At 38.3% G+C, this 271,879-nt stretch overlaps 40 protein-coding genes and 7 long non-coding RNA genes across 123 annotated transcripts in view; 22 read left to right on the top strand and 25 right to left on the bottom strand.

Annotated features, from left to right (window-relative positions):
- The window catches only part of LOC124301929 (neogenin), a 30,170-nt gene extending 7,560 nt beyond the window's left edge, over window positions 1-22,610 (bottom strand). For 4 of the 6 annotated variants that reach the window (XM_046757559.1, XM_046757563.1, XM_046757562.1 and 1 more), the window contains exons 1-14: window positions 22,251-22,610; window positions 4,305-4,473; window positions 4,062-4,201; window positions 3,815-3,982; window positions 3,595-3,717; window positions 3,350-3,512; window positions 3,129-3,256; window positions 2,880-3,039; window positions 2,680-2,795; window positions 1,938-2,349; window positions 1,699-1,849; window positions 1,448-1,576; window positions 211-417; window positions 1-125 (exon numbers count right to left, since the gene is read on the bottom strand). The exon at window positions 1-125 is cut by the window's left edge and continues 164 nt beyond it. In XM_046757559.1, coding sequence (XP_046613515.1) covers window positions 1-125; window positions 211-417; window positions 1,448-1,576; window positions 1,699-1,849; window positions 1,938-2,349; window positions 2,680-2,795; window positions 2,880-3,039; window positions 3,129-3,256; window positions 3,350-3,512; window positions 3,595-3,717; window positions 3,815-3,982; window positions 4,062-4,201; window positions 4,305-4,473; window positions 22,251-22,305 — 2,246 coding nt within the window. In that variant the 5' untranslated portion in view covers window positions 22,306-22,610. The remainder of the gene's footprint in view (window positions 126-210; window positions 418-1,447; window positions 1,577-1,698; window positions 1,850-1,937; window positions 2,350-2,679; window positions 2,796-2,879; window positions 3,040-3,128; window positions 3,257-3,349; window positions 3,513-3,594; window positions 3,718-3,814; window positions 3,983-4,061; window positions 4,202-4,304; window positions 4,474-22,250) is intronic. The other 2 variants (XM_046757560.1, XM_046757564.1) reach the window with 2 other exon arrangements.
- A 642-nt stretch (window positions 22,611-23,252) lies between these two features.
- On the top strand, window positions 23,253-33,101 carry LOC124301928 (arginine-glutamic acid dipeptide repeats protein). 7 transcript variants are annotated; one of them, XM_046757555.1, is made up of 9 exons: window positions 23,253-23,571; window positions 24,022-24,195; window positions 25,120-25,255; window positions 25,657-25,998; window positions 26,085-26,165; window positions 26,275-29,698; window positions 30,809-31,084; window positions 31,353-31,560; window positions 31,729-33,101. In XM_046757555.1, exons 3-9 carry the CDS (start codon window positions 25,208-25,210, stop codon window positions 31,793-31,795), a joined length of 4,446 nt encoding a protein of 1,481 aa, XP_046613511.1. In that variant the 5' UTR covers window positions 23,253-23,571; window positions 24,022-24,195; window positions 25,120-25,207; the 3' UTR covers window positions 31,796-33,101. The 7 variants fall into 7 exon arrangements, with proteins under 7 accessions (XP_046613511.1, XP_046613508.1, XP_046613509.1 ...); XM_046757552.1 differs by having other exon boundaries at window positions 25,639-25,998; XM_046757554.1 differs by having other exon boundaries at window positions 23,254-23,571; window positions 25,639-25,998; window positions 31,353-31,551.
- LOC124301961 (basic helix-loop-helix transcription factor scleraxis) lies at window positions 31,729-35,454 on the top strand. 3 transcript variants are annotated; one of them, XM_046757638.1, is made up of 4 exons: window positions 31,729-31,795; window positions 33,521-33,618; window positions 34,425-34,695; window positions 34,859-35,454. In XM_046757638.1, the coding sequence occupies exons 2-4, from the start codon at window positions 33,542-33,544 to the stop codon at window positions 34,970-34,972; spliced, it is 462 nt and encodes a 153-aa protein (XP_046613594.1). In that variant the 5' UTR covers window positions 31,729-31,795; window positions 33,521-33,541; the 3' UTR covers window positions 34,973-35,454. The 3 variants fall into 3 exon arrangements, with proteins under 3 accessions (XP_046613594.1, XP_046613593.1, XP_046613595.1); XM_046757637.1 differs by having other exon boundaries at window positions 34,389-34,695; XM_046757639.1 differs by lacking the exons at window positions 31,729-31,795; window positions 33,521-33,618 and adding an exon at window positions 33,702-33,813.
- Window positions 35,455-35,917: 463 nt separating this feature from the next.
- LOC124301938 (DNA N6-methyl adenine demethylase-like) lies at window positions 35,918-43,725 on the top strand. 6 transcript variants are annotated; one of them, XM_046757583.1, is made up of 8 exons: window positions 35,918-36,044; window positions 36,954-37,122; window positions 37,765-38,049; window positions 38,136-38,271; window positions 38,361-38,480; window positions 38,618-38,721; window positions 40,370-40,783; window positions 41,021-43,725. In XM_046757583.1, exons 2-8 carry the CDS (start codon window positions 37,120-37,122, stop codon window positions 42,590-42,592), a joined length of 2,634 nt encoding a protein of 877 aa, XP_046613539.1. In that variant the 5' UTR covers window positions 35,918-36,044; window positions 36,954-37,119; the 3' UTR covers window positions 42,593-43,725. The 6 variants fall into 6 exon arrangements, with proteins under 6 accessions (XP_046613539.1, XP_046613540.1, XP_046613542.1 ...); XM_046757584.1 differs by lacking the exon at window positions 35,918-36,044 and adding an exon at window positions 36,063-36,279; XM_046757586.1 differs by lacking the exon at window positions 35,918-36,044 and having other exon boundaries at window positions 36,291-37,153.
- A 3,692-nt stretch (window positions 43,726-47,417) lies between these two features.
- Window positions 47,418-53,705, top strand: LOC124301970 (uncharacterized). The gene is made up of 4 exons (XR_006907599.1): window positions 47,418-50,249; window positions 51,423-51,845; window positions 52,882-53,453; window positions 53,612-53,705. It is a non-coding gene; the product is annotated as an uncharacterized LOC124301970 (long non-coding RNA).
- A 2,787-nt stretch (window positions 53,706-56,492) lies between these two features.
- Window positions 56,493-61,201, bottom strand: LOC124301945 (delta-1-pyrroline-5-carboxylate dehydrogenase, mitochondrial). The gene is made up of 7 exons (XM_046757605.1): window positions 61,064-61,201; window positions 59,629-59,842; window positions 59,057-59,491; window positions 58,509-58,919; window positions 58,131-58,309; window positions 57,856-58,044; window positions 56,493-57,674 (listed from the first exon to the last, which is right to left on the bottom strand). Exons 1-7 carry the CDS (start codon window positions 61,105-61,107, stop codon window positions 57,440-57,442), a joined length of 1,707 nt encoding a protein of 568 aa, XP_046613561.1. The 5' UTR covers window positions 61,108-61,201; the 3' UTR covers window positions 56,493-57,439.
- Window positions 59,730-61,765, top strand: LOC124301969 (uncharacterized). Of its 2 annotated transcripts, none has more exons than XR_006907597.1 (3): window positions 59,730-59,863; window positions 59,999-60,187; window positions 60,477-60,760. It is a non-coding gene; the product is annotated as an uncharacterized LOC124301969 (long non-coding RNA). The 2 variants fall into 2 exon arrangements; XR_006907598.1 differs by adding an exon at window positions 61,628-61,765 and having other exon boundaries at window positions 59,838-60,187; window positions 60,477-60,658.
- A 334-nt stretch (window positions 61,766-62,099) lies between these two features.
- LOC124301942 (probable ATP-dependent RNA helicase DDX23) lies at window positions 62,100-67,086 on the bottom strand. 3 transcript variants are annotated; one of them, XM_046757599.1, is made up of 11 exons: window positions 65,617-65,778; window positions 65,153-65,426; window positions 64,780-65,092; window positions 64,343-64,675; window positions 63,827-64,249; window positions 63,562-63,688; window positions 63,346-63,469; window positions 63,152-63,267; window positions 62,776-63,036; window positions 62,517-62,691; window positions 62,100-62,433 (listed from the first exon to the last, which is right to left on the bottom strand). In XM_046757599.1, the coding sequence occupies exons 2-11, from the start codon at window positions 65,409-65,411 to the stop codon at window positions 62,210-62,212; spliced, it is 2,355 nt and encodes a 784-aa protein (XP_046613555.1). In that variant the 5' UTR covers window positions 65,412-65,426; window positions 65,617-65,778; the 3' UTR covers window positions 62,100-62,209. The 3 variants fall into 3 exon arrangements, with proteins under 3 accessions (XP_046613555.1, XP_046613554.1, XP_046613552.1); XM_046757598.1 differs by lacking the exon at window positions 65,617-65,778 and adding an exon at window positions 66,957-67,086 and having other exon boundaries at window positions 64,780-65,426; XM_046757596.1 differs by having other exon boundaries at window positions 64,780-65,426.
- On the top strand, window positions 65,934-71,309 carry LOC124301930 (uncharacterized). Of its 2 annotated transcripts, XM_046757565.1 has the most exons (6): window positions 65,934-66,378; window positions 66,919-67,173; window positions 67,291-67,483; window positions 67,668-67,878; window positions 68,019-68,161; window positions 68,293-71,309. In XM_046757565.1, the coding sequence occupies exons 1-6, from the start codon at window positions 66,038-66,040 to the stop codon at window positions 70,873-70,875; spliced, it is 3,726 nt and encodes a 1,241-aa protein (XP_046613521.1). In that variant the 5' UTR covers window positions 65,934-66,037; the 3' UTR covers window positions 70,876-71,309. The 2 variants fall into 2 exon arrangements, with proteins under 2 accessions (XP_046613521.1, XP_046613522.1); XM_046757566.1 differs by lacking the exon at window positions 65,934-66,378 and having other exon boundaries at window positions 67,096-67,206.
- A 4,710-nt stretch (window positions 71,310-76,019) lies between these two features.
- Window positions 76,020-80,220, bottom strand: LOC124301943 (ATP-dependent zinc metalloprotease YME1L). Its single transcript, XM_046757600.1, has 12 exons — window positions 79,802-80,220; window positions 79,534-79,662; window positions 79,043-79,429; window positions 78,684-78,924; window positions 78,321-78,415; window positions 77,933-78,176; window positions 77,712-77,844; window positions 77,388-77,625; window positions 77,062-77,304; window positions 76,821-76,967; window positions 76,585-76,746; window positions 76,020-76,499 (listed from the first exon to the last, which is right to left on the bottom strand). The coding sequence occupies exons 1-12, from the start codon at window positions 79,826-79,828 to the stop codon at window positions 76,314-76,316; spliced, it is 2,232 nt and encodes a 743-aa protein (XP_046613556.1). The 5' UTR covers window positions 79,829-80,220; the 3' UTR covers window positions 76,020-76,313.
- Window positions 80,221-80,623: 403 nt separating this feature from the next.
- Window positions 80,624-89,096, bottom strand: LOC124301927 (uncharacterized). Of its 6 annotated transcripts, none has more exons than XM_046757546.1 (11): window positions 88,344-89,096; window positions 84,952-88,007; window positions 83,786-84,073; window positions 83,535-83,678; window positions 83,267-83,470; window positions 82,947-83,088; window positions 82,841-82,864; window positions 82,554-82,691; window positions 82,132-82,446; window positions 81,951-82,056; window positions 80,624-81,842 (listed from the first exon to the last, which is right to left on the bottom strand). In XM_046757546.1, the coding sequence occupies exons 2-11, from the start codon at window positions 87,940-87,942 to the stop codon at window positions 81,671-81,673; spliced, it is 4,524 nt and encodes a 1,507-aa protein (XP_046613502.1). In that variant the 5' UTR covers window positions 87,943-88,007; window positions 88,344-89,096; the 3' UTR covers window positions 80,624-81,670. The 6 variants fall into 6 exon arrangements, with proteins under 6 accessions (XP_046613502.1, XP_046613501.1, XP_046613504.1 ...); XM_046757545.1 differs by having other exon boundaries at window positions 84,952-87,982; window positions 88,344-89,090; XM_046757548.1 differs by having other exon boundaries at window positions 82,566-82,691; window positions 84,952-87,982; window positions 88,344-89,090.
- A 136-nt stretch (window positions 89,097-89,232) lies between these two features.
- LOC124301965 (signal peptidase complex subunit 1) lies at window positions 89,233-90,147 on the bottom strand. Its single transcript, XM_046757642.1, has 3 exons — window positions 89,987-90,147; window positions 89,592-89,651; window positions 89,233-89,512 (listed from the first exon to the last, which is right to left on the bottom strand). Exons 1-3 carry the CDS (start codon window positions 90,017-90,019, stop codon window positions 89,330-89,332), a joined length of 276 nt encoding a protein of 91 aa, XP_046613598.1. The 5' UTR covers window positions 90,020-90,147; the 3' UTR covers window positions 89,233-89,329.
- A 178-nt stretch (window positions 90,148-90,325) lies between these two features.
- On the top strand, window positions 90,326-94,153 carry LOC124301947 (ubiquitin carboxyl-terminal hydrolase MINDY-3 homolog). 4 transcript variants are annotated; one of them, XM_046757609.1, is made up of 5 exons: window positions 90,326-90,899; window positions 91,160-91,571; window positions 91,666-91,934; window positions 92,056-92,353; window positions 92,454-94,153. In XM_046757609.1, exons 1-5 carry the CDS (start codon window positions 90,797-90,799, stop codon window positions 92,758-92,760), a joined length of 1,389 nt encoding a protein of 462 aa, XP_046613565.1. In that variant the 5' UTR covers window positions 90,326-90,796; the 3' UTR covers window positions 92,761-94,153. The 4 variants fall into 4 exon arrangements, with proteins under 4 accessions (XP_046613565.1, XP_046613568.1, XP_046613567.1 ...); XM_046757612.1 differs by having other exon boundaries at window positions 90,327-90,600; window positions 91,173-91,571; XM_046757611.1 differs by having other exon boundaries at window positions 90,327-90,600.
- Window positions 94,154-94,343: 190 nt separating this feature from the next.
- LOC124301954 (ell-associated factor Eaf) lies at window positions 94,344-97,009 on the top strand. Of its 2 annotated transcripts, none has more exons than XM_046757628.1 (6): window positions 94,344-94,975; window positions 95,448-95,572; window positions 95,646-95,877; window positions 95,968-96,201; window positions 96,279-96,574; window positions 96,671-97,009. In XM_046757628.1, the coding sequence occupies exons 2-6, from the start codon at window positions 95,476-95,478 to the stop codon at window positions 96,799-96,801; spliced, it is 990 nt and encodes a 329-aa protein (XP_046613584.1). In that variant the 5' UTR covers window positions 94,344-94,975; window positions 95,448-95,475; the 3' UTR covers window positions 96,802-97,009. The 2 variants fall into 2 exon arrangements, with proteins under 2 accessions (XP_046613584.1, XP_046613585.1); XM_046757629.1 differs by having other exon boundaries at window positions 94,347-94,975; window positions 96,701-97,008.
- Window positions 97,010-101,057: 4,048 nt separating this feature from the next.
- On the top strand, window positions 101,058-102,154 carry LOC124302831 (protein ALP1-like). Its single transcript, XM_046759399.1, has one exon. It carries the CDS (start codon window positions 101,084-101,086, stop codon window positions 102,152-102,154), a length of 1,071 nt encoding a protein of 356 aa, XP_046615355.1. The 5' UTR covers window positions 101,058-101,083.
- Window positions 102,155-103,467: 1,313 nt separating this feature from the next.
- LOC124301922 (golgin subfamily A member 4-like) lies at window positions 103,468-110,736 on the top strand. Of its 3 annotated transcripts, XM_046757512.1 has the most exons (9): window positions 103,470-103,885; window positions 104,051-104,138; window positions 104,208-104,365; window positions 104,445-104,765; window positions 104,843-108,821; window positions 108,901-109,217; window positions 109,443-109,472; window positions 109,730-110,032; window positions 110,109-110,736. In XM_046757512.1, exons 1-9 carry the CDS (start codon window positions 103,799-103,801, stop codon window positions 110,130-110,132), a joined length of 5,307 nt encoding a protein of 1,768 aa, XP_046613468.1. In that variant the 5' UTR covers window positions 103,470-103,798; the 3' UTR covers window positions 110,133-110,736. The 3 variants fall into 3 exon arrangements, with proteins under 3 accessions (XP_046613469.1, XP_046613468.1, XP_046613470.1); XM_046757513.1 differs by lacking the exon at window positions 109,443-109,472 and having other exon boundaries at window positions 103,468-103,885; XM_046757514.1 differs by lacking the exons at window positions 103,470-103,885; window positions 104,051-104,138 and having other exon boundaries at window positions 104,229-104,365; window positions 104,449-104,765.
- On the bottom strand, window positions 110,024-112,281 carry LOC124301957 (transmembrane protein 177). Its single transcript, XM_046757633.1, has 2 exons — window positions 111,789-112,281; window positions 110,024-111,535 (listed from the first exon to the last, which is right to left on the bottom strand). The coding sequence occupies exons 1-2, from the start codon at window positions 111,965-111,967 to the stop codon at window positions 110,761-110,763; spliced, it is 954 nt and encodes a 317-aa protein (XP_046613589.1). The 5' UTR covers window positions 111,968-112,281; the 3' UTR covers window positions 110,024-110,760.
- A 270-nt stretch (window positions 112,282-112,551) lies between these two features.
- On the bottom strand, window positions 112,552-126,674 carry LOC124301923 (inositol hexakisphosphate and diphosphoinositol-pentakisphosphate kinase). Of its 24 annotated transcripts, XM_046757534.1 has the most exons (31): window positions 126,582-126,674; window positions 126,520-126,544; window positions 125,760-125,819; window positions 124,967-125,074; window positions 123,436-123,636; window positions 123,202-123,342; window positions 122,997-123,096; window positions 122,772-122,926; window positions 122,354-122,646; window positions 122,067-122,261; window positions 121,878-121,964; window positions 121,562-121,750; window positions 121,303-121,400; window positions 120,970-121,107; window positions 120,610-120,844; window positions 120,293-120,501; window positions 119,975-120,201; window positions 119,757-119,893; window positions 119,442-119,574; window positions 119,090-119,329; window positions 118,890-119,003; window positions 118,621-118,775; window positions 118,383-118,531; window positions 118,013-118,060; window positions 116,399-116,749; window positions 115,585-115,764; window positions 115,243-115,486; window positions 114,983-115,011; window positions 114,791-114,902; window positions 114,350-114,718; window positions 112,552-114,122 (listed from the first exon to the last, which is right to left on the bottom strand). In XM_046757534.1, exons 3-31 carry the CDS (start codon window positions 125,790-125,792, stop codon window positions 113,630-113,632), a joined length of 5,163 nt encoding a protein of 1,720 aa, XP_046613490.1. In that variant the 5' UTR covers window positions 125,793-125,819; window positions 126,520-126,544; window positions 126,582-126,674; the 3' UTR covers window positions 112,552-113,629. The 24 variants fall into 24 exon arrangements, with proteins under 24 accessions (XP_046613490.1, XP_046613493.1, XP_046613471.1 ...); XM_046757537.1 differs by lacking the exon at window positions 125,760-125,819; XM_046757515.1 differs by having other exon boundaries at window positions 126,520-126,584.
- Window positions 126,675-126,725: 51 nt separating this feature from the next.
- LOC124301960 (NADH dehydrogenase [ubiquinone] 1 alpha subcomplex subunit 8) lies at window positions 126,726-127,965 on the top strand. Its single transcript, XM_046757636.1, has 3 exons — window positions 126,726-127,021; window positions 127,335-127,510; window positions 127,608-127,965. Exons 1-3 carry the CDS (start codon window positions 126,893-126,895, stop codon window positions 127,828-127,830), a joined length of 528 nt encoding a protein of 175 aa, XP_046613592.1. The 5' UTR covers window positions 126,726-126,892; the 3' UTR covers window positions 127,831-127,965.
- Window positions 127,966-128,681: 716 nt separating this feature from the next.
- Window positions 128,682-132,170, bottom strand: LOC124301951 (uncharacterized). Its single transcript, XM_046757622.1, has 6 exons — window positions 131,784-132,170; window positions 131,357-131,576; window positions 131,063-131,223; window positions 130,783-130,973; window positions 130,423-130,696; window positions 128,682-129,228 (listed from the first exon to the last, which is right to left on the bottom strand). Coding segments are annotated over exons 1-6 (1,284 nt in total). The 5' UTR covers window positions 131,785-132,170; the 3' UTR covers window positions 128,682-128,791.
- A 361-nt stretch (window positions 132,171-132,531) lies between these two features.
- On the top strand, window positions 132,532-134,534 carry LOC124301973 (uncharacterized). The gene is made up of 2 exons (XR_006907602.1): window positions 132,532-132,695; window positions 134,064-134,534. It is a non-coding gene; the product is annotated as an uncharacterized LOC124301973 (long non-coding RNA).
- LOC124301962 (uncharacterized) lies at window positions 133,449-134,183 on the bottom strand. Its single transcript, XM_046757640.1, has 3 exons — window positions 134,044-134,183; window positions 133,759-133,933; window positions 133,449-133,697 (listed from the first exon to the last, which is right to left on the bottom strand). Exons 1-3 carry the CDS (start codon window positions 134,110-134,112, stop codon window positions 133,492-133,494), a joined length of 450 nt encoding a protein of 149 aa, XP_046613596.1. The 5' UTR covers window positions 134,113-134,183; the 3' UTR covers window positions 133,449-133,491.
- A 3,896-nt stretch (window positions 134,535-138,430) lies between the features above and the next one.
- On the top strand, window positions 138,431-138,955 carry LOC124301968 (uncharacterized). Of its 2 annotated transcripts, none has more exons than XR_006907596.1 (3): window positions 138,431-138,472; window positions 138,582-138,756; window positions 138,840-138,955. It is a non-coding gene; the product is annotated as an uncharacterized LOC124301968 (long non-coding RNA). The 2 variants fall into 2 exon arrangements; XR_006907595.1 differs by having other exon boundaries at window positions 138,818-138,912.
- Window positions 138,956-145,066: 6,111 nt separating this feature from the next.
- LOC124301952 (putative nuclease HARBI1) lies at window positions 145,067-149,470 on the bottom strand. Of its 5 annotated transcripts, none has more exons than XM_046757625.1 (5): window positions 147,248-147,611; window positions 146,770-147,007; window positions 146,349-146,678; window positions 145,926-146,070; window positions 145,067-145,579 (listed from the first exon to the last, which is right to left on the bottom strand). In XM_046757625.1, the coding sequence occupies exons 2-5, from the start codon at window positions 147,001-147,003 to the stop codon at window positions 145,155-145,157; spliced, it is 1,134 nt and encodes a 377-aa protein (XP_046613581.1). In that variant the 5' UTR covers window positions 147,004-147,007; window positions 147,248-147,611; the 3' UTR covers window positions 145,067-145,154. The 5 variants fall into 5 exon arrangements, 3 of the variants coding, with proteins under 3 accessions (XP_046613581.1, XP_046613582.1, XP_046613579.1); XM_046757626.1 differs by having other exon boundaries at window positions 146,770-147,051; window positions 147,252-147,611; XM_046757623.1 differs by having other exon boundaries at window positions 147,252-147,611.
- Window positions 149,471-152,028: 2,558 nt separating this feature from the next.
- On the bottom strand, window positions 152,029-152,673 carry LOC124301966 (uncharacterized). The gene is made up of 2 exons (XR_006907593.1): window positions 152,557-152,673; window positions 152,029-152,458 (listed from the first exon to the last, which is right to left on the bottom strand). It is a non-coding gene; the product is annotated as an uncharacterized LOC124301966 (long non-coding RNA).
- Window positions 152,674-154,888: 2,215 nt separating this feature from the next.
- LOC124301967 (uncharacterized) lies at window positions 154,889-174,283 on the bottom strand. The gene is made up of 5 exons (XR_006907594.1): window positions 174,270-174,283; window positions 166,570-166,577; window positions 156,009-156,357; window positions 155,532-155,768; window positions 154,889-155,452 (listed from the first exon to the last, which is right to left on the bottom strand). It is a non-coding gene; the product is annotated as an uncharacterized LOC124301967 (long non-coding RNA).
- LOC124301955 (methionine aminopeptidase 1D, mitochondrial) lies at window positions 156,671-158,934 on the top strand. Its single transcript, XM_046757630.1, has 6 exons — window positions 156,671-157,145; window positions 157,220-157,462; window positions 157,553-157,744; window positions 158,112-158,262; window positions 158,351-158,461; window positions 158,660-158,934. Exons 1-6 carry the CDS (start codon window positions 157,047-157,049, stop codon window positions 158,848-158,850), a joined length of 987 nt encoding a protein of 328 aa, XP_046613586.1. The 5' UTR covers window positions 156,671-157,046; the 3' UTR covers window positions 158,851-158,934.
- LOC124301958 (proteasome subunit beta type-4) lies at window positions 158,912-160,617 on the bottom strand. The gene is made up of 5 exons (XM_046757634.1): window positions 160,403-160,617; window positions 159,885-160,091; window positions 159,650-159,796; window positions 159,284-159,482; window positions 158,912-159,182 (listed from the first exon to the last, which is right to left on the bottom strand). Exons 1-5 carry the CDS (start codon window positions 160,573-160,575, stop codon window positions 159,090-159,092), a joined length of 819 nt encoding a protein of 272 aa, XP_046613590.1. The 5' UTR covers window positions 160,576-160,617; the 3' UTR covers window positions 158,912-159,089.
- A 5,004-nt stretch (window positions 174,284-179,287) lies between the features above and the next one.
- On the top strand, window positions 179,288-182,454 carry LOC124303918 (cyclin-L2). Of its 3 annotated transcripts, XM_046761761.1 has the most exons (5): window positions 179,765-179,906; window positions 180,150-180,417; window positions 180,944-181,128; window positions 181,276-181,860; window positions 182,019-182,454. In XM_046761761.1, exons 2-5 carry the CDS (start codon window positions 180,385-180,387, stop codon window positions 182,272-182,274), a joined length of 1,059 nt encoding a protein of 352 aa, XP_046617717.1. In that variant the 5' UTR covers window positions 179,765-179,906; window positions 180,150-180,384; the 3' UTR covers window positions 182,275-182,454. The 3 variants fall into 3 exon arrangements, with proteins under 3 accessions (XP_046617715.1, XP_046617717.1, XP_046617716.1); XM_046761759.1 differs by lacking the exon at window positions 180,150-180,417 and having other exon boundaries at window positions 179,288-179,906; XM_046761760.1 differs by having other exon boundaries at window positions 180,150-181,128.
- On the bottom strand, window positions 182,020-183,489 carry LOC124303925 (leucine-rich repeat-containing protein 51-like). The gene is made up of 3 exons (XM_046761768.1): window positions 183,419-183,489; window positions 183,059-183,198; window positions 182,020-182,935 (listed from the first exon to the last, which is right to left on the bottom strand). The coding sequence occupies exons 2-3, from the start codon at window positions 183,174-183,176 to the stop codon at window positions 182,460-182,462; spliced, it is 594 nt and encodes a 197-aa protein (XP_046617724.1). The 5' UTR covers window positions 183,177-183,198; window positions 183,419-183,489; the 3' UTR covers window positions 182,020-182,459.
- LOC124303914 (chondroitin sulfate synthase 2) lies at window positions 183,488-186,784 on the bottom strand. The gene is made up of 6 exons (XM_046761742.1): window positions 185,687-186,784; window positions 185,296-185,603; window positions 184,635-185,225; window positions 184,274-184,549; window positions 184,012-184,198; window positions 183,488-183,903 (listed from the first exon to the last, which is right to left on the bottom strand). Exons 1-6 carry the CDS (start codon window positions 186,330-186,332, stop codon window positions 183,605-183,607), a joined length of 2,307 nt encoding a protein of 768 aa, XP_046617698.1. The 5' UTR covers window positions 186,333-186,784; the 3' UTR covers window positions 183,488-183,604.
- A 131-nt stretch (window positions 186,785-186,915) lies between these two features.
- LOC124303908 (mucin-5AC-like) lies at window positions 186,916-194,022 on the top strand. Of its 2 annotated transcripts, none has more exons than XM_046761734.1 (5): window positions 186,916-187,226; window positions 187,622-187,743; window positions 187,976-188,128; window positions 188,212-188,585; window positions 188,881-194,022. In XM_046761734.1, exons 2-5 carry the CDS (start codon window positions 187,623-187,625, stop codon window positions 192,496-192,498), a joined length of 4,266 nt encoding a protein of 1,421 aa, XP_046617690.1. In that variant the 5' UTR covers window positions 186,916-187,226; window position 187,622; the 3' UTR covers window positions 192,499-194,022. The 2 variants fall into 2 exon arrangements, with proteins under 2 accessions (XP_046617690.1, XP_046617691.1); XM_046761735.1 differs by lacking the exon at window positions 186,916-187,226 and adding an exon at window positions 187,293-187,511.
- Window positions 194,023-195,183: 1,161 nt separating this feature from the next.
- Window positions 195,184-203,348, bottom strand: LOC124303919 (ceramide synthase 6). Its single transcript, XM_046761762.1, has 7 exons — window positions 202,859-203,348; window positions 201,066-201,183; window positions 200,860-200,972; window positions 200,400-200,730; window positions 200,198-200,316; window positions 199,962-200,106; window positions 195,184-199,848 (listed from the first exon to the last, which is right to left on the bottom strand). Exons 1-7 carry the CDS (start codon window positions 203,035-203,037, stop codon window positions 199,723-199,725), a joined length of 1,131 nt encoding a protein of 376 aa, XP_046617718.1. The 5' UTR covers window positions 203,038-203,348; the 3' UTR covers window positions 195,184-199,722.
- Window positions 203,349-206,520: 3,172 nt separating this feature from the next.
- On the bottom strand, window positions 206,521-212,741 carry LOC124303917 (protein Malvolio). Of its 6 annotated transcripts, none has more exons than XM_046761751.1 (11): window positions 212,431-212,741; window positions 210,948-211,150; window positions 209,733-209,855; window positions 209,407-209,633; window positions 209,130-209,268; window positions 208,728-208,883; window positions 208,478-208,636; window positions 208,310-208,360; window positions 207,390-207,772; window positions 207,096-207,306; window positions 206,521-206,976 (listed from the first exon to the last, which is right to left on the bottom strand). In XM_046761751.1, exons 1-11 carry the CDS (start codon window positions 212,525-212,527, stop codon window positions 206,896-206,898), a joined length of 1,830 nt encoding a protein of 609 aa, XP_046617707.1. In that variant the 5' UTR covers window positions 212,528-212,741; the 3' UTR covers window positions 206,521-206,895. The 6 variants fall into 6 exon arrangements, with proteins under 6 accessions (XP_046617707.1, XP_046617711.1, XP_046617708.1 ...); XM_046761755.1 differs by lacking the exon at window positions 212,431-212,741 and adding an exon at window positions 212,261-212,424; XM_046761752.1 differs by lacking the exon at window positions 212,431-212,741 and adding an exon at window positions 212,120-212,182.
- A 72-nt stretch (window positions 212,742-212,813) lies between these two features.
- On the top strand, window positions 212,814-214,977 carry LOC124303920 (elongator complex protein 5). Its single transcript, XM_046761763.1, has 2 exons — window positions 212,814-213,076; window positions 213,233-214,977. The coding sequence occupies exons 1-2, from the start codon at window positions 213,016-213,018 to the stop codon at window positions 214,030-214,032; spliced, it is 861 nt and encodes a 286-aa protein (XP_046617719.1). The 5' UTR covers window positions 212,814-213,015; the 3' UTR covers window positions 214,033-214,977.
- Window positions 214,424-219,723, bottom strand: LOC124303913 (integral membrane protein GPR155). Of its 2 annotated transcripts, none has more exons than XM_046761740.1 (10): window positions 219,072-219,723; window positions 218,570-218,732; window positions 218,207-218,496; window positions 217,090-217,901; window positions 216,884-216,951; window positions 216,617-216,763; window positions 216,412-216,554; window positions 216,155-216,317; window positions 215,868-216,057; window positions 214,424-215,773 (listed from the first exon to the last, which is right to left on the bottom strand). In XM_046761740.1, exons 2-10 carry the CDS (start codon window positions 218,650-218,652, stop codon window positions 215,273-215,275), a joined length of 2,397 nt encoding a protein of 798 aa, XP_046617696.1. In that variant the 5' UTR covers window positions 218,653-218,732; window positions 219,072-219,723; the 3' UTR covers window positions 214,424-215,272. The 2 variants fall into 2 exon arrangements, with proteins under 2 accessions (XP_046617696.1, XP_046617697.1); XM_046761741.1 differs by lacking the exon at window positions 219,072-219,723 and adding an exon at window positions 218,871-219,034.
- Window positions 219,724-219,957: 234 nt separating this feature from the next.
- Window positions 219,958-226,418, top strand: LOC124303910 (calsyntenin-1). Its single transcript, XM_046761738.1, has 4 exons — window positions 219,958-220,688; window positions 221,440-221,719; window positions 222,183-222,994; window positions 223,154-226,418. Exons 1-4 carry the CDS (start codon window positions 220,580-220,582, stop codon window positions 224,815-224,817), a joined length of 2,865 nt encoding a protein of 954 aa, XP_046617694.1. The 5' UTR covers window positions 219,958-220,579; the 3' UTR covers window positions 224,818-226,418.
- A 2,362-nt stretch (window positions 226,419-228,780) lies between these two features.
- LOC124303911 (RING finger protein 207-like) lies at window positions 228,781-233,792 on the bottom strand. The gene is made up of 6 exons (XM_046761739.1): window positions 233,276-233,792; window positions 232,503-232,651; window positions 231,590-232,374; window positions 231,186-231,530; window positions 230,812-231,094; window positions 228,781-230,739 (listed from the first exon to the last, which is right to left on the bottom strand). Exons 1-6 carry the CDS (start codon window positions 233,446-233,448, stop codon window positions 229,766-229,768), a joined length of 2,709 nt encoding a protein of 902 aa, XP_046617695.1. The 5' UTR covers window positions 233,449-233,792; the 3' UTR covers window positions 228,781-229,765.
- A 120-nt stretch (window positions 233,793-233,912) lies between these two features.
- LOC124303926 (retinal rod rhodopsin-sensitive cGMP 3',5'-cyclic phosphodiesterase subunit delta) lies at window positions 233,913-235,015 on the top strand. The gene is made up of 4 exons (XM_046761769.1): window positions 233,913-234,054; window positions 234,265-234,327; window positions 234,401-234,658; window positions 234,758-235,015. Exons 1-4 carry the CDS (start codon window positions 234,014-234,016, stop codon window positions 234,837-234,839), a joined length of 444 nt encoding a protein of 147 aa, XP_046617725.1. The 5' UTR covers window positions 233,913-234,013; the 3' UTR covers window positions 234,840-235,015.
- A 134-nt stretch (window positions 235,016-235,149) lies between these two features.
- LOC124303927 (uncharacterized) lies at window positions 235,150-236,809 on the bottom strand. The gene is made up of 2 exons (XR_006908023.1): window positions 236,669-236,809; window positions 235,150-236,403 (listed from the first exon to the last, which is right to left on the bottom strand). It is a non-coding gene; the product is annotated as an uncharacterized LOC124303927 (long non-coding RNA).
- Window positions 236,208-238,341, top strand: LOC124303922 (homeobox protein ARX-like). The gene is made up of 3 exons (XM_046761764.1): window positions 236,208-236,415; window positions 236,699-236,904; window positions 236,984-238,341. The coding sequence occupies exons 1-3, from the start codon at window positions 236,208-236,210 to the stop codon at window positions 237,302-237,304; spliced, it is 735 nt and encodes a 244-aa protein (XP_046617720.1). The 3' UTR covers window positions 237,305-238,341.
- Window positions 237,899-243,009, bottom strand: LOC124303915 (cullin-2). 4 transcript variants are annotated; one of them, XM_046761745.1, is made up of 8 exons: window positions 242,875-243,009; window positions 241,422-241,665; window positions 240,845-241,343; window positions 240,334-240,513; window positions 240,008-240,226; window positions 239,711-239,881; window positions 238,686-239,627; window positions 237,899-238,378 (listed from the first exon to the last, which is right to left on the bottom strand). In XM_046761745.1, the coding sequence occupies exons 2-8, from the start codon at window positions 241,538-241,540 to the stop codon at window positions 238,247-238,249; spliced, it is 2,262 nt and encodes a 753-aa protein (XP_046617701.1). In that variant the 5' UTR covers window positions 241,541-241,665; window positions 242,875-243,009; the 3' UTR covers window positions 237,899-238,246. The 4 variants fall into 4 exon arrangements, with proteins under 4 accessions (XP_046617701.1, XP_046617703.1, XP_046617700.1 ...); XM_046761747.1 differs by having other exon boundaries at window positions 242,783-242,929; XM_046761744.1 differs by lacking the exon at window positions 242,875-243,009 and adding an exon at window positions 242,307-242,754.
- Window positions 243,010-243,019: 10 nt separating this feature from the next.
- LOC124303924 (proteasome subunit beta type-3) lies at window positions 243,020-244,358 on the top strand. Its single transcript, XM_046761766.1, has 3 exons — window positions 243,020-243,175; window positions 243,443-244,008; window positions 244,244-244,358. The coding sequence occupies exons 1-3, from the start codon at window positions 243,173-243,175 to the stop codon at window positions 244,290-244,292; spliced, it is 618 nt and encodes a 205-aa protein (XP_046617722.1). The 5' UTR covers window positions 243,020-243,172; the 3' UTR covers window positions 244,293-244,358.
- A 193-nt stretch (window positions 244,359-244,551) lies between these two features.
- On the bottom strand, window positions 244,552-245,510 carry LOC124303923 (uncharacterized). Its single transcript, XM_046761765.1, has 2 exons — window positions 245,342-245,510; window positions 244,552-245,252 (listed from the first exon to the last, which is right to left on the bottom strand). The coding sequence occupies exons 1-2, from the start codon at window positions 245,391-245,393 to the stop codon at window positions 244,624-244,626; spliced, it is 681 nt and encodes a 226-aa protein (XP_046617721.1). The 5' UTR covers window positions 245,394-245,510; the 3' UTR covers window positions 244,552-244,623.
- Window positions 244,908-250,691, top strand: LOC124303916 (band 4.1-like protein 5). Of its 3 annotated transcripts, none has more exons than XM_046761748.1 (9): window positions 244,908-245,043; window positions 245,521-245,708; window positions 245,791-246,006; window positions 246,246-246,393; window positions 246,490-246,666; window positions 246,749-247,477; window positions 247,631-248,070; window positions 248,391-248,831; window positions 249,048-250,690. In XM_046761748.1, the coding sequence occupies exons 3-9, from the start codon at window positions 245,854-245,856 to the stop codon at window positions 249,177-249,179; spliced, it is 2,220 nt and encodes a 739-aa protein (XP_046617704.1). In that variant the 5' UTR covers window positions 244,908-245,043; window positions 245,521-245,708; window positions 245,791-245,853; the 3' UTR covers window positions 249,180-250,690. The 3 variants fall into 3 exon arrangements, with proteins under 3 accessions (XP_046617704.1, XP_046617705.1, XP_046617706.1); XM_046761749.1 differs by having other exon boundaries at window positions 245,521-245,718; XM_046761750.1 differs by lacking the exon at window positions 248,391-248,831 and having other exon boundaries at window positions 249,048-250,691.
- Window positions 250,692-251,373: 682 nt separating this feature from the next.
- Window positions 251,374-257,943, bottom strand: LOC124302830 (facilitated trehalose transporter Tret1-2 homolog). Its single transcript, XM_046759397.1, has 2 exons — window positions 257,724-257,943; window positions 251,374-255,410 (listed from the first exon to the last, which is right to left on the bottom strand). The coding sequence occupies exon 2, from the start codon at window positions 255,380-255,382 to the stop codon at window positions 253,790-253,792; it is 1,593 nt and encodes a 530-aa protein (XP_046615353.1). The 5' UTR covers window positions 255,383-255,410; window positions 257,724-257,943; the 3' UTR covers window positions 251,374-253,789.
- A 4,001-nt stretch (window positions 257,944-261,944) lies between these two features.
- Window positions 261,945-271,606, bottom strand: LOC124303909 (polycomb group protein Psc-like). 2 transcript variants are annotated; one of them, XM_046761736.1, is made up of 4 exons: window positions 271,079-271,606; window positions 268,578-268,709; window positions 267,337-267,986; window positions 261,945-266,174 (listed from the first exon to the last, which is right to left on the bottom strand). In XM_046761736.1, exons 2-4 carry the CDS (start codon window positions 268,696-268,698, stop codon window positions 263,793-263,795), a joined length of 3,153 nt encoding a protein of 1,050 aa, XP_046617692.1. In that variant the 5' UTR covers window positions 268,699-268,709; window positions 271,079-271,606; the 3' UTR covers window positions 261,945-263,792. The 2 variants fall into 2 exon arrangements, with proteins under 2 accessions (XP_046617692.1, XP_046617693.1); XM_046761737.1 differs by lacking the exon at window positions 271,079-271,606 and adding an exon at window positions 268,914-269,159.
- Window positions 271,607-271,879: the final 273 nt, after the last annotated feature.

The raw sequence follows: 271,879 nt of genomic DNA, 5'->3' as shown, positions 1-271,879 counted from the left end.
TTCTGATTCCCCTGCGTCGTTGTAGGTGTCCAATGCTTTCTGCCCTTCTGACGATATCGAATCTGATAGCCGGTTATTACGCCATTTTTTCCTTCTAACGGCGGTTCCCAGCGTATTATTATACTCTGGTCAAATATAAACGTTCAATAAATTATTACACCAAATTGTAGACATGCTTCAGCTTCGGAAAATTATTATAATATCACTTACGGTAGAATTTGCTGCCTCTAAAGTAACGTTGTATGGAGATTGCGTTGGCGGTGCACTGAGAGTTCGGACTGTTATTTCATTGGTCGAAGCTCCGGGTCCGTTTTCATTGACAGCCTGAACCCAAAAATTGTATTCAGTGAATGGCGTAAGATTCAGAAGCCTGTACCTCGTTTCAACGGTCTCGTTAGTTTTTCCTTCGCTTTCGCCCTGAGAAAAAATTTGTAATAACATTATTGTTGTTTGAAAAATGCATTTAAAATATTTAATGTTTAATGTTTAATGTTTGTTTATTCACGGGAAGACCCTTTTACAATTAAATATTAAATATAATATATATATATGTGTGCGACACTTTTAACTGACTTTATAAATTCAATTATAGCCAAGCAAAATAAAATAAAATAAAGTAAAATAAAATAATAACATAAAATAAAATAAAACTAGAATTAAAATTAAAATTACAGCTTCACTAAATTAACAGATTAATTATTCGTATGTAAGTACTCTGCTGCGAATGGAGGCTTTAAACGTTTCAATTGAGACCCCGAAGGGTTCAATCCTTGGAGCTAAATTTGCTTCTTCTGGAATGCGACGGATCGCTGATCGTGCTTCCATGACATTTCTAGCTATTTGTGTGTGGAAAGGTCTTCCCACTCTTTAAGTCCTGACAAGAGCATTTAGCGTGATCCTGGAGATCAGATAGAGGCAGTAAATTGTGCCAGCCAATATTTTGTGCAAGAAAACCAAGTCATTGAAATTTCGGGACGATTCCAGGGTAGATATGCGTATGTTTTCGGAGATTGTGCGATAATCATGATCTTCATGTGCCATCGGTCGCCCCATCTTATATGCAGCAAGTCGTAAAAATGTATGTTGCACCCGCTCAAGCCTACGTTTATGGTTTGCAAATGTCGGTGACCACAATTCAGAGGCATACATCACGATGGGTCTAACTAGTGTCAGGTAGAGACACCTTAGTGTATCCACACGTTGGAAGTCATAGGCCGTTCTGCTGACGAAGCCCAGGATCCGCATGGCACGCCTAACAATTACCTCGATATGTGGAACAAAAGTTAACCTGGTGTCGAACAAAACTCCAACGTCCTTTACTCTGTTAGCCTTCAAGAGGGGGGTACCACCCAGCGAGTACGTGAATTCGATCGTCTTTTTTTTTTTTTTTTTTTTTTTCTTAGATAAATTTAGATAAAAAATTTAGGTAAAAAAATTTTCCACTCACCTCTATATACGTAATGAGGTATTTAATGACGCGTCCATTTGTTACGTATGGTTCTTCCCAAGTAAGGTCAATGCTGTTGCTGCTAATCGCTTGACCTAGCAAATTCAAAGGAGGTCCAGGAACGTCGGCCTATTTTTGGTGGCACAACAGGGACAAAATAATGATTGATCAGATATAATACAACTAAAATGCACACGCATCTCCAAAATGTAAAGCTTTAGAAAATGTACTAATTATTCTCATGCATTTACCTCTGATTGAGTTGTTACATGCAGTATGGCACTAGACGCGCCGACGCCACGTTCGTTACGCGCAACTACACGAAACTGGTACTTTGTGCTTGGTTGTAAACCTTGTATCACACCTTCCAATCTGTTTTGCGACGTGTTTACAACGCGTTCCCTGGAGTAGCAGAAGAATTTATCAAAGTATGAAAAGATGAAGTTGACGTGCAATAAAAAGTTGAAATGATTTACACGACATTACTTACCTTGGTGATCCTTCCTGTTTATAATAAACATGATATGTCTGTATATCTCCATTGATATTCTCAGGCTCACGCCACCTGAGAGTAACAAATCTCGTTGAAATTAAAACAGCGTTTAGATCTCTTGGAGCCGACGGTGCGCTGCCTTCGATCAAATCCAGGGTATCGGTTTCATCTATAAAATTGGGTTCAGGAATCAGCGGGAATTTAGGATTGCTAATAATGCCCAATATGTCGGCGGGATCGTCCGAAGGACTTATGGATATTTCAGAATTTGGGGTATAAGCTGATAAGGTTTCGCCCAGTAACGTGTCTGGATGCTGCCACGTGTTGTTGTACAACTGTCGATGGAGGTTTTTCTTCGGTGGGTGTTTAGGATTTGACGGTTTACGCTTTTCAACTTTTCCTGAGGGTTCGTTGTTAGTGGCAGCGAAAAAGTTACGGAACGGGAAGAAAGAGAGAAAGAGAGAGAGAAAAGAAAAAAATAAATGAATCAAACAATGCGAAAATAAATTTAAATTATAAAAGGAAGCAAACGTCCGGTCTGTAGCAAAAAAAACTTTTACAGTAATGTCTCCGATGTACAATATAACAATATTTTAAAAAAGATGGGAGAAAATTAAATTCAAACCTTTTGATCTGTTATTGGGGCAGAACGTTGCTCATTCAATTGTAAAAATATAATGACAAACAACAAGGCATAAGAAAGTGACCATTTTTTTTTAGGTAAAATTTCTCTACTCACTCGGCTGATTTATGAACAGTCTTGCCGAAGCCTGAACGCTACCCGCAGGATTTACACCGATGCATTGAAAAATACCAGCATCGAGTTGCAGTAGTCCATTGATACGCAGATTGTAACTGTGCAGGGATAGAAGATTATAACATGATGGCTTAAAAAGGTAGTAATGATGTGCAACGAACTAAATAATAAACAATACCAACCCATTAACAAGTTGCCAATAAGCGCTCGGCGTAATTTTTTCACCATTTTTTAACCACGTTACTTTGGGTTCTGGCTTTCCATATATTTCACACTCCAATTCCAGATCCTGATCTTCGTTTGCAATTCGGTCCTCAGGTTTTTTGATAAATCTGGGTGGAACTGTAACAAATAAAGAGTGAAATTACTACTGCAATCCCCATTTGCACCAGGTTTAATCTATGGACAGTTATTGTATTGATTATTTCTACCTTGCACCGTGACGTCGGCAACCGCGTCCAGGGCATCGACTACATTTTCTGCTCTGCACTGATACGATCCGTGATCTATCTCTTTGATATCAGTAATCATGAGACTGGAAGCAGCTACTTTTCGATACCTGAGCCAAAATCACATTCCAGGCATTAAAAAAGAATGAGATGGAATTTCCAAGATCCCATCCTACGATATTCAAACGAATAAATAATGTCACCTTGAATCGAGCGGTGCCAAATCAACTGCGATCCCATCTTTGAGCCAAAGAATTGTTGGTTTTGGGTTACCATTAGCTGCACATTCCAAAGTAATAGTCGTCCCTTCGATAGCAACATGCTCCGAAGGTTTTGCAACAAATACAGGAGCTGTAAGTCCCTGATCTAGGAAAAGTCGTTAAAACGGTAATAAATATTTTTTCCCTACCACATATTTTGCATGTTTACAAGAGAATGTACTACATACCAATGTCAGAGGTCAATAAATTTAGCTGTGCTTTGTTACTAAGTCTATGCTGCCCAATTCCACTCGCATTACACCTGTACGATCCGACATCTTGCGGTTGTGCGTGATCTATTTCTAAAGCACCTGTAAAACAAATTGGAGAAAAATTAAATGAGAGAAATTCGAGATTCGAGTAAATTTATTTTCATTTCTACTACAGTGACTAGTATTGGAATCTTACCTGACGGTAAAATGGTCATTCGGCTTTCGTCCAACGAAAATGGATGCTCATCCTTGAGCCATTGTATCTTTAAAGGACTCGCCGATAACGGGAGAACGCAACTTAGGTAAGCCACTTGGCCCGGATAAACCATAGTGTCTTGTGGCTCTCTCTCGAACCCTGGCAAACCTGAATTGACAAAGTAAAAATCAATGGACGAATGGATCTTGGCTTCAAAAGATTCATCTTACAATTTCTCATTACTAACTGGCAAGTCTAATAGTAGCTATCCGCGATACAATGGCACCGACTTCATCTATGGAAGCGAGACACTGATAGCCTCCTGTGAGTTCAGGATTTCCCGCGTAAACGCTGCTTATATACAAAGATCCATTTTCCAGCTGCGATCTGTGATAATGGAGAAAAAATGGTATGAATTTGTCAAATCTATGAAAAGAAGATGAAGAACTTGCTCGCTTGTTCAATTCTTATTTCAATAATTTTCACATACCTGTAACTATCCCCTATAAAAGAGATAGGCTGCCCGTCATCTGTCCTCCATTGTATGGTCGGGGTGCCGAGTGATTGATTCGGCACGCAATCCAATCGAGCTTCGGCTCCCTGTTCTACGACCACATCCTGCGGTTCGACTAATAGCTGCAATCCGTGTCTCCCGATAGCTGGAAAAAAAGAAGAAAGGGTATTGATCAAATACTAGAAATAACCAGATTGATGTGATGTGTATGTAAAGAAAATGTATTTCTTTAATTTGAATATTGCCGCGCTCCTCTGCGAGTAAGGCGAAGACCGTCCTTTACGGTGGAGAGATTAAATAAAAGCACATGGGCTATAAAGAAAGCCAAGTGAGAGAAAGTGAAGAGTATCAATATAATTTGTAAAAAGGGATCGACAAATTGAATAATAAACTTTAATTGTCGTTTCTTTGTTATGGGGTAAGAGTTACTGTACATAGTGTAAATCAGACATTAAAATAATTAAATAACACTTTGTTTTCAGAGCAACGCAACATCGTATTATTCATGGGTTAATTTCCCTAATTCCATAAAAATTAGCACCCCTTATATATATCACATATATACTGATTTAAGTAAGGTATTTGACTTGGGTGATGATACAATTCTTTTTAAAAAAAAAACTAAAATAATTCCCGATTAGCAGGAATGCAATTAGATGGTTAGCAGATTACATTACTAATAGAGAAGCCACAGTAAACGTTAATAATTGACTTTATGAAAAAATTCACTAAGATTTCTGGTGTTCCACAAGGAACATTCTCAGGTCCGATGCTATTTTCTCTACTGATTAATAATCTTCATGGCTGTTTTCATCGTGTCTAGGCTTTATTGTATGCAGGGCTGAATTACGATATGAGGCACCCCTACGGCAAATCAATCGCAGTCACTCGCATTCCCTTGGGTATTTTAGGTTTGCAAGTTGCTGTTAGCATGGAATTTTTCAGTATAGAGCTCAGTTTCAATAGGGTTATTGGATTTTTGAGGGATTGAAAGTATTTTATATAGACTCAGTTAAATCCCAGGTAGTTGAGAAGCTGGGTTACATTTTTATGTAACTGGCTGCGCCCTGTGAAGTTAAGGAGCAGTGGAATCATTGAATCATACTCACATTGATCTTCCTGCTTCTTGTATATTTAAGAGATTATAAGAGTATTTTCATATTGAACTTATTGCGTGAGTAGCTGATTTAATTCAAAAAATTTTAAACTTGTACAAATTTTTCAAACAAAGAAAACATTTTTAAAAAAAACCTCAGACACCGGGCACCCACCAAACAGCTTGCGCGCCTACGGCATGGCGTGGTTGGCGTGCTGGATAACTCGGCCCTGATTTTATGCGCATGATTAAAAAATTGCTGGTGAAATATAGTTCGGCATTTCATGATGAGAGCCAGCTTTAAATATTGGAACTATGTTGGATTTTTTTAAGGTATCAGGCCATTTAGATTGTGGAATACAATTATTAAATATACGCTCTAGTGGTACACTTAGATATCTAGATAAGAGTTTTGACCTTTAGTGGGCAGGGATTTGGGATTCTTGGTCTCCTTCGGAAAATGTATAAAAAAGATATATAATATGTTAAAACTATCATGGGTAAAGTTTCGATCATGCGTCACCCCCTTATACGGGTCTTCCCGTCCTCTAAAGGTCAAGATTTTGACACTTATGTACCTATGTTTCCAGACCTATTCTCCATGCTCGATATCACATTTTGAATTTCTAAGCTAGAAGTAGGTTTAATAAATATAGATATAGGATTCCGGTTTTGTTCGTTATGCAACTTTAGAGGTTTTTTTATTTTGGCAATTAAAACACTACCAATTATAATGAAGTGTTCATTAAGCGAGTTAGCTATTTCAGCATATTCAGAAATATTTTTGTTTTCCACAATCAAGTAATTAATTTTGTTTTCTTTGGTGGATTTGGGTTTTTCTTTGTCTTTATAATTTATATAGTCCGACAAATTTTTAGTATTATTAGATATTTTTTCAATAATCCTTTTCTCATGCATTTGCTTGGCTCGAGATACCAATTTAGTGAATATTTTGTTATATAGTTTATAATAGCCACGCAGGAGTTCATTATTGTTATCTTCGTTCAGTTCAAGCCATATTCTTTCTTTGTTCAGACTAGAAATTACAAGACCACTAGTGATGCAATCTTTCCTAGCAGTTGTCTGGCTCTACTCATGAAATGGCGAACCATAGGCCAATATCTCTTACTTCCAATTTGGCCAAAATATATGACAAAATTATATACGCTAAACTTGTACATTTTTTCAACCAATATAACACAATATCTGGTAGTCAATTTGGCTTCAGGAAATATATTGGAACTAAGAATGCGATAGCGCAACTATTAGGCAAAATTTACGCAAACATTAGCGATTCTAAACCCACAGTAGCTGCTTTCCTGGACTTGGCAAAAGCATTCGATACGATTAATCATCAAGTACTTCTTGCAAAACTTGAATTGTACGTAGTGAGCGCAACTGCCAATACTCTCATTCATAGTTACCTAACTAATCGCGAGCAAATCGTCAGAACAAATGATATGCTAAGTAATGTTAGCATCGTAACAACCGGCATCCCTCAAGGAACTGTACTTGGTCCTTTATTATTTATTATCTCCATAAATGATATGTTACAAATTATTCCGAATACTAACGTAATAGCCTATGCCGACGATATCGTCGTAATATGCTCAGGTAACACATGGGAAGAAGTGAAATATTTGCGTTCTTCCTATTTCAATAAAGTTGCAATATGGTTAGCTAATAATGTGCTCTCTCTGAACATTAGCAAAACAGTTTTTATGACTTTTGGAATATATATTAGGGTGGTCCTTGTTTAGGGTGTTGACGAATTTTTACCGCCCCATCACTGAAATCAGTTTTAAATCATTTAAAAAGAGTCGCCAAATTTGTTCAGATTCTTACAGCAAGTCTGAGATAGCCCGCATTGTGATCGAAGTTTCTTATGGAAGTGACATGAGAAAAACTTTTTTTCGCACTATATATTTTATCGTGAAAGTAATAATGTTCCAAAAAATCTGTAACTGCAAGGTTTTAGTCGGCATTAATGATACTATATGAAAAAAAAACATACACATCATCGTACGAGGCAATCTAGACGAATTGCACTTCCTCTAAATAAAAAAAAAACTCAGGTTTCGAGGTTGTGCAATTCGTCCAGATTGCCTCGTCGATGATGTGTATTTTTTCCCAGATAGTAGCACTAATTCTCACCAAAACCTCACGGTTACAGATTATTTGGAACATTATTACGCTTGCAATAAAATATATACTGAGAAAAAAAGTTTTACCCATGTTAATTTCCATAAGAAACTTCGATCACAATGCGAACTATCTTCGTGTCGATGTAAAAATCTGAAAAAATTAGGCGATTGTTTTCGAATTATTTGAAGTTGATTTGGGGAATGGTCTGGCAAAAATTCGTCAACACCCTGAATAAGGATCACCTTGATATAATATAGATAGTATCCCTTCTGAGAACGAAATTCAGATAGATAATTTGCCTGTAAATAGATCTGTATTATTTAAACATCTAGGTATAATCATTGACTGTCATCTAAGATGGGAGTAAGCGGAGCTTATGCAAACGTTATAGCGCCTCTCCAAAAACTGCAGGATAAGCTTCGAAAAATAGTGCTGATCAACCATAATGTTAAAGGACCCCTGTGTCTCAAAGATTCCTACATTTTACAATCACTATTACATTACTATACAATTTTAAAATCTAACCTCGATATCTCTAACTCAAACACTAGAAACAAAACACTTCTCCCTAACATCAAAAAGCAAGTCTATTATAGAAGCAGTCTCATTACTGCTATGATATACTTCAATAAATTGGATAATAATCTTAAATCGTTGAACCACAAAAAAAATACTGTAACAAGGAAGTTGAGAAGCTAGCTAGTCGGACTGAAGTAATTATTTTACCACCTAAATCTATTAGTCCTTTTATTTCTTCTTTTGTCTTCATTTTCTCTTTTAATTTCTCTTATTAGATGTATGGTAACCTAATTTTGTTAAAATCTCTTTCCCACGCTGGTCCTATGTACATGTATTTTACACCTCTATAGGGTATAAATACTGAATATTATATTATGTTCAAATTTGTACTACCTGGCAAATAAATAAATAAATAAATAAATAAAAATTGTTAACGCATCTTATCATATTGATGGGCAGCTTAACTTTTTAAGGCTAGTTAAATGGTGCTCTCTGAGTATATATCTATAATATCGACTTGAATTTTGAAAAATGTAATGACATCTCATTCCATAAGAAAATGAATCTTTTAAACTTCGGTGTTGAATAGAGTTCACTCAATTAAAAATCTTTGAAGAGGTTTTGATTGAAAAATTAAATTTTTGTCAACGTATGAATAATGTAATTCTAAAAGCAAACAAGAGATGATCACTTATAGTAAGAAGTAACTTAAAAAATTCTAACTCTATTAGAGTTCATCATCTAACATTGGTTAAAATCATACATTACATATATGCTTTCACTATTTGGTGACCACAATATGAAAATGGAACTTGAGAGAATTCAACACAAAGTACTCCTTATTTCGTTTAAGTACTTGGATAGTAATTCTGTGAATAGATTTAATCATATATACCGATGTTACAAATAAATATGAACTTCCATCTGAGTCCTGTACCTGACCTGAGTCATATATATCTACAATAAAGGGATAAAATTTGTATTTATGAGGTAATGTGCAATATTATCTCAAGGGGTGAAGTTAAGAATACCATTAGTGTTAATTACTGACCGTACATTGCAGGTCAGATTCACTGAGCGTTCTTACTGACCAAGATGTAATAATAACATTGATCCTAGAAGTCCGATATACAGGATAATTTAGTAATTAATAAAAATAGAAGTTTGGTATATTTTAACATTAATATTGATGTACTTGACTTTGTTTCTTTATTTATTTACCCAGAAGAGTACTTGGTTACAAAGACAAAGCGAACCCTGCCAAGGTAAAACGCAGTTACCAGTTTGTAGAATTGGTAAAGGTTATGAACTATTACTTACAAACTATGTTTTACATATAAATAAAATGCTTGGTGCGTTTTTTATAATTTTAAAAATTATCTAAGTTATTGATATGCTTAATTTGTTAAATGCTCAGAACTAATTAGATACTTTAGAAACGTGTATTGATTTACTTTGTAATATGAATTGTTGATTGATTTACTTATGTTGTCTCGCTAGTGCATTAAGTAATACATTCAGGGCTATGTTAGTGTATGTTTAATAAAATAAAATAAATAAATGTGCGTGTTTAATTGACACAAGATTATAACAAAAGTCTCAATCTACTAAGCAGAAATAACGATTAATTCACCACAACTTCTCCTCCCAACTTCTTCTCTTAATGGTATAGCGTTATTTCATTCTCCTCAAATCGGCAACAATTTTTCATTATACATTAAGCAATTACCGCCTACGCATTTCGAATGAGATTAAAAATCGCCCGTCATCATTTGGGGATTTACCGAACATATATTTATCACCGTGGGAATTCCCGATCTAGATGAAAATCAACGATCGGCTATCTGAATACGAATACGTGTTTAAACCATTAGTAGTCATGCAGGTATAGATTTAGTCTACTTTCTTCATTATAAATTCCGTTATCTTTTTCTTCGTCGCCTTCTTTATTCGTTTTCGTTGACGTCTATCTGTCTGTATGTCCAAATGGATGTTCTCAATCACACTCCTGCAAGGCGTTCGTTTGTTATTTGTAGCTTCTAAAGAGAAAAGAAAGTAAGGAAGAAAGGAAGAAGAAAGGAAACAAGGGAGGAAGAAGAAAGGGAGGAAGAAGAAAGGAAGGAAATTTGTTAACACCGCATCTAGACTAAACCCGAAAGAAAATAAACAGTAATGACGCTGTTTGATTTACGAGCCTGCACACGAAGGTAGAGAAGCGAGGAGAGGAGAGGAGAGATGTCATGAGATGAGAGGAGATGAGACGAGATGAGACGAGATGAGGGACGGAAGGTAAAAAGGAGAGCAGAGAGAGAATGTCTTTCTCGGCCGCGGCGCAACCATAGAGTTATAAAGATAGACTGAGCGCTCTTATGAGCCGCATGAAGCAAACATTTAAAGGACAGAGATATGCCGGGAGTACTCCTTTCTCTCTCTGATGATATTTGTAGCGGGGATAGAGGCGGTAGAGGACAATGAAGCGAAATTATGCACTTATATCTATAGCTGTTCCACTTCCACTGCTCCGTTGTCTCCCATCATGACGCCGATTGAAAAGAGAGAGCAGTACTCCCGGTATATCTCTGTCCTTTATATGTAATTGTCAGTGCCTCTTATAGGAGCGCTCAGTCTATCTTTATAAGTCTATGGGCGCAACCTACCGCACGATCTAAACGAAAATAACCATCTTTTAAGGTGCACACCCACCCTATCGCATGCGGGCTGCTGTAATAATAATACTGCAGCACTACATGCGCCGTTACTCTACTGCATTCCTTCTGTGATGTTTTCGCCTGCAGGATCAGGGGCGAGACGAGGTAATTAATTTGTTCAATCACGCCTCGTCAATTATGCATGTATAAGAAGAAGTAGAAGAAGAATAAAAAGAATAGGTAGATTTTTATCAGGATGGATGAAGTTTGTAACGTTATTGTAACGATGCATCGTTGGCAGAAGTTGTTATTTTGCGATTTTAGGATTGCTTGAAATTTAGTAAGCTGTTACATAATACAGCATCAACAAACTTAGATTTAGTAAATTAAACTTCTTCAGGTTTTCTAAAGGTGGAAAATAGTGGTTTTTGTTTCAACGTTTCTATAATTTAACATTACTAACTTCAGCCTCGTAGATTTCTATCATGAGACTTAAGCACGGTTTACAATGTCCGTAACCGTAAACGTAACCGCTTCAGTAGAAAGTTAAAGGATATGAAAAACCGTACTATGGTTTACAACGCTGTCTGCTGGCACTTAAGTTTGTACGGACAGCCAATCAGAATGCAGATTATATCCGTCCATCTTCCCGCCCCCAAGCACACAAAACGAAAGGAAAAATAAATCATTGAAGATACGACAGCAAGCAAAACAATGGAAAGCTTCGATATGCAATTAATTGGACTAGTTGAAAAAGCCCCGTACTTATATGATAAAAGTAGCGGTGATTATAAAGATAGGGTAAAAAAAAACAATACGTGGTTCCGTATTGCCCGGGAGTTCAATATTTCAAGTAAGTATTTAAGGTTACTTCATTTTGTATGTTTATATATAAACATATATGTATAAAATTTATATATAAAACATTGTATAACAAATTTAACAAATCGTTCCCATTAACGAATTCTCCACAAGGAGGAAATGGAAAAAAAAGTAAAAAAAAACAACAATGAAGATCCGATCGAAACGGTGAAAGTTACATTGAAAACCGTACAGCACTTTTGAGCAACGACCAAGATACAAAATCTGATATAAATTGGAATTTTTGTATGATGTTGTACAGTCAAATAAAAAAATTATCAAAGAAAAAAAATAAGATGGCACGGAGACGCATACTAGAAGCTCATGGATGTAATTGAAAGCGACGATAGTGATTCTTGTATACTTAAAAAATTGTTCATGATCGTGATTTTGAATAAACTTGAATAGGTTATTGTATTGTCCTTTTTCTTTTCTGTCGAGTAGCATAGGACGAATCCATCAACGCCGTTTCCGCCTTTGTTTTTTTCTTTTTTTTATCAGAAAATATAACACTGTTAATAACCCTAAAGTTGCTACTGCGTACGAACGCTTTCGTTTCATTTTAAATTGAGCTCACACTAAAAACCGTAATTAATTAGCAAAATTTACTTGAGTTTGAGGTTAGAAATATTATTCTGCACGTAAAGAAAAGCTCAAACGCTATTCGTTGTAGATGCAACCAATAGCGAGGTCATACCTTATGGAAGTTGTAAACGAGTCTTGAAATTTCTACGCAAAATGAAAGGTCTACTGAAGCCGTTACGGTTACGGTTACAGACATTGTAAACCGTCCTTTACGAGCAGTATTAAGGGCGTGCTTTAGAGCTTCCAAAATTTTGTTTGATTTTTTATGCAATTCCGCCAATTTTACCAGCACTCATTTAATAATCGCTGTATATAATAATAACAATACCATAAACAATGAATGTATCGAAGTTAAAGAAAATCGTATATATTTGTGCAACAAGTAGGTAAAAATGACGATTCTGAGTGAATGCGAATATCGTACGCACACAGAATCGTCGTTGCCCACGATTTGCAATGAGGATGAAGTTAGTCACGTTATTCTGACGATGCAGGCAACATGGACGATATGATCCACCCTGATTTTCTCACTTGTCAGCACTCTTTGCAATTTTTAATTATTTAACAATTTCTATTCATTAAATGGTTGAAAATTTCGTAACGCAAACTATTGGAATATGAAGTATGCAACTGAAACTGATTGTCTACACTTTTTGGAAATTTTTTAAAAGCCCTAAATGGGGGAAAAAGAGCCCAGGACGAAATCATCCATGTTGGACCGGTAACATTAATAATAAGAAAAACCACAGAACCGGTGTAGGGTTGAGAAAAATCGCTACTTTCCATTTTTAGGAATGTCCGAGATTTTGTAAACCATTATAAACAAAATATACTTTACTTTTGAAGAGCCAATTCCTTGAAAGTCATTTTTAAATTGCCCATTAATGATGACTTTTGTTCCTGAGGTTTCGTTACGTTAACATTACTATAGCTTCAACCTGATATGATTTGCACACGATATTTTTCACAATAAAAATGTAAAATTAGGCGATTTTGGCCGCCTACTGAAAATAAACAAAACACGCTATTTCTCAATGACTGAGGCCCGAGTTGGGAAATGACCAACAATTTTTCCACCAATGGGCAAAAACTGTTTTTACTCACTAGTCGAGAAATGGTTCGCCATTTTCCAACGTGCACGTCATTCATTGCGAAATGGCGTGTTTTGTTCTTATTCAGTAGGTGTTAAAAATCGCCTATTTAAATTTCAACAAATATCAAAATAATAATCTGCATTGTGTAACTAATATCGTATGTAACGCGGACATTATATGGACAAGATATTATAATCGTTGCAGATTTTTTCCCTCGTATTTACATACAATCAACAGTTCGCATAATGACCAGATTCTCGGAAAGCACACATTATAATTTACGTGCGTACGTTGTTACGTTCATTATCAGGTCACGAATGTTGCGTAATGATCACGAAATGATTGCAGGTCACTTAGAAGAATGTAAGGAACTGAACGAAATTCCAAAACGTCTCGCAAGAATTTGGAATGATAAAAAGGTTTGAATAAACAACTGAAGTCACGCGTATACATAATATGTGTATACACTAGGGTGGTCCAAAAAAATTGAATATTTGTTTTGTTCAAAGTCACACGTTTAATAGTTGTAGGAAGAGGAAAAGACACCGAAGTGAACTTAGCCCCCCAATATATAACAAATCAACAAAATTTTGAGCCATCGATTTCACTCCGTTTGCTATACCTTTATTTTCGTTCGCTCCTTATAACTTATATCAGTCTTCCGTTTTGGAAAATTGGAGCGCGGGGAGGGGGGGCACCTTCGCCAATTTAGCCCCCCCAAGACATGCCGAATCGAAATTTTCTTTTTGCCATCGATTGTCCTTCGTTTGCCAGTATTTTCCATATCTTTATTTTCATTTGCCCCTTCTTACAAGGAATGCTTCTCATTGACCCAACAGGGATTTTGGTCATATATATATTTTTTTTGGCGGTCGGAGGTCCCAATAAGAAAACCCTAAGACCGTTTGCTTGCAAATTTATATTTCCAAGAAATATGAATTTTTAAATTTTGTTTGTCTTTTTTTTTTCTTCATTTCTACCACTTCGGAATTGTGTAATCAAAATGTGTTTAACTTTCAGAGTGTTGAAAATTATTGTTTGACCATGATATTGCACAGTTTACGGTGAAACATTGATCTTGTCCTAAATATTTCTTATTATACTGCATAGGCAACCACCAGTATTTCGATGAAGTAGACAGAGATATTAGGAAATTAATTAGTCACAGAAGACAAACAAAAATGATGTTTACGTATCGTTGAATTAGAATAACAGTATAATAGAACGCAGGGAGTGGTTTTTAGAGTTTTGGAGAGTATATTTACGAAATCAGCCAAAGTAACAAAGACTGTTCATTCTCAAAGTTTATTAATAAAAGTTAAGTTTTACTTTTATGATCTTCACAACTGAAAATTTTAATCATCACAGTTATCAATTATTTACAGTTTCCACGTATTTGATATATGAACGTGTGGTTCACACTCAAGACCTATTCAGTGTTGACCGCATAAGGAACACGAACACCAAGCACAATTGATAAGAGGATACTCTTCGCAATCAGCAATATCGCTTATACCTCGTTGCAATGTTAAGCAAATTTCCAATACGTTTTCAAGCGTATCGACATCCTCTCCTATCTCATATCCAGCAGCTTTGCATGCATGTAGGAGTATCGGACGGAAACGAGGTGCACACAATTGATTATAAATTGCGGAATGTTTCCTCATTATGAATATTCGATTTCTAAAACGGACTGCTACTTCTTCATAACTATTTCTGGCTCTCATGTAATCAGTTATACGCTTATCAAATATTTTATACTGGCGGAAGAAATATACGTCTAAGGGCTGACAAAGGGCATAGCCGGGTAAGCATGCCAAAAGTACCCCTGCTCAGAATGGATTCTGCAAGTGACCTTCTGTTTTCTATTGACGAATGATTGACCCATACCAAATTTTAGCCTTCTAACTCCATTTTGCTCAGAGTTGTCGCAAAAAAAAAAACACGCGATTTTCAGTTTTTTCGCGTTAAATTTTAATTCCAATTTAAGTCCAAAAATTATGAAAAAAATCACAAATCTAGCAAACATATGTACACATATGTTGTGATAAGTCTACTATTTTCGCTATTAATCTCGCAAAAAAGTGAATACTTACATGATTTCAACTTTAATCATGAATAACTTTTGAAAGAGTTGAGTTATCAAAAAATTATAACAGACCTTTTCTGTAGAGCATTGAGTGCCCTATAGAAAATATGCATCGTACATTTATGTACATTGCCTTGTTACTGGACTACAAAATTCAAAAACAACGAAAAATATTTTTGCGTGTTAATTAAACGGAAAATGGAAAATTGCGTTCAGGTAGCACCAAATATTACATTAAGTGCACAAATTATAACAGGCGTCTTATTTCCTATTACTACAACTAATATGAGTGTCAGTTTGAAAAAAAAAACAGTAAGTCGATTTTTTTTACCACCTCAGTATACACAACTATTCATTCAATCAATCATTCATTCACGCGTTTCAACATTTCTTCACCAATTATAGTACCACTTCTATTATATCGCGTGCCGAGATGAGATCAGTTAAGGACCCGTCGTCTCCTTCTGTCTCTCTCTTTTTCTCTTTCTCCCTCGAATGTCGCGAGCGTTTAAAATCTTGAATACTAAATACTAAAGCTGCTACAAGGAGGCGAAGAGAGTCACAAGAGCAGCAGCAGCGAGCAGACCACACCCTGAAGCATTAGCGCCCACGCAAATTATAAATCGACATTGGTAAGCATTTTAGTATACCTAGGTATACGCGGAGAAACTTTCCCCTTAACAGCTATAAGACACGTATTGGACAGGCATCTATGTGCGGTATACGGATTGATGCACAGACGTTACAGGTATGTACGCATCTCTCGTGTCGTTACTGTTGTTGTTGCTAATGCAGGATTATAATAAATAATCCGTTACCCTGCCGAGAAGTTAAAAAATGCAGCAACCTCGTGCCAAAGCATATAGATATATAGTATGAGGAATTGAGAAATCTGGTAATCGAAACGAACTATACTACGGAGCGTAGGAAGATACGTATGCTAAGCGCGTTTTAACTTGCATATGGGGCATTCCATGTCAAATTTACCCCTTTTTTCCCTCACCATTTTTGATTCGTTCCGTGATTTTTTATACGATTCTACCATATAAAAAAGGCGCTCCTGAATTTTTTCAAATTTTTTTCGCTAGCTTTTTTTTTTAATATTATTCAAACCCATTTCGAAAACGGTCTTTTTTAAAAATTTGAAAAAATTCTGTAAAATCTAGTTTCTCATTCCGATCATACCGACTTCAAATGAAAGACTCGATTTTTGAGACTTTTTGAAGATTTTTCATAACGTTTCAAGATGGTGTTTCGTTTGTTGAAAATGTTTAAAGTGCTAAAAAAAAATAGAAGAAAAAATCCGCCCATCATCGGCCAGGTGTCGGTATGATCGGAATGAGAAACTAGATTTTTCAGAATTTTTTCAAATTTTTAAAAAAGACCGTTTTCGAAATGGGTTTGCATAATATTTAGAGAAAAAAGGTTAGCGAAAAAAATTTGAAAACATTCAGGAGTGCCTTTTTTAGATGGTAGAATCGTATAAAAAATCGCGGAACGAATCAGTAACGGCTAGGGGAAAAAAGGGGTAAATTTGACATGGAATACCCCATATGTTGTTACATACGCGGCTACTAAGTTTCAAACTAACTCTTATTAGATACAATACTTGATTAATGTTTATCTGTCTTCTAATTGCGCGTACATACACGGATATATATACACTCGCGGAAAATATTATCAGCCCTCCTTCGCTCAGATTTTGACCGGAAAAGGTCCAAATATGAGACGCTGTAACTTTGCGTACATTGCGAGTAGAAAGTTGAACCGAAAACGATTGAGAAGCTGAACATCTTGGCTGCGAACTCCATGTTTTCCAGATTTATTCTACATACGCATTTTCTCTTGAGTAATCCTATCTTTAGGCCGCTCATGTCAAATTTGTAAAGTGAACCTTCGACTTAGCGCATTGCAGTCTTACGGGATGAACTGAATTTTTTGATACATTTCCAAGATATCCATTTTCTAGTTTAGAGTTTTCCCTTCCAAAGGTTTTCGTTTTTTTCACTGTTGTCTCGCTTTTTTTTTTTTTTGCAAAGTTATTCCATATCATATCTGAAAAACTTTAATCCTACGTAAGAAGTGAAAAAACTGGAGTAATGTTAATGTCGGAGGTAAGGGTGCAACCAAGCTGTCTTTCGTTTGAACTTCAACATCTTTGGTGTTGCAGAATGTAGGGAAAATGTAAACACAACAGGCTTTCGAAGAGAAATCTTTATTGAGTAAGAATTTCTTCTCTGCGTACTCATACAAATCGGGCACATGAAAACAAATTTGAACTCGCTGGTTATGAGAGAAATTAAAGACAACAGAGTCAGGGCGGCTAGGTGGTCTAGTGGAGTAAGTTTCCGGTAAAGCATCGCTAGATTCCAGGTTCGATTCCTGGCTCCGTCGTTAATTTTTCAAATTCACCAGTTGTTCAAATTTACCTATTCTCAGAAATCTTTATTCTTCGAAAGACGATCGCCCCATTTTTACGGAAACTGTGTCGCGGTAAAGTTTAATTTTCGATAACCGAATTTTAAAGGTCATCTTTGTAAAGTTGTCAAGTTTGCGAGTGACGTTAAGGATAATTTTTGATCGAGATTCAGAAAGGCGGCATTTAGCGGTTCTATCTCCTTTCTTTTAAATTTCTGTACAATGGTTTTTTCACTTGATACGTAGAATCAAAGTATTTCGGACGCTATTTCTTTTGACATTAGATTTCTTTACGAGAAAAAGTCACAGGCATAGTTTTAAAAGAACCATTTTCAAGGGAAAACTCCATGCGGCAAAATAAATATCTTGAGGTCAAGTCGAAGGGTCACTTTACCAAATTTACAAGATAGGATTACTCGAGAAAAAATGCATAAAGACTAAATTACACAGTTACAGTAATTTGAAGCTGGAGTTTTTCACAATCAAAAATGAGGGGGTAATTTTTTCGGCGAGTATATTTGCATTTTTGCCATGTCCTAGTTTTTTCTTCCTTGACTTACTAGTCGAATAACTCATCGGCAACTGTTGTTTGAAAATACGTAGGCGCAGGTTGTCGCATCCTACACATTATGTATACAGTATACAATATATGTACACGTGCTGCATTCTTCCGAAGTAAATTCGGCATATAGTGCACAATACATGTATAATATAAATACAACTATGTATACTCGTGTAGAATCAATATACAGAAATCGACAGATGCAATTTAGATCAGAAAATCTGTCCTCTCACTTGCTTCTAGCTTGTAATGGAGGTTACAGATTCCTGTACAACGTGCAAAAGCCACCTTTCTTAGATATTCTAGTGCAAGCAGCAACGATCTTAGCGTCACGGTCTGTAAACCACGAGTAGCACGACGACGACGAGGAGTTTTTATACTTTTACTAAATTCCTATTCTCTCCTACACGTTCATTGTATGTCTATATTTGCGTAACATATACGTGCAAATATGTAATATTCCCGACCTATACTATAGACGACATAATGTAATTCCGTGTGCGGTGTTTAATTAACCCTTTGAGTTCATAGTGCTAGGTATTTTTACCACCTATTTCGTATCCATTTTTTAAATATTTAGCAAACTCTTCAACGACTTCATGCGGTCTTTTGCTATTTCTGAGACTATTCTAATATGCCTTAAAGACTCAAGAGTAATTATTCCGATGTATCGTATTTTATTGTTGTTATAACCAAATTGATTGAAAAAACGTGAAAATTGCAGAAATAATTCATTTGCAAGAAAATTTTCCTTGAAAGCATATAGATTATGTGATTTTGAGGTCACTGAATCATAATCTGAAGACAGATTTTGGATATTCAACGTGGCGGATCCAAAATGTCGGAAGAGTATTTCAAATTTCATCAAATCAAGACAATAAATTGCATGTAGAGGTTTTTGGGTCCCTGGTTGTGAATCTCAGGTTAAATTGTCGAAACTTAAGATGGCGCATCCAATATGGTGGACTAAAAGTTCAAATTCGAACGAACCCGGACTAAAATATGTTAAACGGGTTTTTGAGGTCGCTGATTATGAATCTAAGCAAGAAGATTTCGAAAATTCACAACGGCGTATCCAATACGGTAGACCGAATTTGTTAAATTCAGGTCATGGAGTGGATAAATTTTGAAAATTCATGGCAACTATTTGGATCCGCTATTTCAATTTTTATAATTAGACTTCGAATTCTCGTTATAAGCGACCCAACTCCTTTACTTAGATTGCTATCGAAATTTAATTAATTTTCCAAACTTGTGTTCTACATGTTGGATCCGTCACCTTAAATTTTCAAGATCGGATCTCAGATTCGTAAACAGTAACCCCGAAAACCCATTCATACAGTTTTTCGTCAATATCCGATGACATTTTAAATTTTATCTGTCATATTGGGTCCAGATTTGGATGATTTTCTTGACCGTGCTGGATCAGCCGTCTTCAATTTTCCAAAACTGATTTCAGATTTGTAATCAGTCACCCTGAGTACTTGAAAAATAATATATTGTTATAAAAGTTGTTTCGGAACAACAATGTGTGAGTCAAAGGATTAAAACCCAGAGCAACGCGCGTTAACAGTTTATTAACCGTGTGAATAATTAGAAAAATCGTAATTCCTTCGATCCTCCGCCCGTCGGATCAGCGTTACATTCGGGTAATATAGACGCTACGTGTAATTAAATTGTCAATCCCGCAGTAACTAGATCGCCTTTCTTCCTTCTTGTTCTTCCTCTTCTCCGACAACCAAGAAAGCGGACATCAAGGATGAAATTTAAAACCTTCACCGCTGCTGTACATACACCTTATTATTATACCTACGCTCGAACATCTCTCGAGTGTTTTCGTACACCTGGCGCGTTGCGTTGTGTTGTTGTTTTGTGAGAATGAGGATTTTACTAATACACAGCCAGAACAATAGCATGAACAACGGGTATCTCGTGCGATGTAAAACTAGAAGGGGCATAATAAAAAAAAAAAAAAGAAAAAGACGAGCTCGCTGGCGACGACCATGATTCTCAGAAGAAATGGAGAAAAACCGCGCACCGCCTCATAATTTTATACAATACACTTAAAATCATAAATTCGTATCAAACGTTCCATCGCGATGAGGATTCTTCGTTAAATTTCTCCCGTTTCTCACGTATCGTTAGAATAATATTGTATATAACAATTTGTCACCATCTACGACGATAGAACAATTCGAGAGAGTACGAGGTTAAAGTTAGTAACGTCAGCGTTATGAAAAATTGGGAAAAAAACCACTCTTTTCTTAATTTTACAATGATTTTTAAGGAACTAAGATGTCGAAATATGAGTGTATGTCTTTCTGTAACGGTTTACTGAATTTCGGACAATTCCCTAAATCGCGAAATAACTCATTTTCCTCAGCATGACTCGTTATGATAGTGTTCCTATAGCTTCAGTATGAAGAGAGAGAGAGTCGGATTGTTGCCGTAGTTCATCTCTCCCTTTCCACCCGACCCGACGCGACGGGACAAATCTTCTTATTAAAGCGAAGCAATTATTTCTCTATTGGCGCACAATGGAGACACAACGACGACGCCGACGACGATAGTTTGTAGCCTCGAATGGAATTGAACTATGGGGGGATCAAAATTACAGTATAGCTACTAGCCAATCCCAACGTACTTCACGAGGGTGCAACGAAGAGAAGAAAAGAGTGCCGGGCGATTGGCAACCCTGCACGAGATCTTCCGCCATCCTCCTCCTCCCTGGCCTATACGCAACTTGATAACTTTCTCTCTCTCTCTCTCCCGAACACTCACGGCCCTATTTATACGTGCATTTTATACTGCTATACCCCCGAACGACCCACCGACTCCCTTCTTCTGTTTCACGAATATGCGCGGAAGCGATCATCCTGGTCATCCTGGTCATCCTGGTTCATCTGCTTCACATACTCTCTTTGTGATTTGCTGATATTTGCATTAATTCGAAATTTGAACAGGTTCTAGCTGGCGGACAGACAGTATGATGATAACGACTCGAAGCTTCCGCGTTTCAATTGTACATTTTAAACAGTGGATATTAGATGCCATAATAATGGAAAACGTTTGCAGGTATGTCAGGGGAAAAATAGTCGACTGGCAGAGAGGCGTTTAGAAGATATTTTCCAAGATTCTCTCGAGGCTTATTACACCTGTATATGTCTCTTTTCCGCTCCATGCTCCGTGTACTCTCAGGGTAAATATTTACCCGGGCAAACAAGATTGCATGTATGGAAATTCATGCCTAAGGATGTATACATGTAGATACCGAGCGTAAATTTGAGGCAGCTGTTATGTCAAACAAGAGGAGTAACACACACGCATACGCGTGCGCGCGCAGCAGGAACGCTTTAGAAGTTTTTGAGAAAAAAATTGTTGGAAAAAAAATAAATATATTGATAATTAGAAGATTCTCTCTCCGACCGATCTTTGAGCAGAAAATACAATCAATTCATACGCGTTGTATCATCAGGTATATTTTCACTAGATGATTATACCCAGGAGAAAATTCGCGTTGCGAAAATCGACACGCAAGTTGTACATGCGAAACCGTATGTATGCATGCGTAGATACTATGTATTACAACTTCCGTATGTAAACTGATATTTGTACGTTCTATTTGCTGCCTTTTTCAATCATATTACAAATCATTATTACAGAATACGATAATAAAATCTTGAGATTCTAGATTACGTTAGGAATAACCAGAAGTTTTATTTGCGATTGTAATATTCTCAATCGACGAAAAAATAGAAGAAAACAGGCGAAGTGGGGAGCGATTTGATTGATGATTAGCGAATCGACTTAATTAGCGCGAATTTTGTATGAAATTCGAACGCAACGCTGTAATGGAATAAACGTACGTCGAACATATATTAAATTTGATTCAGCGATTGAATTACCTTGGCCGACGAACGTCAACAAAGCGAGCGAGATCAGCGCTACCCTCAACTCCATCGAAGGTACGTGTGTATAGCTTGGTCTTCTCCGATATTTTAATCCTGAAAAGATCTCACCAGCCTGCCCACCCACAATTACCTACACTTCTTCATCCGATCACTGAAAGGTAGCACGACTTATGTTCGACACACACATATCTAATTCAGCGCGAAATCACTGATATCTGTCACCACACTGCTGCTTGTTAGGTTTGTGTAACGATTCATTTTTATAGTCGTAGTAAACAACGATTTTGATTACCAAACATCACTAGCCAGCGATATAATCCTCTGCACCATCCCGAGTTTCTTGGCTATCTGACGCGACGCCATTTTTGTAGAATATAGAGGCTCGCGCCAACACGGAAAAACCATGAACTAGAATGGTTTCCGAAATTCAATCATCGACAACGTCGCGTATACTAACGAGTAACGACACAGACCAGCGATCCGGTGGTGAAAATATAGTTAGACGAATCAAAGTACCTCACGGAATTTCGAAAACTTATTGATTGAGTGCGATTGAGTGGCAATATTTTCGTCCTCGTTGTTTGTACAGATTATTTATTTCTTTATGTTATATCGTGTTTCATTAACACATTCACCCGAATCGCGAGCTAACAATTCTACGTAGGGAAACCCTTGTTTGAACCAGCTGTACCCAGCCCCCTGACACTCACTACTGCTCGTATACTAAAAAATTGTACGCGTTTTGTCCCCCTTTTTTTAGTTCCTCTATGTGGCGCTAGTAGACTTTTGACACGCTCGCTCGCTCGCTGATCGCGCGCAAGCTTTTCAGACAACTACTAGCGCCACCAGTGGTGGAGATTGGCGGCAAAATCGAGGGACATTTTGCGAACCACTTTTAGCAGCATGTGTCAGGGGGCTGGCTGTACCCGGCAACAGCAGTTGCGTTTCTATCGGTGGTTGATATTTCGTGACGACGACAATGGGGGATTGACATCTTGATTGACTGTATCAAAATGAAATAAAACAGAGAGCGAGAGCGAGTGAACGAAAGGGAGTAGGAGCAAGAGAGCGAGAAAAAAGAACGAGCGGAGAGACCAGAAAAAAAGTGGGAGAGAAAAAAATTGAAGACAATATGGCCGCGCCTGGGTGTTATGGGTAGTGTGTAATATTCGAAAAGCCTGATATTCGCGACTGGTAAACAATAATGTGCCCGGAGTTGTGTTAACATTAACGTAGCCACTCTGACACATAAATTAACGAATGGGCGGGCAAGTTTATACGTAACGTTGGAAGGATGCTAGGCGTCGGGAGCGTGGTAAGTGCCGAGCGTTACCTCCTCTCCCACAAGTTTTACTACACATATCTATACTTACTACATACACACATCTATTTTTACGCATATTTCATCGATTTTATTCCCTATTCAATCGATTAACTGACTGAAAATGCATGGAATTAGAGAGACAAAAAAAAAAAAAACATCACACAACGAATAAATACCCCCATATCACGCTCGGTTAGATAACGCCAAGACAATTTAAGTTTCGGCTAAAGTTATCCGTAATTTCTCATGCGATATATGGTGTCATAGGTACATGCATCACTTTTCCCTTTTGAATTCCCCTAATATTCTCTTATTATTATTATCATTATCATCATTAACATCATCATCATCATCATCATCATCATCATGATTGTTATTACAATTTTTGCTATCATTATTTTACAACGCAGTTGAACAAATTCCATCTTTGCTCTCACCTAGGTCAACGTTTACCGTTTTTTCCTCCACAATAACTCATTGAGATAAATCTACCTTAGGAGGGTTTCCTAATCCTTCATTGTTCGCTGATACTACTCGTCTAATAGTTGCGCAATTAAATGAATCCGTGACACTCCGCTGATCCTCGCAAATGACGCATTGGCATGGCTACTAGAGGTATGTAGATCCAGAAATTCTTCTCATACCCTTTTACAAATTACTAATTGTTATGCAAATACCATAGATACCTTTCACATATTGCTATTCACAGCACGCCAATAGAAGAAATTGCAAACCTTTAATCATAAAGCTTTGTTGTTACCCTTTCTCAATTACTTGCAGAGTTAATTACTGAACATGAGTTGGAAATTGCTCACTTTGCAACCTTTGATGAACCGTCTCAAATCTCGCAAAATCCTTTCTCATTAGACCAACTGTCAGATTTGTTGTTCATTGTTGTTTTATCTGAATAGAATTTACTTCCAGGCTTAAAAGAAGTCATCAAATTATCAGTCACTCTGTTTTATAGCTATTCAGAGCCCTTGTTAAGATTACATATGGAATAAGCTATTCAAAATGCATTGGGATAGAAATGCGAAATATATTTCTCGTCAACCATGATGTAAAATTAACCAACACTTTGCTTTGGTTTAATTGCGTCAACCTGATACTAACTTTCCATTTCATTATTTAATTTTCACGACAATGTAGTAGTCGAGCATGTGTAGTGTTAAAATTCTACTCCCTTTAGCCGAATTCTCAGAATAACTTTTGAGTCTTTCTAACTATTCGAGTAACAAATATAATTTACTCCTTGTAAGAAAATCAAGTCTTATCATCAATATGTGATTTTTCATCGACGCGTTGAAGTTGACTCAAAACCTGTCAAATCAGAATATCACCGTTGTTGAAACTTCTTCATTTCCATACATGTTGGTTGTCATGTTTGATTTCAAATTCAAGACATACATAGTTTGATCTCTCTTTATATATCGTCTGTTATCAATAAATGGCAAAACTGATCGCGTACAGATTTATATTGTTTAATATTACACACAAAAATATTGTGCCAAATGTATTATACGCCTGACTAATTCCTAGGGGTGGAAGGTAGCACTTTACTGAGACTTGGAGACTGACAGTGGTTAAAACACTGGAGAAAGACGGTGGAGCTTTGGAGGAGGGGGAGATGTCTGCTGGTACCCAAGGCGAGATTCGGGTCGGTCCATCCCACCAGGTTTGCCCGATTCTTTGGAAAAACCTCACTGCTTCATAGCTACCCTGCAAATATAATTAATATAATTCACGCATAACATCTAATAACTAATGAATGTACAAAAGATAATAATTGAGTATAAGTCAGCGGCAATAACAAAGTTTTTTTTTAACAACACAATCGCTTTCTCATCGCACTAACAATAGAACAATGCAAGTAAACTTGTGTCGGCTGAATAAAAAGGAACTTCAACTTAGCAAAGTTTCACCGAATTCTGTTGAGCTATTTATGCCTTATGAAATTCAACTTAGCACTTTGAATAAGCAAGCCGGTATACATGTGTGCATGACTAACTCGCTTTGGCAGTGGTGCTAACCGCGCGCTACCCTGAATTTTGGGTACAGGAGTTGGTTTCTTGCCAGGCCCGGTTGCCTGAGTACAGGCCGGGCATCCCTCCTGGAGATCTTCATCCGGATCCTGAGTTCTCCAAAGAACGTGAGGAACTACGATGGGTCCCGGCCATGGCTTTGGACGGAGATCTGTTGATGTACTTAAGAGCTGCCCGATCTATGGCTGCCTTTGCAGGAATGTGTGACGGCGGATCTCCCGATGACGGTTGTGTAGCTGCCTCGCGAGACGACACTACGATCAACGCTCTGGACATTTTACATGACTCTGGCTACGACCCTGGCAGGGCACTTCAAGCACTAGTCAAATGTCCCGTACCCAAAGGGATTGACAAAAAGTGGTCCGAAGAAGAAACTGTGAGTATATTGTCGAGGGGTGATTACGTAGAACAGAATAATCGAAGGTCGATACTTAATAAATAATGTAATGTTCTCCGTTTCAGAAACGTTTCGTAAAGGGTCTTCGTCAGTTTGGAAAGAATTTCTTTCGCATCAGGAAGGATTTACTGCCTCACAAAGATACGGTGATTATGAATGTGAACTAATATCTTGAGACGCGTACAATAGTTGGTTAAAAGAAGAAAAAAAAGAGGGGGAAACTGGTTTATGTTGGGAATTTTTTGCTCCGTTTAGCCTGAACTAGTCGAGTTCTACTACCTGTGGAAGAAGACGCCTGGCGCGAATAATAACCGACCCCACAGACGACGCAGGCAAGGTTCATTGCGCAGAATTCGAAACACTCGTAACTCTCGGGCTGGTACTCCCAAGGAGGAGATACCAACCCCAACAAAGGACACTTCTCCCGTGGCGCCAAACCCCAAGGAGCCAGCATCCGAACCAGAAATAGCACCTGTCGGCACGCCAGCTAGCAATAATCCAGGTGGCGAAGTCAGTTCAGTTACGGAAGATGATAATTCGGAAGAGGATAGCGATTCCAGGGACACGAATACAAACGGGACTGCGCAATCCTGTCAACACTGCTTTTCGACCAATTCAAAAGACTACCAGATCGCTGGTAAGGACAGGCTGTTACTTTGCGCCGAATGTCGCGCGCATATGAAGAAAACCGGAGAACTTCCACCCGCTCCTCCGTACCTCTTTCGCCCAGTGCCGGCCGAATCTCCCGACAGTCCAGGCAGGATGAGAACTCGCAATAAGGCCAAAGAAACGCCGAGACCCGCACGACCAAGGAGAGCCGGTGGAACCGATACGCCTGATCAGGAGAAACAGCAACAGCAGCAACAGACTCCGGATAAGACAAAGAAGAAATCATCTGGCAAATCAGAGACACCGAGAAAGGGACAGAAGCGTTCACAAGCCGACGATCCTGAGGAGGACAAGGAATTGCAAAAGCGCAAGCGTGGCGAGAGGCCGGAAAGTCCATCCGAATCTCTTACTACGGACAGTAACTCGTTGATGGATGAACCCGAGCGGGAGACCGAGGGTGAAACGAACGATAATCATTCGGTCCCGGTTGCTGTCCAAGTCGACGAACCTCCCAGTCCTGTTTTAACCACGCCGGAAGAAGCGCTGGAGCCAACTCCAGTTTCAACGCCGGTTCCACCACCCATTCAAAGTTTGCCGATATCGGTTCCGGTTATTCACGCCATAGAAAAACAACCGATCATAGAAGAATTGCCAGAGACCAAAGAACAGTTGGAAGAAATGCCGATGATGATGAACCAGCCTTTGAAATTGGTTGAGGTCCTTCCTCATATGGAGAGAAACATGTCCCCGGTCGTCGAAGATTCCAAGGAAATGATTCAGCCCATGAATGCCGGCAACCAGCAGCCAATGAACAACATCGGTGACATCGGTCCCTGTATACGAAATTTATCACAACCTGGTATGGTGAGCGGCCAGAATTGTGCCCCGAACTTGCAGACTCTTCAGGTACCCCCTCAACCTCCGCAAGTCATGCCCCTAAATATGCAGCATCCCCTGCCAAATATACCGGCTAGCCAAAACGTACCACAGAATTTATCCCAAAATCTGCACGTATCGTCAAATTTAGCTCAAAATATGGGAAACCCACAGAACATGGTTGGCCCTTCGAGTATGGGGAATCCCCACGGAATACAGCAGAACATGTCTGCGTCCTCGCTTAATCTTAGCATACCCCAAAACCTCTCCACCAACATCTCGCAGATACCGCAACTATCGAATTCGCCGCAGCCCTTAGGCCTGCCTGTTTTACCTCCTGACATCAGAATGCCGGAGAGAATAGCCGAGGATAGAATGCCACAGGAGAGACACAGAGACAGCAGAATGCACGACAGAATGTCGGACAGGCTACAGGAACAGCGGCAAGACGGAAACGGAGAACTGGATAGAACCGAGCCTCAGAATTTGTTCCAGCCGATTCCTCCGCCCCAGAGTATGATGCCCTTGGAGAAGCCTCCGACCATCGCACCTTATTCATTGGTACCCACGCCCCCTATGGAACCACAGAATTTGAAGATAAAGCAGGAAATTATTCCTCCTGAACCTGACCCGTTGCAGAGCTTGAAAGAGGTGAAAGTCCCTGGATTTCAAACTGGATTCCCTGGCCCAAGTTTGGAAAACATCAAGAAGGATCCCGATAGCTCGAGCAAGCCCCCGACGCCCAGCAAACATCCTTTGGTGCAAAATAGCCAACAGGTTGCTCAGATTCAGTCAGTTGCTGCTTCCCCAACTCCGAGTTTGCCACCGCCACCGACGTCCATTCCGCAGCCAGTGATGCACCCCTCGCAGCAGCCGAGTCCGCACATGGCTCACCCATTCCATCCTCACCACCCGTTCATTCATCACTCGTTGTTAGCAGCAATGCATCCCTACCATCACGGCGGAATGGCTTACCCCGGTTATCCACCTGTCGGATCGTATCCCCCATTCCCTGCCTATCCTTACGGCCCAGTTCCTCATGCTATTCCGCCCCCTTCTCCACAAAGAAGCCAAGAGAGCACGACGATGATGACTGCTCATCACTCCAGCACTAGCTCCAGTGTTACTAGAGACGAGGGTGATAATTTGATCGCCACACATCATCACTCGTCCAGTATGCATCAGGCAACGACGTTGCATCACGACAAACTTCTGACTATATCCTCACACAGTTCGCACAGTCATTCGCATAGCCAATCTTCGCACAGCTCTCACAATGCCCAACGGAAGCCCGCTCTTGTGTCGGCCTGTTTAACGTCCAGCAGCTCTGTCCACCATCATCATCGACCGCCTCAGTTGCAGCCTCCTATTCCGCCGGAGCCGAAACCTGAGCCAGAAATGGTGGAACCTGAGCCTGAGGAGCCTCCAAGTCCTCGGGGTCCGTCACCGGAGCCGCAGATGGAGGATTCCGAGTGTCACAGATCTCAGTCAGCCATTTTTCTCCGGCATTGGAATCGCGGTGAGAATAATTCTTGCACTAGGACTGATCTTACATTCAAACCGGTACCGGATTCAAAACTGGCGAGAAAACGTGAAGAGAGAACAAGGAAGGAGAGGGAACGTGAGGCGGAGAGGGAGCGAGATAGAGCAGCCGCTCAACAGGTTAGAAAAATGTCAACTCCCGAAAAACAACCGGAACCTTGCAAGCCACCAAGTCGAGGGCCTCTAGAACCTGTTGTATCTCCTTACGACCGCTACGCGGCTAGGCCAGGATCTTACGTTGACACCCCAGCGCTTAGGCAGTTGTCCGAATACGCGAGACCTCACGCTGCATTTTCCCCTGCGAGGCATCCTGGTCCACCTGATCCGATGCTGCACTACATGTATGGTCCGGTAGCGAGGGAGCGCCTCGAATTGGAACATCTGGAGCGGGAAAAAAGAGAGCGGGAAATCAGGGAGCTTAGAGATCGCGAACTAAACGACAGGTTCAAGGAGGAACTGCTCAAGGGAGGCCCCAGGTCCATACCTGGTAGTGTGGATCCGCACTGGCTGGAAATGCATCGACGATACGCCGCTGCTGCTGGTCTCGCTGGTCCCGGTCCTTCCGGTCCTCCCCAAGCATTGCATCAGTTCAGTCTCTACGGCGCTCCTCCAGGTCCTAGCCAATTGGAGAGGGAACGTCTAGAACGATTAGGTACGAAACATTGTTCTTATCATTCTGTTTCTAACTCAGTGGCTCTTTGAAGTGGCAGAAACGGTATCTTGCAACGTTTTGTAGCGCTAATGTTCAATCAGAGACGTGTGTCCATGATTGATTCTCATTAAAGTCTACATAACTTCGCTTCTGAATCTCAGTAAAGTTCATGAAAAAATGCAATGCAATCGATAAGTTACTTTTGCTAAAAAAAGACACTGAGTTTTGAAATTGATTTGCTGTTGTTGAAGAATTAGTCCAGGGGATATAAATATCTCGTTAGAAATCGTGTTTGGAAAACTCATGTGCCGCAAAGGAATATTTTGCAGTGAAATTTCCGAAGATTTTACGTGTTATCATACTTCGTTATTACCACATTCACTTTGGACACGCTCTTTGTAAAACATATCCTCTTGAGATGTATATACCCCCTTGGATGTGATGTAGATACATGATAATTTCCAGTAGCAGTAGTACAATAGTCTTCTACATGTGTAGTGGATAAGGTTTTAGGTTTCAAGCAGTGAAATAACATCCAAATTACGTTTTTCATGGGGATTAATATTTTATTATACCTGCTACCGTTACCTTGACTCACGTCGTTTCAATCGAAGCAATCGATACATTATTGAGAATTATCTTTACTCGTATTCTTAGCCAAAAATGTTGCAGCTTAGTAGTCATTGGAAGAATACTTTGTTGATAATTGAAGCTCAAATCTGTAAATGTTTACGCATATATGTTATAAACTCTTGTGAAAAGTCTTTTTTACCTGTCTTGTTACATATTCAGCTTTGTAGAGATCCCGCTTGTTGATAACGTGGGCCTTGTGATGTTATTTGAAACCGACATGTCGCAGTTGAAGGGAAACTAACTCCTAAGGCGTCATCGAGTTACCAATTAAGTCTCAAAGAAATGTGTTTCCTTGAAGTATCTGTAAATGAAATACCCACCCCTTGTATCGAATTCTGATAAACACACGGAATTGGATCAGAAATTGATGATGAATATTGGAAATATGACGATGAGTTGAAATTTCCGAGCTCCCTTATTTCCACCCCCATAAAACCAGTGAGTAGGGTTATTTCACGGAGGCGCTGTCGGGTTTAGGGATACCGACGGCAGCCGGCGGGGGGCCAGCAGGGGGAGGGGGCGGTCATCCAGCTCACCATCACGGCCAGCTGGACGAGCGGCTGGCTCTGGCTGCTGACCCGATGGTCCGGTTGCAGATGGCTGGCATCTCGCCCGAGTATCACGCTCACACTCACGCGCATACGCACGCGCACACTCACTTGCACCTACATCCGGGACAGCAGCAGGCCGCTCAGCAACAGGCTCAGCAACAGCAGGAAGCAGCTGCTGCTGCCGCTGGATTCCCCCTGCCTGGTAGGTGATAGGATCTTCGACGTTAGTTAACCAACAAAAATCTCTATCCCGTGCCGAATTTCTCAAAATTTCAGCCCGCGTCTTAATCCTAATCATGTAATATTACTACTAGTATTTATTCTAATTGTACAACAACATTCACAGAACAGAAATGACCTCCCCTCCCACCACTCCTCCCTCATGTCGACGAATTATTAACCGTAACATATTTCTTCCCAAATTTAGTCCTTGCTCTGCAATTGAGTCATTTCATTTTTGTTTCACGCAGCCGCCGCTGGCGCTAATTACCCCAGGCCAGGACTCATGTCTCGTGATCCCTCGCTCGGCCTGCATCCTGCCGATCTCCTTGGTCGACCTTATGCTGAAATGGCTGTGCATCAGGAACAGCTTCAGCGTCACTTAATGATGGAGCGTGAACGTTATCCTCATCATCCTTCGTTTGTTGCCCATCACGAAGACTACCTAAGGTTTGTGTTGTAAGAAAAAATCGTACCTCTTATTCCTATTAATAATAAGCGATCAATTCTTGACGCAAGACACTAAATGTTATTCTCCTGGTTCCACGTTAATAAAACACGTTTTTTGTTTGCTTTTCTTTCCCTTTTCTTTTTTTTTTTTTTTTTTTTTTTTTTTTTCCTCCCTAGGCAACAACGTGAACGTGAGTTAAAGGTACGCGCTTTGGAAGAAGCTGCGCGAGGATCACGGCCTTGAGTAAATTTCTACTTCTATTTTAATTGTTTTGAAAAGTTAGGGACGCAAGTAGCATAGTTATAAGAAAGTATGCATGTCATTATGCTAGTAAAATGCAAAAATTTTTTACGAACTTTTGTACATTTATTTCTTTTTTTTTTATTTTCTCTTTACAAACAACTCAAAGCAATGTACGGTTGTATAGCACACGCGCTGAGACAGCAATATTCGTCAGCTGTCTTCACCACTGCCTTCTTTTATCGTTATACCATAAGAATTTGACACATTCACAAATAGATATTATCTTCATTGGACGAATCACGACAGTTTTTGTCTTTTTTTCTCCTTTCACAATGTAACTGTTCAAGTTAAAATGTAATAATTGAGACTCGCGAACAAAGTCTAAACACAGGGTTAATTACTTTTTTCTGGAATTTGCAGAAATTCTAGTGGTAAATTTTTTTTGCGTATTTTCCTAACGTTAACGCTTTTTAATTTATTTTTAGTACTCTGAAAAAAGAAATTTTCTAACCAAGCTTGATTAAAATTTGATTTATTCAAGTGCTCGGCAAATGGCATTCGGTAATGCTAAACAATCATGTGTAAAGTATTATTTTGTTCAGTTCCAAGTTTTCAAGATGAGAACTAGCACAGTGACATAATACCGTATAATAATTATTACCTAGTAATATAAAATAATGAATATATATAGTAATAATCATGATAATGTTTAAACGAAACAAAATGATTGAGCAATGTTATTTATTTTTTTATTTACAAACGATGCAGATAGCAGATAGCAGAATAAGGATTGCCGGAATATTTTTTAATTAGCAAAAAAAAAAAAAACTAATAAAACTTCAGTACAGCTCTGTACCGTATACAACACAATAATAGGAATAATAATAAGAATAATAGTATTGATAAGAATAATGATAGTGAGTATAATCACACAGAAAATATACATATACATACATATTATTATATCATAATAGCAAAAAATTACTTTACATGAACATAAATACCTACATACAAACATACATGATTATACGTATACATAGACAACAAGTAACATAAAAAAGGGGAGATAAAGAACACAATTTAAATTACCTAAGTAAAATTATTTGATAGAAAAAACAGCTGATGCGTGTGCAAATGATTGCAGTATCTGTAGTCATTGGGTGAAAAAGTACCAACAAACCAGGAAGAAAAATATTTATCAAAAGAAAAAAACAAAACAAGGAAGAAGGAAGCTATAATACTGTATTGTATGTACCGAATGGTTTAACTCTAAATTTTATAAAAATACATGAATACTTCGACCGAAGAGCCACTATTCTCTAATTAGTTTAGCAGATGCTTTTTTTTGGAGTCGCTGCCGCCAGCGCCGCTGGTTGGTCCCTTGTTTTTATTGAGTGTAATGTGAGATGCAGACTCTGACCACTTGTGGGAGTCTCACCCACACCCCATGGCTTACCATCATTTTACTACGTTTCCGCGTGTGCGTGTATGCGTACATGGGTATTACACACATGAACATGTGGTACACACATGTGAGCATGGCCTGGGGCGGGGGGCAAATGAAAACGAGGATAGCGCATAGTAGATGCCTTACTCATTCATAAATCAGCCTTCCTAAAGCAAAGAGCGTCTCGTAACAATTCATTCGAAGTATCACACTGAGTCTTAAACCAGCTAAGCTGTTTAATAGCCAAGTTTGTTCATTTGGTCATCATTATCGCAAAGGAGAGGGAAAGAAAGCTAGGAATGGCTGCTAGGAAAAGAGATGAACCTGGTAAACAACGGTATCAAGCTAACGCTAGAGAACGTGACCGAACACATAGGTAATAATTGATTTCAATTATCTATATTTGCCTGTGTTGATAAGCATGCTGGTTACGTTAAGTATACCGTGAATTAATTCTCTATCCATTATGACAGTTTTCTTTTCTTTTTTTTATCCCTATACTGCGAGACAATCTACTCAACGGAACAGAGGTCTTTCTTTTACCCTTAGATTCGATGGAAATAATTTGTGTGTAAGTGGTTTTTTGATGATTCATTTTGACAAAAAAACTGAAAAATAAGTACGTGGACACGAATTGTGTGGCTTTTTCTTCTGTATTTATAGTCGCGGTGCATATATTGCGACGATCAAATAATTCAACGTGACTGGAACTGAACGTGCGGCATATACCTATGTTTTATTTATATTTATGATACAATAACGGACGTGTACAGCTCACCTATGTGCAGTATCTACATGTGAATAATGCTGTGAAAGAACTAAGGGCGGGAGGAGTAAAATGAATAAATATCACGATTTCGATTGCTCTTAATCAATGATTCGACATAATTGGAACTAAAGAATCGGATGTTAAAATTGCAACATTAAATATGAGGTTATCACATGCACGCGTATTTATAAAGTTTTTTATCGTTGGTAGAATATTTGATAAACGTAAAAGATCTCTGCTCTGTCGATTTATAGAATTTCGAGAAAACCTGCAGCTATCGACTTTATTGTTTTTTAAATTATCTAAAATTTCAAATGACAAAAAAATAGTCTATTGCGCTTAGTATAGAAACGTATTTCAAATGAAAACAAATGCAGGTTCACAACTCAAGAATCGCAATCTTCACTGTGCAGCGTAAATACAGCGTTCACCGCCCTTAGGACATTGATACCTACTGAACCTGCAGATAGAAAATTATCTAAAATCGAAACGTTGCGACTGGCAAGCAGCTACATCAGCCACTTAGGAGCTGTACTAATTGTCGGTGCTGCTGATCAGCCCTGCTTACGCTTAGAGGAAAATCATTTACGATCATCAACGTTGAACAATTCGTGGGGTAGTAATGAAACTCATACAGGCCGACCCCAGGTCTGCACTTTTTGCCTCGCTACGCACAAAAAATACGTAAGTGTAATTGTTTCACGAAAATAATGATAATCGCGATACGATTAGAATGTGCACGGAATTCTGTATTTGTTGTTTCATGACATGAAATTTTCCGGTATATGCAGTGAACCATGAAAATTTGAGGAATGAAACCGGAATAAACAAGTTTTGTGTTTTTCAGAATTTGAACGTCGCTTCTCAAACAATCACGGACTGTCAGAGTCAAGAAGGTGCGCAATACATTATACTTCCGTCGAGTTCGTCATCGTATTTCGACTTGAATCCGATATATTAAGTATAAGATTTTATAAAAATGCACGATAGATACACGAGCGAATGTATATTAATTGTAAATACGATTACAAATGTAACGACAGTAACGTATCTACCCTAATGTTGACTCAGTTTTCGAGAAAGAAAAGACAGTCGGATAAGAAAAATGCACCAACGCACTTTCGGCGATATTTGTTTTGGTCTCTCGCATAGCCGACAATGCAGTGAGGAAAGACGTTTTGGTGTTACTCTCCGTTCTCGTTTGTCGTTCCACATTTCAGTGTTTTTATTTGGTTATTTATCACCTGTAGCAAGAAATTGGAATAATGTTTGTCGGAGAAAATAACCGCCGTTCATGGTCGGAGCGTCACTAGGTGAGATTATATATTTTTTTTCAAATTTATGCCATTTTTCCGGTTTTCATAGCAACCGTGGTAAAACTAACTGGGTTCACCATTATGCCAAAGATTTTTCAAAAGAGGTAATAAACAAATGTTGCAAAAATTAAATCAGCCAATCTTTTCTACTGTTTATTTTTTATCGTACTTAACACAATCAATTTATAAGCAATATTTAACTCGTCAATCTTCTTATTCCTTTACTTCTATTTATTTCACGTATACATCACATTGCATGATAAGTTTACTCATGAATTAGACATTTTTCAATCTGTACTGTCTATTTTCTATTTCATTGTGTGTAATCACAAATTACGCAAGCTAATTAGGTATGCGTACCCTATGTCAGGGTGTCATTGACCCTTTAAGAGACCATCAAATAATAAGAATGGTAGAAAATACTTAATTGGTTGAAAAGTTGCTCGCATGTTAATGACCGAAAAATGACTATCGTATTTTGAATATTCGGAAATCATCACTGCCTGCGCGCTTGCCCTGGTCACTTCCGGTTTTAGTCTAGTTAGACAGTGCTACTGCTACTTAAGCGCGAACGGATCCTTTTAGAACCACAGTTTCGTCGCGATTCACATCCCTAGCGCTGCACGATCCATGATTAAGAAAAATTTCGAAACGCGCGTAATTCCTAACTATTTGACCGTGGGATAGTGGCGAGAAAATTTAAATGCTGACAAACAGGTATTTGTTTCGTATTATGTAATTGTTTATTTCGAGAAAACTAACGATACGATTATTTCCATTTTTTCCCTCCGCGATGACAGCCAACTCTGCATAGCCACTCGATATAATCTCATTACCAAGCGCTCCATAACCTTAATACAATAATGGTTGTATTGTGCGGAGATCGATCGTACGTAACGCGTCATTCTACTGATCGTATAGGCACGGCCGTTAACTTGTATCCTGATAATTGGTCAGTATACGCTTATTTCAAGCATCCTCTGTGTCGTCATTGTGTTATGTCAGGCAATCGAAAAAATTTATTTACAAATTAGAACAAGAGCGTAGGATCTAGCGGAGCTGTTGCCATGTTGAATTTTCGAAATTTCATCAATGACACTACCTATATTTTGTTTTCTTCTACTCGTAGATTTTATAACTTCGTACATGAAAGTATTTCGGTAGCAATTACTAGCGTGTAATGATCTTACGTCGAATTCGACTGATTAACTTTCTCATCTGTACACTCGCGTGCTCTACAGTCGACGTAATTTTTCTTAAATTGGCATGTGCGCGTGTACATTCGTACGACATACATATACATAACTTACGCACGCATCGACGATTATACACATTCGCGCAGGCGAGTGGAGTAAAGGCTGACACGAAAACAAATCGAAGAGAAAAAAGGATATCTAAGAAAAATAATAATCAAGACATTATGCCAAATTATTCGATCTGAATATTTAACGACGGTATGAGAATGAATTGAGTTTAAATCGTGCAACAGAGCGGTTCAAGTTTCCGAATATTTCACAAGATTTAGTATCTCACCGCTTATATTGTTTTGCGCATTTGATTCAAATTGATCAAAAGTGGGCGCGCGGGTCGCCATCTTGTAAAAGTGGTTCTGTGTGGTGTTTGGAGGTTCTGCGAAGAACAGGAGCTTCGCCAGAGGCTGGGAGTCCTTTTGAAATCCTAGCGGTCCTTGGCAGTCCCTGGGCGCCCAGGTGACGTCCCGCGAAGCCAGGGGACCTCCTGATAATCTCGGACTTCTGTCTATCAACACAAACACTGCCGAATCCTCGGGAAGATGGTGAGACGAGTTTTTCAACATTTTCTTTCGGGTATTTTTATTATTTGACGTTGAAAAGTCTTGTTCCATCACCGGAACCTAAATCTCACCTATTTTCCATCGATTGACTGGCTTATGATGTGTGCTTGTATTATTTTCTTTTTTTTCTTCACATTTCTTCACAACCGATTGCCAGAATAATCGAATGTTTCTTTATCGTCCTCATTTCTTTTCTGTGCCGTATCATCAAATTTATGCCCTTAGAAAAAAAGGAAAACAAACTCGTGCTACCGCGATTGTGTCAATATTTCTTTTATACAGATATATCTATGTGCAATGTGTGGGTATTGTGTATTTTTACAATCACTTGGTATCCATTTACTTTGGCTAGCGTCAGCTTCTTTGAGGTAACAATATTATCGCAAGTCAAATAACGAAATTCTGATACAGCTGCAGACTATTGACATTCACTCGGTAATTATTGTTTGGCTGATTTCTTTTCCCCCTCTGCAGCGTCGTCAATTGAACATTAAGGGATGAACATATTGCGTCAGATAAAGGCAAGACATAATTTCAAATCGGATCATTAATCTTGTTTGTATTTTCGACGGCTTCAATGACATCACTTAATTTCCTTATTCCATTTTCTTCGTTTTTATTCAGAGTTCAGCATCGACTGGAGGTACAGAGGGGTCTAGTCCAGCCTCCAGCCCTGCATCTGCAGCAAGTCTTGCAATGGCAGCACCTAAGTACGGCACATTAGTCCCAAACCGAATTTTCGTTGGTGGTATCTCGGCGAGCACAAGTGAGGCAGAACTTGCCCAGTTATTCTCCACCTACGGCAATGTCAAGGAAACGAAAATAATTTCGGACAGAGCCGGTGTCTCCAAGGGATACGGTTTTGTCACCTTTGAAACGGAGGAGGAAGCTAAACGACTTCAACAGGAGGTAGATTCACACCAATAGAGCATATTTCGATTGTGAATTTTTTTTCTTTCCCAATGTCACGTGCATAAATCCGTCCGTTTTTACAGTCGGAATGCATCGTGCTGAGGGAAAGAAAGCTCAACATTGCTCCCGCAATAAAGAAACAGCCTTTCAATCGATCTTACGACAGTAGTTCCGGTTCTCCCCCTACAGTACCCACAAACACCTATTACTACACAAATGGTAAGTCGAATCGCCAGCTCCACATATGTTGAATCTCTTGGGAGATATTTTTGTTGATTCGGCTTTCCTGGAAACGTTTTTATTTTCAGGCATGGGTCTAACGTACCAAAACGGCATGACTTTCTACAATGCCGGAGCTCCAGCCCCTACAACTCCGGTAGCACCTCCCGCCGATCCTGCAACCATATATCAAGCTACCAGTGTATTTGGTAAGTGTTCGTAACTTGCCAAACCAGACCAGTGTGAAAATAGTTTCATGTTCTTTGGCTGCATCTCGAAGTTTACAAATCAAGAATATTCCAGACGAAAGTTAAATTAGAACCCAATCACTTGTTTCATTCGTCAGGACCGCAAGCAACTGCTGGACACCAAACATTCGCTCCGGTTATGTATCCGTGCCCAGCACCTTCTTTGTACGTCCCGCAGCAGTACCAATACACGCCGATGTCGGTAAGCCAGTTTTCCATCAAATAATAAAAAATTTTCTACTTTCTGACAACAAATGAAAATCTGTACTTGGGTACCTGACTCGATAAAACTATAGAAACAAAAGAACAAAAAACATCAAAAATATTTCAGCTGCACATTGGCTCTTTTGAAGATTGTACTTTATTACCATTCCTATCTCTCTCTCTTTCTCTCCCTCTCTCTTTCTCTCTCGGAAGATTGAAAGAAGAAGAAAAAAGTACATTTGGATACACAAACATCTTTTTCTCTACTTTCGTCAGCCCTACACTCAATATGTATATATATACATATATACATATATATATATATATATACATATGCATATATATGTATGGTATATCGGTTACGGTTGACAGACAAACGGTCTGATGGGCGAAGGCATCCCACCAGCGTTTCTACCCAACCCTCAGCAACTGCCCACTTACGTCCTTCTCGACGCTATACAGTATTGAGGTCTGAAGGTATATGGTCTATGCTACGTGTCAAGCATGCATTGCAATCTCTAAGCACTTTCATTACTGAATCCATTCCGACACAGGGTGCAGCATTGCACGTATTTCTATTTAGCATGTCCTGCTTAATTGATTTTTTTTTTTAAAATAACATGGCTTTACCACCTTTGTTTTATGTGTGTCATCACTGTGTTACTCTCGCTGCATCACTTTGTGTGTATATGTTTATTTCGCAAATTCTATCCCTTTCTTTGCATCTAGATGTCTTGGTTTCTCGTGTTTGTATATGTGTTTGCATCGATAGGTTGTATTTACTTTTTTTCTTTTATTTGTGAATCATCTTCGAAATGCAATATTTCAGTGTTTACCACATTACTCTTAACACCTGAACTCTTGGTAACACTTCTTCATCTTGAAACTATCAAAAACATAATTTTTATTTTTTTGCTCATTACGTATCGTTTTATACTCTCACTTTAATATCTCCTCATTCCACCTACTTGATCCTTTTAATCGCTCCTAAGAACACCTTAGCCTCATCTTCGTATTAATTATTTCACAAAAACGGATCGTTCATGTTTCTCCATTGTAAAATAGGTTTCCTGATCCATCGTATTGTCAAATAACAAGTCTTAGAAATTTCGAGCTACGATTTCCTATATTTCGTCATAAATATTTCATGCACTATCATACATCATCTTAACTGCCTTGATTCAATTTTTTGTATGCTTCTCATTCAGTTAACGATCAAGCAAAATTTAAATGCTGTAAAAAAGGGGGGGGGGGGAAGAAATGGAATGAAACCAATTAGATCAATCTTGCAAACTGATGCATATTAGCTACCATTACAATACGTTATTTGTTATTATTTCAATATATTATTCGTCATTATACACTGCTACCTTATCTCGCGTTGCATGTGGCCAAAGAGAACGACAGTTTGATTTCTTTCTTTCAAATTGATCGTCTCACAAACTTGATAGATTAAATAATGGGATATATAAACAAGTAAATCGGGGTCGCTTCGAAGTTGAAAAATTTCAATGTGTTTCAAAAAAGTGTTCAATGTTATTTACAGAACTCGTTGAAGGTTCGTAACGATCCTTGTGATGCTTGTATATATTCACCAAGTACTTCCCTTATGTTCCCCTGAGAAATAGATTCGTTTATAATTACAGTACGAGCCATATTACACAGGGGCAACGGCGGCCGGCACGCCTCAGTACTTGTATACGGCTAGCAGCTCTCAGAGCATTACTAACGGTGGAGGAACGGGTTCTGGGGGCGTTACAAACGGAGCGACCAGTCCGCCGGCTGGCCCTCCACCCGCTCTCACGTCTCTTCCAGCCCCACCGCAGCCGCACCATTTTTACACGCAAGCAGCCCCACCACCTCATCATCATCCCCAGGTACCCACTGGCCCTCCGCAGCCGCAGGTCGATCCCGTGTACTACTCGTACACGGCTGGACCTCCACCGCCGCCCCCGTCACACGCTTCAATAGGCCTCACTGACCAGCAGCTACTGTTATACGCGACAGACGGTTCATGCCAGCCTCAACAATCAAACGACACCCAGGCACAGTCGCAGGAGGTAAGATAACCGTTCAAGATTTACAGCAGATTGAACAAGGGAGTGTTTTAAGAATTGCCTCACACGTCATTTCCTTGTCTATATACTTTTCTATTCCTTGATCATTGGACAGTTTCTTCGAGCATGTCGGATCTTGTTGACAAATGAAATGAGAGCTCCTTTCTATAGCGCTAAATGAATTGTATCGATGAGAACAGAATTGATGAGAGTTAACGAAAAAATTGAATAAAAACTTAGGATTCTCTGAACTCTGAACAGCCGCAGCACGGTGATACATCTGGTTCAGCGAAACCGCTGGTTCCTTTGGTACCCATTAAATTCCCGATTACCAATAGATACCCAGAAAGCTATCACCATCCAGTTGCGATTCATACCACCAATTTACATGGTTCGCAGACATGCTTAAGCGATAACGCAGACGTGGGAGATGCCGGTAGCGTAGCTCAGATGCACTGTAGAACGATTGTCTATCATCCAGCCGTCTACATTCCTCACACCCATCCGTCGTCTCAATATCATCCGTCTTTGTCGGGAGGTCCTAGCCTTCTGCCGACGCCGACGTCTGCGTCATCCCATCATCACCACCACCACCACCACCATCATCCCTCCCTTCAGTCGACAGTTAATCCAAAATTGCAAAGCATCGTAGCGCATCAGCGCGACTATTCGAAAGCAATCGTAGCCGGCGCGCAGGGCAGCTATAACGTCAAGTCACAAAATTTGAGCATCGCGTTAATCTCCTCATCCTCCGGTGTTCACAATCACGGTAAGCCTCACGGTTCGTCGACACAGGGTCAGAAGTACGCGAGCGCGTCGGACTTTCACAAATTTACAAGCAACGTTTTGTCGACGACTCATTTTCCCCCTCAACATCAACTCGCCAAGCGATCGTTGTGCGCCAACGCTGGTCAAGCGGCTTACTTCTCAGGTCAAAGGTCGGGATACGGGTCCTTCAAGTCATTGGCGTTCGGCCCGACGACGGGTGTGGTTTTGAATGGTCTGAATTATCCGGGATCTCAAAAGTTGACAGTCAGTCATCAGAAATACAATACAGATCAGTATTTCGAGGGCGGCGGCAACAATTCGAGGTCCTCGAGAAATTATTCGCATAAAAATCACGCCGCCGCGGGTCGAAGTAGCGGCACGGTCAAACGGGTGAGCTTGGACAATAACAACTGTGGCAACAGTCAAAGTGGGGAAAAGTACGGTGCGCAATCAGATTCGCAAAACGTTGATATCGCCGCAGAAACTACAACGACCTCGAGCACAATGGTCGTTTCCGAAAAGTCGTCCAGTCCGCCACCCGCACCTTATTCACCCATGACTCGTCCTCTCCCAAACCTCTCGCCTCCCGTTCCTCAGGTCCAGTTCTACGCTCCGGCCCAAAACCGTTACCAGACGGCCATGCCGGTGAGCAATACGCCTGGACACCAGCAGCAACAGCAACAACAACAACAACAACAACAACAACAACAACAACAACAACAACAACAACCACCGGCGCAGCGGCGGTACACAGTTGCACCGCCTCTGCCAGCAGGGAGAAAGCCTTCGGAAAAATATTCAGCTGCTCCGGCGCAGAGTTCGATGTTGCGGCAGCACAAGTATAAGCCTAACGGCATGATGCAGTCTGGCAGTAAATCTGGTGATGATAGCTTGGGGGGAGCTGGTGATGCGCCGCCTGGTGTCGGTCGCATTCCGATTACCCCGCCGGGTACCCCGAGGAACGCTCACACCGGAGGGCTTTCGGGCGGTGATCAAAACCAAATCAGCGATTGCACTCATCAGCTGCAGGCATTGAGCCTTTAGCCCTTCTCTGACTCAGATCTGCCCCTCGACTGTACCAGTGGTACAATAGTGTTTAACGAAAAGCAAGTAATTAACCGACTAAGTAAAGTAAGTGAATTAAGTAAGCTAGCCAGCTAGTTAGTTAGACAGTTAGTTATTTAGATATAATAATTATATAAAAATTCAGCTGGTTAAAGACAAAAAAGAAATAAATATATATATTAATTAACAAAAGAATAATAATAACATCAATAATTAGACCGATAATAACGATAATAATACGCTAATGAGATATATTTAATAAAAACTATAAAAGAGGTATATATATATACATATATACACACACACACATAAATGCTGTAATCTGTGTGTTTAAATCATTCACCATTCTCAAAAGCTGATGACGAACTTTGTGGTTTAAAAGAAACGAAGACGCATGCGTGAAACGTACTTCCATTTATTTATTTTTTTTTTTTTTTCTTCGTAATCTCATATCTTTGACCGTTGCAGAAAAGATTCAGGGGGTTTGGATTTTTCTTAAACTTAGAAGCGGTTCATGTTATTTTTTGCAAATATGATTTCGTTGGCATATTTATCTTAAGTGCCACATGTTACCTATTGATGATTGAAATTTGAAGAAAAATTGGAATGCTCCTGATGTATCGTATAGATATGTTCGTTATTCCCTCAACGGTCTACTTGCACACTCCTTACAGGAAAGCACGAGTGTGATACAACGAACTTCCAAATTTATTTTTAATGATTCCTTGCAACGATATACATATACATGTATATGAATGTATGTATCATACATACATACGTGTATATATATATATATATACACACATACACACACACACATATTAAGCAGCTCCCACTCAGCATAAGTTGTTAAATATTTATAATTACGAAAAATTAGTAATAACGAACCGTTGGCAGAAAAGTAAACAAAGCTAGTAAAATGATACATAGAAGTATATACATATGCATAAGAAGAGAGACAAATCGATGTTATAAAGGCCCTAGATGTATAAGATACAATAATAAAATGAGTAATGATAATTTAATATATTAATATTTAAAATGCGATATTCGGAGATGCGATATATTATACATATATACGATATACACGAGATAATATATATACATTTGTATATGTGTACGTATGCATGTGTATATAGATATATATATATATATATATATATATATATATATATATATATATATATTAGATAGCATATTATTACATATTATACGAAAATACGAATAGGTATAAATATTACATACATACATACATATAACATACTTATGAATCACCTGCAAACAATAAAGGAAATGTTTTTACATGTAATAATTACTATGAAAAGATCCATTATGCACACACACTCCCACATATATTTTGTGCATGTGTGCGCGCGCGAACAGGCAATCGAGGTGATTGATTTGTTCAATGTTATAAACAAATTCTTCAACACGAAGTAGACCGAAAGAAACGTCGAATAGTTTTTCCTCATGTCTCCATGTCATCAATAGCCGTATTGTTTGCGTATTGTACTAATGGAATGAATCGCCCTTATTATGTTAAACCCTATATACATGTCTCTGTACGTACATACATACACTCATACATACATACATTTACTTACCTAAAAGTAAATATTAGTTGGAATACCACAGTGTCGTGTAGTATCTAATAAATCGAAGCATGCATGATAGGCTCGAAAAAAAGACGAAGAAGAATGTAAAAAAACGAAAGACATCTTTAAAAACAAATCAGCAATTCCGAATCTCACGAGCAAGGCTAGACTAGTTGTAGCAGACAGATAAAACGAAGAACGGTAGTATGAACTAAGTAAGTAATATTTGTAATCGTACAAAACGAGCGATCGGTCATGTGTTCAAAAAAAAAGAAGAAAAAAAAGATTGTAACGATAACAATAAGAAAATTAAATAGAGATACCTTAGAAAGAAAGAAAAAAAATATAAAGAAGGATACAGAAAAAGCATTGAGAGGGGAAAAAAGCGATAATAAATAAAAGTATAATAAAGATATTAATTAATGAAGTAACGATAATAATAATGATGATGATGATAATAATAATAATAATAATAATAATACAACTGTCATTATTACACGCATACATACATTATACACAAACATGGACAGATAATTAACAACAGGACACACATGATGGAGTTAGTATTCGTATAACGGTTGCTCAAGGCACTGCCACATATTTTTCTTTTTCCATCATGAAGAGAATTAAAGCTTTACTTGCGTTCTAGCTGGAATTCTTATTATTATTTTCAACCCTATCCCAGGCCTTGTAGCACATCTGTCGCCTCACATCCAAGCAAACATGACTCATTATCGTATGAATATTAATAATATTTTAAAACAATTTTTGACGGTTACAGCGTTAATGATGATAATGAAGATGATGATGATAAATAAGCCGCAAGGGATGATAGAAAAAAAATAATAAATAAACGTACTACGCATCATCTCTTAATTCCGAGTGACTAAATTATACAATGAAATATAGAAATGAAAGACAAGGGGAAAAAAGGAATAATAATTTGAAAATAGATAAACAAAAACATATAAATGAATAATAAAATTACCTAAGGGGAAAAAAAAACATGAAAAAAAAAAAAAACCATAAAAAAAATGTGTCGGCTGTGAGCTTCCAAGCAAATAACAATAATTAAATTATTATAATGATATTATAAAGAGAAGTTGAATGATATTCTACTCCTAATCTCTGACGGTTATGAGAATGAATTTCTTCAAACTGTGTTGAGAAATTTGTTATTATCTACTATTGTCGCGTATTAACTGTTACTCTCTGTTTATGAAGAAGATATTGAGATAAATAACTAGTAACATAAAATATTATATAGTAAGGTAACAAATGAGTCGATCGATCGATCTACTTGATGTCTAGATTCAAGCGTTTATAAGATAAGGAAAACCGGGCGGGGGGGATGAAAACAATGAAAAAAATAGCACTGACAACGCGACAAACGATCGATCATAATGCAACGTGTCGAAGGCCTAAAAGTCGTTAGGTCGTTATGAAGAAATTAATAATTTGTTAAAAATAAGAGTGCCTTCTATTTGTTTTCGTGGTTGTATTGTTATACATTTGTTGAGTTACGTTCCGAAGAGACTCTAATAATGTTGTTATAGATGAGAGAAGGAAAGAGAGAAAGAAAAAAGAGAAAAAAATGTTTGAATATTGTTGTTCCTCTATTTATTTATTATTTTATAGGCTGCTGTGACAGCCTGGTAATAAAAGCCCAGCGAATTTTTGGATGTATAAATTTAAAATGAGAAAACAAAAAATAAGAAAAGGCAGGAAATTTTTGCGTTGGCAATTTGGCACCATACGATACTAAGGTGACTATGATGGAAATATAAAGCAGAGTAGAATATGAGAAACAAAACGAAGAGAAAGAAGTAAAGAGGAAGAATGAGTGAAATGAGAAAACTATGTATACATATATATGCGTATAAAGGTATAAAATATTGTAAGTTTAACCCTATAAATTATTATTATATATTATACATTTCTTCACCGAGTCATGCTAGCATGACGCTAAACAAACAGCAGCTCATTTCGACACCTATTTCTATCTATGATACACACAAGAAACAAAACATACACAGCAATATTGAAATACATATATGTTAAGATTTATTAGTGATATTCAGATATACAGATTTACATATGTGTATTGGGCATTCCGTATCAAATCAACAGCTCATGTCCTTCAACCCCTTCGATTTTAATCGTTTTTTAGTATGTTTTAGTTACTGAACCAAAAGGGTCTCGGCATTTTTTCATATTCTTTTAATCAACAGTGAAATTTAAGAAAGACCGAAAAACCAATTCCGAAAACGCCATTTTTAAAAATCTGAAAAAATTTACATTGATTCTATGATTCAAAATATGATTTTTAGGCCCTACTAGATAATGGGATCGAAATATATATACTATTTTCTTCGCAAGTGTTTCATTTTTCCATGTCGGAATCGGAGTTTTTATTTTGTTGATCAGATAACTTGCGAAAAAAATTTAAATACTTTAACTGTACTCAGACCTCCTGTTAGTTCTCTAAATTTCACATAAATTCAAATCCATCAATATTTGAGAAAATTATGACCGATCAAAAAATAAAAACTACAATTCCTGCATTGACAAACTAATAACTTCCGAAAAAATATTAAATATTGAGATGAGATTATATGTTTCATTACCGTGTGCTGCTTAAAAATCAGATTTGAAATCATAGAAACAGTGTGAAGTTTTTGAGATTTTTAAAAATCACATTTTCAGAATTGGTTTTACTTTTTCAAATTTCACTGGTGGTCGAAAAAAATCTGAAAAAAAAATCGAAAACCCGTTTGGTTTGTTAACAACATTATACTAAGTAATGATCGAAAACGTAGGGGGTGAAGGATGTAGTCTGCTGATTTGACGTGGAAAACCACATGTGCATATTGATGAATCGCTTGATCGTGCATTCAATACTGTCTTTTTCAACAATTTTAATAACTTGTTTATTATTTCCACCCTTTTTAAAATCATGCAGAAAGACTAATTAGACATGAAAGCAGCACAACGTGGTCCTAAATATGATTTCATAGAACGCAGAGGCCATCTCATTTAGAACTCAACCTTGCAAACAAAATGTTCTGGCCCAACTGCTAAATGGCATTTTTCGCTGTCAGGTTTGAAGTTGAATTTTAAATACCGGCCCAGTTGAGAGAAAATAGAGTATGTATATGTGTGTGTATATACATAGAGAAAATACACACATAAATATACATACATATAACACAAATACACAAATATAAATACGCGTCATGGTATACATATTATATATAAGATAAAAATGTAGTACTACATATACATTATATATTGTAGCGTAGCGACGGTAAAACAAAATAATATAATATACAATATAATAATGAATAAAAAACGTATATATACCATAAGCTACACACGCATGCGCGCGTCCACATACATATTAATGCAAGGCATTTTGAAGACCATCGTTGACTATTTTGCGAATACACTGTGAATGGATCACAATGACATTCAGGAATACTAACAGATATCTGTTCTCTGCTTCCATTCCCTGGTTAACAAATCATCAGTGATTTTCTTTGACATCTCGTATGACGAATTCGTAAAATTACTGAGGTACATCACCTTACTTTTCTAAATACTGACGGCTTAATAGGTTTCTTAGATGACCGTAATTACGGATTCTGGTTGAAAGATTATCTATAAAAAAAAATGGCCTAATTAACTAAGGTTGGAGAAATTGTTGGATTACAGTCCTCTATGATATGACGAGGATTCTCTATGAGAGTAGCTTCTTCTTAAAGCAGTCCTATTTATTGTTCGTCGTTATTCCATGGATGATATTTTCTAGAAATGATAGTAGTAATGCTATAGATATCTCCTCTTTAAAATGCCTTGTGTTTATAAGAAGAAATTAATGTAATGACATAAAACAAATTAAATTATATACAATGATTCATGAAAAGAGAAGAAAATGACATTTAGAATGCATCACTACGCATGTATAATACACTTACATATATTATACACATATTCTATTAGATATCAGAATGAGAAACCAACCATTGTGAAGTGATACACGAATACAATATAAATTATATGCATACAATGCCTAAAATAGACCGCGACTATATGCATATGCGTATGTATATATGTTACCATACATGATCATATTTATATATTATGTATGAAAAGAGAAGAACATGAAAATAAAATGAACAGTCGATACTAGAATTATATGCATGAAATAGTGTGCACAATACACATATCCATACGCATAATGAACTGTAGCAGGCGATAAAAACTCGGCGAACAACACACGTAAAAGACATTGTAAAACTGCATTGCGTATGGTAAAAATAAACATTTAGAAAAGTAATTTATATGTCTCTTATCAACATTATCCCGTTTTGTGAAAAAGCTCTTCTATCGCGTGCACTCGTTCAGGCGACAATTTTAAGCGGGAAACGCACATGATTATAGGGATTCTTGTCCTCTTTGATATTATATTACTTTGCTAAAGTTATGTTTCGGATATCATGTAATGAAAACATTTCATTGAGTCACGTAGGATCTAAGTAAATTGATTTAGAGTTGTTGAAAATCTCAAAATTTTACGACGTAAATTCAAAGGGGTCTTCAGCCTCCTTTTTCAAGATTTTTCGAGCGAAAAACTTTTTATCTCAGAATCTATTCGTACCACCATTTCTAGACTAGTTGCAAAGGGCCAGCAACAAAAAAATTACGAAAGGAAGTCTTTTGCTTTTTGGCTGTAACTCTTGATCCGTTATCCGTAGCAAATTTGGACTGCACGCAATCGGTTTCTCGCAAAATTCTGTAGATGTGCATCAAATAATTGTTTCCAGCAATTTTTAAAGTCGCACAAATTTTCAACAAAAATCCAAAGGGGTTAGCCTTACTCTATTTTTATGCAAAAAATCCTTCGTCTCAGAATCAATTTGTTTGACCCTTTTCAGAGTAATAAAATCCCGAGAAACATATATTTAAAACTTATAATCTTACGATTAATTTCAAAACTAGCCGAGCATTAGAAAAATGTAAGGGAGTACGCTCGGAGCGTCCCTATTATTCTGTCACCGCAGATAGCAACATTGTATCGTTCTTCATTGAGCCACAAAAAAAGCCATTTATGGACTTGGATTGGCTGACTAACCAGTGAGTATGAATAATTTCATTCAAACCTTATTGAATGGTATAAAAACTTAAACCGCGTTTTTATCGAACCTATGCTTTTCAGATCGGCAGCCACGATATCTCGATAACACATTGGCCAATTGAGCTTAGATTTTTTTAGACTGTTTTCCACGTTGGTAGCAGAAATGATTCTAAATAATATTTCTGTTTTTTATACAACTCCTAGAATGGTCAGAAATGGGAAAAATTGATAATCAAAGTTTAGCCCTGTTATAAAATTTTTATTTTCGTTTGCTGAATCTGGTACCAACCATACACAGTCATACAAATTAAGAATATGTTTGGTTTTTACCAGATTCATACAACGTTCGTTTGTTTTATTTCTATATATTCTTGAAAGATCGATAAATAGGTGTACAAAACTTCAGAACGCAAACTCAAACAATTTGAAATCCATTCCATCCTAAAAATCACCTCCAAAACAACTCTCCAGACATCAATATCCCCTTAGGCGCCGCTGAACTGGCTTACATTTTTACATTCCGGACGTCACGAGCACTTACAGCGCCCCTAGATGGTCAACGTTGATCTAAATGACATGATTCGATTGGTTGGAACCACGGTATAAGAATAAGTTCGAAACAAATGAACCATATAATATCTATAAAGTATAAAAAGAAACATTATTTAAATATTGGCAGGAGTTGTTGTGTTTGTCATCGATGTGCACAAGACGAATGTGGGGAAGATATAGCTTTTTCACTGTTCCCAAAGCAATTGATCTGTACAATAAATGGAGAGATGCAATTGCTCTTACTGGGATAGTTTTAAAAAAGACTCAATATATTTGTCAAAAACATTTCAACCCTGATCAAATACAGGATCAAGTCACTATCCGCGATCAATCTGGGAAGGTGTTGTTCCAAGTAAGTAGCTAAGTCATACAAGTGATACATATATTATTTCTCTCTGCAATATGAAGAGCTTCGTATTGCAAACGTTGGCAAAATTATTTATTCTAAAGCGTGTGTAATGAATGGTTTTACAATCACATAAATATTTTCAACTGCATAACACTCTATCTCAATATTTCATGATAGAGAAAATATCAGAAGGTTCGTCCTGTAAAAGGCACTGTCCCATCGCTCTTTGAAAGATGTGACAGTTCTTTACAAGTTGCTCACGCAGCTGAAATTGGAGTGCTTTTATTTGATATAACAAATAACCCAGCTGACTCATTGCTCCTTAGTAAGAATGACGACCGTTTGAAAATTCACCACACACCTGAAACTGCGCTACCCAGCAACATAATATGAATGACCTCGATAATATGGTTGTAATGGCTGAAACAGATTTCATTGACACGGAAGTTTCTTGTACCTCAACTCTTGCAGGTAAATCCATTAGTCGATTCAGTAAACAAAAATTATTTCGCCAATCAATGGTTATAATGTTATTTGTGAATGGTTGTCAAAAAGAGTACAAATCTGAAATAGTATCCATCTGTTTCTTCTGAAACATTTACTCCACTACTAATATTAATGGAACGGTTCCTTATTTCTTCTGCCGAAGGAGATATTACCAATGAAGTAAGAGCCCCTACGCTACAAATTAGTTTATTTAACATGCTTTACGAGGGAGCAGTCACTCCGCAACTTCCTCATTCAGGGTGGAGTAGAAGTATCCAGAAGTTACCTAAAGTAATAGTGTTCGCTAAATAAGGACAATCGTCTACAGGTACCATCCAAGCTCCCATGATTCATGAAACAGGTATGTGTCAGACTGAGTTTCAACTGAACTCATTCGAAAGCAATTGCAAATTAATATATATGTTTCTTCTAAAGAAAAATGTGGAACACTTGTTCATGATAGTATGAGAAACATTTTCCAGTAAACGGACTCACTTTTTCAATGGATTGGAAACTCACATAAATTATGTGACTTTACATAATCTTTATGTTTTCAAGCTATTTATAAATAACTTTATTTAATGTAAAAAGTCCCAAGTATGAACATCTCATTCACGGGAGCATGAGTTTTATTTCTAATTTCAGATCACAATGAACGAACAATTAGATATTCAAGTATTTATTTTTAAGAAGTTTGCACATACTGTGATGTCTGTTGATTGCAATACCATCCAACAATGAGAAGATATTGCCCAAATCAATAAGTCAGCAGTGTGCAACGGAGGACCCTCTAGCCATGCAGTACAGAAACGTATAGCCAAGATGTGCCTATAAGGACATGAGTAACAGATGGCGACAGAACTCATGTACATTGACAATTGGAACTGGTTCAACTTGTAAATCGTGTGCATCTCTTGATAGTATTTTGCGGAGGCATTCGGCTAGCAAAGAAAGTTTTGAAAAGACATGTTCAAGCTCAGGCTTTCAAAAAAAGTAGACGAAGGTTGTGTGGCATATCACAAGAAGTAAACAAATTGCGTGACAAATTAGCTCATGTTGAGAAGAGTACATTTGAAGAAAACTTGGGAAAAGTTGCATCTTCCTGACGCTCAGGTATGTACTTTGTACATAGATTTTAACCCTGCGTTGGCCACGTAGGTCAAATTCGCCCACTCGCACTTTCTCTGAAATGGTCATTCAACTCGATTTCCTATTGTTTCTTAATTTTTATTTATTGCATCACTGAACATTTTATTATTCTAACTGTCGAAACATCAAAAAGAATCCTCAAACTAGTTACCTACATTTTTTAAAATTTTTCTTACCCCTAAATGGGTAAAAATCAGCCTAGGACAAATTTGACCTAGGCGACTAACGGCGTGATTGAAATATTGGTGGCCAACGAAGGGTTAATGAACTGTACATGGTGCCTCAAGAAATGTAACAGGTCTTTTTTAATCTTCCGAATGATAAATTAATTAGTCACCTATTATATACGAACTAATTTGGCACATCGTAAGGCCAAAGTTCGGAACGTTAACGTGCTTTAATAATCAATGATCTTGTACATTTTATTAAATCAATTCGTTCAGTCACCGTCTTTTGCTGCCGAATCTATGTATGTATTTATAAATCTATGATCTTGTACATTTTAATCACTCAATTTGTATAAATAACGTATTTTACTGACAAAACTCTGTATTTGGTTGTCAATTGAAAATCGTCTACATAATAATTATTCAAGCTGTTTCATTATACTTCGTAATTGCCAATTATATCAACTTTGTCTATGAGTGAAGAAGTTAATAAAAATGACATGAATGAAATTGAGTTCTCAGGACATTCTCATGCCAGATTGCTCATACATAATATTAATGTAAAGAATATTGAAATTTTTGTTATTGCACTTTGAACACATGTATGATTGTGATATAATTCAGCTGACCATTGTATTATAATTTTCGGTGTAATAAACTGCTCTGCTCTGTTAACTTTAATCTGTGTATGCTCGAATTTCTTTATTAGGTTTTACTTATTCGAGACTGTGGGTCGATAGGTAAATGTCCTACATCCAACCGCAACACATTTGCCAATGAATGACTCTTGTTGTGTATGCTGTTATGAATACGAAGCTTTTATTTTTTTGCAGAGCAACAACATATTACCCTTATCATCTCGAACGACTATTCATAAGCACCTCGGTTCCATCTACCAGCAATAGCTCAGCATGAAATTCTTCTGACTGATGAAATGAAAGTACAGGAAAGCATTTCAATCAATGTAAAATCTATGACATTTGATGGACTCTGAAATGGACAAAAAGAAGGTCAAGAAAGCGGCATTTCAAATGACTTGACAGATTATGCCTTAGTTTTTATGTCTTCATCCTTGGGGGGGGGGGGGGGGGGGGGGGAGTTTCACCATTCAATAGCCACATTCCCTTGTAAAGGTTCTACATCTCGGAGAATACTTGCATAGTTTGCCTTGAAAGCAATTACAGAACTAGAAAAAGCAGGAGAATATGCAGATAGTATCATTTGCGACGGTGCGACAACTAATCGGAAGATGTGGACAGAGTTTGGTGTTCAAGGAAACATAGATAATGCCTGCCATTTCTTTGAAAATCCAATGGATGAACCTAGAAAAATCTACATATTCTCGAATACACCACATTTGATAAAATGTGTGCGAAATAGATTACAGATTAATAAGATTTTGAAGGTGAATTTACTTTATATCTAGTGAAAAGTGTTGTATCCTTCTTGACGTTCGTCGGTCCCGTTCTCGACCTCACTGGTCATATATACAGTAATTCTACTGATCTCGTTCATATGGAGATCAGTGAGTAATTCACAAACTTGTAATTTTATTCTCAACAGATGGATGGTAATTTCATTGAATGACTGTATAAAAACTTATATTACGAAAATTGTAAGAACCGAGCCAATCTCGGAGTGTGCTGAAAAGTAACTCAGAACCATATCAATCCAATGAACTGCATGAAGATGAGAGTCTCATTAGCAGCACAAGTATTGATTGTTAATATTTTATTTTAAAACTAGAATTTCCTAAGGTTTGGTAATCACTTGTATTTGGTACTACGCTTACACGTATTTGTTTGAACATACTTTTAATATATTTTCAGCAACAGCGTTGCGGTAGGTTTATAATTTTATCACCGCAAAATTTCATCACAATTTGTAAATTGTCAAAAAACCATCGAATTTACACTTTTACTGAATGGAATGCTCGATGCACTGAACAGACGTTTTCCAAATGAAGGAAACGGTAGTAAGGATCTTGACGTATGCAGGTCATTGAATTATGGAAAATAATAAGTTGCCAGAACGAGCTTATCTCTCCTATCTGTTGTACAATGCAACATGAGGATTAAGAGTAATCTGTGCTAGACCTTTCAAAATGCTTTGAATTGGCTTGATAACTGGGATCACAAGTTTATAAATAGTCAGATTATCCGTGATCAATTTCTTATGAGGAGCACAACTGAAGGCTTGCGAGTAACCCTTTTATCTACCATAGCTTTATGTGAACAGTTCCTCAATACATATGATTTTTAATATATCTTGACTGCTAATATCAGTCAAGATCGTTTGGAGGTAAAATCTTACACATTTTATATTTGTTGTGCCTTCCGATTTTATATCTTGGGGGGGGGCCAATTTGTATCACAATTTAAACTAAGTATATCAATATTGTAGTATTGGATATTACATTTCCTTGGGTTAAGCCTATTTTAGCTATAAAATGGTATCTGATCTATATTGCAGCAATTTTTTGCAATTATCCGGCAAGCAGGAGCTGCTAATGACTACCCTACGCTTCCCTCATTTTTACAACTTTATAAATTAATATCAATATATCAACTGTTGGCACCCCCAAAATTTGGAAATTGTATAGTGCAAAAAGTAACCCACAAGCCTTTAGTTTCATTAGCAGATTACCCAATGATTATTAGAAAGGATACTACACACATTTCAAAACACTTGAAAGAATTAAAAACGAAGTTAGACTCCATTATCCAAACAACGGAATGGGAATACGAAGATGTTGTTAGGTTTGACCATGATTATGCGTCAGCTTCGGTTGTCAATTGCATAATATATTATGTGACTGGGTTTTTGTGCCGCAAATTGAGAAATCAAAATAAGTATCAAGTATGTCAGATAGCCTTTCAGTCAGTTACAGAAAATGATACTCTCAGCGAAACAGAATTGATTAACATGAAAACCAGAGGTCGTTTAATTCATAGCAATATATTTCTGTTCTCTCTTCTATCAGCAATCAAGAATTACTTCTGTAATCACATAGAATCTCAGAATCAATCTGTATATGAATCTACTGTGTCTGATATGATACAGAATTACAGCTTTTCATTTCGTTGTGAACAATACAAGGATGAGATGGTATCATACGTCACGCAATACTACATAACTATGAGAATACGACAATGGACGAAAATTCATAAACGGGACCCACGGGACGTTCTAAAACAGAGCCGTGAAAAGAGAAAATTATCTAGATGATGAAAACGTAATTTCTAGCAGCTTGAAAGTCACAACGATGATGCAATAGGATACTCGGAAAAAGCACAATTTTAGAACTCAAATATTGTTATAATTGCAAAATAAGCGAGACCCTATGTTTTACCCAACTTCAAAAATTATGCAGTGTAGTTTACTGTTTTTGAAAGGTTCGACTCCTCAAAGTTCAAACTTTTTCCGATTATTCTGTTGTGTCAACGTTACGAACCTCGACCTCATAGGTTTACTATGACATCTATTTATTTTATATTACTTTATATTTTTCATATATTTTATAATTTGTTATTATTTTTGATATTTTATGTTTTCAACTGCAACTTTTGCTCATATTTTTATAAATATGATACACTCATTTCATGATTGACTTAAAATTACCCTCCTCTCTTGATAACACTGCATGCCACCATATTGGTTACAATGGTCCCAACCCGTGGGCCCACCTATGGGTCTTACAGACCCGTAAGCTGACTGGTGGACAAGTAGTCTCCATGCATTCACAGCTCTGTTCGTTTTAGTTACACTTTCTACACTTTTTACACTTTCTCTAGGAAAGGGCACCTTCCATTGGCTAGATTCAGGAAAAGTGTAAAAAGTGTAGTAAAGTGTAACTAAAACGAACAGAGCTATTCATACACCGTAAATGAGAGTCGCGGAGCCATTTCTGTCTATGTCGCGCATGCGTCGCTAGAGAGACAAGGATGGCTGCTCAATCTTCTCTCTATTCATCGAAAATTACGCCCATACAAATCTTATTTTTTTTCTTTAACGAAAAATAATCGATGTAATTTTGCGACATAAAGCAATTGCGCGTAATTTGAAGTTATCGAAAACAGCGGATCGAAAATTACAGCCGAAGAAAGAAGTCTTGTAATTTTCCAGATGTCGATCCCATGATTTATGAACTGATATTTTTCGAGTATTCGAGGATCCAGTCATTTGGAAAAGACTCTTCGAATCCGCATTTTTCGCAGACAGACTCGACTCGGTTTATTTTTGAGAAAATTCGTACTATCATCTTTTATACTGACATATATTATCCATTAATATTGGTTACTGAAGCTTGAAATTTTTGCACACAAAGCTGGTGAAATAACTAACCAAATCACACCTCTTCAGATTCCCTTCCGAAACCACACCGTCCACAAGAAATAGGCATTTGTAGGAATTCAGAAACATCAGAAATTTAGTCCAAAACCAACTATCTCAATCTGTCGATTTTATTATACCTATATTATAACGATGAATGCAGACATAAGCAATTAAAATATACAATGATTACTACAGTCAATATAGTTAATCGTTTTTACACTTTATTGCTATTTTACAAATAGAATAAATAACATCAGAACATTAGCCACTACATCTGCATTATATGGTGCATATTGTAATATACACACATATAAGTATATACACATATATATATGTATGCATACATATACTTTGTTGTTACTATTATCCATACTCGTTAATGATTACATAATTGTAATACATCTCATCAACTCTGATACACCTATGTATCCATTGAAAAAATACCTACTTAACTTCTCTGTAATCACTTGAATAATTCAAATATTACAATTTTACATAAGTTACGACGAAACAATCATGAATACAAATTGATATGCTCGCTGAATACTAACAATGAAATACCAACTTTATCCCACATGGTATCGTAAACATTCAATACTATTCATTCATATTGTCCTAAGAGATGACGACGATACAAATAATTGTAACGTGACGTGGTAGTCGTTGTTTAAGCCGTTTAAGCAGCTATATTAGCTAGAACAGCCTGAGCCATTGATTCAAGGACCGATTTTTTCAAGAGAAAACAGAAATTGGAAAATAATTTTCTAAAAAAAAGACTTCAATTATTCTTGAGATTCGATAGATAAGTAGAAGAGCGTTCTATTTGTATTCCAATTGGACTAGGAGATTGTGATTATCCGTTGAATCTTGCACATAACGCGTTGTCGTTTTTTGTCAAAATTTATCCATTACCAACTCTGAGTGAAACGCGCTCCCTAATCGTCATCATGGTCAAATTTTTAATACTATCCTGGCTTTCTTCCACATCACAGGAATAACGGTCGATTCGTAATAATCGATCCATTATACGCTTCTCATTATGCCATAAACACACATCTAAGATCTCATATACTTGTAGTCGTAGGTCGTCTGAGGCACGAACGTTTCCTTTATGGCCTGCGGAGAAGCCCATCGTAGGGCATAATGTGGCCCGCCAGCTTTGTCGTTTGTACCCGACATCCGACTTCCACCAAACGGTTGCTGACCTACCACAGATCCCGTCGATTTGTCGTTTATGTAGAAGTTTCCTGCCGTATACTTTAGTTCATCTAATGCGTATCGAGCCCACTTTCTGTAAACATTGGACTATGATTGGAATATGTTAAAATATAAAATGTAAAAATGATTGGAATATATTATGGGAGAGAGCTCGGTAACTAGCACAATGATCAAGGGATTACAATGCTGTGGAAGATGACTGCTATTAATATTACATAACACCCAAAAAAAATACCTGCCCACAAAATACTCACAAGTCTTTGGAAAATATCGCTCCTGTCAGTGCGTATGGCGTCGAACTCTCGACCAGTTTCAGGGTTGACTCAAGATCCGCATCTTTGTATACATAAATTGTTAGAACAGGGCCGAAGATTTCCTCAGTCATCAGCTTGTCCTTGGGATCCTTAGATACGATGATCGTTGGTTGGACGAAGTAACCTTGTCTGAAAATGATGAGAACAATGATGCATGTAGGTGGACCATAATAATAATGGTAAAAACGACCAAATGTCTTGCAATAAGTACTTACGAATCATCATAAGTACCACCTCCTATTATTTCGGTGGTATTTGAGGATTTCGCATGTTCGATGTAAGACGTGATTCTCTTAAATGCATTTTTGTCTATTACAGCCGAGGTGAATGAAGTGAAGTCTTGAACGTCCCCGATTTTCAATTTGTCACGAGTTTCGAGAAGACCTTCCTTGATCTAGAAATGTTCAATACTTTCATAAAAGATAATAAAAAAACATAATAATCTAACCTAGCATCACAAATATTATAAATTACAATTTTCGTACTAAGATCCGCGAAGGATCATAACTGTAAAATGAGTATCTGCAAAGTGTTTCAATCCAAACATGTAATTGAATTAATAATAAGCAAAGAATTACACCTTCATATCTTACCTTCCCCCATAGAGATTGAGGAACGTACATCCTACTACATGCTGAACACTTCTGTCCATTATACTCAAATGCGCTTTTGATAGTGCCAATAACGACGGTGGTAATATCAGCACTTGGATGAACAAAGTGATAGTTTTTTCCGCCGCATTCACCGATCATTTTTGGATAATTTTTATATTTGTTTACATTATTTCCGACCTGGGTCCAAAGCCTGTTAAACGTCGGTACGGACCCAGTGAAATTAATACCAGAAAGGTAAGGGGACGCGGTTATCGTATTTCCAAATACGGGACCATCGCACGGAATAAAATTTACAACTCCTGGAGGTACCCCAGCTTCTTTGCAGATTTTGAAAATCCACCAATTGGAAAGTACCGCAGTGTCAGATGGTTTCCACAAAACGCCATTACCCTAAGCAATGAATATAACAAATGGAAAACATGTATTTCTCTTAAGAATACGTCAACAGCTATTTTCAATTCAGTTTACTTGTGAGTGCGCAATTTATGCCATCATTTATGAGATTGCGCCAAAATCAAGATGCTCACCATAAGCGCTGGTGTGTAACTAAGATTACCCCCAATAGCGGTGAAATTGAAGGGAGAAATTGCAGCGACGAATCCATCCATGCCTCTATACCTCATTGAGTTGAGAGTTTCCTTAGGATCGGGTGAAATCGGTTTGTACTTTATAGCTTCTTTGGCAAAGTATCCATTTATTTTAAAGAAGTCTATCAGCTCAGCGCTGCTGTCAATTTCGGCTTGAATAACGGTTTTGCTCTGTCCAAGCATCGTAGCTGCATTTAAATTCTGTCTGTACTTATTTTGCATCAGTTCGGCAGCCTTCAGCCAAATTTCAAGCCTTTTTTCAATTGGATATCTATCCCATTCCCGCTGAGTTTTCACAGCTACATCTATCGCTTTTTGGACCAGCTCAGGAGTCGCATAATAGAACTTAGCTATTTTGTGCTTGTGATTATGAGGCTGAAAATCAAAAATGACAATTGATGTAACTTCTTGTAATATAAAAACATGCCAGAATTCACAGGCGATGTAATATCATTCAATATAATTGTTGTATTAGACATTAAATAAAATTTGATTGCGACTGTCCTACTCACCATGACTTGATACTTGTAATTATCAGTCCTAAATTCCTCCGAGCCGATGACAATGGGGACATCCTCGACCTCACTGCTCATCACTTTTAGAGCAGCCTGGAGATTTGCCCGCTCTTTGCTGTTTTTCTCATATCCAAGGACAGGCTCGTTCTCCAATGGAAATTCGGGGGGACATATCACTGGCACGACACTCGACAATGACCGTATTCCAGTTCTAAGAAGAAATAGTGAAATAGTGAGATCGAGCTATTTGAAAATAGTTTAATACAACGAGAAATGTCTTTCAAAATCAATTATCTATCAAAGCTGTCACTGCTTATTACATCATCTGTATACATGAATATGTGCTTAATACGATGAAATTGTTTAGAGTGCACGCTTGGACTTTGATACATGGAGTTTCAAGATAGGGACGAATTTATCTGCTAACTAATACAGGCTTATCAATCTGCTTCGACTGTTCATCATTAGCATTTCTCACTCTGGAGACCACAGACGATTGCTTGAGCTACTGCCACTCTCTCAATAAATTTCGAAGACATGTAATTGGATGAAACAGGTGAGCTAAGTTCTTCACTCAAGTTCAAATTACTTAGAAACAACATTTAGAGGAACATAAAAAATAAATTCTCTGAGTGAGACTTGAAAATGAATTGCTCGATAAGTATTTATATAGGATATTCTCCATACAAAGAATTCAGATTGTAAAGTACATAGTATGATATGTTGATAAAAAGGCAAATAAAATGGGTAATAATCCTTCACAGATTAAAAATCATAAGAGCAAACAGAAGAAAAATATCTATATTTGATATATTTTAAAATGGTGTGTTGCAAATTATTCGCAGATGCAGCAAGTGTAGGTTGCAGCATTTAATGCATCAGTGTGCATCTTGGTGGCTGGTACGTGGTATTTTAAAACGCTTCAGCATATGTATGTCAGCAGATCCAGTGTACCAAGCTGTATAATGTATTTACAAGAGACATTGCATAACTACTCTTTTTAACACCTGAGGATCAACTTATCATGGTGATGAAAAATCTTCGTTTATGATAGCCAAAGTATGATATGGTTAATAAAATTTTAAGGAATAAATAAAGTACAACAAAAAAAGGTGCTGTACTTTCTCAAAGTTATGAATATGTATAATCGGGCTACATCTATTACACTTCAAGCCAATTATGCACGCTGCATGCATATATATGTATATAGTAGGCATGTACTTGCGAATGTATAAGCAAGCTATGGGTAAATCGAATGCAAGTACCAAAGCAGGTATATAGGTGTGACGGAATTGAAACAGTCGAATATGCCAGGTATGAGAATAGTGGAATATACCGACGGCGAGCCTGAATCAATGAGAATTCATAAACGCGCTGTCGATATTTCAAATTTTTCTTTCTTTTTCTATTTTTTCTAATAGTTCAGACTCACTTTTGTCCGCCGGAGATGACAGCTTGTCGACATACGCTTAGCATTGTTACGTGTTATGCCTTTTACCCCACCCAAGGATGTAGGATTTTCTGCGACTGGTGGCACGAGTGTGGCGTTAGGATTATAATATTTGTTACGTTCGTCCTGATGTCGCGGAACTGTTGAGTCGGCTCTAGACCATCAAATGAATGGCTAACCAACTACCTCCGGCTTCTTTGCACTATACCTATAATGTATATCGAAATTGTTAGCACTTGGTACCGCACCGCGCACGCGTTGAGAAATTCACTCGCACCAGAGTATCGCGGAGTATAACGAAAAGTCTTCCCCCTCCAAAATGCACGTTTCACGATTGTCGCGAACAACAATATTTTCCCTTCGTACAATTTATATTTAGGACGCTTTTGCCCCCCTCCAGGTTATTTCCTGAAGGCTACGTAATCCTAGTCAGGTTATATCTATATATTATTTAATTCGTGTGAACGTATGTATGCCAAAAAAAGAACCACAGAAAAACAGGCCGTTGGCTCTGTGACAACAATTTCTTTTTTTTTTTTTTTACAGTATTACGCCCGTTCATGAACTTTAAAATTATTCTCCATTCGTAACGATCGAAGGATGAGTATCGTATGTTTGCCATTGTTGCATATTGGACGGAGGAGTTGGATTTGAACGCCGAGATTTTTAGAAGGGATAAATATAGAATCAGAAATGCATCTAGCTTGTTTCTGGTCAAGGATGCTTGTCCGTTGCATGCCGTCGGTTGATCGCTAGAAAATTGTCAATTACCTACCGGATTCACGGCGAAGAGATTTAAAAAATGGGTTAAACCAATGGGTATGTAGCTTTAATTGTAGTTGGGCAACTTTTTTTTAACTTGATGGCGGTTGATACGCGGAAAAATTCAAATTTGTTTAATCACTTTTTATGGATATAATTGGAATACGGAGCATGACGTATGGAAACTAGTCTCGTGAACCAATATAACTTCAAACGAGTACGCCGAAATATCTACATATATATCACATACATTATATCTATTGCAAATGTACACATGAAATTTATTGTAAAATATTATCGACGGACTCAATCACATGTAAAAGATTGAATTGAATTGTAAACATTAAAGAAGGAAACGTAATACATTTATGCAAATATCTTCTCTTCCCGCCTCTTCTTGGTGACCACAGTACCAGGCTTATGCTGGGCGTCGGGATGGTTGAGTAGTTCCGGTGGGCATGTAGAGATAGGACTGCCCAGAATAGTCTGTTTTAAATCGTAGAACAAGTGGCTGTCGTCCTTTGTGCAGAAAGATATAGCAAGACCGGCTTTTCCCGCACGTCCGGTTCTACCGATACGATGAGTGTAATCTGAAGAAAAAATGAGAAGCCATTAACGATGTTAAAATTTTGGAATTCTCATCGGAAGGATTTAAAATTCCAGAATAACTTACCTTCGATAGTTTTAGCCATGTCGTAATTTATAACCATTGATACATCTTTGATGTCGATACCACGACCAGCAACATCCGTGGCAACCAAAATATCCTTGCTACCACCTTTGAGAGATGCGAGGGCGTATTCTCTTTGTTCCTGACCTTTGCCACCATGCAAAGTGCAGGCATTGTACTGTGAATAAAAAATATTTAATGATGAAAGCATTCTATTGGACAATTTTCCTTACACATGTAGTATGGGTTTCCAGAGTCTTACCCCAAGTTTCTCAAGTCCTCTTGCCAAAACGTCGGCACCCTTCTTTTGGTTTACGAATATAATAACAGGCGGCTCGACACCACGGCTCAGTATTTCCATTAGCTTTCTTCTCTTGTCTGCCTCTCCCATTATATGAACTATTTGCTCTGTTCTTTCCGTTGGTTTTCCGACGCTGCCGATATAGACGACAGCAGGTCTCCTGAGATATGTTCTGGCAAGTCGTTCAACAGCTGCGGGCATTGTAGCCGTGAACATCACAGTCTGAAAAATTAAAATTTTTGTGATGTACTATTTTTTTTCCATGACAAATAAAAATCCAGAAAACAGATTCTATTTATTATCATAGGAAGGGACCTAAAAGATATTTGCCACCCACCTGTCGGTATTTTTTCTTAGTATTGTAATTGGCCAACAATTTTTCTTCATTCTCAGCATCTTCGTTGTCTGGTTTCAAATTTGTCACCGGCATGTATTCCAGGATCTTTTGAACGTCTGAGCGGGACAAAGAAGGTAAGGTAAGTATGTGTTTTATATTTCTCTGAGAGCTAAGAAGAGCAAAGTGTTGCTCACCTGGTTCAAATCCCATGTCTATCATTCTATCAGCTTCGTCGAGAACAATATATGTGCACTGATTCAAAACCAAATATCGATTCTCCAGGACATCTATCAATCTACCAGGGGTAGCGATGACTATCTGAAACAGTTTAATATCAAAAAATGAGTTAATTATAAGTTAAAAATTAACTTTCATTTGCATAAACGCGCAAATGTCTTATTTCATCGTACCTCACAACCCATTCGTAATCTGAACCCTTGCTCTTCTCTTGATAGACCACCAACAACAACAACAACCCTGATGCCAAGGGGTTGTCCAAATTTGTTAGTTTCCTCTTCAATCTGCTGGGCCAATTCACTATGGGATTGATACAAGTTGAATCATATTCACGAATAATGTAACAACAGTCATCAATCCACTTAACTTGCTGTGCAAAAATATTTATCATCAAAAAGTATTGTTGAAAAATAGCATTTGCTCTTTTGTTTAACTCACCGAGTCGGGGCTAGAATTATGCTGTAAGGTCCTTGGTCGGCTTCTTCAAGTCTCTCAATTTTCGGAAGGCTTGTAATCCAAAGGAGCAGGGGAATTAGGAAAGCCAACGTTTTACCAGAACCAGTTTCCGCAACACCAATAATGTCTCGATTTTGTAGCCCAATAGGAATAGCCTGTCTTTGAATTGGTGTTAGGTCTTTATAGCCAACTTTATCAATAATATCCAAAATTTCTTTAGGAAAACCAGACTCTTTCCAAGATCGTATGGGATCAGGAATGCGGCCACCTTTTATTGTTATATTATAGTCTTCACGAAATATTCGCCAATCTCTCTCTGTCATTTCCTCAATTGATTTCTCAGACCAGTGACGATCATCCCATTTTTGTTTCTCTTCCTTCTTCTTAACTTTCTTCAGCCGCATTCTTAATGGGGGCAAATAAGTGAATTATTCATTTTTATATTAAAATATTAACTACTTTGTAAGTTCTATAAGTATAATACCATTAGCATCTTACTTTTCTTGTTCTTTTTCAGCATCAGTACGTCTTTTTTCCAACAATTCACCATAGAATTTACTTTGATCTCGCTTCTGTGCCTTTATATCAATTCCAGCAAGATTTCCACGACCAAAAAATTGCACCTGGTGTCGTTCCTTGTATATGTTATTATAATCCACCGAAGTATCCTCGGAAATGTCCCAATCAAACACAAACTTTCGATCGTTTAACCTTCTCACTCTACGCTTCTTTTTAATTAATCCCAAGTAGCGTTCTTTGATTGCCTCTACCTCCTTTTCTTTGTCTTTGTCTTTGACCTCGTCGTCTCTGGATCGCGCTGCCTCTCTACGCCTGAAAATTATTTATATTAGAGATCATACTGAATATCGTAACATAACTCAGTTTAATGCAATTCACCATCTACCGAAATAAAACAACTCTGAAGCTCTTTTTACTTGTCTCGATCATCCCATTCACGGTCCCTGTCTTTGCCAGTGCTAGGCCCATCGTTTTTAAAAGCATTTTTCCTTTCTTCTTCCTGTCGTTTCCTGATGAAATCAACTTCCTCCTGTCTTTTTTTCAGAGCTAGTGCAGCACGTTCTTCTTTACTCAAAAACTTGGGCTTAGCTCTTGCTTCTTCTGCAGCCTTCTTTTTTGCCAGCAATTCCTCCAAGCTGAGGGGCTCAGCCTTGGCGGGCAACTTTGGTTTTTCCTCTGTTTCATCGTCACTTTTTTTAACATCACTTCTGCTTTCCCTTCTAGCATCATCTTCCACAGAAAACATTGGACTGAGTTTATGTTTTTTCTCATCTTTACCTCGATCCTTACCATCTTTACGTTCCCTCGACTTCTCTCTCTCCCTGGACCGCTCTCGTTCTCTCGTTCTGTCTAAATCTCTCTCCCGAGATCTGTCTCGCTCGCGTGAACGTTCTCGAGACTTTGAACGCTTCCTGTCCTTCTTCCGATCCTTGGATCGGCTTCTCGATCTCCGTCGCTCCCTCGTTTCTCGTCGCTCACGTTCTCTCTCGCGTTCTCTATCCCTTTCTCTGGATCTACTCCGCCTGACAGGTTTTTTCTCGTGAACCATGGCAGAGAAGTAACCCTGAGAGAATTTTAAAACACAATAACGAAGACAATATTATCGTTGGCCGAGTTTGTTTTACATGTATATTTGCTCAACAAGTGAAAAGAAGAGAATTCTTCATAACCTGTCTACTGTCACCATTGCCGCTTGGCTGTGCAGATACGCATTAATTTTACTTTGAATCGAGAAGAATTTTTGAAAAAAATACCTTGTTCCTTAGCTTCGAGTCAACAGAGACAGTTATCGCGCATAAAACAACTTTCTTTAGGCCATCGTGAAACTGTATAATTAATATTTAACCTATTCAACGAATAAATGGAACAACGTTTTCTCGACGTCCTGGAACACAGAATAAAAAATTGTAGAAAGAAGTGGAATCCGATTTTAGAGTAGTATACGCTCTAAGGATTACGTTTACCTATCGAAATATATCCATAGAGCACAAAATGTTGCATAGAGCGGTATGCGAGAATGGACGGTTATCCAGGGGCGAGTCTCCTCTCGGGTGGAGGAAACGAACGATCACGGGTTAAAGTTAGCAGTAAATCGCAGCTGACTGTGACAAAATGGTAGGGCATTCTCGGTTAACGAGAGGTGATCAAATTGTATATATTGCCGCGTAAGGAACAATGAACGTTGATAGCCATGGTCAAGTACAACAGCCGGCATTAAAAAGCTCGAAATCTGTAAATATAATAGATGATAGCTTGATCGGCAGTAAGAAAATAAAACGAGAAAGACCTGACGTTTACAGTGACAATGGGGGGCAGCCGCCGATCGGTGACAGTAGTGGCTCTCAACAGAACAGAATATTCAGCTACAACAATACATCGTCCTCGTGCGTTAACAATGGTCCTCATCAAGCCGGTGAACTCGTCAAAGATATTCTCGCCGGGAAAATGACAAACATCGCCCCCAGTCCCGTCGATAAACATGATAAAATTAAACAAATGCTAGAAGATGCCATCAGGTCAGTTTCATTCGAACATTTCAAATATTTCCTTTCATTCACTCCCCACTTATGCCGGTGTCACTTATATTTTCCGTAATTTTTATCAACGCTGTTTGGCGGTGTATGTACATATACTTATGCATTTCCCGGCATAATCTCGCTTTATCGATCAATCGGTATTTCCATCTTTTGTTCACCCTAATCCCGATTCTTTGACAAATTTCGATTTGTTACAGCAGATTATTTACTCAATTGAATAATTTTATCATCGCCCTCTGTCATTACGTTCTCCTCTTACAGACGATTTTCATATCACTTATCAATATTTTGACCCGTGAAACGCATTTTTATAATATTTTTAACCAATATTATTTACTTTTTTAATTAACTCTTACTGTGAAAAAAAAATTAATCGCGATTCATGAAGCAACTTTATGTATACAATTATGTACAGTATTCAGTAATATATGTATAGGTATATGTATATAATGCATTGGAAAAATTATTTGTTGTGTTGCATGTGTTAGCAAAAAACTTACTCCTTTATCTATTCAACAGTGACGACTCGAAATGTAGAGTACAAGGAATTTACTTACAAGTAGAACAATTGCGGATAGAAGAAAAGCTCCTGTTGTACTTGAAACTACCGGCTTCGTTGACCAAATCCGGTGAGAACGTGGATCCTTTGAGACAGCCTTTAAATCCTCTAGGAAACCGCTATGAAATTCACCAGACCATAATGTGGATAAAAACTCATCTTGAAGAAGATCCAGACGTCTCTTTACCTAAGCAAGAAGTTTACGACGAGTACAAGTGGGTCCTTAGTTGAATATGTTTTGGAGTGCAGTTAAGCCCTAATTTTTATTCAAAGTACTGGTAAATACAAAGAATAAGCTGAAATAAACTGATCAGCACTACCTGTTATTTTAGCATGTTCTGCATAAAGAATTCTATGAAGCCTCTGTCCACTGCTGACTTTGGAAAAGTGATGAAACAAGTTTACCCCCGAGTTAGGCCGCGGCGCCTCGGAACACGCGGTAACTCTCGCTACTGTTACGCAGGAATGAGGAAGAAGATTAAACTGGATCCGCCGATGCTGCCTCCTATAACCGGAGAACAACCGGTGAATTAGCTACATATTATATACACAGATTTGGACAATGTGTTACTTTTCAAAAAAAAACAAAAGAAAACAAAAGTATAACATTACAGAAAGCGTCCCAGAATCACCGTATTAGTCGCAATTTCATATGTATTAGTTCTACCGTCTTCAAAGTTCACTAACACCACCCATGTGTTTCACATAGATGGACGAGGAAGATGAGATCACTGAAGAGATGCTCGGTGCTGCTTCAACGCTGATAAGGGAATGGGCGGAAAGTTTACTTGGCTTGAAGTTCCCTTCGCTCAGTGCTTTAGCTCGGCATTTGGTGAACAATCTTTGCGTAGACACACGGTCACTGGCCGCGGTATGCATTTTGTGCGCTGCCTCAGATCCCCAGACTGTAGGTAACAAAGGTTAGTCAAGAACTATCTAGCGATCCTAATGTCGTTTAAGCATCACGAATAGCGTTCTCTTCTTTGAAACACATTTGAAGCAAGAAAGCATCAGAAATCCCAATTTTACAAATTCATGTAAACTCGTTTCAATTTGATAGAAGCTCCGTCACCATCACCAACAATACTGAGCAGTGAAAAACCGGGAAAACTTAGGGAAGCCCAGTTGCAGCTACAACGCAAATTGCAGCTCCGTGAGCATATAAGGGAGCAAAAACTTCGTAATCATGACGCAATTACGCAGGTAATGTGAACTGATAATAATGCTATCCACTAATTTTCCGACCTCGATAATGCAAGAAATAATTCCGAATGTTGATATGTCTAAGTTTAGTGTTTTGCCGATAGCAAAAATAATTTTCAACTGTATTTCAGAATCAGAACAAAGAGAAGACTGTAGATATTAAGGGAGGGGGGGGAAAGGGCAGCAAGAAGAATAAAGCGAGCCAGTCATTACAAGGTACAGGAGGAGGTCCGTTAGCGGTGCGAACCATACCAACCAAGTGTAATTTATCTGTTGTAACGACGAGTCGGCACAAAAAGGTTCTTAAATCAACTAGCAACAACTACGCGTGCAACAGCATCTCCCTGCAATCTAACTGTGATAATATAGTGGTAAAAACGAGCGAAGTCGCGTCTCGTAACAACGAGACGAAGGCGGTTGTTACTAGTACAGCAATATCGTCTAAAGACCCTAAAATAAGAAATCCTCGGAAGCGTGCCAATTTGAACGTAGGATCTATGAAATCTGAATCAGTTGTAGAAAAACAGCCAAAATTATTAAACTCACCGGATATCGTACAAACGGTGAATAACAACCCGCTGCCAAGACTTGCGTCGATTCAGAGGACTGGTGGTAGAAAATCGGCAGTGTCTGCAAACAGCGTAAAATTGACAAAATTCAAAGTGATACAGGCCACTTTTAATCAGCCTGAGGAAAACTGTGATATCCAATCTTCTAATCGGTCTAACAATTGCGCCAAGCTGAACGGTTGCCAGAATGTCTCTGATATAACCGACGTCTCGACAATAGCTAACAAACAGCCTCAGCAATCGCAAGAGAGTTCCAAAACTACGAATAAAACGAGCAAAACCTGCACCCTTGACTCCGACGCTCTGGACGACTATTTAAACGGAGGAAATAACTCTCAAGAGCAGGAAGAAGAGCTTTTACAGTATTTTCAACAGAGCAGCTCCTCCAGCTCTGACACAGAAGTGAACAGCTTATCGACAGATGTCGATCTTGTATCAAGATCTGACAAAGTATCCCAGTTACGATTAATCCTCCAGCAAAATTTGAAAGTAAACGCGACTGGACATTCAACAGCGGAAGATCCCATCACCGTTCTTAGTCCAGGAATAAACTTGGCATTGGAAAAGGCTGGCATCGCGTCCAAACCCAACGCAATATTGTCTTCGCTCCTCAACTATCCGAGCCAATCAGGTACCAGGCGTCGAGTAAGTTTTGAAACGAACGTGGTGGAGCACTTCCAAGATCATAGCAGTCAGGTTTCGACGGTCCCTCAAAGTCCAAACACGCGCCGCAGGATATTCAACTTCACCCCAATTTCCCCTGGTCCTTTATCCCCGATCAACGGACGTGCTTCCAAGCCCAACTCCGCCAATGGAAGTCCCTTTGTCTCTCCTAGAAACACACCCGTTCCTCGTTCACGGAGTAACGTTCAATCGAATGTCTGCAGATCCCGTACCTCCCAGAAACCGTTCTCTAGGTCGATGTCTTGCAGCACGCCTTACACGAACAGAAACGACATATTTGTCGTGCCTACAGAAATAACCAGGCCCATATCAGCTTCTCAGTCACCTCCGAGCGGCGGTAAATTGAACGACCTGCAAACGCCTGCCAACGCTACAAGCGTCCTTGCCAAAGTGGACGAGCCGCAGAGACCAGCGTCTTCTAGCATTTTGCCGACCGATTTTACGTCTCAAAAACAATTGCTGATCAATTATCCGAGCCAGGAGAACCTGCAAGAAATAAAGAATTCGTATCAGAAAACCACCAAGGCACCCGACCAAGAGATAAGCGAGCTCTTTCACGACGAAAAGAACTTCACGACGGAGCAATTGTTTTACAGGTCGCAATCCGTTCCTCTGAGAAGGATGGTTAATCCCACGCTAATGTCTCCGTTATCATCGCAACACTATCCGATATGTTTTCAAAGTCATAGTTTCAATCCTTCCACGAGTAGCTCTGTGGCTCCCACTCCTGTTCCCAGTGAATTCAACGACTTCGGCCCTATCGGCCATATAGATGGCGGTAGCTTTTTGCTTAATGATGCAGACGGAAACATCATGCCGAATGACGACAACTTTATAATAGGCGACAAGGAGATAAGCACTGAAAATTTGACAAACATTTTCAACATTTTGGATAGCCAGAGCTCTCAGAGCTTAGAAATTTTGCCAGAGCATAATACCAGTGACGAGCCAATAGTGTCGAATAGCCTAATTTTGAATAGTTTACCAAGTACACATTTAAATCTCAATGTCGGGGATATATTGGAACCGGAGACAGCTTTGGACTCCCCGGAGTCTTCCACTTTGCAGCGAATGATGCAATCTCGATCTTATCCTAACACTCCATTGCCTATGGCTCTGTCGTACGCTTCTCCTTACGCTGACGATGTTACCAGTGGATCAAAATCGTACCCTACAACACCGTTGCATCCAATCGAATTAAAGGAAGTATACACAGAGTCAAGCGAACCAATGCTTTCCAGTCTAAATCTAAATTCGTTGCAGCTTCATGGCGAGACGGTGAATTCTGATTCTTCATCAAATAACGTTTGTCGCAACGTCACAGACCTGTTGGAAAGTAGCTTTCTTGCTGATAACGAAGGTGAAACTGACAGCCTAGATCCGTTGGGTAATTTTGACGGACTGCAAGACGTCGACTCGCTAGCACCGCTCTTCAACGATGTATCGGAGACAAACCACTGAAGCGAATAAATCCTCAAGTGTTATTTGAATATTAAGTATATTTCTTAATATTTGCGATATGCGTGCGTATATTTACATAAAAATAGGTGCAAAGATCTCACGAGTATAATGGAAGTACGGAGATACCGTCAACTCGAAATATCAACTAGCAAATTCAACCATCGCATACACACATAAGCTAGAATATAAAATATTGGTTCGTTTTTGGAACATTCCAAGTTCACAAGTAGCAATAGAATAGCATGATTTATAAGATATTGGACGGAATCAATTATTTGTACATACAACTATTAATTATATTCAGTTTACACAGTTCAAGGCTAGATAAATATTTACCTTTATTTTTTATTCGCACTTCTGGAAGTGAAATAAAATGTTCAGAAATTTTAGAGCCTGCAGGATGTTTAGAAAAAGTAATATACATACATGTTTTATGTAGAAATGGCGTCAGAATTTTGTGTCTTAATAAGCACTGCCTAATATAGTGATATACTAATAATTGTCGAGAATAGCTCATATTATCCAACTATGCATACACGTGTAGGGCACATACCATAGCAATCCGATACTTTTTACCTTTTAGCCGCAGGTTTGGTACTGCATACATAATAAACAGAACCGAAAAATCACACGACAAGAAGAAAAACTGAAAAGAAAAATAAATAGCGAATAGTTATTTTGTTTCATTCCGTAGCACGGAACTATTCTCATTTGTCAGATAGTAGAAATAGTGTATAGTAATAAAAATGTAAGTGCCGTTGCAACGGATCGTTTAGCGTGATTTTCATAAATAATTAATTAACGTAGTTTGTATTCAGACGAAATATTAACTGCCCGCCAAGTAGTACAAAAGTTAATGTACTGTAATTCAAGAGGTTTGCAGGTTTCACAGTGCTCACGCCAGGTAATTGCAGGGAATATAGGGGAAAGCTTTAAGAAAATAAGGAAGGGGGGGTTATTAGGGTCCTAATATTTTTTCATAATATTGACCAAATAGAGAAAAATTAGATTACACACTAGAGTGTCCATTATTTTGGTCGTTTTGGAATTTTTTCCATGGCACCCCAAAAATATGTTTATATTATAGAAAAAAAAATCCCCTGTAAGTATAAAAATTATCTGGATAATATAGAACATGGACCGGGGAGGAGGGGTTAAACTTTGAGTGTAAAATACATTGAAATTTTCAATATTTTAAATTATTTTTTTATTCCATAAACTAAAATGGATCCAGAAAATCAATTTAATGCTTCGGAACAATGTTTATAATTCCAACTAAATATAGGAACAAATTAATTTGGAATTTTATTCCGTAGATAAGGACACTGAATTAAACCGGCAAAATTGTGGATTTGTGAAATGTAAGAGTTTTGAAATGCAATGTTTTTTTTTTTTTTTTTTTTAAGTCAAGTGTAAATATTATTTTATACTTATTTATTAATACCTTAAACATCAAATTGATTTTTTTACTCAATTTTAGCTTATGTAAAAAAGTAACTAACTGGCATAAGTTGAGGAGTTTTAAGGTGAAATTACTGCCTTAGGGTACATTTAGGGGAAACCTTCAGTTTGAGAGAGCTCATAAGGGAAGGAATGAAACCAGGGTACTTTTAAGGAAATTGGGGACCCACTGTGTAGCCTAGGTTTGACATCAAATGTCGATAGTACCAATACCCAGTTATTGCAATTGAAAATTGTAGATAATAGAAGGTTTTTCTTCTTGTATCACAACCCTAAAAAATATACCAAGTAATATTCCAGGGTATAAATTTTCATTTTACTATATCTGATGAATTGAATAAACCTTTCGCTTTCAGGGACTAAAGAATTTTTCAATCAATTATAATAATCTCACTTGAATTATAATATACAAATCGAGGTTGAAGAGATCTTTACGTTTCCATTATACTCGAAAATCCTTTAAAACTTGTCTTCAAAAGATGCAAAGTATTAAATTAACAAGGAATGGTGCTGGATGTGGTTTTAAAAATAAATATCCACCGCAGAAGAAAGCGTATCTTTGAGAAAGTGAGAAATTATATGACTATTGGGATCAATTAGGGTTGTTACGAAGAATAATTAACGAGTGTATGTACGTGCGTTTACTTGCAGGCTTTGTTTACATGGTCGCAATAGTGGTTTGTATCAGTCGTAATAACGTTCAAACGACAACGATGATCCATTTTCTCGACCAATGTTTGTCCATGTGGTACTAACAAATTGTAGAAGTGAAAATCTTTTACAAATAATTGTCAACATCAGGCATTATTATATCGTTATTATGGTCATAGAATGTTGCATAAAATAATTAAATCGTCAAGGTACAGGAAATATATTTACGACATGCTTTTGATAATGATATCTACTCTCTTCATTAGCATGAACGGGAGAAAGAATCGATATGAGTTAGTGGAAAAAAAAAACACCATTTTTGGTAAGAAATCAGTATTGCAATGATTATTAAAAGTTCATTCGTTATTGTTACTCCTCATGTTACATTATCCTTTGTTAAAAAAAAGTTACTAGTTAGTGGAGATCATTATTGCAAATGTTACATCTTTTAAAATCAAAGTGAAAAGATTTAAAAGAGGAATTTAGAGCAGTTCTTTTTTCAACTTGTTTCACGTTGCCTTTGAATCCCATAATAATGAAGATTGCAGTGATCATTGGCACACATGTTAAGCACATGATCGCTGAACATAAAATTTCGCAAAGGCATCGATAATCTGTTTTAGTAAACACCTGTGTGAAACTTGAAAACAATTATGTTACATATAATTATCAAATCTTGGTTTCTGGTTTACTAGAGAGAGTGCAATTTTCTAGTTTACGTTCTCTTTTTTTCGGTTTGAACACGCTGTTTATCTCTCTGCACACGCACACGCGCATACACAAACACACAAATACACGAAGTATCATGTACCGCGTTACAGCTAATTCAAGGATAACTTTACAGTATATTCGTAACTGTGTACAACTGCGTTGTCAAGTATTTTATTTTCTCCAGTAATCTAACCCGCAAAAATATAATTGTTGCGAGATACGAATTCCCATCCATTACCTATCATCGCCGTGATAATTTTTATAACACAACCGCCGAAGAAACGCTTGATAAATATTGTTTTTGCGAAAGAAGAAATCAGATAGATTAAACCAGCAAAGCAGCTACCTTTGCTTGGTTGTTTCTTCCGTTTGAATGAATTGGGCTGAGTTGAACGTATCAAACCGTACTGTGAAACATACGTTAATGTTACTAGTGATAGAAATAAAAATTAAAGTTAAAAGGAAATAATAAAAACGTATTGAACCGAGATATATGGCTAACAAGTGAAAAGATGATGGAACAAGGTGAACTTTTTGTACGCGTAAAATGCGAAGGATGATGTATTGAGATGTTTGGATTTACATGATCCAAAAAATAATTTTTTAGTAAAAATTAAAATTCGGCAAAATCCGTGAAGCAATTTAACAACCATTTTAAAAATAAAACAAGTGAAAGTTTAACTCCTTCTTTACAAACGTTAATTGTTGAACTTTCATCGTCGTTATCGAGTGCATGTGTCACACTAGATTTTAAATTAATTGATTATCAAGAACGAGAATCTAATGAGCACGTTTCTTCATCTTTTTACTTTCTTATTGTCATATTTTGAATTAAATTCTTTTTCTTGCTAAAATCTCGGAAGCTATGTATATTTCAATGCTCTCACCATGCTTTTACAATTCAAAAATTGAATTTAGCTGAATTGAGAACATTATTATTATAAAGAAGTGATCGATCATTATATATGTACAAATTATTTAATAGGACTGATTTTTTTTTTCTTTTCAAGTTGTAAGTTTTTTTTCTGTCTTATTCTCGTTATTACGTTTACTTCTTGTGTAGCACGTATTTTTAGCTTCTACTATTCTTTTTAAATAATTATAGCATGATGCCAATAATTCATTGACGTCCCAATGCCGGTACCTTCTTTTTCATCGTGTCTGATGATTTTTAGCTATTGATAGTTAAATTGATTTATTATTATTATTACTGTATTTTAATTCAACGACCTAGCTTTAACCAGAAGTAATTTTTAATATTTTCGACTAAATATACACTTGTAAAGAAAAAAAAAAAGAAACTTAAAAAATGAAACAAAAGAAAAAATATATAAAAAAAAATGTGAGGACAACAAATTCTATAAAGTATAATAATGTGATTCCTCTCAATTAGTTACTTATAAATTTATAATAACTATTTTAATTCGTTAAATTTACAAATTGTATATTTTTTTTCATAAGAGTTGCAAAATTTTTACTCGTCCATCGTCATAGATTATAACATTATATTGTTTGTAAGTATAATGAAAAACATTTTAATATTAGAAGACAGGGTATACTACCTATAATTGCGGCATGCAGTACGTCTGCCAGGGATTGAAAATATATCTCTTTAATTCACGGTGTGCTTTCAATTGATATTTAGAATAAACAATTAGTTGCACTCTCAACAATTATCTACCCCCCCTCCCCCTGCTCACATTACTATTATTTTACAAATTTTTCATTAGAAAACGAAAATTCCTCTAAAGACGATCATATGTTCCCTAATTCTTAAGCAAATCAATCCCCTGCGATGAAACAACAGTGAAAATAAACCTTAATAAAACAATAAGTTTAGATATATGTATATATATATCAAATATTTCTAAATCGTGTGTCTTCATTTATTTACCTAACCCTTTGATTTTCCAGAAGCTCAGAATACTCAAGAAGGTAATGAAAAGTCTTGCAATTGAGAAAAATTTTATTCGCAGATCAAAAAAAACCGATTCTATAAATAATAAATCATACGAGTCCATCAGTTAAACAAAAAAAATTGTTGTCAACACGTATTGTCACAGCTTACTATCTCACGAAAGTTCCAAAGCTACTGGGCACCGAGTAGAAGAACTCTAAGCCTATTCATGCTATCTGTTTGTCAAATTATTCGGTAATGTACTACGAATATATATGGGTTAAAATTCTTGCCTTTTTGAACACAACATTCTATAAAAGTAAGGTAAAGCGCACTTTAAACGGATTCAATAAACTTGACTGCACTTTTAAGAAAAATGGGGTCCTTCTTCTCACCTGGTTTCTATAGATTTTCCAAATCCATGTAGTTTTCAACATATTTTATGTACAATATAAGTTGCCTATATATATCACACCATACTTCTTAGGATACGTTTATTTGTTTATTGACGGACAATACGCGAAACGTCGCCTATTCCGGTAACAATTGTTCATGATACAAGTTCAAAAATTCCCTCCAAGATCTTGAGTGAGTGTAAGTGGATGACTAACGAATTATGGAAAATACATTAAAGATCTAGCACGTTGGAGCAGTGGGAAAAAAAAAAAAAAAAAATCAATTTCTGTACCATATTTGTGTGTACTATTATCCTTTAATATTACTTAACGTTTTTGGGTGTCTCGGTTTTAGGTTTTTTGGGCGGTCTTTCTGGACCCTTTTGCCCCGTCATAATAGCCTTTACTTCAGCTGCATCCAACGTTTCATATTCAAGCAAAGCCTCCGCCAGCTGTTTGTGCTCTTTTGCATGAGCCTTTAGTATCGCTTTGGCGCGGTCGTATGAGTCCTGGAATATATTTCACGGATGAGAGATAGAGAGAAAAAAGAGCGATATTAAGATAAGATAACAATAACGAAACATTAAACTCTACCTGCATTATTTTTTTAATCTCCAGGTCGATCAATTCTTGAGAATACTGACTAAATTCGTTTACTGTTACATAAGTTAACTTGTTTTCGGAATACGTTCTAAGTCCAACTTTCTCTGACATCCCCAATTTTTTTACCATGTTCATAGCTATGTCGGTGGCTCTCTGAAAAATATACGAAAAATAATTCATATCGAGAACGTACTAAGGAAATCGAAGGACAGAAAGCATCTACTGACTTCCAAATCATTTGATGCACCCGAGGTAATTTTTTCGGTTCCGAAAATCAACTCCTCCGCAGCTCTTCCCCCCATAAGTGTGTCCATAATAGCGAGTAAATGTTGTTTTGTGGTGTGATACATTTCTTTTTCTGGCAGGTAAGCGGTCTGCAAAGTGAAATGAGAAAAAGTAGCGAGCAGAGCATTTTGTTTGCAATACGATCAGTTTGCAAGACTCATAATAAATATTGCTTCAACGCACGTGTCCCAAAGTTTCTCCGCGGGGAAGAATCGTCACTTTATGCAACGGAAGTGCACCCTCAGTATAGTAAGCAACAATCGTGTGACCACCTTCGTGATAAGCCGTTATGAGGTTACTCTGCTCATCTGGTAGCCGTGTCTTCCGCTCTGATCCCATTAGAACTTTGTCTCTGGCTTGTTCCAGGTGTTTCATGCTAACAGAGTCTTCGCCGTCTATAGTAGCGCGCAGAGCGGCCTGGTTTACCTATGAAGAAGAATAGTACATTTCTATTATTACCGGAAGTAGTGCATAATTTTGTATCAGGCATTTTTTCAAACAACACCTACCATGTTTTCTAAGTCAGCCCCAGTAAAGCCAGTCGTCCCTCTTGCCAACACCTCGACATTGATATCGTGACACAATATTCGCCCAAGATACAGATCGAGAATCTCCACTCGGCCAGTAAAATCAGGAGTTGGGACTGAAACTTCGACATCAAATCGACCCGGGCGCAATAGAGCTGTGTCCAAATCCTCTCGTCGGTTTGTGGCTCCCAGAACTATGACTCCTGCATTCTGATGGAAGCTACGTCGGTTTAAAAGTAGAATGTAACTAATTGTCGTGTACGTCGTTTAGTATTGAGAATTATTAATTCACCAAAAAATGCTTACCCATCCATTTCTGAAAGCAACTGATTGATGGTCTGGTTTGCATAAGGGTGAAGGAAGGAACTTGTCCTCTTTGCTCCTACTGAATCGATCTCATCAATGAATACGACACAGGGGGCCCTTTCTTTCGCCGCTTCTGGAAAATGATATTTAATTTTTAGCACTGAACAGTAGCAAACGATCAATTATAAGTACTTGGTTCAAATCGTAATCTCATTACTCACTGAATAAGTCTCTGACTCTCCTGGCACCTTGACCAACAAGAATTTCGTCAAACTCAGGGCCGGCTGCATGAAAAAAGGGAACTCCAGCTTCTCCAGCAACTGCACGAGCCAGCAGAGTTTTTCCTGTGCCCGGAGGTCCGACGAGCAGAACTCCTTTGGGCAGTTTGCCTCCGAGTGCCGAGAACTTGTCAGGAGATTTTACAAACTCGACGACATCTTTCAGTTCTTGTTTAGCTTCATCGGCCTGGTAAAATAGTTGAGAAAATCGATAAGAATAGCAAATAGATGGATTATCTAATGTTGTTACAAAGGAAACTTAGTTTTTCAACCAAGCTACTAAATTCTACATTATTTTGATGATGCTACACCTTATTCATTAGCAACTTACCCCCTTGACGTCGTTGAAAGTAACATTGATGTCATCGGCACTGACTTCGATCTGATTGCCCAGTGGAAATCTAAACACGCTGCCGCTTGCACTTGCTGAAATGAAAAACATGTCATTCATTTTCATGCCAATGGAGAAAAATGTTTTTCGATAGATCTAAATATGAGCAACAAAAACACATTTTCTTATTTCAGTATCCTGATTCTCAGGTAGCTCGTTCGAAAACTTGAAGCTTATCATTACGTAAATAAATGAGATAAGAGACAACAAGGAGGAAAATAAGCATTTAAATAACTTTAAAACACTATTTGTAATTACTGTAGCAAAAACAATGATTAATTCTGTTAAATAAATATTACGCACCATAAAGCGTCACTCCGGACATGAGAATAAGAGTCATCAATGCCAAATATTGAATTACTTTCAACCATCTTTTAGTACGTGTAGGATGGATTGGCAAATGTCCAGCCAAGTAGCCTTCGACGAATGCGACTTTAATACGCTGTTGTTCACTTGTAGAAAGTTGGGTATCGGTAAGCAAAGTTCGCAGGTTATCCACCTGAGATAACTCAGTCGTGCCACCAGGTACTTGGACCTTTCCGACCTGAGGTATGGAAATAAAATATTGCAAGTTTTAATGATTCAAAAAATTTCATACTTGTCGATATTTAGTCATCAAAATTTTCATTCTATATAAGTAGACTAAAGTTTCAATCTCAAACCTGATAATCCGTTGTAGATCTTCCCATCCATCGTCTAATTCTGGCTGAAAGACCAGGATTTCTGTCCAGTTCAGCCTTGATATTGTGTTCGGTTTTAAATCCTCGAGTAATGGTATTTAAGCAGAATGGCGCCATTGCACAGAGATTATGCCTATACCGGTATGGATTCTGTTGATAGTTCAAGCCTATCCTTTTGTTTTCGCCAAAACTATTGCCCGATGTATAAGAGATCCTCCATTTATTACTATCGCTTTTAAACCTGGCACTAGTGCCATTTGAAATTTTCGATAAAATTTCCAGCAATTCATTTCTATTTAGTTGGAGAACAGTGCCCAAATATTGTGGATTTATTTTCTTCACCGGCAATTCGGTGCAGTTCCTAGCCGCCTGATAGAAGAATGAATCCGTTTAAAAAATAAATGACTCCTTGACATCGTTAAAAACGATATCATGTCATCCATGATAAGCATAATAACGACACATAGCTTTACCTCGACGAGGCTCTCGCAGCAAATGGCGTTTCTCTCATTGTTGCGTTTTTCATTGTTCTTAGCTCCAACTGCAAGACCACGACGTCGAGGAGTACAGGCCGCTGTCAATTGAGTAAGGTGAAAGAGCACCTGGAAATCATTTGAGATGATACATAGGTTAGGAACGAAATTTGAGGACCGACGGACAGACGAGATGATGGTATCTGCCTAAATTGTTAATAATTTCGGAAACAGTGAGCTGGCAAGATAGTGAGGTGGGAATGATTACCTGGTTGTGAGACTGTAGTGAAATCATGGAAGACTTTTGGTGTTATTCTTCTTTTCAGAGATAAAAAATATGGGGAGGGGATGTAACGCAGCTGATGAGTGACAGGGAGAACGATCTCAAAAGTATTTTCTGCTACTTCTTCCCTTCTTTTCCTGATATACCTATTATATTGGTATGTGTCGTTTATTTTCGTACGACTATCTAGGTTCTTTCCGGAGCGAAACTGCCACAATGTCAAATCTAAGGCAATTTTTACAGCTTGTATTGTGTGCATGGACCGTTGAGGGACTGAGACATCGAAGATCAACTTTTCGTCGGTTTCGACTCCACGATGTTGTGATAGCGGCGTACCGCAGTGCCACCATTACGTGTGCACGAACTATTCCCGCGATTCAAATCTAATCAGGGGTTAAATGTATGTAATATACGCTCACGTAGGTTACAAACTGATCGAAAATCGGTTTTCGTTGCTCGATTACTTTACCACGTATTTTTTTGTTCAATTTTGTTTTCATGACAAATTTCAGCCATATTTTTTTTTCCAATCTGGCGTTGCAGAGTTGATTGAAACAATTACCGATCGAACAGAAATTCTGATTTTAAGAAAATGGCCGATAGTTAGCCGCTCTGCCGCCAAGCATAAAGTATATAACGAACATATGATTGAGTTGTTTTAGCAGCGTGACTGGCCTGGCGCTTGCACTTGGCATATACAAGTAATATGATCTAAGCGTTTGCACAACCTCAGTCGAAGTTCAAATCAATTTACCTGTACAAAACTAAAATGATGTTTCAAGGCGCATAAAATGTTAAGCTGTCGTATTGTACGTACATTTATAGTTTTATTTCCTAAAGCTCTCATGTTTTGGTTTATATAGGTACAGTGTGTCATGATATGTATACATACATAATCACACATATCGCATCATCATACATATATGTATATATATAGGTATATTATGTTGTGACGCTCAGCAATATTTTTCTTCACCTCACGTAATAAAAATATAGCTGTTATTTGAAAATATATTTCTCTTAATAAAATATGGAATGAAAATTATAATATATTAAGCAACATTATATTATACTATACATTACATAAGGACTTTGACGCTGAATCATATTCTCACCGTTACTCAGGTACACAAGAAGCGGAGCTACTGAAGTAACGATTTTGTAATCACGGCAAATTCTCAATATCATATGAATTAATTATTTACTGTGAGCATTGATGATTTACTTCAATGATTGGTCTCGTCAAGCAGTCTGTCTCCAACATTTGCAATTTGAAATAAATTTTGAAATCAGAAACTAAGACACTTGCTTCTTTTGAAATTGAATCCTCTCTTGAATACTTTTTTACTATTCAATACATACTGATAGTCTTACGCGATTGATTCAAAATCATAGCTAGTCGTATAACGGTATTATAGTTTTCATATACTCATTTAAAAAACTGAAAGGGATAACTATTTACAAACAATATAAGTACGTAAACGTACACAGGTTATTATACAATTGTATGTATAATATCCAAAGATGTGGTGAAAACATTTAAGGCGATATTTAAAAGAAATTCTATTGTTAAATTCTATTCGTAATATGCCATTTTCCATGTGAGTATTAATTTGTGTTTATGTATAATATTTTCTCTCGTTCCTTTGATCGAATTCGATAACGGTTTTCTAAGTGGTTCTTTTTTTTTACATAAATAACGCAAGCTATATTATTAAACTTTATGCTTTAGAATATTGAAAACTTAACGAATTTTTGTTTCACGGTGTAAATGAACCGGACGTCTTTTTATCTTACATGATCCACAGGCATTACAGTTCATTTATTATTGCAGATTCTTCCGTCGTCTATCTGTCATTTGAATATTTTATCATACTCTGACAGCAGACATTCGATGACCAAATTTTGCTGCATAAGATCTAATGCCATATTTGCACTTTCAACCCTAGGCCACATCAATGTTGGCCCAAACACTATTGCCAAATTTGGTATATGCATGCGGTTATACTTCTGGTACGAGGTCACCCTAGGACGGAAGATAGAATAAATACAGTAAAATACAGTTTATCCATACATCATTTCGTTATGTACTCATGATAGATGATAAAAAGAAAATTCAAAGATTTTCACTCACTTCAATAAATGTTGCAGCAATAGTTGCAACGTGTCGTAATGCGGCTGAGAAAGCCCCCGAACAATCTCCCTAAAGACTTGGATTTTCTCTGATTTCTTCTTAGACACTGAAGTGGAGAAGTGATTAATGAGAGTTTAAAAAGTTTTGATAAAAATCATTGCGTGATTGTCGAGTTACTTACTACTTGCCCTTAGAGCCCGTTCAAAAAACTCGTAGGGAATAAGCGGCTCTTTCAATTCACGGAAAAATAATTTCAGAGCTCCTGTCAGTACGTGGACGTCTTCCTCTTGTGCCAAGATATCAAAATTGTTCTGGTCTACTTGCAAACGAATTTTCTGAATTTGACTTAGATTCCCACTTGCTCTGTACAACCCGTCAGCTTTCATATTTTCCAGATTGCTTTCCAATATTTCGATGCAAGATTTCACAAATCTAGGTACCATTGGAGGCTCCCGTGAGCACACGTCTTTCAAATATGAGCCAAACGCCGGCTCGTCTGGAGAGAAGCAATTATCATATATGTATAAAAGGAAAGTGAGAGCAGAAAATTTTACTTTTTTAACCATTATTTGTCAGGCGTAGAGAACTAGGTAATTTAAATACCTTTGTATATACCGTTCTTGACGAGGGAATCCATCGTTGGTCTCCTTTGAAAGAAGCGTTTTAACTTTGCTTTTATTTTTGTTTGACGTTCAGCTGAGGATCCACTGAGATCTTCAGTCGAGCCTTCGATCTTTTTAACTGTGTGTACGAAATTATACATTATGGATAAGGGCGTTCAGGTTGTTATTAAAAATCTGAATACATGCATCGGGCCAATTTTCAATGGCGTTAGCCAATTCAATCACCGCATCAACATCTTTGTTTCGTTTTCCTATTGTAATACTTACAAACGCTAGCGATATTACCAATTGCTGCATCCCCAATACAATTGTTAAATTTAGATCTTTTCGTATTCATTTTTTGTCAAATAATACAAAACGACTGTTCACTTACTTTTAACAGATCTTGTTCGTCCAATTTTTGAGACAACTTTACTCTCCTCGATTGAATTCACGCTCAGAAATTGTTTACTTTTGGTATCTCGCGGCCGCTCTAAGCTAGGAGGCAACAGTGTTTGAGCTTCAAAACCAGAGGGCTAGAAAAATAAGATGAAACAATAGTCAAACAGTCAGTTTTTCTCATACTAAAGAATAACAATACTTTAGATATTCGATTCAATAAACTATTGTGATCGAAAAAATTAACAATTTTTGAATTAATTAGGGATAAGGGAAATCTATTGAGCGATTAGGAGAATGACCAACAGAACTTACGAGATTGTGGATGACATCATATATCTCTTTGAACCATTCGTTAGCGACTGTGGTATTGTCATTTTGAATTAAAACTTGTAGACCAAGTATAGTGCTGATAATGTAAACATTTTTTCTACTGCTCACTTTGTCATCAGGTTCTATAATGGCACCATTAAGATCCACAGATATATCTGGTTTTGCTGCTGCCGATTGCCCCGATTTCTGTGTTGTGATTTTATTAGAAATGATTAAACTTTTCGTCGAAATTTAACTCTATTTTCCTTACCATAGCGGAAAAGCTTTTAGCATCTTTGAAGAACAACAAGAACAATTCTGACAACACAACGTACGACGTGCTCCAATGTTTCCTCAACTTTTTACCATTTTCAGTTATTTTAGTTCTCTGTAATATTCCCTCCTTAAGAATGCACTGAAAACGAATCACAGTATATATAGATATAAATTACCCACTATGAAAAAGTTTTACTTTTCGAAGTCAACGAGCTGCTGAATTAGTTTCCACTGTTCAAACTTTACCATATTGCCATCGAATAACTGCGGCCAATCATGCGAAAGTGATCCTGACCGACGTGCAGCAAGTTCTTTCTTAGTTGGTCTTTGATTTCCCACGAGCAAGCTGCGAGCTTTCCCAATTCGGAGTTTTTCACTGCCTGAATTGGTCCTGAGCTCAATATCGTCATGATTTCCCTCCATATTTCTTAAGGTTGGCCCAGTAGCTGGAATGCTGGGAAGTATCCACGATGATTCGTTGCTGTTTTCCTCAAAAAAGTAAATTTTACCTTCCGCATCATTGGATGAGAACCACTGAAGACACAAAATTGCATTATGTTTAAATCATTGCTCGCTGTATAATACCGAATGAAAAGAAACTTTGCATTAGTTAAACAATGGTCGCTTGGGTGGAAACCAAACAGCAAGTTCGTATGCTTGCAGAAATTTCCTAGTTACTGCAGACGAATTTATAACTAATTCATGGCCAAGGATGGAAGTTTCTTTTCCTCTATAATTACCTGTGTTATATTGTAATCGGTATTTGAATACACAAGATCGCAATATTCACCAGCGCACTGAAATCTAATTTCCCTTAACCAATCAAAAGTAGAGAACATCGATTTTATACAGACACGTTCAAAGTTTGCAAGCATTTTATTCTCTAACTCAGTTGGCATCCATTTGTAACTTGGTCGATTTGTTTCATTCGAAGTAAGTTTTTCCGTCAACTGAACACCACTAGGTACGTCTTTTTCAGTGCCCTGAATCATTCTACTGCAAAATACGCGAAATACCCGGTCAATTCTGACAATGCCATACGCTATTTACTTTTTGAATGTAATTTGACATCTACTTCACTGTCTTATCATTACGTACGCAGCGTTTCTTGTCTGTGTGACCACATCCTTTCGTGGTCGAGTTCTTATACCTAAGCACGTCAGCAGAATGGGCTTTACGTCTACCACATAATTGTTCCCAAGTTACGAATTGAGAAAGAATGAACGTTGAATGAATCTGATTACCGAACTTGCTCGTTAATTTCAAACATTCAGAAAAATTCCACCTTGGCTCAGCCCCGTTAACAAAAGCATACAATCATTTCTCGTGTTTGAAACCTAAGAAAATTTAATTGTACAGGTTTACTAGAGTGTCAGAAGTGAATAAACAAAGAATTGCTGCATAACGCTCACCTTCTCTCCCCATGTATTAACAAAGCAGATTTGTTTCGACTGTTGATCGTATTCTTGGGTCCATCCCGGCGGTAGATTTACAAAATTTTCTCTATCACGATCTACGGTAATGGGACTCGAGGTGTTGGAAACTTCAGACAAAGCATAAACCTCGGATTCCGATTGGCTAAAAAGTGCTTCGGAACTAATATTCGAGCTAAGTATTTGCTCGTCCGATATGCTTCTGTCGATGACGGGCAAGCTCTCGGAACTGACGACAACTTTGGAATTGATTTTGCTGTCTGAGCTAAATGCCAAGCGTTCGTTCCTGCTGATGGAACTCTTTGGAAATGCTTTGTAATGGAGATACTCGTCCGAGCCGCTATCAGATGTGCATAACAAATTTTTGAAGCTCACAGCAGTGCTCTTGTTGGCATCAAACACTTTTAGATTGTTAAAACCTTCGTTCAGATTTTCGTAACTCCTTGATATCGACGGCGGCAGGACTTGAACACTGGCTTGAACCCCTTGATGTGAGCATGGCGATTCAGCCCCAATACTTTCTCGGACATCTTTCATTGGCTGGATTTTGCGACAACTGGGAATAGGCTTTGCAACCGACTTGTGCAAGGCATTTTGAGCCCCATTTGCTCTCTTTGAAGCTGCTAATGTGTGCTTTAGCTCCCTGTTTACCAATAATTTAATATTCTCAAGACTCTGACTTCTTCGTTTAGTCCTCAATGTCGGCGAGATGCGAGAACAGTATTCGGAATCTTCATGTCTTTGGAAGTGTTTGTAATACTCAGGCACAGCGACACAATTGAACGTTGCTGACTTTTTTATCTTCCTTCTCCCAGGCTTTGTGACACTTTCCGAGTGCTCATTGTCGAAAGTCACATCTTTGGTAACAACTTGACTCTTCTGTTCTTGTTTTGACTTAAAGCTGCCTCTGTAATTCAATTTCGATTTGAAATTTTTCCACATTTCACTATCTTGGTCAACATTTATTAGGTCGTCTCTACTTTCCAATATATCTATCGCTGCGGGCTCGATTGTTTCCGTCTTTGTCGTTACCCTCTTTTGATCAGCGCGACCCTGAGGCCATTTATTTTCGGTTGGTGTAGATTGTTGTGTGTCGCTATCTACAATGGAAGTTCTACTGGCAGGTAAAAATTGTATCTCACTTGCCAGTTTTTCCAGTGATGGCGTCAGCTTTATCTTTGTATCCACGTTTTTTATCTTCAACTTTAGCTGTGGTCGTACCTTAGTTTCGTTTTTCAATTTGTTCAAAACATTTGAATAACTTGGCTTCTCAAATTTAGCCAAATTATCACTACTCTCCGATTTAAACAGCTGTGAATTCTGCTGATAAGACAATACGTAATGCTCTTTATCAGCAGATAAAGTCGCTTTCCTATCACTCCCTTCATCCCTGACATTAATCGGTATTCTTGATTCGTCGTTCAGTATGTTTGCCTCCTCGTATTCGTCCTGTCGTTTGGTAAACTTACAGGAATTATTGATATCAGTTGAAATTGAACAGACTTCGCTGTTGGTCAGTGAAATTCTACTCTTTGGTGATTTTGATTTATTGAATGTAGATTCAGTTTGTGCCAGGTTCTTTGGACTCTTTAAAGGTACTATCGTGGTTTCTTTCTCTTTACATATTGAAATTTCTGGCGGTTCTTTAATATCATCTTCACTTTTGAAGTCCGCTTTCGGAGAATTGGAAACTGTGGAATTCTCGTGTTGGGATGTATGAAGATCGTGAAGCTCTTGAGTGAGCTTTTCAAGTGGATCAAATCCATCCTTAATTTCTATGCTTCTCAACACAAAATTAGAGGCATTGTCATCTACTCGTTCCTTGCGAATCTGGGTCAATTCACTCATCAGCTCTTCAACAGCCCATGACTTTCGTTTGTCATTTAAAATTCTCATTGCCTTCTCAGAGTAATCAAATGTGCTACCACTGCCCTGCAGGGATGGAGAAGTTGAAGACATTGCAACTTTATTACCAGCAGAAATCGGTGAGCTGGGCTTCTTCTCAATATTTGGTGTCACTGCGCAACGATCGGTGCTGTTATTGTCAGACCTTTTTGTCGCGATGTTCTTTTGTACAGATAATTTTGATTCTTTTGTGGAAGGTCTCGATCTTGGACTATGTTTAATTAACGAAGAGTCTAAATTTACACTTCTGCAATCATCAATAGACTCCGTGCAGCCTATAGGGTTTGTAGGATTCATCGCTGACTTTTGACAATGGGAAATACTGTGCAGAATTTGCTGCTGAGGCGGATTTTGGTATACAAATAGGGTGCGGTCAGGTTCTTTAGCCTCCTTTGGTGAATATATAGGATAGTTTGAAGCTGGTGCTGATTTTCCATCTACATTTTCCACCACCGTGCGCATTACATCTCTTGTTTGAGAGTTTCTGGCAGATGTGTTGTGTGCAGAAGTATCTTGTGACACATGCATACTGCTGGAAATCTTTCTAACGACATTTCTGAAACGTTCTAAACTTTTCTTTTCATTTTTAATTTCGTTGCTTTTTTCATTTCCTTGAAGGCTCTGCTTCTGTTGGACAATTCGATTTTTGATCTCTTTCATCCCTGCATCTTCGAAATTTTCCAATCTATTATACTGTTCTAAATTCTCAGGACTTCTCGATCCATCCGGCAACATCTTAACGGTAGTCGAAAGCCAATTCTCAACATTTCTTCTCCTGGCTGAATGATCTCTCGAAGAAGTTTGAAATATCGCATCATGTTTACCCGGGCCTGTGAATTTATTCGGCGACGAAACACTGCCCAATTCAGTAACGTATGTCACCGGAACATAAAATGACCGTTGTTCCTTATTCCGTATAACTTTCCACCAATCGTTATTGGTCTTTTGTATAAGATAAAGCCTCTCATCTTTTTTTATAGCAATTTGACGACCGTCATTAGTTCTGTACTCAAAGTCGTGCTCCACTTTCAAATAGGAAGATTCTTCAACATTTGCGCCACTCATCTCAATGCAAATTTACATGTTTCCAAGACCCGGTGAGATGCTGCCGAATAAAAGTATACACAGATCTGTATAAACCATAAATCAATCAATAGAGAATAATATTATCATCAGAGATATTTATGTATACAATGTGTTTACGTGAGTCGTATGTGTATCATTTGAATTGGAGGTTATGTTATGCAAAAACTTGACCATACGGGGGGTAATTGAGGTATAGTCTAAAAATGTATGCGTCGTTTCGAAAATCGAAACGATCGGATAAATGAACAAGTGATAAACGGATAATGTACAATTTTTAAAGCCAACGCCATATGTTTGGTAAAATGGGCAATTTCATCGAATATAAAAAAAACAAAAAAAATGTATACGTATGTATACGGCAGCTATATTCTCAAGCTCACCTTGGTGAACATTTTTCGGACAGACGAACGGTGTTTATTAGATTTAATATTTACGTTAGACACCTGCGGTTCATTATTACTTTGTTATCACTTGACAGGCCGTTTATCACGTAATCATACCTGTCCTCTATCCCGAAGCACGCACAACATACGAAATTCGATCGATATATGTCATTTTCACCCTGTGTATCTGATACCTATGAATAATAGCATTTAACACTACCACACAAGTTGGTTAAGGAAGGCCACGCCCCTTTCTCTCTTATGCCATGGCATTCACTCGCGTGACGTATCCGTACATATGTCACCGCATGAAACTTTACTGACTTCGTTTATTGCATTTGCTTGCAACGCCGAAGCAACGACTATTTTTATCACGATGAGGTATATCAGAATGAAAGGTATGCGTCATTTGTGGCTGACATTTGAAACGTTTAGGTTAAAGCCCAAACTTCCCTTCGACTTTCCAACAAATTATTTAGTTACTCAAAATTAACGCAGCTGCAATTAATCATGAACCGTTTCTAAGATTTTTTCATCGTACATACGATCCCTGCGCGTATAGCGTAGAGTTCCTATGTGTCTACTAAATAGATCAATTTGAAACATTAAACGGAAAAAAACAAACCCAGTGACTGTTTGCAGCCATTGGGTAACAAAATTAGTAGTACCGAAACCTTGTAGTCTGTCGATTAATTTTCCTCTGACGTCATTGACAAACTATCTAACTATTCGGGAACGATTAATTCAAATTCTCAAAATTTTCGATGAATAACATTCAAAGTCTAACATCCTTGAAACAAATTTGAATTACATGATTGAATTTATAGAAGTCATGTGTAGTGCACCTGAAATCTTTGCTGCAAGGTAATTTGAATAATTACAACGGTTTAAATTGAAGAATACGAGATTCCATATTTAGGTTATATCATATTGTATATATGGATCAGGAATAAGAATATTTAGTCAGAATTTAATGCAGGAATTTATTTCTTCTTCTTAAACTTTGTTGGCACTTCAGGTTGAGGCTTCTGCCAGTCTAGAGGCTTGCGACGATACATTGGCCATGGCGGAATCGTGACTATGCCAGCCAAAACAAAACCTGCCCCCAAAATGTAAATAGTTTGGGAAAATTGCTGTATTGCATAACCCCAAACAAGCCCAACCACCTGGAAAAACAAACATTAATATATTGACTATGGCAATTTCAGTTATACAATAGAATATGAATTTAATAAATCAACTTACTCCAAACAATGTGACAATTACCCTGGAGAGTTTTTCTGCCCTGGCTTGCCCGTCATAGTCCTTTAAAAAGTCAAAAAGATACACACATAGTTAATTACGGCTAATTATACTGGCCCAGAAGGGAAGGTCAGCAAAATTAACGCTGTAATGAGAAACTGAAAATCATCCTCCATCGAACCACTGATAAAGAAGAGCTTAGGATTTTCTGAATGACTTCTTTGGTATAAGCATGTAATACAAATATCGTGAAGTCGACGGGAAACAGCCAAATTTCAAGTAATTATCAGTTTAATTTGATATTGAAGCTTTCTGGGAGGTTATGAACTACTGCATATATGAGATATTCTATACGTAGATTTTAACAGTTCAAGTCAATTACGAGGTGAGAAACGTACCATGTGTGTTGGCAGGGAGTCAAAGAAATCCATTTTTATAGAATTATACAATAATTTACTGCCCCTTCACTAATATTTAAAACCCACAGATGGTGACCCGCATGTGACGTTGCACACAATTCTTACCTGAACTAAATCACAAACTTACGAAATGTTATAGAAAGTACAGCCGATGTAAACTGTATTGGGTGTAAATCAGTGATAATAACGATGTAGGTGACAAAACTCGAAGGAAAATTTCAATATTTTTGGACAAAAATTTAAATTCGCCTGCGGCAGTTGAAAGAACCTTATCGAATAGTTCGAATTTGAAACTAATTTTTTTTTATTCGCCGATATCGTAAAGTTTGTGACAATACTTTTCCGAAATTATGCGTTGCGAATGACAATATAACAACGTGCGAAACTCGTGGTGTGTATTTTATGTACTTTTTTTTGTATACGTTTTACGCGTAAACCTTGGTGTAAATAACGAATCGGGGATGAGAAGAATAATAATAGCTGTGAAAGAAGGGTCTCTCCGCTCATTCGCCGAATGGTTAATCACAATGGCGACACCCTTGGCAACTGTCGAACGTGAAATATAGGTTATTAAGAGTATAGTCCTTTCGAAGGTATTATTTATTTGAATAAACTATTATTGTCTCAATCGCAATAGTATGTCGTATATAATTCTGGCCATATAACACACGTATACGACGACGACTACGACGACGACGACTACGACGACGACGACGACGACGACGACGACGACAAGGACTACAATTTTTGCTGTATGAAAGGAGCGATTTTCTTTCGAAAATACTTATAATGGCTGGTAATTTAGCTAACGACACAGACCTCGTACAAGAAATTAAAACACTGCTATGGGGTCCTTCTGTCAAATACGACGTCTTCAAACAGTGGTCTCAAGGTTAGATAAATAATCTCACCTCTCACATCATGTCTTTCAACATCACCCTTGCTGTATTTTTTTTTATCGTACTTTTCCCCTAGACGGTTGAATTATAAAATGCGAAAAAAAATTAGCTTCATTTGATTTTAACACACCTTTTCCATATGTAGCAAGATCAGATTCTTTTCTTCACTGTGAATAACTAAAGGAAGCGGTATAAGAAAAAAAGCTAAGAAACAACACAATCAACATCTCAGAACCAACAATTTGTTTTACAGGATTTTTTTTTAGCAATGACGAGCCGACAGCTCTGGTCCAAGCGGAGGGAGGTCCGTGTGCAGTGATAGCACCAGTTCAAGCTTTTATACTGAAAGAATTACTATTAGAAAGCGATATCAGTAATTGGAAAGAGGTCGGAACCGAACAGTGTAACTTCTTGCTGGTAAAGGCAATGACGGAAATAGTAGCACGTGCCGCGGACAGCCTGCAACCTAGATACTGTATAGTTCGAACAATGGGACCGCAGGGGTATGGCACGACATCTATGAATTGTGAAAACATTTCGAACAAGGTACCAGACCTGAAATCTCCTGAGGAAAATAAGAAGAATGACCAACACTACCAGGAGACAACAAACTCAATGGAAAATAGACTGGAGCTAGAACCCGACATTTTTCATTCGCAATTGAGGTGAGTATTCAGACTTACGTGTTTGAACAATACCAAATAATGACCATATCAGGTGTCGCGTGATTTAATAACGATACTCAACATTTTTTTTCAGGATATTCACGATTGATAATATGGATGAGTTGAAAAAATACTTCACTGACCAAATTGATATGATGAAAAATCAGTTTGGCATTTTATTATTCCTATACACGGTAGTTTGTACGAAAGGTCTTGCAGGAATGCAATCAGAAATGTCTGACCCCATGGAGCCACTCATAGACTCGACTTACGGCTACGGCAGTCAAAGTTTGATCAACTTAATGCTTACTGGGCGCGCGGTCAGCCACGTATGGGACCATGATCAAGATGTTGGAGGGCTTAGTTAGTTTCAAACAACCTATTACATGACTTGTGATTGAGTTGTGAGAAATAAGAAAATGAAAAAATCTGTCCTTTATCGCAATTCAATCAATTAAAGCATCATCTTCATTTCTGATTTCAGAACTTCAAGGTATAGACAAGCAGAACTCGGTTGGTTTTTTAGCCTTTTTAGAGCACCTGAGATATTGCGAAGTTGGAACATTTCTAAAGGCCCCTTCGCATCCGATCTGGGTTCTTGGTTCTGATACACATCTAACTGTACTATTTTCCTCTGAAAGAAGGCTGGTGAGTCCTGAAACACCTGCGGATCAGGCTCGGAGGGTATTCAAGAAGTTTGACCCCGAAGGAAATAATTTTATATCATCCAATCTGTTGCAAGATGTCCTTGCCGAACTCGATCTCGTAGCTGACACAGAGTAGTAAGTATAACATGAAAAAATTGATGGTGTAGGTCTACATAATCCAACAGAGTGCTCAGTTGACTAAATTGAAATTTTAACTGGAAAAACAAAATTACAGTGTTGAGATAATGAGGAAAAAATTGGACAGCGAATCTCTAGGAATTATTCTGCTAGCAGCTTTCATGGATGAGTTTTTTCCCGAAGATCCTCGTACTTGTCCTGACACATTTGTGTTGTTCCACTACAACGGTTTGCCACGAAGCAACCTAGAAAACAAAGTCACATATCGGAGAGGCCAAGCTGTGCTGCTAGAATGTACAGTCAAATGTATTTTAGATAGCAATCCGATGTTGACGGTATTGCAAACTAAATGGCCGAGCATCGAGGTACAGTGGGACAAAGAACAGACACCCAGTGTCAACTAGAAGAACAAATTTTTTTTTTTGTTTTATACGAAAGTGTAGAGACTGCATACTCTCTACGACTGAGTCTAGACTGTGTACAAAAAAAAAGGTAAAAAGAAAATAATAAACCAGAGCACCGTAGGCATTGAGGTAGAGAAATGTTAAAAAAAAAAAATACGACCAGTTACGTGATTCTAAATTTATAATAATAAAACTACCTTAAGTAATATCTAAGGTACCAATTGTCTAGGGTCGTGACGGTTTTATTTATATGTATAAAAAATAATGATATTAAATTAATGAAAAACAGCACATTCCGGAAGCAACCTTGACTTTTTGAGCTGGAACGAACAGCGGGATTGTACATAGCTCTGGTCATATCTAGTAATTTTCTTTAATTTGCTAAGAGATGTTTCAAAGATTCAAAAGATTTGAGGGCCATAAGTTCATAACGATTATTGTGAAAATACTTCTGCTGCAAAAGTTAAAACCAGTAATAGTAATAATGATAATAATAACGATACTGAAGTGCTGAAGGCTTTTTGGATTCCGATAAAAACAAAAGTTAAGACATTATTTTGCTAAGATGAAAGGATTATTTTTTTGCATATAAACATCGAGATAACAGAAAAAATTGCACTGGTGTAAAACCAATTGAAGGTTGCCGTTCAATCTCATGCACACGAATTCGACTAATATAATGAAGAAATCTCAACAGAATTAAAACAGTAATTGTCTAAATTAAAAGCTGATTCCCCCTTTGCCAGTTACGTTTTGGGTTACGCTGACTGTGGCATTCTTGATTTGCCTTGTTAATTTGGAAAGTCAGTAGCACAATGTAAAATCAACAATAATGACAACAATAAATTCGTTGCTTTACGCAAATGCTCTGAAGACTGAGTATAATATAGGAATCAATGTTTAGAGTATAACTACCACGTTACGTTTGTAATAAGGTGGCGTACCAAAAGAGAAAGAAGTGTCTTTGAGGAAAAATATAGTAATGATAACATTAAATAAAAAGAAAAACAAAGTTATACTGATAACAATTATAAACGAAATTAAATAATAATAATAATAACTGATGTAAAGAGAATGTTTTCAAACATTAGGTATAGATAATGTTTCTGAATGAATATGTATACAGGAACAAGGTAGCGTGTACTAGAATCTTCTTAATATATTCAGTCAAGAGAGTGAAAGAGAAATATAGTGATTCGTCTCATTGTATAAGTTGAAAGTTTTTTTTTTTTTCTGCACAGTTTAGACAACTAGCAACAAATGTATTTAAGCTGACCATCATAGTGTACATGAGTACATGGGATTAATAGTTAATTATTTATGACGCTCTTCTAAAATTGTTGAAAAAAGAAAAATGAAAACTAATAATGAAATAAAGAATAGTAACACCTCTCATGTTGTAGTTATTCTTATCAATCCAATTAATCATTGTTGCATTTTTCGCATATGTAACCCGCCGCCGTGCGGTTTTCAAATTTTTGCGGACTCACGACTAACAGCCGAAACCACCGATTAGCAAGAACGGGTCATGAGATCGATTGATTGAGTTTTCTTGCCAATCAGAGCTGGGCTCTGTAACATTTTCTCTACTGTCACAAATAGGAGTAAAATCACAAAGTGTCAGTCAGTTGCTTACGATTTGTATAACAATAATGTAGTTGCTGGGCTGTAAATTTTTGTTTAACCAACGATGAAGTTGCATGTACCGCGAATTGCAAATGCGAGTGTCGAGATTGAAGGATAATTTGGAAATTTATGAAAATAGAGAACGAATTCGAGGTTATGTTTTGCATGCGTATTTTGCCGTTCTATCGAGTGACGTCACCTGTCACTCATGCGAAAAGTAACAACCGAAGCTGCTAGCACCTATGATTTTTCCTCGCGAATCGCTAAAGAGCGCAACAAGTTCCAATGGTTGCGACGACTTCCGTCTGCCGTAAGATTGCCGGGCCCAGATTTTAGAATTTATAACACAGCTGACAAAGTCGACAAAGGTCATTGTAACCAATCAGGCTGCAGATTTGATCGGACAACTTCTTTTATCACCGGTGACAAAAATTTCGGTATCCCAGGTCCTCGGATGCCATTTTGACGCTATCCAGTATTCATTCCCCTTCTTTCAATTTGTACATACATACTTGTCACGCCATGAGTGCGAGAGTTGCAGCCCGAGACTAAAAATTGGGTCAATGGAATATGTAGCGTAAATTTCGAGGTAAGTTTTCACCATTATTTTGCACAATTTTTCGACAATATTACAACCGTCTTGACCGACTCTATTCCAATTCTATCTAAACTCGTATCCAATCTAACCAGCTGGGTTTTACCCGAGCAAACAATTCCGCTTTTCTCCCTTCATTTTTTTTTCCTTTCTTCTGCTCTCATCTTTCGTAAACGAAAAAATACCAGAAAAGTCAAGTAGACAAAGGCCAAAAAATGTTTTGTTTCTATTTAAAAAAAAGCCTGATCTTCCAACTGTTATTCACAATCCTACCATGTTTTATTCTTACTCGACAATGTGGTAGAAAAGTTGATGGGGGAAAAATGTTCAGATAAATATTGTAGGGTGTGAACAATTATCTCAGTTTTCTGCAAAAGCTGCAAAAGCAATCACTTATATTTGTCCCCATTTCAACTTGTTAATGGGTACGAAACAATGCTTTATCGCTTTATTAAATAAATGCCAGACATTTCTGAGACGTTATTTCCTCCGAGATGGCCGAGAAACTTGGCCTCGGCCCTGAGATTCGGGAGCTTAAGCTGGGTCCCAGTTTTACTAACAAGAAATCGACCGCGTTCCACACACTTAAGTGTAAGTATCTGTACGCTACATTTGTAGTCTGTGTTTCAAAGTCAAACAACCCTACTGATTTATTTAATCGTAGATGACTTCAAACCAGCCAGTGTGGACGTATCTAAGATGGCACAAGTTGACGTTGGATCGAATAATACCATGACTGTAACTGTGCCACACTTAGATGGTGCTGGAACACCTCATACTGTCTTCAAGGGCTCCCAGCGACCGTATCACAAGGAGTGTGTATTGATAATAGATCGTATCACAGGGGAAGTAACACTCGAGAAGTTGTCATCAAATATACAAGTGAAAAAAACGCGGTAAGCATTGTTGGTATCTATCATTTCCCGGTTTTACAGAACGTTACGTTTTCAAGATAGTGAAATAAACGATAAATGGTTCCTTCACAGAACCGAGCCTAAGAGTCAATCATTTCTGAGTATTCCTGGGCAAAACAGCAACAACCGCCCTTTCACGCCGGTTGAAAACAAGAAAAGCCCGACTCACGGTAGGGCCAATGGAAGAACCAAAGTGGCTACCGGGAGAAAGAAAGAACCCATGGTTCAGCTACATCCAAAACAACACAGCCCGCTTCAAGCGTCACCTTACCATGGAAAAAGCCCCCCAAACATACCAAGCAACAGGTATCCAACGACCGGTTGATATTTACCAGTCCCCAGAGTCTATGCACTATATTCTCTGATGCTACTTACCATTACAGTTCTCCTGTGCCGCCTTCCATTGCACAGTCAACTTTGGCCAGTCTTCCAATGATTGGTTTAGACAACGACGACTTTGCTTTGTCTTCTATGATGACGCCCGCTCAACCCTCGCACGGTTCGGCACCACCCAGGACTGAAACTCCAGTTATTCGGGAAATAACTCTGGAGGAAAGCGCTCCTGCTACTGAAAGTGATGAACGAGCTCTCAGCGACTCAAGTTCTAGTAGCTCCAGCTCTGATAGCTCTGACAGTGATTCGGATGCCGAAAACATACCAGTGCCGATGACTACTAATGGCAAGTATAGTTATTTAAACTTGTCAATTGGTTATGCCTGCGGCAAGTATTCTTCTTTCTTATTTCATTGATTCGCATTTATACATTTCTTTTCAGCTTGTTCAAACTCTATTTATCTACTTTCAGGACATGCAAACGGCATGTCAGCATCTCCCTCGTTGTCAATGCCTGATAATTTGCTTAAGGATGATCTACAACTGTCTGAATCTGGATCAGAGAGTGACTAAAATTATTATCTCGTCTATTTATCATCTCTTGACTTGAATTGGGGAGAGACGGCAATAAAGATGCGAGTTTCATTATATCGGCCATTGTGGCTGCCAGCATGAGTTCCAATTTTTATAGCTGACAACAACAGCATCATATTGGATGAAAGAAATTACGTTATAAATATGTACAAAGCCTTATGTAATGAATGAATTAAATGAATTGTTCATTATAGTTTTCTCCTGTACATCAGAGAACTTGAACTCGAAGATTCTTTTTTCAGGGAGCACAAAATTTTTAACTAGCGTGCCTAGACCAACTTCAATCCCATAGATTATAATTATGCCACGAGATAACATCAATGTAACTTTTGCAGTCGCCGTAGAGATAATTTAAGGCAGTGAGCGAGGCACCGACGAACCTAAAACGTGCCTAGAAAAAGAAAGAATCGCTGGCACCACTCTATTGGTTTGTTCATGCTAGCTATACTTTCTACATTTTCTGAAATATACAGTGATAGTGTTCTTACGAAGGTGTAAAAAAAAAAAAAGTGGTGAAAGTGTAGCTGCACGAACAAACCCTATCTTTGTCTCATTCGCCTCTGATTATCAACTGTTGACGCCGGAGCGGCGACTAGTGTGGAAACAAGGACAGAGAGTTAGGTGTCAACGATTCTCCTTCCCTTTCTACGTGCCTTTCAGGATTTTCGTCACCTCGCTCACTCTAACCTAACATTATCTCTATGGTCTTCGTACGGATGTTCTACGAACTAGTGTCGCCCACGAACCGGTCTTACATCAGGCAGCCCCCTGACACAACCTCCGTGAAGTTGGCCCCCCGAAGTTGTTATTTTTAAATCTAATTAATGCAATTCGTTTGAGAATCATTTGAGAGGGTTTGAGAGTAAAGAAAAATCGTTTGAGAGTTAGTAGTTTTTCCGGAAAATTGATTTTGTTTTTGGGTGTGAAGTTGGCCCCCACATTTTCTATCTCCTCAAAAAATGGACTTAGACGTTTAATTTTTTTTTTAATCGTTTGAGAGGATTTGAGAGTAGAAAAAAACTCTTAGAGAGTTAATATTTTAATTGATATTAAATAATTATTCAATGTGCGATTTCCCCTAGGATTAGAGCACTTCCGGTGTGCGCACTGTGTGCGCGCACTGTATATGCGCAACATGTCTGCGCAGTGCGTCTGAAATCAGCTGTAGCGACCGAGATTGACGAAGAAATACGAGTTTCGAGGATGCGGATTATCGTAAATCGAACGGGTACGAGATGGACATGGAGACTGATGGAGACGAAGCTGAGCAATTTTCTCTCAATGACACCAATGGTAAGAGAAGAATTGGATGAAACTATTGGAAAAAGACACGAGCGTCTAAAACGGGAAACTTGACGAAATCTTTTTAACGCAGTGCAACAGAAAGTGAAATCTTTTATAGAACGCCAAAATTGATATTTACTTGCAGATAAGGAATAATGCACTCATAATTGGAAGAAACGTAGAATGTCGATGGGCTTATACTATATGTCAGCGATGTTCCTGTTCGTCTATCCCAAGATTTCTGTGTTCTCAGATCTTGTAAATCTTGGACCGTGCTTGCAACGATCTTGCGAACGATTCATGTTACTCGACTAGGCGTACCATCCCTTGTCGCATTTACAAGGGGTATGTTCCGATATACACTGCGAGCACTGTTCAGTGCTCTTACTGGGGAGAAATTCGTTCCGTTATAGACGGACAGTATACAGTCGCAGTATCCTAGGGAAATATATGACGTCATAAATTGTCGCCATTTTTCTACTGTGAACACTGGTGGTTTCGAGGTAAGGTGCTCTCAGTGCTTTGATCACGTGATCAACAGCGTTCAGAAATTTAACAGCTTCCACTACTGATAATTATTATTATTGAATATTGTCATTTAAAAATACCGGCCGTTAAAACCAAAATGGAAAATTTGAAGAAATTGTGTTTATTGCAGTGTGAAACAAATATTATGTATGAAATGAAAGTAACGCCAAAAAATGTCGATCACAGTATACTGTACTGCGTTCCGTTTTAAACAGTAACCAGTATAGCTAACTCTAAAGGAACGGCTTCGCAGTATACTAAATTGACGTCACACCTTACAGTGCTCGCAGTGTATATCGGAACATACCCAAGGTAAATAAACTGTGTAGCTCTAGCTAAAAATTGTGGGACAAATACCATGACTAAAAATTTCACAACAAAGCTATAAAATAAACGTCATTTTTTTTAGTTCTCACTATATCACGTATCGTTTCCCTGTGTTTATAACCCCTGAATTCCCACAAGCTTCAATATTTGTTCACAACTCGACGATGTTTGGCAAGATCATTGAAAAAACGTCGGATATATTTATTATACGACTTTATTCCAAAAGTTCTTTCGCTCTTTGAACATTATTGCTCTCGTTGGAATGTTGCTCAATTTTTTGAAGGATTGATTGATTTTGTTACTGGAGAACACACGATGAAACAGAAACGCCAGTTTCTTCGACGCAGAACACTCACGACCAGCCTCCAGCTGATTGTAGATACACTGCGCATGTACACCGCGCATATCTATTGCGCAGGCCGGAAGTGCTCGGAAACTAGGGGAAATCATGGGGAAATCAATCACTCAATAATTATGGAATATCAATTAAAATATTAACTCTCTAACAGTTTTTTTCTACTCTCAAATCCTCTCAAACGATTCTCAAACGATTAAAAAAAAAATTAAACGTCTAAGTCCATTTTTTTGAGGAGATAGAAAATATGGGGGCCAACTTCACACCCAAAATTAAAATCAATTTTCCGGAAAAACTACTAACTCTCAAACCCTCTCAAACGATTCTCAAACGAATTGCATTAATTAGATTTAAAAATAATAAATTCGGGGGGCCAACTTCACGGAGGTCCTGACACACGCTGCTAAAAGTGGTTCGCAAAATGTCCCTCGATTCTGCCGCCAATTTCCACCACTAGTGGTGCTAGTAGTTGTCTGACAAGCTTGCGCGTGGTCAGCGAGGGCAGCGAGCGTGTCAGAAGTCTACTAGCGCCACGTAAAGGAACTAAAAAACGGGGACAAGACCACTAAGCGCGTATAATTTCTTAGTATGCGAGCAGTGGCGAGTGTCAAGGGGCGTTCACGTCCGAAACAAAAGTACAGCTTATGGCCACAAGAGCAGCGCTACGAGTTATTCATAAGCGTATTATTATTAGTTGACGGAACCCTAACCCATGAAGACTAGAGTAACACCCGTATTCATAGTCCTTACATACAGGTCTGGCAACGAAGGTAGTGGGGGTGGTTCATCTCACGGCCGGTTGTTTATCTCACTTTGTGGCCGCCAGATCAGCATTGTGATCGAGGGATGGATAATCACGCGTGCGCAATGCAGTGCCAACGTAATAATAATATTATTATTGGCACATTTTCATCCCTACCATCCCTACCCCACGTACATCCCTAGATAGCAGCGCTACGATATGGCTATTTCAAACACTAAAAACCACGGACAGCGAGAGAACCACGCCGCTCTGTAGAAAATTGGCTTTGTTGCCAGACCTGTATGTAAAACCGTGGTCTATGCTCATACACAGTAACCTTACGTTGTAATGTCACTCATATGTCTATGAATAACTGACAGCGCTGTGTAGTGGCCAGTAGTTGCAAAAAAAATCTGGACAATAACGCGGCTACCCCCACCACTCAAATTTCAGTTCGTTGCAAGACCTGTATGTAAAGCCCCCCGCACACGACGCTTGTTTTGCTGCTGGATTGCTTGCTAGATTTTACCGCTGGGTTCCAAGTTGGCTGTGGCGCTGGGTGCAACGATGGCACCCTCGTTGGGTTGGCTTCACACGATGCTTGTCGCTAGGCGTGCTGGCGTGCAGGGAGCCTAGAGAGAAAGTATAGGCGAATACGTAGTCCCAGCATTTCTAACCTCAACAGTACCATGGACGCTCGAGTGCAACAAACTATTGCGGCTGAAATAATTCGACGTAGGAAAGCAATTATCGTGTCAGCTGTAGCAACTGCTTTTAAACGTAGACATCTACTGAAACAACGAAAACGTAAATTGTGGAGTCGCGAGTGGCTGTTACGGCGTGATAGAGGACAGAATGTTCTAAATATGGTATTTCGTGAGCTCGGGTATGTAACCATATAATTTTCATTTTATTTATTATTACTTTTTTGGATTTTCAATTTTATACTTGACTTTTCAATGCATATTTATACTAAATTTTTGTTTAGCCCTAAAGATCCAGCCAGTTTCACCAATTATACTTGAATGATGGAAGATGACTGGAATGAGTTGTTGACACTTCTGACTCCGGCCATAAAAAAACAGGATACCGTTATGCGTCAAGCTATATCACCGAGGGACAGACTCACTGTGACTCTTCGATATTTAGCAACGGGCAATACCTTTCAAGATTTGAGCTACTCCACTCGCATAGCCGCGAACACAATTTCAAAAGTGATTGACGAAACTTTAAGAGCAATAGTAGAAGTACTCGACTCAAAAGTATGGAATTTCCCATCATCGCTGGAGGAATGGCAGGTTATCGCTCACAAATTCGATACTTTATGGAATTTTCTTCATTGCATCGGTGCGCTGGATGGGAAACACATCAATTTTCGTCCCCCTCGAAGTGACGGATCGATTTACCGTAATTATAAGGGAAAAGACAGCATTGTGCTTCTGGGTCTTGTCGATGCTGAATACAGATTTTTGTTCGTTGACGTCGGAAGAAATGGACGTATGCACGATTCTGCTGTTTTGCGTGAGAGCCCATTATGGACTAAGATCAACGATGGAACGTTGAACTTACCTGCTCCATGTGAAATTCCAGGCTTTTGTTACAAATTACCGTACGTGATTGTCGGTAACGACGCATTTGCCTTGAAACCTAATTTGTTAAAGCCGTATCCGGATAGAAACTTGACGCTTGACAAAAGAATATTCAACTACAGATTGAGCCGTGCTCGCAGAACTGTTGAAAACGCTTTTGGCATACTGGCAAACAGATGGCGCGTTTTACTTTCTACGATATCTCTCTCCGTTCAAAAAGTAGAGAGAATAACTTACGCGTGTGTGCTTTTACATAATTATTTAATCAATAAATCTAACAATGATTCCAGTCAATGGTACGAACCGCATAATTACAGAATCTTAACCCGCGTTGATAGTAATTGTAATGCAGTACAATTATCCAAAGGGCAGAATGCCTCCCTATATCTGAGAAATAACCGAAGCAGTAATAAAGTTCTAAAGATACGAGATAAATTTTGTGAATACTTTAATACTACAGGCATAGTGCCATTTCAATATACCGCTATTGAACGAGGTAACTATTAGTCGTTGCTCTACGAGCAAGTTCATAGTATTTATTCATTTATTAATTTATTTACTAGCACTGCGGCCGCGGCTTGTATTTGTATTTGACAGTATTTGTACAATGTTTATACAGAAATAAATAAATGCCATTACTGGTTTTATATTATTCGAATTTTGTTTGTGTACGAAAGACTTTTGAAAATATCTCTTTGACTAAGCAGCATCGACAATTGAAAAAAGAATCCCTCCAAAATTACACAGATTCTCGAGTTTTTGGATATTCGCCGAGGACTTCTGGGAAATTTCGAAAAATTCCGGAGAGTGTGAATGGCCAGAGTGTCGTTCGAAGTGCAAGCGACGAAGGGAACGATTATATTTTTTTACGACTTTTTCTCAACGATTATCGAAGCTGGTGTCAGAGAGAAAAGTTCGACCGAGAAAAATCCATAGTTCCTGAGAACTGTGAACTGTAGTTAATTTTTGTTCCTTCATCGATCTTGCCGCTTCGCATTGACCTTAATTTTAGCAATTGGAGTAATTTTTAATGCTTACAATTATACATAAAGAATGACGTGAAATATTAAACATAAATAACGAAATGAAAAAACAAACAGGAGACTTATGGAATGGAATTTTTATAAAAGAAAATGAAAATCAAGATTTTTTGGTTGTCGGTGATGTCAAAACAGGTTGGTGTACTCTTTTTCTGTCACTTTCTAACCAGAATTTATTCCCCCTCGATCGAACAAGATTTTACATCGAAGAAATTGTCATGATTGTTTTTTTTCGATTTTTGAATTTTGAAAATTTAAGGAAAACGTGGAAAACAAAAATTTCCTTCGTTCATCATTTTTTTCTGGTTTGTTTGTCGATTTTTGAAAATTGAAAATTTAAGGAACACATGAAAAATGGAAATTTCTCATTTATCATTCCCTTCAGGCTGTTTAAAAGTTTTTTTTGCTTTTCTATGGAGATAAAGGCACGATAGGGTGTTTTTTTCGACTTTTGAATTTTGAAAAGGAACACGTGGAAAATAAAAATTTCTCGTTCGTCGTTTTTTTTATCAGGTTTTTAAAAATAGTATTTTGCTACGCGCAAGAAAACCATCACGAAAAATAGCACACGTTCTATCACCGAAATCCAGCACGCGACCACGCTTCAGAGCCATCAGAGGCGCCACTTTCTAGCAGCGCTCCCAGCAGAGCAGCCATCCTAGTACCCCGCATGCGAGCTATCAGCAAAACAAGCCTCGTGTGCAGCGGGCTTAAGACCGTGCCCACGAATTACCGGAATTACCGCAACCTAATCTAGAATCTATCTATTATCCACTTAACAGTTGACTTTTACACGTGGTCAGTGGCTAATAATCAAGATTGTCAATGATAATTTAAAAATTATAGGCGAAAACAATAAGTTTGTCGATTTTTCGCTCTATTAGGGCTGTTTTTATCATTATCCAATTTTGTTGAAACTGGACAAGACGCACGGTGGGTGTTTGTTGGAAAAATGGGTGCAATTGGAGCGCGTGTGACAGTCGTCGGCATGTGAACGGGGCATAAGTGAGCAGTGATCTCATTCCACGTAAACATTCCAGTGCAGGGTTAATACACGACCCGAATTATTATTGTCAGGGTTTGTCGGAAAAAATCTGATATTTCAATAATAATGTTCAAAAAATTTAAAGACAAATTGGCCGAAGAAATGAAACAATCTCCGTCCCGGCTGCAAGCTGGCATGCAACAACTCGCCCAGGTTCAATGTCATCTTTTCTAATCTTTTGAAATTTTAAACAGCTCACGTTAAAACAATATTACCATCCCCGTTAGTTTTCAATTATTCTATCTCCTCTCGGTGTACTAATTTCACCATAATTTAAGATTGATTTAATTTACACGCATGTCTCCAATTTTTTAACAGGCCGTTATTTCTCCGGCCGCCTCCAACAATCTCATTCAAGACCTAACAACATCGGTTGATGACCTGAATTTAACCACAGAAGAAGCTGGTAAGCAGTTTGGACATTTCTGATGAAAGATAACGGTTGAAAATTAATTTTGTTTATCACATATTGCAGAAACGGTCCCTAACAATTCGGCGACAAGTCAATTTCAAAGCATAGATTTACAGTCTTCAAATTCGATGGAACGCTCGCGGCGATCATCCTTCAGTAGTGTAACTAGTGAGAATTTTTTCCCCACGTATGAAAGCCCAGGAAACTTGTATCACCTACAGGTAACAATTATTATTTCACCAGTTTCTACTCTATGCTTCTATGTCCAATACTTGGTTTACATATCAACAATATATTCAGTCAGACATGGAACAGTCAGCGAGCGAATTTGAGGACGGTTCGTCACCATTGAGTGACCTCATGGTGAAAGAACAAGTATTTGCCAAATACAACAAACTGAGGACCAAATACACAAAATATCGTGCAGTCTATCGAGAGCTGTACAAAGAGAATATGAAGATGAAATCAGTTCTAGTAGAGACACAGGATAAAGCATTGAGGCGAATAGCTAATCTCAAGGAACAATGCCAGCTTGAACAGGAGGCCAAAGCGCACCTGGAAGAAGCTTTGAGAAACGATATAGAAGAAAAGGATCATCTCATAAACACCCTGAACACAAAAGTGGGTAAATGTTTGTCATTACGAAACATGTGATTTGAAATACCATGTGAATTTAATCTAATTTTATTTCCTGCCAGATTGAACTGTTGCAGAGCAACGAAACAAGCGGTGAATCTTTATCAACTTCAGAAGCTGAAATGCACAGTGAAAAAAGTAACTTTGATCTCCTTACTGAATCAATAACTATGCCAACAAATGCAAATGATAGTTTGATATCTGAGAATGCATCGTTAAAAGAGAGGATAAAGAAATTTGAAACCCTACTTGCCAAGTGCAACGAGTCTCTCAAAAGAAACAAAGAGAAAATTGCTCAGCTGACGGAAAATCGAGATATATTGGAAAGGGATTTGAACATATTGAGAAATACCAATGAGGAACGAAGGGATATGCTTGAAAGCGAAATATACAAGGCTAAACACGAGATATTGTCGCTGAATGAACAGATCGAAGTGCTTAAGAAACGGGAAGAAGATTCAGCTCTTTCTTTGGCTGAAAATAAGTTATTTATACACAGGGAACTCGAAGTAAAGGAAGAGCAGAATAAACGGTTGGAACAAGAATTGAAAAAGATCACAGAGTACAAAGATATTCTTGCCGAAGCCGTTGTCAATTATGATCGCGAATTCAGACAGTTTGGCGTAGTTATAAATGATCGAAATGTGGAACCTGATAAGAAATTAACTCAGCTCAAAGATTTATTCACGAGTAAATCTGATGCTCTAAAACTTGTACAGCAAGATGTTAAGCAAAAGTTCAGGGGGGCTGAGCAAGAAATGAGGTCTAAACATGACAAGGAAATGAATCCTATTATAGAGAATTCAACCCCTGTTCGACAAGGTGTAAATGAAACTGAGGAGATTAGTAGATCAAGCGACGAAATTGAAATTCAAAATGCACAACTTTTGGGACTAACAACAGAACTGAAATCGTGTAAATCAACAATAAATGATCTGAAAGAAATGCTTCGAGAGGTGACAATGGATGGGGAGCAAGTTAAGAAAGAAAAAGAATGCCTGATTGCCAATATATTGCATTATAAAAAAACTCTTTGTAAACTAAAGCAAGATTGCAATTCCATAAAGGTTGAAGCAAAAAAGAATTATTCTGAACAAGAATCGATGATACACTCAGTCAGCAAAGAGTTTTCAAAAATATATCAATCTGCTCACACAGCTGCAAAAAAAGAGGAGACAAAAGCTTTGCAAGAAGAGTATGATACAGCATCGAGTGTAGAACTGAAAACGATTATAAACGACAATAACGCGCTGAGAAAAAAGTGCGAGCAGCTGATGGAGCAGAATGAGGAAATGTTGACCAAAGTAAATGATTTTGATGGTGTAAATTCGAAAAATATTAAACTTATCTCCGAAATTGACGAACTTAATTTCAAAATGCGAGATATCGCAGAGCTACAAGAAGCTCAAGACAAAATGCAACAAGAAATGGAAAGTTTGAGGAGTAAAATGCCGTTTAGTAACAATACTGCGAATAATAATGACCACTTTTCCAATGAAGTTGCTTTATTAAAGGAAAAATTAAATAATTACGATGCTCTGACTCAAGACAACACAGCTTTGAAACAGCAATTGGTTGATTTGAAAAATGAATTAGCTGCAGCTTTGAATAACATGGAAGTATTAAAGTCCACACATGTAAAAAACTTGGATCTAGGCGTGGAAAATTTCACTAAAAACTGCGAAGTCTATGAGAGCACAATAACAAATCTGACGAGTAAATTTACAGAGCAGACTCGGCAGCTTGAAAAGTTGCACGAAGAATTGAGAAAGCAAAAAGATAACTTCCGCGATTTAAGCGATAAATTAGAGGTTCGAAATTCAGAGTTCAAAGAGGCCAACGAGACATCTGTAAAACAGGTTCTGGAACTAAAAAACTTGAATGAAAAGCACAAAACGCAGTGCGATGAGATTGAGGCCCTTCGAGAAAGGGACACAGAGATACTGAGACAGCTGGATGAAACTGTTAAAGTTAGACAAGACATGGTTACTAAATTTAACGAACTTGAATCGTGCAAGAATAACATTATTGATGCAAAAACCAAGGAATTTGAAGAGCTTAAATTGAGATACGAAAGATTGCTAATAGATTTAGAATCGTCTGAGGAAACGAAAACCGAATCTGTGATTATGAAAACAGACGAAATTGCAGCCTTGACTAGAGATAAAGTAGAATTGGTCAAAGAAATTGATCAATTGAATAGCCAAAATGAAGAAATTTCGATTCTTAGAAGTGCTAATGCCACTCAGCAGCAGGAATTGGAAACATTGAAAATAAACTACATGGAACTAACTGAACAGAACAAAGAATTAAAAGAGGAACAAAACAATTTATTAAAAACAATCTCTGGATTGGAACTCTCCGAAAATAAATTGAAGCAGCAAAATGACGAGTTGCAAGTTAACATTTCAAAATTAGAGAATGATCTCAAATGCCTACAAGAAAAACTTGAGGCAGAGATGCATAATATCAATGAAAGTAAGCTGTTACAGATAGAATTACAAGATGCTAAATCAAAAATTCAAAACACTCAGTTACAGAATGCGGAATTATGTAATACAGTTGCTGCACTTCAATTAAAAGAAAATTCACAGGCAGCTCTGAAAGGCGAACTTGACACAAGTAATAAATTGTTGACTTCTCAAGTAAAAGATTTACAGTCCCAATTACATGAGTTTGAAAATCTACGACGAGCAAACGTTGAACTAGAGAAGGTAATAGAAAATTATAACTCACAAATTCAAATACTCAATATTGTAAAAACAGAAAATGTCGAACTCCAGAAAGAAATTGCACAACTGAATGGAAAGATGAAAAGGTTATCAGATTTTGAGGTGGAAAACCGGAATTTGAACATCCAAATTGAAAACTTAAAATCTAGTATATCTGAACAGGAGATTTGCAAGTCAGAGAACCAGCAATTGCATAGAGAATTGGAGATTTCACACAAAGCAAAAGATGAAACTTCGAAGGAGGTCCAAGATTTATTAGAAGAGAATGAAAAGTTAAATTCACAGGTCGAAAATTTACAATCCTCACTAAATCAAAAAGATGCAGAGTTGGATTCAACGGAAAGCAAAAACGCAGAGCTGCTGTGTAAACTGGAAACAATAAACTCCGATCAACTAAAGAGCTTGGAAGATAAATCGAAAACAATTAGTGAATTAGAAAATAGGGCTAAGGATTTTGAAAACAAGTTCATCGAACAGCAAAAAGAAGTTGAAGCGTTCAAAATTATCAATGAAGATCTTGCGGATCAATTGATAAAAATAAATGCCAATCATTCTAAGATTTTGAAAAATGAAACAGAAAAAAATATCAAGCTAGTGAAAGCTGCAAGCGAATTTGAGAATACGGCTGCCACATATCAGCTAGAAGTTGAAGCATTGAAAATGATGAACCACGAACTAAATGATAAGTTAAAGAAAATAAATTCTGATCATTCCAAGACTTTGGAAGCCACGACGTTAAAAATATCCGAACTAGAAAAGACAGTGAATGACTTTGAAATAAAATTCGTCAAGAAACAGCAAGAAGTACAGGCATTAGAAACATTAAACAAAAAGCTACATAATCAACTGGAGAAAATAAATGCCGATCATTCGAAGGATTTAGAGAATAACTTGAAAACAATTACCGAACTAGAGAAAGCGGTCAAAGATGGTGAGAACAAAATAATAGGTCGACGAGAAGAAGTGGAGGCACTGGAAACTGCAAATAAAGATTTGAGGGAACAACTGTTGAGTATTAGCCAAAATAAAAATGCCGATGAAGTTTTAACAATGAATTGCAATAGATTACAGGATGAAAATAAAAAACTGCAAACTCGGGTGGACGAGGCGGTCTTACTGTATGAAACCAAAGAGTCCCAAATACAAATGTTAACCAACGAATTGAAACAGCAGACAGAAATGATGTCAGAAAAGTTCAAAACAAATGAAGAAGAACAGTTAATGAGGATAAAACAACTGGTCAAAGAATTCCAAGCACAAATACACGATAAGGACGATCAGATTCAAGCGGCATTGGAGAAACGTTTTGGTAAATTTCATTGATTTGGAAAGCCTGATTGTTTCAACTTATAAAATAATTTTTCATTATTACATTTTTCTCTTTCCAGAGCGCCAGCAAAATTATGAATCTGAATTGATTCAACAATACAAGGAACAACTCAAGGACTTTCAGGTTGAGCTTACAGCGAAGTCTGAACAAATTGAAAATCTAATTATGGATAACAAGGAAACGATCCAGGCTTACAAGGACCAGATAGAGGAACTTACTCAAACAATAGACGAAGTTAAGAAGGAGCACACTAATGAGCTACAGAACATCGAACGAAATTGGAAAAGTGTATTACAACAAAGGACCGATCAGCTCGAGAGTAAGCACATGGATGAAGTTAACGAACTGACAAAAGAATGGTCTAATGAAAGAAAGGTAAAAAGAATTGAAAATTTCAATTGCAGGTATATTATAATTAATACTTTCACTTAAGGCTACTTTCAGCACTTAATTTAAACTACAGCAATGATAATTAAGATGACAAACTGATTCTACCCAGGGAAATTCATCATCGACACAACACACTCTATTTGTTTAATTTTGATTTCGTTTCACCAAAAGTCTATCCTTCATTTACTATGTTTCTTCGTTTCTTTTCAGGCTGCTGAAAACTGTGATACTTCTGCAGGGGTACATATAATTTATTTCAATATTATTTTACTGCCAACTGAAGATGACTCTGACATTTAATATTTTTAACAGTACTGTTATTACTAACGGTGTTGAAGAAAGTGTGAAAAACAAAAATTAGATATTTGAGTTCCCTACATTTTTACATTTTGCGCAATATCTGGGTTCTTACTGTGCCACGAAAAATTCATTACCAGCATTCATTACTACCGATGTTGTAGAAATACAGAACTAATTTCAATCGCTATAAATCGCAGGAGTTGGAGAGCACGTCGCACGTTGCAATGGCTACCATACAATCCAACACGGGATCCCTTCACTCGTTGCAACAAACGTTAATATCGCAAAAGCGGGAGCTTGCGGAGCTTCGCAAATTGTTGAGGATACGAAATGACAGTTTGGAAGGATCTACGGAAATCGAATACCTCAGAAATATTCTTTTCGAGTATATGATGGGGAGGGAAACTCTAGTTCTCACGAGAGTGATATCTGCCGTTGTTAAGTTCGACCAGGAGCAGACTTCAAAAGTACTTAAAAAGGAAGAAGACAAATTGACATTGGTAAGTAAAGAAATTTAATTCCTAGTCATCATTCCTAACACATAATCATTTCGAAATTCCTCATTTTTTCTTGCAGCTCGGTTCGCTCGGTTTGTTATAACTCAAGGTAAATAAAATCTCGGCTTAATGCCCGCTGAGTGATTGCATGTAAGATAGTGGTGCATTATGTGATTATTTATTCGACTACCTTACGAAATCTTTACTTCTAACTAATCTGTTGCTGGCCGAATTTGCGTAATTTGTTTATAATGAATTGTGCAATGATCATTAACAACACAGTAATTCTGTGCTGAGTATTTTAAAGTTATAAGTTCGTTTAGTTGTTCACAAGAGAGAAATATAATAGGATAAGATGCAGCGCTAATATCACTGCTACAATTAAAATTGGCACTAGGAACATATATGAAGTAATGGAAAATCTTTTACAAATAGTAGGTAATTATACATACGCGACTCTAATGCAAAGCTTTGTACAAATAATTTACACAATCCAATGTAAGATTTACATGTATGTATGTTAATACCTGATGTATAGTTTCTAAATTAAAAGAAATATAACACGTAGATATTGTGTGAAGATCAAAACCAAGATATTATATAGACTCAGACAGAGTGTTTTATATAGAATTTTCAATTAGTCAACTACTAGCAACAAATGTATTATTTATTAAACAGGAAATAAATTTAATAACATTTTAAAGAAATCTACTGCTATTTACAAACATCTTTTATCTAAGATTTTCCATCTGTTCATCAAAATATAGCTTTCTATAAACAAGCGGCATACCTTTTTGTCTCAAAAAGAATCGTTGGTTACCGCTGACTGAATACAATTTAGCGCCATAATCGCCCAATAAGCTTCTCAGTGCAACATTGCGCTCTAAAATTTTACTATAATATTCTTGACCACCTTTTATGTAATCCTTACCTAATTTACATAATTCCTCGTCGCATTCATTATCATATTGAATGGTGGAAAAATCCTTCAAGGCTCCCCAGGTCGCGATGCTAAACATACCGACAAAAGAGTACAAGCAAATCCTGACAATTGGAGGACGATAAAGACTGTCTAGCATGACGTTGGCCCTCTGCGCGATCGCATAAGCAAATGCAGTACACAACATTGGTAGAATGCAATTCACCCAGATTTCGTGTGATTGACACCTTAAAACTTTCTGTGCAATAGCAAATTTCTTTGCTTCTTCCGACAGCAGCAGAGATGAAAGTAAATTTTGACCCTCTACAGATTTCCAGTCGACAGGTTTGTCTTGGAGTACCAACGTCGAGTCGTCGATATCTTTTAGTTCCTCATAGTCAAAGCTTAATGGCACACCGACGATAGCTCCTGAGCGCAGATTCGGTGATCCAGCGTGAATTAAGTCAAATCCATTAACTATGAACGGCTTTATGAGTCCCCGGATGTGGTCAGGGACTTCAAGGTCGTCCAAGACGGCATTGAACTGTTTTTTTATTTTTGCAGTTACCCGTACCGGATGAGATTTCCTGAAATTTGTTCATTTGGTTCACTTTCAAGTTCTGAGGGTTAATTTTTTCAAGCACTTTTGTTAAATTAGGTTATTATTTTACTCGTGCATTACGCCGAATAATTACGCTATTACTAATTACAGTATTGTCGAGAACAGCGTTTGTTTGCCACTTGCTACCGAAATAGTCGGTCAACAATTAGATAGAAGCAAAGAAACCGATAATGGAGTGAGGCTACAATATAACATAACCTAACTCGTGGCGTACGTACCTGTACATCTGAAAGACTTCTTTGTACGTATCCAAGAACAGACTATGTGGTAGATAGTTCGCGGCAAATGTGCCAAGGCCGAAGGTAATAACGCATCCTTTACTGAACTTTCGACCACTTTCCGTGGCAAACCAAGCCAAATGGTTGATTTTTCTAACCACTTTGAACTTTACGTTCATTGTTTTTGAACGAGATGCAGCGTTGAACCGGTCCAAGGTTAAACCATGAAGCAATATAATCGTCTGCTAGTGATGTTATTTTTTTTACTTTGGTCTTTTACTGAGAACAGTTAACTCTCGAGAGCTGCAACAACACGACCAGCCCCCTGACACACACTGTTAAAAGTGGTTCGCAAAATGTCCCTCGATTCTGCCGCCAATTTCCACCACTAGTGGCGCTAGTAGTTGTCTGACAAGCTTGCGCGGGGTCAGCGAGGGCAGCGAGCGTGTCAGAAGTCTACTAGCGCGACGTAGAGGAACTAAAAAACGGGGACAAGACGCGTACAATTTTTTGGTATACGAGTAGTGGTGAGCGTCAGGGGGCTGAACACGACCGATGAGCGCTACTACCGGATACCGGCAAACCAGAACTAACTTTAACTGTTTGCGTTGACTGTTGTAACTAATCGGTTGGTCATAATCCGATTCAGGATGGCGTTCAGACAGTCAGCGGGATATTAAACGGATTTTGAGTGGAGCCAGGATTTAAAGTTAATGATAGAAATTCGTCGGGATAAATGATTAGGTTGATCAATTAATTTGAATTTGGTAACATGTTTTGATTTATTTACTATTTTACAGCCGATAACACGATCTAACAACATAACAAAAAATTTAACTATTTCACAATTGTGCATCGATATCTGTATAAGTGGCACCATAATAAATACGGAATACTAGTTACGTAGTACAATTCTGAAACAACGTCTGTGAGTTTCTTTGCCTTTTTGTCTGAACTAAGTGGCGATTTAGGACATTTCGCTTTGACGTAATTAAGGACATGACACAATTGTTCAGGGAAAACAAACAACGTAAATTATACTGCTTTAAAATCACAGATGAATGTTAGGCGCTGTAATAATTTCAGATTGTCTACGAATGAAGATCATATAAATACTCAGCCACAGTTGAAAATTTAGTTAAGTAATTTCGTAATTTTTGCTGTACAGCTTTACAGGTCCAAGTGATTATTATGGCAATGATAATATTAACACAATTACAAATCAGTGTAGATACACTAATTAATCAAGTCTATTTATACATATTTTCAAGTTGCGGAGTTTACTCCGATTTGTCAATCGTTCAATAAACTTTCTAACTGAAACAACTTTACATTCATATTTCCATGAGTCATAAGGATTATTTGTCTCTAGTCATTAGATTCATGGTGATCTAAGCACACAAATTAACGTGACTTTGTCACGATAGCAGGAACGTTGAATCGTTTCACATATAGGTTTTGTTTTCTAATGCATATATCGTGCAGCAGGTTATTCAATCTGTTATTGTTGACAATATGATTAAAATGCTTCGATATGAATTGACAATCATAGGCAGGTTTCAAACAAGTCCTTCTAGAAATGGACATCAATTAACGCTTCTTTTAGTTATTACTCAACACCACGAATTGCATTTCAAGATCAATAAATTAATCATGATCCAACTATTAAGTAGTTATTTGACGTTGAGCGTGATAAAATCGATAAATTCTACGGAGAATGGGGTCTGCACAAAGCAAGTGCGGTACAGTCATTGGTAATAATACTAAAGTGATTTCCCATGTAACATCAATTAAATGAACAATCCTATCAAGCATCGTTACAAAATTATTATTTCTCTTCCTTAACCTGCTTTTTCGGTATCAACGTCAAAACCAACTTTAACATTTGTACCGTCATTAAGACTGCTCGCTAGTGTAAGTACAGGTTCAGATGGTTTGTTAATTCTCGATCCATTGATGGGAATTGGATGGGTGAGGATCACCTCCGAGTTTCTTGTGTTGTCAAGATCATCCAAAGTAGAAAGTTCCTTTTCAATTGGAGTAAAGCTCCGGTAATCGGAGTCAAGTTCTGCATTCGAATGTAGTGGTGAAAGAGGACAGATTTCAGATTTTGAATAATTGCTCTTGGAGATTGCCCGTATTTCAGTCGTTTGTTGTAAATCAACATCACTCTCATTACTGAACAATGGTTTTGATATTTTTCTACCACCTTCGATAGTTGCCTCTTTGACTAACACAGATTGGATCACACTTTTCGGATTGCTGGTACACACTGTAACCTGGTCTTTCATCCTAACGTCATCATCCGCAACTTCCATACTTTCCACACGGAATCTAGCGTGAAAAAATATTTTGCTTATCTATATCTGACTGTGTTGTTAAATGTGATTCTTAACAATCAAAGTTGAACACATACAGATAAATATACTAATTAATATTATAAAGCCATAAAAGCTGCTATACAATCTCAAAATACTCTGATAGATGAAAAAAAAGAAAAAAAATTTGCTATTAAACAATTGTTTGTACTATATTTAATATTATTTTTGAACTGACCTTACCTTCCAATTTTTTTATAACTACAACTCGGTTGTACCGGATTAGAATTTTCCTGCTGTTTGAAAACAAATTTGATGTCTTGTTTCTTCTGCACCTTGCTCTGTCTCAATGTCAAAGTATGGTCCTCGTCTTCATCGATGTTATCAATGATTGTAGCATCATCAACACATACTGATTTCTTGATGAGCTTACAGCTATCGTCTTGGCAGATTTTCAAAATTTGGCCATCTTCGTTACTGTAGTAATCTGTAAAAGATATACTTCCACGGCTTTCTCGGCAGCCTTGATCTATTCCCATACAGATGTTATTTAGGTCTAGGTTCAAATCTGGTGTTCTGGGAAATTCGTGCGCCGTATTGAACACGCGCATTCTGTGAATGAAAGACAATTACAAACTATTAATGAATCAGGTGGTCATAAAAAAAGTAATCTGCAAAATTTACCCGTCATTGCTACCGAGACTGGTAGACATGCTACATTCACCCGCCGACGTAGGAGCAGGAGAAGATGGCTCCGACGACAAAAAAGATGGCGCTCCACTGCTCCAACCTGCGCCTAGAAAAGACAGAGTAATAAAGTTTAAACAGACCTTCAACCGTTGGCTTCAAGAGGCTAAAAACTTTGAAAATACTCACTGTTTGGACTGGTCGGTGACAGCTGATTTCTATAATCAGATTCATTCAGTAATTTGTAATTAATCAGAGTGGGCATTACGTACATGACAAAAATTGAAAATTATTCGTACACGCACGGAGAGAATCGCTCGCTTTTCAGAGGTAATTGAAATGCTCTGATAAATGTTGAAACACGTAAGAATGAAACCTTTAAATTATATATCAAATACCGTCGTTACTTCAAGCAAGTTTATAGGGTCAAATGCGAGCTTTGATATTACCTAATGACTTCATTATCGGAGGAATGGTATTCGCGACCGATGCTGCCTATGCTTAGATTTTGGAGGAATGACCCGTGAACAGATCCACCTGGAGATGGATATTTAGGCGGCGAGGATGCCGGAGTGCGGAAAAAAGACAGGCTAGTCATCATTTCTAGAAACGAGTCCAACTGTCTCAGAGACAGTGCGTTATGCAATGTTTCCAATGGTCTGATTGGTGGGACGCCTCCGAATCCATCTATAGCTGTGCAAAAACGAAAGCATTTCAGTTTTAATGGAGGGAGGGACTTGTTCTACTATTTTCTAGCTCTGCTTTGGGGTTCGTGGAGCATAGCTACTTACCTGCAACAGCAGAGGCGTGCTGAGGCACCATATCCTTGAGGTCCGGGGCGCTCGACGATCCGCTGATAACAGCTGTGCTGAACAGGCTGTTTGTAGAACCGGTAAGCTTCTTGCTAACGTTGTATCCGAGCATCTTGAAGTAGGTCATCTGTCCAGAGACGCTGTGACGATAGCGTCTTGCTGTGCAGGTAGGGCAAGGTTGAATGACTCTAGGTAGTGTGCCGGGATCAGAGTTTTGGAGAGAATACAGGTATTACGGACTATAGGGGTATATTTTGCGATTGCAGCAGGATAAATGTATTAACTGTATTAAAGACAAATGTTCTACTGAGCTTCCCAGTCAAGCAAACATTTAATTAACCATAATTCTGAAGCAATGAGTTATTTAAAGCTTTACCAAGATGAGGGAATACCTTAAATAATGAAACGGATTAATTTTATTTAATTACACCGATGTAACACATGTTAATCGATGATTGTAGGATCCAGTTGATTCTGTCTGAATTTTGTGTGCCGTTAGTTTCATCTGAGAAAAAGTGCAGAAGATTAGGCTGCAAAGGCTACTTATTTGAGAATATTTGTTGTATTAAAAAGCAGTTTGTTATTCGCACGAACATGATTTCCTCAATGATTAATCACAATGTGGATATATGCATAGAGCGTTGATAACTTAGCCCGTGATAAGGATCTAGATCTGATTGTGAGAAAAGCTTTGTAACTAACGTGTAGGAAAGTGATTCATCTCTATGTTTTACAGGAACAAAAAATTGTTAAATATGGATATATGAGCTGACTGGCATCAGAGTAAACTCACCGCACACTTTAAAGTTAGACAAAGTTGCTTCGGTGTAAGATCTGCCATACTTCTTAAATTGCGTCAATAATTGCGGTTTGGCTACGGTATAAGACGAATTTGTTTCGTCTATGGGAGCACAGACTGTACCGGGAGAGGCAAGAGGGACTCGGTGAAAAGTTATCAACGGAGACGAAGATGAATTGGAATTGAAAACCATGGTTACAGGCATATTGGGTGAACTGAGCGAGTGTGCTAGAGTAAATGATCGTCTCAATGACTTTTGCACCCTTGATAATTTACAGATATTCTCGCAATGATTGGCAACATTCAGATCAGTTTCTTGCTTTAGTGACTTTTGACAGCAATCGGCTGATTATAAGTTATGCGTTATAAAATGAGATGGTACAAGGAAATTAATAAGTCGAAATAAAGTCATGTGACAGAATAGAGGACAAGGCGAAGGAAGGATGAAAAGAGAAACAAAATATTTTATTAAAAACCCAACACCAGATAATCCTGTTGGAAATATAATTCTCCTGTAGCGACGACGAGTTTCAACTTCTACTTTGACAATTTTGAAACTCTTCAACTGCAAAGAACACTATTGAAATAAATGATAATATAAATAAATAACAACATCAAAAATGAATTTTCAATTAATATAGAAAGAAAAATGATATTTGAAACTATCTCATTGTTTTCTTGAAGGCTATGCAGTCGATATATAATTGAAGACTACATTGTTAGTACTTCACTGTTTGATGCGTATTAAAGTATAATTCTCGAAAAAATTTATGAAACTAAAAGGAAATTTACACGATTTTTGAAGAAGCTTGTAACATTTGATCCTTTTTCTAAATAAACTGATACGCATTACATGGTTGAGCATATCAGAATTCATTCTGGTCTGATTGTGGTGTCTTTTTATAAATTTAACAATTTAAATCATCGCTAGAAACTACTTGCATGGAGAAATAGAGATAGAAAGCAAAGAGAAAAAGGTAGAGTGCATTGCATTAAAAGGAGTAAAAATCATGAAAGAGAAGCGCTTTGTGTAGGGTAAATTATGTAAAATCGAATTGTAGAAATTGAACAATTGTGTAGAAAGCTTGAAAATGGTTGAAAAATTTGTAGTGATCTTCATATCATAAACGAATAAAGTATGAAATCGAATCTACAGAATAAAATTTAACTTCGATTTTCTACAGATGAACGTTTCTGATGATACAGGCTAAAAAGTTCTGCACACAGCATGATATACGATACAACGCTTAGAATGGTTGATGTTGAGCCAATTTACATATATCGGTATAGCTGATAGAAAAGCAGTCAATAAGCAGATAGTGAACTATTAATAACCTGATTGGTAGTTTCTCAAAATTATTTTAGGTCTTTTTGATGTGCAATAGTTTATGGTATGTCGTTGATATTTGCCAAATGTTGTGCGAAGATTGCTATACAAATATGAAACATAAATTCACATCGGTAAAATTACTAGTCAATTACTTATTGTGATTATTTGCTAAACGATGGATTGAGCCATGGTCGATAAAATTACGACAACTCCTAGATCCCTACGTATGTTGGTGATTAACTCTGTCAAGTGATTGTACTAGAGAGTAAACCACATACCTTCCTTATTGACTGCATCCAAACTTTGATATTGCACTTTCTCAGCAGCTATGGAAAAAATCGAATTGTTACAAACTCGATATTGAAAATGAGAATAACGATGTTGCCAGTATTATTCTACTCTCAGCAGCGTGACTAAGATTCAAGAATCTCTGTGCACGCCTCGCTTGGCTACTGCAGGCATACGACTTGTCTTATGAAAGTCGATGTCAAGATCACATAAATTTTTGCTTCCACTATTACTAGATTTTGTTAGTGGCTTGGACGAGGATAGGGAGTTTAATAATTTTACGGGCTTGGTAGAATGTGGGAATATAAAAGGTTATAAGAAGTTCACCGAACAAATAGAAAAAGCAGAATTTGTACAAACGTTTTACAGTTTTTTCTTGTCTCTGGTGGTCATAGCTTCTGGCTCTTGGTTCATTGATACCCGCTGCCTCCAGTTCTCGACGTTGACGTTGACTCGCTGCTAGCTGGCTGCCAAGTCTAGCTGCTTCGTGACCCGCCACTGTTCTCGCGCTGTGAAAAACTATCCATCTCAAATATCTATGCTCATTGATATCTGTTCTTTATCCAATTGCTATCTATATCGATACACGTTTCCTCACCTGATTGGAATTGGCGCCGAACTCTGTAGAAAGCCACTATCGAAAGGTTCGTCGATTATGGGATCCAGGTCCATCATATCGATAGTTTTACTCGCCTTCGGGCTCTCGCCATCCAAGGCCAAGTTGCCTTCGTCTGTTTCCATCGGTGAAGTGTTCTATGATTATAGAAAAATTTCATAACAATACTACACCGAAAATATTCTCCAGAAGCTCGATGTTGCGAACATTGCTAATGCATGTTTCAAAAACTTGTCAATTTCTCTTCTTACCGAATTTGTAACCGGGCTATTTGTGTTGTCATCCAAGATACTTAATTCGGAATCTTCCTCTTCGATTCGCGTGCTGCACTGAGAGCTGCCTTCTGCACCTGATCCCGCCTCACCCTGTGCAAAAATAAATATGACGTACTTTTAGAAATCGACAGCATCAAATAAATGCATATCGATACATTGCCAATATCAAAACGTACGAGATTATGATTACTCTCGTTCCGCGAATGCGGCCGGAAACCCGGTCCCGGGGGAAGATTTTTCTGCACACAACAGTTCACTCCGGGACTAAAGTGAAGCTCGACATGGAAGCGCTCTTCACTGCTTGGATCCTTTGTTGGATCTTCGTATAACATAACGACGATTTGCGACATGTAATTCAATTCTGATACCATGCTTACGTACTCCATTGCGCGTCGCCATTGTTCGTCCTTGACCACCTATTGGAGTAACGGATGACATAAGTAATGAAAAATAAAAAACCCTATATGTCTTAAACGACATGGCTTGAGTTTGATAACTTATTTGAGGGGAAAAAAAAGTGATCATTACATCAAGTAATCCTCCATATCGCAGTACAGTGAGTAGGGAGTGAACATGGCTTTCGCTTGTAAAGTATAATCTCGTTCTGACGTGCCTTCCAGGACTTGAAACTCCGTGCGAGTATCTGAAATGGAGGATACGACTGAATACAAAATAAATATTCGACTTTTTGATTCTGATGGAAATAAATATTCTACAAAATTATGTGAATCAAGTTGTTGCGTGACAAAAATAGCATATCAACGACCTCGAATTTCTGGAATTCGAGTACATAATTAGAGACGAAATGAATTTGTAAGGATTTAATAAAATTATTGTACTTGCCGTGGATTTAATCTATTGACAGTTTCTTCGCCGGTCTCCTCTATATTTCGTTGAAGATCTGCTCGAATCTTTTTCAGTAGAGGTGTGCAAATACCTTGTCCTATGGTGAGTTTTTCCTGAACGGTTAGTCCATATTCCTGATAATTGAAAAGTAGAAATTAGGCAAACAATATATTAAATTCTTTTACTATAATACAGTCAAAAATTGTTGGTATTACCTGCGGTATGACAATATCAGCTAAATATTTTGAGTATATGTAGAGCTCTTCCGCATAATCAAACTGAAGCGTATGATTGTTGTGCTGCAGGTCGTACTTAATGCAATCATAAATGTCGGGGATTTTCGATATGTCGAACCTCTTCTTTTTAGTGCAGAAATCTTTTTCAATTTTACCCCACCGGCGGCCCATTAATTCCCATGTTTCCCCGTGGTACAGAATAGCATCTGGAAGTGCAGCCCGTAACAAGCCGTGTTAAAAAATGTAACAAAAACATGAGCATTTCTACAAAAGATCGTAGTTAATGTTCACCCTCACCTTTCGTCTTGGGATCGTCTTTCTTAATCCTGACAATGTCCATTAGTTTCTGTATAAGAACGTGAACGTGCTGACAACATCTTACAGGATTTTTTACAAAATTCATTGCCGCATTTATGCTCAAAGCATTACCGGGATTTATCTGCTCGCGATCTTCGCGGGTAAATTCTCTATCCTGTTGCAGTAGTTCATGCAGTCGCGTTTTTACCCTGAGAATATAAATGCATGAATTGCGGATCACGAAACATAGCAAGAATCATTGATAGATTTTTTTCTTTAGCAAAATAAGGAAAAAATAGACAGTGATAATTACTTACATGTTTTGGTATTTACTGCTATCGCAATCGTTGTCCAAAAGTCCATTGGTGTTGGCACTTTTGACCATCTGTACCAGAATGGGAGTTAGTTCGCCCTCCAAAGCAAGTAGACCCTTGGCGAAAGCTGCAGCCGTCATTTGGACTCTGCCTTCATCGCTGGCGTAAATTTTCAAGTCATGACGAAAGGTTGAGTGCAGTCGAAGGAGACCCAGACCTTGGGCACCGGCATATTCTCCTGCACGGTACAAATCGAATTAGTCATATGGAGACATTCGTCGATTGCTCATGAATAAGGGATTTAGGGTTGTTTGGGAAAGGGAGGAATAAACAGAATAAAAAATAATGGCGAGAGATACGAACCACTAAGGTGTCTACCTTGACCTCCCGGATACATGCACCGAAATATACGGCCAAGTTCTTCGGCTTGGATGCGTCCAGCTGGCGTCAACTCTCCGCCCCACTTTAGAATCAGCACCAAAGATGGCTCGCCAAATCTGTCTAACAGAAGAGAAAAATTCAAATTTTGAAGACAAGTATCCAGTAGTTCGAATCACGAAAGTTGGAATGACCATGAATTTTCATATTAAAATGAAAAATCGAAGTACTCCAATAGAATAAAAAGCACACTTGGTGAACGAATGTTGAACGGAAATGAAATCGAAAGTAAATAATAGTATAATCAATCATGCATACTGTTGGTTTTACCGTCGTCTGAGGAGCTCCCTCTAGGTCTGCCTTTAGGCTGATATTTCATCTGGACCTTACGATTAATTCCTGAAAAATGGCCATACCTGAATAAAAACAATATGTTAAATTTATAGCTGACTTTGTTCCTGTTCGAAAAAAATAAATCAAAAATCAAAAAGAACGAGACAGTAGTAAAAAAAAAATAGGCGAGGCGTATATCCAGCATTTTTCTTGCAAATTTATCGATTTGATTCTCACTGCTCACATTTCTAGGACACTTTTCAGCTGCTCCAGTTTTCCTTGCTTCTCTTCCAACTCTGGTCCAGCAGCACGATGCTGAATCTCCGTTAACAAGCTACGTGCGGTGTCCAAAATCTCCTGAAGCTGTTTGGGCCGCTTTAGTTTGACGTGACCGTGTTTGTAACCATCGTACTTGGCAAAGATCTCAAAAAATCTGATTAAAGTAATGGAAATAAATTCGTAGCTAGATTTCGAACAGTGTCAAATTAACCGTCAGAATTGATCGAGGTAGATGAAATATTTTCAGTCAAGTATCAAATTACAAAAAGTTGCAAGCTTACTTGGGATGACGAACTTCGACCTTCATTTTTTGCTTGGGAGTTCTATCGCCGTGTCTGATAACTGCAACGACACATCTTAGCTCCATCCTGAAAGGAAGAGCTCAATGAACAATCAAATTGTATTGTTTACATTGCTCAAACGAATCTTGTGATCAAAATAACAGACAGTCTGCAATTCCAGATGCTCACATTTTTCCAAATGTAGTGGGCACAATGGGTGGATCATCCAGTTGAAACGGAACGCTCCAGGGAATGTGAAGAGTAGGTGCCAGTTCTCTGAGAATCATGTTACCCAAAATTTTCGCGCAATCGTCATAATACTTGTTCGAATTTTTAACAAAACTGAATCCATTAACGTCACAGACAAACGATTGACCATTGGCTCTGTAACCAACGTAATAGGCTTGAAGAAATTGAAATAAAAAATCCCAGACACTGAAATCGTGGATGAAAATTGAGGCAAGAGCTACGTTTACCTGAGCAAATCGAACCCGCAAACGGTTTGCTTAAAGGCGAGGCATACTTTTCTGCTTATAAGTTTTTCAGCATTGCTAAGAATGACGGGATAGCGTATTTCCTTTCCCTCTGAGTCCCGTTCCACTTTGCCATCCAGAGCCGGGCTCTTTCTTGCTTCGGCGTGAGCGTAATCGGGCCCAACTGTGTAAACTTTAACGTCAGTGCCGTCAGTCGGCATGAAATCTTCATATATGTAAGATCCAGTTTTCCGGACCCGAGACTCTGGTGAGTAAACGCTGCTGCGGCTGCCAATCTGTACAGCAATGTATAATTGGCTCTAATTGGGATCGACAAGCATGAGGTTCATTTTTTGTAGAATTTTGAAGGATGTTAGATATTTTTCAGCTCACATAAATATTGAATCATCGTTCGACCTACCTTTCTAAATAATCTCTGACTTCCGCCACCCGCGGATGTTGGATAATATATGTAAATATTATGATCTTCGGCAGATACTGGCTTCTCAACAAACGGTTTATTAAATGTTATACCATTCACCTCGACGTGGTCCTCCGATTCAACCAGTTCATGATCTGCAATGAATAAATCGTTACTAATTTTCGTTGCGGATAAATGTGTTAGTCCAGAATTATATAAGTTTACGCTTTGGATCTGCAGAATCTCTGTCCAGGACTGCGTATCGCGGTATTTCTATGCCTTCTCCATTGAGTATCGCATAAACTCGTCTGCGATCCTGTAAGCCCAAAATAAAGGAAGAAACAAAAAAACGAATCGACGCACAAAACCTTTTCGACTTAAGTCTAAGTATGAAGCAACTTTTAGACATTTTACATACTATTTAACTTACCTGAATATCGTATTGCATACGCAGATTGTTAATTATAAATGGATTTCGTAAGCTGGCATACTGTATAGCTTTATCGAGCGGAAAACCTTTGCTGTGAAAACTTATCAAGCAATCGACTATCGGCCAGTCTTCCACAGGTTCCTAAAAACGTTAATGAATAATTGAAAATTTGTTGCTGAATTTTTCAGCGTGTGTGATCCGAGAGATAGAGATTAGATAAAATAACTCGCTCACTTTAAGTATGACTTCTTCCGGAAAAACAATGATTTTCAAATATTCGAACTCTTCAAGCCGTGTCAAGATCTCCTTCATAGGTTTACTCTGAGACTTCTTGGCCATTGCACAAACACCAACCAAGACTTGCTTTCCCTCACCATCCAGAGAATTCGTACTTCCCATGCATCCATCTTCGCTTAGGCATCCTTTCGGCAGATCCTAGATGTACATATGTGTAACGGTGTTAGCTAAATGATAATGATCTTCCACAAGATTGAGCGAAGAAAATGAAACTGGGCAAACAATTCTCATTGAATCTTTTATTTCAGACTTTCAAGATAGATTCGGCCTTTATTTAGGTCTGACATCATTATGGAAGGGATCATTGCTTTCTTAGTGGGATTTTTTAAAACAGGATGACTGTGATTTTTTTTTTTGTATCACCTTACCTCATAAATTTTTGGATTGTCAGACATTAAAGACTAGAATTTGAACACAATCAATCTGATTGGTTGGGGGATATCAGATGAATGATTTTTAGTGAAATAAATTATAATTTGTCTAATACTTACAAAACAAGCATCGCAATAACAAAACTCGGGTGAATTATCTGCGTTCTCGAATGAAAACATCAGCAATGGATCCATTGGACAAATTGGCGATAATAACTAATAACAATTTGAGCACATAAGTGATTTCACTAACGCTGATAGCTGCAGTACAACCATTACTGTGCGTATGAAAAGATCAATGATCTCTCAAATTATGAGAACAGTGAAAGAAAAGAATTGAATAATTTTTTTCCTCTCACTTGATCTTACGGTTTTCACAATAAATCATGAAAAGTGAAACAGCTCAAAATTACATCATTTTGGGCAAACGAACAGCAGTGTCTACATACCAAAACCCTGGCACAAATATTTCTTAGGATTTTCAGAAATTTTCTGCAGGGAAACAGGAAGACATGTTTTTTAAAAATTATTTACAAAAATGAAATCAATACAGATATAAAAAAGAAAACAGTCAACGAAAGCTGAAACGAGCTAATAAAAAGATATGCTTCTGATTCCTGGATATCTGAACAATCACTTGACTATATTAAAGTAGTGCAGTAATTTGTGACCTCTTATCAGCATTATAAAAAAAGACTACACTAAGTTATGTTTGCTTTAGCATTTACCATATATATTTAAAGAATGATAGAGTAGCTCAGGCTTTTACTACGTTATAACTTCAAGATTATCCGATTATAAGCCTGCAGATTAGAGTATGAAAAAGCTGAGGTTGGTTTACATAGATTGCGAATACAACTAAAAGTTTCAAGGTTGCAGAGATAGAATTTGATAATACCTTGACTTTACAACGCTTTTAATTAGCCTAAGACATTCTGTTGCGTAATGTCGTGTGAAATTGTTTTCAAGGTACTGTATAAAAAGTAAATTATTGAATAAATAGCAAGGGAGAGAAAACGAGGGGAATGATCGAAGTACTGGAGGAAGGAAAGTGAAGTCCTAGAATTGTTGAGTTAGTATTAAAATGTTGAACTCACTCGTACCGAGGAATGGTAGATCGAAGATGAGGACTGACCGACGAGGGGGGATTGCCCTGGGTTAATATCTCCTACGTAGAAGACTGGTCTTGTTGCATTCTTCAGATCCTGTTCGTAGAATGCAAACTAAGTAAGACATCGTTCGGTTGCTTTGCCAATAGCAGATCAATGCGTGGCTTGTGATCATTGTTGTGTCTAATTCGATTTTGCTGCTTTCTCTATTTTTTCCCCCTTCCCCGAATGATGAAAAAAAAAATCATGACAAATTCAGATCCAAGAAACTAGAACCGAAATTATATTAATTGTTAGGAAGTAATAATGAGCTGGTGCTATTGTTAGTCCATGGCTACGCGTAAAAGCATCTAGATAAGTACCGTGACAATAAACTTATGTTAGGCAAAGAAGGCTGAGCCTGCCGCTGTAGGCTAAAGGTCAACATAGTCGTAAATATTCGTAGATTACAATTGAAAGAGCACCAAGCGTGAAGAAAAAAAGGGAGGCATAAAAACCAGCCACAAGCTAATGATATCAAGAGTTCAATTCAAAATTGACCACTTTAAGGGCGCAAAAATATATAGTAATACAACCAAATTACTGATGGATATTCATTGGTATGATAAAACTCAGAGTCCAACAGCAAATGCTTAGTTTAGAACTTGTTATTATACGCAAACGATTATATGATCTTCAAATACTTTCTCTGGGCTAGTTCGTTAATTACAGAAAAAAAAAACAGCGTAAATTTACAGGAAAAGAAAATTGTTCATACAGAGTCGATAATGAATACACTTACCTGGTAGCCGTACTCTAATTCCGTATAAGACATATCAGAGAAGTCTCTTTCTTTTTCTCGCTGTAATTACATATCATATGACAAGTGGTCAGTGTTTCTATTAGAGTGAATACACATTATTATTTCTGTAATTTTTGCAACACTTAGCAGTTAGTCTGTGAATTTGTTACCAACTAATCAAATATTTGCATTGACCCTGAGCATTGAAACAATTGTCAGTTACAACATAAAAAAGCCATAACATTACAATCCGTACCCAAAATTCACTGAAGTGAGTTGAACGCAGTAACAATAACTGCGATTCTGACAAATAAATTATTCCTAGAGTCTAGTTATCTTTGTAAAGAAAATTTGGCTGAAACTTATAAGGTTGAAACATAAAATACTGATTTCCAATTTGAGGAAATGATGGCAAAGCTGGAATATTGACAACAGTACCGGAGCTAAAGTAGGTAACACTGTGTTTGTACCTGAAATATGAAGGAACGAAAGTATTTCTCATTTGAATATAATTTGGAGTGTAGCAAGAAAGGCGCGGTGTAATTCGAAGTTGTCGGTTTCTACCTAGCACGCAGTAGTGATAATCTGATTATTTTATGTGAAGCTGACAGCCATATCGCGTGTCATACTTCGATGTAGACCAGCTGGATTTTATTTATTTCGTTATATTTTACTGATTAGCGGTCCAGAGTTGCCCGTCCGGGTTACGAAACATTGGTGTACACAATTATTTGATTAGCATAAGTATTTCATCACCTACTTCTTCCCTCTTCTCTCGACGCGACCAACGAATCGACGAAATTACTGCAATAACGACGCGACCAACGAATCGACGAAATTACTGCAATAACGTCGCGACAACGAATCCAGTAGACGGCGAAGAGTGTGCTAAAAATGAATCGGAATCGGTTATTTTTCGTTTAAGAGTTGTCACATCTGTCTCTCAGCTGTTCGACCGGAGTTTTGGATCTGCGCTTGCGTCACTTGCGTTTTGCAGTTTGCAGATGCTAGTGAACAGGTCGAGGGGGTTTTATTTGTGACATTCGGGTTGTTGCACGGATTCTTGAGGATTCTGAAAATAAGTTAATTAAGTTATATAGAAAAGCGGCCGCTAACCGATACAGAGGTACGAAATGGTTATCACAAGTTCAACGTACCTGCCTTCCGAAGAGGAACTGACTGTTGAGGAGGTTAACGTTGGTACAGCATCTCTGCGCGCCGCAGCTTTTCATATGGGCAAACATTGCGAGCACCACAATAACGTAAATGAATATTCAATCTCACGTAGCTCGGCTGATTCATCGACCCATCGATACTCCGAAATTTCAATTTCCGACTCAGGCTCAGGCTGTTTTTTGTATCCCAAATAACTTTCCTCCCAACGTCACTAGAATTATTATGTAATTTATGGAGCATAGAAACAGAGTCTACGATCCATTATTCTCAAATAAAACAAATTTTCAGTTGGCTTGTTGTTTTTGATGATGATTTGTATCTTCTGGACCAGATATTGATTGTAAGCATCAATTCTATGGATAAGTAACCTCGATTTTCAATGCTGTTTGTTCTGTCCAGGAATTTATGTTGTGTCGTCAAGAAGAGGATGATCCTAGAAGTTGCTTGAACGAAGGCAAAGCAGTGACTGCATGTGCTCTGGAGTTTTTTCGCAAATTAAAGAAAACTTGTTACGATGAATTTACTCAGTACGCAACCTGCCTGGACAAGAGCAGCGGAGATATGGCATTTAATCGGTACTTTATCTAGACATCATTGGCTGCCGTAGCAATTAGAAGCATTTGTTTTCTTTCTCGACAAAGCAATTAAAATCTTCCCTGTTTGTCTTTTCAGCTGTCGGTTGACACAAGCGGTCTATGACAAATGTGTTTTGGATAACTTGAATATAGAGCGGCCGTCCTTTGGATATTTCTGCGAAGTAAAGGTCCATGATTCACCCAGGCCCAAGCCACCACCTGAGCCCAAAGCAGTTTACCCTGATGCTGCGCCAAAGTTACCGGACGACGCCGAACGCCTGCCAGCACGTTTTGGTGCAAGATCCATATTTGGAAACTAAATACACATAGTATGGAATCAATTTCTTATTAACTATTTATAGAACATAGTGGACGGATTGTGTACTATATCATATCGTAGTGCTCAACTCTTGTGTACAGGAAATGTGTAAATACAATCTATACCTGTACTATAATTTTATTTCCCATTTATTTGTGACGGTATATTGAAAAAAAAATCTTGCCATATTTCCTGTAAGGGGAAGATGATCCAAATGAAATTGAAACTCTAATTTAGTTTGTACATTTGGGATACATTCCAGAGTCTGGATTAAAAATTTCCATACCTACTTGAATTTTAGTGGATCCTTGGACAATTTGTGATGTATTCAAAATTTGAAAAAACTATAAATTATTAGTGGTAAGTACACATAGGTATGTCTTTCTCAATTAAAATTGGCTATGTATGAACAGAGCATATGTTAGTTAACCTAACAATTATTTTATGACTGACCATTGTATTAAATATGAAAAATGTTCCGTTACATGCCTTAACAACGGAATTGCGATAAATACGCCTTCAGCTGCTGTTCTAATATGCTGAAACTTGTTAATGTAATTAACCACCAGTTACAAGCATATTAATGAAATTATTCTATAGCTAATCATTGCTGATTCCAAAACATATAGCAGGTTTCAAACAATCTAAATTCAACGTCAATGTTTTCATGGTAAAATAGAATATGTACAAATTCATTTTTCAGGTAAATTACTTTGTGAAATTGACGATACGAATACCAATATCTGACAATGAATAGAAATTCAAAAATCGAAATTCTATAACTTAACATATCACAACCTATGATAAAACACTGTTGTAAAATTCACATACGGCATCAATTTTTTGGCGTTGAATAATAGAATTACTGATATTTAACCTGCAACATATATCGACCTAACTTTATCAATAATTACCTCATTTTTTCTTAATTGTATAATTACTGCCTTACTGTTCACATTCATTTAATTTGAGAATTGAGAATTGTCGGTGTTATTGGACGCAGAACGAGCTCCATGCCTATCTTGCTCGTAGTCTCTGTCAAATCTATCGTCATGGCCCCAGCTTTTGTTGGAATTATGTTGCTTGGATGACCAGACTTGCTCGTCAGTAAGCTTGTCCTTTTTACCTTTTACTTTTCTGTCCCCTGTGTTTTCTTTTCTGTTCTCTCTTATGCCTAATCCTCGAATTGCCCTTGGCAAAGATGGTTGAGATTGGTGAGATATAATGACGAACTGAGAATTTATCATCCCAGACGAATTCTGCTCGTAAGACTTCGGAGAAATCTCGAATTTTGCACTTTCTTCCACATTCAATGATTTCGCCAAGGTTCCAATACCGCTGCTCGCGTTACTCAATCGTTCTTTGCGATTACTATCATACTTGGTGTTTCTCGCAGTATCTGCAAGTTCATATAATACGTCTGTACAAATCAACTTCCAATGTGTTACAAGTTCGATTTGTTTCCAATTATTTTACTGCGGTACATGTCTGAATACAAAACAATAGGCACAATCACACTGTAAGGAATTTTCCGTTATTACTTTTCTTCAACGTGAAAGTTTTACAGGCATTTCATAACAGAAGTTTAAATTTTTCCAATAATTCTATTGATATGCAGATTCTTCCAACGATTTTTCTCTATGATTTGTCAAACTTTTAGACTGTCCATTTCTTTTTACTTCAACTCCCATGAACATATTCTACATGTTTCAGTCCATTTACATTAGTCAGTCGGTTAATAGGTATGTTATTTTTTCATCAAGGGAAACGAAGGTAAGAAAATAATTTGTGAAATACGAAGATTTATCTTATCAAATTAGAAATTATCTTGTTCTCCTTTCCTCCTGTATAGTTCAGTAATGACGATAATCGAAGGATATGTAAAGTAGTAATTTCAACATATTTTGTTTGTTTGTGTTTGTGTGTGTATATTAGGGTGGTCCTTTTTAGGGTGTTTTCGAAAATTCCTGCGGATAAGGCGGCAAAAGTTTGCAAAAAAATCAAAAAAAATGTATGCAAAACTTGAAGCCTGTAGGTCAACTCTAAGAACTGCCTCCAAAGCAGTGAAATTTCCCATTCAAGTAACATGGGAATTCGAGCTTACTACATTCTTTTTTTTTCCCCGCCTTAATATTGCTTTGAAAAATCTGAAATTTGGTTTACGTCTTCCCTGTAGTCATAGGTATTTAAAAAAAAATTGGCCGATTTCCAGTGATAAAAGTTTCGAAATCCCAAGAAACACAACTTTGAGATTGTGGGATTTAGAAACTTTTATCGCTGGAAATCGGCCAATTTTTTAAACAATAATTATGACTACAGGGAAGACGTAAACCACATTTCAGATTTTTCGAAGCACTATTAAGGCGGGGAAAAAAAAAGAATGTAGTAAGCTTGAATTTCCATGTTATTTAAATGGAAAATTTCACTGCCTTGGAGGCAGTTCTTAGAGTTGACCTACAGGCTTCAAGTTTTGCGTACATTTTTTTTGATTTTTTTGCAAACTTTTTCCGCCTTGTCCGCAGGAATTATCGAAAAGACCCTAAATAAGGACCACCCTAGTGTATATGTGTGTGTCACATGAACATTTCATTACCATTCCTTTGGTCCTTTGGTTTAACGATATTCTTAACATTCTGGTAACGCTGGAGCTGCATCATTGCTTCGTCGCCAAGTTGAGCTAAATAAAATGCTTGCAGATCACCTGACAACGGCTCGTATAATTGATTAGCCAAGTCGACTGCGAGCAGTAACATACCTCGAGATTGGGAACTGAGATTACGATTCACCAAAACTGTTCTTACATGTATAAGAAATCGCTCGAGTTCTGCTTGATTTGACGTTCGGATTTTTTTTCCATTCAACGAAAGCTGTGTGATCAACATATCAATGGAATATCAGTTGCTAGCCCCAATCTTTCATTTTCGAAAGAGTTTAAAAACTATTACACTTGTACCTGCGTGGCAACGAGTTCAATATCTTCTTCAGACGCCGACTGGAGCAGAGCTTTCATATATTCAAGCAAAGGCACTCCGATCAACGGCAATGGCTCTCCTGTGGCTAGTCGCACTTGATAATATACTTCGCCTAAGAGAGACATGGCATTCAAGTAATGCATCATACATTGCTCTTTAGTTTCATCCTTTCCTGAGAAAAACATTTCAATATGAATTCAATAAAATTGAATCGACATTAGTGCAAACACATTCTTCAAATCTTTTCCCTCTGACACTCACTTTCGTAATCCTTCTGCAAAGTAGACAAAAGAATACTTCTCAGTTTTGTGCCATTTTCATCCTGCTGATCGCTGATCTGGTTGTAACTAAAGAGCATGGCCAGCTTTATTCCAAATTGTCTGTCCTCCAGTGCCTGTGTATGCAGTGTATCGAATACAGACCTGAGAAGTTCATAGCATACAAGGTTCATATTTTATAAAGAATCAAGTTAAAATAAGTGTATCATTTTTCTCAACCATATTCCTGAATGAGTCCATTTCCAGTAGACAGCATATAGAAAAGTCACTTGTGTACCTGAGTCCTTTCTGCCTTGCCGCGTCTTGGATCAACTCGTCGATTTCATCTATCTTGGACATCGGAGTGGCATTATAGATGCTGAGACTGTCGATTTGGCCAATCAGTTTGAGATGGTCAGGATTTTTTTGGGATACAATTGGTCCCGGTCTCCGCAGTACGGCCTCGCGATTTTTTGCCGTTGCCCATCCTCTGCCTCGTGATACCGATGTCATGTTCACTTCAAGACAAATAGTCAAAAAAGGAGTTTCAATAAAAATTTTCCCACAATTTCGGTAATGTTAAAATACATTGACATCTCGCATGAACTAGCAGTCGTTTGAAACCGCGAAAGGTTAAGCCGTATGTTTTCCCCAGCGGCTATTTTTCGCTTTCGCTAGTTATGGAAATTGATTCTGTCTATCAGTAAAGCAAGCTTTTAACTTACTTGACGTAGAATATGATCAATACGACGCAAGTTTCTGGTGTACAGCGATCTTGTAGTTACTCGAGAGTAACAAGTCAAATAAAACGACCAAAAGTTACGGAGCTGCCATATTTGAAAGCAATTCGAAGTATTCGAAGTTTTGAACAGATCTCAGATAGGACGCCACTGTACTAATTTTGTTTTCAGCAATGTTATTCAGTCATTGGTACTGTTTACGAGCTGCTTTTTCCACATTGGAGAGAACCATTAGAAGATGAATTAAGGTGTGTTTCATTGGTGTGTTCCTTCGGCGGACGCAATTGTGGTCTCGTTCTGCGCATACATCGACATGTACTTCATGACGTCAGGAGCGAGAAATTTCCTTGTCGAATAGTGCGAGAACGGAAGTACGAATTTGACAAGAAAAATGTTGAAATCGTAGATTAAATATAAGTGCATGTCTGTATGTCAGTCACTGCTAACATAGATTGCTGATAATATTTATTATGAACAATGATGAAATAAATAAAATCACTTAACATCAACATGGCCGATCGTACTCCTAGCTTGAATATTCACCGCTTCTACGATTTCAAAATTTCTTTCACTCCCGACAGGAAGATAAAGACGTATAAAAGGACATATCTAATCCGGGAAATCCTATTCCATCAGTTCATTTTTCCGTAAATATGGCACGATTCGACCAGAAAATTTTCAGATAATAGGAGTCCGTTCATACCCAGGTAGCATTCTGTCGCAAGTGCACGTTATGGTCGTCACGTGGCGCGTGCATGGCTCTGGCGGCAGACCACTATCTGCCTGTTTCCGCAGTTGTAGAAGACGTGCGCATGTGTGCTTTCGACAGAAGCTTGCTGCAGATCATTCATGATTCTCGAAGGGTCTGCCGGTATTCACGAAGAGCAGAAGGCACAGGTTCTCATTGGCAAATAAAAAAAAAAGAAAACTATATATTGCAAGATTTTCTCATTTATTTAAAATATAATGTTCAAAATCACAGAACATGGCAGGTCGTTATACTATATAATTATAATAATATTTCTATTTTGTATTATTAATATGCGGCTATAGTAAAATATATGATATATTACATCCATATATATATATAGGTATAATATAAGTTTGCATATTTTTTACTTTTACTTAAAGATAATTAGTTATAAAGGTGTTACAGATACTGGCGAGCAAAAATGAACAAGAAAAACACTGACTTTCAAATCTATGTCTACAACAAGACTAGAAGAGAGGGTCTCTTCTACCGTTGTACAGTTATTAATATAAATATGTTTTATACGTTGTAGCTTAAAATTATCAACTACAGTTTATAATAGTATTGATAAACTGATATCAAATGAGTAGAATAGTAGATAATAATGAAGTATTTGAAATCAAAAAATAAAAATTAATACTTTATATAAATGTCAGAAGACTAAAATTTATACCAGATACCAAAAGCGTCTACAGTATCTAAATGTTAGCTATTTTATAGCTATGTTTGTACAAACCCGCCGCATTTGTTGATATAGGTATAATGTTTCATTGGAAAACATATAGTTACATGTCACTTGTGGATATCACAGCTGCAGTACCAATTATAAATACTATGCTTGAGCATAAACATAAAAACTAACATCACAGCTATACGTACTAAAATATTTCTTAACACGTAGGATCTTTAATAGGCAAATTGTGGGTCTCTTATTCCACAGTGTCATTGTCCTGGGTGTTCAACCTCGTAACGATGAGCCATTTCAGCCATATATTTTTGTCTGCGACCCTCCACATGGACAGAGCGATTGGCACGTCGTTTTGCATCCTGCAATCTTTTTTGTGCGCCCCGAATTGCCTCCTGCATCAGTCTCGCAAATTCTGTACTATCATGTGGCTGTGGTATTGTTCGACACTCACGTAAGGCATCTGCGTAAACAATCATCGAATCGTATTATTAGTCAATAACGATAATCTTAGTCATACATACCAAAAAATACCTTTCCGATACAGGTATTAAATAACTGTTGGAGATTCTCTTTATCTGAAACAGACTTTCCAGTCCAAGAGAATTTTTGTGTCAGGCTATCCGTCATGGCTTCCTTCAGAAATTGGTTGAGAGCATCTCTAGCTGTGACACCACCAATGTTAATAAGATAGTGTCTCTGAAATCTATATCACTCGTTTTTAAACTTGCAATAAACGTCACTGAAATTAGTTACCACCCGAGAAAAAATACAGTATCGGGTGATATGATAAAACTATAAACGCTTACTAGAGATCGTTGTCTTTCAGGATCTTCTTCAAACTCTTGGAATACCTCCAAGGAATCAATCCGGAGCATCAGCTATGAAGCATCTGAACTTTATTTTTACTAAATGATTCTTGAAGTGGATACCACCGCTGGCGAAAACCTCTTGGACTTCATTTGTGAACATTTTAAAGAAATTGTTCGGATCTTTCGGCTTACTCTTCCCATAATAGACACCTGCGATAAGTATAGAGCTATCAGGAATATTTATTATTCAGAACTGGGTAGGCCAATACTGAGTTGAACCGTCTTTTGCGCCAGCAGCTCCATCAGTACTAACATCAATTTTTAAGATATTAGGTATGGCATATGTGTGTTTGGAAAGTTCTTTTAAAATTCCAGCAACAAAACTTACATGCCAATATTTTCCGGGTTCAACATCAATCAATTCAACGCGACGATTGCAAGTCCCAATCAATATTCTTACATCTTCTGGACGAGAAGCCAAACAGCAATGTGATCTGAGACTGTAAGTATTGAGTTCGCCTGAACATTGTCGATGTTATTCTCAATAAAACAATCAGCTAACTGTGTTCGAAAGCAATTTTTTAATCGAGTACTGCCTTCTTCACCCATAGACTGACTGTTACTATCATCTTCACAGATAGCATCTGAATTTGAACACCCATATTCGGAAGAATTATCTTTCGCCTCGTGAGCTAAGTTATTCCACGTAACTGAACTTTGCGGTTCGTAAGGAGAACTATCATTTGGTAAAATAGATGCTACAACGTTTCCATTATTCAAAGATATTTCCTCAGAACTATCATTATTGACGATATTGCAACGTAAATAAGGATTAGCATCGGCATGCCTCGCCATTCTACAGTCATTCAAACAATTACACCGTTGCCTTTGTGAGTTGACCAAGGGGGTTTAGTTTCAGCCTAATCATGATTCAGGCATCTATATAGACAAGCTACAGAAATTATTAATAATATTGCATATAGTTACAGTAGAGGCAACAAATACAAATCTCTGAGAATTACGTGACTTTAAATTAGCCGAAATATCACTTTCGTAGGTAAAAGTAATAGCAATGGCCAAAAATTTAGCTTACAAAGTGAGCTAATATAGGTAATATTGTATTATATGACAACATTTGGACACGACATGCAGTTCTCCATATGTGCATTAATTTTGAAAGATAATTTGAAACACTTATGCTGTGAAATGAGGTAATGCATTTCTTTTTGTTTCCCTTCCAGCACGTGTATGTCTTACGGCTGATAAAATATCGTCGACTATATATTTACACGTTTTACTGGGAAGCCCAAGTTCCCCGGTTCCCGCTATTATTGTATGTAATATATAGGGTATAAGCATCCTGCGCGTACGTGTAGGAAGCTTGCGAAGTACGAAGAACATAATTGCGGCAGACGTCGCATGAATCTGCAGCAACCCAGGTAGCATTTCATGCGCCGTCAGATCATGCAAGATCTTGATCGGCAGCACCATACGGCAGAATAATGCATGATTGGTGTATGGCGACGCAAAACAAGCGAGCAAACAGCAAAGCTGTAAGGGACTGCCTAACAGCGCTTGCTGCAGCATTCATGCGACGTCTGCCGGAATTCTGTTCTTCGTACTTCGCAACCTTCCCGCACGTGCGCGCAGGATGCTTATACCCTATATATTACATACAATAATAGCGGGAACCGGGGAAGCTTGGGCATCCCAGTAAAACGTGTAAAGATATTGTCGACGACATTTTATCAGCCGTAAGACGTACACGCGGTGCTGGAAGGAAAACAAAAAGAAACACAATACTTCATTTCACAGAGTAAGTGTCGTTTCAAATTATCTTTCAAAATTAATGCACATATGGAGACTTGCATGTCGGGTTCAAACGTTGACATATAATACAATATTACCTATATTAGCTCACTTTTTAAATTAAATTTTTGGCCATTGCTATTACTTTTACGTACGAAAGTGATATTTCGTCAAATTTCAAGTACCGTAATTCTCAAAGATTTGTATTTGTTGCCTCTACTATAACTATATATGCAATATTATTAATAATTTCTGTAGCTTGTCTATATACATGCCTGAATCATGATTAGGCTGAAACGAAACCCCTTTAGTCAACTCACACAAAGGCAACGGCGTAATCGTTTAAATGACCGTAGAATGGCGACGCATGCCGATGCTAATCCTTACTTACGTTGCAATATCGTCAATAATGATAGTTCTGAGGAAATATCTTTGAATAATGGAAACGTCGTAGCATCTATTTTACCAAATGACAGTCCTCCTCACGAACCGCAAAGTTCGGTTACTTGGAATAACTTAGCTCACGAGGCGAAAGATAATTCTTCCGAATATGAGTGTTCAGATTCAGATGCTATCTGTGAAGACGATAGTAACAGTCAGTCTATGGGTGAAGAAGGCAGTATTCGATTAAAAAATTGCTTTTGAACACAGTTAGCTGATTGTTTTATTGAGAATAACATCAACAATGTCCAGGCGAACTCAATACTTACAGTTCTCAGATCACATCGCTGTTTGGCCTCTCTTCCACAAGATGTAAGAACATTGATTGGGACTTGCAATCGTCGCGTTGAATTGATTGATGTTGAACCCGGAAAATATTGGCATGTAGGTTTTGTTGCTGGAATTTTAAAAGAACTGTCGAAACACACATATGCCATACCTAATATCTTAGAAATCGATGTTAGGGCTATTCCGCGTCAACCGGATCAGTCATCTCTCAGATATTTTTTTAATTTGGCATGTGGATTGTGTAGGGGGAGTTAGATTTTTGTGCCAAAGCGCGGATCTCATAATGCAAAATTCAATTTTTTATTAACAATAACAAATTAGACTCCCATTTTTTTCAAAAATTCATAACTTTGGCAAAAAATTAGATACAATATATTTTTTTTTTTTCAAATTACGCGGAAAGCTCCATAGAATTCAAAAAAAAATACGAAATGGTAAAAAAAAGTTGTTATCAATTGTTTATTTAACAATTAATTTTTCAAAGATTTTTAAAACAGTGACTGACACGATCAAAAAATTTTTTTAAAATTCTGACATGTTCCTTGAACTGTACTACAACCTGTGAATTAATTCCAGAGGGGTGTTTTTCTTCGTTTTCGAGTAAAAAATCATTAAAGGTGTCGATGCGCATGAAATTGCGGCGCGCCGAGTCTCTACGTAATGGCGGGCGGCCGGTTGCCGTCCACCGCTACCCCGCGGTGGCGTCGCAGCGTTATTTTAGAGTCATTTTCACGATGTAGGACATGATTGGAGAATCTGAAAAAAATACTGTACCTTCACAAGGCTTGCTCAAAGCGATAAGTGAAGTTTCAGGAATGTGTTTCTATTTTAAAATAAGTAGCAAGTTATGTAATTATTATCATTTATGTGCACTCTCATGGTGTGTAACCGTTATTTTGAATCTCTGTAATAAAAAAACGGTGAAAAACACATTCCTGAAACTTCACTTATCGCTTTGAGCAAGCCTTGTGAAGGTACAGTATTTTTTTCAGATTCTCCAATCATGTCCTACATCGTGAAAATGACTCTAAAATAACGCTGCGACGCCACCGCGGGGTAGCGGTGGACGGCAACCGGCCGCCCGCCATTACGTAGAGACTCGGCGCGCCGCAATTTCACGCGCATCGACACCTTTAATGATTTTTTACTCGAAAACGAAAAAAAACACCCCTCTGGAATTAATTCACAGGTTGTAGTACAGTTCAAGGAACATGTCAGAATTTTAAAAAAATTTTTTGATCGTGTCAGTCACTGTTTTAAAAATCTTTGAAAAATTAATTGTTAAATAAACAATTGATAACAACTTTTTTTTACCATTTCGTATTTTTTTTTGAATTCTATGGAGCTTTCCGCGTAATTTGAAAAAAAAAAAATATATTGTATCTAACTTTTTGCCAAAGTTATGAATTTTTGAAAAAAATGGGAGTCTAATTTGTTATTGTTAATAAAAAATTGAATTTTGCATTATGAGATCCGCGCTTTGGCACAAAAATCTAACTCCCCCTACACAATCCACATGCCAAATTAAAAAAATATCTGAGAGATGACTGATCCGGTTGACGCGGAATAGCCCGTTAGTACTGATGGAGCTGCTGGTGCAAAAGACGGTTCAACTCAGTATTGGCCTATCCAGTTCCGAATAATAAATATTCCTGATAGCTCTATACTTATCGCAGGTGTCTATTATGGGAAGGGTAAGCCAAAAGACCGGAACAATTTCTTTAAAATGTTCACAAATGAAGTCCAAGAGGTTTTCGCCAGCGGTGGTATCCACTTCAAGAATCATTTAGTAAAAATAAAATTCAGATGCTTCATAGCTGATGCTCCGGGTTGATACCTTGGAGGTATTTAAGAGTTTGAAGAAGATCCTGAAAGACAACGATCTCTAGTAAGCATTATAGTTTTATCACATCACCCGATAGTGTATTTTTTCTCGGGTGGTAACTAATTTCAGTGATATTTATTGCAAGTTTAAAAACGAGTGATATGGATTTCAGAGACACTATCTTATTAACGTTGGTGGTGTCACAGCTAGAGATGCTCTCAACCAATTTCTGAAGGAAGCCATGACGGATAGCCTGACACAAAAATTCTCTTGGACTGGAAAGTCTGTTTCAGATAAAGAGAATCTCCGACCGTTATTTAATACCTGTATCGGAAAGGTATTTTTTGGTGTGTATGACTAAGATTATCGTTATTGACTAATAATACGTTACCCTATATTCAATGCAAGGTTTCGATGATTGTTTACGCAGATGCTTTACGTGAGTGTTGAACAATACCACAGCCACATGATCGTACAGAATTTGCGAGACTGATGCAAGAGGCAATTCGAGGCGCACGAAAAAGATTGCAGGATGCAAAACGACGTGCCATTCGCTGTCCATGTGGAGGGTCGCAGACAAAAATATATGGCTGAAATGGCTCATCGTTACGAGGTTGAACACCCAGGACAATGACACTGCGGAATAAGAGACCCACAATTTGCCTATTAAAGATCCTACGTGTATTCAAACATACGTACCTATGTACTTCGTTTGACTAAGAAATATTTTAGTACGTATAGCTGTGATGTTAGTTTTTATGTTTATGCTCAAGCATAGTATTTATAATTGGTACTGCAGCTGTGATATCCACAAATGACATGTAACTATATGTTTTCCAATGAAACATTATACCTATATCAACAAATGCGGCGGGTTTGTACTAACATAGCTAACATTTAGATACTGTAGACGCTTTTGGTATCTGGTATAAATTTTAGTCTTCTGACATTTATATAAAGTATTAATTTTTATTTTTTGATTTTAAACACTTCATTATTATCTACTGTTCTACTCATTTGATATCAGTTTATCGATACTATTATAAACTGTAGTTAATAATTTTAAGCTACAACGTATAAAAATGTAACTAAAGACATATTTATATTAATAACTGTACAACAGTAGAAGAGACCCTCTCTTCTAGTCTTGTTGTAGACATAGATTTGTGAGTCAGTGTTTTTCTTGTTCATTTTTGCTCGCGAGTAACTGTAACACGTTTATGACTAATTATCTTTAAGTAAAAGTAAAAAATATGAAGACTTATATTATACCTATATATGTATATGGGTGTAATATATCATATATTTTACTATAGCCGCATATTAATAATATAAAATATAAATATTAATATAATTATATAGTATAACGATTATAGTCAACGAATGACCTGCCATGTTCTGTGATTTTGAACTTTATATTTGAAATAAATGAGAAAATCTTGCAATATATAGTTTTCTTCTTTTTTTTTTTTTGCCGATGAGAACCTGTGCATTCTGCTCTTCGTAAATGCCGGCAGACCCTTCGAGAATCATGCATGATCTGCAGCAAGCTTCTGTCGAAAGCACACATGCGCACGTCTTCCTACAACTGCGGAAACAGGCAGATAGTGGTCTGCCGCCAGAGCCATGCACGCGCCACGTGACGACCATAACGTGAACTTGCGACAGAATGCTACCTGGGTCTGTTTGACAGTCCCATGCAGCTTTGCTGTTTGCTCGCTTGTTTTGTCATCAGTGGTTTTGTCTGGTTTTGCGTCGCCATACAGCAATCATGCATTATTCTGCCGCATGGCGCTGCCGATCAAGATCTTGCATGATCTGACTGTAACATCCGACCGGAACGTCCGTATGTTTTATCGACTATTATTACTGCATGTTACTTTTATCAACTAACCAAACTCGAAGTACGAGAATCTTGTAACCATAAGAAATTAAAACAACTGTCTAACTATTTGGAATATCCCTAGATGGAAATAACTATGAAATTCACTAGCCAAGGCTTAAAAACCATGTTACGAGATCTTCGTACTACAGAGAACTATAATACTATTATGCGTTATTATATATCATATTAACACTATAATTAACTAACACAATTATACCCAATTATTATATAGCACTCAACAATGCCATTTGTGCATTTGGAGCTGAGAGCTATACTATAAGCAATATACGCTTCACTATATAGCCTGGAGTATAGAAGACTGTAAAACCATAGATAAACGCATAACCAATATAATGTAAAGATAGCACTGCTGCAATAACCCACAAAACCAGAGACTGCAAAACCATCAAACCGTGAATGCTAATTACCCAGCATGAACTATACCTTATTCCGCAACGCCGTATTGTAGGCAACACGCGCTACGTTTTGAAGGCAATGCAGATCTCCAATGTGGAACCATACAGAGCCTTACCTAGAGAATACATTAGGAAACTTACCGACGAAACGAAAACGTTCTAGAAGCTTCCAAGCCGATTTATATCAATATAAGAATTAACAACTACAGAAGGGAATCATATACAAAAGCACACATGTAAACCTGCTCTAAAGCTATGAATCATCAAATTACTAAATACTCTAAATCTGTTAAGATAATTATAACACAAACAACTAAGGATATTCGCAGCAGCGCGATTCTAACAATGTTAAACAAATAACAAACTATGTTCATAAACAATTGCTATTGTACTCCAGGTTAACAACGACAGTAGTCGACTATAATACATATGTAATTCTATATAGATATAGCTATAAAACTAACAAACGACAGGTAACCAGAATGAAATATGGGCTTTGTAACGAACAAGATAGCAAAAACATTAAGAGGTAGACAGGAAGAAGTTAAGTGGCTGAGGGGCACCAGAAAGGGGGCTGGCGCCACAAAAGGGGCTGGCGCCACAAAGGGGGCTGGCGCCACAACGAAAAGCTCACGCAGTTCGGAGAACTACGGAACAAGTCCACGCACCTACACCACCACACCAAGCAGCGATATACCATACGTAAAAACCTACGATATAGTAATAGCTAAAGAACTAAGATAACGGGCGTGTATGCGCGAGGATGTCGTGACCTAATTAGAAATTCCTAGAAAAAGAGGGGAGGTGCGCAAAGGTGACCAAAAAACTAGAGAGGGGGATCGTTCTGCGCAACGATCGACCCCTATAAAAAGGGCGACCGATCACTCGATCGTCCTCTTGTGTTTCTACCTCCAGATTCGTCATCTAGTTCCGGTACAGTCTCGCGGTAAAATCCTTTAGCCTTTTGCATTAAAACTTTCATACAACGTTACTCTGCCCAAAAGTTCAGCGAACTTAAAATCCATTTTGTCATACTAAGTTTAAGATCTTACAAAGTGTAACTCTGCGTTTGTGACTTTTAAATATCAAAACTTATAAAATAAACCAAGTTAGTCAAAATATCCAAAATATTAAAGTCAGTTATTCCGCTAAAACCTCTCACCAATCTACAAGTCATCGCATCCAGAATACTCTCGAAAAGGTAAGCCAAATTAAATCTTTTATCCAACAATTTCTCCCTCTTCGGTTCGTTCGATTAGAGCGACAGAATGCCCGTTGTCCGGTGTATTTCAATACTTAATCGGTAATTGGTGACCCAAACTACTGATGTGAGTCTGGCTGTAGCTGCGTGTGAATGTTTCCGGTGTCTAACATCTGGAGATTTCCACTAGGTACCGTTCCGACGTCACATGACGGCGCATGAAATGCTACCTGGGTAATTCACAAGAAGTCTGTCTTGGTTTGTAGGTGATTTCATTGGTCGGATTTGACGGAATTGGCTAATGAAATCAGCGGTCTTAGTTCAACGTTAAAAGTCCAGAAGCGCTGAAGTGCTTATGACGTCACGAAATGGATATTTACGAGCTAGGTCAACGGCGCCTTAAAATGTGCGCCAAATGATCCCGAAAGTCGTTTGTTGAAAATCCAAGATGGCCTTCACATGGTCCAGGCCATGGAGACTAGAGGTAAGGAGGCCAAACGCAATGCTGGCAAAATGGACTGTGAAAGTGATGAACCATCCGTGGATTGTACCCGCCTGTAGTGCGATTCTGTAACTCGTTATGAGAATAACGATTCGGAACGCTATCGTAACGATAACGAATTTCGCCGCGTGTAACGACAATCTCATAACGACGGTGCGATTCCGTAACTACGAATAGCGACACTTCGACGTTACAGTAGTGCGATTCTGTAACTCGTTATGAGAATAACGATTCGGAACGCTATCGTTACGATAACGAATTTCGCCGCGTGTAACGACAATCTCATAACGACGGTGCGATTCCGTAACTACGAATAGCGACACTTCGACGTTACAGAATGGGATAACGAATCGTCGTTATGGATAACGACAGGAAGTGACGTATGGTGACAAATCCTTAGTAAGTAACTAGAATTTTATCGAAACTCGCCTTAAAATAGTTGAAATTCGTGCCGCGGTGGCGCGCATGAAGGTATAAACAGAGGCGCGCACAATCACTCAGTCACAGTCAGTGTAAATGCACCGTGCAGTAAACATCGTGAATACAAATATCAACATTAATTCAAGTGAAGTGCGTTTTTGGTTTGTTTGCATCGTTACCATGAATTCGGTTGGGAAGTTAGTATAATCTACGATGTTTATAATACATGTTATGTGTGATGTTGTGAATTATATGTCATGTTTTGTGTGGTTTATAGGTTATGAACATGTGAAAATTTAATTCGTTCATGTTTCCGTGACTAATTTTGATTAATTTTCTCTAGAAACAAACGGAAGAGACAGGCGAAGGCCACGCCAGCCCAAATTGATTTTATGATTGATTATTTTATCCAACATCCTCACGTTGCAACAGGGAAATTTCAATCTCTTCATGCAAAATCAGATTTGGCCGCGTCGTGGGAGCAACTCGCGGAAGAACTAAACAAGATGGGAAAAAATGAGAGAGGGAAAGACGTTAAATCATGGAAATCAGTAAGTTAATATGAGTATATTATGTTACTTTAAAAGGTGCTTATTGAAATTTGGTTGGCGAACATTAGCGCTGAGTTACGATGCTCAACATTACTCAACGTTGAGTTGTTCTGAACACGTCCTTTATTTATCGTACAGAATCTTGAGAAATAAATTTGCAAATTTTAATTTGCACCCTTTTACACATCATTTCATATCGCATTTATAAATTTGCATATTTTATATAATCTGTAATTTTTCATAATAAATGTTTCAAATTTTTATTCTAGACGTGGCGAGACAACAAGACCACTGTGTCGCAAAAAGTATCGAGAATTAGAGCAAATCGTTCGAGGACAGGGAATGTTGGTGGCCCTCAAATAAAACTGACAGAACGAGAAGAGAAAATTATGGGCATTATGGGGTTCGATTACGTGGAAGGAGTGGAATGCCCTGATGCCTTTCCCGAAGAACAGGTAATATTGGTTTTGCACTGATGAAGCAAAATATCGAATCTCATAAAAATTATTTTGGAAAGTCATTTGTTTCTATAAAAACCATTTCAGTTAAATGCCATAGAGCTATTGGCAGAAGGAGACGACAGCATATTAGACGAGGATGGCAGCGTTTTAACTTTGCGAGACTACGTCGAGGCCGGTGCTCTCGATTACACTAGTAAGTTATCGGTTTTTAGTATGCCATTAATTATTTATTAATAAATCAAAAATTGTGTGTCATATCGCTCATTTGACTTTTGTGTTTTTTTAGATGTAGAATTTCTTGAAAACGTTGATGGCGGGGAGGCAAATTTGGAGGAAGGCTCAATACCTGATGCAAATATAGATGCTACATTGCCACCACCACCGTCACCTCCTCCAGCAACAACACCATCTCCAGCAGATGAATTGGCAGAACCTGGCCCGAGTGGCCTTAATCAACAAGCAAGAGCCTCGAGAGTCACAAGACCTAGTAAGTATCACAAAATCGTAACTTGTTTGTTACAAAATATGGAAACATGTATTTAATATTGGTTTCAATAATCTTTCAGATCGTCGAGGATTCAGCACACAGCTGGAACAGTCACGAACTGACTTTGCAACTCTGGCTGAGAGACAAGTTTCATGTATGGAGGTACTTATTATTGAAATATCTTTAAAGTTGTCTTCATCGTACATATTAAACGGCATTTTACGATAAATTCAATGTCGAAAATAACTGAACAAATTCTTTTTGCACAGATGTTTGCAAAATCAATGGAGAAGATGGCCGAGAATGACAGGCAGAGAAACGAGAATGAAAGAGAAAGGAACGAGATTCTCCGCACACTCATCGAATCTAAAAAAGAGCGGGACCAAATTATGATTAATTTGACAGGAGTCCTGCAGGAATGTGTGCAACGTTTAAAACAATAAAGCATTAGGCACCGAAGAAAAAATTGAGGTCTAGTTTAGAATAAAGATTTTTTGCGTTTTTATTTTTTGTTCGGGTTAAAAAAGGTGAATATTTTTTATAAAATAAAGTTATACTTTAAAAACACAATTGAATATTTCTTTATGTACAATCAATTGTAAACATTATAGTTGAAAGAATGTAAATTCGAAAAATTGGTGATTTCGAAAACTTAACGACGGAGCCAGGAATCGAACCTGGCGTCTAGAGATGCTTGATCGGAGCCTTACTCCACTAGACCACCTAGTCGCCCTGGCTCTGTTGTCGTTAATTTCTCTCATCACCTTTAAACATTATACTTGTTGGCAATTTAACCATAAACATCATTCCATATTCTGTATTCTATTCTTCCGCATCACGGAAGTTGGGAAATCTTTCTCTCATAATTTGTTGTTGAATTCGTTGAGCCAAAGCGCGTGGTCCTCGTCTGTTGTATTCTTCATCTTGATCCATCGGATCAATATCATTCCCTACGGGATGAGCTATCGGTGCTAGTTGTTCGTCATCTTGATTGTTTAATCGTAGTTGCACTCTCATGTTGTGCAGTACTGCACACGCATTAACAATTTTCGCTGCGAACGCTGGTTCGTACATCAAGACTCGCTGGTATGACAAGCATCTCCATACAGATTTAAAAACTCCAAAAAACCGCTCGACGACGCTTCTAGCCTTACATAGTTGTTGTGTGTATTGATGTTGTCGCGTATCTTCAGGAAAATTGGCCAGAGGTGTTAACAGCCAAGGCTCCAACGGATATCCAGCATCACCTGATGGATAATATATTGATTTAGAAAAAAGTAGACTAAATATAATATGCATATTATGTATATAAAACTCAAACTGAACCCATGCTGCTTTGCTGAACAGTGAAAAATATTTTCGCTTTGACTGCGCTTAAGGTGTTAACCAAGCGCAGTCGATGTAGTGTTAGTATTGTGGCTCTGACTGCGCTTGGTCAAGACCCTATGCGCAGTCGAGTGACAATATTTTACAACAACTCCGCTTGGTCAAAACCCTAAGCACAGTCATTGAAAATAAATTTTTTTCAATTTTTCGGCCGCTTATGCAGCATTCAGATATATGCAAAATACACTGTATGACATCACAACTTACCAATTAGCCAAGTTCTTCGTTCTCCTCGATTATAATGGAATTCCATAGCCCTCCGGATAGGTGATGTGCTCCATATGTACGCATCATTTCGAGCACCTGGATATCGTGGATTTATGTTCAATATTGTGAGATCTGGATCAACAATCTGCAACAAGAATAATAATAAAGAAGTTGAAAGACAAAACATTACATTCAGTTACGCACGGAATAAAATAGAAATTCCTTTAAAATTTATAATAAATTCTTATACAAAAATTACACAATTAGGCAATTTCACTTGAAATTCTCATTTGTAATTTTTCTTGTCATTTTTATCATTTTCAATGATAAAATTTGAAGCAAAATTGTAAAATTTAAAGAATTTATTTGGAAGAACTGCATCATGGATGTTTAAGGAGACATATTTCTTCTCTTCATACTTACTGCTTGCACGTTCAAAGAATGCCGGCCATGATGATTGACGAATGCCTCCTCATGTTCCGATGGGGCAAGTATGTGTACAAACGTACAGTCGATTGCGCCTATTGCACCCGGAAATGGCTGTGGAGCAGTTGCAAACTTTTCCTTTCCTTGCTGCCGATCGATGGCAGTCATTGGAAATTTTACCCATCTACGAAGCAAGCGCCTGTTGATTGCTTCGGTAACAGCATGCAGGCAACGACTTGTTGATGACTGGCTGATATTAAATTGTTGTTGGTTGCCGACACTCCGTTGATAACAACCTTGAGCGTAAAATCGAATGGCGACCAACACCTGCGAAAAATATTGAAAGGTTAATTTCAAGAACATTGGTTTACTGACACGATTTCTTTGAGGCGAAAAAATACAATAATTCCAAAATTACCTTGATTTCTGGGCTTAACCCAATAACCCGTTCACTCTGCAACTCTGCACGTAACAGATTAACGAGATTCATCACAGCTTCTTGAGGCAGGCGAAAAAGGCTGAGAAACTCTTCTCGTGGTAGCTGAAAAGGATTCTGAGCATCTCTCAGTCGCCTTCTTTCCACACGACGTTCGAGTCGGCGTAATCTTTCCTCAAGAACGAATACATCCCAAGCAAGGTATTCGATAGCCATGATCCTTTGAGATTGAAGATAATCAAAGAAACAGCGTAAATAATAGACTTAATAGTAGAAATGAATTATTAATGAAATTAATGAATAATTATATTTGTGGAAGCAACCTTGTGGGTTCTTCGGAGCAACACTACAATTTATAGGTTATGTTATTCTTTTTTAGAAAATAATGAAATCTATTCTACAATTTTTTCTGAAGTCAATCTGCATTGATAATTCCTAATTACTGCAAAATTCAACTTACTTACTTGTTATTTCAAACGTCGTAATTATTTTTCACTTTCGGAGCACTTTTCGAAGCACTGTCTCGGAGTCGAGAAAAATATGGGAAACGCACACCACTCCTCTAGCTCGTGTGCAAAGTGTCGTTATAATCGTCGTTATAGCGTAACGAGGGGGTCTCTGAGCCTCGCTATCCGCTCGCACCGTAACGACATCATAACGACACTTTTCGTTATTAATAACGACAAAACTCGCTAAGAATAGTGTACAGAATCGCATTTGTCGTTATAATAGCGACGCGGTCGGTAGCATAACGAAACTTGTCGTTATGAGTCCATAACGACAGCATAACGAGTTACAGAATCGCGCTACAGATGGGATAACGAATCGTCGTTATGGATACCGACAGGAAGTGACGTATTGTGACAAATCCTTAGTAAGTAACTAGAATTTTATCGAAACTCGCCTTAAAATAGCTGAAATTCGTGCCGCGGTGGCGCGCATGAAGGTTTAAATCGAGGCGCGCACAATCACTCAGTCACAGTCAGTGCAAATCCATCGTATAGTGAACATTGTAAATATAAATATCACCATTGTTATTATATCTTAACACCGTTTAATACTTTTAATAAATTTTAATACGAGTAAAAAAATTTATTTGCACTCATAATCTTAAAAGGAGCCCTTTGACCACGTGTCGCGAATCCCCATGCAGCATTTACTGCTTCTACGTCTTCCTCACTATTCTTTTTGCATGGACCACCATTGGGTTCTTCACGTAAAACCAATATTCTGAAGAGTAAAATTATGTAACTACTCCCATTTTTTACTAAAAATCATAACTGTAGCTGTAATATTTTCAATACTTCAAGAAGTCTTTGAGTTTGTTAATTTCATGGAGGCAAAGCTATTTAAAAACAATACCACTTGAAAAAAAAATTGAGGTCTAGTTTAGAATAAAGATTTTTCGCGTTTTTATTTTTTGTTCGGGTTAAAAAAGGTGAATATTTTTTATAAAATAAAGTTATACTTTAAAAACACAATTGAATATTTCTTTATGTACAATCAATTGTAAATATTATAGTTGAAGGAATGTAAATTCGAAAAATTGGTGATTTTGAAAAATTAACGACGGAGCCAGGAATCGAACCTGGCGTCTAGAGTTGCTCGACCGGAGCCTTACTCCTATGAGCCTATGAGATTTTGATGAAATAATATCTGTGCATTGAAGATATTAAAGAAATGAAATAACATGGAATTTTGAAAAAGGTACGCCAAGGCGGTACGTCGGAGCGTAACACCGCCCTGACTCTGTTGTCGTTAATTTCTCTCATCACCTTTAAACATTATACTTGTTGGCAATTTAACCACAAACATCATTCCATATTCTGTATTCTATTCTTCCGCATCACGGAAGTTGGGAAATCTTTCTCTCATAATTTGTTGTTGAATTCGTTGAGCCAAAGCGCGTGGTCCTCGTCTGTTGTATTCTTCATCTTGATCCATCGGATCAACATCATTCTCTACGGGATGAGCTATCGGTGCTAGTTGTTCGTTATCTTCATTGTTTAATCGTAGTTGCACTCTCATGTTGTGCAGTACTGCACACGCATTAACAATTTTCGCTGCGAACGCTGGTTCGTACATCAAGACTTGCTGGTATGACAAGCATCTCCATACAGATTTAAAAACTCCAAAAAACCGCTCGACGACGCTTCTAGCCTTACATAGTTGTTGTGTATATTGATGTTGTCGCGTATCTTCAGAAAAATTGGCCAGAGATGTTAACAGCCAAGGCTCCAATGGATATCCAGCATCACCTGATGGAAAATATATTGATTTAGAAAAAAGTAGACTAAATATAATATGCATATTATGTATATAAAACTCAAACTGAACCTATGCTGCTTTGCTGAACAGTGAAAAATATTTTCGCTTTGACTGCGCTTAAGGTGTTAACCAAGATTCATCACAGCTTCTTGAGGCAGGCGAAAAAGGCTGAGAAACTCTTCTCGTGGTAGCTGAAACGGATTCTGAGCATCTCTCAGTCGCCTTCTTTCCACACGACGTTCGAGTCGACGTAATCTTTCCTCAAGAACGAATACATCCCAAGCAAGGTATTCGATAGCCATGATCCTTTGAGATTGAAGATAATCAAAGAAACAGCGTAAATAATAGACTTAATAGTAGAAATGAATTATTAATGAAATTAATGAATAATTATATTTGTGGAAGCAACTTTGTGGGTTCTTAGGAGCAATACTACAATTTATAGGTTATGTTATTCTTTTTTAGAAAATAATAAAATCTATTCTACAATTTTTTCTGAAGTCAATCTGCATTGATAATTCCTAATTACTGGAAAATTCAACTTACTTATTGGTTATTTCAAACGGCGTAATTATTTTTTACTTTCGGAGCACTTTTCGAAGCACTTTCTCGGAGTCGAGAAAAATATGGGAAACGCACACCACTCCTCTAACTCGTGTGCAAAGTGTCGTTATAGGGTACGTTCCACTAAACGCCCGCAACGATTGTAACACCCTCTGTATCGTTCCACCTATGGCTCGTGGTCGTCGCGAGCGATCGTTCGACGTCATAGATGACGTCACTGTTCGCGACCACATCGCGCCCACATCGCCCACAAAATATTGGTGGGTCAGAGTGGGCTCTCACCAAAACGTGGCGGGAATTCGAAAAAAACAACAATGGCGACGAGACAAATAACTTTGTATAATCCTGAAACTAACATTGCAGTGGAAGTGAAAGTGTTAGTGGAGGATGGGTGGTTAGTGGCCCCTTAATTTTGAAGATAAAAGATAATTTTCAATCGAATAACTTTGGTTTGGGAAAAAATTGCGTTTTTCTTATCCTAAACTCAAATAGAACTTTTTGTTGTGTGCGTCATTCTATTTGTTGAAAAAAATGGAACTCATCATATTTTCTAAATATCAATATAAATAATTATTTGAGATATTGTTTCATTCAATTCCAATTATTTCTTGCGATAGATGTGTTCATGAACAGTCATGTATTTTCATCGTTTCTAATACATTTTCTAACGAACTGAGTTTTTTTATTCCACATTTACACTTTGCAACGGCACTAATGAATAGTGCATTACAAGAAAAGGCCGCAACGGTTGTGGAATTGCAGCAGGAAGATGCTGAAAATACTGATAGTGGTCATTATTTCTCATTCGTTTCATAAAAAACGCAACTATAAATTCACGCGAATCCATGCGAACTATTTACGCACAACCCCCACAGCTGCGCGTTTCCACTATGCCGCCATATTGTGAGCACACAGCGCTCAAATATGCGTTCCACCTATAACATTTGCCTACAACGCCCGCGGCGTTTTTACGTTAGTGGAACGACAATTTCAGCGGTCGTGGTCGATGGCGTTGCGGGCGTTTAGTGGACCGTACCCACAATGGTCGTTATAGCGTACCGAGGGGGTCTCTGAGCCTCGCTATCCGCTCGCACCGTAACGACATCATAACGACACTTTTCGTTACTAATAACGACAAAACTCGCTAAGAATAGTGTACAGAATCGCATTTGTCGTTATAATAGCGACGCGGTCGGTAGCATAACGAAACTTGTCGTTATGAGTCCATAACGACAGCATAACGAGTTACAGAATCGCGCTACAGGGTAGGGATGGTAGGGATGAAAATGTGCCAATAATAATATCATTATTAGGTTGGCGCTGCATTGCGCACGCGTTGATTATCCATCCCTCGATCACAACGCTGACCTGGCGGACACAAAGTGAGATAAATAACCGGCCGTGAAATGACCCACCCCCACTACCTTCGTTGCCAGACCTTTACGTAAGACCGTGGGCACCAGTGTTTCCAACCGTCATATAATTATAGTAGATGTCACATAAATATGAACTTCGTACTATGTAACATAGAACTTTCATTATGTGACGGAAATCTACTATAATTTGGAAATTTGTATAATAAGAAGTTTTTTTTTGTAATACAAAAACTGGCGGGACAAAATTCTTTAATACTTTTCGAAAAAAAAAGATTTTTAATACTTTTCAAAAGAAACGTATTCAAATCTTTTCGCGCTAGGCAAAAAATTGTCAGCGCCATTCACCATAATGTGGTTTTTAATTTTAACCACATTATTGCGGAGGGCGCTGACATGCACGGTTCGGGCTCAGGCGCGTTGGTGTTGACTTGAGCGCCCCGTTTCCCGCTTCCCGCCAGTTCCTGCCGTCATTCCTAGGCCCGTATTCATAGTCAGGTCTCAAGCACGTGCTTAAGACCGTCTTGGTGAAGATCGTCTTATTCGTTCAAGACCGTCTTAAGATGCTATGTATTCATAGTCGGAAAACAAGACGGTCTTCGTCAAGAATTTGGTCTCAAGCGCTAGCTTATTTCATTCAAGACCGTCTTGGCGAAGACTGAGCTTGAGACGGTCTTATTCGACGTTCGGTTATGTTCGGAATATTTCCGATGTATCCCCCAATAAGACGCTCGGATTTTATTTCTCAGCCTGTGCAAGATATTCGTATAGGCATGCAGCTCTTGAGTATTTTTATAGTTTATGAACACAACAACGTTAGCGCCACGTAGAGGAACTAAAAAACGGGAACAAATCGCGTACAATTTTTTGTAGTGGGGGTATAGCTATAAAACGAAGAAGAAGAATATTTTTACGTAGACAAATTTTCATAAGTATTATCGTAACTATAAGACTGACGCTTAGTACAATTACGTACATATCAGTATTTTCATGAGTAAGTGAGGGGTTTAAAAATAAAATGAGAACCAATGATAAGTTATGAGTAAAATATGTATTCTAATGTTAACTGTTTGTACAAATTAAATTCAATTTTATTAAATATTTGGAGTATATTCATTCTAAAATCAATTAGTCTTTACAATTAAATTAACTTGATATACATATATTTTGATTAAATGAATAACCGTTCGATTAGAGCTTCGCGTATTGCAAAACCCTCTCCAGACTGCCAACGCGGTGCTTGAGGTGGCAATTCATCCGCTTCTTCTTCTTCGATACGATTATCTTCCGGAACAGCATTATCCAATGTTAGTGATAAATTGTGTAGTACGGCACAAGCTACAACAATTGTGGTAGAGCACAACAATTTGGTTCCCAAACCTCGGGATAGGCAAGGAAAACGTCGCTTCCAAACTCCAAATGTTCTTTCAACAATTTGCCTTGTTCTGCTTTGTACGTTGTTATACCTATCAAGATACCGACTTGGTTAATTCACACATGTATACTTTGTCAATTTTATGACTACTTATCGAAATCTAAAGTAATGCGATAATCTTTATCTTACCTTTGTTGAGCATCTGTAATTGGATTTGCCAATGGAGTCAGCAGAAATGGCAAGCACGGATAGCCGGCATCTCCAACCAGGGTTCCAGTAAGTTGTCTCTCATGATTGTCTCTGTACAGTACAAAATGTATTAGCAATCATTTATTCCATGATCACAGGAAGCAATGAAATCACTTTATATTTTCAGTAGAATGTCAGGAATTATAATCACAATGATCCTTACTTGAAAGCTAGCGGTAGCGTAAAATCGTAGACATATTAATAATTGCATGACAGGTGGAATTGGTAGACCACGATTATTGGCACTGACTAAGGCAGCTTCAATTCTAGGTAGTATTCCGTACATAATACCATCCTTTGAAAATCGGAATCGCCGTTTGAACTCCTGCTCGGATTAAAACTCGAACGGGTTTTGACCATCTCTGATGTATCTCTTTAGAGCTCGCTGTACTTCACCCTCGTCTTCGTCATTCAGCCCAACGTTGACCATTGCAACCACCTCAATCATATTATTCATTTCTTCGATCTGATCGTAGAAATTAAACATATCTTGCATATTCGCCATGTCAATAGAATTTCACTATTCACTTCACTTCACAAATGTTTCAAAGCGAATGCTCTCATAACCTCTATTTCAATTGCAAGTTTCCGTTGCTACCCTTTTACAGTAAATAATCCCGTCCCAGCTGCACTTTCCCAAACATTTCTTCACAATCTATTCCTGTTAATTTATATTGTTCGAATATAATATTTTCCAAACAATTCGTAATTATCAATTTCGTACGCATCAGAGCAATTGAGTAATATTTAGGCAACAAGCATTTGCTTAAGTGCAGTCCGAACTCGACTTGATCAAGATACGTAAATAAGACCGCGTTAATTGACTATGAAACGTTGCGTGCTCAAGACCATGCTTATTTCAAATAAGACGGGACTATGCAACCTTGTAAGCACGCTTCGAATAAGACCGACTTGATGAAGACCGTCTTATTTGCCGCGTCTCAAGACCGTCTTGTTTGACGTCTATGGAACCAAACGCCATCTTAAGGCCTCGTATAAGACCGTCTTATTCGAGTCCGGTCTTAAGCACTGACTATGAATACCGGCCCTAGTGTGTACAAAAATAATTTAAATAAGTACCTTCTGGTCATTCGTACAATTAAATGTAAGTATGCACGCGTATTGTAATGGATAGGGATAATATACTTATAAAAATAATATTCCGTGATTTTATTGCATTATTAACATTTTCAAAAAAGTACTATAATTTTTTGTTCGGTACTATAATGCTACGGCCCTGTAGTGCGATTCTGTAACTCGTTATGAGAATAACGATTCGGAACGCTATCGTAACAATAACGAATTTCGCCGCGTGTAACGATAATCTCATAACGACGGTGCGATTCCGTAACTACGAATAGCGACACTTCGACGTTACAGAATGGGATAACGAATCGTCGTTATGGATACCGACAGGAAGTGACGTATTGTGACAAATCCTTAGTAAGTAACTAGAATTTCATCGAAACTCGCCTTAAAATAGCTGAAATTCGTGCCGCGGTGGCGCGCATGAAGGTTTAAATCGTTTAAATCGAGGCGCGCACAATCACTCAGTCACAGTCAGTGCAAATCCATCGTATAGTGAACATTGTAAATATAAATATCACCATTGTTATTATATCTTAACACCGTTTAATACTTTTAATAAATTTTAATACGAGTAAAAAAATTTATTTGCACTCATACTCTTAAAAGGAGCCCTTTGACCACGTGTCGTGAATCCCCATGCAGCGTTTACTGCTTCTACGTCTTCCTCACTATTCTTTTTGCATGGACCACCATTGGGTTCTTCACGTAGAACCAATATTCTGAAGAGTAAAATTATATAACTACTCCCATTTTTTACTAAAAATCATAACTGTAGCTGTAATATTTTTAATACTTTAAGAAGTCTTTGAGTTTGTTAATTTCATGGAGGCAAAGCTATTTAAAAACAATACCACTTGAAAAAAAAATTGAGGTCTAGTTTAGAATAAAGATTTTTCGCGTTTTTATTTTTTGCTCGGGATAAAAAAGGTGAATATTTTTTATAAAATAAAGTGATACTTTAAAAACACAATTGAATATTTCTTTATGTACAATCAATTGTAAACATTATAGTTGAAGGAATGTAAATTCGAAAAATTGGTGATTTTGAAAAATTAACGACGGAGCCAGGAATCGAACCTGGCGTCTAGAGTTGCTTGACCGGAGCCTTACTCCTATGAGCCTATGAGATTTTGATGAAATAATATCTGTGCATTGAAGATATTGAAGAAATGAAATAACATGGAATTTTGAAAAAGGTACGCCAAGGCGGTACGTCGGAGCGTAACACCGCCCTGACTCTGTTGTCGTTAATTTCTCTCATCACCTTTAAACATTATACTTGTTGGCAATTTAACCACAAACATCATTCCATATTCTGTATTCTATTCTTCCGCATCACGGAAGTTGGGAAATATTTCTCTCATAATTTGTTGTTGAATTCGTTGAGCCAAAGCGCGTGGTCCTCGTCTGGTGTATTCTTCATCTTGATCCATCGGATCAACATCATTCTCTACGGGATGAGCTATCGGTGCTAGTTGTTCGTCATCTTCATTGTTTAATCGTAGTTGCACTCTCATGTTGTGCAGTACTGCACACGCATTAACAATTTTCGCTGCGAACGCTGGTTCGTACATCAAGACTTGCTGGTATGACAAGCATCTCCATACAGATTTAGAAACTCCAAAAAACCGCTCGACGACGCTTCTAGCCTTACATAGTTGTTGTGTATATTGATGTTGTCGCGTATCTTCAGAAAAATTGGCCAGAGGTGTTAACAGCCAAGGCTCCAATGGATATCCAGCATCACCTGATGGAAAATATATTGATTTAGAAAAAAGGAGACTAAATATAATATGCATATTATGTATATAAAACTCAAACTGAACCTATGCTGCTTTGCTGAACAGTGAAAAATATTTTCGCTTTGACTGCGCTTAAGGTGTTGACCAAGATTCATCACAGCTTCTTGAGGCAGGCAAAAAAGGCTGAGAAACTCTTCTCGTGGTAGCTGAAACGGATTCTGAGCATCTCTTAGTCGCCTTCTTTCCACACGACGTTCGAGTCGATGTAATCTTTCCTCAAGAACGAATACATCCCAAGCAAGGTATTCGATAGCCATGATCCTTTGAGATTGAAGATAATCAAAGAAACAGCGTAAATAATAGACTTAATAGTAGAAATGAATTATTAATGAAATTAATGAATAATTATATTTGTGGAAGCAACTTTGTGGGTTCTTTGGAGCAATACTACAATTTATAGGTTATGTTATTCTTTTTTAGAAAATAATAAAATCTATTCTACAATTTTTTCTGAAGTCAATCTGCATTGATAATTCCTAATTACTGGAAAATTCAACTTACTTATTGGTTATTTCAAACGGCGTAATTATTTTTTACTTTCGGAGCACTTTTCGAAGCACTTTCTCGGAGTCGAGAAAAATATGGGAAACGCACACCACTCCTCTAACTCGTGTGCAAAGTGTCGTTATAATGGTCGTTATAGCGTACCGAGGGGGTCTCTGAGCCTCGCTATCCGCTCGCACCGTAACGACATCATAACGACACTTTTCGTTACTAATAACGACAAAACTCGCTAAGAATAGTGTACAGAATCGCATTTGTCGTTATAATAGCGACGCGGTCGGTAGCATAACGAAACTTGTCGTTATGAGTCCATAACGACAGCATAACGAGTTACAGAATCGCGCTACTGGTCACATAGCCCCCCACGGACGGGTTGGGAACACTGGTGGGCACACCATTGGTTCTGGTTCTTAGTCATGGCTGCGCAGGAACACATGGTCCATACATCTCCGCATCTTCTTAAGTAATAACCATGGAGACTAGAGTACTGGAGTCCAATCTCTAAGGCGGAGAGGCAGAAAAAGCGTCCACAAAACTCCGAGATTTAATAGTGCACGGTTTTATCACCAGCGTCGCACCGGACGTTCTGATCCTATAAATATAGTAATACAGAGATTGGACTCCTGTACTCTAGTCTCCATGGTAATAACCTTTGGTGATAACCACGGTGTGATAACTTACTGTCCGTCCATGCCGGCGTTCATTATTGTTACTGACAATTGTTAATTTCTGTAAATTTGGAGCTATAGAAATGAATGAGTGATTGATAGTTTGTGATTTCAGGAAATCTATTTGATGTTATCTAACGAATGAACTTATGTTTATTCCATGGTACCTTAGCCGGCCAAATGCAAAATCACCGAAGATTGATCCAGACTTTATTTCTACAGTGACAGACATTCCTAGTTGTCTCCTTTTATAGATGTTATAAAATTTATTTTGCGAAGAGCTTTCAAGTTGAAGGGTGAATTTTTGCAACTCGGATCTTTTGACGAAGAGTAGGATTTTTAAAGTTTTAACGTATCTCATTCACCCATGAGACGTGTCACAATGTTGAAAACTTTCAATAAGACAATAATTGCCACTCAACCGGCATGTACATTTTTCAAAAACTTTTTCAAACGAGAGTCAAAGGTACAGATACGAAATCCAGACCAAACCTTTTTTTTCTAAGTTCTAACTCTCAACAATTTGCAATAAATTAACAGATTTCATCAGAGACGAACCTAAAAACTTCTTTTGGCAAGTATAGCATTGTCAAACCATGGCCAATTGTCTCTGATAGAAAAAGTGTACCTTCTTACATCCCAAAACCATCTTATGCCGAATCGTCAATTCCTTGTGACAGACCGAAGGAAGCAGAAATCAAAGATAAAAACCAAATAGAATGCATGAGGCACAGCTGTATTTTGGCCAGGCAAATATTAGGCAAAGTTCGAAATTTTTTAAAGGTTAAATCAGCAAAAATCTATTAGTCTCTGCCTCTAGTTATTCAAGTTTGCCGTTGACAAACTGCTCACACATTAGATTGATTTTTTCAGGTTGGTTTCACAACCGAACAGTTGGACGCTAAACTTCATCAATTGATTATTGACAATGGAGGTTATCCCAGTCCTTTGAATTATCAGGGTTTTCCAAAGTCAATTTGTACAAGCATAAATAATGTTGCTTGTCACGGAATCCCGGACAGTAGACCTTTGCACAATGGCGATATACTCAACGTTGACATAACGGTACAGTAGATCGCTCAGAATCAAAATGTTTGAACTCTAGTACAGTACACTGGGTGTGGCTCACCCAGCTGGTTTTATCCATTTCGCAATATTCTTAGCTGCCAGACTCTAACGGCTACGATTTATTTATGACTAATTTTTGTGAAATTCGATTTCATCCTATTTCCTTGCACTCTCAATCATTTGACGGACAATTTTGCATTGGATTCCTGAAGAAATCTTCATTACAGCCAAAACTAATATTTCTTGGAGTTTGCCAGATAAGAAACACCCAAGTGTACAGTTAGTGATTGGCTGTAGAAGTGTACCGATTAAAGGTTAAAGCAATAGAATACTGTAATCTTCAATCAAGCCTTTCTGATTACAGGTATTTTTGAATGGGTACCATGGCGATTGTTCTGCAATGTTCAAAGTAGGCGAAGTTGATGAAGAAGCTCGCCAATTGATCGATGCAACAGAAACATGCCTATCTAAAGCTATTTCTATATGTAAACCAAATGAAAATTTCTCTTCAATTGGTAATCATTCACAAATCGACACTATCTCTTGAATTCAATAATTAAGTGAATCATTAGCTTAACCCAATTTTTACTGTGCATCCATCAGGTCAGATTATTGAGGAAACAGCGCAAAAACATGGCTTTGGAATTGTTCCTGCTTTTGCAGGCCATGGCATTGGCAATTACTTCCATGGACCTCCAGACATTTGTCACTTCAGTAAGTTCGATTCATGACAGTAGGACTAGAGATATAGATTGTGGATTAAAGATTACTAACTTCTGGAATATGTTCAGCTTGGGAAAATTTCAACCGAATAAATTGAACAATATCTTATGAATTTTGAACATTGTTATCAATTATATGTATGCATTAATTTTCCTACCTCTTAATAATTTCAAGTTTCAATTTTTCCAGAAAACGACGAACCTGGAAAGATGCAGACTGGAATGACATTCACAATTGAACCTGTACTGACACAAGGTGGGCCTGACGTAGAAATCCTGGAGGATGGCTGGACGGCAGTGACCACAGACAATGCACGTACTGCTCAAGCGGAGCATACCATTCTCATTACTGATACAGGCAGTGAAATTCTGACTCAATAAACATATCAGAGTATGTAAATAGTATAAAATTCAAATACATCATGTACAGACGTGAACCATATAAATAAATCAAATTTTACGTTTTATTTTATTACTGATATAAAAGAAGAATCAATTTCACGGAGCTGCGCTAATAGTTCAATTCTGTGCTAGAACATTTGAAAACACATTCAACACTATTACCACATTCACCGCAGTTTTATGCAATTATTTGTATTCCCTCATATTCTGCATCATGTTTATCCAATCATGTGAGCAAGCTCCCAGTTGCTTTCTAGTGTCAGTGGTCCCCTAATCTCTATTCCTTCTTTACTTATGATTCCAATTTGGTACTGTAACACAGATGAAATTCAGATGCTTTATACCCAATTTTCGGTTCACTTTTAAACTATACTGTGGAAATTTTCATGCTTGTTCAGGAGGGTTTACTGACCTTTGGAAATGATCTGGCATCTCTGTAAAAGAGAACCTGCATGGCTTTGGTCAAAATATCTATAGCTTCTTCTTTATTCAAATCTGGCTTAGACTCTAGAGCCTTTCTTAACAGAGGTGTAGCCATGTAAGCTCCGTAACCAGTTGCAATCACAGGATCAATGTAAGCTGTTCCGAGCTTGTCTACCGTTCCCATGAACCTGGGTGAATAGGTGTTTTATTAACAACCCTCAAATAAACACGTGAAATTCAAGGGGGAATAATGAAATTTGAAGGTCTTAGACGATTGGCATTTGCCGAATTATTAGGTGTAGCATGTACAACCAAAATTGGCGTATCAATGTTCAGGGTTGATAAGTTTACTCACGGCTGTCCATATTCCAGTCCAGCGATGATAAAATTGTTCCAAAACGGATCGAATTTCGAGCGCCTATTGTACATTACTCTAGTCAACCAACAGTGCAGTGATTTAGGTTTCAAGGAGAATCCATCGTCTAGGCATTCTTCTTCAAGTCTAGAATAATTGTTGGTAATATCGAGTCTTTAACAATTGTTTATTCAATTATAATAGCGTGTGTTAGATTCAATTCAGTGCAGCTTACATCTTTTGTTCAATGATGTTCTTCAGGTACTGAAAATCTGCATAATCTCCACCAGCTCCCAAGATGATATTGTCATTGACCTTCATTATGCGCTGACAATTTCGGAAGCGGGCCAATGACCCGTACGACCCGAGCACATCAGCTGCTATCACAACTCCGTCTTTGAATTGAAGTCCAACTACTGAAGTCGCGGTAGTCAATGGTGCCCTATATTGTTGCAAAGAATTGACTCTCGTACAATTTGATTCTGAATTAGACAAGGGAACGACTCATTTCCGTGTCATGACAAGCGGGTTTTTTTTTTGGCAAGTTCTAGACGTTGCGGTTCAATGAATTTTACCGGGGCTTTAAGGAAAAATCATCAGGTAGAACGATTGATGATAGTGAAACTTGGGACGTTTGTTTTGCATTGAAATTCAAAGTGTATGATATAACGGTAGAACAATATTTGACAGAGCAAGTATAGGTTACGTACCGGACGACGGACGAAAGAATAATTAGACGGAGTATAGACTTACTGTGATCGTTGTGAACCGTAAATGTCTGGGACCAAAGTATTGGCTGACAAATCATACGAAGCACTATGAAACGAGTCATTTTGCGCTGCCAAAAACGGAGAATAACGATTAGCTTCGCCTAGAAACGCCATGTTTTGACTGACTTGTGCTTTCAGTGTGTTCTGCGCAATCATCGCACGCAGCTGACCAGTTCCGTATGATCACGAACACGGTCTTACACAGTCTTACATACAGGCCTTGCAACTCTGGTGCTGGGGGTAGGCTAGGAGTGACTCAGATATTGAATCAATTTGTAGCTTACGGTTTCGGCACTACGTCGCTACTATCTAGACCGTGTTCGTAAATTGACTGACAGTACTCAAAATTCCCTAGAACAGAGTCAGAGCTATTCACGAACTTGGAAGCGCAAAAGAGATAAAAGATTGATGACAATACTGTCAGTCAATTTTCGAACACGGCCCTCGTACAGCTGAGTTACAGAACCTCAAATTTCGTTATTTTTGGCCGTTGTCGCAAACCACTGAATGGTGAGGTTGCCCATTTTCTTTAATATTGCATTTTTTTCATATCATTACATTCGTTTTCATAGTATTAGTATCTGATATCCGCAATTTCGGATATCAATATAGTTATTTATGCTACATGTGAGATAAGTAGCAAATAATCGGACAGTCATGTTGTTGCGACATGAGCGTAAGGTTTATGGGACATTCGTATGAAGACGAGTGTGGTAGATGTCGCTACGAGCCGTCAGGCGAGTTACGACAACCACACGCGTCTTCATATGAACGTCTCATAAACCTTACAGCGAATGTCGTAATCACGAATGAGATATTTGCTACTTATCCCACACGTAGAATACAATATTTTTTACAAAAACTGATCTGAAAGTCGAATTTGAGAGGAATATATTAATTTTAAAACTTAAATTACTATAGCGGCATCAGATGGCGTTTGAGTAGTTTCTAGTAAGGTGAAAAACATAGAGGCCGTGTTCGAAAATTGACTGACAGTACTGTCAGCAATCTTTTATCTCTTTTGCGCTGCCGAGTTCATGGACAGCTCTGTCTCTGCCCTAGGGAATTTTTAGTACTGGCAGTCAATTTACAAACACGGCCAGAGTGAGTTTAATACAGACTGTACTCGTGTGGTTATATTTCTATTGGGAAATCTGCCGGGGGCGTGGCTTCTCCTTGCGGCAGAAGCAGTAACTATTCTAAAACGCATTTTTAAATCAGCTTTCGTGTTCTTATGTGAAAGCGTGTATTTATCTACAGTTATTAAACTCGAATTTTCAAAAAAAATTCAATAAAATATGAAAATTTCAATACAAGAAATTTGTGAGTTTGCAAATACTCAGCCTAGTCATAAAAATTTTATTGGTGGTGAAGATATACTTGATGCGGGACATCTAATGAAATGTGGCCTACAGCAATCAGATACTAGTTGTGATAATGAGTATAAAATAATTGCATTCTGTCTCCAAACTTCTCGTTTAAAAGATCCACCGCATGAAATTGTGGGTGCAATATCGCAACATTGGCTGCAATGAAAAATAAAATTTAATGTTTATTGTTTTTTATTTTTTCTGACAAATATTACACGACAAAAAATTTCATTTCATATTGATGATAAACAAATAATTATGAAATGAAATTCTATAGGTAATTACTTACATGTTGGTATGAAGTCATTTTTGGTGAAATGTAATAAAAACACTTTTTTTGACTGTGTAACCTCATTCCCAATTTTCAATGCTTTTATCCAAGCTAATCGACGATCAATTACTTCATCTTCGCCAAATTTATTTTTGATTACTACAAAACTAGAATTTGCCGAAGGAAAAGTGTAAAATCGAACTGTATTGTTCTTACTAGACTTGCTATTACACCCATACACGCAGCAAAAAGTTTTATTTTTATTTTCTCGTGGTGGGAACTCCATGATTAAATTTTTTGATCAAATATTGAAATTTAAGATGTTTTTAAGTAATAACTAAGCTTATAGATAATAATTGATTACTTAATATTTAAAAAAAAGTTTAACACTTTTAAACTACTTTTCTCACATATTATATTTGATATCAGCAGTTTAAGCTTGACCTGCATAGAGTAGTTTATATTTGATCCGTCAGGTAGCGTATCTGAGTGGATGATTTCCCAATAGTAGTATAGTTTAGGTGGAATCTGTGCAGTTATCTGATACTTAGGGTATGTTCCGATATACACTGCGAGCACTGTAAGGTGTGACGTCAATTTATTATACTGCGAAGCCGTTCCTTTATAGTTACCTATACTGGTTACTGTTTACAACGGAACGCAGTACAGTATACTGTGATCGACATTTTTTGGCGTTACTTTCATTTCATACATAATATTTGTTTCAGACTGTAATAAACACAATTTCTTCAAATTTTCCATTTTGGCTTTAACGGCCGGTATTTTTAAATGACAATATTCAATAATAATAATTATCAATAGTGGACGCTGTTAAATTTCTGAACCCTGTTGATCACGTGATCAAAGCACTGAGAGCACCTTACCTCGAAACCACCAGTGTTCACAGTAGAAAAATGGCGACAATTTATGACGTCATATATTTCCCTAGGATACTGCGACTGTATACTGTCAGTCTATAACGGAACGAATTTCTCCCCAGTAAGAGCACTGAACAGTGCTCGTAGTGTATATCGGAACATACCCTTAACCGAACATGTGCGTTTATGAAACACATACCTATAGTCAAGTATGCGATTATTGTGTGTTTCGGAGATAACATACAGCGCTCAAAAAGTCAACTTCCAGAGCAGGTGTTGTGAAAAAGTAATCAATGTGGTTGATTGGGGTTAGGCTGTAGGGCGTTTGCGCCAACAGAGAGAAATTTCTTCTATCTCTGTCGCTCACAGGTGACACGCGTGACTCTACTAAGTTAAAGTGCCCCTTGCGGCCAATCTAAGAATTATTGGAAGCGGACTCAAGAAGTGAGTCACCCCCACCACCAGAGTTGCAAGTCCTGTATGCATGGAGCCCACGGTCTTACATACAGGGTGTCCCTAAATTGCCTCCCACGGACTAGCCAGCATGATACCTCGTTAAAATCCAACCGAGAATTTTTTTACCGGAAGCTCGTCCGACGCATAGTTTTTGAATTATAAGCGATAGCGCTAGGCCAATCAGAGTGCACCATTTCATCTAGATTTGCCGCCACGGAAATTGCTGTTTTGTTCGTCTGGGTGAATTATTATTATTCGTTTACGAATTAAATATCGGCACCTCCCCTCTCTCCCTGTTGTACCCCTTCTCGAGCGCTGACCTCGGTATTGTTGCCGCGGCACACGCTGCCGGCCGCACATCCATGGGCGCACACTTGTGTGTGTAAACAGAAGCGCATCCTCAAGAATAAGGGATACAGCAGCGAGAGAGGGGAGGTGCCGATATTTAATTCGTAAGCGAATAATAATAATTCACCCAGACGAAAAAAACAGCAATTTCCGTGGCGGCAAATCTAGATGAAATGGTGCACTCTGATTGGCCTAGCGCTATCGCTTATAATTCAAAAACTATGCGTCGGACGAGCTTCCGGAAAAAAAATTCTCGGTTGGATTTTAACGAGGTATCATGCTGGCTAGTCCGTGGGAGGCAATTTAGGGACACCCTGTATAGGTCTGGTAACTCCGGCACTTTTGAGTGGTAGAGGTGTCACCGTTAGTGAGGCACACGGTCTTGTTTCTTATCTATCCGCTAGGGGCGCCATTGGCCTGGGGTATGATAGGTATAGATATATACCGATAAGATAACCTGCTCATCGAAGTTTTTGACAGTTCATAACTCAGTGTAAAGTGTGTGTCAAACTGTCTCAAAAGTTGTGAGCCCTCGCTTGATGTTTATGGATTTTATTGACTTAAGCATTTGAGGATTCCGTTAAAATAAAACAATTATCACGCCCGCCATGGAATGCTAGTAAACATCTCAATCATTTTTTATTCGCATTTTTCTTCATTTTTGAGTGTTGTTCAGGATTGTTGATTCCGAAAAATCAGCTGTTCGGATCTGATTTATGATTGGCTCACCCCGAGGGGGCAGCGCTGCAGACGGCGAAGACGAGAACCACGGTTTTGCCTCATTATCTGAGTCATTCCCCACCCTACTAGTTTCCGGACCTGTATGTAAGACCGTGATGGAGCCTTACTCTAGGCTCCATGCCTGTATGTAACACCGTTGTGACGTCGGAACGGTACCTAGTGGAAATCTCCAGATGCTAGACACCGGAAACATTCACACGCAGTTACAGCTAGACTCACATCAGTAGTTTGGGTCACCAATTACCGATTAAGTATTGAAATACACCGGACAACGGGCATTCTGTCGTTCTAATCGAACGAACCGAAGAGGGAGAAATTTTTGGATAAAAGATTTAATTTGGCTTACCTTTTTGAGAGTATTCTGGATGCGATGACTTGTAGCGTAGATTGGTGAGAGGTTTTAGCGGAATAACTGACTCTAATATATTTGGATACTTTGATTAACTTTGGTTTATTTTATGAGTTCGATATTTAAAAGTCACAAAAACGGAGTTACACAGTGTAAGATCTTAAACTTAATATGACACAATGGAGTTTAAGCTCGCTGGACTTTTGGGCAGAGTAACGTTGTATGAAAGTTTGAATGCAAAAGGCTAAAGGATTTTACCGCGAGACTGTACCGGAGCTAGATGATGAATCTGGAGGTAGAAACCAAGAGGACGATCGAGTGATCGGTCGCCGTTTTTATAGGAGTCGATCGTTGCGCAGAACGATCCCCCTCTTTAGTTTCTTGGTCACCTTTGCGCACCTCCCCCCTTTTTCTAGGAACTAATTAGGGCACGACATCCTCGCGCATGCACGCCTGTTATCTTAGTCCATCAGCTATTACTATATTGTAGGTTTTTACGTATGGTATAACGCTGCTTGGTGCGGTGGTGTAGGTGCGTGGACTTTGTTCCGTAATTCTCCAACCTGCGCGAGCATCCTTGTTGAGGCGCCAGCCCCCTTTTGGCCCCTCTCGGCCACTTAACTTCTTCCTGTTTACTTCTTAATGTTTTTACTCTCTTGCTCGTTACAAGGTCCATAGGTCATATTGGTTACCCGTCGTTTGTTAGTTTTATAGCTATATCTACATAGAATTACATATGTATTATAATCGATTACTTTCGTTATTAACCTGGAGTACAATAGCGATTGTTTATGAAACATAATTTGTTATTTACTTAACATTATTAGAATCGCACTGCTGCGAATATCCTTAGCTGTTTGCGTTATAACTATCTTAACAGATTTAGAGTAATTTGATAATTCATAGCTTTGGAGTAGGTTTACATGTGTGCTTTTTGTATATAATTCTCTTCTGTAATTGTTAATTCTTATATTGACATAAATCGGCTTGGAAGCTTCTAGAACGTTTTCGTTTCGTCGGTAAGTTTCCTAATGTATTCTCTAGGTGAAGCTTTGTATGGCTCCACATTGGAGATCTGCATTGCCTTCAAAACGTTGCGCGTGTTGCCTACAATACGGCGTTACGGAAGAAGGTATAGTTCATGCTGGATAATTAGTATTCACGGTTTTGATGGTTTTGCAGTCTCTGGTTTTATGGGTTATTGCAGCAGTGCTATCTTTACATTATATTGGTTATGCATTTATCTATGGTTTTACAGTCTTCTACACTCCAGGCTATATAGTAAAGCGTATGTTGCTTATAGTATAGCTCTCAGCTCCGAATGCACAAATGGCATTGTCGAGTGCTATATAATAATTGGATATAGTCGTGTTAGTTAATTATGGTGTTAATATGATAGTGATATAACGTATAATAATATTATAGTTCTCTGTAGTACGAAGATCTCGTAACATGGTTTTTAAGCCTTGGCTAGTGGATTTCATAGTTATTTCCATCTAGGGATATTCCAAATAGTTAGACAGTCGTTTTAATTTCTTATGGTTACAAGATTCTCGTACTTCGAGTTGGGTTAGTTGATAAAAGTAACATGCAGTAATAATAGTCGATAAAACATACGGACGTTCCGGTCGGATGTTGCACCGTGATCAGCCCCCTGACACATGCTGCTAAAAGTGGCTCGCAAAATGTCCCTCGATTCTGCCGCCAATTTCCACCACCAGTGACGCTAGTAGTTACCTGACGAGCTTGCGCGCGGTCAGCGAGTGCAGCTAGCGTGTCAGAAGTCTACCAGGAGTCTACTAGCGCCACGTAGAGGAACTAAAAAACGGGAACAAGACGCGTACAATTTTTTAGTATACGAGCAGTGGTGAGTGTCAGGGGGCTGACCGTGGTCACGAACGTTAACACGTTGAGCGCCACGCGTATTTCTAAGACAATCCCGTTCAGGCCACGCGCGCCGCTGTCAGCCACCGATAAGTCTAGTGTCAGCCACCGATGGCTGACGCGGCCTAAACGGAAAGTCTAGTGTCAGCCACCGATGGCTGACATGGCGCTCAACGTGTTAAGATAATCACAGAATAGACGTTGGAATAGATGAGTGATCATTATTTTTTCCGCTTGTTTCATGGTCAAGTAGACCGATATAGAAGCGTTCTGTAGCGCTGACTTATGTATGTACCGACAGGTAGCATTTTGTCACAAGTTCGTGATGTGACCGTTATATATGTCTTATAAGTCTATGCTAAGACCCTGCTGAGGTCCGTGATTATAGACTTATAAAGATAGATTGAGCGCTCTTATGAGCCGCATGAAGCAAACATTTAAAGGACAGAAATATGCCGGGAGTACTCCTTGCTGTCTCTGATGATATTTGTGGCGCGGATGGAGGTGGTAGAGGAGAATGAGGCGAAATTATGCGCCTATATCTAAGCTGTTCCACTTCCACTGCTCCGTTGTCTCCCACCATGACGCCGATTGAAAAGAGAGCGCAGTACTCCCTGTATATCTCTGTCCTTTATGTGTAATTGTCAGTGCCTCTTATAGGAGCGCTCAGTCTATCTTTATAAGTCTCTGTCCCTGACTTAGAGCATATGATGATCGAATGTTGCAATAGGTTCGATACTAATGCTATTGCGCCATCCTGCAAGGAGTATGCGAAGCTCAATGCAACTCAAAATCCTTGGTGGCATCCAATCTAGTTGCAAGTTTACTGATCCCTGGATCGAGTGTAATGTCGAAATCACGGTCTTTCATACCGGTCTGGAAACTCTGGTGGTGGGGTGCGACTCACTTCTTGAGTCCACCTTCAATAAGTCTTAGATTTGGCCGCAAGGGTCGCTGTAACCTAGTAGGGTCACCCCCACCCGTGTAACCCCCACCCGTGTCACCTGTGAGCGACAGAGATAGAAAAAATTTCTCTCTGTTGGCGCAAGTGCGCTACAGCCTAACCGGCCCTACTAGATAGTAGCGACGCAATGCCGTTCCGAAACAAATTGGTCAATAAGTGAGTCACTCCTAGCCTACCCCCACCACCAGAGTTTCCAGACCTGAATGTAAGACCAGAGATGAGTAGGGAGATCTCCAACGCTCGGCTTTTCGTGATACCAGCTAGGTTGGAGCGTCGACGTGACACCTAGGCGGCCACGCACCGAAGGTGGCCCATTTCCGACCTGACACCTAGGCGGCCATGCACCGAAGGTGGCCGACAATCGTGTATATATAGATATACTCGGTCGCTCGAGCAAGTGGTTGCCAATCGCATCCTTGTCCCCGCTCGCCAGATGTTTCCAGGAATGCAAGAATTGGGATTTTTTTTTTCAATTATGAATGTCAGCGAATAAAAGTATCTCCAGATTTGATAAATTTTGGATTCAATTAGCGGACGCTGAACCAAAATAATTAACCATTCCCAGTCCGAATACTTTTTTTTTTTTTTTTAATAAATATTATTTTCTTATTGATTTGAAAATATGTGACGCCTGGTGTTCTCGAATATTTGTACACGCAGTCTATGGAAAAATATACGAAGCCCGCTCGATAACATTTATGCAAAATGTGCAATGGGCAAGTGGTTGGAGGAAATTTTTTTTTTCTCGAACTGAATCTTCCAGAGAACCATCAGCGAATTCCAAGCAAGCTCCATAAACATACCGAGCAAACGCGCGATCACGGACGTAGCTGTGGTATGGCTGAGTGGATACCACATCAGGATGAATTTTCAATCACCGGTTTTTGCGCGAAGTTTTCCTGTATTTAAGTTAATTACTGCTGCCTTTGCTATAATACTGCATTCAAGTCTTAAACAAAACACTAAAAAATAAGTTAACCACTTAATGTAAAACAAAATGTTAGATTGAGCTTAAAATTTAAGCCGGAGTTACATAAACTAAGATAATTACAAGTGCAACATTGTAAATATTGTACATTTATTGTTCATCTAAATAAATATGGTTTCCTCCTCAAAAAAAAAAAAAAAACATGAGGATGGAGTGATGCGGGACACGGGTTCGATCGCAGTTCACTCTTTTTTTTTTTTTTTAGATTCAATCTCGTCTTTTTTTTTTGTATTTTCGGAGAGAAAAAACAAATCAAAGATAGAAAATTTCGAGAGCCGGTCGATTTTTTCCTTCTTTCCTTTTGCTTTTTTTTTACTGAACCTACCTTTTTTGTAGTGGGGGTAACCCGGAAGAGAACAAATAATTGAAACAATAAAATTCCGAGAGCGAATCGATTTGTTCCCCGTTTTTGGCGCTTCTTTTTGATACGGAAAAGTTTTGACAGTAATGCAAAATAGAGATTACTAAACACAAATGTATTGTTTTTTAATAACACCGGCCCACAAAACAAAAAAAGTGGTCTGTACTTTTGACCGGACCTACCTATCTTTATGTATTTTGACGCGCTGAATCCGAATCCGAAGTCAGTTTTGCTCGTACACCCTCAAAATTTTGAGTAAATTGCAAAAAACCATAAAAATCGCCAAAAATTAGGATTTTTGATAAGAAAAAAATTTATGGAACTATAGACCAAGTATGATTTTTATGCATTTTGGTCCGCTAAACCCAAATCTGAAGTTTATTCAACCATAAGCCTTTTAAAATTTAATTGGGCCGGTGTTATTAAAAAACAATACGTTTGTTTTTAGTAATCTCTATTTTCCATTACCGTCAAAACTTTTCCTTATTAAAAAAAAAACGCCCATTTTATATCAGTCTTGACGAGCATATCTTAAGAACTTTGAGAGATGCGAGATCGGAACGACAAAATTATTTCAGTAGCAACAATGTATGGACCCCTCTCCTTTTCTGATATTGGCAGCCAGTTAAGAGGCTTCACAGTGTTCAGTTTAGTGACAGCAGCTCTCGAGGTATCAAGATGGTAAGTAAATTGCATAATTATTTTACATGTATGGAAAAACCGGCAGGTTTGACGATCGTCTATTTACTTTATAGATTAAGAAGAGAAAAAAAAAAATGTGAGCCGTCACGGGACGCCTGGCAGATGTGAAACATCGACATTATTTTGTAATAAGAAAAACATTCGTGCGCTACACCCCATCAGATGATTTTGAAATACAATTTTATCAGTCTTTATTAAATTTATTCTTTGAGCAATTGTTCTAATGCATTAATTTTAATTAAAATGAAATTAAAATTAATTAAAATTAATAATCAATTTAAAAACATTGTATGCAATGAAATTTATGTGAATTTTAATCTACCAAGAGAGTAGATTTTACATTTACTGGCGTTAAAACACATCAAATATACGCGTGCTTAATGCACAGATAAATGCACACTCTAATTATAAAAAATATATATAAGTGTTAAAGGAAGCTAAAATAAAAATCAGTATAATTTTACATTTACTGGCGTTAAAACACATCAAATATACGCGTGCTTAATGCACAGATAAATGCACACTCTAATTATAAAAAATATATATAAGTGTTAAAGGAAGCTAAAATAAAAATCAGTATAATTTTACATTTACTGGCGTTAAAACACACCAAATATACGCGTGCTTAATGCACAGATAAATGCACACTTTAATTATAAAAATATAATTAACTTACTGATGACTTGATAGTGTGTCATCGGGTGATTTTGCTTTTTTTGCAGGAGGCTGATCACTTTCACTCTCTAAATTATTACTGTCAGACATTTTATTATCAGAATAATTTGTTTTCAAGTAAAACACAGGTTATGTGTACTGTAGTAAACAAAAACAAAACACTGTATACACTCCAGGAGTATACAATGCACAGTCAATTGTGCACGGCGACGCGTCGCCACACCGTACTACTGTTACGTTCCGAGAGGAACGTTTCGAGTCGACTCTGATTCGCCGCGTGATTTAAATTGTTCTCCTGACTTACGTAGTTGGTGTATGTAAATCTCGGGAATCCGCTGATCAGCTCCTCAGATCTTCTCGTTCAACTCGCCTACAATTCTGAGAGTTTGTTAGGCAGGGCTCGTGCCAACCATCACTATGCGTGATTGAAATAATTATTTATGACAACACTTGGGTTAATTACACATTTATTAACGGTCTCCTTCTAGTTCTCGATGGTAGATTTACAATCGTGGTACAGATTGGTGTTAATCACTATCGCAGTGACAAACTGTTAACAAGTCTCGAAGGTTCTGAATGACTTATAATGATTTTATTCTAGGATTTCGGTAGAGGTCTGATCTGTTCTCTATGATGTCTGAAGTTCTTCTCTTCATTCTGTTTTTGGGAAGGTTGACTTAGAGGGAAAATAGGAGGAGTTCAAAAGGAGTCGCGGTTTCTCGCGGGTCTCGGATGATTGGTTGAGGATGATGAAAAAATTGGGGGTAAGGTTTCTGGTTCGTGCGTGGGATCTCGGTGGTGGATTGGCGCGAGGTGGTTGGTTAAGAGAAGCAAGCGGCGAAGCGCTGACTGGTCTTGTTTTCGTTAAAATAAGGGCGCTATCCTGAATTCTGGGAATAGGGGTTTCTTTCTCTGTGAGCTATCCGTGATTTATCTTCCCTCGTTTCCGGTGTTTTGTCTTTTTGGTTATCTTAACAGTTGCAGGTTTATTATTTTGGGTTATTACGGTTGAATGGGAAAAAATATATATATAACATGTATGTTATGAATTTGACTGATGAAATAACGGTTAATCTAGCGTGTGAGGACTGTTGATATAAGAATTTGGACGTTGTGATGGTAACTAAGTGCGTTGGTATTAATCTACGACTATCGGTAAGAGCACGTAGGGCTCTCTTATGGTAACTGCACGCTGGTCAGGTAGAGCGCAGAGAGGGCGCCGCCGTGGATACCGGCTGGCACGTAACACTACCATCATATAGCGTGGCGACGCGTCGCCACGGCTTGCGTCGCCACGCCAGAAATCTGTTTTACGTGCGGCTATAGATGTTTCACATAAAAAAAAAAAGAGTGAACTGCGATCGAACCCGTGTCCCGCATCACTCCATCCTTATGTTTTTTTTTTTTTTTGAGGAGGAAACCATATTTATTTAGATGAACAATAAATGTACAATATTTACAATGTTGCACTTGTAATTATCTTAGTTAATGTAACTCCGGCTTAAATTTTAAGCTCAATCTAACATTTTGTTTTACATTAAGTGGTTAACTTATTTTTTAGTGTTTTGTTTAAGACTTGAATGCAGTATTATAGCAAAGGCAGCAGTAATTAACTTAAATACAGGAAAACTTCGCGCAAAAACCGGTGATTGAAAATTCATCCTGATGTGGTATCCACTCAGCCATACCACAGCTACGTCCGTGATCGCGCGTTTGCTCGGTATGTTTATGGAGCTTGCTTGAAATTCGCTGATGGTTCTCTGGAAGATTCAGTTCGAGAAAAAAAAATTTCCTCCAACCACTTGCCCATTGTACATTTTGCATAAATGTTATCGAGCGGGCTTCGTATATTTTTCCATAGACTGCGTGTACAAATATTCGAGAACACCAGGCGTCACATATTTTCAAATCAATAAGAAAATAATATTTATTAAAAAAAAAAAAAAAAGTATTCGGGCTGGGAATGGTTAATTATTTTGGTTCAGCGTCCGCTAATTGAATCCAAAATTTATCAAATCTGGAGATACTTTTATTCGCTGACATTCATAATTGAAAAAACAAAATCCCAATTCTTGCATTCCTGGAAACATCTGGCGAGCGAGGACAAGGATGCGATTGGCAACCACTTGCTCGAGCGACCGAGTATATCTATACATACACGATTGTGGGCCACCTTCGGTGCATGGCCGCCTAGGTGTCAGGTCGGAAATGGGCCACCTTCGGTGCGTGGCCGCCTAGGTGTCACGTCGACGCTCCAACCTAGCTGGTATCACGAAAAGCCGAGCGTTGGAGACACGGAGGCTAGATAGAAGGAGGACGCTCGCCAAGTGTTGCAAGCCCACGAGAGTTGAAGGAGACATCATCTTTCGCACTCTCTCGCTAGAGCGCGTGAGTGTTGGTAATGTGCTAATGTCAGGTTTTGGAAATTTTCACCGCGGAATGTAGTGATTGTATTTATATGTTAATTGATAAAAAAATTAAAAATTTTAAAATCAATTTTTAGAATAATAATAATTATTATTATTATTATTATTTTTATTACAATTTCAATACAAAGTAAAATTTAAAAAAAAACTACAAAACATATATAAGAAATGAATATTTATTGTTTATTAATGCACAATAAACAATAAATAAATATTAATAGTATAATAATAAATACAATATTTTATCTTACCGTATCCGGCCGTATTTAAGGAAAAGTAGAATATTACAAAAGAAAATAATCCAATTAATATTGAAAAATAATTAATTATTAGCTTAGTGATTCTGATTTTAAAAGACTAGGAACAGTAAAAAGTTTTTATTTTAATACATTATGATTTAAGATAATTTAGAATTTTTACGGTGTTTTTTTGTCATGCTACGTCGCACATTCAGAGTTCGATTAATTAAATTTACTAAGAAATTTCCACGCATCACTATAAAATTATTTAAAATCTTAGCCATAAGTTCTTTTTTGTGAGTATCACAGCCTAAAATAGGTAGATACTTAGCTTTAGCTACTCTTTCTAACACTTTATGCATAGTGTCTATATTCACTGTCTTAGTACCGACCACAGTTAGAACAATTTTTTCAAGTTTCTTTATCAGCTTAAAGAGATTATCACTAGGAAATATTAATTCACCGTTGCTCATTAACTCAATCACTTCATCACGTTTAGAAGGATTATCAGAACGTAAGGTATCGATGCAATCACAACACGGGGAGAATCGTTGAAATTTTCTTGCCATATATCCAGCGATGTAAGCTACCACACCATCACTTGTGGAAACAACATCATAATCATGATGATAATGTGGATCATCGCGAAAATCAGGATCTTCTTCTTCTTCGTCTTGACTATGGTCAGTGTTTTCTTGGTACTCATTATCTACAGAGTGATCATTTTCTGTGTCCAACACATCATTAAACGGACAATAATAATCCTGGTGTGAATGTACATCTTCATGAATATCATCATCATCATCATCACTATCTTCATCTAAAATACTATCAAATGGTTTTCTAATGAAAGAACAACCATTGTCCACAGCTTCTTCATCACTGTCTTCGTCAAGCACACTCTCAAAAGGTTTCTTAGCAACAGAAAGATTTTGAAGAACAGCATTATTGTTAATATCTCCGTGAGATGAATTTGCATTGTTAAGAATCCCATTTTCAATAATAGCATCAATATCTGCGAGCCAAATTTTTTTCAACGCAGTTGCTGCAGCCAAAGATTCTTTCGTCTGCATCAATGATTGAAGAAGCTCACCAGCAGTGACGTTTGACCCTTTCGGCGGGGTGACCAATGAGTAGGAACATAATAGGCGGAAAACTTGGCCGAAAAGAATGGTATCAGGATGATCATTACAGCGACAAACACTTCGCAATATGCCGAAAAATTTCTGAAAAAGAATTCAAGTTAAAATATTAAAATATCCACAAAATAGTAAATTATTAGTTTCTTTGGTTAAATACATACTTCTAACTGGTCCTGGTTTAGGCGTGACGTCATTAAATAATCAAATTTGCATTCTCCTAGCAAAAATTCACTTAACTCAAGAGTAGCTTGCTACGTTATTTTCAATCCATTCAGAATACTCGGAGTAATGGCGAAGAAAAATTTTTCATTTTCTTCACTTGCAACATTTTCTATTTGCTTCTTCTTTTTCTTCTTCTTTTTACTGAGTTCTTTCTCCTCATTTGCTTTAGCTTCCCAAATTTTTAAATATCTTCAAAAGTCACTTATTGCCTAACAAAAACAAAGTTTTTTATTATTTTGTTTGTTAATTTTTTTGTGGTAACAATTGTAAAAGAATATACAACAAGAAGTATTTGAATTATAGTTATAATAAAAATATTCAAATTTGGAAGAGATTAGGATAAATGGTAGAAGTACATCTTAGTTACAATAAGTCCCAAGCATTTTTAAATGAGTAAATTCAAGTTAGTTGAATTCGTCTATCCCACTGAGTATTGGTTTATGATAGTGATGGATAAAATAAATTTTCGAGATCGATTATGAATTGACCATTAATAGGAGAAATGTCATGATTAGTTTGTAGTGTTTTTGAGCTATTCAAGTTTTTTTCTACTTACACAAACTTTATGAATTGTTTCAGTTTTCATTCCAGTATTTAAGTTCACAAATATTGAATTTTTAATGTTGATAATGAGTATCCATTTAAAATTTCAATTTTCGCTCTGTTACTGCAAAAAATTATTACAAGCTTTGATAATATATTAAATGTTACCCTTTTTGGAGGACACTCTGGATCGGAACGCAGAGCATCTGATGGAGTACGTGAACTCATTGCTAGAATTAAGTTATTAACTTTTTCTATGAAAGCAATCATAGAATCACAATCTCTGAGTTCTTCCGTTCTATTTTTATATACTTTCATGGCAACTTGAATCTCTTTGGAAAATAACTAAAAACAAAAGATATCATTTATAATCATTAAAATTTCAGAGAATAATTATAAACATTAGTATTGAAACAATAAAAGAAATAAGTTTATATTTTCATTATTACCTGATAGGCCAAAGGAACATTCATTTTTTGGTATCCTTCAGGATTCAAATGTTGTGGAGTTAATTTATAAGCAATTTTTAAATTAGCTTTAAGATAATTCTCATGAATTAACAAAGTTTCCCAGTGACTTTTTCTTACAAAACCATCTGGTGTCTACATGAAAAGAACAATAGCATCAAGTATCAAGAAAGACAATTATTTTGCTGATTACATAGTCATCGTAAAAATTGATCATATATTAAATATTATAGCGTACCCAAAAAAACAACTTCTCCAAAATTTTGTTCCTAAAACATTTAATCAAATGTGGGAAGTCGGAAACAAACCATAGTCTTCGGTCGGAGTTGCATGGATGTTCGCAGCTACACTGGCCATCTTTTATGCCAAAAAGTGTCCATGCTCCTCGATTCCATTGTGCACCATCTGAGGTAACAACATCCACAAAAAACCCAGCATTTTCCAACAGTATAATGCATTCTATAAGCAATTTGTGGAGAATAGCACTAGTGACAGAATTCCTACTGAGGAAACTGCCAACAACTTGCATCCAATCACCTTGGAAAGGCTGGAACATGAACACTAGGGCGTGATCAGCCCGCGTGTTTTGAAGATTTTGCGGTGTATGTGTTCCCAAATTGACAAAACCATCTAGCTGCATGGTTTTACGATTTAACTTGATGGCTTCGCTTAAAGCAACTTCGTCGATTAAAAGTGTACCTATTAAAAGTCAATTATCGATAATTAGTATATAATGCTAAAATTGATATATAACACTAATCATAACTACTTTTGATAAAGCTTGACAGAAATTTATTCTACAATACTAGAAGAAATGTACTTTTTTAAGCACAAATTTTCTACGCATGGGTTGGTTAATAAAAGCATGGTCTAAATCTAAGTCAACTTGTTAGGAATAGTTATAGGAAGCTTATCTTATGAGAATAGTTCTCGTGTCGATAGGTTGTGTTAGGCGAATTGTAAGTTTGATACACTACTAAAAATGTTTTATCGAAGATTCGCAGTAGAAGTACAGCTTTAATTGTAAGTCAATACCCCGTTTCTCGTATACTTCCATAGTTCTACTTTTTATACGTAGAGTATCAAATACAGCTTTAGGGAAGCCAAAAGCACTGTCCAACTTCTGTATGTATCTGTTAAGAGTGTCTTTACAAGGAAGAGGTAAGATTTCTCGTTCTATCTATCTATCTATCTATCATACACGGATGCACTTTTAACGCGAAGCAAGAGACATTCATACACCCACTGTACCGTATATCTTCTTTGCCTCGGATCTGAAACTTTTGCAGCGTTGAAACAAGCACGTATTGCTTGTTGTTGAATAGGAGGTAAAATTGAAATTTCAGCTCTTAAAGCTTCATCTTTAATAGCTAAGCAATTGGCTTTTTGTATATTAATTGTTTCTTAGAGTATCTTATTCTGTAAACATTAAAAAATTTTTGTGGCATTTTTCATATAATGAAACACCAGTAATCATGAAGTTTTAAATACCAAAAATTGTGTTAATTTTAAAACTTGTATAATAATTTATGTTGCAATTTGAGATGGTAAAGAATTTAATATAAAAATAAAAAGAAATTTATTATGGCGCGACGTTTTATGTCTGCATTGCGCATTTTTAAGGGCTTTATAAAGAGTTAAAAAGTTCAAGAAAATTTAACAGACAATGTTTAGATTTATCGTTTAATGTTTTAGGGTTTTAAAATAACGTATTTATATAGAAACGCAAATAATTAAAGACATAACAATAAAAATTCGTATTACAGTACGTCGAGATAAATAATATGTTGATGACCAAGCTTTGTAGTTTCCTGATACAACAATAAAACAGAAAATTGTTATTACTTACTCTGCGTTTGAGACGTTGAATTTGTTTATTGTTAAGACTTTCCTGGTACTTCAATTTATCATAAGGCTCTTTATAATCAGGCTTAGTTTTGTATGATTGATTTTGTAATTTGTGTCTTGCTTTTCGACAAGCTACACAACGAAAAATATTCAATTGCTTTTTATACTTCTCATGAGACAATGCCACACCAGTGCAATCCGAAGAATATCTATAATTTCATAAAAAAAGTCGAATTTAAAAATTAATTTCCGGATAAAAAAATATCAAGAGTCATAACTCTTACTTTTCTTGATCAAATCCAGTTCCATCACATAACGGGTAATTCTCCAATTCTTTTAAAAAATTCCAGAAGTCGGATATATCGGAAAAACTCTTGTTAACGTCAATTGCCTTTTCAGTTTTAATGTTGGTCAGCTAATAAAAAAAATTTTAAAATTAGATTATTAGAGAAAATACTTCTACGAGAATTCCTTACCCAGACTTTAAAGTTTTGAATAATTTTAACACGCAACTTCAATTTCATGGAAACTTTCTCTATATAACATAAGACAAGTTTCTTTGAATCAAGCAAATCGGTAGTTCAGCTCCAATTTTCAGCTAAAGAATTAAATTTAAGTGCATTAACAATTGTTAACCACGAAAATTCTTCAATATTCACTTCCGAAATAGGTGGTTCTAGCACCTTTAATCAAAATAATATAACTATGAAATTACCAATTTTATTTTGATAAAATAATAGCACTTATGAAATAAAAAATTGATATTTGCAACCAGTTGTACCCTTAGGACATTAGTATCTAGTAGTACATAACATTCACAATTTTTATTTATCTTACCGGTTCTTCGTTCTCGTGATTCATTTCTTCAGAGTTTATAATTGAATTGCAATTTTCAAGACCACTCAGTAATTCTGCATGTTGTTGCGAACAATTTTCATTTACATGAACGATATTGCTAGATTCATTCGCACATGGTTGAGAATACGAAATATTTGAAATATCATCATCTTTAGTGCTCCTACTCTCATTTAACTTTGTAGGGTTCAAAGTTGGAATAGCACCTTGTTTCAGTGCATATCGTTGCCTCTTTAATTCTTCAGTGCCATTGGGCATTTTTATTATATCACTTTTAATTATATCCTCTTCATTAAAGTGCAGTTCACAAACATAATTTTTTTTCGGAACCAGTTTTTGAACAAGTCCACACTCCCACAATTCCAACAGATCAGGATGCTTTATAAAAAAAATATGAACATGAGCATTGCAATTAATTTTAAGCTTATGAACTGCGTAGATTTATTATTTATAGATCAAGGTAGGCAAAAATAACAATTCAATTTTTTATTTTAAAATAACACATAATTTGTAGATGGACATAAAAAATAAAAATCCACTCCCTCAGCTTGTCGTAATTTAATTAACTATATTTTTCAAAAGAAAAAAATACAAGTCAAGCATTTTTTAAGCTAATTAAAAAAAAAATATAATTATGTGCTTATGTTTATCATTGCCTTACTTAATTAAAATATTTTTATTAATAGTAAATCATAAATGAAAAAATTTAGGTTACCTGTGGCACAGTAAATAAGGACGTATTTCTCGTTCCCAATTTGGCATGCTTATTACGATCACTTGCACTGCCACTTGTGCAGCCATTAACTACACAACGATTAACCATTTTTTATTGATCAGCACAACATTTAATTATTTTATAACTATTAAACTTTCAAAACTTATTTATTGTCATGCTACTAAACAATAACAAATAGACGCCATTTCCCTGATATTACCGAACGCAGCGTCGCCCTAGCGGCATATTTACGAAAATGAGGTATCCTCACTTTACCGGACCCACTATCTGCGTAAAAACCCAATAGCGAGCGTCCTCCTTCTATCTAGCCTCCGTGGTTGGAGATCTCCCTACTCATCTCTGGTAAGACCGCGGTCGAAATTTTGACGCGTCGCTTGCCGCCATTTTGTTATGTATTTCGGAACGCATAACTCGAGACTGATATAATTGACGCGGTCGTGGACATGGTGATGGAGCAAAAAGTTAAAACATTATTTCAATTTTAATAGCGTTAGTAGCCGCGGTAAAAGAGAATACGATTTAGATAATACCGTTACTTATTGTACAACGAATAGCTTTAATTTTACTGCTTAAAGCAATCGATTCTCAGTGATTCCGTGCATCTGAAATCGCGATCCAAAACGTTCCGAGTACGTGACCCAAGCATTCGCACATCGTGTCGTCGTTCGTGTTAAGTATATGCCAGAAACAGTGTTGCGGGTGAATTAGATACTTCGAAATTGTTTAGAATGGGCACCCAAAAAGAGAAGGAAAAGGAAAAAGAAAAGGACAAGGACAAGGACAAGGACAAGGACAAGGACAAGGATAAGGAAAAGGAAAACTCTAATCAGTCAGCCGGAGGAAAAAACGCCAAGTTATATGGGAAAATAGTGCTTACCCTTCAAAATTGCCTCTTGCCCGAAGAGAAATTAAATTCTACTCCATCCTACTCAGACGGCTTAGATACGGAGACAGAAACTGACCTGCGCATCCTAGGATGCGAACTGATACAAACTGCTGGGATACTTTTAAAACTTCCTCAGGTGCGTATCGTCAGATAGAGTTGTATATGCTGATACATTTACTAAGATTGAGTATGAAAAAATTGAGGAAAGGAAATAAATAAATACCGAAGGTACGTCGGTTGGTTTTGCTAGATCAGAGTTGCGGAAACTGCTACTTTGTTGCCCCGCGGTATCGTTGAGCATTTAAGGCTTATTAAATTAGTTGTGAATCCACATTACATGACGCAATAGTCACGTTAACAATGTTATGTTGTTTTACAGGCGTCATTCGTTGACGAAAGGATCATTGTCTAAGGAATGATCTATGGACTACGCCAAATCGATGCATCAATGAAGCAACCGATCTTGGATACAGACTTGGTTCAAAAAGCATCAAGCCGGCGATACCCAAATTGAGCATCGGTTGAACCCTTGATAAAAAAAAAAATTCTCAATCGACACTTCTGTGTACTATCAATATTGTCCCATGTAGGAACCTGTGCGCTTCCATTGAATAATGTTATATAGAATTAGGAACAGTCAACAAAGCGTAAGATATTTCCAGATGCATCCAGACTTATCGCTAGAAATATGGTATCAATATCACTCTGTTAAGATTTGTATTTATGGTACGAAAACTCTTGAGACTGCAATTACTAATAGCATAAATACAGGGAAAGTAGTCTATTTTCGAAACTTAGAATGCTGTTTCGAATATTTATTCCGATTTCCATAGAATCTATCATAACCCTTGAATCAATGGGATATAACCAGCAGGTCAGAGAAGAGTTACCGTAAAGTATTTAGCATTGGTTTGGATGCTTTTTATTTTATAAAAACAAAATTCTTACTACGTACACGAAAGTAGAGTTTGAATATCTTTAAACGGCATGTGTAACTGGCGCTAAATTACGTTTGACTGGGAAATAATCGATGTGACACATTCATTGTTCCGCACAGGCTACTATATGCGCTTAATAACTCCAGGCAGTGATCCTCTAACGAATGACGTCGAAGTTTGGAAAGTATATTGCCTAGTGTTTGTTTATAATCATGTTTCTCATGTTTTCTTTCAGGTCGCCATGGCCACCGGGCAAGTGATATTCCAGCGGTTCTATTACAGTAAATCATTGGTTAGGCACAATATGGAAACAACGGCCATGGGATGCGTCTGTCTGGCGAGTAAAATTGAAGAGGCTCCAAGGCGCATCAGAGACGTCATTAATGTGTTCAATCATATTAAACAAGTTTCAAGTCAGAAGTAAGTTCTGCAATATTGAACAATGGGAATATTACCAATCAGATATTTGCAGCTTTCGTAGCTGTATATTTGAATACCAGCTAAGGTAAAAGATTGCTCTGCAGTAAAAGCACTTAACTCATAATTCTTTTCTATTTCTATTCACAGGACTATCCAGCCAGTCATACTAGACCAGAGTTATGTGACGCTAAAGAACCAGGTAATCAAGGCAGAGAGGCGTGTTCTGAAGGAGCTAGGTTTTTGTGTTCACGTTAAGCATCCGCATAAGATAATCGTCATGTACCTTCAAGTTTTGGGTTACGAGAAGAACCGTGCGCTGATGCAACAGTGTTGGAACTACATGAATGATTCGCTCCGCTCAGATGTATTTCTGAGACATCAGCCCGAGACCGTTGCTTGCGCATGCGTTTATCTAGGTGCACGCCAGTTGCAACTTCCACTGCCCGCGACACCTGCTTGGTTCAGGCTATTCAAGGTTAGTGAGTCGTCCATCAGAGACGTCTGCCGCCGAGTTTTACGCCTCTACGCTCGACCCAGTATCAGCGCTGAACAATTGGAGAAACGTGTCGACGAGCTTCGCAGACGATACGAAGAAGCCAGAGCCAAGGCGAGGGGTGGTGAAGTTGATGGTCATACGCCCAGCCCTCCGCTACCAAAGCACCACAATGCTTGGGGAGGATTCATCAGCCGCAGTGGGACACATGCTGCCCCTGAAAGAGCAAAATCGCCCAGGTGAGGTTGGGATGACAAAGTCATTGGATCTATTTTCATTTGCAGTTAATTAATCTTTTGCATGCAATTGTTGAAGTGCAAATTCACCTGTCGTAACAGCTGCAATAAAGCTGTACTTCTATGTAAGCATCATTAATGTATTCTTTTTTCATTTTCAGGCATTCTAGATCTACCAGCCTCTCCCCTTCCCGAACTGACATTGCAAAACATGGGAAGCGAAAGAAACACTCGAGTAGAAGTAGATCGCGGAGTCACAGTCATAGCAGATCACGCAAACCGAAAAAGACCCAACGGCGAAGATCAGGAAGCCACAAGTCGTCCCGAAGCCACTACAGATCTCGTAGTAGATCGAGAGACAGAGGGGGGGATCCAGATAAAACAGGGAAGCATCGAAACAAGCATAGACGCCATTGATCAGACAGAATTTTTGTAAGAAAGAATACAATTTCATTTCCTATGCGACCATTGACACGTAATTTCGTCGAGTTATTATCTTGGGTATATTTACTTAAGTGTAATCGCGGCTCTATTAACAAATGATATGAATGTATTTTATTAAGTAACAATCAAATAAAAGTTATATTTCGAACGAGAGACGCTTAGGCGTTCATCATTTTCGAAAAACCAGCCGGAGGGGCTTTTTTCCTTTCAGCAGCTACTACTGGAGCAAAGTCCAAGTTTACCAGTTGTGGCAAGACAGTCAAGATGAATGATCTGTACGAGGGCACAGATTCTATTGGATTTCCGTGCAGTGTTAGGTTTCTTAGCTTGCACAATTTTTGCAACTTCGGAACAGTGTTCAAATTCGAAATTGCATTTCCGTGCATGTAGATTATCTTGAGATTCGGGAACTTCGTTATTTCATCGTCAATCTCGCTTATGTTGTTGAACGAGAGATCTAGCCAAGCCAGACTGCTCGGCTCTACCAGTATTCTGTTTACCAGATTTTCCAATCCACTCATCGAGCTCAACAAGTTGTTGCTAAGCCAGAGGGAACTCGTAAGGAAACGCTGACTGGAAGTATGCAAAGGCACTTTGCCCACACGGATAGATCGAGCCCGTTGGAAATCGAAATCTGAAAAAAATTTATGGTTTCGTTTGTTGGTTCAAAAATCTGTGTCAGTCACCTATTGCCCTTGATCTTTCACAAATTATCGAGCTTCTTTACAGTAGAACGAATAAATATCGTTGTTAATACCGTTCATACTCGTTGCCTTTTTGAAAGAAAGGTCCATGGGAGGCCCGGCTTGCATTTCCTCGTGATCGTCACGACGATAAGCTGATAATCCATTTCTTAGGCCGTTCGCATTCGCCATTTCAGAGGATATACAATTCAATCTGTAAAATTTTTCATTGATTCCACGCAGGTGATCAAAAAATTAATTTAGGTGTTCAAAAAATTAATCAGCCTTTAATTCGTTTAATTTATCGCATAGTGGAGGATTATATCGATTCAATGAAATCTCCACAACAATCCGCGGTTACCACGATTCTGAAATCAGGCTGGCCGTTTGGCATTACATATTTCATATTCTGATAACAAACAAACTTTGCTTACCAACTTCAAGCTCCAAATACTGAGTAATTTCATGTAAGCATGCCTTGAAAATCGAAACTAATTACAATATTGATATGTTAACGGCAATATACTTTATTTCAATCAACGTATAAATTGACAATATATTATTATCCTTTAGCATTTCTCTTTATGTTTTTAATTCATGCATAATAGTTATTCTAGGATTTAATTGCTATGCTGATACTGCAGTACGAGTTTGGCAAGCTGCCCACGATTACCAAGGTTTAAACTACGAGCTTTCATACAATCTATATGTGTTACGTCACTTTGAGTTCCTCTGCAATTCATTTCTTTGTACCGGATCTTCAATGCAGGTTCTAGTGCGCGAAACGGGTGCAAATCTCCAAACAAAATAAATAGTTCAAATGCAGAATTAATTAAATTCTGTTTGGATGGCTTTAAAACTGTTGCGATATCTCGATCCGCTCGGACAGTTGGAATTATACTTTCTGCCAATTTCCGTACTAGAATATAAATTTACATAGGTATCATTTGTGAATTTCAAACTAATGGTTAATTAGTAGTATAGGTCGCGAGAAAAATTTATGACAAGATTGTCATCAATTACTTACTCGATGTGTAATCTTTGGCATAGAATGCAACATGGTTGAAATTATACTCGTCGTATCTTCCATAGTTTCTGTTTATGTCTAATTCGTTTTCTTTGGCTTTTGATTCCGAGTAAGCGATATCTGGGTGATATTCGACAAAAGGCATTGGGCTGAATACTTGCCATTGGCTAATGGTATTCATTCGTACCTGTGATCATTTTGTGAAAAGGAGATACAGAACTGCTACAGCAAAAATAAGTGTCGATAGTTTCAATTGACTTACTCTGTTCAAGTAATCGACTTTCAGCTCCATTTCAGTTTCAACAAATAAAATTAAACTTTCTGGGGAAAATTTCCTGACCACCAAGTCTGTTACAGCGATTTTTAACATTGGCTCCAGTTCAATCGAACTCACGCTCGATGGCAAGCGGATGGAAAGCCAGGTAACCTTCGACTGATCCTTTTTATATTTCTCTGTCAATGACAAAGCATGCTGTTTTACATCGAAAAACACATCGTCTTTGTCTTTCGATGGTGAATTTACATCATAAAGAAGCACCTGCGATGTAGAATGCACTTTAAATACAAGTATAACAGCTTTAGCGATTGAGTAACATATTTTACACGAATGATCCTGTACATACCACCATTAAAAACGTTTTGTCTTTTTTCTCCATGCAGGTTTGAGCGTAGTGTGCCATAAATTTGATAGTTTCGTTCTTTTGAAACTTGTTAACTGTTAAAATCAAATGAACTCTGGCATTCTCAGTTACATATGGAACTGTCAAAATCTCTACTTTGCCAAGTGGCTTACAGATCTCGACCCTCTTCACTAACTCCTCCTTGGTTTTTGTCTCAGCAAAGACCAAGTCCAAAATATAATCCATGCCCCTCGAAGCGTCGTACCTTTTATAGCCGTTTAAGAATTTTTTGTACTCCAACATCCCCTTGTAATTTCCTTCGATTCTGTCGGTTGCTGCCTTTATCACATACTCTATATCTGCTTTGACGCTTCCTTCGAACTTCTGCATGTTTTTCAAACTCTTGTCTGAAGCCATGTGCGTTTCATTGAAGTAAGTCCATTTGACGATATCAAATCGCCCAGGAGGCTTGTTCCCTGGTTGATTGCCAATAGGCCAAGTCACGCTATGATCCTTCTCCGGTTCTAATTTGGCAGTCTTCAATATCTCTTGACGCAAAGTGGATATTTGATCTGTGACTGCTGTTAGCTCCAGCTAGAATTAATTTTGATGTCAATGCACAGTACGGATCGAAAGACAAAATTTGATTAACATGTAAAATTACCCTGGCAATATAAGCGTTGAGTTTGTAAATGGTTGAATGGTCAAAAACAGGATAAACACTGATTGGAGATTCCGAGTAATTCTGAGCTATAGATGCGTAAAGATTTGTCTCCAGGGCAAAGCTTTCATTAAGCACTGTGGATTTGATCGTTTGTCCTTGAATAGCGTCGCTACAAGGCAGAGATGAAGAGTGAACGATGCATCTACCAAAGTTAACATCGTCGGAGTCGGAATACGTGTTTCTGACGCACCAGTCCAAGTTATTTTTCATCTTTCGGATCACTGAATTACTCAGCAAGATACCTGAATCTGAAAAGGTCATTAAGTTTAGTTACGATATTTATTGAAAGAACGAGTGCTCTGTGTTACTCCGTCTTATGAAAATCACCCACCCAGAGAGCAATAGGTACCAAATTTGCTGGCAATACCCAGATGAACGTCCTGGCTGATGCTGATTTTATTTACAAGCTTTGTCATTTTTCTAACATCTACATAGGTCAAATCTTTGATTAAATAGTAGTAATCGTAATCCTCGAGGTAATTGTCCGTTATGTATTTGAGTACATGGAATGGTTTCAAAATGCTTCTGGTATCTGTGAAGCCGACAATCCCAGGCAGCGAAACATTTGGTTTAGCTCCTTCCGTTATCGATATAAAGTATCTGATTTTGTCTACGAGATGAGCAATGGTTTTGTTCTGAGCTACGCCTCGGCTGTAAAGATATTCTCGACTCGTCAGTACTCCGACAAATAATTTCTCCCTTATGCCGAGCTCTGTCGAATAGTATCTAGGGCGCATGAAAACCTTGGGAGTTTTCTTGGCCCGCAACGGCTTTCCCTCAAGGTTCATCTTTGGCTCGTAAATGTCGCTGAATTTTGGCACGCTTAAAGGAGGTGCAAGATCTTCCACCATCTCTAGACAGTCCCCGTCATTGGTCGGTGTAAAAAACGAGCTTATGCATAGTCCGAAGCACATGCCGAAGATCAAATATACGTTGCTTCGACAGTACGAAAGAAAGACTTTTGTTATCGTATTCATCGTTTTATTATCAGATACTGTATTGCAATACAATTTCTACAGTCCTAATTAGTTATATCTGATTGTTCGAATTATCTCATCATGTACATACATGCAACGATAATTTGTTATGGTTACATTTCAAGACAGAGACTATTCGAAGCTGTTATCAGTGATTGTTAATTGGTGATCGAAATATTATGTTAATAGTTAATTCAACGAATGGAATAACGTTAATTGTTAGCAGCTTTAGGAATAGAAATAGAAAAAATGGAAGAAATGAACCTGGTGGAGATGGAAGGTTAGGGAAGCGGAGCGGGAAATTTGAACGTGATATAAATCGTAGCCGATTATACGTAGGTCCCGTTATATGCCGATGTGTTAATTAACAGACTGTATTGTATCCTCGATTAATGAATAAAGCAGTTTTGGTTAACTAGTTGACAACACTGCAGGATGACACTCGGTATTTTTCCTGTTAGTGGCGACCATTTTAAAAATGAACGCAATGAGCATACGCTGCTAGAACCCGGAGCCGGATGTTTTCAGCAAGGTCAATCGCGTGATTGTTTATCCGCCATTTTGTATTACTGTTCAGGGTCCAGTTTTCCTTGAAATTTTTGGCTCGCAGTGGTGTGAATTTTGGAAAATGAAAAGCATTAAACAATCTCGTAATAAATTTTGAAACCCACGCCGAACGGATTCGTTCAAAATCGTTGTTTCCTAACTGTATAAATATTCGGCGCGTTTTTAAACCACCCTCTAGCCCAATACGAAAAAAAAAAAAAACTGTAATAATGACGATCTGTGACAAGTTGGCTTTGACTCGCAACCCAACTTTCTTTACATTATTTTGAGCTCTAATGGCGATTACCAAATAAATCGTGGGGTTTTCGCTCCCTCCTACGACGCAAGGTACATTTCAAGTAATTGTTTCCTATTATCAAACATTCTTCATAACATAATTCAGCATTTACTTTCTAATTTCATTACTTATCTATACACACACTTAGTGTCCACATATGATACAATACACACAATATGTGTACCGACGCAATAATTTCGGACTTGACCTATTTCTTCCCGTTCTTGACTTTGGTTTTTCATTCTTGCAAAAATCCGCCATCCGTTTTCACCGCTACCAAAACAAGCAGACCTCACAATCTGTGCCGCAACAACATTCGAAGCGATTCTGTTTAGGTTACATAATTCTACAACACCTGCTATGTCTATTTTATCATTCATCCTGCTCTATTTGTCGACCAATTATGAAAATTGACTATCAATGTTTCTTATCCGATATTTTGCAGAATGTCGGGACAGAGCGGAGGATATCGATTGCATTTATCTACCCTTAACGAGCAGTTGACTTGCAAACTATGCAGAGGATATTTTATAGATGCTACTACGATCATCGAGTGTCTTCACTCATGTAATTATCTTTATATCATAACTATTATTCTATAAGAAGTGTAAGAAAAAAACCGTTTAGAAAAAATCAAATCATCCAAAACTCTTTACTTTAAAAAAACGAAACTAATGCTTGTTCACCTCACGTGTTCACTTCACAAGGAAAATAAAAACCTAGCCATAGCTAATCTGTTTTCCAATGCAAGAATCTAGAGAGTACTTCTTCACTCACTTTCCCTTTTTTCACTCCACAGTCTGCCGCAGCTGCATTATCAAATATCTGGAGAATAACAAGTACTGCCCGATATGCGAAGTACAGGTTCACAAGAGTAAACCGCTCCTGAATATCCGACCTGATCACACGCTCCAAGATATTGTTTACAAACTAGTTCCTGGCTGCTATCAGAGTTAGATTTATTTTGAACTGGTTCTCTCTCATTTCACCTTTGATATCACAGGCTGCGGGATTGACCTTAGTTGAATTTTGCAGATGAAATGCGATGCCGCCGCGAATTCTACAGCAAGCATCCTGACGCAAGGTCACAAGCCAGTTCTCCTGAATCTAGGGGCGAGCCGATCGAGTCTCACATTTACTCTCTGGACGAATCGCTGAGTTTGTCTTTGGAATATTACATCCCAAGCACAAAGGACCAAGGCGAAGGTGATAAGGAATCGACAGCCAAGACATTGCCCCGAAGGTATTTGAGATGTCCAGCTGCAGTGACCATCTCTCACCTGCAAAAATTGATACGTGCTAAATACGGGCTAAGCGAAGCTCACAGAGTCGACATTATGTACAAAGAGGAACCACTATGTGGCAACTATACACTTATGGATGTCATGTACATTTATCACTGGAGACGAGTAAGTAGAATTTTTAAAACATAACATAAATAGCGAGATATAATATTGCTGATAACATTTTCTGTACTTGTACAGAATCATATTTATATTCACAAGGTGAACTGACTACAAAATAGGTAATTTGAGTGTCAAATGTTGAATTTTCAGTATGTGGAAAACTCTGGCAAAACTTGAATGACAACTTATATTTAGATCCTATCTTATTAGATGATTGTGATGTGTAATCGAAGTTAACTTATGCATTTCTTCATGCCCGCTTGTATTTATATCATGTTCTTACACCCGACTGTTGCAGAAAGTACCGTTGCATCTTAGCTACAGGATATTTGAGTCTTCGCCGAAGCGTTTAAAGCTGTCCGAAGATAATCACATGTACGAAAAAATACTTTCTAATACCAGGGTAGATTCGATCGAGGTAAAGCGTGAGCAGAGTGAAAAGCGCGAGTGGAAAGAGGTGCAATTAAAAATTTCCGAAACTGGTGTCATGAGCGTAACGAATATATCTAGTTTTGAAAAGAAAAGTGCTAGTAACGGAGATGGTAACTCAGAGGAACTGATTACTATTGATAAAAATGTTGGTAAAATCGAAAAAATGCCCGAAGGTGAAAAAGAGGAGAATAATGAAGCTCCAATACTGGAGAGTTTGATAAAAAAAGAAGATCTTGACAAATCTAACGTCGAAACATTACTAAGTACGACGATTCCTAATGCTGAAGTAACAGAGAGTAGCCAAAACTTTTTATTCACACAGGAAACAAGAACAGTCTTGGCTAAGTCTGAGTACAACAAAAATATCGATGGCTCAGAGTCGCAGAAACTTAATCCTCTGCCAATGCTAGTAGAGAATCCCTCAAAGGTGGTAACAAGGTTCGACACCGAAGGTGAAAGTTTTGTGGCTCAGACGCAGAAAGCCAAAAACCAAAGCAAAGTGAAAAATAGTTCGATACAGGATTCAAGTCAGCTGAAAAATAGGCAGGAATGCACCACCTCGAGTACAAAAAAGGCTGAGAGTCGGCTGATGAATACGAATAATAATTTAATAAGTGCCGACACAAAGGGTAATCAGAGTCAGAAAGAAAATTCTAAAAATTCCGGAAAGGAGATAAGAAGTGCCTCAACAAGCGTCGAGATTAAGCAAAATGTTCCCAATTCCATGCTTTCCTTTCAACCTAAAGTCGGACAGGTGAACAATACTTATTCCAAGAAGATTCCAAAAGAAAAAAAGGGAACGCTGATCAACTCGAGGAAATTGGATTCAAAAATAGTTCCAGAGCAATCGAAGAGTGATGTTAAACCCTTGGCGTATTTTCCCATCACAAAATCTCAAGCGACAGCCACCGTCTCGTTAACCAAATTGGCTACCACTGTCGTCTCGTCACCTCACTCCACAACGATGTCAACACAGGCTGTAAAAACGCCCGTGAGCATACCACAGGGTGGCTGTCTCTTCGTTTCAGCCCCTCAGATGACGACGTGTGTTGTATCAACTACTACCACAATATCGAGTATTCGAAGTCCATCGGCTGCAAACAAAAGTATCCCGCCGTCGCCCCAGAGGCTGGATTGCCAACCCGCAAAACTGGTGGATTCTAAGCCAGATTCTACCGCGACATTGAAATCAGATTCGACTGGTCAGAAAGTCTTGCTGGTGAAGAATAATAACAACAACCTGCCGACCACCAGTCAAAGCTTAGCTTCCATCGGTCTTAACATTTCCACAACCCTACCTGGCTCGGTGGAACTGAGTCCAAACGTTTCGCATGCTGTGCAGAATCTTGTGAGCACGTCCCATGCAAAAAGCAATGAGTCCAAAGGTGAAAATAGTTTGAAAATCGGCAGTCCAAGCGGACGGCAGGGCCCCGCTCCCTCAGACATACAAATGGTGACTCAGAGTCTGAATGCTCACTCTGGTTCGTCACCCATCAGTAATAGTCCTCGTTTGTCCTCGTCGCAAACTTCGACTGGTACCAAGAGAACGAGTTCGCAATCTGCCATCGAGATAACCAGCATCTATACAGTACCACCTTGCCCAGACGCCATTCCTATATCTTTGATGCCGATGAAGCCATCGGTGCGAAAGCACGAGATAATAGCCAAGGGGACAAATTTAAATGAAATATGCGCCAAAATTGGGGAAAGTTCTAAAGAGAAAATCAAAGCAGCTACAAGATCGAAGCCGGAGATTCCGAATCTATTGAAAATAACGAAAAAAACGTCAGTAGATTCTAACAAATGTATTCCCAACGTACCCAGCATCCCTATCTACACATCTGGCCAAAATATAATCCCGTCGGAAGACAAGCCGAACGCTTCGATTGGTAAAGAAACACCCAAAACCGGCTCTGCTGTTTCTTCATCTCAGTCAGTCCCGACATCTGTGTCATTGCAGAAGGGTTGTTCCATCAAGAAACAGTCGCTGCCTGTCGGCTATAAAACGCTGCGGGATCCGCCGAAATCTTGGAATCCGACATTGTCGAAAAACAACTATGTCGCCGCGAGGAATCAGGCTAAAGAAATGCAGACCCAAAGTCAGGGGCTCACAGCATCAGACGGCAATCATGCCAAGCCGATAACTTCCAAGCCTGCCAAGATATTTAAGATGCGGAACATGCCACGATATCTTGGCAATCCGTCATCTGGCGTTAAGCGAATGTACGGAGTGTCGAACGAAAGCAAAGACAAGGATCAAACTGTGCAGAATCCTGCGAAGAACAGCTCTCTCAGCATGATGACCATAGATCCTAAAACTCTGTCACCGATCGTGTCCAGCGCCAATTCGACCATCGTGACACCGCCCCCCTATTCTCCCACTGCAAGGAGCTACCAAAACACCCAATTCTCGAGAGATATGTGCCGCAATCCAGGTTCGCCGATATCGCCAAGGAATTCACCGATCAACATGCTCTCGACGAATCCCTTCATACCATCGCCCACGTTGAACACAAACCCTAAACTGATATACACCCACTTTCCGCCGCCGTATCCCGACACAAGCCGGTTTCCAAACCCCCTCATAAGATCGCCGATCGGAATCCCCTCACATAGTGCCTTTCACAGCAGTCTGCCTGCCTCCATCAACAAATACCAACGCTGTAACTATCTTCCAGCAGCCGCAGGCTACACGACCGCGCCTCCACCTCCAACGATTCAAAAAATCTTACCCAGTATGCATTCTTCCCCAAAGTCACCGAAATCTACTTCAATCACTAACAGTTCCATATTTCCCATGGGCAAAAGCGAAGTGCAGCTTTCGACAAGGGTGGAGAACATCGCTTTGCACTTGGCTAAAAACGCGGCTCAACAAGAGCTCAATATATTCAATCTTTCCAAGACAGGAAATCCGACAACAAATAATTTCCCAAACCTATTGACGACCACCACTGTTACGCTTGTCACGTCTTCTGGGTTCACATTGACGGACACTTTGCCAAATGTCACAACCCAGGCAACGGTGAAATCCAAGTCTCAGCTGGAGATAAAAGTATCCGAGACAGAAAGTCCCAAACAAAAGTCCAAAGAACCGGAAACTGTAGTTCTTGAAAGCGCCGTTGGAACTCCTTTGACTCCGAAGGTGAAGAGTTGCGAGGGTGACGCAGAAGCGAAAGAAGAAAAAGATATTGAAAATAAGAAAAAGACACTGACAAAGATTAACGGCGACGTAGCTACCCAAAATACAAGTCCTGCGGAAAAAGCTGAGAAGGAACAAAAACCGTCGAAAAATACCGAGGCAAGTTCGGTTTCTGCGGAGATTAAACAATTGAACTTGAAAGAGGTTGAGAAACCAGAGAAGCAGGTAGAAATAAACAGCGAAAAGATGTCCAATGAAGCTAAAAGCGAGGATATGGTTTGCAAAACGGGTGAACCGATTCAAGGAAAGAAATCGGATGTACAAAGAAACAAGCCGGAATCGTAATTGAAAGACGCGGGTGGTAATATTTGTATACTGCAGTTTTGAGTTAAATGATTTCGTCGGTTGCGTACTAACAAGGGGAGAACGCCATAACCGGGAATCGGATTTGGACGAGTCTTTTTCCTATTTCAGTACTTCACCAGAACTGTGATGTAGTGAAGTCACACGATGCAACTCTCAGCCGTTTACGAGAAAAAAAAATCGACAACGCTCATACCCTATTTACATTACGATACTTTCAGCCGAGGTGAATTAGCCGAGCAGTTGGTGCGATGGTTCATACGCGGGCGGTCCGGATTCAAATCTTGTCAATTTTTTCTTTTTTTTCTCTCCTGTGAATATAAATAAGTTTATTTCAAGTGAAAAATTGTTGTTTAAATTAAAAACACAGGTTTTTTCCTTGACAAATTAGAAAAATCAATCGAATTCCGCATAAAAATCATACCCATTATTATTATTACTATCATTATTATTTTTACCATGATTACAGTGAAATTTTGTGCATAAAATATCAAATTTTTATTTCTGGTAAAGCCGGTTTCCAAATGAGTGAAACCGTCACTTTTCGAGGGTTTTATCCCTACTTTGACCGCCCGTGTGTGAACATCGCACTAACCGCTCAGCTAATTCGCCTCGACTGAAAGTATTGTAAGGTGAATAGAGTATAAGCGTTGTCGAATTTTTTTTCCCGCAAACGGCTGAGAGTTGCATCGTGTCACTTCACTCCATCACAGTTCTGGTGAAGTACCAAAATAGGAAAAGACTCGTCCAAATCCGGTTCCCGGTTATGTCGGTCTCCCCTTGTAAGTGGCATGCTGTATATTACTGTAAATAGTCTATGGAAATATTGTTATTTACTATATTATGTGTTGAGCACAGACCTTACAAGAATAAGTTGGTTTTATCGATCGGGCGATTAAATTCGAACGTACTGTTACATTATTGTACCCCCGATTTGTGGTTTTACCTATTTTTTTTTTTTCCAAGTTGGCACGTTAAACGAACTAATCATTCTTCTCTTTTTTGAATTTAGCTTTTAAATTAAGCTGATTAGAATCTTCTTGCCGGTTAATTCGATCAATTCATAGGCAATTTTATTTTATCCTCGTGTACGGTCAGTTGTAGTTTTATATTATACTTATTTCATCCTTCCTGACTAAAACCATCCAGCCTTTGATAGTACTGTCAAATATTTAATAACAATTTATTATGTACTCACCAATACATGTAACTATATTACACAATTTAATGTAGTTATAAAAAAAGTTGATTAGTCGCATAAAGAGATCATCCAATTGTACATTAAATTTTATTTAAAGCGTTTATCACACTCGCCAATCTGTAAGTTAAAAAAAAAAATTTATATTCAACTATTAATGAGGTTATAACAACCATTATTACTATGATCATTATATAAATATAATTTTAAAATATAAATATTATATATACGTATCTCACCTAAATTGTATAAGCGATAACAAAAACGGTTACGGACTATAAATGTTAACGCGTTGGCATATAATTAATGATTAAGGGATCGTCTCAGTGTGACCCTCCGAAAAATCACTGATTTTCGCGAATTTTTTTTTTAATGTTCAAATAAACTAATCGGTCCGGTTTTTTTTTCATAAATAAATACGTTTATGAAGAATACAAAATGATTTTTTTTAAGTTTATTTATTGAGTGCATCATTGTTGTATAAATTGTTGTAATTTCACGTGAAAAAAAAAGGTGCTGCACGGTTTCCATGATGACGGCCGCAATTTTGATCTGAAAAAAAAATTTCAAAAAGATTATTGATCTGTAGGAAAGTCGCTATCGCGCTATGGACGGTTTTTTTTCTTTTTTCAAATTTGACAAAATGGCGGTGGTTTGAACAAAAAGTGTCGAATGTGGCCCTTTTTTCGATAGTTTTTCGTAAAAAAAAATAGGAAGTTTTCAAAAAAAAAAAAAAAGCTTCCATAGCGCGATAAAGAATGACGTTTAAAATGTTCTCCCGAAATTGGAACTAGATATCTTTAAAACTCTTCCTTTGAGAGTGGAAACCGTTTTGAAAAACACCATTCTGAGAAAAACGCGTTTAAAGATTGAAGTTGGAAAAGTTTATATAAATCGTTTACTTACGATCAATCGGCGATGCCAGGTCTTGATTTTTTTCTTGGGGGTTTCTCTCGTACGTCTATCCATGGTGGATGTTAAAAACGAACTGAAATGCTTGGACAGTTTATTCTGCAAGGTTATAGAACCTAAGCACCTTAGTACTCGCGCAGGTAGAAAACCCGTTCCCTTTCTACAAGAAACGCTGTAGCGACCGTAATAATTTGACTTTCGATTTAAAAATTTGAGAGAATGTTTAGAACAGTGTATACTATACGATAATGCAAAAAAAAAAAAAACAATTTTTTGAAAATTTCACACTGAGACGATCCCTTAAATGAACATGTTATTTAAAAGAATTCATTTTTATGTTTGTTGATTAACAAATAATTAATTTAATAGGACAGAGGCCTGAATATTTTTAATACATGCGATTACTATGATTATTATTCATGGATTCGCTCGCTGTAGATGAAAACAATAAGCAGATTAATTAATGAATTGATATGATGACATAATTAAATTATTAATTATTTCAAAAGAGAGAAAGAATACTACAATTATCCGGCGCCGTAATTTTTGGTAAAAGATACAGACGCATGAGAATAAGACTTGTGTCTCACAATAGAATAGTCAAGTGCAATTTTTTCACTGGTATGGCGAGCTCTTCTCATGGAATGTGTATGAGCAAAGTGTCGACAAACAAGAAGATTAATCGATTGATCAATTTTAAATGTACATAGATCTGGTTGCTCTGATGTCTGACCCAGAGAATTAATAAAAGTAAGAGAAGGACAAATTATGGAAACGTGGATGTAGTGAATAGAAGAGGATTATTTTAAAAAAAAAGAAGATATATCTACATATAGAGTTTTATGAAATTTTATCAACTTTAATATACATATACTATTATAGGTTTAGCGTAATTTTATACGATTGTAACATATATATAATACATATATATTATCGAATTTTGATTCCTTTCTCTCTTTTTTTGTTTCTTTTCTAAGAGTTAATAATATCGAAGTGGTGAATATTTTTCCTTAACGCAGAGCTAAGAGCATGAAGATGCAGCCTGCTAGTACTAGCTGAAAATCGTGCATATTATGAATAGAAATAGAAATGTTTTCACCAACCACATGACTTTTATCAAGAGTAAATTTTTCAAGTCAATCATTAGCGCTGTCCGTTGTTCATATTTCCGAAATAAATTCAACACTAAACGATTATCACAATAGTGCAATTGCAAATTAATTGTAAATTATTAATAACATATTATTTTTGTGCGTAGGTAAATACAATGATAGAGAGTGAAAAGGAGAATATAATGAAACGGTATCGAAACATATCACATTTCAGTCGAGACTCTTCATTATTAAAACGTATCTATCGATTCTTAACACACGCCAAAATGGATTAGAGATGCTAGAAACAGTAGCTCGAAGTTAAAAATCTGGTCAGCCTGACACTCTTTTAATGATAATTCATCGTTTCATTACTGGCAAATATTTAACAAGTGCCTACAGGGAATAATCGATGTTAAACAGCATAGCGATTGATAGAAGAGAAATTTTTCAAATATCCAAACTTGTCTGGGAATATTATACAACGCATTCAACAATATCTATTCGACGAGTGAAGAATACCAATTGTTCAAATGAAAATGAATTTTTTTAAGCATTGATTAATCAACCAATGAATTTTTCATAGATGCAAATTAAAGCTACGTCGAGACTGGTGCGATTGCATTGCCTAGCTCTGATTTCTATTGATAGTTTTTAAAGAAAACTAATCCTATTAATATTATTATTAATATTATTCCACCATACTTCGATGAAGTATAAAAGAGATGTTATAGAAACCGAAAATCTTTTGTAAACCTATTGCAAGTATTATACATAGGAGGGTTTTATAGTAATATATTTTTGTTATTTTTTAATAATTAACTATCGTCGACTTTAAGCGGACAGGATTCATTCTTAAACTGCGTTTCTTTCCTCTTAACAGAAATTTCCACAAACAATTCAGACCCTTTTTATGAAAGAAATGTTTTAAAAATATTCAAGCCGTAGTTGTACGAGGCCTTACCGTATTTTAACTCGCATATGTAGTGTATAAAATAATGTAAATCATGATATATATATTATATGTGTGCGTGTGTGTGTACACACACGCACACACGCATGCATATATATATTAATAAATAAAATGAGTAACTCTGTAAGTAATAATGCATTATTATATGAACGATTTAAGAAATAATACTGTGATTGTTACCCGTTTGTGCACAGACATGATAATATGTTATTACGCATTGATGTTATTAATAATTCGATAATAGTATTTAGACGAAAAAGAAAAATGAACAAGGTAAAGTTGAAGGGATATATATTCGCGTTTTTTTTTCATTGTCGATAAACTTGAAAATTAAAAAAACGAATATAGTAGATAGGTGCATTATATTATATTACAGATTTTGAAAGGTTTGTAATGATTCCGCGGGCAAAAAAGTATGGAAGTAAATTATACAAAACTTGTAACGATAATAAACAGGAAATGAATTTTAGATCGGAGTATACTCCATATTATTTGTATATATGTATGTATTACGGTTGCAAATTTATAATATTAACATTATTATTATTATTACGTAGTAATATTTTAGTAACAGTAAAATTTAATCATTAATACAATTCTATACATAATAATGTACGTAATAATTATTATAAAATATCTGAATAAACCTTAATCATTTTTTTTCGATGTATACAACACTTTTAGAGATATTTAGACAAGAAATATATATTTGATTGACTATTGCACTACTGCAATTTATTCTTCAAAAAATCAACCCGCGGTTGTTTGGTTCTTCGTTTTACGTACCTGCAAAATTTTTACAGCATTCCTCTATTCCAGTCTCATTCTCCACAATTATTCGATTATCTTCACGGTTGCTGGTATAAATTTGATCGCAAAGGTAATGAGGCATCGTGGATTTATTTTTTTTGAGGCTTTTAATGTTCTGTTGTTATTATTATTATCATTATTATTTTATCTTCGTCATTTTGCACGGACAAAATTGTTTCTTTAATTCTCATTGGAATAAACTTTTTGATGTACAAAAATGTTTTGTAGTCTTCTATAATGTATTATTGTTATATAGGTAAATGTCGATATATTGTATACAGCTTGTGTGTTACATCTAGCTGTGCGATAAAAGTATTTTGTTTTACATTGTGATATATTATAATTATTATTATTATGGGTAATATAACATAATGTTCTTTTAGGGAACTTTGAACAAAGCAGTCGTGCATACTATAATGTATAAATCAACTTATACTTTTTTGTTCTGCATTCCTAATTATTAATGATATAACTTTGTAAATTTGAAATATAACTCAACGACTAAGCGATTCAACAAGCGTTATATCAAGCGGGAAAACATAGTATAGTCGCGATAACTTTGTAATCTTACATTTGAAGCATTGTAAACTGGGACGGCTAATTTGAATTTGAACGGCCGAAAATTTTCAAATATGCAGATAGTAAGGGAAATTATTTTGATATTCTGTATGCACTCAAAATTAACGACACCTTTCAAAGATTCCGGTTATTGCAAGGCTCTGTATATGTATTCCTAAACATAATTGCTACAACACGTCCTGGCATTACCCGGTGATAAGCAAAGATGAAACGAATCATTTTACTTCAAGCTAGAACAAGTCCCCGGTAATACCCTAAAAGTTATTCAAATATAACGTTTTACAGTAGCTTTGAAATTGTTTGGGAAACTTTTTGTCCGATTGTTTTCCCCACTTCCCCCACTTTATTTATTACTCGTCGTATTAATGAATACTAACGTACACTTGACTAATTGAATAATGATTACGTAGCAAGATTTTGAAATCTTGGCTACTTTCAATCAAAATTGATAACCAAGCTGGACAAGAAGATATATTTGTTCGTAAGTATTACCTACTTATATACACGTCCTTTTTTTCCCACATATTGATTGAGTTGTACCTACGCGTTTATAAATACTTTTTTTATCTCATGTTTATTCTACAAGTTGGAGGGTAAATGGATTTCACAAAGCATTGCTTTCCTGATATCCAATTACAAAATTATAACAGTAGATCATAAACAACGGAGTTATTTGCGATACATATATGTTCATTAAAATTAATAATACCATTTTACAAGCCTCACTACTTTCTTTTTTCTTTTTGCTGATCTTATCTACATTTAAATGCCAATGTCAGAGTTTTTCCAATTACTTAATCAGTTTACACTTTAAAAATAATTTAGTATATCTATGCAGCTGCATAGATTTGTTCGTAGCTCGACATTTCTGAGAAAGAATTCTGAAATACAAATATAGAATTAGGAGTATTGGATTTAAATTGTTCAATTTTACTGTAAGCAATTAATTTTATACATATATCTCATACTGTGCTATACATACGAATACTTAGGTAATATTTAAAGTAAGAAATGATGGATTTTATTTTAATGCCTGTCTAAGTTGATGGAAAGAGTGAAAAAAAAAAATGTCAAGGTTTACCTTTACAGGGATAGTTTATTTTTTGTACTTTGAGGTAATTTGAATGTGGGAAGATTGGAAAGAGAAAAATTGTGTGATTAGAGAGTTAAGAACTGTGTTACGCCATTTTTTAACATTGAAAATAAAATATTTCATGCTAAAAAAGAACAAACATTTTTATTAAAAATTTAAGTAATATAAAATGAGCGAATATTAATTTTCTTTGGGTCAGCTCGTGCCAGGAGTAAATATTTCTTTTGTTTTTGCCTTATATTTATTAATATAAATAAATAATTTCCAGCTTCTTTAGGAAAAAAGTGTTTGATTTTTTTTTACCGCATCACTTCATCATGAACTATGAATATAAAAATGTAGTTAAATTTTACCCTCTCTTTGTACCTAGATATACAATAAATGCAATGAGATGTAGTTCAGACGCTCCTGCCATTAGATAAGCTGGCATTTTTTAAATCTACATTATCACGAGTTCACGTATTGTATTTTGCATCATTGTAATTTTCAAAAAGTCATACAAACACTCGATTACAGCTCCTTTTCTCTGTAATCATAATGTTTGTTCTTTTTAATGCTGCTTTTCCCTTTGATTTACTTTTACTTTTTGAGGTTCGTTCGAGTTGTTTGTGGTGGAAGAATTCATCAGGGAATCTGATATGTCTTCGCTACTACTGCTCCGTATATCACCTTCCATCTATATAAAATTCAACAATCACTCTTCAAGAACAGCGAGAAAACTCAGGTTTATAGTGAGCAATGAAAAGAATTTTGCAGAATTTTGTAAAATAAAATTTGACCGCTACAAACCTGTCCAGCGTAAAATGCGTTGTACGCGATTTTCAAAATCAGCCATGTCCATATCGCGTGCAGTACAAGTAATAAACTTAGCAACGCGTTAAATATGAAATACGCAGGGAACATAGGCACAATTTTTGGTGCTTCTATCGTTGTGCTGTAAGATAAGTAATACACAATGTATATATTTCAGTGAGTTGTGATTAAAAACAAATTTAACAATTAGATGACACTGGTGAAGAATTTACCTGTAAATAATCCAGAATGGATAAACACCCATTCTTGTAACAATCCAGAGGATGGTGAAGATAACAAATATGAAATCACATAATTTTTGGTAGTTAGCATACTTTGCCATTTTTGCTGCCTGAAATGACGTGAGACAAGTGAAAAATTAGTTAATGTTGTCAATATCTTACTTTACTACTATTAGAAATAATAATATCTTACTTCTAAGAATATATCAGCGCAGTCGTGCACCAATAGGACTAGAGAACCAATTCTGGTCAAGTTTCCGATCCATGAAAAGCACATGAGGATTATAGTGGCAATATGATGAATGAACATTTGCCAAAAATCTTTTCGTTTGACGTCAAAGAACTGCGAGAAACTTAGCGACCAGTAAAACGCCATTGAGACCATGTAGTACCACCATACATCGCTAGTGACGGGATGAAAGGGGTAATTGTAATAGCAATTTTTTATTTCCCATAGCCAGGGCTTGTCCCACAATATAGTCAGACCGAAAGTAAAAGAATAAGTGTAGTACAAGCATCTCCAGCTAGAAAACAAAAGTTCACACATCTATAAAATAATGAAAAATCAACCATTTTTTTCTTCATTCAACTACAGTGCCAATTTGTTATAGGTATTAAGTTCTGATGAACAAAAAAAAAAAAATACTTCCGACCTATTTTCGCAGAATTTTGTCAACGTCGAAGGCTTGTCTTGGGATCTGCGGAGTCTCAACCACCTTTCAACTTGTCGCTCAGACCAGTCTAGCTGTTTTGCTAAGGCGAGCACCTTCAAATGCAGACATTATTACTCATTACGAATTACTGCACGTTAAGAAACAATATTACAGATGGAATAACAAAGTGCAAGTGATTATCTCACCTGCTTGTGTTTTATCTTCTTTCCGGTGTAAGCTTTTTCTAATATCACATTCGGTGAAGCTTTCTTTGGTCTTGTATTTTTTATGCCTAGCGATTTGCCAAACGGAGCAAACCAGAACCTATAACGAAACGAGAATGGAAAGATTATAAAAGTGGTAAACTCAATTTTTTTTTTTGTCAAATCAAGACAATTTCTTTTCTGACACTGAATCAACATCAACAAACAAATAAAATAAAGTGAAATCTACAATTAATAACTCAACTTTAATGTCATCAAAACCTAGATGATTTGGATGAATGAACATGCATCTGTGGGGGGAGACTAAAACTGGCATTGTCTAGATTCTTATATTACTACTCACCTGTTACCTTTTACCTTGAATGACCGATATCCACGGTATACTTTAATTGTGGTTATGAGTTTCGACACTGGTCAACCAAATACCACAGGAAAATTACATATTTTTTTTTTTCTTTCAATGGTATTTAAACATGGGTTTACTAGCATGGAATATTCGCAATATCTGTAGGATATTATAGAGACAAATGAAATTCTTTGTAACGAGAATTCAAGAAATGCCTCATCCAAACAGCAAATATATAAAAAATTATCATGGTACGAAAAGTACTTGAGAAAATTTGGCTACTATGAAAAGAATCGTTAGTATTGCTTTTGCGATATCAGGAGCTAAACTGTTGTGTGATGTAACGGAGTTTTCTTCCTTTACTTTCTATGCTGCACCTGATAGCAGTGTGTACGTTAGTCGCATACTAATTGCTCAACTCAAGGCGTATAACTGTTTTTTGCCTTTTACAAGTAGGTGTGTATAGCCAATGTAACGGAGAAAACAGCATGTTCAAGCTATTGTGTTACTACATTAGCAGTCATTGTCTAATGCTACATAATTGCTCTCGGATATTCATGTTCCATTGTCAATAGTTGACATTGGATTTTTTGAAACATTGGAAAAGGCTTAAAGGTGGAAGAAAAATTGAATATACAGGAAAATATGAAAACTAATTAGTAGTGGCATAATCTAACCGGAACATCATAAAAGTCATTAACATGTTTTTGCGTATTAAACTCAAAACGATAAGTTCTAATGAATATCGAGAGATTAAATCCACCTCTCTCTCTCTCTCTCTCTGAATTTATTGTTTTCCAACTGTGGACGTTAATGACGGAAAAGGAATGAATTGAAAACCAATTACAGGTAGTAATACGAGCAGTAAGCAAGATAAAAAATATGTGATAAACACCAAAGTCCTTGAATCTTGTTATGAAAAATCAAGTTTCACATCTGGGATGCATATCGCAGGTCATAGGTGATAGATAAATCAAAGTTGATAGACGAGAAGTCAAACAAAGTGTGATATGCTCAATTAAAAATGGTAAGTTGGTAAGAGTATCGGTGTGATGAAGATAAAAGGATAGGGAATGAAAAAACGAGGTAAATTGAGTTTCGTGAGGTAAATATTATTGCTGAGATATTCCATGTATCTCTGAGTGTACGGATTAACCTTACCGTTGTTTATTGACATTAAGTAGGCGGGACGGTAAGCGTGATGAAAAACAAAGGCAACTTTGTTAGATAATTAATATTGTACGTGGGCACGATCACCGGCCGTAAACCGAAACCAATAATCGCGGGCGTGATACACGTGGTGGGAAGACAGCGCAACCGTCAAGGCATCAATAATAATCCTAGATCTGAGCCAAGGATCCGACGGTTTTGCCCACGTAGGGAAAACAGACTCGTTTTAATAACCATGATTATGTTGATAAATGCATACCGTTCGAGGACGTATCGCAAGCCCAGCATACCGATGGACATTATTATGGGGAAAATCAAGTGTCTGTAATCTAGGAAGTTGTTGTCTGCGGTGGGCGTGAGATCGGCCCACGTCGTGTTCGGCGGCAACCAAATGTCAGGGGACCAAAATCCCGCTGAAATATTTTGCAGGATCTCCATCGTGTTGTGTGAAAACTGTTTTTGCACTTCTATAGAGTACTAGAGTTGAGGTTAAACTCGCGCCGGGCAGTATCGCTCCTTTATAGTGTACTTAGGCAGAATGCGGCATTGAACGAACCGCGACGTGTATTTTTACGTGCGGCAAGTCCCTCCTTATTGCAACACACTCTTGCTGCTTAGCCTTACGACGCCCAGAAATTTCTCGCCTCGCAGAACCACTACTTCACCACATTTCACACTGACGCATACCTAACTTGTAGGGTGGCGATGGCCGTTACCAAGCCGTTACGTAGCTGTTCGACGTCCATGAATCGAATCAATCGTCTAGACACCATCGACTGCACATATATATACATACACATACCGCACCTCTGTATTCTTCGATGCAGCCGACAGAGTGCAACACCGTCGGCATGGACGGAAACGGAACGGCGGAATTGTACAACGATGAAAGACTTTGAAACACGGTCTTACATACAGGTCTAGAAACTCCCGTGGTGGGGGTATGTACTCTTATTGAAGCATCCATCTATCGCAGCGATACTCGTGGTCACTAGGCGAAATGATCGGTGCTTCAATAAGAGGACACCCCGACCACTGAAATTTTAACCGAGTTTCTAGACCTGTTGTAAGACCGTGCCATGGAGACTAGAGTAAAGGAGTCCAACACATATGGCGGAATCGTCAAAAAGTTGTTCGCGAAAGCGATGAAAGATCTTGTAATTCGGTATGTATCCGTAATCGATACCAGCGTCTGGTTACGAATAGGATGCACACGTGAGGATCGACGATTCAAAATCACCGCGCTGACGGAGCCCGCAGTGGTAGCGCTGCCAGGCGGATACATTTCGCGGATCGTTCATCACTTTCACCGACCATTTGGCTAGCATTGCGTTCGGACTCCTTACCTCTAGTCTCCATGGACCGTGCTTTGAAAAACTCCAGCTAAAAATACGAAATCGTTGACCGTTGACTAAAGATATCTGAAGACTGCTAACATTTTGGGACTTTACGAAATCAAAAATCGACTTGATAAATGCATCGTCAAGCGGCCCCCTCTGTGTCCTTCCGTGCACGCGCAACCCAATTCGGCAAACGGTCAATACGTGGGGGCGACAAGAACTGATGTTACCATCGCTCGTCACGTGCACTCAAATAAAGCAGAGTCGAATATTATTATGCTTATGGAATGACGAACGACAGGCTGAAATTTTCATACAACCCCGTGAGGACGCCTAAATTCATTTGAGCCTAATTCAGCAATATCGAGTCCGGTACTACCTAGTTAGATTGCGACTCTGTGCGCTGACCTCCAAACACAGAAAGTTATTACCAAGTGACACAGGTTTAAGATATGACCATATCTATCCGCTTTATTATATGTAGACTTGTGGTAGTACCCGTGTTGATTATTAGGAATTTCGAGTTTGAGAATAGGTATTCTCGACAAAGTCGATACTATTTTACCCAGAATACCAGTACTTTTCCGGTAATTCCTAATAATAATATTACCCAGGGGATACATTTGTGTAATAATTTCAATGCCTGAATTTTGCCTGTGAGGTAGTGGGTAATTTTTGAATTTTATTTCTTAAAGAAAGTGAACTATATTATTATCGAGCATCTTTTTGTAAAAAGAATTCCCATACTGACTGGTAATTTGCGGATACCCCGTAAACTTTGACGATATTTTTTAGTCGGAATTATAGGAAACATTCATATTTTTATGATGATGTTCATGACAAAATAATTATCTTTTCCTATTTCCGTCAAGAGATATTGTCAAAATGTATGCAGTGTCCACAAATTACCAGTCGCTACGGAAATTTTTTTTACAAGAAGTTTCTCCGTATAGTAATAATGATATGACTTGCAATTCCGTCGTTCAGGACGAAAATTGAAAGTTTACCGAGTGTTGTAGTACTGAGGAGGTGAAATTTATGAATTATTATGAATAAACGTCAACGAAAATCATTCATCGACCAATTCAGTGAATAATTATACTACTTAAATGTTGAAAGTCCGAGAGATAGAAGTTACAGTATCGATCCGATTGTTGGAACATGCAATCCAAATATACATAGACAAAAAACGTTGTTGATAAATATAGTATTATACCAAAATAAGGTTTCACCGATGTAAAGTAAATTAACAACAATTGACCGTAATTCAAAGCACGTCGATCTTTTGTTTGACTAATAAAAATGTTTTAAAAAGTGGTGTTAATTAATTACACTTTTTAATTGGATATAAGAAACTAACGACTGATATCACCTAAGGATGGATTTTTCGGATTATTTGTAACCAAATCCTTGTCAATTATTTACGGATGGTTTCATGACGAACAGTTTATCGCTCGAATGAATGCGTCAAAGGTCGATGCAAGAACTTTGGACACGTGCAGGCTTTAAAGTACGATATCTCTGTCAAAAAAACGTAGAGGAAAGGTTGTAAAACCTTTCTGAAGCTTCAAGAGTTTTCTGCTTCCAACAACCATTGCTCTTTTTTGAGACACGATTCTGAAGTTAACATTTGATCAGCAATAGGTTGAAAGTCGTATTTTTTGATTTTTTTTAAATTTTACAGACCTTTGCCGTAGTTGAAGAGTTAAATGGAAAACCGTTCAAAATAATCAGAGTCTTGCTTTAGAAACTACTTATTGTTAAACTAATGTGGTTCGATATTATGAGGAACTTCGAAACTCGCTTCGACAAACCAAGTCCCCAGGATCAAACTGAAAATCGAAGGGTACGTATCTTGGGATCGAATGAAGCTATCAGACGAGGCTGAATATTCAAAAGTATGAAATAAATATTAATACTATTTAGTTTATCGGGACTTAAATAAAAAGCACTGCCTATGTAAAATACTTGTCTCCTTCGGAATATATGGTCATATTGAATAAAGGAAGACTAGCGCTTGAGTGCAAGAATGGCAAAAATCAATCCAGGAATAAGGTATTTGGCCCGCGTACAAAAGCAATCGGAACAGTTTGGTAATATGCAACAAAACTGATCTATGTGAAGTTGGTCTGCGACCTTCAAATTTCTTAAAAAGTTGTATGCCCCCAAATTGCTCCCGAATATGCATTTTCGTTTTTTTCGATTTTCTCGAAAACGCGTGGGAGTGAATAATAGAAAATACAGAGCAATTGCAATTTTTTGGCACAAAAATTTTCAAGAAATTTGTAGGTCGCAGGCCAACTATATATCAGTCCAGAACCGGCAAACTGTTGCGAAAAATAATCCAAGGCATCCTCAGCCAACGTAATGAGAATGAATTATATGTAAGCATGCATGTCTTAAGTACGTTCTTGATACATTGGTTAAGTTACATTCCCGCACGCGTATTCCGTTCGTCAGAGATTGTCGTCTAATGACAAAATTTTAAATTAAGATGAGGTATCTATAAAATATCTGTATATTCTCGTGTGTTTCAACCTAGTAAGTACCTTTGTTTAAATATACATTTTTGTACGGACAGAATATATATTTTTACAATTTGCTTACAAAAATTACACATTGCAGATTATAAAAACAGTAGCATATTTTTAATGAGCTGCGTGAATATGGTGACTGAATTTGTGTAGTCCACTAGTTTACAAATTTCTTATGTGACATAAATTCCCATACATATATGTGTATGGAAATGATGTAAAACTTTAGAAAATAATTAAGAACCTATAATAAATATTAATAACCAATAGTCGGACGTTCCTATCTATGCAAGTTTTTTTCTATTTTCACTGTATCTCAGAAAATATATTACATCCTGATTTCCACGATACTTTGTAAGAAATAATTGTACAAATTCTTTAGGCCCTTCGATTTTGTTACTAGTACGAAAGTGGACAAGTCTTCATCCTTGCATTGTGTAAGGCACTGGACTGGATGATTCAGGATTAACATCTCGTGGATGGCCTACATACTTGATGATAAACTGCATAAATAATAAAATTGTTATCGTATTAAGCATACATGAAGTCAATGTTTTTCACTCATGAGAAGTTCGAAATAATGCTTCGAATAGTGAATGGTCACTTGTCTAGTTATACATACCGCGTTTTCGGTCAATCGAGTTGCACCCATTTGGATAGCTGTATGTACAATGAGGTACATACAAAACAGTACATAGAAAATGGCATAGATTGCAATTAAAAGTAATACTGCCCAATGCTTTGTCACTCGTTCTTCTACTGTATCGATGACAAAGTAAATATTCACAGCAAAGACTACGACACCTAAAGCGCAAGAGATGATTTTGTTTGTGCTGTTGAAAAGGAAAAAAAATTATGTAGAAATTTGAGAAAAAAAAAGCAAGATATACCAGTGCAAAATCACCCCTTTACTCACAATCCGTTTTTGAAATCTCCCATTATTTGCAAACTACTCGTAAATCCTATGGTCGGCAATACAGCAAACGGCAATTGCAAGCTCATCACAGCATTTAATAATTCGTTCATTGTACTGAGGTTATAGATGTTTGCCCTAAAAGCTACAGCCAGCGTAGGAATGATTGCAATTACACGAGTAACCAAGACTCGCTTCCACCTTGGCCATTGCAGGTTCAAAAATCCTTCCATTGCAAATTGACCAGCATACGTGCCAGTCATCGTCGATGATTGACCAGATGCCAAAATTCCTATGCCCCAGATATACATAGCAGCAGCGCCAAACTGACAACCCAAGTATATGCCACCATGATAGAGATCAGCTTCGACATCATTGGTATTGTTCTAAAGACATATTATGAGCACAATCAGTATCAATTAATAAGTACTTATCCCATCAGTTGCTTCAAATCTGCACGTACCGATCTCAGAAAATGATAATTTGATAACACGCAAGTAATTATTCTGATAAGAGTAGAGAAAAAAAATAATAATTACACATCAATTTAATCTAGTCAACTCATTCAAATGGTCTTATCATTTCAAGTCCATCAATATCCGAACAACTGCTTAATGTAATGACTTTATGAGAACATGGAGATCTTCTTGTAACACCCGATAAAATTTACCAATAACGCGGGAAGAAACCTGTTATTTCTTAAAGGATTTTCGTTCTTTCTTTCAACGCGACGGCACTTTTCTACGATCTGAAGATTTACATTTCCATAACTGCTTTTGCACTGAATCGGGTAATTTCGTTATCTACAGGATGAGAGGCATAATTTTACATAGGACCATCGAGTCAATGGCTTGCGAATGTGCCCTACAAAATGTATCTCAATCAAAACTCTGTACTTGCAAATTTATTGATCGTCCTCTCACCTCAAATGTTTCTATTCCCAGGGTGAAGTTGTTTTCGTAGCACATGGTATACTGAAAGATAATTAAAATGGTTATTGACGTAAATTTTCCCATGCGCTAAATCTTATGAATATACCAGGTAAAACTATATTTTACTTGATTACGAGTTTATATTTATGAAATACATACCACGTCCTTATTTGATTTATCGAAAAGCCCATACGCGAACACAGAGACGACGAATATGTTTATTATAAATGAAACAAACAATGCAATGCAGGCTTCGGTGAAGAAGTACATGTTTGCATCTTGCACTTGAACCTTTTTTGTTCGGTCGATTTTTCTTGACTGGGAACAGAAACAGACATTGATATCAATTATTAATGAAGATACGTTTGGGGACATTGAATACCACTATGTAGATGCCTAATTCATTCACCTTAACGAGAGCACTGTGAAGATAAAGATTATGAGGCATTATAACTGCTCCAACGATTCCGACTGCCTGTGTTATTGCATCGTTGTCACAATTCTTACACCACGGTGTAAACAGTCCGGCAACTACTTCACTTTGTGGAGGTGAGGTCACAATGTACTGAAATCAAATAAAGTGCGTTTAAAAAGCTTTTACAACTCCCCTAAGGATGAGATTAGAAAACCTTTTTCACGTTAACAATAACGTTTCATCAAACACACATCATTGCGATGAAATTATTTTATTTTGATAAATCAAAACGCACTCTTAAATGACAACCCCTTCGAATAATCTCTATATGAGAGCTTATTGTGCATACAGATCTTACAAATAATAACCGTTTTGTGGTTAAAGCATATACTTTACCTCATATCCAAATGTGATTGCCATTACAGTAATAAGAAATCCAAAAAAAAACTCCAGCTTTCGCAATCCATACTTATCTAAAAATAGAAACGTGAAAGTATCCACTATCGTTATCAAGACTCCTCCCCATAGCGGTATCCTGAAATAATATATAACTTTCAAATATTTGACCATTTGTAATTGGCATAAATAAAATCCCGCTGTATTTCAAATCGCGTTTATTATAATGTCATAAAGGATAAATCTAATAAAACTCGATGTTTAAATCAAAGCTTACGCTTTGTTGGAGAGCAGATACAAAGCAATTGCTGTGCCTATAACTTCCTGCATATCGCTACCTATGATGGCAATTTCCACCATAATCCACAGCATGAATCGTGGAACAGTTTTGTATTGCATATAACACATCTCTGCTAGATGTATTCCAGTTACTACTCCAAGCCTGGCACTCAGTCTTTGCATGATAAGACTGAGAATGTTCGCGCTTAACAAGACCCATAATAGCTGAAAATTAGATGGTTTAATTGGATATATTTATTTCCATAAATATTTTCCTTAGTAAACGAATCGTTTTTAAATCTGATTGAAAATTTTGTGAATTACTTTGTAACTTGCTGCGACTCCAGCCTGTAAATCTGATTCGATATTTCCAGGGTCGAGGTATGCAATGGACATTAAAAATCCGGGCCCAGTGAACGCCCATAGTTTTCTAAAGCTGAAGTGTCCCTGTAATTAAAATTGAAGGAATATAGAAACGGCAATGAATATTACATTCGATAACGAACGGAGGGCAGAACTAGAAGACCATTTGCTGTAATTAAGAACTAGACAAAAATATAAGACACATGGTACACATTTGCCTGAATCGTAACTTTCAGATTCTATCAGTTACCATTATTAGAAGATGAATGTTCACTTTTATTACAAGATTCGTATCTTTATCTTCCATAGATAAAGAAAAAAATACAAATTTATGAAATCCGCACCTGGAGGTTCGATCAAACGATTACACAGAGTATTAGTTTATCTGATTCGAATTTTCTGATTTGATAGGAAGTAGATAAGGCTTCCAATTGATTGATTTATTGAACAATATAAACTTTTTACATCTAGCATAATTGCGTAAATTAATTATCACTATTCGATGAGTTCAAATAGTTTTATCTCGCTCTGATAATCACATAATTACTGGTGAATTTTGTGAACTTTACTATTTCTTATACAATATTTCTCCTGATCATTCCCAGTGAGTTTTTATACCTTTTATGATGGCGCAAAGTTACTACAGAAAAAAAAAAATTAATTGCTAGCTCTGCTTTTCTGCAATACTTACATTTTGCTGCTGATCCTTGATAGATTGATAAAATAAAAAAGGATTAAAAAAAAAAAAAATTGTATGTGCCTGCGTCAATGAAACAGGCCACTAATAATTATTTATCAATACATTTTAACATTTACAAGTACATCTTCGAGTACAGCAATCTGAGGTTGTTGTATTTTAAGTGCTACGTGCCTGATAACACTATTAACTATTGACTTGAGTTCTTTGATAAAATTACATACGTGATCAACCTCAGAGAGATTGTTATTATTAATCAACAATTAAATATTTTCTTGGAGATTTAATTAATTTTTTTGATCTTTTACCTCCATAACTTAGACTTTTTGCAAGATTTGAAATATTGTGATACTCAAAATTTATTGCATTAGAATTTCATAAACTCTGTGAAGGGACGAATAAATCTGAATGAAACAAATGGCTCGCTTTCCATCAAGTCCTAGGATATAACTAACATTGGTAAGCATAAAAGAAGTTACCTCGGTAATATCTGGTACGTCAATTTGTTCTTCGTCGGTATAAGTTTGTATGGTGGTTTTGGAAAGCATTGTATTTTCTGACGACTTAATCCCTTCGAGGGAATTCCTCATCCTTGAGTTTTCAACCGTGTTTTGCCTTGTGTTGGAAGAATCCATGTTGGACAGTTCCACTGTCGGATCCATAATTGGCACAGTATCAGAATCTGAAAATATTTGAAATAATAAGGAAAACAATGGCAATATTATGATCATAGCCTGGATTAAAATGTGTGTGACATTCATATATTACAACCTGTGATTCAAGCGACCATTCGAAGATCATATGCGCAACATGATTTTTCGTATTTGAAAAACAAGTCTACTGTCTTGAATGCGTAATTATAATGAAAGAAACAATTTGGCTAATTTAGTTATTTACAAAAATGCGTAGTTAGCTCGAATAGTAACGAGTGATGGAGTCCATTGCTGTAATATATGCCAGTAGGTATTATGCGAAAGAGTGTAATGACAAAAGTAAGCAAAGAACGAAAGGCTTGTCTTGAAGTGTCGTTGACTTACGTTTTAAGTAACAAAAAGATATATGTATATCAGTTTAACTCAGTCCTCGAGAGAAATGAACCTGACGAGAGACCGAGGTACAATGAGGCAGTTATTTGGTATGTCAGGTAATTTGAACGATTGACTGAGCAAAGAATTCCCCCATACGTTGAGACCAATGTTCAATAATCATAACTACTTTCCGTGTCTGGTACAATGTATGTACAATATGGATATGCACGTGTAGTGGGCATGTGGCTTGTGTAAAAATAAAACAAATAAAAAATCAGACCTGCGGACTGATCAAATTATCATCATATCACTCCCACTTCTTTTGCTACATCTCCTTGTCGTTGCTCCTAATAGTAAGCACAGCCAGAGCTTTATGAGAATGCTGGAGGCCCGTTCGAAGGTGCACAACATGATGAGATTTTACAATTAAAAAATCCTCCCTACTGTTCAGGATAAAAATACGGAAATCTGAATAAGAATCTAGACGCAGGATACTTAGAGGTTAGAAGCTACGTCGCGCTACTGTTATTACCGTGAATTTCCACCACATAAAATAATTTATGCAGATTCTATAGGTGTATAACTATGAATGATGCTGTGAAAATTTGAACATAAATGTTTACGCCAGTTGGCAATTGATCGGTGACGGTGATTCATACTATCTCCGGATTTGTTGCAGGATTATAAATGGTAAAACTACGAGGGTGATACAGGGACTCCACAATACTGATTTCATGTTATAAGATGCTGGATGTATTTTTTACCCATTTCGGATCGAGGCCTTGGAGGTCCTATCACTTTCGGTAATGTTAGTACCAGTTTCTGTGCTGTTGCAAAAAGTGATTGATTAGACTGATAAGAAGCATTGTTGTGGTCAGTACATCTGTAGGGTGGTCAGTGACTCAGCGTCATATGAGTTATGACGACACCTTACTCTGCATCTCAACATGCATAAGTGTTATCAGCCTCTGGCGGATCCGCCCGCGGATATTTTCAATAGCTTCTTGTGGCAAAACTGTAAAGACAGCCATATACTCTCGTGAACTTTTTTGTAGAGCTCATCAAGACCTTGATAACTCTTAATTATAACCATATTATAACTTTCTTTTATTGTCAAGAGTGTAGGTAACGGTCGCATTTATAAGTGTGTCGTTCCGATTCGACTTGGTTTGCAAATATCGTTATATCACCAAACCGTTATAAATCCGGTTATAACGAAATATAGCTTAAAACATGCCCAGATCTAGCCATCTATAAAAACAATAATAATAATAATGAAAATCGGATCTGTGGTTTTGGAGTTGTAAGCGAACGTACGGCCAGACAGTAGAGCTTGGTGTTCAAATGCAGACAAGATGTACGCATGTACCTATGTACAACATTTTCGCAACCCCAGATGGTGTGCAGTTTTCGGCGAAAACTCGACTGATGCCGTTCGTAGATATCGAAAGTCGAAGTAGTCAGATGGTGTTGATATTTGACCTGATATTTGAGAGCATTTCCATACTAATAAGGTAAAATGTCTCTTCTCACAACGCTGCCGACTCTCGACGGAGCCAGAATAATTGTCGTCGACGAAGGTAAACAGCAGTCTTACTGTTCCATCTGAAATCCAACCTAACCTAACCTGATGAAAAACGACCTAGTATGTCTGTATGTAGTACATAAATCTTAGATTGGCTTAATCGATTAATGGTGAAATATAAATTAATAGGTGGGCAAATATATATTTTCAGATAGCGAAGCCAAGTATGCAGAGTCATTGATCACAGCTTGGGTACCAATTTGGAAAGAAAAAGATGGCAGAGAAATTAATGTCCTTCGTTTCTCTGGGCCGAAAAGTTCTAGCAGAATCTACGCCAACTCTTTGAGAGGAGATGAAATCGAAGTCCACGACTATTACACTTTTGGTTTGAACGAAATTGACCCTTATAGTGATAAAAAGTTGTGGGAAATAGTGAGAGTAGATTCCTTTAAGCAAACATCAACGGTTGTTCTTGACAGCCTTAGTTCGCTGCTTCTCTACAAAAGCCTTGCCGAAACATGTAGGTTTTTATCTAAGCTGAGCACGAGGGTAACGCTAGTGGTTTGCATTTATCAAAGGGATTTTGTGTGGCACAAAATACCGAGTATCAAAACTTTGGGAACTAGCTATGTACGTCTGGAATCTGTCGCCAGCTTGAAACTAGGTGGCAATTTATCATACAAAGCTTTGACGTCTCACTGTAAATCTGGTGGCGGTATTTTACACCAAGCTGAAATTGTCGAGCAAAATATCAGCTCGTATGAGATTCAAACTGAAATGGTTGGTCACAAAAGTGCCCAGAAGACATCTGTAGTTCAGTCCAAACCTTCGGACAAAATTCAAGCCTCGTTTAGGATTGAGATGAACGCCCGAGAAATGGAGCAGAGAAATGCTACTCCTCTGCCATATACCTTGTCAGCTGCTTCATCGAACGAATCCAAAATCCATTATGAACCTGATGAAATTGACGATTTGGATGAAGAAGATCCTGACAATGATTTAGACTTTTGAACAACGAGAACTTCAGGCTTCGTTCGATTAAATCTTTATCCTCAAGTAATACATTTCATGCTAGGTGGGATAGATAGGAAAACTGAAGGTTAAATATAGCTTACATCCATCATATATTTACTATTGATTGGTACAAATTTAAATTAAATAAATTATATAAGCTATAAAATTCTCTATTCATTTGGTGCATTGCTCTGTAATTGTAAAGTAGGCCAAATGTTATATTGGCTAAACAGTTAAAGTACTTTGCAGTCAATTATTGTACCACATCGATATAACAACCTTTTTCTCCCTGCTGCTAATATTCGAGTTATCATAAGAGAAAGCCGAGAGATCCTAAGATAACACAACATAACAATATCACGTACTGTCGTGAATATATGGACATAAATTAAATCGTAAAACGAAAACTAACAAGCTTTATTTTGTTTAAAGATATACATTATTAACATTCTACAAATAACATCAATTGTAAATTGTTCTGTATTTGAAAATAGCTGTGCTGTGGAAGACACATGCAGAGATAGTAAATATTATTTGTCTAATAAATTGGCTACATTAAAAAATGTCTCATTTCATAGAAAATATTTCCATTTCATTCTACTTCATAGAATGGTGGTTATAAAAATTCGTTGGCCTGATGAAGAAATCGTATGCTAAAGATTAACACCGAATTTACGCAGTTACAGTATCAATTAAGCAGGATATTCAGACCAAACAATTGTGCGATTCTTTCGTTTTGTAGCTGATTAAAAATTTCATGTAATAGAGTAAAACTGTTAGTCCTAGTTAAGTAACTCCACGCAATAGAATAAAAATATATTCATACGTCAAGCGCGTACGTGTTATACGAAGATCTACTCGTCATTTTAAAAATATTCTATAGAGCTAGCAGTAGTTTAAAAGGAACTGGTGTGCGCAAAGAGTAGTTTCTGGCTTTCAAACTATGCTTTGCGAAAAATAAAGTTGAAAGATCAGGGAATACATTGATCGAACAGTAAATTGTGCTACCTTCAATCTCACGTTTTCCGAGATCGGGTATATAGAATATGACAATACTTAGCATTATACTTTCATTATCACCTGTCTTTTGTTTCAAAGCACATTAAAGCTGAACTTCATAATTCAATGTTCTATAATAAAACGTAACGTTAAAACCATTGATAGACGAGAAGCACGTCTACTACCTGAGAAATAAACGGCAATATTGACACCAACCGAGTGAAATTTGGCTAGAAAACTACGTGGAGAAGGTATATAATAAGTTACTATCGTGAAAATGCTCGGTCCCATCTACATGGCACAGTACCCTGGCATCAAGAAGGCATCTTCCATACATCACAGCTGCAGGGCGATCAGACACCAGTCCAGCTTCTAATAACCAATCCACAAGATCGGTACCAGTGAAAACTCCTCTGTAGACGCGTAGCAAACGTCTTCGGCATGCTGCGATCCGTGTACGACATTCTGCTAAGTGAGACTGAGCAAATTGCTCGCGTACAGCTCTCACTTCATCCGTCAAAGACTCCTCATCAGGCAACTGCAGAGTCTCCGCCCTTGGGCACATTTCGCAGAGCTTTTTTATCCATTTGCCCAAAACACTTATGCCTGGATCCAAGCCAAATATCACAAAGGCTATCAAGGACTGCCCAAAGTTTAGAGCCACGTCCAAAAACGCGAGCTCTGCATAGATTCCGGATAATTGCTCCATCACAAGTCTACCGATAGACAGAGCCAGGCCCTGAGAAAAAAGACAAGAATCAGTTTGTTTTGGCTGTTCCCATTAAACTCGTGGAATTTTTCAACTGAATAGAAAAATGAAGACAGTAGCTTACAACAAACATGGAACAGAGCAATAAAATCAAGAGGACAAGGTGCCGTAGGATCTGTGTATCTGCTGGTTGCTCTGTTATTAGCTCGTCATCTGAATTTTCATCGTAACCTCCCTCTCCTAATTCCCCTTCACGATTCATCACACACCCCGTACCGTTTGAACATCCATTATTTTCAAATTCACACGGGTGCCTGCATTCAGAAAATTAAAATATAATGAATATAAAAGACGAAAGACGACTAGGAAAATATGTTGGTAATCATATTCAATCCAATAATAAAATCTCACCTAGATATATTCGTTGATTGGGACATCAGATCCTCTACGTCGACAATGTTGCGTGGCGTGTTTACACCGTTGGTTGTTGAAAGAGATGGAGTAAGGCTGGAGTATCCAGGCGGCATTAATCTCCTCTGATATCTTTGTTGCAGCACCAGGCAGCCCAATGTTACTAAATTGTTATATAGAAGTTGTAGTAGAGTGAATCTTTTTATGCATTTGCAAAGTTTTTGTCATTTTCCAAACGAGATGAAGTACTAACTTACCAACGAAGCAAAAGACGATCAAGAAAACTGATATCGCAGCCTGAATTTTACCCATCTGGAAGTTCGGGCTCCCCATATCGAATGCATCCTTTCCAGATGGGGTTATCAGCATAGCCATGAGGCTGACGATTAGAATCGGCAAGCTACGAGTTGAATCTTAATATAATTTTACTTTCTCTCAAAGCTGGTAAAAAATTGCTCTTACCCCCAACCAATTGGCAGAACCCATTTCTGCAGTTGCGATACAAAGGACAGTGATCTACTGCTTAGAAACAGAAGCGTTGCTGCTAGTACAGCCGTCCATAATCTACTGGTATAGACCCCTCCAGTTATCATCAGGAATTGAACGTACCTGGACATTGGGCAGAAAAAAAAGACTTGAATTTTAGTAGTGACTTACCAATTCTTAAGGAATAAATGTGACAACGTTGACTTTGGTCAAACCATACATTGAACGTTATTGGATTATTACCATAAACGAGATACTGTACTCGGTGAACCCATTTGTGACCAAATTATAACACCGATTGATGTTATCAGCTGAAACGGATGACAAAACAAGTTACGGTTGCTGTTCTGGTCAGCAATACGACACCCAAGAGAAAAGAATCAGTTGAAAGCTACCGGGTGAATCTATTGGTTGATTAAAAAACACTTCGAAATTTTTTCTTTGAATACCTGAGAAACGACAAGACAGACAGTGATTCTGTGTGTTACGCGCTTGTATTTCTTTCCCTCAAAGATAAAAAAGCAGATGAGAAGCCAGCAGCACGCGGCTGTGGAAACAGCACTGGCATCCAGGGCAAACGCGCTCAGTTCTCGAACATAATCTGCAGGAGTATGATCCGCACTGATGGCATCGATCATTTTTGCCGAAACGAACATCAGTGGCGCTGAGAGAAACGTGCAAGCTACCATTGCAGAGGCAATTAGGTCGATATCGATACTATATCGCAGTGTGAAGACGAATAATGCCGGGGCTGTTGGCAGAGTTCCATATAAAAATCCAAATGTACTCAAATCTCGAGTATCTGTTGCATTTTCACCAGGACTGAGCAGATTCACGGATTCTCTGATAACCAGTGGTAGGGCCAGTAGTTTGACAGATATTAATATCCCAGGAATAACAAGAGCACGGCCTTTTAGTGTATGGACTTTTCCCACCATCATCAGACCTAGGAGGAAAAGTGCACTGGCTGCGAAAGCGTCACCGAATACTTTCAAAATGACTTGCAGAGCTGATGGGATTTTGTGACTACACAAAAAATTTCCTAAGATTCCAAGTACAGTCATGACGAGGATTGGGTTGAAAGCTATTCCTTTGGCTGTTGATTTCAGCAAAAACCAACTGAATCTTCGCTCCTCGGGTCGCCGCTTATTTATCTCCAACAGAATGAAGCCAATTGGATTCAAGATCGCCAAAGATATCGGAGCCATCAGGTATAAATACGCGGCATATTCGGAGTGAATTTGGCCATACAAGGCATTAACTGAAATAAAACGTAATATTAAATTCATTGTTTGATAAAGGTACAGAAAATTGTTAAACATATTCCTCGCAATACTGTGGAACATGACATCGTATAATGTAATTGAATGTTATAAATAAGAATTGGAAGAAATGTTGATTCTACTTTTGAACAATAACACATTAAGAGTGTTTTTCTTATGATAGTGGTGGATAGATGATCGTGCAATAAAATTATCTGTATAATCAACTGGTGTATCCTTGCGACTGCATCAATGAATACAGATTATCATTTTGTTAAACTAGGTTGAATATTTGCCAACTTACTCATGGGATAGCCAATTGCAAAGTCGTTACTTTGGGTAGCGAAAATAGCAAAGAGAGCTGCCCGCCCAGGGTTAATCGGTCGAGAAATAAGCAGAGTAATTACAAGGACGGCTGTGAATACGCTAGCCTTGGCTAAGGTCACAGCCATCAAGAACTTCCAGTTGACTTGTTCAAGATCCAGCTGAGCCAAAGAAGTAAATATCAAAGCAGGAAGTGAAAATGTTCCAACAAATGTATTCAAACCCTTTGATTCCGATTTTGTAATTATTCCAGATCTCCCAGCAATGTATCTGAGAAATAACGAGAATATAATGTGATTTAAGTGATATAAATATTAGCAAGTACTTTTATGAATAATCTCACCCGCATAATATGACTGCAAAACATTGCAACAGCGCTAGGTACAAATTGTCGGTTGCTGAATTGGTCGTTAGTGGATCGGTCATTTTATCGAAGTTACAAGGAACTCACTTTGGATGCCGTCAAATGAGCATTGGCATGTAAGCTGCAACTGGGCAGCAACAGCCTATCAAAAACAAATGGCGCTAAAGTAAGAATAATACATTTTTATCAACAAAATATCCATCTCTTTATAAGCAAATATACTAGTATAATAATCATGCGACAGTTGTCATCGCATGGATGATGATAATATCTAAGTTACCTCTTGAGAATCATCGAAGGTATCGCATTAATTACCATCAATCATTTGGTGGCACTCTTGATTACATAAGAAGTGTAATTACAGTAAAAAAATAATTGAAAGCAACCATCAAAGTTTAGTAGAATTCTTGAAATCTATGTTACAAAATCAGAACAAACAATCTAATGAACTGAGAACAAAGTGTGTAACTGTTTTATTCACCTGGAAAGTGGCTATTTTGACGTCAAAAATTGTTTGACATTGACATTTCTTTTCGAAGGTCAGGCATAATTGTGACACATTGTGATTGTTTTGAAAGTTGTGAAATGGAGCGAACGGAACGTCTCCAACTTAAACCGATTCACTTATGGTGGGGGCCATTTTAAACTACGGAATTCCATGCAGCTCTACTTTCATTTCCGCACAAGTGAAATGATAAGTTGAAAGCCCATAAACAGAAAATTTTTTTATCACATGTACAACGTGATATTCTCAACATCCCGTGGTATCTCTAACAGATTGATCGCCCATTTGGCAAACTGAAAAAGGTACACGAGTTAATTCGTCTGCTACATTTACGCAGTTAAATTGATGTGGACGCCCTCTTCGTGATGCCGTTTAAAGTTGCGCGTCACACGTCTACAGTCTATGATCGCGGGAAATTCAAATGTTCGATTAATTTGATTTAACAATAAGCCATTCAACCTTTAGAGAACCGGCCTGGCTCTTTTAGGAGTTGGCAGTTACTCGGAAACTCCACTGGACGTGTTGACTATTTATATACATAAATCATACCTCTAAAAAATATAGAATTTTAAAGTGACTAAAAAATACTCCTAAAACTTGGTCGATAAATACAGTCAATACAGTGTATATCCAAATGAACTAAACAAAATGCGGCCTAACGAGCAATGCGAGAATCGACGACACGCGATACACGAATTAATCGTCCAGAGTTCGCAATCAACGTAGAACTTGAGGCTCTCTCCCCTGGAGTTTTTATTTGCATTAATACGCGTTGTTTGGTCGATAAAGGACCGATTTGATTATAAGGAACGGGGAGGTTTGGTGGGGCATACGCAACGGCGCAGGTGCAACTCGATAGATTTTTACACCACTATCGAAATCTTCGTAGTCTCTGGTGCGGTCTTTGGACTTAAACTTCCTGTTTTTGCAGTCGCTGTATCCGCAACGCCGAGGAACTCGAAGCTTTCGTCTGAATGTCGGGGCTAAAATATATTAGCAACCCCAATGAGATAGGACGATGAAAAATTGATAAGCGTTTCGTGCGTGAATCTGTGTGCTGGAGAATATACGTTATAGCATCGGGGTAACCGAACGCGGCGTCACCTCTCTCGCCAACCTTGCACAGTATACATACCTATATCGCGCTGGCACCTATCAAATGAATTGGAACTGCGCGCGTTCAATATAATAACAATAATCACAACAGTAATAATAATAATAAAACCAGCGCGCTCCGCGCATTGAAGAGGGGGGGGGGGAGCGATCCCAGCGCTGTCGGCGAGTAAACCTTGGAACGAAAATTTCTGGCGAATCGATATTCCACTCAAATATTGACTACGCGATTGTAGTGTGCCGCGATTAGAGTGGGGCCGTTGCGATGCGCTTCTAGAAATATATTTTTTTTAAAAGTGATTTTGCGACCATTCGAACAGAGTGATTACTGACAATTGCTCGCTAATCAAGTCGTAAATACAACCGACGAAATGTTACTCGGTTCGCTGTTCTCTGCGGGCCTGATTTTCCTAGTAGTCGGGAATTCGCGAGCCAGTCTTCCGTTCAACCCGTCGCCGTCATCTTACGGCAATCATGGAGGTGATATTCTCATGTCCTCGATTTCTCTCCCTTGGTGGTCCTCCGAATGTTACTCTCTCTCTCTCTCTCGCACTTGCACTCTCTCTCTCTCCTTCTCTCGCTCGCTCATCCTTATTCCTTTCTGTCGCCTGCGTTCCTTTCTCGCTTTATTCCTAAATACACATATTAGTTAATTTACAACGATTGATGTCGTTATGATTTAAACAGGTATCCATTTCGCTACCTGTATTGTCTTACAGCGATGGGCCGCTGCTGTAGACGCCGTGAATTTAACGCAGCGGGGATAAATCTCCGAATCTTTTTTCCTCAAATTCGTCAAATACTTTTCGTCTCTTTCACTTATTCTTCTTCTCATAAACTCGTCATGGTTGCGGCGAATTTTCATCTGGATACTAATCCCGTATTACTTATTATACTCATTTTAAGTTTTGAATGATAAATTCGTTTCACAATGCTCCAAAACGACCATCGATAGATTCCAGGTGTAACGTTCATTTTAGACTTCTAGTGTGTTTCTCGCGACAGTCTGACTTACTTCAATTATATTATCCATAACATTGATCAGTTTGAGGACTGTTCTTTTTTGCCTTATTTCTGATTTATTCAATTAGTTTTTCGTTTATTCACTTCAAAGAGATATTTCATTTTCACCTTCTTTTTCCTTGTTCGATCCGTCAGAGACATACGTCATTTTACATTTAATTTACTACCAAAAAATTGTTGCTTAAATTTTGTTGAATTTTTTTGACAGTACCCCGACTGGATCTGGAAAATCTGGACAGCGGATACCATGGTCTGGTTAAAGAAAATGAAACTCTGGTCGAAGTAACCCCTCAAATTCGTGCAACAGGTGGGAAAGTCTGTTCATTTCGCATAGCAAACAAACATCATGGAGAAGCCCCATTCGAGATTGTCCTCAAGGACAACGGAGTTGCCGAACTCAGAACTCTAAGAGTTTTGAACTGTGAGAAGAGGCGCAATTACAAATTCGATATAGCTGCCATCGGATGCTCAGGAGCACAATCTGAAAAGTACGATATGTAAACGAAATGATATGAATTGGTTATCAAAAAGCAATTGCACCTTATTTGACGTGGGTCAATCCGTTTTGTGTCTTCTTGGTTCAAATTGAATACTTGTATTTGTTGAAACAATCTAAGTCAAACCTGGCAATTTGTTTGTAGAAGTTCTGGGAAATGAAATGTAGCATGAGTCAAGCGCTACTTGTTTCTGCAAATTGCTCATCACTAAAAATAAAATCTACTCGTCTTTTTTCAGCCAGTATTAGGTCACTATTCCTTAGATTTGCAATGTAGGATACTTTGTCAATGATACATGACATGACATTGAATTAGGCAAAATTAACAACGGGCTTTATTCAACAAAATATGCAGTTTATTCATTATTACCTGAAAGATGTTTGGAAGCAGTGCTGCCCACATTAATGTGTTATACATGAATAATTTGAAAAACGAATCCCTTACAATTTTTTAGCGCCACAGTTCACATAACAGTCGTAGACGTTAACGAGTACGCGCCACAGTTTCTTCAACCCGCATATGTGAGCGCAGTTGATGAAGGTCGGCTCTATGAGGAAGTGGTGCGTGTCGAGGCTTCGGATCGCGATTGCACCCCGAAGTTTGGCGATGTGTGCAAGTACGAGATCCTAACCGCAGACCAACCATTTGTAATCGACAACGAGGGAGCGATCCGTAACACGGAACCATTGGATTATGAAAGATCTCACAATCATATCCTCAGCGTAGTTGCTTATGATTGCGGTATGAAGCAGTCCGCTCCGGCCATGGTTACCATCAAAGTAAACCGTGTCTGTTCCCCTGGCTGGAGAGGAATCCCTGAGAGAGTTGATTATGCCGCTGGAGCTGGACCTCAACCCCTTCTTCCATCAGCCAGGCTCGAGCTTTGCGACGCTCCCTGTGTACTGAGAAACTTGCGCGCAACCCTCACTCTGGCAACCGATCATATTGGAAAAGGCTGCGACAGAGATACATACGGAGTTAGGAGCCAGCGGAAATTATGCGGCGCCGCCAGAGACAGCGTGGACCTTCTGCCCACTCCGGGACCTTCCACGCCTTGGACTTCGTCACTCTCCAGAGATGAGGGGAGGGAAGCCGACGAAATATTCGAGTTTGATGGTGCTAGCTCTGCTGCCATTGTTCCCAACGAAGTGCTCGATCACGCCTTGGCTCAGAAATTTAGTGTCGGTGTTTGGGTCAAGCACCGGCCACGTCCCAGACAGGATCCTCACGTTAAGGAACATATTTTATGTGCCGCTGACGATCACAGTAAGAATTTTATGCAATTATCACAAGGAATTAACAAACCTGATCTAGATCCAATTCAGAGCTTCTGTTTCACGTTTTCATCAAACAAATCAAGCTTCCATTTTTTAGCTTGGAATTCACTGTACATTACTGATGATAATTATTTCATTACTTTTCCAGAAATGAACAGGCATCACTACGCACTGTTCGTGAGAAATTGTCGACTGATTTTACTGCTCAGGCGTGACTTTTCCGAGGGAGATCCGAACATCTTTAGACCGGCTGAATGGCGTTGGAAGCTGGATCAGGTCTGTGATGACAGATGGCATCATTACGCCGTCCAAGTCGATTTTCCCCGAGTAAGTTTATTCGTCGATGGCGTGGAGCGTCATTCGGATGAAAAGAATCCAGAAGTCATCGACGACTGGCCCCTGCATCCGGCCAAGGGTATAAACACCACTCTCGTAGTTGGAGCCTGCTGGCAAGGTTCTGACAATCGCACAAAGCACCATTTCCGCGGGTACTTGGCCGGGCTTTCCGTGCTAGTAGGTAAGAACGAACGACCCGAAGTATTGTCCTGCCTCCGTCGCTGCCAGGAAGGCCTGCATGTCCCTCCGATGGATCTTTTGCAACCCGGTACTCAACTCCTGGCCAATTCCGACCTAACAGACGTCAGTATTGACGGCGACAACCGCACAAACATCGAGACCCTCCTACGCCGCATAGGATACTCGAATTCCCGTCGCTTCCCGACCCCTGGTCGCCGAAATTTCCGCCTCGATACGACGATCCTCTGCGAGGGCAGCGAAGCTAAGCCCCTTGCCGTTCCTTCCGTCCAATCTTACGTGACCGTACTCCCGCCGCCGAGGCCCGGGATAACTGTAAATGGCACGGGATACGTTGCCAGAGAATATGCGGACTTCCGTCTGGGTGTCAGAGTTTTTCCCGACGCCAGGGTCACCGCTGGCTCAGCTGCGAGGCTCGACGCTTGCGCCGTCAGCGTTTACCCAAGCCTGAATCCGGACCACGAAAGCTTGGGCCTGCCAGGTGACGCATTACGTCGTCTTAACTCCATCACAGCCAGAGTGGATCGTGACGGTGTTGTCCTCTCAGGTGCGGACACGCCTTACGACTATCAGCAGCTGATCAGATTTATTACTTACACAAACCGGAAGCCCGCCTATTATCTCGACAGAGTTTTCAAACTGACGTGCTCAGAGTTGAGCGGACGGTTCGCCAGCAACGAGTACATTCAAACTCTGGCAGTGATTCACCCCAAAGAAAAAAGTACACCTATCCCGCCTCCGACCCCCGGGGATCCACCGATGGCCAGAATTCTTGAGCCGGCGCCTGGTCACGCACAGTTATCTCCACATCACGCTGAAATTCCTGAAGAATATGCCACAACGACCCTCAGGGAAGGAGGGCGGACGATTTCTGGAGCTGGGGGGAGCCATGCGGTAACCATAGTTGCTGCTGCGTGCGTAGGCTTTCTTTTACTGATGGCTGTCGTCGGGGCTGCGCGTGTCAGAGGCGCGGCTAAGAGGCGACGATCGGCCGGCGACGAATTGGCTGCTGAAACTGAAATGGCTTGGGACGATTCCGCGCTGGCAATTACCGTCAATCCGATGGACAGATTGGCCGATCATCGCAACTCTTCACGTCATGCAGCTCAGAGAGACGAGGATGCCGAGGAATCTGGTAGCTCGGATTCAGACGACGCATCATACAGGGATGAGGACCTTGATAGCAGTGATTGCGAGAACGAATGCGAACCCAGCAACAGTCAACGTCACCGTCATAATTCTCCCCATGATCTAGAATGGGATCATCGTGACGTTTAATTCTTTGCTTTCCATTTCTGTGTCTCGCTGTTTTACCTTTGTTAAGAGGAGTACGTTGCTGATTGAGATTACGGTTGCTTCTTAACTTTGTTGCCGAATTTTTTGTGTCCTGGAGACGCAGAGAATTTACCATTGTATTGTTTTTGTTTTTTGTTTTGCTCTATTGATCGTCGATATGCTAACCCTTTTTCTTATTTATTTTTTCTTACATCGAATTGTTGCAAATACTTGCAGTAAACGTCAGTTTCTGATCAATTAGCTCGAAACTCTGATTCGTCTGATGATCACGGTGAATTTCGGCATAGTGACGTCTTTATAATTTTTTTAGGGGTAAATTATTGCATGGGTAATCACGAAATTGCTGTACAAGCTATCGTCATAGAAGAGCAGAAAAGAAAAATTGATGCCCGTTAGAAGAGAATCCCCCGACACATGTATTAAAATCCGCGAGATTTTTACACACGCACAGTTCCTACAGGGTATGATCGTAATTGATGATCAAAAGCAAAGTTTGCATGATTGAATTGATTTATTGGATTGTTAAATGTCGGTTTGAGAGTCGACTGGCTGGTCGCTCTCTGAATTTTAAAAGAATCGTTGAAGACGCGTATTTTCACATACGCGATAGATGTCCGTCCCGCTAGGTAGCATTTACCGGCGTGTATTTGTCTCGAATTGTTTAGCCGATTTTTCATTCGTCGCAGGTACTCCTTTTACACTTTTAAGACAAACGCGAGAGCCCTTTTGGGAGAGCTGAATTTACTAACTATTAGTATACCTGCAACACAGCGCCATCGCCGTAACGTCGCGCATTAATTAACACACGCAATCGATACCCAGCTTATTGGGTACAAACACGCATTTAAAAATAGACGATTTATATTATTAATTGATGGTAATTAGTAGTCGGGATAGGAAGCTTCTTAAATTTTAGATAGTTCTTTTTTTATTTATCTTTCTTTTTATACTCTTAACATTGAAGCTTTTGTATAAGGTCTTACTAGTATCCTCATCGACGCATATTTTTTTTTATAGTATTACCGCATGAATAGTGGCAGGAAAAATTTTTAAATGAAAAATCGTTCGTTGCTTCTTTCGTTTGACAGCACTTTCAGTCACTGTGGCGTCTTAACGCTTGCCTGTTTCTTGCATTCTAATTTTTATTTTTCTACTTTTGATTTCTAAGGCGTAAGAATTTGTCTTAATCCTGTTTCTTTTGAACTATCACCTTTCAATCTCTTAGTTTTTAGTTACAAGATACTAAACACGACTAAACGTGCTGATTTATAGACGCTGCTGTACCAAGAAGCGTGTCAAATATCCTATATAATGTATTCGGATCGAGCGGACACTTGGTATGGAAAATCTATTATCTATATTCATAGAAACTATTGAGACAATTTATTTTTCCAACGTGCATATCATATCATTTTTATACGAGAATGGTAACAAAAGCAGCAGCCTGTTGTAATATCAGCTGCTAGGAGAAAGGAGTCTTGGTTACGAGATCTCCCATGTAGCAACGATTTATTTATTCATTTCCATAATTTTTAAATACCATGACCAGTAAAAATCGAGCAAATATTTAAAAAAAAAAAAAACGCAACGATATACTTATTCATGCGTTCTTTCAGTATTTTTTAATTATTATTAACTTCATTGAAAAAGACTTTTTCTTTTCATCAAGTTATGTGATTCGCGGCAGCTCGATCAACAAATTACTATTATTAATAACTGTCGACCAGTGTTTGTTTTTTCTCTTCTTTTTCTTATACACATTGCACAACGAATTGTGCAGCGCTACATCTAAGATCTCCGAAACAAAGCCAGAAAGCATTGAAAGAAAAACGCAAAAATTAACTGCGCCTTCAATATAATGAAACTATTGTCCGAAGCAATTGGATGTAAAGTGAATCAGAATTAAAGTTTATTCCGTCTCTGGCGTCTCGTACCCTCGTAAAATTCACGTTTGTCGATAGTTTTGCAGCTGACAAGAATTCGATACAATAAATTAATTAACTACTGACTTACTACTTGGTAGATAGGTGTCCCTTAAGCACCTATAAGGATGTACTTAATGAATAACTAACTATGATTAACAACAGAGAAACAAACCAACTAGACACTATAATATACACATACATACATATATAAATATATTATATATATTATACATTATAAATATATCTAAGCTATTTGCAGATAACAAAAATAACAACAAAAAAAAAAAATAAAGTAAAAATAAAAAATTTGAATTTGTAATGTATTATTGTATTTTGTAGGGAGCTAATAATATATTATATTATCATACATGTATACGTATACATATTATATATATACGTATATGTAAATGAATATTCACACATACATACATGAGACATCGCATGGAAGAAAAGACACGCCATGCAGGCATCTAACACACACAGACAAACACGTGCACACACGAATACGTAAACGTAAAAATATAATAATTAAACATTAAAACTAATAATACTATGAATAATCACCGAATAGGTAGGCCGTGTTCGAATATTATCATAGGCCGACTAAAATTCCCTCCCATTACTGATTGTGTGTTAACTAATAAGATAATTAACAATATTAATTGTAAGGAATTTATTATGATTATCATTATTATTATTATTATTATTATTATTATGGTTATGATAATATTGGTAATATACGCTGAAGTGTTTAATTATATCGTATGGCTAGCGCAAATTCTATAAAATAATAAACCGAAGGTAAGATACTAATCAGAATACACGCGGCTGCTCGATGTTTTGCTACTATACACTGATCATTCGTCATTTGGTCGGTGGCACAGAGAAAATTAAATTGAAATTACCTCGTTATACTGCAATTGATATTGTTTTTTAAAGGAAACAATATTAGCAATAGGAGATATTTACACATACCTAAATATGCGCATACACGCTGCACAGGCTAGGAAGAGTAAATTAAAATATGGTGTACACCTAAACGACATATTATATATAAATGAAGAAATAAATAAATATAACGATGTCAACTGTATTTCTTTAAATAAAGATGTACATTCGGACTAATGTGGTTGCATTTCTCTTTTCGAAAAAATGGGATCTTCAGACAGAGTCACGGATACCGGGTTTTCGCCATTAGGAAAAAATAAGTACAACGATTCTTCTGTATTCATTCAATAGTATATTTTAGTTTAATATATCGGCGGTATGACATTTCTTACATATACATATTTGTATATGTTAGAACTTATTGTATAATATTAATAACGTCCTTGCAGTTCCAAACTTTTTGATTCCTTGATTCGCTTACGATACAATATTACACCTATATACTATTGTAATAATAAGACAGCATTCGTGTGGGATGTGTACATCCATATCTCTCTCTCTCTCACACACACGCACGCTCGCTCAGTCACTCACTCACTCATTCTTTCTCTGTCTCTCTCTCTCTCTCTCTCCCCCCTCACATAGGCTCACTCTTTCTTTGGTAACGTTATTAGTCATCATTGCTACCTATAATTATTCGTTACAATAATCAGTTTACCATATGTATACCAATTTGACAACCTTAAGTGTGTATCATTTCGTTCTGATAACATTAACGAATAACGACAATTGTAGTGCAGTGCGCGTTAGCTTTGGCAATACGAATAATTTATACGTTTTTTTTTTCAAATTAGGCATCCCCGTGATATTAATATCTTCGATTAAATTCGTAATATACCTTGGCTGGCAGTGTTCTTTATACTAACTAGATTTATTTTATAATATTAATTACTTAACCGTCTTGTACATAATGAAACAGTTTACATGCATAATTTTCGTTACATTATATCATAAGAAGGTAATGTTCGAAAACTAATTGTAGAGGAGGGTGTCACGCGATCATGTCGCTGTACTATACTAACATTAGATTGTTTCTGAATGATCGAAGAAATTCTAAACAATGCAAGCACAAATTTCAGTTTAGCTGAAATCTGTTGCAAGATCAACTGTTAATAAGATGAGTTCAATAGCATTAATTTCAAATCCGTAAACTGTAGTGGCAAAAAGCTTAATTTGTAGTTTCATCAAATGTTCTGTAATTAGATTTTAAACAATGTCAATTGAATTATGTCTTGCTTTATTTTTAGTTATCTATTTTTCTCATGTATCTATTATTTTCCACGTGGTGACGAGACGTATACTGTACGTCTACAATATATGCATGCCATACGTATTACATATAGAATACATACGTATATGTTCTCTGGGATTGAGATCAGAAGTGATATTTGATTACGTGAAGCTAAGTAACTGATTATAGTTAGTTAGTTCGAATTGGAATCACTTTGCGCAGGATTTCACTGCTCGTACTTATTGATTATGAATCAAATTCCTAATTATTATTAGTTCGTCCAAGCTGTGTTTCATTTATAAACATCAGTCGTAATATAGAACAACTATTTCAAATATATCCATTGCTATAGTGGTAAAAAAAAACTCATCAATTCTCAACCCATTTTCTCTCTTCAATTACCACAAAAATTCAACAGTAGAAATTTTGCTTCTTAACACCTAATGTCTTTCAATTATTGGTGTAACCTTACAGAGATAATATATCAATTTCCATTTTATAATCTATCATTAAGTTTATTAGAAATTAATCCAATTAACATGTTATTCGAACGCCAAGATTTGCGCGTCCAACGGATAATACGATTATAATATAAAAACTTCGGTATAAGTAATAATCAATGCAGTTTTGGCGGATAAATGCCTAAAAAAATGCCTGATGTCAACGATCGATAGTCGGGCCAAAATTATTAACAAAGCGGTCATACTTTTATCTTCCTTTTTATCTCGAAGCCTCTATGCCGATGTTAATATTTTCTACAGAGGTCAAGATAACGATAGAGCCGAATCTTCGATACTTATATACCTGGCTCTTAGAAGAAGTTCCTCTAATTTGTTTTGCTTTTGCGATGATGCCGGTGATGATGATGTTGATGATGCCGTAGCTGTGACCGCGTCTCTTGAACAGCGGCGACTAGCGTGCGGACAGCTTCCTCGTGTCCTTCAAAGCTATCTGCTTTTTTCAGCTGACCAATCTCAGGCTTACTGTCGTTTCCTCCCCGCTTGCTCTTGGGTCTCGGAAACGTTTCCCAGGATCGCTGCTTCTGCACCAGAGTTGAAGGAGCGGGCGAAGGGCCGATTAATAAAACCAAAGTCTTCCTATCATCCGGCACGGTCTGACCTCTAGTACCTTCTCCTATGCTAGATCGTCTACTGTTTGCCGATCCCGTTGTGCTCAGGCTGTCGCAACTCGCTCTGCGCCGTCTTCTCGCCTCGCTTCCACTTTTCTCCCCTGTCGTGTAGAACACGTCTTCGGAGTCGCTAGCTGGATATATTTTCACACCCTTGCTACTCGGTGTTACGATTTCTTCCGCAGGGACGGCATGGATCTGCGCCTGTACGCGTTTTTTCACCTCTCCGATGGTCGAGGCCTCCGATATTCTTTGGTATTCGCTTTCCTCTGCAGCAGCTGTCTGCAACTGTTGTTGCTGTTGGCTCTCTGCGCAGCTGACAACCTGGTCGACCATTTCCGCAGACGAATCCCCGCCTCCGCCTCCTTTCAAGGAACGATATAACGAGCGAACTTTACTTCCTGAGGAATGTCCTGGCGGTGTTTTTGGCTTTGAATTGTCTGGAGATTTTCGCGATCGACGGGTCTGACTTCGATCTCTTCCATCTTCTCGTCCGGGCGACTTTTTCCGGTCTTCCTTTGTCCTCGCTTTCTCTATAAGCTGACTCAGTACTCCGCGTTTTGAGTCCGATGATTTTGCATTTCCATAAACTACAATGTTTCCACTCGAATCCAGCACAGCTCCAACACCTCCAGACGGGGTTCGGCAGCGTGTTGGTATCTCTTTTGCTTCTGTGAAGATATTAGGATTTTCATCAAAAATTCATTGAAAGGAATTAGATAGTTAACAATATATGTAATCACCCTTCATGTAGAGTGCATTGTCAGCGCTGGTAGAATTATTTCGCGGATGGCGACAGTCTTTGGTGTGCGTAGCCTGCTGAGACTGAGGTGGCTCTTGTAATTGGAGGCGGGCGAGATGATCCAGCAAAACTTGAAGGTGCTGATGACCAGCTGCTTCGGAGGCAGTGATACTTGCTTCTCCTGCACTCATACCAGCTGAGAATGACTTAACAAAGGGCTCCAATTGCTGAGCAAGTGTGGAGAGCTGTTTCACCTCACTTTTTAATGTAAGAATGTCGTTCATCTGAATATAAAATAATAATTTACCATCGTGAACATATGATATTTTGCTGTAAAACTTTTTGCTGTTTCAAATAGAAATTACAAGACCATACCTGCGAATGGAAAATCTCTTTTTCTATGTGAATTCTGCAAAGCTGCTCTTCCCATAGAGCATCGAAAACATTTCTCAATCGCTCAAGCTCAAGCTGATGCGATTCCAGCTGCTGTTCCAGTAAGCGACAGTCTCTAGCTACATGGTCATAGCGTGTACCTAAGGGTGGAGTGTTTGCTCGTCTAAGAAGAGCCACGTCACGATGCAATTCGCTGAGACGTTCCTTTACTGCGACTAACTGCTGGCTAAGCTCTTTCAACTGGGAGTCAAAGCTGCGGCAATGATTGGAAAACGGCCCGGCGTCACCGCTTCCTTTCGTCTGAGGTCTTTGCAGACTCTTGTTGCCCTGGGAAAAATCAATATTCGATTGCGGAACTCTCAAAGGGGAGAAGAACCAAGAGGTACCTGTGCATGCTGAGACTCGGCAGGAGTGACAGAGTGAGTTTGATCGTATAGTGAATCCTTGGTATTCTGAACTGAGCCAACATAAGGATGAAGAACACGAGCGAACTCTGCACGATAATTTGTCTTCAAATGCCCAGCCAGTAGAGGGGGGCGAGTAGGATGGCCAAGCTGAGCGACTCGTCCAAGTCTTTCGAGCATCGAGTGAGCGAGTTCAAGAAATTGATACTTGGTAGCACTGCTGGTGAATGACGTGCAGAGCATGAGGTGTGTTTGAAGAACAGGAAGAGCACCACCCAAGGAAAGCAGCTGGGCCCTGACGGATCGCTCTTTTGTCTCAAACTGTCTCTGAATCTCGGAGAGAACAGACGAGTGGGTCTTCGCTACAGCCTCCTGCATTCCCTGGCAGTAAGAGTTCAAGGATCTTTTTTCAGTTTCCAAGCTGTGTCGTAGTTCATCCAATTGAGACTTCAAAGCTCTGAGTCCATCACGTACGCCAGCCTGCAATTCGCAAATAGAGTTTGCTGCACGTTCCATTTTCTTTGAAGCCTGCTGCCACGCTCCGTCAATGTCGACGCAGTGGAGCCTCGCATCGGCCGGTGTGTCCCGGAAACATGTTGCGCATAACATGCACTTGGCGCTTTGACTATACATTATGTACTGCTCTCCATGCGTGGCACATTTCCTCTGAGTATCTTTGGCACATTTACTCATGTGGACGACATCATGGCTCGAAAACATCTTTGCTCGATGTGTGTGTTCCCTGCAGTGGTTGCACAACGCTTGACCTATTTGGTGAATTTATTTCATTAGAATATACATTTATCAGAAGCATTACTTTTTACTAATAACGCATTAAATTGCCAATAGACCAGTAGATTGAAATTATTTGTTACTAGAAATCGGTCATACAAACCGCAAGTTGTACAAAAGAACATTGTAGTTTTATCGCGTTTATCGCAATTGGCGCATGGTGGATTTTCTGAGTTTGCCAGCTCAACCAGCTGACGCATCAGGTAGTCTGGTGGAGGAAGCTGTGCCCCTTCTTTCAGCTGGGTTACTTGCCTGTAATAATTATGCAGAAAAACGGTATCAGGTGCGAATAAACAACAAAAAAATCCATGTTTATACTTCTCGCCATTCAGTTGTTTACATGCATAATCATATAAAAATTCGTCCACAAAATATTGAAAAATTGACTATGATAAATTTATCTAATTGTACTGTTGTATTCTGTGATAAAATAATGGGATATTCATAAATGTTTCTATTAGAAACAAATAATGATAATAGGAATAATAATAATAATAATATTGCCATTGTGCATAAGTTAATTGCTACAACGTTGGGGTAAGAATATTGACGTTTTGAAAACAATAAAGAGAGGTGAAAGGTCATCAATCGCCGTGTAGATCTGTAAGGGTAAAGAGAAATGTGAGGTTCCGTTTTAAAGGAGTAGACAATTAACATCGAAAGCATCACGTAAATTTGGAATCCGGCAATTGTTCATAAAAATCTTCAAAGAGTTTGGCAGATGGAAATGGGGAGTATAGATTGGTAAGCTCGTAGCCATGTTGACGTAGGTATGTAGAACGCGTATGAGTGGGAGCGGTTGTAATTGATACAATATAAATCAATGCGTATACATATACATAGGTATAATACGTTAGATCTAATAGAAATATGTACCCGCAAATGGGGCATGAGACTTTGCCGTCGGGATGTGGCCCCCTCAGACATTGGGCGCAGAAGCTGTGAAAGCATGACAGCAGACAGGGCTCGTTGTAATAATTGTGACAGACGCCGCAGACCAACGGCCCATCGGCGTCTCCATCGGCGGCAAGGCTCCCCGTGTTTGCCATCCCGTCTCGAATCCCCGAATTCCCGTCCTCTCGCCTCCCTCTCCAATTTCTTACTCACTTTAGGCAGAGATTTTTAATCTTAACATTGTATTAAAACAATCCAAGCGCGCGCTCGACGTCGACATCGTAAAATCTGTACGTCTCCCGGCAATTACGACCCGTGTTTCAAGTTTCCGACGAATACGTAATCACTGCGGTATTTCTTGACTGACAAGCACGGATATTTACGGCCAATTTATCAGAGTCGACATAGCGGCGGCATCTCTCCAACCCTCAGCCCTGCTTTTTGGCTGCAAGAGCGCGCGCCCCACGCTAGGCAACCTGAATTACGCGCGCGCGCGCAACTTGCATACTCACATAGAGATAATTGCATACTACCATGCAGACCATGCATACTACAGATTCGAACGAGGAAAGTTTCCGATTATAGGCGACCATTTCCGAGGTTTCACGAGTCCTGCGAGATATGGACGGTCGATAGTTCTTCATCGAGCTGTCATTATTTTGTTTTCGTAGTAAATTGCAGTTTAATTCTGTGAAAAGAAGAGCCTGGGCATCTGCAAAAATGCCGTTACGAGCTGAAGAAATTCTCAAGGGATTTCAAGTGTATCCTTTCAATATAGTTTTTCGATCCGTATGGAATAATCGTGCGTAGCTTGAGGTAGGTTATGTTGCCCGTAATTGATCAGTTTTGTTTGCTCGTGTCGTTCACTCACAGTAGAATCTTGAAACCGTACTAAGTATCTAGATGAATATCAGAGAATATCTGTCATATTGTATTGATTAGTCCTTGACTGCTAATTGCTGTCGAAACAGTAATTGGATGAATTTGCGTGATGCTGACAGTGGAAAAATACTTTGGCAAGGGAACGAGGACCTGTGAGTAAAGATTTCACCTGGTTCTCCAAAGAATTGAGAACCTATCTTTAAGTACTACATTTCTTCATATCAGGTCTGTACCAGAAGTTGAACACGAAGCCCGAGTTCCTAAAAAAATCTTGCGATGCCGGGCGGTATCTCGAGAGATCAATTTCAGTTCCGCCGAACCAATGGAGCGCTTTAGATTGGAGCAAAAGGTTTTGTTCAAAGGACGTTGTCTTGAAGAATGGTTCTTTGAATTCGGTTTCGTCATTCCTAGCAGCACAAACACTTGGCAGACTCTGATCGAAGCAGCCCCAGAGAGCCAAATGATGCCAGCTAACATTTTAAAGTATAACTCCTTTGCTCTTAATTCTGATCTGAAAATTTGATTTAAAAAAAATGTTTCAAGTTTTTGACTACTTTCTGTTGCTGTGTTTTCTTGTTTTAGTGGGAATTTAGTTATTGAAACAAAGTTCTTTGACGACGATCTCTTGTTGTCTACTAGCCGTGTTCGCCTGTTCTACATCTAGGAGAATGAGCATTTAAATCGACTTTGAGAATTTGAACCACCCTGGGACCAAGGAATACAGAAAGAAGCTCAAAAACAGCGAACGTAGAGCTACTTAATAGAAAAACCTAGTAGCAGTCAGCATTAAATGTTCATCACGGTAGCAATCCTTGATAATACAAGAAGAATTAACATTGATCTCATGACTTTCTCTAAACGGAGCTTTCACCCAATCCAAAGATTTTGTTGATACGAGCAACAAAAACAATGACGATAATAATGAGAAAATCATAATCATGACATTGACACCATAAGATTTTTTATCCAATTAAACTTCTTTCACAAAAACGCGACTGGAATGAAACTTTAAAATATTACAAACAATAGCGTATTATTGGCTGTAATAAAATTCAAACATGCTTCTGTATTTATTGATTTACAACTTATCATATTTAATTATTAATTAATTGTATATAAACGTATGTACTTCTAAGTCTTTACTATCAGCAGCACCAGCTATGAGTTATCCAAGCACAAAGCATTTTTTAAAATAACCAATAATACTGGAAACTCTGTTGGCATATTTTTGTAAATACATTGTGATACACTGCACTTAGTAATAAACGGTATTATAACAATAACATACAACAGTTTATTCAAAAGTAAACAAATATTTACCCCACAGTCAAAGAATTTTTCTGTGAGTACAGTAACATCTCGTCAGTTGAGTCCGTATCAAAGCTTCAGACATTATCTCAAGTGCATTCAATAGCTTCTTTTATAATAATGCTAGCCTTCTCTTCAAAGTAAATTTTAAAATATTTAATCAATTGAGAACTTGCTTATAATGCAAGGTTCTTTAAAATGGTAATCACTGGTTGGCCAGCGGTGAAATGAACAATTTTTCGTCACCCCTTTGGGTTGCAGTGAAGCTGTTCAATCTGTGGGATGGTATTAATTTATTTCTTGACATGCTTTAAACTGAAGTAAAAGCCAGATATACATTTCGGTCTGTTTGCCTTGTGTATTATTGATTCGTAGAGCTGAGGCAAAGCGATATGCGGGGCACGAGTAGGGCTTCGTTACCCCCCTTGGAGTTCCCGTTGAAAATACAATCCCCTGCTCAGTCTACCTTGCACAGGTGTAAGTAAGTAGTGGATAAAAAAAAATATACATATACACAGGAAATAAAATAAAAGAGAAAAAGAAAGGTAGAGCCCCAGAGTTGTTTGAGCGGGGGGTTGAAACGTTGTTCTCAACCCAGGGTGATTCAATTACCGACAGCCTATTCTACTTGGGGCATCGCCTCAGCGAAGTAAAAGTCAGTTACAAATCAAATTAGCTTCAATAAATTCATTGATATTATACCATTGAAAAGACTTGGATAAAAATGGATTTGAAAGAAGAGGAATCTGTCGAAGATAACAACAGGCAGTTATTTTTGGTTGGGACTCCTCGAGATCCTCTCGTTTCAGCAGGTTCTATTATTACTGCTGATGGTACAAATGATGATATACATTCTGGTGATCTGCAATCGGCCACTCTAGCTGGACTGATGGGCACTCAATCCTCCTCCGTTTGCTTCCCTGCAAAATTCAGTAAGTGGACACACGTCTCTCTGGGAATGGTAGTTTTATTTAATTAAGTACCAGGCTCTTGGGGAAGCGTTCAATTAAATTATTGCTAAGTGCATTAAGCGGCAGAGTACCCTTTTCTTAAATAGAGTTAGCAGTAATCTGTTTAACACTCATAAACAGATTTCCTAATGAAATAAGCATTCCTTATTCACGAAAATGAATTACGCAGCATAATGTTACGACTTATCACTCGATTGTACTCGTGTAATCTCACCTTTGACGTCTGTCGACATATGCTTTTCAGCATACGACTTTTCCTCACCAAGTCCTGGAGGCGATGACAGGCCAGCGGCTGGAATGGGAAAGCGAAAACAGCGAAGATATCGTACGACGTTTACTAATTTTCAGTTGGAAGAACTTGAAAGAGCTTTCCAGAAGACTCATTACCCGGATGTGTTCTTCAGAGAGGAGCTTGCTCTCAGAATCCAGCTGACGGAGGCCAGAGTTCAAGTAAGCGTACTTTGTACAGTTATGAAATCCTGTATAACTGTAACTGCGGATATAATCGGAGGCCGTCGAATCCTTGCAGGTCTGGTTTCAGAACAGGCGAGCCAAGTGGAGGAAGCAGGAGAAGCAGTGTAAGGCTGCTACTCACATGGCCGCTCACATCACGTCTCCGGATTGTCAAGAACCGCAGCAACAGCAGCCGCAGGATCATCTGCTGCTAGAACCACCGATGGGTAGCCCACCTCCGATTTATCTCGGCATGGAATGGGCTGGATTCTCTCCATATGGAAACGCTGCGACTCCATCTCCGCTCATAGTGAATCACATGAACAAGCCATCGGAGAACGATGATAATCCTTTGCTCGATCCTGAGCTGTTACAATTGAAAACGCCGAGGTCGTAATGATGCGGGTGTAGTACGTTGTGCGGTGTGTTCAATCCTACAACGAACGCCTTACTATTGTACAATGAAGAGCAAATTTCTCGACTCCGATTACAAGAGCGAGATAATAATTAAACTGATCAGAACTTTTCACTAACCCAAGGTGTGGAATAATTAGATGATGACTGTAACGGTCACAATGATATTAATCACGATTGGCTGAGATAAAATTAGTACAATATGTAAAGATTTGAAAAATCTTACATTATTAAATTTGTATACGCGTTAAAATAGCGATTACTAATTTATTTAGCATTATAAGCATTGTGTGATTTGACTTCTTAAATGTACAGTGAGAAATTTCATTTCGTACGTGCAGCACAAAGTCGCCTTCAATTAATAATTAGAAAACAAATTAAAAAGGTTAAAACAAAGATCAACTGATAAATATAAGTATGAATATATATGAATAGGCGGACTTATGCTCTGCCTCACCGTCTATTACTGAATTTTGAAACCAGGCATGGATATGAATATTCTGTCTCTTGCAGAAGCACTTTGTACAGGAGCAACAAAAAAAGAATGAATCTGTTACCGAAATCATTAGACCGATGATAAAATAATAACGGCATCTTTATTGGTTGCGTATATATTACATTTTACCTAATCAATTAATTTACTTTTAATCGGTTGAGGAGTAGTTAAGTTTCTTACGTTACTCCCTGGCCCTGTTTCATTGTTACAAATCAGCTGCATTAACTGGGCTGAATCTCATTTTCCTTGGCAGATAACTGACGTGCGATTACAATGCAAGATGATTCTTGTGTAACAGAGAGAGAGTGATGATCACATAGTTACTTGCTCCTGCTAACAATGAATCGCTTTACGTTGCGCCGTAGTACACAAGACATACGGGAGTATCTTATTACTTGAAATAAATTAGCAAGGTGGATTGGAGCTAGGTTACGCAACGTAAGAATATTCGTCCGAACTGTTCGCCGTACGCTCGATATATTGTTTGTCAATCAGAGCCTCGATGCATTTTTTGATCATTCCAATTGATGGAGCAAAAGTAATTTTAGACTGACCAAGAACCTGTAACAATAAAATATATGTAGTTTATTTGCTGCTTTGACAAACTTTAATCTTCTGTTCAGTTGTTGGAATGATTGTCCATGTTATTAATAAGAGTTATTGTCATTGTTGTTCAGATAAAAACATTTCAATATTGTAACCCATTGTAGCGGTAACGAATTAGTATGAGTTAGATTTTTCTTGTAATTAGAATATTGTTCTCATAAAAATAATAATCATCCACCAAAGGCAAACCAACGTCAATGATTTGATATTTGTTTTACGAATTTTTTTTTACAACGACTCTATTCAACGCATCAAATCTTACCTCTTGCACAAGTTGATTATGTCGCAGGAGTTTCCGACTCTTCATTATACGTACGATGGCAGCCTGGAGGTAAAGCTTACGATCGTGATCGACGCTGCGGTGAGTGGTTTCTGCATCTTGGGGTCCCTCCCGTTGAAGAGCGGCTGTGACCCGGAACTTCGTCCGTTTATTCGAGTAGTCCAAGTTGAGCATGAGTGTCGTCTCCTCGCCAAGTTCGCCATCGGGTGATTTCTTCAAAAGTTTACAGTCTATCAAGCTGACTACGTGCTTCTCGAGCTGTTCCTGAGACACACCAAGGGACATGGCAGCCTCCTTGCAAGGCAACGTATCGCATTGTTCGAACAACAGGAGTAGCGCCATTTGATAAGTTTGTACGGTAACCAGATACGGCCTTTTCAAGTAATTCAGCTTCAGTTCACCCTGGCAAAGAGGGTGCAGCCAGGTGAGCTTACGCCCACTGAATTGAGCGTGGTAAAAGGTCTCGAAAGCCTGAATGGACTGCTCTAGCTGCTGCGGAACGTGAAAAGGACCGGGAGCGGGAGGAAGACCGAGCGGCCAGGCACCGGCCTGAAGAACATAGACTCCGAATCCGATTCCGAGTTGTTTTTGACCCTGACCTTCGCGTTCCCTCAGATTGGATGAAAACTTGGTATTTAGATCAGCGGAGACAGACATGTCGGTAAACATACGGTGCAATTTATTTGTGAATTCATATCCACATGCTTGTTTTAACCGGTCTATCATAGCTTCCTCCGCATCCATTGACTGCGACTGTTGATGGATTAACCGCTTGGCGAGCATTCGAGCGTAAAACTTCTGGAACACGTCCTTGTCGTCTACGTACTTGAAAACTGTTATCGACCGGGCCAATTTCTCCTCCACGTCACCTTCTGTCGTTCCTCGGGATGATTTTTTCAGCAGGGAGTCACAGTACTTGGCCAACTAAAAAAATGCCTATTAGTTTTACATCTGGATACACAAGACAAGTCCCTAAATCACGTTTGGAATGCGTTGGGAAAATTTACCAGTTCGGCAGCACGTGCTGGCTGACGAGAAGCAGGCTGATGGTTAACGACGGCTGAACAGGCCTTATCTAGGGCGCTAATGAAAGCTTGATCACCTTTAAATACAGCCTTAATGAGCTCATAGTATTTGGTATGGACGTCCAGCATGCTTTCCACGAATTGCGTGTGAACCTAAATGAATGAAAATAGAAGATCTTAGTATCATAAATCGTGAATAATATTGACTGATGAAAACTTGCGCTGTTGACTTTTTACTCGGAATGTATGTCAACCTTTGATCGCTTTGGAAATGCTCACATTGTCACCTTGGAGAGTTCCGATAGCTCGCAAGCCTTGCTGAGTGATATGCGCTGTAAGTTTTCGAATAAGCGGCGCTAGGCCTGATGGCAATGGCCTCAGCAAAGGATAAAGAAAACTGAGATCCCTTCTACGCTCATTTTCAATCATCACATCGGCTTCGGTGTGTAACCATGACAAGTGCGCGGCAACCATTTTCTCCTGACAGCACTGTCGCACCTTTAGAAATCATTACCAATTAATATTATTATTGAAACTAATCTAATATTATTAAAGAGACGTGTTGTGAACATAAGTTTCAACTTATTTATTAATACGTGCTTCACCTTTGGAGCTGAACTACTATGAAGGAATTTTTGGCAGCGTAGTTCTTCCTGACTAAACCTCCAGCTCACTTGTTCCATGTAATAAGATACATCGGACTTTTGGAGCAGCTCGGATGCTTCTCTTGCGTAAAAATTTCCACTATCTTCGAGGAAAGGTTCTTCAAAAATTTGCTGATACAACTACAAGGATACGATACGTGAAGAAAAGAAGAATATTTACTGAATTTATAACTGGCACGAAAAACGGCGAATATTTACTTTGCAAAAATTTGGATCTCATTGAAAAATACTTTTGAATATAAATTAGTTTCACGAACATGTAGAAGCAATGTAAAATGCTTTTGCACGACTATTATTGTTGGTAATGATACAGGTATGAAACAACTTTAGCTTTGCAAAGACTAGAACAACACCGGCTATTATTTATTCTTTCCAACAATATGATATTGTTAGCAATCGCGAAAAAGCTGAAACAAATTCTAATAAAACAAGAGATGCTTATTGTACGTACATCTAACTGGCCTTTCTTTTTGTATTCTTCCACACGAACAAAACTTTGAATGACCCCACAGATAACGTCAGTGGTAGCATGTCGAGCTTTTCCCAATCGGTCGCCATGAATTCCTGCTAGTAAGAGTGATACCAAAGATTCCTTCAAGGGAGTAATCATCTTACGTTTCCAAATATCCAGCCCAAGTTCTCCGATCTCCATTTGCTCTTGGTAATCTGCTGCGGCAGCGCACGATGCCCCGTATATTATTTCTGCCTCTGTTGTCTTTTGCTTTTTAATGTGTTGCTGATTGAGGTAGAGATAGAGTTGATGAAGGTAATCGATTCCCTGTGAATACTCTGTCCATGCACTGTGATATGCTTGCAGAAGACTTGCGTCCCCTTGTTTGGAAACCCCCAACAAAAGTTCTGACACATGATCGTCGAGAAAGTGCTTGGTTTCATCATATAGTCTATCGGCAAGTGGTTCAGGGTAAGCAACGCACAGGGAATACACATCGCTGTTGAAAAGATTTGTTATGCAATATGGAAAGCCGAATTGATACTTGGTTCTCAATTTTAGATATAAATGTACGTACGTAAATCTGTCATTCCATGTCGATCTGGGGACATCGGCTAACGTGATGACTCCTTTGACAGTTTGTTGGAGAATATCCCAGGTTTGAGAGAAGTCTACCCGTTTTGGTTTCAGCGACATTCTTCTTTATTATTTCTGCTTACCTTTTCCAAGGTTCAATAATATCAGGATGTTCCTCAAGGAAATTCTTTTATGCTAAGTATCGGGATTACAAATGGCAGATGACAGCTTCAGCTGCGAGATATCTAAAAATGAGAATAATGCCGTGGTGGATCATATAAAACGAGGTATTCGAAGGTGAGAACGCAGTTTTACTATTAACTATTTTGTCAATATTCGGACAAAGTACCTGCTGTATAAATACACAATTATGTTTATGAATTCAAACTCTAAGCAGAGCAAAAATACAGGAAATGAAAAGAAAACTGTTTAGTGTCTCGATGCCGTTCATGTCTAAAAGTCCTATGTTTTCATTTCGTGAGCCAAGTTGCGAGGTCAAAACATAATAGCTATAAACTACACGCAAGTGCAGAGTCATCGCTGCTTTCCTCCATGTTTCAAGCATCAGTGACATATCTCATTTTATACTTCAAACCATAACAATGAATTACTTTAAACAATCCTGATCTACATCTGTCTTAGCTTGATATATATGCTAGCTCACCAACAAGTACTGTCACATTAAAACAAATGTATCTAAATACACAAGCTTTCTATATGTATAACCGTTTTTATGACTGAAAATTTTTTCTTCAAAGTGATTAAGCATATGTGTACATTTGACAAATAGAGCGCCGCATTTTGCGACATATTGTTATATGAGAATTTTGAAAAATTTCTGCTGTGATAAAGATTTCTCTTAGATGAGAGAATAATTTATACTTACAGCTGTTATTGAATGAGAATCAATGGAGATGAAAGGAATTCAAGGTTACATACGTCTCAAATAATTTCATGCGTTAGTTTTTCCCATTGTAGACAAACAGAAAATTGAAGAAGAAATGAGAATTTTCATCTATTCTCAATTGGCAAACGGATTTTCGGAATTTAAAGGTCCTTAGCCGTTGGAAGTTTCCAATATATCCGTATGAGTAATGGATTATCAAGGTAACCAAAAAACATAGTTGTTTGATATAAATAGAAGGGTTTGATCGAAAGGAAAGCTTGAAGTTCGGGTACGCGAATAGAACAGAATTTCAAGCAACGCGATATAGCAGCGATTATAATTTTGAAAATATAGTGAAATTTCATATGAGTGGACAAGTCATCCCCTTGTTGCAAAATAAATGACATTTGAAATGCGTGATTCTAGAATCTGGGGAGCCAGTTCGTCGAATCTTATAACTTGCGCGTCTTACATACGTATTAATACAGCGGAACGGTGTTGGGTTAATTCCTTAACTAATCGAACCACTCATTCATTTCCAATCAACATGTACAGCCAAATAATCTACCTTAAACTTTTCAATAACATTACACGGCCATTATTTTTTTCTTCCCAGTTAATCCAAAACTAGGGGCGCGGGGTGTCTAGAAAGTTTTTCCACAAAGTACGGGATGCCCTGAAATGTAGTGAGGCATTCGTTCCTGAAATCACCACCAGAGTCAAGTACCGCGGCTACAAATTACGATGTAAAATGGGTCTCACCAGATCAGTTAGTTTGTGATTGCGAGTTGCTGAGACGGCACGATTGCTGAACGAAACAGCGTCCTGAGCATTCACAACAACCAGGCCAAAGATATTCCTTAGAAATGGTAAGAATTCGGATAAAACCAATAAGTCATAAGTCATTTGATTCAACAGATAATTATCACTGCAAGATTCTATCGTATGCAGTGTTTAGTTTTATTTTTAGGTTAGGTTTATGTCAAACCGTGCATCAGATGACACTGCATATTTGTGTGACAGAAACTATAACCATTCTGTAATGAATTAACGTACCTTACATTCCCATTAATGTTGAGAAATTTCTGAGCTTACAGGGTATCTGAAATTTTATAACTTTATATCAATTGTTTTAGAGTATCTTGGCATACAACGGAGGTGCTATCATAGCGATGAAAGGCAAAAATTGCGTCGCCATCGCTGCGGATCGTAGATTTGGGGTACAAGCTCAAACGATATCATGCGACTTTGATAAGATATTTGAAATGGGTCCACATTTATACTTGGGACTGCCTGGTCTAGCCACAGATACCATTACTGTCATGGAGAGACTTAGATTCAGATTGAACTTGTACGAGCTCAAGGAGGACAGGAAGATTCATCCCAAAACTTTTAGCTCCATGATCTCTAATTTACTGTATGAAAAGCGATTTGGTCCATACTTTGTCGAACCGATTGTAGCTGGCCTAGACCCTGTCACCTTTGAGCCATTTGTCTGCAACATGGACTTGATTGGCTGCCCGAACGAGCCAGAGGACTTTGTAGTTGGTGGAACGTGCACAGAGCAGTTGTATGGAATGTGCGAGGTCCTTTATGAGCCTAATTTGGAACCTGATGATCTTTTTGAAACTGTTAGCCAGGCTTTGGTCAACGCTTGTGATCGTGACGCTATTTCTGGATGGGGTGCAATCGTCTATATTATGTAAGTAATGTATTGCACAGAATGTGATAAAAAAACATTTTCAAGTTGAAGCTATGTAGGCATGTATATATATATACATGTGTACACACACACACGCACACACACACACACATGTATATCTACAAATAAGAGCTGCTAGTTGAAATTTTACTAAACATTCTGATGAAGTGGTGAGAAAAATCTGGCATTCTAGCAATACTGAAGCCATTTACTAATGCTACACTTTTCTTTTCAGCGAGAAGGACAAGGTTACCATACGACACCTGAAGACGCGTATGGATTGAAGTGATTCAGGCAAAATTCGTAAATCAACATTCTTTATTAAACTGTATGGTTAAGCAAAATGAAAAGAAAAAAAAATAATAAACAAAATGATTTATTACACTTTTTTGAGAAACAATTGGTTCATAGTATTCTGTAATCATCTTGCCTTATATCAATCAAATGAATTGTGTTATGTCTGATTTCAGCAATTCACTAATGACTGCAAGTTTTTTGTCAGGGAAAACAATATTTGGGTATTGAGCGTGTTTAGTGAACTCATTTCGTTGGAACCATCCCTTTTTATTTTTCCTGTACAATACATTTACAGGATATTTTTGCTCGACATTACTATTATTTTGTAACTGGTCCTAATTGCTCGGGCCTAATTGGTTGCTCATTCGGGAATCTTAGCGGAAACACTCTTCTCTGTTGTTTTTGAACCGGTCTTTCTTTTGCTTTTTCAAGTTTTTCCATTACATATTTTGCTGCATCAAATTGCTCAGCCTCAGCAATTTGAGCCAGAAGTTCAGCCTGGAAGGCCTTTTCCTTCCGCATTTCTCGCTTCTGTCTCACTTTAGCCCATTCAAATTTCATCTTCTTCCGTAGCTTCCTCAACTTGTGTTTTTTCATTTTTTTTCTTCTAATTACTATCAATCTTGCCGCCTCTTTTTCTAATACATGTTCTTTTGTAGGTGGAAGCTGGACAGATGATGTTGGAAACTCTTCAACATTGTCCACGCTAACACTTTTAGGCGGTTCTATTATTTTCAGGTTTGTCAGTAAAGGGCATTTTATTATTTTAGAAATGTTTATGCCATTAGTCGTAACATTGGAATCCAAATCTAGACTGCGTGGAGTAAAATTGATGTTAGAGCTGAGGCACAAGACTTTGTTGTTGTGTCTGTTGCTCAATGAAACGACTAAACTATTAAAAACATCCGAAGACGGTTTAGCCGTATAACTTTGCGACGAAATGGTCCCTAGAAATTATGGAGAAGGTTGGATTAGGTTAAATAATGTCAACTTGAGCAATGTTCACAAGTCGTGCGGGACCTGATCTATGACTTACTTTTCGTACTTATTTGCAACTGACGCAGAAGTCTATGCAGACCGAAGGCCATTTTCCACCGTTCTATGTAACAATATTTCGATTAATATTTTCTTTCAAACCTCACTTTTTGATAACAACATGGCTACAAAGAAAGGTACGTAACGGTAGCAGGCGACAAATTATATCACTGATTATAGATCGCTAAAGATAGCCAACGTAATGGGTCGTATCGAAACGAGATCGTCAGTACCGGTACAGAAAACTTCTACCATTACCGGCTGAATTAATTTTTGCCAAGCAAGTCTACAACCATAGCTTTGATTATAGTCTATGGAGTGTACCGCTGTATTGCAAACGGCTGCCATTGTCAACAGAAAGCGAAGGGGTGTGTTTAAGTTAGATATTTTCTTCAATAATGTTCTGTTACCGTATGCTGCCAAAGTTATAATACCATAAATATTTTTCAGCAAACACCCAGTAATGATAAACCTATTTCGTAACTGAGACAAGTGCCTCGGAAATCGGAAAAAATGTTGAGATTCTTATCGCGGCGCAGGGGACGCAGCACGACTGCCCAGGGCGGTTCATCGCACATCAAGAATCAGAGATTATTGGGGAACAAAAACGTTGTACAATGCAGGGTAATCCTGTTGGATGGAACAGACTTGCCTATTGAACTGTCGGTAAGGCAACAAAAACCTTCTGCATTACTCCAATTCTTCCATCGACATGCTGTGAAATCTTAGTGTTTGTCATTCATATTATGGTTTTTAAAATTCTGCCAAACAACAATCATATTTTTTGGCTATGCTAACAGCTAGAAATCCTAGACTAGAATATCTTCTTACTTCCAGATTTGGGTTGATCGATAAAATTACATTACGTCTGTTTTGCTATCTTTTTGTTTTTCAACTATCTATAGAAAAAGGCATTGGCCAGTGATCTATACGAGCAAGTCTTCTACAGTTTGGATTTGATAGAGAAAGATTACTTTGGGCTGCAGTACACTGACAGCAATAATGTTCAGCACTGGCTCGATCCTACCAAACCTATCAAGAAGCAGGTTAAAAGTTAGTAGATCTTTACGCAATGTGTATGTGTTGCATTTTAAGTATCTACTTAAAATTTTTGAACCTGTTGAATTCATTCTCTTTATTCATCCCCAGTCGGACCGCCATATACTTTAAGATTAAAGGTAAAGTTCTATTCGTCGGAGCCTAATACTCTGAGGGAAGAATTGACACGATATCAGTTCTTCCTTCAACTGAAACATGACCTTCTTGATGGGAGACTGCATTGCCCATATCCAGTTGCCGTACAAATGGCAGCTCTTACTTTGCAGTGTGAGTAATGATTATTCATTGGCTTTCAATTATATCGCTTTCATTTAAATCACATTGTTTGATCGTATTTATCTCCCATTAGCGGAATTGGGCGACTACGATCCTTCCGTACACACTGCAGCAACGGTATCTGAATTTCGTTTTGTCGATGATCAGACAGAGCAGATGGAGCTTGAAATATTGGAGGAATACAAAAAGTGCTCTGGCCTGAGCCCGGCGCAGGCAGAATCCGCGTATCTTGGGAAAGCCAAATGGCTTGACATGTATGGTGTGGATATGCATACCGTGCTTGGTAAAGACGCGTGCGAATATTCGCTTGGCTTGACGCCAACGGGAATTTTGGTATTCGAAGGTTCACAGAAGATAGGGCTATTTTTCTGGCCGAAAATAGGAAGGCTGGATTTCAAAAAGAAGAAGCTGACGTTGGTTGTGGTGGAAGAGGATGACCAAGGCCAGGGCGAGCAGGAGCATACCTTTGTCTTTAGACTAGCCAACGAAAAAGCTTGTAAACATCTGTGGAAATGTGCCGTTGAGCATCACGCATTCTTCCGCTTACGCGCTCCAGTCAAGGGTGCTGGAGCACGTCAGAACTTTTTCCGAATGGGATCACGTTTCCGCTACAGTGGAAAAACCGAGTTCCAAACAACCCAGCTTAATCGAGCAAGACGCACTGTTCAATTCGAACGACGACCAAGCCAGCGATACGCCAGACGCCAGAGCCATGTACTTCGCGAACGACAACACCAAGTCGAGCCGCCTCAAGATCAGCCGCTAGTTCAAGCTCAGCATCCTCAAGTTCAGCCTCCTGTTGGTAAGAATCTAAATATTACTCTCGATCTGTTTAACTTTGTTCTGAAACGAAGTGTCCTCGATAGCCGTTCACTTTCAAGAAAATTATTACTATGTGATGCTGAGCTTTTCTCACGTCCTTTACATTAGTACAGACTTTGCAACTTTATTCCAGCTGTAGAAACCGAGGCTATCAGACGCGAGCCCAGCAGATGCAGTTCAAATTCGACCAGTTCCAGCATCCAGGGTGCTTCGTCACCACTGGTAGATTCGTTGCTCAAATCGTTAGCAAAGGATCAACATCCTCTGGAATCAAGAAATCAAACCACAGCTACTGATACAGACAAGGAAGCTGAGCCGGTTAAGCCATGCTTAACTCCCGAGAGTATGACTAGTCAGCATGCACTGTTGGTACCCAATAATCAGGTCGGTGGTGGTTCCACGCTGCCTCCTCGCACTCCTATACCTCCCGAATCACTCAAATGCAACATACTGAAGGCAAAATCACTGGAACAGGGAAAAAATTCGAATCTTATATCTGTCAGCGCTACTGAGACTCCTTCGCTACCTCCAGACAAGAATCTGCACACCGATGCCGCGACTATAGTGTCTGTGGTAAGTTGGCCTGTACTTATTGTCTTCTGTCGTCATCAAAGTAATTTTACAAAATTTTGCCTCGATCAATCTCTGGTATGTGTCCTGTCTGGCTAAGTGTTGGCTACATTGATACACTAGTGCCTTTTATATTAATTATAAAAAATATTCTTGCTCAATTTTTTGTCAACCCACCTCCCTCGAATTCCCAATGTGAAATTTGGTCAATTGTGGTGATTATCTTTGTTGTAACTCTTGTTTAAGCGCCGTTCTCATTTTTCGTTTGTGGCTAGCTTTCTATCTTTACACATTTTGTTGCTTTTGCTTGGCTAATCACATAGGGTGGAGACAAATTGACACTTTCTGTGAGTGGAGCAGCTGCAGCTACACTTCCAGCCGATGATACGGTTACTGTGACACACTTCTCGCTGGACAGTTGGGGTCAGATTGAGCAGAAAACGACACCGTTGACCCCCAAGGTTTCTAATCAGTCCCAGAACCCGTTTAATCCTTTCACCAGCAACGAGAACAATGATCTTGCCCAAGTTTCGGAGGAAAAAGAAAAGCCGGCAGCTAGGACTGCAGGCGAAGAGGAAGAAAATAAAAACACAAATCCCTTTATCGACTGTAATCCATTTCTTGGCTTACTGAATCCATTTAAAGAGGAACAGTCTGTTGCTTTGGAACGGAAAGATAACGGAGAGAGAGAAGTTGAGCGAGGTGGAGCACGGATTGTGAAAACTGAAGAAATTCAAACTACGACAACCACCGTTGCTCATAAGGTATGGTTTTTGCTGTGTTGATCTTTGCTTGATTTATTGAACAGCAGTGTTTCCCCTGATTTGTTCTCAGTTTTACCCTGGTCCTCCATTGTTTGGTATGTGCTGTGTAAGGTTATGCGTTTCTAGTGATTGTATGTAGAATGAAAAAACTAGGGGACAAGGGAGACCGCATTTTTTTTTTGAATTTGAAAGATCGTTTTTGATTGTTTATTTCAGGAAGATGGGCAGGAAGCATCTGATATTAGTCCGTGGCTCGTGGCTGACCCAACTCAGGAAACTCCGTCGGTTCAAAGCCCACCACGGCATACTGTAATCACTAGAAAGACAGTCATCACTACGCAGCTATGAATTCTGCCACAATTTCGGTTCAGTGTTTTTAATTATTTTAACCACAACAGTATCGTTCCTTCCAGGTTTATAAATATATACAATCCATATTATTCATATATTATATAGATACATATATATACGCAAATATATATACATACCTATGTGCCTTATCCAGTTAGTGGAAAGAAGATCAACAAGGAAAATGTCGAATTCGACACAATTCATGACTTGAACGAGCGGTGATTCTTTTTCATCAATGACCACATCGTTCACTTTCTGTTTGCCAAGATTTGCCTGCAGTTCTATTATAGTCCAAATTTTTTTTTGTTCGTTATTTATTTGTAAATAAGATACAAATTTTTATGTTACTGAATTCATACGATCCACATCACGCATGTATTCGTTCATCCAAAAACTGGATGGTTTTTTCTTGTCCTGTTATTCGAAGTTTCACGTCAATTACAAAATATAGCACGAATACAATTCTGCAGATAATCGATCAAGTACTTGGTTCAAATTTTTTGAACGTTTAATTTTCTATTGGATTACCTTAATTATACTCGGTTTTGACGGGTCAAGTAAGGCAGCTATAAAGTTTTTACGCTTAATTTATGTTGGTGTATCCTGAGTAGAAATATTGTAACGATTGATAGGAGGGAGTGGGGTTAAAAAGGAATCTCTTAAACTGATGAAATATTCGACGGTCGTATTATCGGGACCATAACGTTTATACTATTTATAACAATTCTGTTAGAATAATATTAGTGTATACAATCATACAAACGTGTATACTTAATTTTATAACCTGGCACGTTATACTCGCCAAATTACTAACGAAGTGTATAATATCTATACGAAGAAATGTATCTCGACTCCGTTATTATATGCAACTACTGTTATATGTATAATATATGTGCACTTATTTACGTACGTATGTATATACATACATCATTCACCAAACTGATGGAGTGAGCGTGCACTTGATTCACCTGCCTCGGGACTTTTTTCGTCATCTTTTCATTGCGAAATGATCATTGCATAATTTCTTCTGACTCTAAAGCAAGCTTTTATAGTTCAAATTGAACTCGGTATTTTTTTTAATTCCGCTCGCTCTCCTTCCTACGTTTTCATACGCATAGATACATACATAAATGTATCGTGTATATTAACGCAACCATAAAGATAATTATACAAGATGTATTAGCGTTGCGCATTCCATAAGGTATAAAATAATATTACGTGGCCTTAGATATGTTGTAATACAATTATTGTCGGAAAAATGTGCCTCGTTAGGATATTCATATCACTTATACACATACATATGAAAAGTGTATCTAGAATCCTTTCTACCATAGAAAATAAATAGCACACACATATATATATATTATACATATATGATAATTTGAATGTAGATATACAATATTTAGTCGCATACATTTAATATGTCTAGAATTTTATAATGTCACGCGTGAATATCCCTGATCTATTCCGTCCCAAAAATAAACCATATACAGAAAGGAAAAAAAGTGTATCACGCAACAATGCAATTTTTCTCGCTCTTTCGCCAATAATTTAAGAAATGTGTGCCTCCTTAACGTATGAAATATATGTTTCGTTCGTTATTATTTATTATCGGAGAAAATGTTCGTGCAGTGCAAGGATGTATGTAACGACTTTCTGAAAGACAAGCCGTTCCCGCCGAAAGATATATACCTAAAAGGCTATGTATAAAATCAGAGAGAAAAGAAGGAAGCTTTAATCGGTTGAAGTAGGATGGATAGAAAAGGGTAAGACAATCTTACAAAAGGGAAGCTTGCGTGCGTGCGCGCGTGTGAGTGTGTTTGTATGTGTATGCGTAGGTATTTGACGGATGACGAAAAGCGGTTACTGCAACACGTAAGAGTGGGTGAAAACTATGTGCACGTGGATGTTGATTTGCATACCTATATGCATTTTGTTCTCCATCCCTGGTGCCGATTTTTTTTTTTTTTTTTTTTTGATTTATGCATGCATACCTAGGTTTGTGTATTGTTTTGTTTCACCTACATTACGTAAGAAATTCACAAATGGGTGTTAATTACTGTTAAAGTATGGAGGATAAGATTCAAATGCAAAAATGTTTACGCGCTGACACGAAGAGGTGCGAACTTTTTGAAAATTGTCTTCAGGTTCCATCACACTGAGTATAGAATTAGGCGCATGATGCATAGAAAATAAATTGCGAAACGTGATTGTGAGAAAAGAAATTTTATCTGAGGTGACGTAATCAAAATTAGTGACACGGTTTCAAGTATACTAATCATGCTTGTGATATTCTGCACCCGTGAAATTGTTCAAAATTTAGCTGTGCATTAATTGTGCATAAACATTTGACAAAGAAAAGAAAAACTGTTACGAGATCGGATGGGGAGTTTCCCGGACGTGCGTCTTTTAGTTTAATCCGCCATTATAAAAGTTCTCAAGTTACTTCGGGTTAGTCGGCGGTCTACGAAGAGTCGGACCTTAGAGTTTGCATGCGATGGAATTTACGGAGAAATATCGACGAACCCGTAAAATGATTATTAGCACTAATTAGGTATCTTAGGTAGGTTAATCGAGTTGAAGAAAGTCTCGCCGTTTTTTTCTTCGTTGTCTTTGCTTTCTTTCCGATTTATTCACCGATACGACGAAAGATGCCGTGAAATCTCTTCAACTGTTGCTTATTTCTTACCGAGAATTATAGTTGTATGAAATAATTACTCTCACGACTAGTTTCTGTCTTCGGAATTGACGATCTTGATTTTCATACATGATAGATCCCATGCAATTCCAGCGGTCAGCTGCAGTGAAACGGGTATCGCAAAGCTCTCTAAAATGTTTGCTATAGGCAGAAACGACTTTCAATCGATGAAGCGAGGGGTTTTCAAGTAAATCTATCGTTCCGCGTGAGCATACAACACACCTGATATGTGCAGGCTGAGCCATATAATGGATGCCTAGCGTCAAGTAATATCGTTCATCGGCTTCGTATTGGGGCGAATACATCTCACTGTAATTTTTTTGATCATATATTTGTTTTGCTTCAGTTTCTTTAAAAATTTCCATGCAATTGCATTAATTGTATATAATATCTTAAAAGATCACTGGGACGATTCGGGAGAAATGTCGCTGCTTCTGCCGTCGGCGGCAAAGAGCTTGCACGAAAGGGGAGAAACGCATATCTTCGTTCTGGGGGTCAATTTAGGATAATCAATATACTAGATAGGTAGTAGACATCGTTTATGTGTCGTTATACCTTATATATAGGTATATAACACTGTGCTTCTGACGTCGTCGATATCCCGAAGACATAACACCGGTCAACGCGAATTTTGAGTCTGGGTTCTAGAAGTCAAATTTTGATTTCTTCCACGTAATTAATAACAGAAAAATCGTTTTATCAAATAAATTTTGTTTTTTATTTCACCGTGCTGCTACCCACTGTTTATATTATCAACCAAAAACATCAACAGTTTTATTTATCAACGTAAAAAAGACAAAAACAAATTTTATAAGTAATAAATGAAGATTTTGTTTATTAGTCAATGTATAGAATCAAAAATTATACATTTAAATACAAACCGAAAAATATATTTTATTTTTTGTCGACCAGTGTTATGCACTCCGTATCACACATGGGGATCACAGATGGTCACATTATACCTACATTTACAACTTGTAACGACAGGGTGAAAGAAAACATTGTCACGTATTTGCGTCCTCGTCCTTGTCGAATCAGGTGATCGCTAAACAGTCATATTTTCCTGTGGCATAATTGTCACTATAACAATAGGTGCATTATGATCCTATAATCGATGTGTTGGCAAAAACGTCAACTCGCCACAAAACACACCCATCTATAATGCGTATAAGGAACAGAAATAATCGTTCGTTACTCGGTTAATAATCTAGAACCTAGAATAGGTCCAGTGTATATAGGCGACTTCCGGTGGTGGGGGAAACCCCCCGCTACCGCTAGCGTTTTACCCACGTACCACGCCCCTTCGCCTGTATTATACGCAGTGTGCATGCGTATGCCCGTATACGTGTGTCCTTGTATGGATATCCCCCCCGCATCGCAGCAGCATTCGGCTTCTAATCACATATTCTTTAAGGGGTTTAACGACGTCCGCCTTCTCTTCATTGGCGACGATTAATTATATTATCATACATCTACCGGTTAGAGATATATAAGATGCCGTTTTCCTGTTACATATATGTATTTCAAAAAGCTGATTCCGCCACGGGCTTGGTTTTTCTCTTCGGTATTAAATGCAGGACATTATATATTCATAATGCATCCGTTCAGCTTATTCACACGATGTTTATGCACGCAGGACAGCAGCATGATAAGCATGTACGCATAGCTATACTTTACATAATACGTATTGAATCGTTACACATTGTTTCACGTCATTTATATAAAAACGTAGGTGTAATCGACAGTGGCGAAAAAAAAAAACATTACAACTATGAGGAATTGAGATAATCATACTCGCTGAAAGAATTTTTGTACTTTCTGCTCCCTGCAGCTTATTATCTTATATATATACATATATATACATATACAATACACATTAAACAATATAGTTAATGTATAAGTTACTTTACTACGGGTGACTTTCCTTCATACTGTCATCACCGACTGTATGAATTGTATTCGAGGTTGCGACCACGGCGGCGGCGGGAGCGTTTCTATTCCGTAAAAAGTGATCCTCTATATCTTGGAGAGTTTTGTCCTTTGTCTCGGGTAAGAAGAAGTACAAGAATACCGTACCAGCCGCGGTCAGAGATCCGTAAAGTAGAAAAGTCCCCGGATTACTCAGGGTCGCGGTCATCGCAGGTCCGGTCTTGACGACGATGAAAAAGCAAACGAACGCGAAGCCCGAACTGAGACCGGATCCGAGGCCGCGTGCCGCGACGGGGAATATCTCGCCGCATAAAAGCCAGGGCAGTGGCACCAGACCGACGCTGACCAGGAAGACGAAAACGACGAGCATCGAGCCCGGAAGCCACGGCGTTCCCAGGCCGAAGAGCAGCCCTCCGCCGAGCACGAAGAGACTCGACGCCGTTCCGGCGCCGGAAACGAGGGCGAGGCCTCGCCGACCGCATCGGCGGGTCAACCAGCAGGCAAAGAAGCTGGCGACGACGCGAACGACGTCGAGAACCAAGGTGGCGTAATGTGCGTTGCGATTATCCGCGGGCTCGGAAACGTCGGCGATCAATTGTACGCAGTAGAAGGCAACCGCGTTTACGCCCGAGAATTGTTGAACGAAGAAAAATACGTTGAGGATCGCTAGGGGCGCGAGAAACGTCCGGGAGTTCCAGACTGCACCGCCGGTCGTCGAGTTTTCGGGGGTTTCCGACGAGCGATATTCCAACGCTCGAAATTCCGCTGCCGCGTTCTTACCCCGGAGGTAAAGCCAGGCGTTCGTCGCATCAGAAATCCGCTTCTTCTTCACGAGCCAGGATGGGCTCTCCGGGGCGAAGACGCAGGCGAGGAGAGACAGGACAGGGAACCCGGCGCAAAGGTGGGCGGCGACCCGCCAGGAGAACCAGGTCCCGAGGACGTGGGAGATCAATATCCCCACGGCAATGGCCAGGCTTATACCGGCCAGCAGGATCCCGCGCATGCGCGGCTCGCTCGTCTCGGCCACGTAAACCGGACCCAGCGGACCCTGGAGGCCGACGCAGAGGCCCGACAATAAACGACCGACTATCAGGGCCGTGAAATTAGGGGCAAAACCGACCGTCGCCCAGGCGATCAGGTACGCGGGACTCACCAGGATCTGAGACACGCGTCTGCCCAGGCGCTCCATCAGGATACCCGAGAGCCAGCAACCCGGGGCCATCAGAAGGGCCGCGGAGGCCGCGATCCAAGATTCATCATCGAGGCTGCTCGTCGTTATTCGATGATCCCTGTCGTAATCGTTCAGCTTGTTTTCCAGCCAGAACACGCTGCTCGCGTTTAGATCTCGGCCGAAGCCCCCCGCTGCTGCTGCTGAGTCAGGCTTCAGCTGCGGCAGAAGCACCGCGCTGTAACCGAAGGTCGCGCCGACCGATATCGTAGACATTATCGGACCGATCGCCGTCAGTGTTTGTCTCAATAGATGTGACCTTCCCGAGACTTCCTTTGCCGATGAGTTAGCATCCGATTGCTTTGCCTCGTCCGTCTTGCGGTCATTTCTGTTCTCATCCTCCATTGCAACGCTTCGGGTTACAGACAATCACCTGCAAATCGGTATAATTAAACATGTCGTGGGTATATACTCGGTTGGATCTTATACTATATGTATAATATGACTTTGAGAGGAGGTTCAGATGGATATAGGATTGATATGCGATGCATGTCGAAGATGTGCACGAGGATGTGAAATGTTGGAAAGGAGGGATATCTTAATAAGGCCGTTTTTTGAACCATGTCAGGTTCACTTTCAACTATGTATATTGGTATTTTATTCATTTCGATAAGAGTCACATTTCGTGACGGTATTCTTTTGTTGTCCGAGCTATTATTGTAGGTGCGAAGAATATCCTTAGTTCTCGCAAACACATGAAATTATCACGTGTATGGTCTGCACTGCGATGTCAGCGTTGCTCGTTTCACGCTGTTAACAATGAACTCCCATGACCACCGTTCTTTTCTGAAAACTACTCATATGAAAGGTGTATGAAATGTGTCAAAGTTGTTATTTTACTTTTTTGCTATCACATTAGAATCGAGCTTCCTATTAATTCGTCCATTACAATTATCCAAAAATTTTCAAGCATTAATTTTTCTTGCGAGCAATTAGCTGATAAGTAAGTGGTTCGAGCTTGACTAAAATAAGGAATTCCAGACACTTAGAAAACGTGATAAACGTATTAGACGTAAATTTAAATTTAATTTATTTATTTTTTTAAAAATTAGCTCGTAAATCCTCCGATTTTCAAAGTTGTCTATCTAATCTATAGTAGAACTTCGTCGATACCTGGATAGCTTTGGTGTCAGATGTTTTTTTAACTTTATACCGTTTTTCTGTTTTTAGAGAAGAATGGAAGTTATTGTAATCACCCCGAAAATGCAACTTTTTATCAAATGTCCACATCTTAAAGTCTAGAGCATCACCTCCAATCATTTTCAGATGGATGTTCGCGCGCGCGCGCGCGTTCGTGTGTGTGTGTGTGTGTGTGTGTGTGTGTGTGTGTGTGTGTGTGTGTGTGTGTGTGCGTATGTATGTAGGTACGTATGCGATGATCAAGTGTTTTGTCCGACGATATCTCGAGAACAAGTGACCGGACTTTAATTTGAAACAGGTTGAATTTTGACTTTGATCTGTTTAGTACTTTTCTAATTATTTAAATACGAGAATTCTAAAAAACAAATACAAATGATAACTCGAGAATGGATGAACATTGAACCATTGGTGGAGTGAAAATTGGAACCGTTACGTTTTTCTGGTCGCTGATCACGACGTATTTGATATTGGTATTCCAAAATTCGTATAAGACAATAACATTATTATTATTGTTTTTGTTGTTGTTGTTGTTGTTGTCATGATTATTATTTCAGCCCGAAACCAGTTTGAATCCGAAAAGTTTCTATAGGTTTGATAATCACGGTCAGCTCGAACCCGCCTATTTATCTGTAAGTATATCAGACAAATCAATTATGAATTGCGGTATCTTTAAAAATAATACCGGAAACACTCAACGCCAGGTGTAATCGTTTGACAATTGACCGTCAAGTAAAGAATCACTTATCCACAAGCTGGTCTAATGAAAACGGACGTAAGACGGTTCTCAGAAAATAATCCGTATGCGACGTTTTTCACGGGGTTGAAGTAACGCTAACGTCACGGACCTCAGGAATTAAAAAAATCATTATTTTGCAATTTTAAAGTGATTCTCAAGAAGCTTTTGAAAAATATACGTGTGTTTGGTTCGGTATGGTATACTAAATCTCAGACAATTCTAATGTTGCGTATAATAGTATCGATTTTTTATTTTTTTTTAACACGTTCCGTTACAGTAACGTTACTAACTTCAACCACATGATTTTTCATACTCCGAGTTCAGCAATTAGAGATGTAAACAGCATAATGTTAACGAGCCGTCCATTTGTTTCTACATACTTGTTCAGTTGGCAATTATTTTTCCTCTTTTTACACGTTTATAGTTCCATAGCAGTTTAGTGTATAAGTACTTGACACGCAGTAATTATAGAAAACTGTCGCTTTGGTCTGCTGTCGCATAATCGCATGTCGTAATAAGAGCTCGGATGAAAGATGATTTATACAAGGTGGTTTGTGATGCTGTTCGAAATGAATAATAGAATCAAAAACCGACTTTACCGACACCCCTCCTGCGTATAATACTATATATAATAAGTCCAGCCTCAACGCCTCCACCGACAAAGACTGATTTTACGATAATGAATCTTCTCTGCTTCAGGAGAATGTCATGGTATATCTACATACTTATGATGAAAAGTGTAAACGCTTTGCAAACGTTGCGTTCTTACGTCATGTATTTGTATATCTACAACAGTAAACAGTGACTTACGCTTATGCAATGTACAACCTGCACATTTGTCAAACACGTCAAAAGTTAGTAGAACAGCGCTGTTGGTAAACGATAACTCACGATATTACATTTATAGGTATATATGTATATAGACAGCTCTTATGATTGAGCTTGCACAGCGAACGACGACTGACGAAAACGAATGATCGTTGCGCGGTTTTCAACTTGGACTAACAGCAGTCGTCATCGAACGTGGAGCGAGATTCGGTGCAGGTATCCTATCGCAGATATACTTTCTCCATTAGCCACTTTCGTGCAGCTTTCACCAAGACGGCGTACCGTCGTCACCGCACACGAAACCATTTTTGGTGTATTTGTGATATAAATATGTATACACACACATGCCTACGTGTACACGCCGTACGGCGGTGCCGCAGCACTGTAGCTAGTAACCAGCGCGCCCGGTGCTTACATGCATCTATATTTTTACCCCGCACGAAGAACTCTTCGTCGCAAGGTGACACTTACAATTAGTCATAGGTGCCCGCATTGAGGGAGAATTGACTGCATTAGTGTCGCGACGTACCTACTTATGCATCATGGGCCTCGAGAGCAAATGTTTTATGCAAATAACCTCAGACCCCATCGCGGCTATAAACGATCTTTCCTATTATTTGTTTGTCGTGGGAAGACTATTCGTTGCCTTTATAGGTATACGTAAGGCTCGACGTTGCCGTGCACGTTTTCGCAAAACGAGAGAATGCGTGCATAGATCGTTGCGCGTGAGGTCTTCCGGTCAACTTTTGTTTTCCATAAATTGAAGCCAATCGTCGTTCATACGCAACCTGTAACGCCAACTGTGTAAGACGAGAAAGCGCCGCATCGGGCTAAGCGAGCGAGGACGGATATCGTACGGCTAAATAGGCGCGGCTGCGCTCAGACAGCTCACCAGTAGCGAATCGCGGCAGGCGTGGCTATTCGCCATTTTGTACCGCCCACTGCGCTGTCATACGCTGGACACGCCCAGCAGTTCGCTACTGCTTCTCATTTTCCCTCGACGGCTTCGTCTTCGTCTTCGTCTTTTTCTTCGATTTGATACCATTGACTCTGACGCACGATTATCCGTGCAGATGCAGCTCACGTACCGCTGGAAATGCGCGTTCTCATTTCCCCCGGTCAAGGTTCCAAAAAGTTTTACCCTGCGCCGAATGTTCATCGGCTCAACGTCTCGCTCGCCGACTCGCTCCGTGAATCCGGCAATACCGTTTCGAACGCGATCGGTGCAAGCGCTGCGCTACCGCCGGTGTATGATCGTCGAGACAAAGGAATTGCGGCGAACGATGAACTGCCGAGCGGCACACCTACGCAACTACGCTGTGCACGCTGCGGTACGAACGCAGCCACACTCGTACATACGTCCGTGCAGCTGACGGCTACTGAAAATTACAAATATGCGTACCGTCAGCTCCGCTTTTGTACTAGCTGCTTTAATTGTATTCACTGCGTACGGCGGCTTGGTTATAATTATAGGTAGGTACTTACACCTTTGCAGCGTCCATCTCGTGACGTAGCTTTGCGTAGGTACCTACTTCACCTAGGCTCGATCGGCGTTGTGCGATTCTATTTGGCAGCACGAGTTTGTAAAAGTTCTTTATGATGATCGTTCAAACAATTTTACGTGTAGGTATGTATCTACTTACCTTATTATTTTTTCTTCATACTACTCGTGTAAGCATCGAGCTTATACTTTTGTGTGTTTCAACGGACTCTCGCTCGGTCATGTAGCGGCTCGTAATGCCATTTTGAAGAGGAAGAGATTCGGAATACCTGGAACTTCCAACTGCAGCTCGGAGAGGGGGGATTTACCTGTAGCTACAGGGCATTATTGTAGGGATTTTTGAGGGTATTAGCCTGCAATATTCTATACCATAATCTAGAGCGGCACGAATATATTGAGTCAGTGATTCGCCTTCTTGTTATCTCGGGGTCGTGTCAATTATGAAGTGCGATGAATGTCACGATCGGTATTACAGGGCTTGTACACTCATACTTTGGTGAATTTGTCACGATATTGATATAGATTAGGTACTCATTACTTGCTTACCATATTATCCATGTATATGCCTGCGTGCAGCACCGTAAATTTAACCATATTCTTTTGTACCTGACGAAGCATGTGTACCTATTACAGATATAATATTAATGCCTATACAGTAACAAAAGAGTTTATTACGTTTCGTTCTTTTTATTCAAGGCCTATAACACGATCTATTTTTTCTTATGTAAACCAACACGGTTTCTAATCATAGGAATTGGGAAAGTGGATTATGAGATCGGTGAGTTATAGGTAAATAACCTCAGCAAAACTTGTACAATGTTACATGAGACACGTATTAATCATATTTTTATTATGTATATAATGGTTCGTCAAACGGATACATATTACAATTCATATGTAGGTATATAAGAATTACTATACAATAATAACTCTAAAATTCTAATGAAGGTACGTGCGTATAATATTTTTTTTTTGTTTAACGAAAAACGATTCTGACGATGAATTAACGCATGACTTGGTTGGTGGAGGAGGATGAGGAGGAGGAGAAGGGGCAGGGGTGGTGTTGACTATCAAACAAAAGAAGCAACCGATAAATAGTAATAATAATAGTATAATAATAACAAACTATCAACTATATGAAGGTACTTAATACTCTTAACCGCGTAAAGACCCTTATACAATGTAACATAAATAGGCAACAATATCAACGTCCCAATATTAATATGTATATTAGGATGGTCCTGAAAAAGTTCATTTTTGAATTTCTATCAGTCCATCCCCCAAATCGATTCCAAGTAATTAAAGAAAAAATATTTCTCCAATTCTTGCAGATTTTTATCTAGACTCTAACCCGTGCCCGCAAGAGGGTGGATTTCCCTATTTAACCCGTTCAAGGGCACATTAAATCTACATTAAATGAACGGATTTCGATGAAATTAGGTACAGGAGGGTTTCTTGGGTTGCTGATTACGAATCTGAACTAAAAATTACAAAATTGGAAACGGTGGATCCAACATGTTAATAACAAGTGACTTGTGAGATTTTGATCCGTCACATTGGGTCCGCCATTTTGAGTTTCGTAATTTTGAGTCGAGATTCGTAATCAGCGATCCAAAGAATCTTCGCACGCCAAATTTAAACGGTATCCATTCCTTAGACTTAGCGTGCCCCTGAAAAGGTTAAAGGGTAAAAAAATAAAATAAAATCCACCCTTTTGCTGGCACGAGTTAGAGTTGAGATAAGAATTTGAAAAAATGAGCGAATTATTTTAAACTTATTTGCAGCCGGTATGGGGGGTCAGCCGGTCGAAATTTAAAAATTACCTTTTCAAGGACCTCCCTAATGTATATTAATATTTATATCATATATATATATATATATATATATACACACATATACATATACATATATACACATGTATATACGTATATATCAATATTTAAAATTGCTCAACTTAAACAGTGGAAAGGGAGAGGGTAATAAAAAGGAAAACAATGAATAAAAATTGGTAAATAAACAAAACAAAGACATTCGGTAATATTTTGAATATTACTGCAGTAGGTATAGCCAAGTTTATAAAACACCTGTATAATAATAATAACAACAATAATGATCATAATAATAATAATAATAATAATAATAATAATAATAATAATAATAATAATAATAATAATAATAATAATAATAATAATAATAGCAACAATAACTATTATTGTTATCATTATATATTCATATATATAAACACACACAATATGTTTGGTAGGTACGGAGAATCGTTACATTATATATAATACCTTTTTACCTCACCCATTAACGGGAGGGTATAATAATTTATCATTACATGCATATGTACACACGTACGTACGTCTTTCTAAAAATTCTAGATAGGTTTCCTTAATACATAGTGATAAAAATTTTAAAACGGAACTTGGGTCGCGGGTTGTGTAGATATTATAACGTGTATATCATAAGTATATAATACGTTTCCGGAAAGTGGAACTTCAAATTTACTCTGTAACAAAATATTCTCGTTGCCCTGCACCTTATTATAATATGTTATTATACTGCAACTTTTGTATCGATATATCGGTATTATTTTAATCATAATTTGCGCTATTGTACCGCTGTAACTACTATCATGTATCGCACATACATGCTTTTCTAAATTTTTTGAAGTCGCGGGTTATTTTTTATTTTTTTTCGCTTACCCATTCTTGTGTATTATACGAAAGTGAAAAAATTTCTTTCACCACAGTCTAATGATGGATTCGTACTTCAATCTAATCATACAGACGCATCAAAGCGTGTACGTAGATTAGGGTGGTTCTTATTCAACAATTCCCTAATTTTGTCACATTTTTGTTTCCACGCTAACCCCATGCAGCCTTGTACGAGGGTGGATTTTCCCATTCGAAATAACGCCTTTCGGCTATAGTCTCAGTGAGTATTTTATTGTAAGAGTAATAATTTGCAGAAAAATTTATAACTGCAAGCGTTTCGTAGGCTTTGATGCTTATACTATTTGATAAAAAGTTTGCATCGTCATACTTGGCAATGTAAACGAATTGCACACCATCTAAATATCACTTTTATTTTAGATTTATACCCGTACAATAAAATATATACTAAGAATATAGCCGAAACACGTGTATTTCAAATGGGGAAATCCAGCCTCTTACATGCAGGGGTTAGAGTGGAGATAAAAATCTGAAACAATTCGGAAATTGGTTTTGAATTATTTGGAGACGATTTGGGGGCTGAATGATAAAATTAATCCCAGCCCTAAGTAAGGACTACCCTAACGTAGATGTACGTACAATGTACGTACCTATAAGTTTATATATTGTTTCGAGAATATTGGGAAATATGAGAACAGGATCCCAAAACTTAGAGCCAATCAAATTTGACATGTTATAAAGTACATTAGATTTGTTTTTCTATTTTTTCTTTCGGATTTAATTTTCCTTCACGATTCTTTTCATATTAGGGTTTCTATTCGATGATTATGCATCCAAACATGCGGTGAAAGTAAAATCCATATTACTTTCCTATTTACTAACTTTCTTTATGTTGTTGAAGTTTATCTCACGCGTTTTGCAATTCGCAAAATAATTCTTTATGTTTCAAGTATACCATACATATCAATAAATGCACGAGGATCAAAGATCCGGTTGAGTTTGTATAACATATAATGAATATTACGAAACCAGGTTTGAAACAAAAGATAAACCAAGTCTGCGACATATGGGTTTGGAAAAAAAAAATAAATAAATCATTGACGCATGGATTAAAATTTTCCAGTGTACACTAGACATTATACTTATATAGGCGCTTTCGCATATCATTATACCAATATAGGATTTATAAATAGGAATATATGTTGGTATTCATTTATGTATACGAGTATATCATATTACATAATAATAACATTGGATATTAGTTTGTTTTTGTATTTTTGTTTTTGAAATTTTTGTTTCTAAGTTTTTTTTCTCTTCCTTTTCTCTTCAATTATCATTGCTAATTATAGTTAGATTGCACTACGACATTGCACACGTTCTCTTGACATTCTTTGGCATCTCTATATTATACATATAGACGAATAGTTATACACGTAAACACGTCTCTATTATATAGGTATAGGTATATAGTATAATATGTGTTACAGGTAGGCATACACTATACTTGTATATGTGTATTTCTTCTCGTTCTATATACGAATTATAAGTATTATAGTCTACGTCGCCTTGGTTCGTATACCACTGCTTCGGTACAGTGATAAAATTAAATTGCAGTTTCATGTTTATAGAGCCACGGTAATTATACATAAATAATATAAGGATACTCGTAACAACTGGTGTCATACATAAGTTGCGCATACATATTTCCTTGTCCAAAGCATATAAGGATCATGCGAATATACTGGAAAGCAAATGCAAATGCAAATGCAAATGCAAAAAAAAAATAAACGCACGAGGAAAAGTACAGGGGATATGTCGGACTGTGACTGTCTATCGTTTGTAAGGACGATGCCGGATAAATTCCTGCGATAATTAAGGAGGCTGTTGTTGAGCGGTAAAAAAGCCCGTAGACGTCCTCTGATTCCTGTTATACTGCGAGGCGACAAAGGCTTGAGGATTTGGAATGTGCCTGACAGCTAGGTTCGGTTTGATTTTCATCCCGTTACCGAACCCGGATATTCTCTGATGAGGCTGAGGTATGCGCAGAGCAACCTTGTTGCCGCTGCTCTGCACGTTCGTCGAGTTGTTCGTGGCGGTTACTCTCTGCACCTGATGATCGAGGGTAGGATTGCAGGGAGCGGCGCTGGCTTGAGTAGGGCTGGTCCTCAGGAGAGATACCGCGGCGTCGGAAAGCGTCCGCAAATTCAGATCCTGATTCTTCTTGACGTCCCGCTCCGGCGACTTGTCGGCGCCAACGACTCCGCGGGCCGTCGTCGTCGGCGTCGGCTTGCTCGCCGTCGGCGGAGCTGCAGGCGAGGTCGAGTAGGTCGTGCTCGTTATGACCGGGTTGCTGCAGCTCGGGGTCGGCGAAAGATCCAGAGCGTTGTTCGCCCCGCTGCTCAGATCGAGGGGCTTTTCGATCTTGGAACCGGCGCCGCGGCTCCTAGCTGACGATGAGATCAGCCCGACGTGGTGAGGGTTCACCTTCGTCTGTACCGGGTGCGCGCTTTTCGGCGGCACCGAGAAGCCCTGCTTCAGGGTCAGCGGCGCCAGGGGCGGCGGCCCCTTCTTGGGCCCGTTGCTCGAGCCCGCCTGCAGGCCCTCCGGCTTCGACTTCGACATTATGCTCTTCAGCGCATCGCGCATTTGCTTCTCAGCGAGCAGGCTTCGCACCCGGTTCGCTTTGCTCTCCCGTAGCTGTCTCTCCAAGGACTCGCGATGATAGTCTATCCCTCCGCCGGCACCGCCGCCGCCGCCGCTGCTTTGAGAGTTGCGGATCTTGTCCTGAAGCGTCTTGCTCGCTTCGCTTATCGCCACCAGTCCGAGTCTTCGCAGCACTTCTTCGTCCTTCGGTTTCTCCTCGGGTTTCTCGCACACTTCAACCACGCTCGTTGCTGACTCGACCCCCTCGCGCTGGTCACGATCCTCGACCTTGAAGATGCTTTTCTTCTTCGCAGTCTCCTGCACGTCCTTCTTCTTATGCTGTTTCGACTCCTGCACCTCTTGAACTTCATCCTCGACGGTAATAACTTGAACTCCGGAGCACTTCTTCTGATCCTCGATCGGCGACGCTGCGGCAATTGGCTTCACACCGCTGCTCTTATTCATGATCTGCGCAACCCGGACAACCTCATCCGGTATTCCGTCTATTATTTCCTCGATCGTTTCCTCCTGCAGATGAGCCGGAAGAGGATCTCCGCTGGACGCTGCGTTCGCAACCGAGTCCTTTGCAATCCTGGGCTGTTCAGCCACGACCGTCTCTTCGTTGTTAGTCGTCGCGGTTCCGAGGAGTATCGGCGATCCGTCGATCGAGGCCGACGGCGGCGGTGTCAGGGGCAGAGAGGGCGGCGGCGTCTGGGGGCGTTCGGTCCCGGTCTTGATTTTCTCTCTGCGTACGGCTCTCATCTGCAGCAGCTTCTCCTTGGCACTTCCGGAGCTGGATGTGATCCTAGGCGGGCACGGAGTCAGTCGGACTTTCAGTTTGAGCAGGTCTTCCCTCGGCGTCGTCGTTATCTCGGCTATCAATCTTTTGTTCCGTCGTTTCCGCCGCTTGTGGTGCTCCAGCCTCGGCAACTTTCTTCCGCTCTTGTTGCTCTCCGTTCCCCCAGAATTTACCGTACCCGCGGCGCTGCAGCTTCCCTGGAGTCCCGGGGCTCGCATCACCGGCGTAACTTTGCAGCGCGGCTTTTTTATCTTTACACCGTTCGTCTCGCCACTCGGCACCGGAGACCCGTTCGCGTCCACCGATTGGGCGACCGTTTCCTGCACGCCGCAGCTGCTTATCAATTGCTGCTGCTGCTGCTGCTGCTGCTGCTGCGGCGCGGGCAGCTCGACCGAAATCGGATTTAAGGACTTTGCCACGACTGCGGGATCCGTTTCTTCCGTATTTTCCACGAGGATTTCAGACTCCGTTCGTTCTTTGCTGACTTTTCTCACCACGCCGCTTACCGGTTTTAATATTTCGAGACTTTTTATCGTCGGTTTGCACCTTGGCTTCGACGTATTCGATAACTGTGCGGGTTGTGGCTGCACCGACGTTCTCATTTCCGGATTAGACGATTGCTTTGGACTTGGCGGTGGGGTTGGCGGTCTTTGGACGTTTTCCATCACGTTTGAATTGTTTCCAATTGTACTGTTATTGTTGTTGGCAGTGTTGTTATAGGAACTTAGTGATATCGGTACCCCTGACTGCTGCTGGAGTATCGTTTCTTCCGATCGCTGTACTACCCGGTAGTACAACTTCATTGGGGTTTCCTAAAATCGAGGGGGTTAGTGCAGGGCGACAATTATACAGCGTCAGGTGTCTCATAAATTTGTGTGCATGAGTTGTAGCGTCGCAGCGCAGATTTCCCCCCCAGTGTTCACAGTTTGTTTTTATCTGCAGGGTGGCCAGAAAAGCCTACGGGCACACTGAGAGAAATTTTTAGTTCCGATTACCGCTCAGTTCTCATCTATTTTCATTTTTTATCATAATCGAAAAATATAGTTCTAGGTACAAAATGAAAATAAGTTTTCTAGCTGTTACCGGAAAGTCTAGTATCCCTTACTATTCTTTCTCATTACGATCGCTGTTACCATATTTTCTTGTAACTGTTGCGAAAATTTAATGCTTGTGCAACGATAAATTGACGCTAAAGCCTTATTTAAATATGAAAAGTACACCGAACAGTAAACCGAACAAACTGATTTTGCGTTACAATTATCAAAAAAGGATCGACGATAGCGCAAAATGGTTACGTGTACCTCGTTTTTCGTAATCCCGACAACATTTAAACAGTTTTTTTAACGATACCTGTTTTACCCAATTTTTCCACCTACTGTAACAAATGAAATTTTTCTCAGTGCATGGTCGGGGATATTTTTCCTAGAGACAAGTGCGCATAAAAATACTGAACTGACGTAACCGATTTTGCACCGAGAAATGAGTTTATTTAGGACTGTTAACAAACGTACATTTGTACATGGCGAAATAGATGTTTTGTTATTATTATCATATTTTGTCAAGTCAAATAATGATCGGTAGAATTTTTTTAATAGTTAACAATAGTCATACTTGGCTCAACTAAAATTTTATAATAATAACGAAACATTTATTTAGCCATATCCAAATATACGTTTGTTAGTAGCTTGAACAAACTCTTTTCTCAGCGTGACTATTCTCACGGCAAAGTTAAAGTCGTCGAAGAAATCTCATTTCTCATGGCCACCCCTGTAGTTAACTTTATATTTTTTTCTCTACATAATTCACGTTTAATTAAAGTATCGATTTTTATAACGATATATACCTACAGTTGTGTTGAAAACGAAACGTCGAATTCTTCGAATTCAGTGGAAATATGGAAATCCTAGGCGTTTTGTAGGTAGGGATAGGTATATGTGAATAAGTGTTAGTCCCGATAAAGAATATATCGCTCACCTTGTCCCACTTGAAGATGCACGCGAGGTCGAGTAGAGTCCAGGAAAGTTCGAGGGGTCGCATATCCGGCTTACCGGTATAATTCTTGTCGGGAAGCGAGGGTTGGACTTTAGGATATTCGTACAACATCTCGATCCTCTTGAGGGGTAATTTAGCCTCGGCGTCGCCCCACCCACGTTTTAGGGCCAAAAGTCTGACCAAATGTCTGACGGTGACGCCGGCGGGACATTTGAGGTACCTGATTTGTCCCCTGCCATTCGAATTCTCCTCATCGGCGTATTCATGCACCAGCTCGCCGACGTCGTTGCCGTTTTCCGTCGTTGGCCGCGGGCGTCGCCGTCGCCGGCGCGGTTCCTCCGCAGCCGCGACGACGTCGTCCGTGTTCACAATCTCGCAGAGGCTTAGACTCACTGCGTCGTCGAGGGTCAACGTTAGGCCACCGAGGGGCGGGGCGGGCGGCGGACACTGGGGATTCACCAAGCGGAAGTGACGTCTTCTCTCCAATTCCGAGCGGTAGAGTCCCGGCACGGCCAAGTAGACTAGATGCTGCAGGGCCAGGTCCGGCAACAGAGGCGGAAGCGTCAGCGCGCCGCAGACCGGACAGGCCCGAGCACCGCTACCAAGACGGCGAACGATGCAACCCCTGCAAACTGATCAAACGGAGGCAAACCAACCCCAGCGTCAGCCATTTTTAACACCCGACCCGCGTCCGCGCCCACACCCACACCCACCCTAGCCATACCCAAACCCCCGGCCATCGAAAATGAATTAGCTACACCGAAACCCCCCTCGTGCACGGCAAATGCTGATGCGGTATTATACTATACGTACAATACCTAACCCGGCCTATACACCATACGCTAGTGCAGTCGTAACGTTTGTCAATATCCAACATTATTACATCCATTTCGGTTAGCAAAGTTGAAACTTTGTGTTTTCTTTTCTATTTTTAGGGCGATTCCGGGCGAGATAGTCACAGGTAAGAGATGGCCGACGGTATACTTTCTAACGTACCTCGCTGTACTGGACAGCACTGTAGGCCATCTCTTTGTATCTACGCCTGGCATCTCACCCGAAATCACCCTACGTATCGTGTTGAGACAATTATACAGTTCCTGTAAGAGGAAAATTTATAAGTGTACGTTTATGGGCTCGATTCTCGTACAGCAATCCTTGTCACTCGTACTTGCCAGACTATGCGTCTATACTATTGCGTGCGTGGGATTGATTTTCATACTAACAGGAATGCAGACATTCGACCAGCGTAGTCGCATCTATCAGATACCCGCGACACAGCGGGCACACGATGTGGTCGTGTAAATCTTTGACCAATGGTTTCCTCGTCCCGTCGGCCACGGCCATCTCGTTTACTCCTGTAATCAGAGATGATAAAATATAAAGGAAACAAGTCAGATAGCTAAAAGCCGTTGACTCGTGGAATTCCGAACGGTTTTTCACAATACATATATGTGGCGTGAGTATTTTCACAATTCCCGGTTCTTTTCATACCCTGCAGCATCCAGGCTGCAGCTCCTCTTTCTTGTACTAGCAATTTTCAATCCCGACATGTAACGTACCCTATATACCAGCGTTAGCAGTTCGTTCGGGAGTCGACGCGTCTTGGCGGCCTACAATTAGCACCTATAACAAGCATCGCTGGTAGAGTCTCGAGTCGCTGTCCCTGGACACGTGTGCCTAGTATATCTCGCATATGTAGGTGTGCCTACGTGAAACAGTACACGACGATGATCTGGATTCGGATCCGCTCCGAATGACCCCGGCGTGATCTGCGCAAGTGTATGATGCTGCTGGCGGCATTTGTATACCTACTATACCGTGCAGTATTATACAATAACAGTCGAAAATTACGTTCACCAATACTTTGATATTGCCTTTACTCATATAGTATATATATACACGTCCGTGCACATGACGTTGCAGGTTGGAGGGGTTGCATGGATTTTGCGAGGGTGGATACGCAAGATTCTGTCCATGCTGGAATACATATGTGTATATACATGAACGCGTGTGCATATCATAGGTGTATATAGGTATACGAGAGCGTTGCCTCGTGCAGTTAGCGACTAGGGATAACCGATATAGAGGGCTGGCTGACACATCATCCCCGCACGATGCCGTTTCACCCTGTACGCGTAGGTCTATACTCGGGTAATGCCCAGCAACAACCCACGTATTATATACCTCTCGATCCGCACATGCGTGCACTATCGCAATGTCCATGCGGAGAATGTGCGTATGTATACCCTGTTCGAACGCGACGGCATAACTTGCGACTCGAATCGCATCGATTTACGTGGGTTTCCTGCGTTTCTCGTTATCAATAATTTTCACGATGCCGTTGGCACGGACTGCTGCTATTTTGAAGTTCGCATCATTCGAACCTCGGTATCGCGTTTACAGAAGCGTGTAACGAGAATAAAAAAAAATGAACTCGCAAACTGCGGACTACGTAAGCGGTAATCAGATATTCCCGCGTCATTTTTCACCATTTCTTCACACCGTGCCCCGCACCCTCCCTACCCGCCTCCACCTTACTGTTACGTACACCGACCGCATGCAGTTGACGGAATGTACGTATGTGTGCAGTATTGCTGCTGCATATGGTGTTACAGCCCTGGCTGACACGTGGTCAAATGGCACGTGACTATCCGATCCCTGATACGACCTGTAGCAATTTGTAGACCTTCTTATGCCCGCAGAAAATGCACGGTGTTTGAATCATTTTTGTACTCGAACAACGCGGAATCCGTTGGGACGTGTGTAATTATGCATTGGTGTATGGTAATTGTCAATCGTTGTATCTATGTGTAGTTTTATGGAAATTACGCAAATTCTCGTGACTCGATATCTCGAAGGGTGGTCTGCAGCCTGTTTGCGTCTTTAGGCTCGATCGCGCTTAAAGGGGATGCTTCTTTTTGCGTATTATAAATTTGATTGCGATAAGGGAGCATGAGATGTTTGGTTTAAAGAAATTTTTTAAATCATTGCGCTTTGGCAGAAGACGTCCGTTCGCGTAATTAAGTGCAGCGAGATACTGCGTTGTATCGTAAACAAGATGGAAGCAAATAATAAAATTTGCATAGAAATTAGGTGACACGTGAACACGTGACTTGCAACGAGTAATTGTGACAATACTCGTTGTAGCCCACTTACGGAGCAGTCGTCGAAAATTAGCAACTATTCGACGAACGGATAAAGCGAACAAATGAATGACAATGTCCGGAAATAAAAGCAGAAAATCAAAAATGCAAATTGACTACGAGTAAGAGAAAAACAGCTGATTTCGGAGATAAAACGTTAATTATCTAGACCACCTGCGGTTAGATTCGATAAAAATTCTCAGCAGCAGTATCGTATACAAGAAAAAGCAAAACAAAAGGAAATAATAGAACGATTCAATGTTGAATTTGTGCGAACTTTTTGCACGCGTATATACGTATCGAATACATTGGCAAATGTGCTACATATACTAGGTATCCCCATCCTTAATGGAACGACTATTTCGTATTAGATGTATACGTAATAAATAACAAATTATATCAACCGTCATACCAATTAACGGCATGGGTAAACAAGCAACAACGAGACAATTTGAAGAAGGAAGGAAAAGTAAATAGAGAGAAAAAAAAAATATCGATGGGAAAAAAAAGAAGTTTTAAAAAAAAAAATTAGCATAAACAAAAAACCGATCGTAGGAAGGCTGTTGTTACTACAAGCTTACCAGCGCAGAAAAATCAGTAAGCCCGAGCCGTAAGCTCCTCGGGGTAGATGTGGCAACGACGTAGAGCGCTCGCGTTCGCTTGGAACTTCACTCGTTGGCTCGCTCGCTCACTGGTCTCGGAATACTTGTTATGCTAGGAACGGTAGGTGCGGCAACGCCGCCGACTGCCTCAAGGCCCGATCCAAAGAACCCTCGACGTACCGCCGCACCATCGTGGCTTCTGCAGCACTGGCTCACGTCTCAGCACACGGGATTTAAAGAGCGAATAAGCGCCAAAACCGAGCGACGCCTCTCAAACGGTAGGACGACGGTTGTATACTCGAAATAATTCATCGAGCGCGCACCAGCCTCGCCGTCGTCACCGGTGGATGATGATGATTTTCATAGGTCGCGTATTAAAACCCGAATATACACACCGCGCTGCCGCTGGGTCTCCACCACTGATATAAACTTTTTGATATAGTTCGATACCCGCACTTACTGTACCAAACCGTATCGTATCGACCCCGCCTAAACCCCGCCTCGCTACCGCGGAAATGCACGAACCCCGACGGACGTTGCCGAGGGATATATCTGCCCGCGCTCGCTTAACTTACTGCATACCTACCTTGCCTCGCCTCGTCTCGTCTCGCCTTTGCTTGCGACGATAATGCGTGTTCGTTCACATGTGTGCCTCGGCCACTCGCTTTTCTTCGTGAGAATCTGCGCTCAGCGTCTACCTAGTTGGCTGCCCGAGTCTACGCGGTACCAACATTTAAACGGAAACTGCGAGACCCGATTAAACTAACGCGGAGGTACGTA

This window comes from Neodiprion virginianus, chromosome 4, assembly GCF_021901495.1.
Source record: "Neodiprion virginianus isolate iyNeoVirg1 chromosome 4, iyNeoVirg1.1, whole genome shotgun sequence".
Lineage (NCBI taxonomy): Eukaryota > Metazoa > Arthropoda > Insecta > Hymenoptera > Diprionidae > Neodiprion > Neodiprion virginianus.
Note: the sequence above shows the minus strand (reverse complement) of the source record. Positions and strands in the feature narration are given on the sequence as shown.

What these genes read in the sequence shown, in the direction of transcription:
- LOC124301938 (XM_046757583.1), top strand. An exon ending in ACCAATACACGCCGATGTCG is followed by an intron (nt 38,722 to 40,369) that starts GTAAGCCAGTTT and finishes TTATAATTACAG; the next exon opens with TACGAGCCATATTACACAGG. An exon ending in CCCAGGCACAGTCGCAGGAG is followed by an intron (nt 40,784 to 41,020) that starts GTAAGATAACCG and finishes ATAAAAACTTAG; the next exon opens with GATTCTCTGAACTCTGAACA.
- LOC124301942 (XM_046757598.1), bottom strand. Translation starts at nt 65,411, where the DNA reads ATGGTTCACGAGAAAAAACCTGTCAGGCGGAGTAGATCCAGAGAAAGG. An exon ending in ATAATTCTAGCCCCGACTCG is followed by an intron (nt 63,689 to 63,826) that starts GTGAGTTAAACA and finishes TCAATCCCATAG; the next exon opens with TGAATTGGCCCAGCAGATTG. An exon ending in AGACATGGGATTTGAACCAG is followed by an intron (nt 63,268 to 63,345) that starts GTGAGCAACACT and finishes TGTCCCGCTCAG; the next exon opens with ACGTTCAAAAGATCCTGGAA.
- LOC124301958 (XM_046757634.1), bottom strand. Translation starts at nt 160,575, where the DNA reads ATGATTGCGCAGAACACACTGAAAGCACAAGTCAGTCAAAACATGGCG. An exon ending in GGACTGGAATATGGACAGCC is followed by an intron (nt 159,483 to 159,649) that starts GTGAGTAAACTT and finishes CTATTCACCCAG; the next exon opens with GTTCATGGGAACGGTAGACA. An exon ending in ATGCCAGATCATTTCCAAAG is followed by an intron (nt 159,183 to 159,283) that starts GTCAGTAAACCC and finishes TCTGTGTTACAG; the next exon opens with TACCAAATTGGAATCATAAG.
- LOC124303925 (XM_046761768.1), bottom strand. Translation starts at nt 183,176, where the DNA reads ATGGCGAATGCGAACGGCCTAAGAAATGGATTATCAGCTTATCGTCGT. An exon ending in AAAGGCAACGAGTATGAACG is followed by an intron (nt 182,936 to 183,058) that starts GTATTAACAACG and finishes AATTTTTTTCAG; the next exon opens with ATTTCGATTTCCAACGGGCT.
- LOC124301947 (XM_046757609.1), top strand. Translation starts at nt 90,797, where the DNA reads ATGGCTGGTAATTTAGCTAACGACACAGACCTCGTACAAGAAATTAAA. An exon ending in CTTCAAACAGTGGTCTCAAG is followed by an intron (nt 90,900 to 91,159) that starts GTTAGATAAATA and finishes TTTGTTTTACAG; the next exon opens with GATTTTTTTTTAGCAATGAC. An exon ending in TCAAGATGTTGGAGGGCTTA is followed by an intron (nt 91,935 to 92,055) that starts GTTAGTTTCAAA and finishes TTCTGATTTCAG; the next exon opens with AACTTCAAGGTATAGACAAG.
- LOC124301965 (XM_046757642.1), bottom strand. Translation starts at nt 90,019, where the DNA reads ATGGATTTCTTTGACTCCCTGCCAACACACATG. An exon ending in ACTCCCTGCCAACACACATG is followed by an intron (nt 89,652 to 89,986) that starts GTACGTTTCTCA and finishes GACTTTTTAAAG; the next exon opens with GACTATGACGGGCAAGCCAG. An exon ending in TAATTGTCACATTGTTTGGA is followed by an intron (nt 89,513 to 89,591) that starts GTAAGTTGATTT and finishes TTGTTTTTCCAG; the next exon opens with GTGGTTGGGCTTGTTTGGGG.
- LOC124303923 (XM_046761765.1), bottom strand. Translation starts at nt 245,393, where the DNA reads ATGGCCTTCGGTCTGCATAGACTTCTGCGTCAGTTGCAAATAAGTACG. An exon ending in GTTGCAAATAAGTACGAAAA is followed by an intron (nt 245,253 to 245,341) that starts GTAAGTCATAGA and finishes CATAATTTCTAG; the next exon opens with GGACCATTTCGTCGCAAAGT.
- LOC124303920 (XM_046761763.1), top strand. Translation starts at nt 213,016, where the DNA reads ATGTCTCTTCTCACAACGCTGCCGACTCTCGACGGAGCCAGAATAATT. An exon ending in AATAATTGTCGTCGACGAAG is followed by an intron (nt 213,077 to 213,232) that starts GTAAACAGCAGT and finishes ATATATTTTCAG; the next exon opens with ATAGCGAAGCCAAGTATGCA.
- LOC124303919 (XM_046761762.1), bottom strand. Translation starts at nt 203,037, where the DNA reads ATGGAGATCCTGCAAAATATTTCAGCGGGATTTTGGTCCCCTGACATT. An exon ending in TTGCGATACGTCCTCGAACG is followed by an intron (nt 201,184 to 202,858) that starts GTATGCATTTAT and finishes GTTTCGTTATAG; the next exon opens with GTTCTGGTTTGCTCCGTTTG. An exon ending in ACGCATTTTACGCTGGACAG is followed by an intron (nt 199,849 to 199,961) that starts GTTTGTAGCGGT and finishes AATTTTATATAG; the next exon opens with ATGGAAGGTGATATACGGAG.
- LOC124303926 (XM_046761769.1), top strand. Translation starts at nt 234,014, where the DNA reads ATGCCGTTACGAGCTGAAGAAATTCTCAAGGGATTTCAAGT. An exon ending in TGGCAAGGGAACGAGGACCT is followed by an intron (nt 234,328 to 234,400) that starts GTGAGTAAAGAT and finishes TCTTCATATCAG; the next exon opens with GTCTGTACCAGAAGTTGAAC. An exon ending in ATGCCAGCTAACATTTTAAA is followed by an intron (nt 234,659 to 234,757) that starts GTATAACTCCTT and finishes TTCTTGTTTTAG; the next exon opens with TGGGAATTTAGTTATTGAAA.
- LOC124301952 (XM_046757625.1), bottom strand. Translation starts at nt 147,003, where the DNA reads ATGGCTATCGAATACCTTGCTTGGGATGTATTCGTTCTTGAGGAAAGA. An exon ending in GGTTAAGCCCAGAAATCAAG is followed by an intron (nt 146,679 to 146,769) that starts GTAATTTTGGAA and finishes TATTTTTCGCAG; the next exon opens with GTGTTGGTCGCCATTCGATT. An exon ending in ACGAAGAACTTGGCTAATTG is followed by an intron (nt 145,580 to 145,925) that starts GTAAGTTGTGAT and finishes ATTATCCATCAG; the next exon opens with GTGATGCTGGATATCCGTTG.
- LOC124303918 (XM_046761759.1), top strand. Translation starts at nt 179,613, where the DNA reads ATGGGCACCCAAAAAGAGAAGGAAAAGGAAAAAGAAAAGGACAAGGAC. An exon ending in TACTTTTAAAACTTCCTCAG is followed by an intron (nt 179,907 to 180,943) that starts GTGCGTATCGTC and finishes GTTTTCTTTCAG; the next exon opens with GTCGCCATGGCCACCGGGCA. An exon ending in AAACAAGTTTCAAGTCAGAA is followed by an intron (nt 181,129 to 181,275) that starts GTAAGTTCTGCA and finishes TTCTATTCACAG; the next exon opens with GACTATCCAGCCAGTCATAC.
- LOC124301962 (XM_046757640.1), bottom strand. Translation starts at nt 134,112, where the DNA reads ATGCTCCGGATTGATTCCTTGGAGGTATTCCAAGAGTTTGAAGAAGAT. An exon ending in CTGAAAGACAACGATCTCTA is followed by an intron (nt 133,934 to 134,043) that starts GTAAGCGTTTAT and finishes TATAGATTTCAG; the next exon opens with AGACACTATCTTATTAACAT. An exon ending in TATCGGAAAGGTATTTTTTG is followed by an intron (nt 133,698 to 133,758) that starts GTATGTATGACT and finishes TTGTTTACGCAG; the next exon opens with ATGCCTTACGTGAGTGTCGA.
- LOC124301955 (XM_046757630.1), top strand. Translation starts at nt 157,047, where the DNA reads ATGAGACGTGTCACAATGTTGAAAACTTTCAATAAGACAATAATTGCC. An exon ending in TACTCAACGTTGACATAACG is followed by an intron (nt 157,745 to 158,111) that starts GTACAGTAGATC and finishes TTCTGATTACAG; the next exon opens with GTATTTTTGAATGGGTACCA. An exon ending in TCCAGACATTTGTCACTTCA is followed by an intron (nt 158,462 to 158,659) that starts GTAAGTTCGATT and finishes CAATTTTTCCAG; the next exon opens with AAAACGACGAACCTGGAAAG.
- LOC124301945 (XM_046757605.1), bottom strand. Translation starts at nt 61,107, where the DNA reads ATGCTAAGCGTATGTCGACAAGCTGTCATCTCCGGCGGACAAAA. An exon ending in GTTACACACCAGCGCTTATG is followed by an intron (nt 58,920 to 59,056) that starts GTGAGCATCTTG and finishes TTCATTGCTTAG; the next exon opens with GGTAATGGCGTTTTGTGGAA. An exon ending in GCGATATTTTCCAAAGACTT is followed by an intron (nt 57,675 to 57,855) that starts GTGAGTATTTTG and finishes CAATGTTTACAG; the next exon opens with AAAGTGGGCTCGATACGCAT.
- LOC124302831 (XM_046759399.1), top strand. Translation starts at nt 101,084, where the DNA reads ATGATGGAAGATGACTGGAATGAGTTGTTGACACTTCTGACTCCGGCC.
- LOC124301951 (XM_046757622.1), bottom strand. An exon ending in GCAAGGCAGAAAGGACTCAG is followed by an intron (nt 131,224 to 131,356) that starts GTACACAAGTGA and finishes TGAACTTCTCAG; the next exon opens with GTCTGTATTCGATACACTGC. An exon ending in ACCAAAGGACCAAAGGAATG is followed by an intron (nt 129,229 to 130,422) that starts GTAATGAAATGT and finishes ATGAACTTGCAG; the next exon opens with ATACTGCGAGAAACACCAAG.
- LOC124303910 (XM_046761738.1), top strand. Translation starts at nt 220,580, where the DNA reads ATGTTACTCGGTTCGCTGTTCTCTGCGGGCCTGATTTTCCTAGTAGTC. An exon ending in ATCTTACGGCAATCATGGAG is followed by an intron (nt 220,689 to 221,439) that starts GTGATATTCTCA and finishes TTTTTTTGACAG; the next exon opens with TACCCCGACTGGATCTGGAA. An exon ending in TCAGGAGCACAATCTGAAAA is followed by an intron (nt 221,720 to 222,182) that starts GTACGATATGTA and finishes ACAATTTTTTAG; the next exon opens with CGCCACAGTTCACATAACAG.
- LOC124301961 (XM_046757637.1), top strand. Translation starts at nt 33,542, where the DNA reads ATGGCTGCTAGGAAAAGAGATGAACCTGGTAAACAACGGTATCAAGCT. An exon ending in GAACGTGACCGAACACATAG is followed by an intron (nt 33,619 to 34,388) that starts GTAATAATTGAT and finishes AAACAAATGCAG; the next exon opens with GTTCACAACTCAAGAATCGC. An exon ending in TCGCTACGCACAAAAAATAC is followed by an intron (nt 34,696 to 34,858) that starts GTAAGTGTAATT and finishes TGTGTTTTTCAG; the next exon opens with AATTTGAACGTCGCTTCTCA.
- LOC124303913 (XM_046761740.1), bottom strand. Translation starts at nt 218,652, where the DNA reads ATGACCGATCCACTAACGACCAATTCAGCAACCGACAATTTGTACCTA. An exon ending in AGTACAGTATCTCGTTTATG is followed by an intron (nt 216,764 to 216,883) that starts GTAATAATCCAA and finishes CCCAATGTCCAG; the next exon opens with GTACGTTCAATTCCTGATGA. An exon ending in CAATCAACGAATATATCTAG is followed by an intron (nt 216,058 to 216,154) that starts GTGAGATTTTAT and finishes TTCTGAATGCAG; the next exon opens with GCACCCGTGTGAATTTGAAA.
- LOC124301928 (XM_046757553.1), top strand. Translation starts at nt 25,208, where the DNA reads ATGTCTGCTGGTACCCAAGGCGAGATTCGGGTCGGTCCATCCCACCAG. An exon ending in AGTGGTCCGAAGAAGAAACT is followed by an intron (nt 25,999 to 26,084) that starts GTGAGTATATTG and finishes TCTCCGTTTCAG; the next exon opens with AAACGTTTCGTAAAGGGTCT. An exon ending in CGCTGGATTCCCCCTGCCTG is followed by an intron (nt 31,085 to 31,352) that starts GTAGGTGATAGG and finishes TGTTTCACGCAG; the next exon opens with CCGCCGCTGGCGCTAATTAC.
- LOC124303924 (XM_046761766.1), top strand. An exon ending in GGTGCAATCGTCTATATTAT is followed by an intron (nt 244,009 to 244,243) that starts GTAAGTAATGTA and finishes TTTTCTTTTCAG; the next exon opens with CGAGAAGGACAAGGTTACCA.
- LOC124301930 (XM_046757565.1), top strand. Translation starts at nt 66,038, where the DNA reads ATGAACGTTGATAGCCATGGTCAAGTACAACAGCCGGCATTAAAAAGC. An exon ending in GAAGTTTACGACGAGTACAA is followed by an intron (nt 67,174 to 67,290) that starts GTGGGTCCTTAG and finishes CTGTTATTTTAG; the next exon opens with CATGTTCTGCATAAAGAATT. An exon ending in CCAGACTGTAGGTAACAAAG is followed by an intron (nt 67,879 to 68,018) that starts GTTAGTCAAGAA and finishes TCAATTTGATAG; the next exon opens with AAGCTCCGTCACCATCACCA.
- LOC124303917 (XM_046761751.1), bottom strand. Translation starts at nt 212,527, where the DNA reads ATGGCTGTCTTTACAGTTTTGCCACAAGAAGCTATTGAAAATATCCGC. An exon ending in ACGTACCAGATATTACCGAG is followed by an intron (nt 209,856 to 210,947) that starts GTAACTTCTTTT and finishes TTTTAATTACAG; the next exon opens with GGACACTTCAGCTTTAGAAA. An exon ending in CAATCACATTTGGATATGAG is followed by an intron (nt 208,884 to 209,129) that starts GTAAAGTATATG and finishes ATTTGATTTCAG; the next exon opens with TACATTGTGACCTCACCTCC.
- LOC124303909 (XM_046761736.1), bottom strand. Translation starts at nt 268,698, where the DNA reads ATGGCCGTGGCCGACGGGACGAGGAAACCATTGGTCAAAGATTTACAC. An exon ending in GGTCGAATGTCTGCATTCCT is followed by an intron (nt 267,987 to 268,577) that starts GTTAGTATGAAA and finishes CCGTTTGATCAG; the next exon opens with TTTGCAGGGGTTGCATCGTT. An exon ending in GCATCTTCAAGTGGGACAAG is followed by an intron (nt 266,175 to 267,336) that starts GTGAGCGATATA and finishes CCTCGATTTTAG; the next exon opens with GAAACCCCAATGAAGTTGTA.
- LOC124302830 (XM_046759397.1), bottom strand. Translation starts at nt 255,382, where the DNA reads ATGGAGGATGAGAACAGAAATGACCGCAAGACGGACGAGGCAAAGCAA.
- LOC124301957 (XM_046757633.1), bottom strand. Translation starts at nt 111,967, where the DNA reads ATGAACGTAAAGTTCAAAGTGGTTAGAAAAATCAACCATTTGGCTTGG. An exon ending in GAAGTCTTTCAGATGTACAG is followed by an intron (nt 111,536 to 111,788) that starts GTACGTACGCCA and finishes AACAAATTTCAG; the next exon opens with GAAATCTCATCCGGTACGGG.
- LOC124301923 (XM_046757534.1), bottom strand. Translation starts at nt 125,792, where the DNA reads ATGTCTTATACGGAATTAGAGTACGGCTACCAG. An exon ending in CTGATATTGTCATACCGCAG is followed by an intron (nt 119,894 to 119,974) that starts GTAATACCAACA and finishes TTCAATTATCAG; the next exon opens with GAATATGGACTAACCGTTCA. An exon ending in ACGAGAGTAATCATAATCTC is followed by an intron (nt 119,004 to 119,089) that starts GTACGTTTTGAT and finishes ATTTTTGCACAG; the next exon opens with GGTGAGGCGGGATCAGGTGC.
- LOC124303915 (XM_046761745.1), bottom strand. Translation starts at nt 241,540, where the DNA reads ATGTCGCTGAAACCAAAACGGGTAGACTTCTCTCAAACCTGGGATATT. An exon ending in ATAGTAGTTCAGCTCCAAAG is followed by an intron (nt 240,227 to 240,333) that starts GTGAAGCACGTA and finishes TGATTTCTAAAG; the next exon opens with GTGCGACAGTGCTGTCAGGA. An exon ending in GAACTCTCCAAGGTGACAAT is followed by an intron (nt 239,882 to 240,007) that starts GTGAGCATTTCC and finishes TCATTCATTTAG; the next exon opens with GTTCACACGCAATTCGTGGA.
- LOC124303916 (XM_046761748.1), top strand. Translation starts at nt 245,854, where the DNA reads ATGTTGAGATTCTTATCGCGGCGCAGGGGACGCAGCACGACTGCCCAG. An exon ending in GGCAGCTCTTACTTTGCAGT is followed by an intron (nt 246,667 to 246,748) that starts GTGAGTAATGAT and finishes ATCTCCCATTAG; the next exon opens with CGGAATTGGGCGACTACGAT. An exon ending in TCAAGTTCAGCCTCCTGTTG is followed by an intron (nt 247,478 to 247,630) that starts GTAAGAATCTAA and finishes ACTTTATTCCAG; the next exon opens with CTGTAGAAACCGAGGCTATC.
- LOC124303914 (XM_046761742.1), bottom strand. Translation starts at nt 186,332, where the DNA reads ATGAATACGATAACAAAAGTCTTTCTTTCGTACTGTCGAAGCAACGTA. An exon ending in TCAACGCTTATATTGCCAGG is followed by an intron (nt 185,226 to 185,295) that starts GTAATTTTACAT and finishes AATTAATTCTAG; the next exon opens with CTGGAGCTAACAGCAGTCAC. An exon ending in AAGTCGATTACTTGAACAGA is followed by an intron (nt 184,199 to 184,273) that starts GTAAGTCAATTG and finishes AAATGATCACAG; the next exon opens with GTACGAATGAATACCATTAG.
- LOC124303908 (XM_046761734.1), top strand. Translation starts at nt 187,623, where the DNA reads ATGTCGGGACAGAGCGGAGGATATCGATTGCATTTATCTACCCTTAAC. An exon ending in CATCGAGTGTCTTCACTCAT is followed by an intron (nt 187,744 to 187,975) that starts GTAATTATCTTT and finishes TTCACTCCACAG; the next exon opens with TCTGCCGCAGCTGCATTATC. An exon ending in AGTTCCTGGCTGCTATCAGA is followed by an intron (nt 188,129 to 188,211) that starts GTTAGATTTATT and finishes TGAATTTTGCAG; the next exon opens with ATGAAATGCGATGCCGCCGC.
- LOC124301922 (XM_046757512.1), top strand. Translation starts at nt 103,799, where the DNA reads ATGTTCAAAAAATTTAAAGACAAATTGGCCGAAGAAATGAAACAATCT. An exon ending in TTTAACCACAGAAGAAGCTG is followed by an intron (nt 104,139 to 104,207) that starts GTAAGCAGTTTG and finishes CACATATTGCAG; the next exon opens with AAACGGTCCCTAACAATTCG. An exon ending in GGCATTGGAGAAACGTTTTG is followed by an intron (nt 108,822 to 108,900) that starts GTAAATTTCATT and finishes TTCTCTTTCCAG; the next exon opens with AGCGCCAGCAAAATTATGAA.
- LOC124301954 (XM_046757628.1), top strand. Translation starts at nt 95,476, where the DNA reads ATGGCCGAGAAACTTGGCCTCGGCCCTGAGATTCGGGAGCTTAAGCTG. An exon ending in ATACAAGTGAAAAAAACGCG is followed by an intron (nt 95,878 to 95,967) that starts GTAAGCATTGTT and finishes GTTCCTTCACAG; the next exon opens with AACCGAGCCTAAGAGTCAAT. An exon ending in AGTGCCGATGACTACTAATG is followed by an intron (nt 96,575 to 96,670) that starts GCAAGTATAGTT and finishes ATTTCTTTTCAG; the next exon opens with CTTGTTCAAACTCTATTTAT.
- LOC124301943 (XM_046757600.1), bottom strand. Translation starts at nt 79,828, where the DNA reads ATGATTTCACTACAGTCTCACAACCAG. An exon ending in GATCTACAACGGATTATCAG is followed by an intron (nt 78,925 to 79,042) that starts GTTTGAGATTGA and finishes TCCATACCTCAG; the next exon opens with GTCGGAAAGGTCCAAGTACC. An exon ending in AGATTAAAAAAATAATGCAG is followed by an intron (nt 76,500 to 76,584) that starts GTAGAGTTTAAT and finishes AATATATTCCAG; the next exon opens with GACTCATACGACCGCGCCAA.
- LOC124303911 (XM_046761739.1), bottom strand. Translation starts at nt 233,448, where the DNA reads ATGGCAAACACGGGGAGCCTTGCCGCCGATGGAGACGCCGATGGGCCG. An exon ending in CCGAGTCTCAGCATGCACAG is followed by an intron (nt 231,531 to 231,589) that starts GTACCTCTTGGT and finishes GATTTTTCCCAG; the next exon opens with GGCAACAAGAGTCTGCAAAG. An exon ending in CAATGCACTCTACATGAAGG is followed by an intron (nt 230,740 to 230,811) that starts GTGATTACATAT and finishes ATATCTTCACAG; the next exon opens with AAGCAAAAGAGATACCAACA.
- LOC124303922 (XM_046761764.1), top strand. Translation starts at nt 236,208, where the DNA reads ATGGATTTGAAAGAAGAGGAATCTGTCGAAGATAACAACAGGCAGTTA. An exon ending in TTGCTTCCCTGCAAAATTCA is followed by an intron (nt 236,416 to 236,698) that starts GTAAGTGGACAC and finishes TATGCTTTTCAG; the next exon opens with CATACGACTTTTCCTCACCA. An exon ending in TGACGGAGGCCAGAGTTCAA is followed by an intron (nt 236,905 to 236,983) that starts GTAAGCGTACTT and finishes GAATCCTTGCAG; the next exon opens with GTCTGGTTTCAGAACAGGCG.
- LOC124301927 (XM_046757546.1), bottom strand. Translation starts at nt 87,942, where the DNA reads ATGAGTGGCGCAAATGTTGAAGAATCTTCCTATTTGAAAGTGGAGCAC. An exon ending in TTAATACATGGGGAGAGAAG is followed by an intron (nt 84,074 to 84,951) that starts GTGAGCGTTATG and finishes TTGTGTCTTCAG; the next exon opens with TGGTTCTCATCCAATGATGC. An exon ending in ATGATGTCATCCACAATCTC is followed by an intron (nt 83,089 to 83,266) that starts GTAAGTTCTGTT and finishes TTATTTTTCTAG; the next exon opens with CCCTCTGGTTTTGAAGCTCA.
- LOC124301960 (XM_046757636.1), top strand. Translation starts at nt 126,893, where the DNA reads ATGGTTATCACAAGTTCAACGTACCTGCCTTCCGAAGAGGAACTGACT. An exon ending in ATTGCGAGCACCACAATAAC is followed by an intron (nt 127,022 to 127,334) that starts GTAAATGAATAT and finishes TGTTCTGTCCAG; the next exon opens with GAATTTATGTTGTGTCGTCA. An exon ending in GGAGATATGGCATTTAATCG is followed by an intron (nt 127,511 to 127,607) that starts GTACTTTATCTA and finishes TTGTCTTTTCAG; the next exon opens with CTGTCGGTTGACACAAGCGG.